At 33.2% G+C, this 288,358-nt stretch overlaps 2 protein-coding genes across 6 annotated transcripts; both read left to right on the top strand.

Annotated features, from left to right (window-relative positions):
- The first annotated feature begins 81,262 nt into the window (after positions 1 to 81,262).
- Positions 81,263 to 217,517, top strand: LOC118199942 (putative arginine--tRNA ligase, mitochondrial). Of its 5 annotated transcripts, none has more exons than XM_085823619.1 (19): positions 81,263 to 81,442; positions 98,045 to 98,133; positions 104,749 to 104,857; positions 107,721 to 107,813; positions 117,048 to 117,142; positions 128,401 to 128,540; positions 132,727 to 132,800; positions 134,857 to 134,941; positions 135,028 to 135,101; positions 156,377 to 156,483; positions 156,638 to 156,727; positions 159,078 to 159,138; positions 175,907 to 175,980; positions 176,613 to 176,737; positions 179,982 to 180,159; positions 195,365 to 195,484; positions 206,708 to 206,782; positions 209,441 to 209,510; positions 217,322 to 217,517. In XM_085823619.1, the coding sequence occupies exons 1-19, from the start codon at positions 81,407 to 81,409 to the stop codon at positions 217,439 to 217,441; spliced, it is 1,815 nt and encodes a 604-aa protein (XP_085679745.1). In that variant the 5' UTR covers positions 81,263 to 81,406; the 3' UTR covers positions 217,442 to 217,517. The 5 variants fall into 5 exon arrangements, with proteins under 5 accessions (XP_085679745.1, XP_035227725.2, XP_085679746.1 ...); XM_035371834.2 differs by having other exon boundaries at positions 81,265 to 81,442; positions 195,365 to 195,460; XM_085823620.1 differs by lacking the exon at positions 104,749 to 104,857 and adding an exon at positions 86,601 to 86,681 and having other exon boundaries at positions 81,300 to 81,442.
- Positions 217,518 to 251,101: 33,584 nt separating this feature from the next.
- LOC118199943 (uncharacterized) lies at positions 251,102 to 281,174 on the top strand. Its single transcript, XM_035371840.2, has 3 exons — positions 251,102 to 251,599; positions 261,875 to 261,949; positions 280,746 to 281,174. The coding sequence occupies exons 1-3, from the start codon at positions 251,533 to 251,535 to the stop codon at positions 280,964 to 280,966; spliced, it is 363 nt and encodes a 120-aa protein (XP_035227731.2). The 5' UTR covers positions 251,102 to 251,532; the 3' UTR covers positions 280,967 to 281,174.
- The last annotated feature ends 7,184 nt before the right edge of the window (positions 281,175 to 288,358 follow it).

The following is a 288,358-nucleotide window of genomic DNA, read 5'->3' on the forward strand; positions in this document are numbered from 1 at the left end:
AACCACACATACAATATTTTTTAACAAATTGAAATAAAAATTAGCTCTATGTTGTTTTATTAAAATTAATTAACTTTTTTATTATTAATGTTTTTAATTTGAATTAGATATGTATATATTTATTATTAATTTATAAAAGTTTCATTTAGTTTGGATTTCTTAAAGATGGAAAAAATTAAAATTAATGATATGGATGAATTTGCTTTTGTTGAACAAGCAAATCGATATCTGGTTTAATAGACGAGGTTGCAATTCTTAATCAAATTTCGAATTACGTAATCCTCCACCCGAACATGGACACCTGGAACCTTAAACATGGACCCGAATTTTGAATTCGAACTTGTTTTGTTATCTATTTCATATTCTGTAAAACTTAAACAAATTTTTAATTAACAAACTCAACGATTTCAAAGCGAGCAATGGCAACACTGCACGGAAAAAGATATTTTTATCTCCAACGGGAGAGACTGTCTATCGGAAATTCTAAAGATAGGCTTTTTAAAAATATTTTGTGATATTGCAATTGAATTGAATTTTATGTGGTTTAAATGCGAAGAATATTTAATAAATAAAGGTAAAGCACAAAACGTTAAAAAAAAAGCCTCTTTGGGCGTAATATAAATTCTAAGTTTTCAAACTTTTATTTCATTTTTTAAAAGTAATTATAGTTTTTCAAAGAACTTTTTTTTAATAGAGACAACGGCTAAACTTTTAAGTTTGATGTTTTGGAAACAATAACTGGATTTTAAATTACGGTTATTTAAAGAAATTAAATTTTGTAGCAGGTATTATAAAAATGATTTCACCAATGTAAGTGTGCAGGATTTGCAAAGTAGTCAATGCATGAAGGTATCGCAGCGGCGAAGCTACGATACCTGCATAGCATTACTTAAGGAATGTTTTAGTAAAAATGACTTCATAATTAATAAGTTCTTGTATGAATTAATTATTTGATATTGAGCCAGGAAGAAACTGCCATAACCAAAAGCATTATGAAAGTTATACAACGATTGCGAAGTGCAGATCCGAAATTTACATTCTCTTTACATCGTAGCACTTAATTTCAGAAATTTGTTATGTAACACAATTTTACAAAAAATTGCCAGAAGAGCTGAATTTAGAATACCAACAGGACACGTAAGTCAAGTTTTGAAATTGAGTTATTTTATTTTGTCAAACATTTGTCGATCAATAAGATGAGGTAATTGGTGTTGGCAAGTTTCTCTCAAATTTGGAGGGAACTAGCAGCGTTTTGCTACTTTCATCCAATAGTAGGGCCAACTTGGAAGTAATTTCATCTGATACGGAAGGCCAGATAATTTCATATGCTTTTTCAAAACACAATTATTACCAAATGTGTCCTGATTATATCTATCTCAGATAGTTTCACTGTCTCAGCAGAATATGTGATCTAAACTTATCACTACCTTGCATTATCTGTTCGTTTCTTTGTGTGATAGATTTTAGCAAAATGCCCAAAGATTATCTGCCTAAAGCTAGGGTATAAGGTATTTCTCCCACTTTCCTAGCGTGCTTTCGTGGTGTAGTGGTTCTGCACGCTGGGCTAGTATTCCAGAGGTCCGTGGTTCGATTTCCGGCGAAGGCGGTTGCTAATTTTTCACGGAAGGTTTCGGGAGTTTAATTCAGAGTTTGTTCTTCCTCTCAGGGCCACGTTATAGTAGAATTTTGCTAGTTTAGATAAGATTTCATTCTTCGATTTTTCATTATCGTGCCGACGTTTAAATACTTACACCGGTTAGGTTTGTGAGCCATCTTCGCGTTAAAGAATTAGCGCAGCCCTTGGCTACTAGTCTTAGTTCAAATTTGAAATTTGAATTTACTGTTACTTTAAGATACATAGCCATAAGTGGTGGGCTGAATTGTAAGCACGAGTCGTCCATTTATGTTCAAAGTTCTGATTTAATAAATGCTTTGTTTGAAAACCTTCATAAAACCTTCATAGTTCTGTCCAGATACTTCGATAATTCGCTAATGTCTGTTAGGAGTTTAGTACCAGTTCATGCTACCAAAGCAAAGCAAACTTCGTACATTTTTTCAAAGCAAACAAAATTTTGATAAGTAGGTGTGAGACTTTGAAAATTGCTTCTGCAAAATACATATAAAAAAGAATTTTATTATTTAGATACAAGCTTTAGCTTCCCAGGCGGTATAGTGGTTAGGGAAGTCTGACTGCGATAACGAAGGGCCTGGGTTCGAATCCTGGAGAAGGCATGGTTATAACTGCTCGTCCCTTCATAAGAGGTGATACACCTATTAGGCGCCTCCATAATAAAGAGACTACCGCATCTGGCCTTTTATAGATTAATGGACTGTGTTACACTATAACTGTTCACAATCTGAAATTGGGGGGGGGAAGATACAAGCTTTTAATAACTTTACTCTCACTTTATTATAATACTTTGGACAGTTAAATAATTAAACAAATTTCTTCAGGATCGAAATGTAGCAAAAGATTCGATAACAAACTTGTACCTTACCTCATATGTAATGTTTGTTCTAAAGCGAAACCTACCGGGCAAGTAAAGTAGGCGTGCATTGCTGATTACATAACGGTGAACGCCTGTAAAATTCTGTGAATAGTAAAATTAAAATAACTTTCGAAGACGGTAAAAGAAAATTAAAGATCGTAAGTCACAAATAAAGGAAACAAAATTATGCTTTGTCGGTATGGCGATTTCAGAAGAATATTCTAAGGTTTTATAGGTAGGTTTTTGGGCTTTTAAAAGTATAAATAAAATTTATTAATGTTATGGAAGATGTATTAAGAGAAAACAAGTTTCTACTTTATTAAATTCCTAATATTAGCTCACACTCTCCCTATATCTTGTTCAAATTTTCAATCGTTAATAAAATACTTTTTATTCATCCAGTCAAGTTCAAATACATTTTTATAAGTTATAGTGAATGACACTTGATGTTAACACAGTTTTTTCACGTATTAAAGTCAATTCCTACTTATTTATTCCTGTTTATTGGAACTAAAGATATGCTAGCTAGCGTGTCACCCATCTTGGAATCACGTCGCCGTTGTTGCTTTCCTGCTAGCAGTTTTTACTGAAATCGTTATATGGCTTCGTGTTCATTTACTCTTTACAACAGTGTAGGACTTTACGAGTGCGCTCTTGACCAATTTCTCGAGAATATTTCGAAAACGGTGAGGAAATCAGCCAAAGTGGATGGTGATTTTCAGAAAGCTCATTTCCAAAAAAAGACATAACTGATAACAAAGAAAGTATCAGTTCTTACTAAGCCCATTCAGTGGCGCCGTGCTAGTTCTTCACTGTCCTAGGATTTAATTCGGTCTTGGCTACATATTGCATGAACCAAATTAAGAGGAAAATCACCGTCTACGTAAGATTTCGAAAAAACTATTGCCATTACCCTAGAGGAAGCCTCTTTATTCTGCGTAAAGTGCGCCCAATGCCGGTTACTTCAAATAGTTTACTAATAAAGCAGTTAAAAAAGATTAGGTTGCAATATTCTGATTTGAAAAGTTAAAGACAGTAAAAAAAAAAAAAAAAAAGTTATTTTTGATTCTAATATAGTTTTTATGTAGAAAGACGTATTGTAAAACTTTTTGTGAAGTTATATTTAATATTTTGCGCATCATTAAAAACATCTATACCGAAACATAAGAGATTAAGTTCTTGAAGGCATTTCGAAGATGAAGGAAATTAACGCCTCGCTGAAACCAGGTCTCGCAATGAATTATGCAGGAGCGGGAAAAGCTATGTTGCTTTTTTTTTTCTCGATAAGTTATCGACTACGAAAGAATGCGGATACATATGTCATTTTTCCCGCAGAAAGTGGTGCCATAAATAATATAAAGTACGGATATATATGACGTAATGGATTTCTCCCATAGCAGATTGTGCCTAAACAACATTTGGTAGTAATGAAATAATAATAATACCAATTTGTGAGATACCACTTTTTGCTGGAATCAATTTTTTTTCCTTGATTGCAATATGAGATGAAAGCTCCTAATTATCATATATTGAAGGTTGTTACTATATCCATACTATTTCATAAGGAATAAAATTTTCCAAAATAGCGAATGCATTTCTGTATAGGACGTTTTAATACAATAATAGCATGGACTTTGAGAAAATGAAACATTATGCTATCAGTGGTTCTTGCTCATCTAATGATTGAATTTAATGTTTTTTACAGAAATTTAATATAACCTTGTGGAGTTCCTGAATGACGGTTCAGAGGACCCTGTATAAAATCTATTATATATCACTATTAATTATTTCTTTACACTTCATGAAAATTAGTCAAACATAATGTATACTTCATTTTTTATCAAGCCTTTGAAAATATTGAAAGAACATTGTACTCAAATTGCTGTCTAAGAGATCACATACGGAATTTTTCATTCATACAAAAATTAATTCCATATCTGTTAACACATATAAAACATAAAAGAGTATAAGAATGAATGACTAATATTGTTTTAAACAACGCACATATGAATAGAAAAAATAGTTAATAAATGATAATTTAACTTAACCATTTAATGGCAATGTCCAAATCTTAATGTACGCGTAATCCGTGTGCACGCAATTTTGCATCATTTGTATCATAAAATCATTGTACACTGACCACTAAAAAGTTCACATTGGTACCCTACAGACATCCCAAAATATATTTTTGGAGGTTATTATGCTTCTAAAGTATACAGGATAATTATACTTCTAAATTATACAGGGTGTCCCATAAGTCTGCAAATATTTCTAAAGATAAAAAAAATTGAAAAAATTGGTAGAATTGAACACGGTTTACTAAAAAGTTGTTCTTGTGAAGGGGGATCGTTTTGTTAAAGAAAAATATAGTTAAAGTTTTCGTCGATAGAGGGCGTCGCACAGACGCAATAACATTAAATATGTAAATCAGAGTCCTATAAATTCCAGTTTTACGATTAACAGCTCATTTCTGGTTTCTTCTCCTGTTTTTTCGTACATAAAGTTTTAATTGTGATGTTGACATTAGTGGATAAAGCGTTATTAGAAGCTTTTTTTTTTTTACCTCAGCAAGAATTCAAGAAAGCTTTACAAAGGTTTCGGACACAGAATGGATGGAAGAAAGGTTCAGGTCAAATTACTCTTGCCGGATTGACTTCCTTAGTACGACGTTTCGAAGAAACCGGAAGGACACTCCAAGATAACAATCAACGAGTGCAGTAAATAGCGCCCGAGATGTGACATGGAACGGTGGTAACCAAAGACATCAGTACTCCGCATCCTTCACAGTGTTTTAGAATTGTAAACCTACAAGTTGGAATCAGTACACCAGCTCTAGTAAATGACAAAGCTAAGAGATATGAATTCTCAAATTGAACTTTGTCGGAAAGAGATGCGATCCACAATGGCTTCTCAATATCTTGTGGACAGATGAGGCTTATTTTTTATTGCATGGAACAGTCAACACGCATAACTGTAGAATATGAGCAAAGGAGAATCCACGTGCCTATACTTAGGAGCCCTAAATTCACGCGTTTAACTGTTTGGTGGGGTTTCACTGCGTCCATTACAGCGGGCCCCTTTTTTTCTTTAAAGAGCGCTGTGCAAAACCTGGCTGGAAGATCTGCCCAGTTGCTGGAAAACGCTACTTACAACTGCTGCAGAAGAGAGTGATACCGCACTTACTGGAACATAATATCCTTGACACAATAAATAACGTTCATGCAAGACGAGGAACCTCCTCACGTCACAACCGAAGTGGTTCCTAAGAACTTTCACCGAAAAGCTATTAATTAGGCGTCACTCTAGAAATGAGTGTCCTCCTCGCTCGCCGAACTTAACACCACTTGACTTTTGGCTTTGGGGTTATGTCAAGTTCTGAGAGTACCACAATAGCCCATCTTAGAACTCTGCAACACAGAGTGATCCCACCCAAACCGTTATGCAATGATTATTGCTTGAATTTCTAGCTAAACGTCGTCACAGCAAATAACGAAAACATTTCAGATCACGCCCAGTCTCCATATAAATGGTATGAAGCACCCTAACACACCAGCAGGTCAACGAATCAATATGAGTAAATCACAAATTAAGACACAATAACACGTCGAACAAATACTAATTCAGAAGTCAAACAACAAACATAAGCGTTATATTTTCAAATTTTCACAAGGCTAGTTTCGATGGTTTTACCGAACCATCATCTTCAGCTGCAAAAGCGCAAATAAACAAGATAGGATATAATGATTAAATAAGATAAGAAAGCCTGGACAAGAATAAGCCTATAGTGGTTCGGTAAAACCATCGAAACTAGACCTGTGAAAATTTGAAAATATAACGCTGATGTTTGTTGTTTGACTTCTGAATTAGTAAATCACAAATGTTATAAAAAAGCAAAGTGCTGAACAATTATCAAAGTGTGTAAAGGAACTAAGTACATGGATTGTACCTATAAGCGATGAATGGTTAGGTATGGTGAACATGCAGTTAAATACTCCACCAGCCAAAACAAATCTGGGCTTATGAATGGACAACCAGTGACACCACCAGCGCTGGCAGAGTTTGCGATGTCGGTTGCACTAGACAACAGCAGCATCTCAGCCCAGAATGGTACCGTGGGCACCAGGAAGGTGTTGCTAATCTGGATAGCTAGTGTATACGTACTCACTCAGGGTAAATAATAGGTGACCCTCGCACTTATACCTAACTTAACCTAACCTAAAGAACGCCGTTCGTCACGAAATCTTTTGCATCCATTCGGATATGCTACGTGCTGCAGTTAAAGGTGTTGTAACTCGCTTGCAAACTGTAATTTGTGGTCATGGCAGACACATAGAATAAGAGTGATATACTTGTAAACATTTGCCTGCATACAAATAAATATAGTTTTCCTTGACATGTGTCATTTGCTCTCGTACAGCGCCCTCTATCGACGAAAATTTCAACTATTTATTTATTTATTTTTTTTTCTTTACCCAAAAAGTCCCCCTTCACGATAATAAATTTTCACAAACCGCGTTCAATTCAACCAATTCCTTCATTTTTTTATGAATTTTTAAAATATTTATAGACTTGTGGGATACCCTGTTGACTGCACTGAAGATTGTATTATAATGGAACTCAAAAATACCTTAAATAAGAAAAGCAGTGGTCAAAATGTCATTTATTGAAGCTGCTTCTTGCACTTCACCTCGGTGAAAGTGTTACGAAATTCAGTCAAGTGCTACAAGTCTTATCCTACATTACAAAACTTAATAATTTCTCTAAAATACAATGGAATCTTGATACTACGGGTGTTTTTAGTTAGTTAGCTTTAAATTAACTATTTCCTGATTCTTGATGAGATTTCGCGATTCTTCAAAATTGTTAAGTTGTACATTCCTTTAAACTTGGAGGCTATCCATCATTCACTGAGGATGACTGAGTATCCGGTTCACCTCTTGAATGTTAGAATAAAATTCCAGAACACAGAAAAAAGAGTTCAGTTTATTTTTTTCAGGGAGCTTAGACATAAGCATTACTTCTTAAGATGACCAAATACAAAAACGACCATAGATCAGTCGTTGGAGGCGGCTAATGTTTCCTCGTGGCTTTCGGCGGCTTTTTAATTAAAAGAATATGATTTTACCTTTTAAAATTTGCGGAGAAGTAATGCTTTAGCTTACTTTACGACATGAAACTGGAATCTGCATATTAAGTTTTGAATGCAAGTTTAAAAAATACAAAAATTAGGTACTTTTAAAAACCAGCTTCAAGGTTGCGATTCTTTGAATGTTGATAACACGTACTTACATGCATATATAATATTTAAAAATAATATACATATATATACGACTTTTCTGAGTTCCGTCCCAGTTTTCAAGGGGGACACTCGGAGGACATGTTCGAGGGCTCCCTACCAACACCTCCTAACAGAAGAAAGCCAGGACACTGGATTGTGACGTCACGAGTAGTCGTCTGAGTCAACACCTCCTAACAGAAGGTATTTAATTATATTTTAAGATATTTACCCTTCTTTACACATAACATAACATAAACATTTTGCTAAAATCTATATTTTTGTAGTTCAGTGGCTTACAATTTTATAAAACAAATTCATAATCAATATCGCTATTGCAAGTTATCGAAATATAACCAAGATGTGATTTGTGCGAAAATGCCAATAATCTATACAAATTGATATTACCTATTCAGAAGTGAATATTCCTTTTACGTGGAAGTGTCCTTGCTTTTCGATTTGTGCGGAATTGTCATGTGTGGAAGTACTACCAAACTGCTGTCAAGGTAACATGCTCTGGATGCAAACAAAAATAGCACACTCCCTTCGACTGCCAAACCTCGGCAGCACTGCGTCAGCCATTGTGCAAGAATACCATCTGCTTTTGTTCCTATACCCATGGTTATTTGTAAATAATTCTTGTTGCCTCTTCATTAGCACCAAAAATTAGAAGAAGCGACCTTTTTCTCTTGAAATGCATCTAATAACTATTTCGTTAAACTTCATAGAAAAACATAATTATATTCTGTAGCATATTGGACAATCAATTAGCTCAAATGAATGACTAATAAGGTGTTGTTAAAATGCAACCAGATTCTCTGGTGTTTCGTGGAGTTTAAGAAAAATCAGTCATGATACTGATTATTTAACAGTAACTACTCAAAGGAAAACAATAAAAAACTGATGATAATATCTGACTCGTTCAGATTCTTAAGCTGACTAAGTCATAAAATATAAACGGAAATCCATTTCTGTTGTCGGAGAGATTGAAAGGAAGAGGGAAAAAAGAAAATGCATGACGTTATCGTAAAAATTCTGAGCCGGAATTCTTAAAAACTTCCGAATCCCCCTTTTCCCCGGAACTTTTAAGAGGGTGGGGAACCAAAATCCTCACAATAGAGCAGACGATCAGCGATCACGTTGCCACGTGCCGTGTAATAAATAAATACATCGGGAAAAACTTCTATGCGAAGTCACCTTACTCCGCCGGAACCTAACTCCCCGGCCGACACACTCCCCACCACCCTCCCAGGGTGGGAACGGGGAGCGATTGAAGTAGATGGATGACCCTTCAGTTTGTCTCCGTCCGGTGGCAACAGAGAAGAAAAGGAAGCGATGGAATCGGTGCGATTGAATTATAATAATGAGGGCATCATTGCCCTTAATAGACAGCTTGGCGTCATGTATTTGGCAGTTGGCTGCACAGAGGGAAGCCACTTCAACGCCAAGCTAAAATGACTAGTCCTACCAGTGTGTGTCTTTCAAACAGTTTGTTTAATTTGATATTACTGTAATATGATTTAGAAATTAATAGGGGACAGTCATTTAAACTTAAATGTTATTTTACATAACAATACAGACTTTTCTACTAAATAGGTATTGGAAAAAGATTTAAGCATTAAGGATAATTGATATTTTTGTTTGGCAAATTTGCAGTTATGAAATATTCCTGCGCGCGACATATCAGATTTTGTTTGCAGTTTGGAAATGAGGGATTCTTTCTCAGTCAGCCTTCTTTCCGTCGCTGCAACAAACTGCTTAAAATAATCATTTTATTTCTAATTAAATATCAAATAAATGAAGCGTCGCTTGGATATAGTACATTAATGTAAATTTTTGTAAATATTTAGATTCATTTGTTTGTGTTATTACTTTCGTACTTTCTTGTAATCGTATGTAGTTTATTTATTTGTTGTTTTGGAGGTGATTATTGTCGAGTTTGTTTTGGCATGCAATGGAATTTATGGACACATATTTTATATTTATATGTAACTCTTTATTTCTTATATAGAATTGTAGAGTTTTCGATTCGAAGTCAAACTTGTTAAGAACTAGATTGCGAAATATGGATAAATGCGTTCCTGATGGGGCTTGGATATAATATTTGACGCCAAATTGGCGACGTTTGGTGGTTTATCACCAATTTGGCAACATTTTGAAAGATTCGGGAAAACGCATTTTTGAAGCCCTAGCACTGACTTGCCTTGCAGCTTCCAAAAGCCCATGCTGTATTATATAAATACGGCTCCGGGAGCCAGAGCGAGTTAATTGTTAATCAGCTGTGACACTTTAAGATTCAAAGAGAGTTAACTGAATTGCGTTTTAGAATTTACTCTGACAGTTTTGAGAATTTGCGATATTTCTCGACCGCTAAAGCGGAATGGTGTAATGTCCGCGTTTCTAATTGAGCTGTTTGCAGCTATTTATTTCGCTGTTTAGGATTATTATTTGTAATTTAATCCTGCTCATTTGGAATTATTTAAGGAGACAACCACGAATCCGAGTCTGACAACAGTGGTGTCCTGAGTATTACAGTTTTTAAAAAGAATGTTTGAAAAAAAGGGTTGATTAGCAGTGGCGGCTCGTAGCTAAAATTAGTGGGGGTGCTGTTCTAAAAAAAATTAACGTTTATTTTAAAATTGTGTAAAAGGAAACAAACATGTATAAAAAGAAAATTTATTATGAAAGCTTACGAGGAAAAAAAAATCAAACATTTCTTACTTACTTTAACCTAAACTATTACAGTTCAATCTATATCTATTTATTTAAAAATGAAATCCATTCTTCTTGTTTTAATTTGCGCGAAAAGATCAATAATTTTCTCCTTGATCTCTGGATGACAATCAAGGAAACTTTTTTTTATTGAAAGCAATGCAAGCGCATTTAGTCTTTCCGAATTCCTAGTGCTTCTTGGTAAAGTTTTCATTCTTTTCAATGTTGAAAAGCAGCGTTCTGCCTCTGATGTAGTCATGGGAACTCTCAAGAGAATTTTTAGTTTCATAATTTCACTAAGAACATCATCTAGATTATTTTCGAAGATAAATTTCAGTAGCTCAATTAATTTGCAATATTCATGGATATTAGACCTGCAACAGAATAAATACTTTTAGTTCAGTTTCAAGCTTTTCTTTGTCAATCATTGGATATGCTTCAATGGTCAGTACTATTTCTTCTGTAGAATGTTCATTCCTGAAACTAGCCAAGCATTTCTTGATAAAAAATTTAGCAGCTGCTAAGTATTTAGTGGAGAAAAATATCTGTGCATTATACCAATACATAGTATAAAATCACATATTTCCTTACCTTCTGCCATCAGTGTCTTTGAAAAATTATCACAGTACTTTGAGTTTCTTAATTCTAAAATAGCAGTTTTGAAATTTAACTTTAAACATACTAATTTCTCTGGATTGCATTTAGTTGTATATTATTTCAACATGAAGCATAATCTGATAAAAAAGCTCTAACCCAAACTAGAAATTATCATCATTTAGATATTTTAAAATTCCTGTCGCTTTTGCAATAGTTTGATTTGCATTTGATGTTGATTGAATTTCAGTAAGGCAATTTTTAAAGGTTGCAAATTTTTATGAACTCTGTCTATGGTCCGTATAATGAAGTTCAACTTTGTGGAGGAATGCAACACGCTCGGAGTAAAAAGAAATAACGTTCCCAACAACACGCCAGAATTTCGGCACTGCAAGAGTGACAGTGCTTTCTCTCTCCTTGCCCTTTCTCTCTCTCTCGGCGTGCTGCTTTCTGTGTGCGCATGCGCAGAACAGTCAAATACCATGTCGCTGGAACTGTGAGGCGCGCAGTTCCAAAGTACCTTTTTCACAAACTGGGGGCTGACATTAAGCTTAAGATTATGTATTGTAAAAGTATAAAGAAAGGATTAAAGACTAAAGGGCACACTATATTAAATATTAAAAATTATAATAAGTGGAAATAGGAGGTGCTGCAGTTCCACAGTGCTCATTACGAGCCGCCACTTGTAAAAGAAAAAAGCCATTATTAATACGCATTTGTGGGACAGTGGATAAATTTAAATAAGAAGCTGTTCCTCGTTAGTAATGAATGTTTAACTATAAATAACGCAGCAATCACTAAATGTTATGACCATTACCAACAAAGTCAGGCATCATGATGTTTCCGAAATCTAACTTGCTATGAAATATTCCTTGTTATATTAAAGAGACAACCACGAACCCGAATCTCACAGCTATCTCATATCAAGACAATAAAGAGAAATCAATTGATTTTCAGGAAATAAAGCAGTCTATGTTGAGAATTGGGGATTTATTATTCGCAAAATTCTGTAGGCTTTATATCTGTTTCCACTGTTTTTTTCTTATTTAATATACGCATTAAAGAAGTATTCTTCTTTACACGTTTGCCAGTTTGGTGACTTTCTAGAGGTTTCCAAAATTGCTTTCTCCAAGTCTCAGAAGAGGCTTTCTTCGAAGCTTTTAAGAGATCGGACAACCCTATAAAAACGGCTGCCTTGAACTGTGGGAATCACTTACTCCAGAATTCGGTTCAAAATGTTAGTTGTGTAAATCATGAATTCAGATTTTAGAGTTTACTCTGTCAGATATCAGTACTCTGCGATATTTATTTTATGTTACGGAAGATTTGCCTTATTTGCCATTAATTTTTTTATGTGCTGCTATTTATTGTAATAATGAAAATGTAATGTGAAGTGTAATTCCATTTCTTCATGCTCATCTGGCATATGGATTGAAATAACACTATAATTTCAAGCGGTCGATACCCATTTTTCCTAATACTATTTTTTTTTTCGCCTTAAAACCATTTTTGATAAACGTAGTTGTTTGAATGTAAGTAATATGTACAAAATGTTACCTTCGTAAATACTTGTTAGCCTGATAAATAGAAAGTAAACGTTTTCGATTTCATTTTAATGAAAAAGTTCATATTTCACCGGTAGTTATAATGCGATGGACAAATGAAATCAGAGAAAGAAGATTTTTCGAATTAATTATAAGCTTTCTAATTGCCAGGCTCATGATATATTACTATCGTTATAAAAATTAGGTATTCTTTTATTGTTTATTTTTAACTTTTAATTATTTATTAATTAAAGGTAGCAATCCACTCAAATAACAAAAGCCATTTTCTTGTTATATCAGTCATTTGGATGAGTAAAATGAACAAATTAAAAAAGGAAAAATAAGAAAATAAGAAAGCTTTCAGATTTTATATTACGCCCAAAGGAACTTTTTTTTAACATTGTGTGTGTTACCCTTATTTATTAAATATCATGTTCTTCGCACTTAAACCACAAAAAAATTCAATTCAACAGCAATATCATAAAATATTTTTAAAAAGGCCTATCTTTAGAATTTCCGATAGACCGTCTCGCGCGCTGGAGATAAAAATGTTTTTTTCGTACATTGTTGCCATTGCTCGCTTTGAAATCGTTGACTCTGGTAATCAAAAAATTCGTTAAAGTTTTATAAAATATGAAATAAATAATAAAACAAATTCGAAATTCAAAATTCGGGCTTCCAGGTGTGCATGTTCGGGTGTGGGATTGCATTATTCAAAATTTCACGGTTACAGGTACCGCCATTTTTTTAGAATGTAAGACATATGTATGCATTCATGCAGATTCTTCATTATTTAATTTCTTTAATTTAAATATAATACAGGGCGATAATATTTAGTGGCAACAATTTAAACAGTGATTCGCCGTTTATAGTGAAACGCCACTAAAATGCCGTTTTGAGACGCCACAAAATGCCGTTTTGAGACCAATAGCCCTTTTGGGCAACTACCCCTTTGGACTTATGCAAATAAAACTAAATAAATATATATATAAATAAAATATTAGGAAGTTTAAATCAGTAAAGTAATACAACAAAAAGTACATATATATATATATATGTATATAATAAATGTGTATATTTTTTAATTTATTGTTGCACTTATATGATTATTTGAAATTTATTAATTATGAATTTCAATTTCTGGTCTTTGTGAAATATTAGTTCTAAATTTCTTACTTTATGTCTTTAACGATAATTTTTCTGCAGCATAATGCACGAAATAACGAGGTATGTTTGTGTTTTGTTTTCAAAAGAATTAATTGTTTTGTAATTATATATATATATATGATTTTACAAATGAGTAAAAATTTCTGTAAGTCTTTATTCCACATTGCAATTTGAACCAAGGAAAGGAATGCTTAGAAAAGAAGTCAGTGACTAATGATATCAAATGTGTGATAAAATACAGTTTTAAAATAGTTAATAATGTGTAATAGACATTTTTATTTCCCAAATGTGGGAAAATGCAGGGCATAAAAATAAATACATAAATAAAGGAATTGGAAACACTACTTTCGTAAATCGCAGTATGAGCAAAATTTAATACGTTTATATTTCCGGAAAAATCGCGAGATGACAGTCAAAGGGTTCATACTCTTAATCAACTGACTATGAAAATGTAATAAAATTGAAAATGGCTCTTCGATTTTTAGCTTCGTCAGGATTTCGATCAAACATTTCTACCTGGCTTAGATTAATAATATATGTAAAAGTTCAAGTTTTCTCAGCTATTGATTTCTATATTCATTTTAAATTTTCACTTACTCTACAAATTCTAATACCGTAGGTTATTGACGTTCAGGTATTAAATATACGGAATGTTAAGTTTTTATTTCATTTTCAATTTATTTCTCTTAGAATAAATATTTTTCACGTTTTCATCAACCGGAAATATTACGTTTTATATAAGTCTGGAGATAAATATCACTGTTAGTATGACCCAACGACAGGATTCTTACCTTCTTACAGGACCGTTTCTAGCGGGGATGCCGCGCGTGAAAGTACGCGGGCGATGAAAATCAGGGGCGGCCGGACTCTTGCGATACCACGACTAAATATTTGAAATTCATTGCAAGTACTTGTTATATGCAAATTCTTTTTATACAATTTGTCATATGTAAGTACTTAGTGAATATGAAATAAAAATTTTATTAATCATTGGCCTTTTTTTTTTTTTTTTAATTTTGAGGGGCAGCACTTCTAGGAACGTACGCGGACAACTAGTGGCCTAGGAACGACCCTGCCTAAATAAAATATCAAAACAAAGATTAATCTTAAATTTCAATGTGTGCAGTTTGTTGGCTATGTTTATGTGCCCAGATTGCATATACTTCTATATAAATGGTATTATAAATATATATATATATGCTTGTTTGTCAAAATCTAGAAATCTAGAATTAATATTTTATTATCAAATGATTGCAGTTGTAAAATAAATTAATAAGTAAAATTCTTGTGTCTTGCAATTTGTGTTCGTAAGAATGTTACGTACATTTTTCTTTTTCTATTTTCCCCCCCTCGCTTTTATTATTTTAATGTTTGGTAATGAAACTGTTACAAACTACAGTTTTAAATAGAAGAAAAATAGAAAAAAATCTTTTTTAAGAATTATAATCGCTTACTTTGCCTTTCATATTAATATTTTAACTTTTAACGGTAATATATTAAAATGTTACACCTATCACCTGATTCCTTCCTATCCCTATTTTTCGATCCAAAAATTTTCTCATAAATATACTACTTTAGAAAATTTTTATAATTTCATTATAGGAGCAATCTGTTGCAAATGTTGTACACAGTTCAGAGTGAAAAATAACTTTCCGTCGGATAGATTATTATAAAAATAAAATAGAGTAAGCTTGTTACTAAAATGTTCAAATTTCATAATACTGGCTCTTAGCGCCATCTGTCGGACAGCCTCGGAAAAAATACGTTCTTAGCTTTGAAACGGCTTTTAGCATTACGTAGACGCGAACAATGAAAAATAAATTCTTTTTTATGGTAAATTTTTGCTAATGTTTTTTTATTATAGAAATCAATAAAATTTCCAGACAAGACAAGGCCAAGATAATTCATTCATTCAGTTCAGTTTGAAAAATATTTTTTTTATAACTATGCAATAATTACTCACCTGAAATTTCAGTTTTCTCATATTGCTATAAGAATGTGTATGCTTTATTATATGTATATGACATTTAGTGAAAATATGTAAAACTATATACCTCAGAATACTAATGATGTTCTTTATGTAGTATCAAAGTTTCAGAATGAAAAACTAAATAAAAGCTTTATAACATAACATGCACATGGCATTTCAAATGCTTTCACAAAGACTGAGAATGCTACGGATAATAGCACATATTTTTTGTATACTTTATTTGGTCGCTGCAATTTGCTAATTTGCTTTTAATTGCATACTTATTAACATATTGAAGCATACAATTATGTAATAAATTAAAATTAAGAATTTGAACTAGATATTTCATAGAATAACGATCGACACCCTATTAAAGTGTAAAATAACCAACATGATTTATCCCGCTCGTTAATATCAGCTACTATATTGCGATATACTATAAGACGAATTTAATTACAATTAGAATTTAATCATTTACACTCATTATTATTTGTAAAGCCGCCCAACCGGGATAGAGGTTAGCGACGCTGACTGCCATACCGAAGTGCCTGGTTTCGAATCCCGGAGAAGGCATGGATGTTTGTAGATGTATAGAGTCTGTGCGACATGGGGGCACTCTAAATATGCGGCTAGCCGAAAGTCCTCTGAACAGGTTGGTGGTAGGGGAAGAGGGATGAGCGACCCTCGGTCCCATCTTCCCGGAGTGCTCTCCATCAAAACTGGGGGCAGAACTGATCAAAGTCGTACTGTCACCTGAATGGTGCTTAAGTCTGTTGTCTACGACCGGTGCATTCTTGGACCCCTCACCACGATAAATTTCGTAGGCTTGTTCTAATATTATTGTCAGACAAGTCACAACAACAACATTTTTTATTATTAATTTGCTGAACTTAATATATAGCTATTACTGTAACCTATTATTCTTTTTTTTTTTTTTTTTTTTTTTTTGTCAGACCCTCAAAACATCAGGTTTCACCATTAATTATCTCAGAGAAGGATAATGAGGTGCCGATTGGAGGGAGGGGAAAACTTAAGTAATGCCATTAATAAAGTATACCCAATTCACACAACTGCAGTGATGCGATGAAGCCTTTCGACATATCATGTTTATAAGCCTATGTTTTAGAAGGCGTGGCTTTACAGAAGATCTGCAAGTTGTGTTTTAATGAAATCAGTATTCATAGGGAAAGATAAACTGTAAAGAATGTTTAGAAATTCAAGCCAAGAATATAAAATTAATCTGAAATAAATCTGAAATTCTGGAGCTTCTGTGCGCCTTACAGTCGGCATTCCAGTACCAGAAGCTGAAGAAGAGGGGATGCTAGACCTATTTTAGCTGTTATCAAGAAATTAATCGATGTAGAATTTTTTTTTTAAACAAGAAATTTCCGCATAAATTGTCTGCATTCCGGATCCATGCTCAACTTTTGTGAACAAAAACTAATCAGAATCGAAGACGATTCGAATATAGAAAAATCACTCCGGCCCGTTGTTCTAGCTACAATGCTTAGGTACCAGTCAAGAACTTCAAAAATGTTCATATAAAAAGCAATGTGTCGGCAAACATTGTATTTGTTTTAGAAACATTGTTCTAGGCAATTCCAAGAGCCATTTTAGTAATTCCTACTGTAACAAAAGATTTTTTTATGTCTTACTTAAATAACAGTTTTTATGCTGAATATTTCAATTACATTTCTTATTTTACCCTTTAACTGTCTATCATCAGTTAATTTATAGAATGATTAGGTATTCTTTTAAATAAATAATTAAAATGGGGAATTATTAATTTGTTTCACACTGTAACTGACTTGATCAGTTATTTCATGAAATAACTAGATAATCTATGATATAATACATACATATATTGTAAGGTATATTTAAATTTTATAACAGTTATTTTAATTTTAGCGTTTTTTCCTATCGATTCTTTCTTCCACTTACAACTCCTTTCCAGAATGAGTTTTTAGGATCGCGTTCATTGCAAAGGAGTTAGAAGTAGTATTTAAGGAAGGTTCAACATACTTCGTGAAAGAGAGCTGAGAAGTTGTTGCGCTCAGCCGTACATTACGGGCCTTTTGATATTCGCCGTCTAGTTTAAATTAAGAGCCAACTAAGCTAGATCTTGTGTTTATCTTCGGCTAAGTTTCTCTTAGTTAATTATAGTTTAGTTCTTATTTCTTATGCTGAGTTCAAGCCCAAGTAGAGGCTTTGTTGTAAGCCCGAGAAAGGGACCAACTCTTCATCTTATTTTGAATGAAATAAAAGGTTGATAACCCTTCTTGAGTCTACATCTTTAGTTATCTGAACTCAATGGTAAGGGGCTTAACTGTTCACCAGGTTCCTCGACGTTTACTTTAGTCCAAAAGACTGAGGAAACCTACAATATAGATATGTGTGTGTGTGTATGCATATGAAACAAAGATTTTTAAGCTGCTTTCAAAATCGAAAATACAAACTAGGGAAAAGAAATAGACTTTCTGGAAGCATCAAAAGTAATTTTAAATAGAGTTGCTCAGACAAACGCGTTATAAGAACGTAAATAACTGCAACATGTACAGTTAAAAAATCGGTTAATAAAGTCTGGCACCTGCCATCGAGATAATAAAATTTTTATAATCAATTTTCTATAAAACAATGATAAAAAAAGAGTGAGTAATTCAAGACCAGTGTTTTTAAAGGACTGTAAAGAGGCAAATGTTTTTTTTCCCTTATTCTTTCTATTTTTCTTTTCTATTTTTTTCCTAAGTCACATTTTTTCCATTGTCGTGTAATTCTTTATCAGCATTGTTTGATGAGGATTTTATGTGTGCTACAACTCTGAAATCTGCTTAAGTCCTGCATGTTGCATCTGAAATGCCGTCTTCTAAAAAATCTTCGAATGGAGTTTCAAGATTTTTTTCTCCTTTAAATGATTTTTCTCTGTTTTGAAGCTATGTTTCCTTCATGAGCTTCAACAGGTTTGGCATATTCTCCATTATTATCCTTTTCTTTAAAGCTTTTTTTTTTTTTTTTTTTTTGAAGAAGAAGAAACAGTTTTTTTTTTATCGTTTTCCTTGTGACTTTGCTGCAGATACTGACTTTTCTCCATTAGCATGGCGTCCAAGACACTGAGTACCGCTGAGATAACCACCGACGTGACTTTGTTGTAAAAGTCTTACTTGTAAATTATTAGTCATCCTAGCAGAAGGAATTATTTCTTACATATAAAAATATAAATATTACATGAGCATACAAGGCCTGTGTATCAGCACAGATATGTTAATTACAGTCATTGTCTTGGTTGTCTTATACAAGTTACACGAGATAGCTAGATATTATCATGACCGTTATGTGCACATTTAAACATTATCTGAATTCCTATTTACAATACTTTTACTGAGCTAATCAAAGTAAACTTGTAATTCAGTTGCACATTGACTGGATTTTCTATGTCATTTTTAACTGGGTTACAACATTATTTTTAATAAGTACATGCAAAATGGATAGTAATAAGCTTACATTACAATAGTTTTGCTCTTACACTCCAGTTACTATTCTACGGGGCGAGCTATTTTTCTAATGTTGATTTTCAGCTGTTGTTGTACTATCTGGCTTAAACTGGATAGGGAGTTACATGACTGAATTTTCCGGTACTTTAGCTGATTTGCTTGGAAAAGTTGCAACTGCTATTATAGTTGCAGTACCTATCAAGGAAGTATCTTTGTTACTGTTCACTACTTGGATATTACTGTAAGAGACAATTACACTAATCTGTTGCTCCGTTATCTGCGAGTTGTCAGTTCAATGTACCCCACTTTTGTAAGACCTGTCCCACCGCTATTGAAATTATGCTCCGAAGATACGATTCTCAAGGGGGAGGGAATTCATTAATACCTTGCTGAGCATATCCTGATCACCTTCTCTAACTTAGTTTTCGTCTGCTTGTTGCTGCAGGTATTCTCCGCCCATTGCAGTCAATATTCACTGGTTGGTGCAATTAAATGCAATTTATCGGTGAGTGAGCAGTTGAAGAGGTAGTGATCTGCATCACCTACCGCATCACATCCACGTCATTCTGAGTCTCGTTTGCCAAAGGTCCATGGCCAATGTACAAATAAGTTTGTGCGCCGCTGGATGTTTTAATTGAGCATGTAACTTTTGGAAAGAACTTGTAGGTAACTTGTACACTTGTACAAGGATATAGAACATGATTTTTAAAATAAGACTGCGCACTTACTGAGTTTTCCTGTCTACTAAAGTAATTGGCTGCAGGTTTCGCAAGCAAGTCCGCCGCTTCATTGCCAGTAATACCCAGATGAGCTGGAACCCCAATCAGGTTGGGTCTGTCATCTGATGGGATCCTTAGGAGAATTCTTTGTATATCTTGCACTAAAGGACTCCTTGTCTTATGCCCTCGGATGGCCTCCAAACTTGAGGCGGATTCGCTATATAATATATAGCATGTGTTCCTATATGATACTTTGTCAAATTGTTGGCTGCACTTAATGCTAGGAGCTCCGCCTGAAAGACTGCAGTTTTGCCTTCTAGTCATCTTTCCGAAGTTTTTACCACTTCTCCTTCTTGGAGTACACAGTTGGCGCAGCCTGTGCCCTTCTCCGTTTTTGAGCCATCTGCATATATAGCTAGCGCCTTCTCATCTGGTGGAGTGTATTGCAAATGTATTGTGTTCGATAAGTCCATATCTACAGGGAGACCAAGCATGATCGTCTTGCGCTTCTCATAGTCTGTTGTGGTAGAATGTCTTTTGCCACAGAGAGACGTTTTCTTCCAGGCACAGTGTCCTTACAAATAATGATTTTCTCTCCACTATAAGGTTCAGTGGAAGGATATCCGCCAGCATTTGAAGTGCCGCAGTTGGGGATGTTTTGTAATCTTTGCATATAATCAATAGTTGCATTCGTTGGATGGTGAGAAGCTGCCTTTTCATATGGACGGTGAGTTTCCTTTCCCCACATGGCAGCCCCATATAATATGATCTTTTCTGATATTGTTCTGTATAAATTTTGTAAATTCTTGTACCAAATTTTGAGCATAGTAATTGGAGTGCCCCAGTGAGGTCCTGTTGTTCTAACCATGGAATTGCTAAGCTGATTTATTTTCTTCTTAAGCTCTTTAATGTATGGTGCCCAGGAAAGCCTATTGTTAATTATAATACCTAGGTATTTAAGGTCGGTGACTTCTTTTATAGAGACTCCATTTAGCTTGATGCTGGAATTCCTATTTTGCGCTCCATGCCTACCTATAAACAATTGTTTAGTTTCATCTGCTGAGATATTTAATTTGTGCGGATTTGCCCAGCTTGCAAAAGTATTGATCACGTTTTGTGCTTTAGCCTAATGTCCGTGCTACCAGAAAGCACCAATAAAAAGTCCTCCGCTTACACTTGGACACACACTCCCTTCTGTTTGTCATAGGGTGGGAAGGCTGTGTTTCCTACAAGATTCTAAAGCGTAGATCCCAATCAGGAAACCAGGAGACAGCATTTTTCCAACTTAACTTTGAGTACATCATTGCCCGTTGTAATCTGTATCCAACGATCCTGCAAGTAGCTGCCTTTAAGGTTCAGGACTTTCTTTGGGTATTTGATGGTGTCTAGGCATTCGACTGCGTCTGGCCACCATGACGGATGATGTCCTTTGATTTCCAACGATACAACCAGTGTGTCCAAATTGTTATTTTTGTTATCTAGTAGTTGTGTTAAGGCATAGTCTGTGGATTTTCCTGCACAGAAGCCGTGTTACTTTTCGTTTATAGTCTTGTTCCTGTACATGTGGAAATTAAGGCGTTGTAAATTATTTTTTCTAAAATCTTACTGATTGAAGGCAGTAAGCATATAGGCCTATATGATGTCGGGTCTGAAAGTTTTTGCCCTGTTTGTGAAAGAATGCAATTTCAGCTAATTTCATGCTTCTATTGAAGTGTCCCAGTCGCCAGCAGGCTCTGCATAGTTTTGGAAACAACCTTGGGAATTCTTTGTGAATTTCTTTAACCGTAGGGACCTGGTGCTTTTTTGTCTACTAGGGCTTTAATGATGTTATACACTTCGTGGTCTGTAGTAGGAGAAACGTCCAAGACACTGCTAGTAGGAAGAGGATTTACTTTTTCTAACAAGCTGATAATGTATAGATATATGTAAAATTTTGGATAAAGTTCCTTAATCAAGAAACTGTAATTTTAATGCTATATTAACAAGTACCAAGGAAAAAGGTAATTTTTGTTCATTATTTCTTTAACCGCTATTGACTAATAAAAAAAAATTCTCAAGTTGTCCAGACTTTACTGCTTGATTCATGTGCCATAGTATGATTTAAATTAAACTAAACACAAGGGTCTTTCACCTCATCTGATTGTAGGAGGTAGGAGGCAGAAACTTTTCAATGCCGTTTTGATTTGTTGTTATCAGTCACGGCTGTTTATTTCGTTTATCGCACGCCATTCTTCTGCTTTGAATACTATTGTTGTATGAGATAAAAACTGAAAAATAATACGGTTTCACTGGCATCAAGCACAGCATTTGGCTTGTAACTTTGTAAGAGGGAAGGAAGCTATTGCAATCATTTCTCATAATCGAGCTTTAGCTACAGATCTTTAAGAAGATTATTCTCTACTTATTCTTAAAATTCCCCAGTCATTACAGCTGCTTCCTTTAAATTAATTTTTAAAGTAACCAAAAAGCGTTTAGAAAATTTCGTGGCGATTAAATTTTATAGGAAATTCTTTGTGTGGAGTATTGCTACAGATTTGGGATATCTTATCTTTTGTAACACACAAAAATGAAACGAGGATCACTTCTCCGGCGTAAAAACCTGAAAACTGTAGCCGAGTAAGTCCTTAAGGTACTGAGCATGACTCAATATTTCCGGGTGAACGGGGACTGAGATTTAACTACTTATTCATTATCGGAAAATTCGAAATAATGAGGATTTCAAAGAAAATACATCGAAACATATGAGTCAAATGTACGACATATGAGTCTGTACATGTTTCTGAGAAAATTTATTGATTCAATATAGAGAATACAAGAGATAATATTTTTTGGAGGGGTCATACCGAGGAATTCGCAGTAGAGAAGACTCATATGTCGTGATTCCGCCATATTAATATAATTTTGACTGTAATTATTCTCCGTCACTTGAAAATAAATTTGCTTTACATACGTGTGAAAATGTTCATCAGTGGCCGAATAACTGTCTCCTCTATGTAAAAGTCTCCTCTATGTAACTTCTCTTCTACTGTTATCAGTGGATATTCCTTATCGAAGATTCGATATTATTTTTTCTCGAATTCTTCTCAGACTAACGCTATTACGTGACTTTCTCTATCCAATTAAGCTTACAGTCTAGCAGATGCGTGTTGTAATGTGTAAGCTGTATTCGCTGCCATCTATCTCTCAGTAAGAATCGCTAAAAGGCTCACTGTCTTATTTATGAATGATTACTTTCTAAATGAGACTTCCGGTCAAACCGGTGGTGAAATGGCAGGTAATACTTCCGTTGATTCTGACTTGTCGTTGGGAACGGACAACTGCTATCGGTCTTACTCAAAGTTCTTCATATCCCCTCCCATGCCAGAAGGGAACTATTACAGGGAGTGTTGGATTACCACTCGCTCGGGTGCCTTTAACTTCAATCTTTCGGAGTTCGTTTTTTTTTTTTTTAATATTATTTTCAAAATGACAGAGAAGAGCTTCTTGCCTTGAAGGCAGAGAGATTTATTTCGCATGCTGTATTCATATTATTGAGAGGTTAAAAATGTTGGCTTTGTCCGCGGTAATTTATAAATTTTATTTCTCTGTCTAATTAAGATTCATATCCTGTTTAAAACAAATTTTATTTTCTCTCTTGATTACGGTACGAAATGAAACAAGTATTTTAGCTTGAATGGTAGATAAATAAAATATTTTCTTAAAATATCAGCACATGATGCACTATCAAATATTAAAATATCAGTACAAAAACATGATAGAAATATGTAGGTCATTCTAAAATTTTTTAAACAGGGAAAGACGATATGTGCTAAAATAGCATTTGTTAAACATGGAAATTTGAGTTTTATGCCCTTAGTAGATAACTTTTGTGACATCCATTGAAATTTATCTATTAACTGTAGATTGAATTTTGAAAGGAAAGATATGGAGCTGAAGCGAGAGCTTCACCGCGCTGTGATTTTCGGGGTTTTAAAGTGGAGTTAAATCAAGAAGAATGCCATCGACGTTTACACTTATCATATGCAATTGAAGTTCCGTCTCATATGATTCAAATTGTCTACAGAATTCCGTGGAGGCAGAAATTCTGTCCTGAATGAAAAAAAGCACAGAAAGATCTTTGTCAGCTGTAGTCCCGTAAAATGGGTTGACCATGTGAAAAATGTTAATCAATGATAATCGCTGTACGTACTAAAAGATGTAGAAGAAGCTTTATTGGATCCTCAGCTCGGTATAAAATTATTCATGAAGAACTGCCCATGAAAAAAATAGTTTGCATTACGGTCTCCCATAATTTAGCAGAACACAAAAAGAACCAGTACAGAAACCTTAAAATGGCTTAATGATGGTGAACACTGTATTATTTCTAAAATTATAACTGATGATGAAATTTACATATCTTTTTTTGGTGTTTTAACACTTCAAGAGAGTAACATTTAAGTCTTCGAAGATGACTCCAAACAAATGAAAGACAACGAACAATGAAAAAAATAATAAATGCCGTTTCATTCAGAAGTGGAAAAGCCATCAAGTTGAAGCTACAGAAAATAGTTACAGCTGATATATCACTAACTGTTTTCCAGAATCTTTCAAGAAGTAAATATTAGTGAAACCATGCTTCAACCATGATAACGCATCTTTTCGTTCAACAAGATTCACGGTCGAATTTCTTGAACAAAAACACATCAGCGTGACACAGCATTCATACTAGTCCTTTGATCTTTCTATATGTGATTTTTGGCTACTTTGTAATCTAAAACAAAATTCACTTGGCTATCGTTTCAATTCTGAAGTCGAGATTGGCGAGGTTGTAAAAAACGTATTTTTTCATAAATTCCAATAAATGGATGGCTTGAAGCATTTAATCTTTGAAATTTGCGTACAAAAGTGCATTCATTGATGTTGAAAGGAATAACTTTGAACACTCGTAAGATTTGATAATTTTTACTTGTACCATTTAGATGTACATAAAATTTTCAATGTGACATTCATAATTACAAATTCAATAGAAATTCACGAAATGTTCCCGGATAATGCAAAACATTTTTTCGTTTGCTTATAATTATTGCAAAGCACTCGAAGTCTGTTTGTGTAAGATGTGAGGCTTTCTTATAGGATGTTCCAAGGGAAAGATGCGCATATTTACCTTAGCCAGCTTTTTTAGTCACTGAGAACAAAACCCTGGACGAATTACGAGCGTTTCGTACCTTAGTGCATCATGATTTGATAGTGCATCATGTGCTGATATTTTAAGAAAATATTTTATTTATCTACCATTCAAGCTAAAATACTTGTTTCATTTCGTACCGTAATCAAGAGAGAAAATAAAATTTGTTTTAAACAGGATATGAATCTTAATTAGACAGAGAAATAAAATTTATAAATTACCGCGGACAAAGCCAACATTTTTAACCTCTCAATAATATGAATACAGCATGCGAAATAAATCTCTCTGCCTTCAAGGCAAGAAGCTCTTCTCTGTCATTTTGAAAATAATATTAAAAAAAAAAAAAACGAACTCCGAAAGATTGAAGTTAAAGGCACCCGAGCGAGTGGTAATCCAACACTCCCTGTAATAGTTCCCTTCTGGCATGGGAGGGGATATGAAGAACTTTGAGTAAGACCGATAGCAGTTGTCCGTTCCCAACGACAAGTCAGAATCAACGGAAGTATTACCTGCCATTTCACCACCGGTTTGACCGGAAGTCTCATTTAGAAAGTAATCATTCATAAATAAGACAGTGAGCCTTTTAGCGATTCTTACTGAGAGATAGATGGCAGCGAATACAGCTTACACATTACAACACGCATCTGCTAGACTGTAAGCTTAATTGGATAGAGAAAGTCACGTAATAGCGTTAGTCTGAGAAGAATTCGAGAAAAAATAATATCGAATCTTCGATAAGGAATATCCACTGATAACAGTAGAAGAGAAGTTACATAGAGGAGACTTTTAGACAGCTACAAGCAGCTGCTGATTTGAGAACTGCTATCAGTCTTTAACAAAACCTTCTGTAATGGCCTTCTTTCTCAAATTCTTCAATGTATTCATTAAAAAATATTATTTTTAGTAAGGCCCAACAGTTTTTGATTGGGAAACTGATACTAATCTTTAATGTCATCTTATACAGCATTCTTCTTCAAATTCGCCAATTGTGAAATATATATATACATATATATAAGGAAACAATACTTTCACTTAGATTTCATTTTGTGTGAAAAAATGGTGCTCGCATATTCTCTAAACGCCGATATGAATTAAATTTAGAATTTAGAAATTAATTCTGTTACTTATAAAAATAATCATAATTCGACACATTGGGAAAAAGAAATTTTAAGGGATGTAAATTTAATGTTTATGCCCACCTTTATAAATTAGTGAAAAGTTATAAAACTAAGCCATTCCTAATCATTATGTTTTAGAATTGCAATAAATCTAGAACTCTATCTGCCGAAAAACAGTTGAATTGTTGGTTACATTTCTTCTACCGTCGAGGGGCTAAAATATTAAATTGGTTTAAAGCAAAACATTCATAAGTTGAATATGTGTTAAACACTGTAAAATGTTCATAGTTGATGATATTTACTACAATTTAAAGCTAATAAAATAGCTTCTTAATTGTATTTTCTAATATTATCACCACTCAGAAAGGATAAGAAAATTTAACTTCTGTGCTTGAATCCAGTGTTAAAACAAATCGCAAGTAAATTAAGTATAAGAAGGTGTCGCATAGTAAATATTTTGAACAGCATTCTGAGCCTTCCGATAAAATTATTTTTTATTTTACCTTCTAATCCATTTAAAGATCTCTGTAAAATATTCCTTTTCTTGAAGAAATAGCACCTCGACGTTAGAAAGGGGTTGCTATTCCTTCGCAGCTGCACAAATTTTCTCCCGGAATTTTCTTCTTATGAAAGAAAATGAGACATAAAATAGTGCATTAATAACATAATTTTCTGTTAATAGTGCATCTCAGTTCAACAACAAAGTACTTAATCTCATTTTATTTGGAGCTACGAACGTGCTTCAGCTGGAATCAATGTTTTCTCATGAAAACTGAGTAGCGGAGCAGATTTTTGGGTGGGCTCCGGATAAATTTAAGCCCTATAAGTTTGATAATATTTTTAATACTTATCTTTCTGTAATCAGTTACCTATATCTAATTTTTAAACTAATATTGAGTGAACAAATAAATAAAATCCATTTAGGAATTCCTTTAAAAATTTCAAGTTCTTGCCGAAACTAACTTAAGACTTTTAACGCTTGTGAAAATTTGGACATCTTAAAACTACTTTCGTCAAAAAGGAATTTGTTTTTCGACATGGATCCTCACTAAAACAACTTTAACATAACTACAGCAGATCATTAATAATATTTCACCCTCTTCCATCTAATTATTGTCTAGCGTTGCCATTGGGCATAAAATAATCTTGCGAGCAGGTAAAGAGTACTGGAAGATAATGATCTCTTCGTTAAAGATATGAAAAAAGACATAGCTCTGGATCTTTTACAGACTTTACCTCTTACTGCCTGACATCTTAATAAATTGTTTTAACGGACACTTCTGATTATATATTAACAACAATTATATCATTCAGAGAAAGAATATGGCTAAAACTTTCATAAAAAACAGTTTATCGAGTGTAATTTCTTTAAGCAATATAATGATCTCTACTTTATTTATCATACTGTATGAGAAAATTCTGATAAATGCCTTTTCATTTGAGAATATAACGTGAGAACCACATAATGAGCAGCATTGTGATCGCAAATGTATATGTGTGTGGTAGAAGAAATTTTAACGTCACGGATTTATTGTCGACAATCCAGTTTTTACCAAATGTTTTATAGAACATTGCAATTTTGTGGAAAAACTAACAGAGATTTTACCGGCGTTATTCATAGATATAGAGTGAGGAAAGGAAAAAAAACGAAAAGGGATATTTTGTCTTTTATATATGTACATATACATATTATGCATATCCAAAATACATATTGTGTAATATTAATTTTGCATAGTATTTACACACTATTGTTTTACCTATTTACATACAAAACCAAAGTATGTAATTTTAAAATATACATATTTTGGTATAATAGTTTTTAAGCATGCTTCCTAGTGTGTGTAATTAATTATATATTATACTGTCAAATCGTCTAGCGCATCACTTTCGTTCACATTCAGTTTATAATTTTAAAAAATTATACTTATTCCTATTAGTATGTTATTTAAAACTGAATCTCAGTAGCACTCATACCAGTTTGGATTCATTGCCATTTCTGAGTGACTTTTGGTAAGAATCTAATTGTGGCTTTTTTAAGACTTTCGGAAAGAACTTAATTGTGCAATGAAAAATCGAAGATAATTTTTCAAAACTTAAATTTAAAAATTAATGTATATTTTAAATAAATAATGCAGTAATTTTTAGAGAGTCAATACACCTAAAGTAACAGAAAGGAAAAGTTTCTGTACTTAAGTACATAATATATGGTGTTAGAAATGTCTTTTATAATTTATAGCAATATTGAAAATCAGTAATTATCAAATGCACATATTATAAATGGAAGGCAATTTAAATTGTATAAAACAGACTTATTATCAAAAATAAAAGAAAGATTAAAATTAATATTAAGAAGTGGATTTATTACTTAAGCATTGCTCAGTTGGTTCGGCAGTTCTAATTTGAAATATAAAAAGTCTCTGAGCTTTTTTGGTACATTCCTGAACAAAAATCTTCTTATTATTATCTAAATTAAATTGAAAATCAATTTTAATCAAGTACATATTGACGATTATTATCTATGATCTTTTGTCATTTTTTGGGTAGCTTCATAATTCATCGGTGTAGAATTTCTGTGGTTTATCCTCGAAAAACTTTGGCGAGTGATTTTCAGCCGTGCTTCGGTCAGCCAATTTTTTACTATCAAGAGAGTTTTGCAGAGACCGAAGAAAATGGTAGTCAGACGGTACTAGGTTCGAGCTATATGGTGGATGCATCAAAACTTCCCAACCAAGTTCCGTCAATTTGTTCCAAGGCATCAGATATGTCTCCCTTTAGAACACAACTCCCTTTCTTTTGGCCAATTCGGGTAGCTCTTTCTATATTGCTTCGTTCAAACGGTCGAGTTGTGCGCAGTACAGGGCCGAATTGATGGTTTCGCCAGATTGCAATTTATGTGACACCCAAACATTGAGCTTCTTTTTGTAACCTGCTCTTTTCAAATGATTCCAAACTGTCATGTGGTTGATGTCTAGCGCCTCTGCTATTTTCTGACAGCTTACGTGCCGGTCTTTTTCCTTCAGGTGCAAAATTTCATCGACTTTTTCAATGACTGACCGACCAGAGCTTTGATATCGACATTTCCGGAATGGAATCGAGCAAACCACTCCTGGGTTCTTCGTTCACTCACAGCATTCTCACCATACACTTCACAAATTGTTCGGCATGTTTCTACACACCTTTTTTTATAGTAAAAAAAATCACATAACGTATTTTTTTCAGATATTTCACTCATTTTCAAATGAATATAACTTTTTATACAAGCAACGAATTAGAAAACTATTTTCACAGATAATGGAAGATGAATGTAATTTTTTAAGCACATGTTCGTTTGACACAATCGGGTGAGTGTTTCCGGATATATAAGCATCAACACCATCTAGTGGCAAAAAAACGCAGAGACTTTTTATATGACCGAATATAAATTAAGACCTCTCACTTCGTTTTAGAAGCATTCTAGAAACTATCCTAAGAAAAATAAAAGTTTCGTTAATACCTTAAACCAATCTTTTTTTATAAATATCTAATAAAATTATTTTAGTATTTCATAATTTATACGTGATTCCATTAATTTATTTGTATTTTTATTCTCTTATATAATATTCATGAGTTTAGTCCATTGTAGTTTATATATATTCTGAGGTCAAACTCTTGAATCTTTAAGTATTTGATACAAATGCTGTTCACTTTCTGTTAGAGAGTACTCGGGCCAAAGAATCTGATTCTTTGCTCGGGCGTACCTAGCTCTCAATTTTGGGGGTGCCCTTTTGTTAAGACGAAATTTTTCGAAATGGGGTAATTTCTTACGTATTAGAACACCAGACTTAAATACAAATCTTTCAGAGAAAGCAAAATTTTTTTCAAACTAAAATTAGCTTATTAAATTAAATTAAATTAAACAACTGATTAAATTTTTTAATTTTATCTTTTAATAAATTGTAATATACAAACAGTTACAAAAAGTGTTTTAAATGAGATTTCAAGGGAAGAAAAGATTCATGATTTGGTAATTTCAAATAAAAAAATTCGTTTATATAGTATATATATATAAAATACGAAATCTAAATCTATATAACGTTCACCCATTCCCTATACTTGTATTTAAGAAAATTTTGTACTGGCTATAAAAACTCAAACACGAAAGGTTTGAATCCCGTAGAACTAAAATTGGCCAAGATATTTTGGTGCTGAAGTCAGGAATCATACTATAGGGTATGCTTACCCTACACCAAGAGAAGAACGAAATGTTTGCATGTGCACATAATTAAAAAAATTAAATATTAGTTTAGAATAAGATTTTGATATTAAGAGATTATGTGACGATCCTTTCTATTCACATTGTTGTAAAACGTATTGATCAATATGTATTTTTTTCCCAAAAGGGAAATCTGATTCGCAGAAACTTATAGAATTCGTGTTCTAAAAAACACTTCTATGCAACTAGCTCGTAATATTATTCGCTTTAATTAAAAAGGTAAAAGTATTTGTACTTTGATGAATTTTTTGTACGATTCCTGATTGTGATTTTAAAGTAATAAAATTTCTGGAGAATATTAACAGCATATTTTTAGATTTTGAAGACTTATAAATTGTTTGATTGAAATTTCTTTCATGCCAATTCATTTCATACCTCGCATTCTTTTGTCTACTAGAACTTTTGCTTGCTCTCTGTCTTTCTGGGCAAGGTCTTCTAGACAGTCTTCGATTCCCTTTTTATTCCTCTTCTGACACCAAAAAGTGTTGCGGGCGTACGGGATCGTTATGAATTGAATGCAGAAGTCCGATGAAAAGTGAATAAAATTTATTACTATCACAAGGAATCAAACAAAAATGCTTAAAGTTCCTCAGATATTCGTACAATACTCCAATATCTCACAGTAGTTATCTTTTAAACTACTAAAAACGTTCAACAAAACTTGATTTAAAATAGAGAAACGTTTACAACGCTAATCCGATTTCACCGCGAATTCGCTACAGTAAGCAACAGCAGTTTTCTAAACAAAACTCATAAAACAACTGATTGAATTCGAGTATCGAATATCGTAATTTACTCCTGGCCTATAGCTACTGAGAACCTACTTTTACCAGTATATTGAAATTCGTAATAGTAACATTTGCTATGTTTTCAAAAAAGGTGCTTTAAATAAAGCACCAACGCACAGAGGCGAGATTACACATGAGTAGTCATGAAATTTCATTCAAAGTGATGTTAATGCAGTAAAAACTAAGCTTGGCTTTGCCAAATATTTACAAAGTTTCTAACTTAGACAGTAAATGAAAACAGTAAAAAATCTTGTTTAAATATGCTGAACAAATAAAATATGTCATCGTAGTCATCGATTTTCTTAGGTTATTTTTATTACAACGGATTTCATTTCGATGTTTTGAAGGGAAACTAGCTTCCTTTCATACAGGGAAAACTATAAAAGATGCAATGTGACAGTGCTTTCTCTTATCGGAACCCAACCGAATGAGTCCTTTTTAGGTGTCTTAATGGCCTTTGACACTCTGCCATTGTCTATTTTCCCAAGAATGCTTTATCATAATGACTTAACTATTAGAAGAAAGCACCATAATTTGCAATTTTCATGCATTTGAGCATCTCGAATCATTGAAAGTATGTTGATCGTCTATTAGACAAGGCAAATAAACTAAAGCGGATTTATCTTTGAAGTAATTCATGACTTTATTAATAACTGTGAAATGTTTGTAAATATGAAATGATTCTGAGCTGAGCTATTAAAAGCTTCGGTACAGCACCGAGGAAACTTTTTTTTTTTTTTCGAGGACTTCGAGAACTCGATCCTTTGCTACATTTTTTACTTCTTTTACAGCTTTCTGACGATTTATGGTAATAGTGTTCTAGAAGTCACTTGCCTTAATGCCCCATTCCTTTAAAACGTCAAAATGCTAAACAATTCCAACTCCGAAAACAAGAAAAAAGATAAGAATCAGTACGAAAGTCCTTTAAAAAATGCGACTAGCGAGTTTTTTAAGTGTTTAGCCGGTGCCAAGTTGTTGGTTTCCAGCAGAGTAAAATGCAATTATTTTCATGTGCTTGCAACTGAAAAAGAATCTTCTACTGTGAAACAGTAGGGGGTCAGACCCGTGGATCATATCGTAAGTAGGTTTAAAAAAAAAAAGAAGAAGCAAGCAAATATATGAAAGGAAATGTTTGAAGGTTTAAGCGGATGGTTTGGTATGATATGTTATTCGTTTTTATTATCAAAATTAGTTCTTTTATTCACTTTATTTAAGTGAATAAAAGAACTAATTTAATAATCATGTGTTGTTTTTAAACTTAAATTAAGCAACTTAATGGACGGAATTAGCATATGAAAATATTTCACTGATACAAATAGTTTTGATAGAAGAATTTTGATTCCTTTAACATAAAATTGTTGCAATAAGAAAAAGTTTATTAACAAATAATGTATAAAAGAAGAAGAAATTTGAAAAACGGCTCAAAGAAAATAGAAAGAATTTCCATTAAATAATTTAGTGATATATTTTAGTTTCTTTACTTCTAATTTTTTTCTTTGTACATGAAAAATATTGTAAGACAGTATTATGTATCTTGCTGCAGATGTACTGAAAAACATTTATGCTCTTGTAAATTTTATTTTAAAAGAAAGCTTAGAATATTTTGAGACTAGAATATTTGTATTATTTGTTTTGCATCCAAGCTATTCTATGGATATTGATTTCTCGTGCACATAAAGTATTCCATCACAGCAAAACACAGAAATAAATAAATGCACATCCTGAAAGAGTGAAAAGTTTTCTAGCTAAGATGCAGCAAAGACTGAAAAGTAGCTCAGTCCAATAGTAAGTTAAAAGGAAATTAAAAAGAAAGATGGAAAGATGTACTCACCATACGCTTAAAATTGTATAAACAAACAAGTTCAAATATTAAAAGAAATTCGAATGAACATAATTTTTCTTTCATAACCTAAAATAAAATCAGGAATGGTATAAGAGAGGAATGATGTTAAAGCAAAAGCTGGGAAGCATGAAAAAAATCCATAGTAATATACATTTTCACATATTGGACAGATAGAACGTGCTATAGGAGTTGGGACATATGAAATTGAAGAACACTTGTTGTTCTATAAACATAAAAGTGTTGTAATCAATACTAATTATGCCATAAAAGCAAATAATTTAAGCTAGACTTTACAAACAGGGGATACCATTTTTCTGGTCACATTGCTTCCTTTCATTTAGTTAAATTTAATTACAATTATTTGCAGCAACGTGGTATCTCCCAAGTATTTGTATCATAAATCTTTTCTGAATTTGGGCAAAATCGTATAATGACAAGATATAATAAATTAATTTTAAGCTGATTTGATGTTGTTAATATATTTCCCCAAACATTCTTTCCCTCTGTTTCAGGAAATTTTTCCATATTAGGCCTCTTATATTTTTAGTACAAAGGGGCTTTGTCCCTGAAGGACTATTGTTTTTGTTTTGCGATTTTGCATTGAATCACTATAAATGTCCGTGTCACTTTTCAAACTGTTGCCACCAAATGTTAAAGTCCTGCACTATATTTGAAGCAATTAAATAATGAAAAATCTGCATAAATGTATGTATATTTCTCGCATTATGATAAAACAACGGTACATAGAGCCATCGAATTTTGAATAACGTAATCCTCCCACGAATATGGGCATGTGGAAGACCAAATTTGAAATTTGGAATTTGTTTTATTATCGATTTCATATTTTGTAAAACTTTAATGAATTTTTGATTAACAAACTCATGGATTTCAAAGCGAGCAATAGCAACACCACGGGGGGGGGGGGAACATTTTTATCTCCAGCGCGCGGAATTGTGTATCGGAAATTTTAAAGATATGCTCATTTTAAAATTATTTTGCGACATTGTTATTGAACTGAATTTTATGGTTTAAGTGCAAAGAACATGATATTTAATAAATAAAGGTAACACACAAAACGTTAAATAAACGCCCCTTTGCACGTAATTTAAAATCTGAAACCTTTCCGATTTTTTCCTTTCTTTTTTCTTTATTTTATTTTATTTTTTTTTTACTCTTAAACAGTGGCAATGCAAAAGAGGATAAATTTCTAAGCAGACAAGTATTTCCCCCTCTAGGTCTCGTCATTCTTTGAACAAAATTTCGTCTCACCAGGTAATCTTGCAGAACGGGAGTTTCCAGTAGTGTCTACAAAAACGGTCTCTAATAAGGATCCCACATCCAATTTGTAACTCTCCGTAAGAAGCTCAAAAATTTCAGATCCATACCTGTGGATTCTATGACACAAATGCCTCTTATTTACAACCTTGGATATCTCCGTGGGAAGCCTTGCCAACCTCAGGTCTTATGCAGTCTCATAATGATGTAAAGTTCCAACTAAAGCGAAGAAAATCATATGCGTAAGCGAGCATTGTGAGGAACTTGCTCCTCTTGGGGCTTCATATAAAATTGCGTATTTCCATTTTTGTTTTTATTAGGATTCCTTTAAACGCATTTTTAGTGACATTAACGCTATTCTCTATTTTTATATATTTCTTTTCTATTCCATATACGATTTGAATGTTTGAGGAAAAAATAAACATCACGTCATATTTTATTGAAACAAAAAACTTTTGAAAGAACTGTCTGTTTCTTTCGTGTCCTGTTCGATTCATTTCCTAAAAAATAGTTGGATTTCATGTAGCTGTTTTTCTCACATTTTAAATTTATTTTATATTTTTCTAATTATGGTAAAGCACACGAAGGCTATGCGGCTATAAAAAAGGGAGCACGTCTTCGTGGAGGACGTTTTAAGGAAAACGAGTTCCTATTTTCATTACATATGAGGATCCCACGAAGCCATTCGCCGGGATTTGAACTCAGACAAACTACCTCTCCGCCACGGGAGGCTCATTTTGAAACGATATGCGTGGAATGCATACTTATATTGATATAATAAACTGATACAGCTGCTAGTTTTTATTCACAGACACATATCAAGTAGTGACCAGGGAAACTTAAAAAGAATACATAATATTATTAGAATATGTTATTTTGTTAAAGACTTATCTATTAATTATTTCCCTTCATAGTTAGCTTTTGGGATCGAAACGATCATAAACAGAAAACTATATTCTGTGTTTCATTTCAAAATAATGTATTTTTTGCACATTTGATTTGAATTTCTTATGACAGGCATTTCAACAGAAAATTACAGATTATGTATTCAAAAGCGGCATATCAGAGTTAACCTAAACCACCAGTAGCAGCAAACTCAAATATCTCGATTGATGTGCAAGATACTGTAAATAACCTTCTGAAACATCAGTAAATTCAACGTTACATATTGGAAAGCGCAATGCAATTATATAGTTAACACTTTTTAAGCTAAAAGTGCAAAATTAATCACATTCTCATCCTTATGGAAAGCGAGTAAATAAAAAATAAGCGATTTTTTTAGCTTTTTACAATAAATCAAAAATCAAAGTAGCCCTTAATGACAGGAAATGAAAAACTTGAAAATTACTTTTGTAATCATAATCACGGAGCAGCAACAAAAGCCAATTAAACAAATCAATAATAACCATGTTTATAATACCAGCGCCTCCCAACCGGTATAGGTTTAAAATCGCTTACTATCGTGTCGAAGGGCTTGGGCTCGAATCCAGAAGAAGACACTGATACTTGTAAATGTATAGTGTTGGTGAGGCATGGGGGTACTCTAAATATGCGGCCAGCCGAAAGTCCTCTCATGTGATTTGGTGGAAGGGGAGAGGGGTGATAGACCCTCGGACCCATCCTCCCAGGGTGATAGACCTTCATCAAAATTGGGGGCTGAGCTGAGCTAAATCGCACTGTCACCTGAATGGTGCTCAAAGCTGTTGCCAACGGCAGGCATAATCTAGCTTAGCTAGTATATAATGAAAGAATTTTACAGAAAGCTGCTTTATTTCATTAAATAAGGCTGAGATAATCATAACTAATGCTAGTTATCAAGTCTGAGCTACTCCAACGTTGTACAAAAGCATGCCTAAAGGCAAAATGGCAAAAAAACTAAAAAATTCAAAATTCAGCTTAGCCATACATATACCTACACACAAAGTGAAAAATTGCTTAACAACCTATTTTGATAAAAATTTATGTATATTAAATTTCAAGAAATAATCCGAAGCCAACTGAACGCAATCAATTTCTATTAAGTGCAGCAAAAGTACGCGCTTTTTAGGGAGATTCGTGTTCATTTTCTTTCAGTTTTTCCCGCCGTGCATTCCTCATTCGTGATTGTGAATCTTGATTGACCTTGTCAAGATCTTCTCGATATGGATCCAGTGTCCTGAAATTGCTTCCACAAATTTCAGATGACACTGGGTGTTGCTTCCTATGCGGCAATATAAGTTATGTAAAGCGCATTGTTTCTGCGCAACTTCAAAGTTATGTACAGCGCATTGTTTCTGCGCAGTTTCAGTTAGTTAAGATTCGAACTCCTAGCGTAGCATACATGTTTTGATCCCGTATGGTCGGGAATTTATCATTTTTGATTTAGTTTTTTAGTAATGATACAGTCCACGAAATAAAATTGGTTGTTGTTATTGTAAAGTTGTCTTTAATATATAGTAGAACCAGCGACCTCAAAACACTGGGCGTTGCGTTGAGCTCTGTAACCACCTACGCTTGTGATTAGTCTATCTCCAATCTATCGACAATTCTCCATCTCATTTCATCATCTATACGTATGTAGCTACTTATTTTACCTGATACCTTATAAAATCTACCCAACTCTTGCGAGAAACACGACGAATGTCATGAAGAATTACGAGAGCACAAATCGCCGATAAACTCTCGCGCGTTTATGTCCTCTGAACAATCACAGATCCGCAGACGAACACGCTCACGCTTGAATATTTTCCTATTTCTAAAGTGGCATAATTAATATCTTTGGTTTATTACTTTTAGTAAAATTAAACATTATTTGCTAATTCTCTTAATTTTATCCACAAGCGTAGATGAATATCTTCATCACCTATTAAAGTTTTATGTTTTTTCCTTTGGGAATTCAAGAACATAGAATGGGTCCCAAGTAAATATAACCATTTATTTCTGAAATTCCAAGTCTTCCCACGTTGTCCGATAGTCGATGGAAATAATATCCTTGACTAAACAAAATTTGAGTATTTTGAGATGAGTTCTGATATATTCCTAGCATTTAAGCGGACCGGGTACATTTTTCTTAATATTTCCGTATTGATGATAAATTCATAACATGAACATACTTTAGTTACAAGTAATTTTGGTCTAAACAACACTTGTTAGATTATTCGAGTTATTAAATAAAAGTGAACGGTTCTCTTCATTCGGGATCGTCGGTTCAAGAGATGTCTTAGTTAGCCATTTTCGTGTTATGTTGATCACGAAAATGGCTAAGACTAAATGATGAAATCACGAAATCACGAAAATCGATAACTAACTAAGTTCTAATGATCAAAACTTGATAACTAAGTTCTAATGCTCAAAATTTGATAACTATGCTCATTAATTAGCTGCCTATTACGCCACTCAAAACGTGTTACGCCTCTCTGTTACGCCACTCAAAACGTGACGTAACAGAGAGGAGTATAACATTTAGAGTTTTACTGAATCATAATGGAAAACATCTTTTTATTAATATCTTGTAAGGATTATGTTAATTTTATTAACAATTAAATTTTTGAGTTAAACTTCCTTTCCTATCGATTCATACTTCAACTTACCACTTTCGACCAGAACGTAGTTTTATAATCATGTCTGAATGTTAATGAGGAAGAGCGGTATATAACCGCGAAGTTTTACAGTCTTAGTGAGAGAGATATCAGATATTCTGGCTGCACGCGTCCCCCTTTTTAAGCTACTCTCTCATAAGCTATTATTACGCTCGGCAGTACTTTAGGCTCTTGATAGCTTTCCAGTCAGTTAGCGTTAAGGGGCCAACTCTGATAGAATTATGATAGCTTTTTTTATATCTCTTCAGTTAAGATTAGTACAGTTTAATTCTTAGTTTCTTAAGTTCAAGCCCAAGTGTCAGCTTTCTTGTACAACTCCAAGACGGATTTTTGTTAAGCTTTCATTGGAATAATAAAGGGTTATTTTACCCTTCTATTTTGTTGTTTCCTGTCACACGAACTCAAGCGATTATTCGCTTATCAGTTCTTATGATTATTTACTTCCAACAGTAACTTAGAATTACACAGTGGGAAATCCTACAACCTGACAACCATTTCCAGGCCTTTTGTTTTCAGCTACCATAAAATTTTCTTCGAGGCCTTTTTCCAAAACAATCAAATTCAAATCTCACCCCCCTCTCCCAAGTTCTTTATTCTCTGTCACTTTAAAGCAAATTGTAAGTCATTTAATAATATTTATTTTTAATAATATTTTGCAATAATTTTTCAATAATTCGTAGTTGCTGTTATTGTTGTTGAATAATGCTCACTTGCCTGACCCATCAGCCCATACCCACGAAATTCCTCGTGGCAAGGAGCGCAAGATTACGCCTGCCGTTAGCAACAGCCTTGAGCAACAAAAGGGCCGTTCTCACTGGGGTTTATCTGAGCTAACGAACACAACCTGCGTAGTCGACCCATCTCCACAACCAGTTTTTCCCCATAGGGCAGCAATTTGAAAAATCTGAACTGCAGGTACAGCGGAGCTAGTCGACACATGGAACCGACTCCGTTAGCTCAGATAAACCCCAGTGGAAACGGCGCTTTAGAGGTGGCAGTACGACTTAGCTCAGTTCTGTCCTCAATTTTGATGGAGGGCATCCCGGGGGGGGACGGGTCCGAGGGTCTCCCATCCTTCCAATCAAGCGACGCGAGAGGACTTTCGGCTCGCCGCGTATTTAGAATGCCCTCATGGCTCATGGACACTACACATTTAGAAAATTCCATGCTTTCTCTGGGATTCGAACCCGGACCCTTCGGCACGACAGTCAACAGTGCTAACCACTATACCGGTTGGACGGCCATAAATCGTAGTAGTACTTTGGAACGCAGGTGTTACTCAAAACTACTGTCACTTCTGAAAGAAGTAGAAAATGTCATCAGTGGAAAGCGATGACATCATGACATCTTAGGGCATGGAAGGGAAAGGGAGCACAATATCCGATGATTTTGATTATAAATCTAATTTTCCCTCCTGAAAATTTGCTTTTTGCGCATGCGATTTATTGAAATAATAAAAATAATATATTCCTTGTCGCCCAGACAGGATAGCAGTTACCGAAGGAGCCGGGTTCGAATACGGGAGAAGGCATGGATGTTTGTAAATGTATAGAGTCTGTGTGGCATGCGGACACTCAAAATGTGTGGCTAGCTGAAAGTCCATGTCGCATGGTTGGGTGATAGGGGACGAGGGATGGGAGAACCATCCTAATAAGATTTTTACAAAACTTGGCATTTTGGCATAATATGAGTCATGGAGTCGAAATATGGAAATAAATCGGTATGTCATTTCAGAAAAAGTCAGATTTTTGTGTCAAAATCGCTGATGCACAATGCTATATGTTTGGACAATGCTCTCTCTTTGTATATGTATTTAATAAATATAACTTGCGCTTTCGATAGATGAACAGCGGAAGTTGAATTTTATCAATTGACCCAGTAGAATGGGCGATATAAATTTACCCCTTTGCGTATGTGTGTGTGCAGAGTGTATATAAAAAAGCAAGGTAAATATTAAAGCCTAACTCTAAATAAACGATGCGTCCTGCAACAAAGCTTCACACAAAGTCCTACAGCACACTTTCAATAAGTGTCAAATGCAATAAAGAAGATTATTCCCCCCCCCGTGGTAAAGCACTGTCTAGATCTTTGAAAATCGTTAGAGAGGATATAAGAACAGAAACATCTTGCCCAAGACGTGCTTTAGATTTTCGATGGGATTCACAACGAGCCAATGGCTGCAGCGTGTAACCTCATAATGGTCAACGAAGTCTACGCGGAACCCTTGAGCCTTCACGTTTACCTCCTGTAAAAGCATTGTGGTATTATCATTTATTATTACTGCCAGCACTTATATTACATCGAATGGCGACATTGATAGTTATTCTTTGTTTAAATGATGTTCTCACAATATAGCATTTAGTGTTCTGTTTTATGTGCAGTTTTAGTTAATCAAAACTTTATTTGAACTTCTTTTTGGAAGTTACGTACTACATTTACAACAAGCATGCAGGTTAGTGCGAAAAGTTAATGAAAAATACTGTTAACATCATTGCAACACCATTTCACTGATAACAAAATTTTAGAGGTTCTCGGTACTTAAAAGATTTTGATGCCTCCATATACTTTGACAGTATGACGCCAGTATTTTCCCAACCGTTCTCTTTTGATCTTGGTTTAGCTGCACCATACTTTTCTGATAAAGTCGACAATGGAAAATTTTTGTGGATACCCTTTTCCTTTAGTCCGTAACCACCTTTCTGTTATGCTTCCTTTTGGCGGTAGTAGTTGTGCTTCTTTGAGGGTGGGAAAGATCGGGTTCCCGGATCCTACCATTTTATGGGAGGATACTCGGGGTTTGATCTGGACCTTCTGAGAGTGGCTATAGCTACAGAGCAGTGATGAGCACCACATAGCCTCTCACTGTCCTAATCCAACGTAGGCCTCCTCGTGGCACCGTTACCAAGTTCGTCTGAGATGACTATGTTCGGATGACCAGCCCTGGGGTCGACTGGGACTGACCATCCTAATTGTACTAGCTAGACCAATATCTAGACAGCCTCGACTTTTGGAGTAAATAAACTGTTTTCACAGTGACTAGAGCCATCGTTTATTCTGAGGTAGGTTCAGACTCGGCAAGGACTGTACTGGTACTGTCTTGTCTGCCCCTTGGTTGTGAGAACATTACATGGTTAGATATCGCATGTTTTCCTTTTAGGATGTGCTACCCTTGGTCAATAGTGAGGGACGGACGATATTTAACTGTATGACTTTGTTCTTATTCGGTGGATGCGGTGCTATCCACCAGTGTTCTTGCATACTTATAATTGTATATGTGAAGCATTTTAAGTCCCTCTGGATTGGCCAAGGGGAATGGCACCTCCTCGGATAGCCTCCCGGGATTGTGGCATTTTTAACCGTGTAAGGCGGCCTTGAGCCTACCATGTCTAAGAGCCCTTTTCTCCTGGTGTTCTGTGATGCTCTTTTCCTTGATGCCTTAAGCACATACTTATTTTGCTTACAGTTGATCCAACTCTGATTACACTACTAGCACTGAAACCTTATACGTCTGTTAGGTTCCATTCAGCTCCAGTGCGGACGACTGTATTTCAAGCATGCTGTTCATAGCCTGATATGACACAAATTTGCGATACTCAATTTACAATTCTCACATCTCACTTTTGCCGCCAGTAATCACATATTTAGCTTTCAATAGTTGTAGTAACACTAACTGACGAGTTTTCTTATCGATTTCGCTTGATTTATAAACCATATACTTATTGTAATAGGCCTGTGAATCCTAATTTCACGTATCACGAGTACTTACGTATTAAAGTTACCACCTTGAGGCAATTTGGAGATTTTTACCAACGAAAAACCGTAAAAGTTACTTATCTAGTACCAGTTGGCGGTTTTGACGACTTTTTTTTTAAAAAAAGGTCATCAGACTATTTATAGTTGTCGTACATCAGCAAACATTATCAACATATCCAAAGAAAACACACTTTAGCTGACAGACAGGACAGAAAGAAGTACAGGAGACAGGAGACCACTGGGTGAGCAGCTGTGCCGCCATGAAGACTTTCAGCTTTATTGCTCACTCAGTGGGACCACGTTTATTTAAAATTTTATTACAATAATATTACAATAATATATTTTATATTACAATAATTCATCAATAGTTCACTGTTCATTATAGTGCACAGTTCTCTATAAGTCTGTTAAAGTTTATTTATCTGTTGAAGTTAATAATTAGTCTGAAGTAAGTTCTGATAAAGCTCTGAGAAATTTTATAGTTAGTGTGAAGTAAGTTTCATATTTGTTGATTGAAGTTGGGCTGTCTTGAAGTGATGCTAATTATGCCGAAAAAATGCTGATGTGGAATTGTGATGCCTTAATTTATGCTGCCTTTAGATTATCACAATTTTCTATGAGATATTCCATTAAACTGTGAAGTTTTTTGCGGAGAGATTTACTTCTGAGTAGTTGTTTGAACCATCCTTGGGCATTTTCACTTGTGAAAGGACGAAAGTGGAGGTCTTTAGTGATTATACATTCAAACAGGTAATGATCTATTGTTCCTGTTGATCCACATATACAGTTGTCTGTATGATGCAAGCCGAAACGAAAAAGATATGAAATGAAGGGTCCATGTGCTGTTAGAAGATATGTTATTGCATTATTTGTTGTAACTAAATTTCGTGTTGGTTTTGGTAGAAACATAAAAGTTCGTCTGCCCGTATTATCTTGTGACCACATGAGTTTCCATTGTAAAATCAAGTCTTGTTCAAGTCTTGATTTTAAAAGTGATATTGGATTTGGTAAATAGGTTATTGCTGTTATAGTACTATTTGCTGCTTCTTTTGCCAAGCTATCTGCCATTTCGTTGCCCAATGTTCCAACGTGGGCACGTGTCCAATGTAGTTTAGGTTTTTGTCCAGTTGGAAAATATGCGAGTAAATATTGTAGAAAGAAGTACAGGAGGCACCAAAACATCGCCATGGGCAAAACCGGTATCGCCCCACTGCACTAACCATCTATAGAAGTGTACCCTGACCGGGCACGCTAACACCATGCTCGGGAATTAGTTTACATTGCAGCAAGCAGCATTCATAATACACTGTTATATATTAATGGTGCATAATTTGCATTGCAGACAATATTGTTTCAGATATACTTTACACGGGTACTTTGCAGTTGAATGGATACATACAATAATTACAATGGATAATTACAATAAGTTATTTACAGATGTATATAGATATTTCTTTTGTGTTTCGGTTTGGAGCTTTGTTGGTGGGGGGGAGTGTTTATGGTATGTGGTTCGTTGTTTGTTTGGTTTTTTTGTTACACGATTCACAGTTTATAAGTTCTCATTCATAGTGCAGCTCATAATACAGCATACAGTTTATGAATTCATTTCATGGTACATAGTGTTGAGTACGTAGTACTGGTGCATTTGTCACACATTGCACAGTATGAAGTAGTTCATAGTTCGTGGTATGAGAAAAGTTACGGTTGTCTCAATAAGTGGATATATTTAAGTGTGTTTTCTAAAGGCACTCCAGTGTAGTATGAGGGTGAGAGTGGATATTCTTATAGTTGCGTTTTATGAACTTAGAGGATTATTTGGGGTTGTAAGCTATGGATGACACAGGTCCAGTCCTTGGTAAGAAATCAATAATATTTTTGATGTTTTGGAAAACTTTACGGTGATTAATAATGAATCTTCTAAATTCTATTCCAGTGTCGGTGGGATGGCGAATGTGATGGGCTGACGTTAGCGGATACTGAAACATGTAATGTTCAGGGTCTCCGCATTCCCCGCATATACATCTATCCGACGTAGCTATATTTCGATCATAAAAATACTTGGGGAAGGGACCGTAAACCGAGATGTACTGGGTGAGGAAGTAGGTTAAAAGTGTGGTATTTTCCTCAGCCTTGGATAGTAGTTCGAATGTACGTCGTCCTTGTGGTCCTTGTTCCCATTGACGTTGCCACTTTTCATTCGCCATTTGTTTTAGTTTGTATTTTAATGCTGATTTAGGCCATGGGATATGAATTTGAGATCCTGTTTTGTCTAGAGCTGCCTGTTTTGCTAGATAATCGGCCCTTTCATTGCCTTCACAGGCGCTGTGCCCTCTGGTCCATGACAGGACAAATTTCTTATTACTTGTGCTTATGATGTCTTGAATTTGCCGGGCTGCAGGAGAATTTGTGTGCTGTTGTTTGATGGCATGTATGGAATACTGACTGTCGGTGATTACGAGGATGGTATCTGTATTTAAGTCATTAAGTTGCATAATGCTGTTTAGTATGGCTATGAGCTCTGCTTGATATACGCTGTTTTGCGGCCGAAGGTAACCTTGCCATTCGGAGTGGAGGCCTGTTTTTGTTTTTATGGTGACTCCGCTTCCTACCTTATTTTCGATCTTTGAGCCATCCGTGTATGCAGTAAAATCAGTTGATGGAGGTGGCTTGTCGAGGTTGCAATGGAGATTGTGAAGACCCAGAGCGGGATGTATGTTATATTTCGATGGCTTTTCTTCATATTCTTGTGGATTGAAAATTACGCCGTTGTACGTCGAAGTTTTCTTGAGTTGTAGGATGAATGTGGACAGTGCGTCGATTTCTGTTTGAATTGGTAGTGGCGTCACCCCGGCTATTGTTTGTAGTGCGTTAGTGGAGGTTGTTGAGAATGCTCGGGTAATATTGATCAAGAAAGGTCTTTGAATTGAGTTAAGGGTCCGAATTTTTCTTGCTGTCATGGGAAAGGCCCAAATAGCGGCTCCATAGGTGATTATTTTATTGACTACTGCCTTTAATAGGTTAGGTTAGGTTATTTAATTACGGCAAAGCCTCGAGGGCTATCTGCCTAAGAGGAGGGATGCCTTCGTGGAGGACTTTCTAAGGGAAACTGGCTCGTATACACGTTACACATGAGGAAAACCACGAAAACACTCATGCAGCCAGCCCGTTCGCGGGATTCGAACAACGGACCGAACTACCAGTGTTCAGCGACTTTACCGCTCGGCCGCTGGTGGGCCCTGCCTTTAATAGAACTTTCATCGCCCCTAATGCTTTTGCGATTTTGGCGGTGGTTAGCTTCTTTTTCTGAAGATGCGGTATCCAATTGAATTTCTGGTCTATGGTGAGTCCTAAGTACTTAATGGTCTTCACACATTTTATTTTATTGTTTCCAATTCGTAGCGTGGGATTCCTGGTTATTGTTTGTCCTAGCTTGTGCATTATAAGTGTTAAATATTTGCATAATCGCCTGTAGTAACGGCAACAGCCGGCAATAAAAAAGGAGGTGCTTTCCTTAGTGGTACGGCAGTTCCTTTTAGTTCGAGCCAGAATAGACCTGCCCGGGGAGAAGCCAGGGGATGCGAGATTCCGGTTCCCGCCCTGTTCCGGTTCCCGTCTTGTTGCGGATCCAATCCTGTTCCGGTTCCCGTCTTGTTCCAGTCCTGTTCCGGTCCTGATCCAGTCCTATTCCAGTTCCAGTCTGGCCGTTTAAGTCCAAAACACGTAGGAGCGGAAGTCTGAATCCAGCGAATGGAGATATATGCCGGAAGGCTAGATGGGTTCTGTCTTTTAAAGGAAAGTGTTTTTCACCGTGCCGGCATAGCTGTTACTTTAAAGGCACTTTGAATGTTTTCCAGCTAAGATGTTAAGTTTTCGTTTATGATGTTAAGTTTTCATCAGTGTTGAAGTTCCAGTTAAATAAACCTTTAAGTTTTAGACAAGGTTTTTGTGTTCTTCAGAAAATTTTAGATTCGAAGTCAGATATATCACATAAGATTTAGTGGAAAAATCAACATTTGGCATCAAGCGACAGGACATTGTCTGCAAGGTAAGCGACTTTTTTATTTTTGAATCATGGAAGCTTTAAAGTTAGCACGAACTCAATATAGAAGACTATTCAGTAAAGCGTGTAATGAATTTGACAATGAAGAAACTAAATTTAATCAGGAAGAAAAATTAATTAAAATAAAAGTTATTGCCGAGAAACTAAAGTTTTGTTTGATACTGAAATGAAAATACGAGAATTAATGTTTAAAGAAATTACAGATGAGACTTTACTTATTAAGGAAATAGATGAATCTGAATTATATTTTGATAGGTGGAGACTTCTGGAAAGTAAAGTAAAAGATCTTACTTCTGGAACCCCGAATGTAACTTTAATTGATCCGTCCTTTATTCAGAATAAAATGTTACATTATCCGAAGATTAAATTGCCCATCTTTGACGGCAACGTGAAGAAATGGCTAGGATTTTGGGGGCAATTCCAAAAGATTGATAAAGATCCTATATTAGATAATAATGATAAATTTGCTTATTTGGCACAGGCCATGGAGAAGAATTCTCCCGCAGAGGAAATAGTTAAAAGCTTTCCGCCAACTGGCGATAGTTACAAGAGCGCAATCGAAGCATTTCAAACGCGTTTTGGTAACAAAGAATTACTAACGGAGATTTATATTCGTGATTTGCTAACCCTTGTTATTCAAAAACAAGGTACACACTCTTTGCGGAAACTATACGATGAACTCGAATCTAATCTAAGAGCCTTGGAGATATTGGGAATAAATAGAGGCAAATATTGCGCGATATTATATCCATTGGTAGAATCAGCATTGCCGAATGAAGTCTTAAAAACGTGGGAGAGACTTAGGTTTTCGCGTAAAGGATCAGAAAGTTTAACCGGCGAAAACGCCGAGTTAAGAGAAAGGGAATCTGACCTTGAGCGTCTTTTATGTTTCTTGCGCGGTGAAGTTGAAAGTGAGGAAAGAATTTCTTTAGCAGCTAAATCTTTCAATGTTTTCGATCGATTGGCTCACGGTAATAAGAAAGGAAATTCTGGTTTAAAGATAAGAGAACCTCACTTAAAACCTACAGCAGCTGAACTGTTTACTTCTTCTAATGAAGCTAACAAAGGCTGCATATTTTGTTACAGTATAAATCATGGTTCTGCGGAATGTTTTCAGGCGCGTAACTTATCGTTGTCGGAAAGAGAAGTTTTGGTCCAAAGGACACGCTCTTGTTATCTGTGTCTGAAATCTGGACATTCTGTCAAGAGGTGTAGATTAAAAACAGTTTGTTTTACATGCGGCAAAAGGCATCATATTTTTCTATGTAAGGGCCATTCTCAAATGAGTGAGACAAGGGCAACGGAACAGCCTCCAAATCAGGCTGAAACACTCGCCAACATTTCTTCAAGGTCTCCTAAAGTTTTGCTGCAAACAATAAGAGTAATAATTAACGGAGATAAAAAATCTCGTTCGGCTCGAACTATAATTGATACTGGTTCTCAAAGGTCATATATTCTGCAAAGCGCAGCTCAAGATATGGGTTACAGGTATACGGTAAAGGAATACCTTAGCCACGCATTATTTGGCGGTACGACGACCAGTTTGTGTGAACATAAAGTTTACAAAATTCATTTATCTAATATGTCTGGCTCTTACAGTTGTAATTTTGATACGTTAAGTCAGCCTGTTATTTGTAATAGTATACCTTCTATTGGACAAGGAATATGGCTTAAAGAGCTTGCTGACTGTGGAATAAGTTTAACAGATCGTTTAGAAGGACCTATAGAAATTTTAATAGGAGCCGATGTTGCAGGACGATTATTAACGGGGAATCGTAAACAAATTTCAAACGGTCTTGTAGCTATTGAGACAAAGTTAGGATGGACGGTTATGGGAAAAACCGGGGAGTTGAATAGTGAAGGTTCAACATTCTTAGTTACTTCAATGTTGAATAAAGCGGCTTGTATTTCTGATTTATGGGCCCTCGACTCGCTTGGTATTACGGACGCAAAACATTATTGAACAAAAGACTAAATTGGAATTGTATGAGGCTACCAGGCAACATTTTCTTGATACTGTAAAAATAGAAGATGACCGCTTTGTAGTGTCTTTGCCTTGGTTGGAAGGGCACCCTCCCCTGTCGGATAATTTTGAGTTATCGCTTAAAAGGTTGCACGGTACGATTAGGCAACTTGAAATAGATACTCTTCGCCAAGAGTATGAAAATATATTCCAAGAATGGCTCAAAGAGGGCATAATAGAGGAAGTACCCGTAAATGAATTAGATTTACCCCATCATTATTTGCCACATAGACATGTTGTTAAGGAACATAGTACTACGAAGTTACGGCCAGTATTTGACGCTTCGTCTAAAGCAAAGGGTTCTCCGAGTCTCAATGATTGTCTTGAAAAGGGATTAAACCTTATTGCATTTATTCCTACAATCTTAAATAGATTTCGCCAAGAAAAAATAGGGGTGATTTCTGATATTCGTAAGGCCTTTCTACAAATTGGCCTGAATTCTAGTGACAAACTTCCTCCGATTTCTTTGGATAAAGGGTGAAGATGACTTGAAGCATTTTCGTCATTGTCGAGTCGTATTTGGTGTAACCAGTAGTCCATTTTTACTTGGAGCTGTTATTCAATATCACTTAAATTCAATTTTGGAGAAAAATGATGCAGATGTAAAATATCCTTCCAACATTATTGTTAAATTAATGAATAGCTTCTATGTTGATAACTGTGTAACAAGTGTCGGAAGTGAAGATGAATTACAGCGCTTCATGAAAGTATCTTCAGATGTTATGGCAGAACGAAAATTTGAATTGCGGGGTTGGGAATATACCGACTGTAGTTTAGAAACAGAAATTATTGCGAATGTATTAGGTTTGTTATGGGAAAGACAAGGCGATACTCTTCAAATAAATGTTGCTAATTTACAAAATCTTTGTTTCGAGAAAGTTACGAAAAGAAGTATTTTGGCAATAGCCCATAAAGTATTTGATCCCAACGGTATAACATGTCCAGTCCTTATATTACCTAAGATGTTATTACAGCGTACATGGGAAACAAAAGTAAAATGGGACGAAGAAGTTAACACCGAAATTAAAAGTAAATTTTTGAAATGGGTAAAAGACATTTCTCTTTTGAAAAACATTAAAATTCCAAGGTGGATACGATATCAGCCAAAACGGTGTTTAATCCATGTTTTTTGTGACGCCAGTCAAGCAGCGTATGCGGCAGTAATTTTTATTCGTGTAGAAGAGAACCTGAATCAGTTAGTCCAGTTGCTTCAGGCTAGGTCTAGAGTTCCCCTTGTGGTAAAAAGGAAACGACTATTGTAAGATTAGAATTGTTAGCAGCAACTATTGCATCTCGTCTTGCTGCAGACGTTCTAAAAGACTTTGAGGCCAGAAGTACATTTTTCTGGACAGATTCAACTACTGTCCTTGCATGGATAAAAAGGGAAGAATTATGGGGGACATTTGTAGAAAATAGAGTACAGGAAATAAGGCTTTTGACACGTGTGGAGGATTGGAGGCATATACCTGGTCACCTTAACCCTGCAGATCTTCCAAGTAGAGGTTGTTCAGTTCGCCAACTCTCCCGGTCAAAATGGTGGGAGGGTCCGAGCTGGCTTTTAAAATCCCAAGAAAATTGGCCGAGTGCCGAATTTATAACTGATGAAGCGGAAATAGCCAGCGAGAAAAAAAAAGGCAGTGGTTTCATCTCTAGTGTCTACTGAAAGGTTTAGTTTGAGTGAGCGATTTTCTAGCTATCGAAAAACAGTTAGAGTTGTTGGTTGGTTCAACGATTTTTCTTTAATTGCAGAAATAAGAAAAAAAGGAAAGGTGAACTCACTGTTGATGAAATTGAATTTGCAGAAAAGGTTGTTGTTCGCTTGATTCAATCGGAATCGTTTCAGGATATAGAAGACGCACGCTTACGAACTCTTAGTCCATTTTATGATGCGGGAATTGTAAGAATTAAAACTGGTGCGTTTCGAAGAGATGACACGTTAGAGTTTAGAACACCTATAATATTACCAGGAGAACATCCATTAGTTAGGAATTTAATTATGGAAGAACATAAAAAGAAAGGACATGCAGGTGTACAATATATACTGAATACCTTATATACTGAATACCTTATATACCTTATATACTACCAATATATACTGAAAGGTTTTGGTTATTATCTGGCAGAAGAACGGTGCGTTCTGTTTTGAGTAAATGCATTACTTGCAAGAGATATTCTGCTGTACCTGTTGACCACATATCAGCCCCACCGCCAATAGAGCGAGTAAATGATTCAGCAGTATATCAAGTAACGGGTATAGACCTTTGTGGCCCTTTATTGCTGAGAAACAAAGAAAAGGCATGGATTTGTTTTTACATGCGCCGTTTATAGAGCGGTCCATTTGGAGTTGCTGACTTCTCTATCTACAGAAGTGTTTCTTCAGGCTTTTCATCGGTTCGTGTCGCGAAGAGGTAAACCCACAACTGTGTACAGTGATAATGGAACTAATTTTGTAGGAGCTTCAAATGCATTCAAATTAATAGATTTTGAACAAATTAATCGGCAGGCAGCCAATGAGCGGATAACATGGAAATTTATTCCCCCTGGTGCTCCATGGTGGGGTGGTTGGTGGGAACGTCTGATCGGAATGATGAAGCAAGCCCTTAAAAAAGTTCTTAAACATGCTTGTTTAAATTATGAAGAAATGTACACGATACTGTGTGACTGTGAAGCGATTCTTAATGAGCGACCGTTGACAATAATTCCTTCCGATCCTGAATTTAAAGCTTTAACTCCTGCCGACTTTTTAAAAGAAATTAGAACTAGTAGTTTGCGGGATATAAAATACGGTATTAAATCAAGTAATTTACAAAGCAGATTTCAGTATATTCAAACTGTACGAGAAGCATTTAAAAATAGATTTCGTAAAGAATATTTGGGAATTCTCAAGGTTTCGCATAAAAGAGCTTAAAGGAAAGTTACTATTAAATTAGATGATATTGTTTTGATCGGTAGTAGTGACAAGACTTTTTTGGCAACTTGGTCGTGTCATAGAACTACTTCCAGGACCTGATGGAATAAATCGGCTTGCAAGAGTAAAGACCCGAAATGGAATTTTGCTTAGAGCGGTTCGAACTCTGTTTCCTTTAGAGGTAGCGCAAAATGATGTACACGTGAAGCTGCAGAATGAAAAACAAGATTCGTTGTCTGAACTTAAACTCAACATAGATGATAAATCTGTCAGGCCTGTAACACGATCTGGTAGAACTGTAACTCCGCCGGACAGACTGGCATATTAAGGCTCTTTGGCATTGTTTTACTTTGATGTGAAAGTTCACTTTTTTTCTTTTTTTTTTCCTTAGGTGGAAGGATGTTAAATATTTGCATAATCGCCTGTAGTAACGGCAACTGCCGGCAATAAAAAAGGAGGTGCTTTCCTTAGTGGCACGGCAGTTCCTTTTAGTTCGAGCCAGAAAAGACCTGCCCGGGGAGAAGCCAGGGGATGAGAGATTCCGGTTCCCGCCCTGTTCCGGTTCCCGTCTTGTTCCAGTCCTGATCCAGTCCTATTCCAGTTCCACTCCGGCCGTAAGTCCAAAACACGTAGGAGCGGAAGTCTGAATCCAGCGAATGGAGATATATGCCGAAAGGTTAGATGGGTTCTGTCTTTTAAAGGAAAGTGTTCTTCACCGTGCCGGCATAGCTGTTACTTTAAAGCACTTTGAATGTTTTCCAGCTAAGATGTTAAGTTTTCGTTTATGATGTTAAGTTTTCATCAGTGTTGAAGTTCCAGTTAAATAAACCTTTAAGTTTTAGACAAGGTTTTTGTGTTCTTCAGAAAATTTTAGATTCGAAGTCAGATATATCACATAAGATTTAGTGGAAAAATCAACAATAAGTGCGTGCGATTTTATGTGTGATATTTGGAGTTTTATTCTATGACAAAGGTAGTTGAATATATTAAGGGTGGTGTTGCAGTTTTCCTCTAGTTTTCTTCGTGTAGATTCTTTGATTATGAAGGCAACATCGTCAGCGAAGGCTACAATCCTTGTGTGATTTGGCCAGTGATGATCGATAATATTATTAAAGGTGATGTTCCAAAGGTCCGCGCTCATACACGACCCTTGGGGACATCCTCTAGTTTGTTTTCTGGCGATTATGGTATTGTCATAGATTACTACGCTTTGTCTGTTCATGAGATAGTCCGTAATCATAAGGTACAGGTTTCTTGGACACTGCATCTCCCTGCTTTACAGCTGGCCACCAGAGAGAATCGAATGCATTTTGCAGGTCAAGACATAGGAGAGTCGAATGCATTTGATGGCTTTTGTTTGCTTGTATTTGAGAGATTGCTATATCTATTGCATGAGTGGTTGAGCTATTGGGTTTAAATTCATACTGGTTGGTACTTATTCTATTGTCTTTATATATATGGTATTTTAGTCTATTGACCAGAAGTCGTTCAAGGAGCTTTCCCACGGCTGGTACCCACGGTTGGTAGTAGATTTATTGGTCGGTATGAGCGAGTGTCCTCTGTTTTTTTTAATTTTTATTCGAGAAGAGGATGATTTGCCCGTGCTTGAAGCAGTCCGGGAAGCAGTTGTATTTTAGGCATTTGTTGTACAGATTTAGGAGTATTTCTGGGCTGACTTTACAGATTATCTTCAAAACTTGTTTGAAATCTCATCTGGGCCAGGTGCCTTCGCATTGTTGAGTGTTTTGACGAGTTGTAGTAGTTTTTTTTTTTTTTTTTTTTGTAAATTGTCTGTCATCTGGGGTGTTTGGCGAATTAATGGAGGTTCTTAATTCTCGTTGCTCTGGGGTGTCTTCTTCGCTGTTGTCATGTGGGAAAACATGGTCTAGGATGTTGTTTAAGGCTCCTGTCGTAACGTTGGCGTTGTTGTGCGTATTTGTGCTATTTTGAGTGTGTATCTACGTCGGCTTGAAAATCTTTGAGGTGGCCATTTTATAGAGTACTCCGTAAGTATTTTGGTTATTGGTGCAAAAGGATGCCCAAGATTTTAGTTTAGCTTCAGTAATTTTCTTCTTATAAATTACCCTTTGCCTGTTGTATTCGGCCCATGCTGTTGTGCGATCTTCGTCGTTTGTGCGGGAATTTAAACTTCGTCTTAGCGCTCTGGTCTTTTGGCGATCTGCACGCAGTTCTTTGGTCCACCAGTTAGCTTTTGTTTGATTGGTGACTAACTTTAGTTTGATGGATGCATGGCAGCATTCTTGAATAAGTTGTGTGAAGTGTATTGCATATATATTGACATCTTCTTTGGAATTAGTCTGGGTGATGGTTTATAGAATGGATTGAACTCCAAAAGAAATGCACATGCATACATGATCCCAATTATAGAGGAGTACGCAATTTTTAAAAACTAAGACAACGAAACTGAAAAATATGCTGATAAATATACATACTGTATATACAATATATACAGTAATTAAAATGTATGTATTGAGTCATGAATTTATATCACACACATACATACAAATGCACATGAACACATACATCTATACATGCATGCATACATACATACATTTCTGAAACTGGTCCCAATAACCGAAGAGCACCAAAAACTGGTATCGATACATTAAATTTCCCTGCTAGACATGATGCAGGGACTTTTTTTTGCTTTCATTCACTAAAATGTACATACCATTTTACACTGCTTCACAATTTTCTTATCTCATATATGTTGCTCTCTTTTAGATTGTTTACTTATTTTTAATACCTAAAGCTGATCGTACTTAGATTTTTGTCATCTGCATTAATTTTTTTTCAGTATATTTACCTTTCAGTTTACATAACATGTTTTGCGGATTTTAAAGAATCAAACTGAATAGATATGTTCATAAACCCTTTATTGGAAATTGGAAAAATGGCCTTTTTATAATACATGCTTTTCTCTTTTTAGTATTACAAATGTGAAGTTAGTGGACTAAAGAACTTACTGTCTAACAAACTTTTCCCCCTTCATATTTGTAATAAAAACCTGAGTTATAAGTAAAATCTTTAGCCTATTTCCAAAATAATCTTTAATGAAAGAAAAATGAATGCTTAAGTTTTCTTTCAAAGCATTCTTCCCATTTCCTTGTTATTATAGTAAATACACTGAGAACACAAATTTGCTTATATGCATTATCTGAATTGTATCAATTTAATTTGTCCAGTGTGAGAATTCTAATTACATGCAGCATGTTGCAGAATATTGGCAGCATTGCAATAGTTTTCTTTAATGACTTGTTTGAAAATTCATTCATTGAAAAAGTCAGATATTACATAGAATAACAAAACCTGAACTGTAATGTTCTCCTCTCCTCTCTTCACCAAACTCAACTCCCTTAATCCAAACAATGGATCAATGAATTATAACAACATTTAAAGCGTGCTACATCAGGCATGTTTACATCTTTGCAAATAAAGTACTAGACGAAAGAAAGCACACTAATGACATTTTTGGAAGGAATTCAACATAAGTGTGTGATTATGGAAAAGCCTCGAGGGCTATATGCCTAAGGGAAGGGATGCCTTCGTGGAGGGTTTTCTAAGGGAAACTGGCTCGTATACACGTTACACATGGGGAAAACCATGAAAATGCCCATGCAGCCAGCCTGTTCGCGGGATTCGAACCTCGGACCGAATTACCAGTGTTCAGCGACTTTACCGCTCAGCCGCTGGTGGGCGAATTCAACATAAGACACTGCATAGAAATGATTGAAGGCCCATGGGAATAAGTGAATTCATCAACCATGAATGTTTTCTGGCTTCTGCTCTGGCCAATGAACAATTTTAAAGGATTTCCATGGAGTGAAAATGAAGCCAAGGAAATCATATAAACTGCAAAAGGAATATTCATATATGGAAGGAGGAATAGAAAAATTAGTCAAGAATGATAATTCTGAAATAACAAATTAAGAAATGAATAATTTTACTTTGTTATTAACTGAACAGCAGCTGAACTGTGAAAGCAGCAATAGAGGGGAAGATAAAATGCTTAAATTAAACAAATTGTTAAAAAAGACATAGGAAATGTCCGATTTTAGAATACAGATTGACCGAAGTGAAGAAAGAAAAAACACTTTGAGAGGAATTCAAAAACTGCACTCTTTACCACAATATGATAATAAGTTGCATCAAGTATTGTTCCAAACAAAAATCAGCAGCTATTTAAAAAAATAATTGTAATCATGTACCTACTTATTAAGCAGTAATAGAAATTATTTCAATTACCATTTGTTTCATCTTTGCCTTTTAATTACAATAATATTAAGTTTTGTATTAAGTATTCATGCTTTCTTAATCTGAAATATACCTAACCCGTTTTTTTCCATAAAAAGTTGTTTTTTGCGGAATGTAATTTTGCTGTATGTGCAGTATGTTAATGACATAGCCCCTGTCTTTGGTAAAGCTTTAAAGTATGCATATACAATGAACCCTTTGGAAAATTACCACCCATGGTCCCAGCTAATTTTTTCTTCTGTGTAGGTAGTTAGTTGTCTGAAAGAAACAATGTTAAATACAGATATTGCCCTCAGAAATATTCAAAAATCATTTTTCAGGATTAATTTGGATTGATCAGATAATGATAAAGCACATTAGGACAGTCTGATAAAGGACAGAGATATAACCATGGGGGCCTCTTAAGGGAAGCTGGTTGTATTCATATTACACATTTAGAAAATTACATGAACAACTGTGCAGTTAGCAATTTTGCAGGGATTTGAACTGGATCAAACTACCAGTGGCTGCTTGGATTTATAAATAGAGAAAAGTTCTTAGTGTTGAGTGATAACTACCACCTACATGCCTTTTGAAACACATAACAAAAAATCAGGTTACTTGTTTTGCATGTTCTAGTTCATCTGCCTTACATCTTAGACACAGTAACATTGCATTAAAATATTTCAGTACATCTAACATTTCTTAGCTGTGAAATATTTTGAACCATGTTAAACAGTATATTGAACAATATTTGGCTTCTAAGTCACCTATAAGCTGATTTCCAGATGAGAAAATGTGAGAATGATAGCGATTACATAAGTGATCCATTGTTGGTGCTTTCTGTATGAAGTAATTTTAAATTCTGCCACTAAAAATGACAGAATTTTTTAAATGATCCACTATGTTAAAAACAACTATAGACTTTCTATTCTTTTTTAACATATACAGGTTAAAATTGGTTTTCATAATACTACATATATTTAACAAGATGCTAATTCAAAATTACAATATATGTTTATTACATAATATGAAATTAACATATTGTTATTAGATAAATTTTTACTGTCTAAAATTTTGTAGAAATAATGAATTATCAATTGCTTTTAGTTTCTATATGATGAGGAAAGAAATACCAGAACATCCTTTGTAATAAATAACTCATGGGGAAAAAAAATTCAAAATCCGTTCGTGGATTTTATAAATCTGAAGGGGAAAAAATATGGCAACTAAAAGCTCAAGGTTTAAAAGTGTGGACAGACACGTACAGCTACCATAAATATTAAAATTTACGAAAATTAAATTTCAATACAGTACTAAAAACAACACATACTACAAGCACAATTTTAATTTAGGTTATATTCTTATTCCATCACCTCAAAAAGAAAAAAATTGCTGGTAATGATTTTAATCTTTTTTATTCTATATAATATAATAGTTATTCATTCTTTGTAGTTATCACAGTTTATTTCAAAAATCCCTCCCTAAAATATATTAAAGTTTTTTCCGTCATAATATGCATCTGTTTCCCTCTCTCACTTTCTACGCTGTTGGTATTCAAAATGCAATACCATGAATGAAGGATCCAATAATCTTAAAATCTTTCTGTTAGATGACTTAGCATAGACTTTGATGGAATATGCAGATAATTAATATTGCAGTGTATACGCATATCACGTACTCGAGTAATACTATGTAGAAAGACTAAAAAAGAAAGAACTATAGGTTGTTTTAATTACTGGAATTGTATGTTTTGCCAGTGCTCCTTTATGTGGAAAGTTTCAGCATGGCACAACATTCTTTTCAGACAAATCTCATTTTTGCCTTACCATTACGATGGTCTTATCTTATTCTGGTGACATTTTAATAACAGATAACATGACCCTTGCATTATGAATTATCCTATCAGTCTATCACTAATGGTTATATATAGTTTAGGGTATCATTAGCACTGTTATTCATGCCTAATATACTACATTACAGGCACCCTCAGCAGAAATCACTACATCTTAAAATTTTGCGCCCTGCTGTTGTCTTTCCTCCCTTTCAAGGATAGCCTGCTGCTGAGTTTCAATATGATCATAATATTCAAAAGTTTTTCATTCCCTATTAGGTCATTCTGCTGCCTTGGCAAAAAAAAAAAAAAAAAAAAGCACAAAGGCAAAATTACAACAAAAATCTCAAATACTTTTAAGGCCACACAAAGATGGAAAATGTTTACAGTCTGAGAAGATTGATGACAGAATATTTAAATTTAAAAGTAGCTCATCAAGAAGAATCTATTAGGTCAAAAAAAATTAAGAGCATGATTGTAACAAACACTGTTTGAATATGTATACACAGTGTAATATTAGCATGCAAGCATATACTTGTGAATGTATTGACCTTAGTATTTAAAATAATTTGTGCAAACACATTCTTTCAGCAGTAATGTATAACAGAAGTGAAACAGGTTATTCTGGAGCAATCACGAAAAGGAGTACAAAATTTAGAAAAACCACACATAAACTTCACTTCTGAGAAATCAACTATCATAATTTTTTTAATCACTAGTAAATGAAATCCAAAAATTGGGCAATGAAAATAAAAATTTGCAGACTACATTAACAGACAAAATATTTCAGCAAATCATGCAACATTTAAATGCTGTTCAAAAATTATTACAGTTGTCAGAAAATTGCAACACAATAAATTAAAAAAATATATATGCACTAAATTTGAATCTACAAGTAAAAAGATTATTCTACAAAAAATATTTTTCTCAACAAAAATTTGTAAAAATTAAAAATGAACAAACCTACAGCAAATGAAACTGAAAAATTCTCAGATATTTTATTAGAACAGCCTGTCGTTAGCAAAGGAAATGATCATGACAATTCAATACAGAAACATCACTAATAAGTGAACTTTATTACTATTTTGCTTGATCAAGAAATTTAATCATACAAGCTAATCATTACTTTTACTGTTAACTGCTCCTGTAAGTTTCTTTCTTTCTATATTAATAATTTAGAACAAACTATGAGAGATTAAATGATTATTTCAAGTGGCTTTAGAACTTTTAAGATGTTTAAGAGCTAATTTCATCCAGGAAATCTGCTTGCTAAATGAAAGTGTGCTATGATTAAAGAAAACATTTGTAAATAATCAAACTTTTGAAAATAACATCTAACTTATGTAATATGTTTTGTCAATCACATAATAACTAAGATTTTACTTTTTTTTAAAAATTTTTTGCTGTAAATATTATTTGTTGAATTTTTTATAGATAATAAAAATACATAATGAAAATTTTATGCATGCACTTAATGTTGTAGGTAATTTCGAATGCTTCATCCCAAAACTTTAATTCTTTATTCAGATTTGAGAGGGGGAAAAAACTTAACATTTATTAATAATAATGTGTATCCAACTTTTTATTTATTTCATAGAAGAATTTTATCTAGAATGTTGAATACTTGTAAATGCATTCACAGTCATCTACTTCCTTTTTTTATTAACGAAAAAGCTTATTAAGCTGTTCATTCATACAATGCTCCAAAAACGTCATTCTTATTACAAACAATGCATATTTTCCCATAGCTTTAAAATTAGTTAAATTATTTCCTTATACAAAATAGTTCCTTATGTTATCTCAAGAACGAAAACAGCAACTTCATATGGCATTGAACTGTAGTTCAGAATTAATCACTTATAAAATTTCATTATGTAATAAATCTTTTTTTTTTTTTTTTTTTTTTTTTTACTGCAGTTTGATAGTGATTCTGTATAAATTGCATTCATAAACTGATAGAGCTATTGCTGAAAGAATAATAACTAATTGTACAGATATTTATTTTATATGGCACAGATGCTTAAACAGTGTGATGTCCTATAAATTATTTCATGTATGTTAATATAAAAGCTGACATGTAAAAATATTATTTTTGAAACTCGAATTAAATAATCATTGATTCAGCAACCGCCAAAACGCAAAAACAAGCAGCACCAGGAGATACTTTCAGAACGCATAATAATCTAATATAGTATGGAAAACTTGGGATTATAAAAGAAAATAAGATTAAACTATAAAACTATATTCATGTTTACATAGTCAGCCATTTACGATTACTCCGCCTATAAATGACGTCATTTTCAAGTCAAACATAATTGGCCAACAATAGAAGGGTACGACGCGGAGTCTAGCTTCTCGTATGTCGGGCAGACCTGTTTTTCACAAGGAGGTTAAAATAGAAGGAGGGAGGGTTCGCAGTTTCCTCCACTATCGTGGAATGAAACTCCACGGAACAAGCGGCGTCCATGTTTGTAACTTCAAAACATTGCATTACGGCAGTGAAACGTACGTGTTTTTAAGCTGTTCCGTGCATGTATTTTCCACTAAAAATATGTAAAATTTTTAATGAAATACTTCGCTATTGCTAGTTTTTGTTTTAAAGTTATAAAGATGATATCCGTAATTTACTACGAACAGAAAATCATTAAGAAATAGTTCGAAATCTAAACGCTTGTGCATAAAGCCTTTAAAAATAATGTTTCTACATATTTTTAGAATTTGTTTAGGTTTTATTAGCAACCTGTTCGCTGTACTTTCCAATTTTTCCTTAAGAAGTGATATTTCTGATTTATTCACAATATTGTAATTTATTAAAGAATCATTTAAAATATATTTAACCTGAAATTAATAGCAGATAATTATCTAAAAAATAGTAACAGGTTGCATTTTTTTAAATGAAAGTTTTAAATAGATTCTTTTCACAACCAACAACCTTATAACAACAAGAAAATAAATATCAATAAAATAAAAGTTTTATGTGAATTCAGTTTATGCGCGTTTCATATTTATGAATCTCAAAGAAATTGCCTTGAATTAAGCTGAATTACAGAAATATACCTATACCTATATTTTTGGACACATCTTTCCACATGTTCAGTTGTGTAAATATTTTACTTACTTTTATCGCTATACTGCCCACAAATTTGTAAATTTAAGCAAAAAAATTTTAAAAACAGAAAAGTTAGTTTACGTTGATCAAATACACAAATTATGTTCTTAACAGTTCAAAAAACTTAAAAATGAATAATAATTATTACATAAAGAAAAGCATTACTTTCTTTAACACCTTTACAATTCATAAAAATAGTAACAATTGGTGTCTTACTTTTCATGAAAATTATCAAACGAATTACCTGAAACGTTCAAATTATACAGTTTAAATCCTAGCATATATCATTGTATGTTAAGGAACAAAGATGCCAGCTATAAACAGAAGCATTAAAATTTATTTAACATATTTTGATTATTATTAAGCCTTTTTTTCACATCTGGAAAGTAAACAACATGACATTGTGATATGTTTTACCTAAGTTATAAGTATCAAATTCAAATTACATAAAAAAGAAAAAATCAGTACTTACGAGTGAAAAGTAATCCCAGGAATCTTTTTTGAAAATCTGTTTGTGCATCCATTTACAACATAAGCTGACATGCTTCAAAAAGAAAAGAAAAAAAATATTGCAATTACAGACTTCCTTGCACAAGTCACAGTGATAACAAGAACCTGGCCGCCAAGCTTCACCGTTTGAGTTGAACCTTCTCTCCTTCTATACTAACCTCCATTTCGTTGCCGCTAGTGCGGACCTCACACTCTTTTTCCGCCTCCCACACTTCCTTCCACCCTACGTTTTCTCCTCCTAGACGATCCTTATCAGAAGTCGAATAAAAAGATATTTCTACATCTTGACACTCGAGAATAAAATACGATCTGTGTGTTCTAACCTCCTTGGTTTTTCACTAGCAGCGACATCTGGCGGCCCACAACTTGCTGTCGACTCCCGTAGGCTAAGGCTCCTCTATATATAGGAGCCTTACCGTAGGCATGTTCCTAAAACGTACTCGCTGTACCTCCCGCTTTGATAGCTGCTTCGCTGCTATTGGTTAGAAGACTAAAGACGTAACATACAGCTTTCGGCGTCATTTGTTTAGTCACGTTGTAAAGCTTCTCGTTCAAAGTAGCATGTGTAGCCCTTGTAATAAAAAGGCTTTTATGACGTACAGTGGTAATGTTTTAATCCTTTAAAAAATCAGTTAAGAAGTTAGAGGTGATTTTATATACAACTGAATTAACTCATACGTTAATATATATTTTTACTTTATGCAATACACACTTGAGAAATACCGGATCATTACAAAGGAAGGAAAATGAGTTGTTTGCTTGAGGGTTATATTCATATTCTATTTTGCTAATAGAATGTAGGAAAACAATATTTAACACAGTTTATTAATGTTTTATCGTGATACAACTACATATTTAAGAACAGGATTACAACACTTACAATTATACACCTAAATTTATCTCACTTTTCACCCTGAGATGGAATCCCAGAAAAAAAAAATTGTAAATGATGGACTAAATCAAAGTAGTGATATATAGAAAGCACATGTGGGATCTTTTTCTTTATTGGATAACGTTTGCTAATCAATTTACAGCAAAATATGTATGCCTACTGTCCATTAAATTAAATATAACCTTTGAATTACTCATAATATTATTCTTGTTTTAAAAGTAACTGTTGTCAGTTAAATCTATCAGTAACCTTTGGTATGCATAAGGTGGTAAAGACTATACCTTTTAGACACATAAACATTGCTTGGATTATTCTAAATTTTCATTTAAATTTTAAAATACACAGTGTCATTTCCATTACCCATTTCTACTTTATTACTTTTTTTTCCTTCTAAAGATGGGGATTATCTTGAACTGTGACAAATTGCATTATGAATGTATTTTAAATTTACCATTAATATTTTAGACTACATTTTGCCCCAATATTTATGTTTGGTGATGATTGCTCTCCCATTAATGGAAACATAGCAATAAGGTTCTGTGTTTAAATATATTAAGTTATTAAATTAAAATTCCTATATTAAATTTAACAAGAGCCGTAAAATATATGGAATTTAGATTCTTACCACAGACCCACTGAAAAGTCGTGAACTCATTGGCAACTTTGAAGAGCCTTTGCAAACTTGTTGGTGAGTTAGGAGAGGGATGTTTGTTTACATATCTTTAAATTTATTTCAACGATGCATCCACCACCGCCTGTTGTTTTACATTCTCTTTTTTCAATACAAGACATGCACAATTCAAGGCTTTTTTTCACCGTTGTTCTCCCTATAAATCTTTACACTAAAAAAAAAATAATAATAAATAAATAAAATTATCAGAAAATTGCAAAATTTTGGCACCAGAATCCTAAAATGAGAGAGGAAAGAGAGGCATGTGATGCCTTTTATGTTGTATGCATGCAGAAAGCTACGTCGCCAAAGATTTCATCAGAGACAACAGAAACTGCAGTATGTGGTCCACCACAATGCTAAAGTACTGAAATTCCCATAGGAGGGATCATAATCTGCAACCACAGTGGTAAAAATATCTGGAGAAGTGCTGTTTGGGAGAATGCTATGTGTATACTTGGGTTGTCACAGAAATGATTTTTAGTGGCGTGTAGCCACATAAATGTTTCTTCGCAACATGGTTTAGACCATCAATACTTTTCCATAACATTCTGGTGAGGTTCAGATAATTAGAAAATACCAAAATTCATCATTTTAGAGTTATTTGAGTAAGTTATATACTTTGTGAACTGTGATGAACAAAAATTAATAAGCTGTGCTTCTCTCAAACCAATTTCCTTTCTTCCACATAATGATTTATTCGAATATATCAGAACTTTACTATTGCAATATGCTTTTGGAATGATTAAAATTTCATTCTATGAGATTTTTACTATCCCATGACGTAGCAAACTGAAACTAGAAAAAACAAACAGTTTTCTGTTTTCATTATTTTTAGCAAATCAAAAAGACCCATATTTATAAAATGAGAACATGGCTAACAAAAAAGAAATATAAAATTACATACACAATTATCAGAAGTCAGTTATGATTGATTATACATGACTGTTACAGTTCGTGCAGGCATCATTGCTGGGAAATAGATACCTCTAAAAATCTGAGATGTAGTAAATAATCAGTATGTACCTTTGTCACAATATAATTATCATTTTTAAATTGATACTTTATTATTTAAAAAAAAAGCATTATCTTACTTGATCTGGTTTTCCTAAAGGTGGTGAATGCTTAAGCGATGGACTCACTGTACTTTTCCGTTTCGCCGGCGCAAATCTCGCCAAGCCGACTTTGTTGGCGATAACATACAGTATACACATAAAAAATGTTAACAAATGTTAATTCTAAACATTTTTTATTTTGAAGGCATAAACATTTTAATATGGTTTAAAATTTTGTAAAAAGCTAATAAATAAAGACAATAAATTTGTAAAAAGACATAATTTAAGAATTTACTATGCTTTCATGGTTCAAATTCCTGATTCGTAGGTTCGTATCACATGACCTCAAGTGATCTCATCTCACGTAAACTATGCTACAAAAATCTAATTCTCTCGGTAATTATGGACATTAATTTCAAGTTAAATCTTAATTTGGAATACAATTTTAAATGCAAGAGTTATTTCAATTCTTACGAATAGCTTACTGAGAAATTATGTAAAACCGCAGTGCTTTACTTCGCTAGTGCATTCTCATTATAATTGATGAATCTAACACTTGATTTTGCCTTTTCTATATTTTTGCCTTCGTGTGAACGGTGTGATTGCATTCTAATTGACTTAATTACCGCGAATGGTCTTAGGGCATAAAATTTAACTATCTTGTAAATTTCTATGTAATTGTATGCCAGCAAAGAAACAATCAATCTGATAAGAAATGGCTGCGACTTGTTTTGAAAATGAGGCGTAAAAGGTTACCAGCGAAGATATTCCTTTTGGCATCCAGTTGTACCATTATTGGCGACTTTATCGTTTGCGCCGGCAAAACGGAAAAGTACCGGACTCACTAGTTTGACTCATTGATTAAGATTACATTCATCTGTATGTATGGCTGTTACAGTTATACTACTCTTGAGTTCAGAACTAAGTAGGTGCTACATAGCAACTAGTCTTCATGCGTACTGTTTAATGCTATCTGCATCATAAAGGAGTTTGTTAAAATGACCATTGTTTCAGCTAACTTTGGTAGAAAAAATAAGCAGCCCTCGTGTGCTTTGCCATATTCAAATAACCTAACCAAACCCTCGTTAGAACATTATAAGTGACTACAGCTATAGTTGTGCATAGAACTTTGCAAATAGAAGGATAAATAATATAAATTCATTTTTTTCAGATGAATCTTAATACATCAACACATCAAGGATCACATCCATGGTCTGCATCAACAAAGAGCCACATTATGTCATGCATTATGCATTCCCATATAGGTTTGAAACCAAGTGTAATCGTATGGTGCCATTACATTTCAGTGCCTTCATGTTTAATGCTCATCGGTGGCCAGGGCAACCTGTATGAGTGCAATGGGCAGCAGGACATAGGAGCGTCAAAATTTTTAGAATTTTGGCAGGCCCTGGAAGGGATAATTTGCAAGCAGTAGTTATTCCATTAGGTGATAAAATGTCTAGCTCTGGCTTCGCTAGCAGCCAAGCACTAAAGTAATTGAATACTGATAATTAGACCTGGGTTCACATTCTGTCGAACGGGTTGGCTGCACATGTGTTTTCATAGTTTTCCACATATATGAAATAGGTATAAGTTGATTTCTCTTTGAAAGTACTCCCATGAAAGTATCTCTACCCTTAGCCAAGTTACTATACTGTAATCAAATAAATTAAACCCCCCCCCAAAAAAAAGAGCCTCCATGTTTAATGTGTAGTTGAACAGGCGCCATTGTTTAGGACTACTGTAAATGATTTATCAGATTTAAAAATTCTAATATTGAAAATATTATACATATTATAATGATTGAATCTAAGTAAAGAATGAGAAATTATCCAAATTTTCTTTACGTACAACAAATGTTTATTACCAGTGCATTATGTACAAAAATGTACTCCTTAATGTTTGCCCAATGGAAGTCTTCAAATGTGATAGATGATGCAGTATGGAAACTCGTACAAAAAAATGTGAAATCAATAACCATTTGGAAGTGTGCTATGTGATCAATGTTCATAAAATGTCTGTAGTATGTGAGGTAATTTTTTAGTTTCTAGTTCATTTCCATAAATTGATTATTGTATGTATACTACTTATAAAAAGGCAGTGTTTTTAAAATCTGACGAATCATTTATTATCGCTCTTAGGTTTTCGAAACTCACTGCTGTCTATCTTTAGAGGTTGTCTAGAACTAGTAATCAACAAGGAATGTCTGGCACATAACAGAGAACAACTCCTAAATTTCCACCATTTTTTATTGATCTATTTATCCCTTTATCTATGATTTCATCAGATCTGTTATCTACTGAATATATCAGGCATATGATTATAGAAAACTAGCACACCACAGTCTACCCATGGCTACATCAGCTGGACACTGGTAATAATTGAAATCTCATTTTCTCACATACTCTAGGAGCCCATCCAGTGTCTGTTTATCTTCATGCAGCAGTTTTATGCAGTGGCTGTACGAGGTAGTATATTCCAAGTCTGTTTTTTAAACCATGTATTTTAAGTCTAACTGATTTGCTTACACATGTACAGTTAAGCCATGTATTAAAAGTTATTTGTAAAATAAATATGGCTTTATCTCTCTTCAGTAATGCTATGCTTTTAATAATCATCATGTTTTATGATTACAACAGTTATTTATATTAATGTTAACCCCCCCCAAAACTAAATCACTGTGGAAATCTACAAATTAGAGAAACTGCAATTATCATTTTCTTCTAATATTTGATTTAAGGCCTCAACCTTTTGACTAATGCGTACCATCTAAATAAAAATTGAAAACCTTTAGTACCACCACTACAAAGTACTACTATCACTACCACTCTTGAACAGAGGTCAGATCGCATAAATTTACGCACGTTAGAGAAAAAATATCAGGATGTTGGGGTTTTAATTTTTGAATTTAATAGTTAAAAATACTTTGCTTCTTTGCGTACCACCAGTTGAAAACCCCTGATCTAAAGAAATGCCCCTATGTTGTTTAGATTCATACGCACTCATTCTGCAAACTAATTGTGGTAATTTTTACATTTGTGTCTATTAACATTCATATGGTAAACGCCTTAAATGTTAATATCAGTACAACATATTCGTTGCACTGATGAATTTTCATACTCTTTGTCAAATGTACACATATCTACTAATAATTTATTCATAATAAATCATTAATAGAAGATTTTACTCTGATGGAACACATTTTACCTAACTTGTTAGCTTTTATGCACTTTTGTAACATATATGTACATGTAATTTTACAATAATATTTCCTAATTACTATTTCTTTCACTTTATTCAGCATTTCCTGAAAACTGGTATTGCTGTTTGGTGTCTGTTATTAATTTTTCATTAAAATGCATGCATAAGCTATTTTTTTTCCCGTCTTCTCAGAATTTTACTTCACATGATGAATAAGCATTATTACCATCAAGTTGAAAAATTTGGATCTAGGAAAATATAAATTTTGCTTGACATCATTCTAAATCTCAAAATAAAGCTATAGCACGTTACTTCAGAGAAAATTTTGATTAAAAAATCTGTGCAAAATAACATCAACAAGAGAAGTTATCCTAGCTGTATCTAAGCAAATGTTCTGTGATACATATTTATATAGTTATAATATATTTATGATATATTTTATTATAAAGATTAAGAGTTTTACTAAACATGCATCTCTATTACCTAGCTCCATAATTAAAGCCACAAAACATTTGTACGCTGATCTCAGGCAGGTCATGGCTGGTCTTTCACATATTTTCTAATCAGAAAAGCATATATGAGACAAATATAATTTAGTAAGATAATCTCCATGAGAGCTTCTCTCAAGCAAAATACCTGCCAGAATTAATTAATTAGCTTTTAAAGGTACATTAAAAGCATGATGTTATGAAGAAGAAAAAGTTCTACAAAGCAAAAAAAAAAAAAAAAAAATCTGAAGAATTTAGAATTTAGAATGATGTCAAGCAAAATTTATATTTTCCTAGATCCAAATTTTCCAACTTGATGGTAATAATGCTTATTCATCATGTGAAGTAAAATTCTGAGAAGACGGGAAAAAAATAGCTTATGCATGCATTTTAATGAAAAATTAATAACAGACACCAAACAGCAATACCAGTTTTCAGGAAATGCTGAATAAAGTGAAAGAAATAGTAATTAGGAAATATTATTGTAAAATTACATGTACATATATATATGTTACAAAAGTGCATAAAAGCTAACAAGTTAGGTACAAATTAGCAGGATAACCAGCCTTAGTCCTATGAAGCTTTATTATAGCATTATTAGATTTATCGTTTTAAACTCTTAATTCCTTTACCCAGAACAAAAAACACATTCTATTAAGAAATTTTATATTCTCATCATTAATAAAAATATATTGTTTTAATATGTTTTTATATGACTACTTCATTTTAAGCAATATATTACTTTATGAAGCCAAATAATATATGCGCAAGCCTTAGTTGAATAACAATTGTGCAAACCAAATTTTGAAATTTTAATATATAATTAGATGCTTGTGTTGAAAACAAGATTTTGTAAGTAATTATTTTATTTTCACAAGACTTGCTGTATTTTTGTTTTAAATCTGGCTGGTATTTTCTAGGGAAGAATATTTTTAGAAGACATTTTCTTACATTTTTGTTTGATTTATCCCTTGGAAAATGTCTTGAATATCCTGATGTTCACTGAGCAATGCTACTAAGGCATTAATTTTATATCATTATGCACAATGACAAATGGTATGAGGACAACTAAATGGTTAGTCAATAAAACATTATTTCTGGTGCTTTTTATTAAATGAGATCTGTAGCTTTCATAAGTATAATAAAATCTGAGATAGAGTTAATAACTCATCACGAATCAACCTGACTGCTTTATGTAGTCTTAAACAAAGCCTGAGACTTATGGAATAGCCTCTTTAATAAGGAAGTACCGAGAGTCTAATTTTACAGCTGATATCACTCAAAATAGTTTTATGTATCTTATCATGCACATGAAGTATGTCATGATTCAAAATTTTTTCCCTACATGATGATAATGTAAGTTGAGCCTCCAGCAATGGACACTTCACATTATCAGATATACCCCATTAAAAGACAGTTCCTAATTTCTTGTACAGAGAGAAGCAGAGAACCATTGTACACATATTTGGCGATCCTGTAACTGTCCAGTAGCGGGTGGTTTTATTATACTTCACTTTGTTGTAATGAGCATACATGATGCCATTAATTATATCCTCCAAAATATCCCTGACACTATGATAATGAAAAACTTTAGTTTCTTATCGTAGTGTCGAACTTAATTTCCCATCTATTAAAATATTAATTTGATACAAGACACTCTGATATTGACCAGTAACAAAGTGTCATGCACATATTTCATGTGAATGTACTTTTGCTTTGTATATCTATATTGTTAATGTTTACTTCAGATTGGCTATTTTGTAATTGCAAGTCACTTCGTTTTTTAATTGCAATCTACTGGTGGGTGGGAAGAGTATAAAAGAAAATCGGGGAAGTGCAGAATCACCCACTGCTTCGCGCGTTTTTAAGAATTACACAAACTCGGTATCCATGTACACATTGACCTATTTTCAGTTAAAAAAATTCCAGAATTGCACAAAAATGGCATTGCGCACTTCCTTGACTTTATTATACATGGAAAATCATGTACACATCCACCTATTTTCACTTGAAAAATCAAAGATTATTGACAAAAATCCAATTCTTCTTACTCTTACATGATATTCTGAGCAAATTCCAACCTTACACAGCGCTTTCCGAATGAAAAATCCACTACAAAACGTTTTTGAAATTATTAATTCATCATGCCAAACTAGTTAGAAATATCATAATGACTGTTTTCGAGTTTTTGAATGCTTATTTTTTTTCCCTGTTATTCACATAACTTAGTATGCAACTGAATACTCATATTCAAAACTGAAACAATGTTTTTGATACATTATGGGTGATAATGACAAAGTAATGTTCTAGTTTGTCTTTTTGTATCTTTTTTAAAGGCGGACATCATCAGAAGATGCTCTAGCTTTTAAATTTTCGAAAACAATACTCTTTTTCAGAATATTGGTTATTACTGTGAATATTAACAGTCCTCCATTTTATAATTTTGGTTCCAGAAAATATTAACATACCAATGAAATATTAAAAGAATAAACCGTTCTGCCAAAAATTTTCAAATACAAATCCAATCTTGTTTTATTATAAAATAAATTAAAAAAATCCCTTCATATCATCCCCAAAATTGAATCTCTTATCTTAAATAAAAAATCTCTTACATTATCTCACAACTTCTCATATTTGAAAATCTAAAGTACAATAATAAATACTTTTATGCTCCAGTAACGAAATTTTTTTTACATATTTATATATTTCGTTTGACGAAATTTATCTTCCTAGTAAACATATATTATGCCGTCCAAATAAAATACTTCAAGCATTATGTCTGAAGAGCTTTACGTTCTATATACTTTACCAGCTGTACCTTTTTATTAATTCGGAATTGTATATGCGTACAAAATTTATTACGTTTTATCCAGCAAACTAAGCCGGTTCCATAGCACTTATTCAGAATCCATGCAATCGGCTTGTCACGTGACTAAACAAGTGACGTTATTACCTAGTAAGTCGATCAGCCAATAGTGATTCCGCATTTTCTCAGCAGGGGGTACAGCGAGTACGTTTTAGGAATATGCAGCGGTCCTCCCGTAGCGTAGAATAACCAGGGAGGTTAGAATAGAAGGAGGGAAGGTTCAACTCAAACGGTGAAGCTTGGCGGCCATGTTCCTGTTACCGCTGTGACTTGTGCAAGGAAGTCTATAATTGCAATATTTTTTTTGGTTAATCTTTACATTATGGTAACTTGGCGTGTTTTTGGCGACCAACTCTCCTACAGCAACCCTCTATTTTTTTTCCACCCGCCATTTTGTCTTCACGAAGTAAAGACATGTTTCTTTTCTTTTTATCTACTGAACACTTCTTCCAACTATCTACTAGCCGAATTACACTTATGCTAAAAATTTTATCTAACAAAACTGCTTAATCATGACAAATATTCACTGCAAAATTGGGAAAAGTGCACAATACCATACTGCTTACGCGTTTTTCAAAATAACACATACACATAAACCATGTACACGCCGACTTATTTTTACTTAAAAAAACATCCCAGAATTGCACAAAAATGGCATTGCGCACACTCTTCACTATATCCATGTACACTGCTTTTTTCTCATAAACGAGAAAAATTTCACAAAAATACATGACAATTTTCTCAATCTTTAAACCCGGTAAAAAGAACATACATGAAATTACCTGATCGCGAAAAAGTATTTACCCTTTCCAAATATGAACATTTCCACATATAAAATAAATAAAATATCCAAAAACTTTTACCTCTAAATCATCTATTATATTATAAACGTCAGCAACGAATTCATACCGCAACCATTACAAATACTTAGTGTCAGATATTTAAATTATTTCCATGCACGTTTACTTCAACTAAAACGTATACCAAATTCCTACAAACATAAAATTCACAAAATAACTATCATTTACTTAAAATATAATTAAATTCAAAAACACTACTTAAAATATAAATGAGCACATACATTAAATTAATAAAAATTACCTTACAATCCTGATTACTTTAAACTAAATCATTGCTAATAACAATTTTCCCAATAATACCAAATTCCTTTACTTCCACCTTACATTTAGAACAATGCATAAAAATAATATCCTCAAATAATTAAAAATACTAACTTACCTAATCTTCTTCAGAATCTTGATTACGTGTCCGATAAACTTTTCTTCTTTCTGTTTCAGGATCTTTAAAATCATACATATATTTCACAGCAAGGTACAAGGTAAAATAAATAACTTAATAAAACATCTTTATTTCTATCTCGCACAACCTTAAAGAAACATTTATTACTACCCTTTTCAATACCACTAAATACCCATTTCGAATTCACTTTAGTTACGGCCATGGGATCCAAAAATTCACGAACACTGTTTCACACAACACAGAATAAAACCAAATACAAAATTTCCAGATTTTTTCCCGATTTCCCCCCCTTTTCCGATTAAAGAACCGTAATTCGTCCATTAATATCACATGACATATCCCATGATCTCTCATTTTCCTCACACAAAATAATGCGTAATCGGAACTGAGTACTGCTCACATTATTACCAAAGTCCCAGGTAGTAACCTTTATCGCCTCCAAAATGTCGCCAAACTACCAGTTACCATATTGTAAAGATCAAACTTTTTTTTCTTTTTGAAGCATGTCAGCTTGTGTTGTAAATGGATGCACAAACAGATTTTCGAAAAAGATTCCTGGGATTACTTTTCACTCGTAAGTACTGATTTTTTCTTTTTTATGTAATTTGAATTTGATACTTATAACTTAGGTAAAACATATCACAATGTCATGTTGTTTACTTTCCAGATGTGAAAAAAAGGCTTAATAATAATCAAAATATGTTAAATAAATTTTAATGCTTCTGTTTATAGCTGGCATCTTTGTTCCTTAACATACAATGATATATGCTAGGATTTAAACTGTATAATTTGAACGTTTCAGGTAATTCGTTTGATAATTTTCATGAAAAGTAAGACACCAATTGTTACTATTTTTATGAATTGTAAAGGTGTTAAAGAAAGTAATGCTTTTCTTTATGTAATAATTATTATTCATTTTTAAGTTTTTTGAACTGTTAAGAACATAATTTGTGTATTTGATCAACGTAAACTAACTTTTCTGTTTTTAAAACTTTTTTGCTTAAATTTACAAATTTGTGGACAGTATAGCGATAAAAGTAAGTAAAATATTTACACAACTGAACATGTGGAAAGATGTGTCCAAAAATATAGGTATAGGTATATTTCTGTAATTCAGCTTAATTCAAGGCAATTTCTTTGAGATTCATAAATATGAAACGCGCATAAACTGAATTCACATAAAACTTTTATTTTATTAATATTTATTTTCTTGTTGTTATAAGGTTGTTGGTTGTGAAAAGAATCTAGTTAAAACTTTCATTTAAAAAAATGCAACCTGTTACTATTTTTTAGATAATTATCTGCTATTAATTTCAGGTTAATATTATTTTAAATGATTCTTTAATAAATTACAATATTGTGAATAAATCAGAAATATCACTTCTTAAGGAAAAATTGGAAAGTACAGCGAACAGGTTGCTAATAAAACCTAAACAAATTCTTGAAATATGCAGAAACATTATTTTTAAAGGCTGTAATGTTATGCACATGCATTTAGATTTTGAACTATTTCTTAATGATTTTCTGTACGTAGTAAATTACGAATATCATCTTTATAACTTTAAAACAAAAAACTAACAATATCAAAGCATTTCATTACAAATTTTACATATTTTTAGTGGAAAACACATGCACGAAACAGCTTAAAAACACGTACGTTTCACTGCCGTAATGCAGTGTTTTGAAGTTACTAACATGGACGCCGCTTGTTCGGTGGAGTTTCATTCCCCGATAGTGGAGGAAACTGCGAAACCCTCCATCTTTCTTTTCTAACCTCCTTGTAGTAGAGGAAACTGCGACGAGCGTCTCAATTTTGACCCAAATCCTTTCGGGTTGTCGTAGAAATTGGCGAAAACTTCTTGGCGAGTTGAAACCTAAGCAAAATCCTAGAATTTCTAAGCAGCCAATGGCGTTGCAGAATTAGAGGATTTCGGGTTAAAACGGAGAAGCGCATTGTTTGTTTCAACTACAGCCATTTTTGTTTTTTACTGTGCATTGTTAGGATTGAATGCGTTTCGTCGTTTAGTTTTTTGCAGAGTTTTCTAGTATTGTATGCAAAGTTTCTCGATTCTAGATGGATAATACTGAAAAAGAAATTTGCACTTTTTGCGAAAAGATATTTTCATCTCGTTCTAATTTATTCCGCCATTTACGTAATGTGCATGATGTGCGCCCTGAATCAATAGGAGGTAATTTGATTTGCCCATCTTGCGGCGGAAATTCATCAACTTACCAACAGTTACGAGAGCATATTGGGAATATGCACGATATTGTAATTGAATGTGATGAACTTACATTTTCAGGCTTCGAAGGTAAGAAAATCCGTAGTTTATATTTTCTTAAAACCAGTTGTAACACTATAATAACGAAGGTAAGATTTAAGCATGAAAAATTTATAATAAATAGCATACTGATTGTTCTGTACAGTGATTGAACTTCATATAGAACAAACTTTGTGTAAAATCTTGTTTTTTCTTTTTTTCTTCCATGTGGATTCCGTTCAGAAAAGTCCATTGATTGCATTCAAAATTTTATGAATTTATTTCTACCATTATCTAATTAATCACATAATGGTATCAACTGTAAAAGAAATAACCTTTTTTCCCGATAAATTATTTTTATCTCGCTGTAATTTCTTTCTTCATTTGCGAAATGTACGAAATCGGTTGCATCTTGAAGAGGGAAATTTGTCTGAAACAGAAATTTGCATAGCATTAAATTATATAGATTTTTGAAGAATGAATATGGTGCAGTTAAATGTATAATAATAATAAAATTAGGCACTGATTCCGTATTTGTAGTACAGAAGTTCTACTTAAAATTGTGCTGTTTTTTCTTAATCAGGAGTGTGTGATATGGGACTACCAAATCATTTTTGATGATTAATCAAACATTCCTGATTATCTGCACAAGTTTTCAGGTTTCTCTAAGTATCTTTTGTGTGTAATCATTTGCATTTCGTGGTCTAAAAATTTCAAAATCGCGCCAAGTCTGTACCGTGTACTAGGATTTTACCCATATTTTTTTTTAATTGCTCTATCCAGTTTATTATAAATGTAAAGAAAAAATTACAGCATTTATGAAACATTTCTGTAAAGGAAAATTGTAATTTAATATTTATGTAATGAGATTTATTTCAGGTTTTACTATCTGGAAAGAAAAAATGGAAAAAGATGTGAAGTCTAGCTATGTTACCAGGACGACTTCACGAATGCTGGCAAATTCTAGTGTCCGGTTTGTGTATGTTTGTCATCGGTCAGGCATTTATGTCAGTCGATCAACTGGTAAGAAGTCCTGTAAAGGTCTAGTGACCAAAAGAATAAATGCACATTGCCCATCCTCAATCATTGTCACAGTTGAGTCGGAGGGTGTAAAAGTGCAATTTTGGAAAACGCATATTGGACATCAAATTGATCTTGGGCATCTCTTCCTCAGCAAAGATGAGAGAACATATATTGCTGGTATGTTTGTCTGACATTTATGTTTTAGATTTTTTTGTCATATATTAATAAAGTTTTTATCAATGATTGGATATGTATTGGGTCATCTCGTAGTTTTTCAGTTGAAATAAATGAGATTAACTGCATCAACTTTTTATAAAACTAGGTAGTAATTTTGCCTTGTTTTTATTTTTAATGCAAGTTTTATAGAGTGTGTCTGATTTAAATTATTTTCTCAAAAGTAACTGGACGGGACCGAGATGCCCGCTTGGCATATTTTGCTTCGGGAGTTCATTTAAATAATTATTAATAGGAGTATATGATGATAGGACAGTAGGAATCAACAGTGATTTCAATAATTTTGAGCTTAGAAGATAAGCCTCCTCTTGGAAGATCTACAGAACTTTCTAAGAACATCCTGGAAGCTCTAGTAGAACAAAATCCTCTCATAACATTTTGATGAACCAACAGAGGATAAAGAATGTATTTTACTTTAAAATAGAACTCTGCTTATCTTAATTTTGAAAAATTAAAGAACATGCATTACATGCATTTAGATTTTGAACTATTTCTTAATGATTTTCTGTACGTAGTAAATTACGAATATCATCTTTATAACTTTAAAACAAAAAACTAACAATATCAAAGCATTTCATTATAAATTTTACATATTTTTAGTGGAAAACACATGCACGAAACAGCTTAAAAACACGTACGTTTCACTGCCGTAATGCAGCGTTTTGAAGTTACTAACATGGACGCCGCTTGTTCGGTGGAGTTTCATTCCCCGATAGTGGAGGAAACTGCGAAACCCCAACACCGACTCTACTACAAGCCAGATGGCGGTTTTGTGACGTCACAAGTTGTGGTCATCGGGGATTTGATGCGTCGTCCGTTGTAACGAACGAAGCGTGCTTGTTGCTATCGCTATTTTACAGTGTTCTTTTGTTGACATATTTGTTGGTCGATTCCGACTTAATTTTGACAAATATGGGTGGATGTGTTGCATCAAATTGTTCCAATCATTCAAAAAATAAGTTTAGGACGTTTCGCCAAAAATGAAGAAAATGGATAATTAATTCTCGTCAAAATCAATGGATTCCGGTCTCAAAAGCATGTTTTTGAGGTAAGTTCAGCATCGAATTTTCTCATAGAATGTTAGAATAAATTACTCTTCGTATTTCTTTAAAACGTGCATTTTCGTTTAACTATCATTTATTAATGATCAAATGATTTTATAAATACAAAATAAACTGCGGAATGTGTGTGTGTTTGTGCAGTAAATTATAGCCGATACTGTTTGTGATGTTTCTTTTATTATCGTTTGTAAAATTGTACACTACATTTCATGTAAATTTTGTGCTTGGTTAGAAATGTGATATGACTTTTCGTGTTTCAATTTTACTCTACGATTGGTAATTTAAAGTCGCATGCTATATTTTGATGTATTGTCACCAAACCTGTTGGTTTGCACCTTTGTTAAAAATTGGATACATAGTTATGATCTAAATTATAAATTATTTAGGTTTTTCGTTATATTAAGATCAATAAATTGTGTATTTGTCTAGGCATTTTGAAGAAGTATTAATTTAAATATTCTATGCATCATTTTGATCCTATTATCATGCTTTTATGTTATAGTAAACCTTCATGTTGTATTTCTAACTATAGTTACTTTAAATTTATTTTCAATGTGTGAACAGGAAATATGTTTTAATTAGCAGTATTAATTAATTAATTTTGCAAATTTAGGGGGGATTTAAAAGTCCTCCTGAAATTTTTAAATTATGCTTTCTATGTGAAAAAATAATCCAAAATTTTCAAGACAAAATAATATGTGGAAATATAACTATGGACGAAGAATTTATAAATATGCAAAATCAGATGAGGTAAATATTCCCTCCTGTTACAATATCAAAACAAAGATCATAAAATGTTTGATTGTACATGGAATTTTTTTTTTTTTCAAGAGGGTTATTCAAAATAAAAAGCAGCATGAGGAAAGTTTTGAAGCTCCTGCTTTTAAAAGGAAGAAACTAAATTAGAATCTGAATCGACAGTTTAAGAAGTTTTTACTGGTCATTTCTGTCTGTGAAAAAGTACATTAGTTATTGCTGAAAAATTGTTGCTTATCTCTTAGAACAATAGTTATACCCACGAGTAGCTGAATGGTTAAGGTTACTAAATGCTAAGAGTACATTTTCTGTTCTTTTTCTGAACATGCTGTCTGCATGGTTGGTTTTTTTTTTTTTAGTTTTTTTTGCGTATAAAGTGAATACAAGCCAGTTCTCATTAGAAAGTCCTTCACCATGAGCAGATAGCACTTTTGAGCTTTGTGATAGTCAACTAACCAAACTGTTATGAATATTAGATAATAAGCTTAACATTGGTGAAGATCTTTCTCGTAAATTTGACATGGAATATCTCTTGGTCTGCTAAATCAAATTTACTTTTGTGTGACCTTAAATCAGAGGCACCAATCGTGAATCTGTTTTGGCGTGTTTTAAGAATTATAAATGAAAAATTTATTGCTACTGTGGAAGAATGCTCAACTAATGTTTACCTTACTAATCAATTCTTATAGTATTGTAATGGCTTGCTCTGTTGCAAATTATTCGCTAACCAGAAACTTTCAGTACTGCATTTCCTTTAATTGTGTTTTTGTTTATGCCCTTTCAGTTATAATTCTTATAATCATAGGGATAATAAAAGTATTTAATTACTTTATATTTAAGAAATAATTAAGTTTTTTTTATTTATGGTAATATTTTGCACAGATTATAAAGTAAACATTTCACAAAAGAGAGCATATATTTTCGGGAATATTGTTTAAAGTAAAAATGATATCAGTTTTTAAACATTATATATATATATATTAAGAAAATAAAATCAGGCTCTAGTGTAGAATTGGGTGCCCCTTTGATTAGCGACATTTTTTTTTTTAAATTTTGGCAGTGAAACCTTGCTTCAGGTTACCATGATAGTTTTAACTTTGTTTTAGCTTCCTTATTTAAATGAAAATAGATTGATGTGTACATGGACAAATTTAAGGCAGTGCACAATGCCTAGTTTGTGCAATTCTAGGATGCTTTTTTAAGTGAAAACATATCGATGTGTACATGGACACAGAGTTCGTGCAATTCTTTTTTTTCCTTTTACTTATTACATGCTCCGCCTTTAGGCACTACAGGAAAAGGAGGAATGCCCCGTGGAGGTCTTGCTAAAATCCTAGTATACGGTGCAGCCTTGGTGCAATTTTGAAAATTATCGCCAACATCAAAATGACTTGTTTAACTACTCATCGTATATGTCCCGTTTACTGCTCATCATAAAGTGGGCAAAAGTAGCCAAATCCCTTGTGCACCAGATACTAGGATTAAACTTTTAAAATCCTAGTATATGGTGCAGCCTTGGTGCGATTTTGAAACTTATCGCCAACACCAAAAATGACCCAAAGAACGTCTATGTATATACTATACACTATATACATAGTATATGCTATATATAACTATATATATTCTTTGAATGACGCGTTTACTACTCATCATATATGTCCCGTTTTTACTGCTCATCATAAAGTCGCCAAAAGTAGCCAAATCCTGTGTGCACCGGATACTAGGATATCATGAAGATTATCATCATATTCAAATGATGTTAAAGGGACAGTAGTATTTTTAATAATCAATTCTAACTTAATACTTGATTGTATTCTTAATTTTTTTTCACATTCTAATAACTGTCTCATTGAAATATGATACTGAGAACCAGAAAGTTGTCTGTATTTACCAAACCGGGCTTCAAGAGCATCAGTCTGAATTTTTCCTGGAAGTATATATTTCATTCCAAGCTCTTCAACATAATATCTAGTCAACTCCAGTATACCATAAGTAGTTTGTTTGAGAGCTGCATGAGTTTCTTTTGTAAGCATGCCTGTTGAACATTTCATTGATTCCCATGCATCTAACCAGTTAAGAAACTGATTGAGGAAAATAACTTTTGGATCAGAATCATCTGCTGTTAATGGCTTCATAAATTCACTCTTTTGATGTATACCTTTAAACATAGTTTTAACATTCATAATATCCCACCATTTGCATATTATGGATATAAACTCAGATGTATCTGAATAGTGTGGTATTTCATGCAAAGGACCCAAATGAATCAGACCTTCAATAGTAAATTTATTGAAAATCTTAAGAACCAGTTTAATGTTTTGTTTCTCTAAATTAGAAGGTGAAAGACTTTTTAGAGTTAAACCATTAGAAAATGCAATCAGTTGGTCATTTTCAATTTCATGTAGCTTTCTCAAAGACATAAACGAAGCAGTTTTGAAGTGCTTCTTTGAAAGATCTTCAATATTTGGAAAAAAACATACATGTACCAGGATTTTTCTGGTTCAGCCAATTGTTCCTTATATTTTTAAATAAACGAACTGCATCTATTATGTAGAAAAGAGGCCTATTCCCATTCATTGGATGTTTGTAAACAAATGAATTACGTGGTGGATTTGAAAACAAACTCATGGCTTTTCTATTTATTGCATTGTTGTCTGTAATAACACAAATAACAATAATTCCCATATTTTCAAGACCTCTAATCACTTTTTTAATTACATAATGTAATGTTTCAAAATTTATTGTGTTAACAGGCATAATATGTACTACCTCTTTGAATGAAGATTCCAAACTGGATATCATAAAAGCAAATGCACTGGTTGCCAGACTGGAAGAATCAAATGCAGCCCCAACGACAGAGCCTCCTTTGTAATCAAAATATGGCTGAACATAAATTTCATCTACCAAAAGAATCACTTTTCTTTCTCGATCCTCAAGGAAAGTTACACGATTTTTTATATATTTTAAAAAATTTTCATCAATTGTTTCATTACATAATGACAGTACTAAATTGCTACAAATTTTTTTTAAAGTCGAAGGATGAGGCATAATAATACTGCCACTATCCCTTAAAAATTTATATGCATGTGGTGATATAGTATTTAACAAGCATGCTAACACTAGTACATCAGGATTGTATCTAAAATTATTTTTAGGGCAAAGTAAAAGATTCATCTGGTCTTGCAAAAATTTAATAATGCTCTCATTTTTGTCGTTAGAGATAGTTTGCAGTAATTCATTAATTATATCAATTGTTATGGTTAATTTTGAATTTAACTCTTTGGTTTGAAGATTAGCCAATTTATCTAAAACAGTCCTAATTTCATTAAAATTTGCAACTTTATGTGGGAATGTGTAAGGAGATAATTGCATAATAGATTTTTCTTTAATAAAGACAGACATTTCTTGATTGTCATTCACAACTACAGAATAATCAATTGATGGCCCAGGACTAAAAACAATATGAATAAAGCAAACAGTTGAGGTATCTGGAACTGTGTATACATGCCAAAATGCTGATATTCCATAGCGATCAATACATGACAAAATATCATTAGAACAATTAATTTTCAAATCATTATTATACATTTCATATTCTTTAAGGCTTTCACGCAATGCTTTCTGTAAATTATGGCACTCGCGGGCAGTTTGTTTTGCATCAGGATCTTCTCGTACAATGGTGCTACTTTTTGAACTGTATACAGATGGATAGTCCTTAAATATTGATGGCACTGTATTTTTTTTTAATCTACGCACCTGAAGTGGAGCAGAAATTAAAATTCCATTCTTAGAATCAAATGCTGAAGCTTCAACTTTAAAATCACTTTCCTTGAAATGCAATTCACAAACCTTTAGAGAAAATTAAAAAAAAAAAAAAAAAAAAAAAAAAAAAAAAACATTATGTTAATAGTAATAGTTTAAAAATCAGAGGGTTCATTCTGAGCATTTGTAGTAAAGAATATTCATTTCACAGATAGAACCAGAGAATATTTGCAGTGATTAAAGCTCTATTTCAATCCTTTATTTCTGTATATCCTGGTTTATGTAACAAAATATTATCATTTAAAAATTTCTGAATGAACCCTTATATGTAATTAGAATCTACACTATTAATTAATAACTCTACTTTACTTACCTTTGAACTCTTTTTGGGTGAAAAGTCTTTCCGTTGGATTGCAGAAAGCCACTCTCTCTTCAAATCTTCATTTTTAGGAAAGGAGAGTACAGACACTTTTGGTCCTGTTGGGTAGTTTCCCTTACATAATGGTACACAGCATCTACCCGGCATTTTAATAACTGAAATGTTTTTATTTAAATTAATATATAAAAGGGAGTAAATAGTTATGTATAAAATATAAATTAATTATTTTTAAATATAAAAGGGAGTAAATAGTTATAGTGTATAGCTAATGGCATGTAAAATTTTAAGAATAAGCTGTGTTAGCTTATATTATAACATCAAATTTATACAGGTCCATAAAAAAATGTTTTATTCTGAAACAGATCAGGTAATATAACTATGCGAAGCCCGTTTATTCTACGATGGGCTGACACAACATTATTCAAAAAGAAATTATACATAGCCTTGTCTCTACCAGAAATAACACATGTATACTAGAACATACGCCTAAAAACGTTGATATAATTAGAAAAATATAATTTTACAGAAGTAAAGTAATGTATTCTTACCTCTCTAAAATACATCCAACCTTAAAACCATAAAAAAATCAAAGTATTCTGCTTCAGCGTTCGCACAACGTAAGAAGCTTCAGCAATCAGCAAAGAGCCACTGCATGCGTTCCGAAGTTTATTATGACCAGAAGTCGTGACGTCACACGAATTTTCGAACCGCGCGCTTAGGCTTGAAGTAGAGTCGGTGTTGGAAACCCTCCATCTTTCTTTTCTAACCTCCTTGTAGTAGAGGAAACTGCGAACCCTTGGAGTAACCGTCCGATGACGGGCGGCTAAAACCCGCCGGGAACTGGAGAAATTCAACCAATCAGAGAGGACCATTGCGCCAGGAACTTTTGACATCATTAGCCGCCCGTGTGTCCTAAATGCAGAATATGAACAACTCAGCAATATCTAATATGGCGCTATCTATGAAATAGAAACGTGTTTTTGTATTTATTTTGTAAATTAATTTTCCTTCGATTACTTTTGCTAAATTGCTAAAATCTTATAACCTATGAACGAGAAATAAAACATACATTATGGCTTCATTTTTCCGCAAACGTATTGCTCAGAAGGTATTTTTAAATGATAATGCGTATTACTTGTTACAGTTTCTTAGTTCTTTTAGAGTTATGTTTGGTAGCTTAATGATTGGTCTTTGAGCTGAAATTTCTTTCGCCTGTATTTTTTAAAGTGTAGACTATAATGATCTGTGTATTAGGTAATAACTGCGCTTTGAAAACGGTATCAAGTTAATCATGTTGCAAATTTTCATATTTCTCATTGGTTTCGTACTCTATTCTTCATCCGCAGAGAACTCGTTGGCGCTTTTTTACTCGCCAAGCTAAAACTAACAGGTTAAACGTGATATACGAAAATAAATTTGTATTAAATTCAAGTTAGCACAAAAAACAATGTGTTAAACATAACGGGATTTAAAAATTAATTTAAAAAATAACAATTAGTATTCTTATACTTACGTTTGGCCCACCAGCGGCCGAGCGGTAAAGTCGCTGAACACTGGTAGTTCGGTCCGAGGTTCGAATCCCGCGACCGGGCTGTCTGCATGGACGTTTTTGTGGTTTTCCCCATGTGTAACGTGTATACGAGCCAGTTTCCCTTTCTCCACGAAGGCATCTCTCCCCTTAGGCAGATAGCCCTCGTGTGCTTTGCCATAATTAAATAACCAACACACCTATACTTACGTTTACATTATACTTATATGTATTTTCTCTAATTCATATAGAATACTAATATTTCTATTACAAGTGTCTTTTTTTATTATTAAGTACTTTGCCTGTTGATTGATGTATTTTGGTAAGAGCCATGCCCATGTAATAAATTAATGAATGCATGACCTATCCATTTTACATAGATTTCAGTATTTTTTTTTTTTTTTTTCCAAGTTACTTGCGTACAGCTTAAAGCATTTTACGTTGAAACAAATACCTGTCCTTTTTCATAATATATTTCACAATACAAATAACCTTCAACAGTAATCAAATTTTCTTCAGTAGCATTGTTAATAAAACTAGAACTTAATACATTTTAAAATTATTATAGGGGTTGGAAACCTCATGGTTCTGCACGCTTACAGCTGTTAATAATTAAGAACATAACGTGAACAGCCACGTTACAAATTAGCATTCACCCCTCCCTCCATATTTTCTTCCTTTGATCCCGAACTGACGAGCCGAGAACCGGCATCTTTCGACGAAAACTTCTTTAATTATGCGAAAATATTTCTATCTATTCGTTGTTAAAAAATTCAGAAAAAATAATGATTAATCTTTGAATTATGGTAACTTGGCGAAAATTTGGCGACCAACCCTGTTACAGGAAGCTGCTAGTTTTTGTTTGGACGCCATTTTGTTTTCACGAAGTAAAGGCATGTTTTTTTTTTTTTTATTTTTTTTTACTCAACATTTTTTTCCAACAATCTGCTAGCCGAATTACGCTTATGCTAGAACTTTTATGGAACAAAACTACTTAATCATGACGAAGATTAGGTGCAAAATTGGGAGAAAGTGCAGAATCACAAACTGCTTGCCGCGTTTTTAAGAATTGCTCATACAAGGTATCCATGTACACGTCGACCTATTTTCACTTAAAAAAACATCCCAGATTTGCGCAAAAATGGTATTGCGCACACTCCTGACTTTATCCATGTATACTGCTAAAGTCCTAGCTAGTCCCCTTTATCGCCTTACAAAATATCGCCAAACTACCTGTTACCATATTCCAAAGATTAGCCAAAATAATAATAAATAAGAGAAGAATAATATAAATCTGCAAATGCAAACACCAACAGTGATAATTCAACAAAATGAATTATCACTTCCAACAAGCGAATACGATAAATACGCTGGGTTACCAGGTTTGATATATTATTGCCAAAGTTGGCGATGTTTACATTTACTGGGTTCTCTGTGGAAGTGCTTCCTAAATCTGTAAAAATAAATCTCATAAAACGAAAACAGGAAGGAGAAAGATTTGATTAAAAAACAATAATCTGTTCATGACTGGTTCAAAGTGCAAACAACAAATGATTATCGATGCGTGTCGTATTTTTGAAGATGTCTGTTATAGATGTATTTAACATAGCTTTCCATCGCTTATAATTTTCTTCCCCTTCTTGCTAGTGTTTTTTTATTAACTATTGTTTCAGCAACAGGCATGAATTTGATAAAATTTTAAAATCATAATATCTGTAAAATTGTAGTATTTCTTTAAAATTTTGTGTTTGGTCAAGGTCAGTACTGTGGTTGGTGTTCTGTTAAATCTTGTGTTTAGTCAAGAATATTGATTCTGAGGGCAAACAGGTACATGTCATTTTTCATCAGGAGCAAAGAATTCTGCAATGAAGGACTTGGATTTGAGCAGATTTTGAGCTAACTACCAGAAGTTTTGTTTCATTTCCATTTGATTTTCTTCTTAATTGGGAAAACTCTATTACAGGGTGTCTTGCTTCACATAGTTCAACTTTAATGTCATCTTTACTGTTATCCTTAATTAAGCTTTTGATGACTATCATTTGATCACTAGAGTCTCTTCATTTGATTTAGCAGTGCTGAATTGTATATCATTCTTCATGAATACAGCTAGTGAGTAATCATGATTGGTTGAAGAATTGCAATAAATGGTAATATTTTCTTTTGGTCAAAGCACTTGTGAAATTTGAAGCTCCACTTTTTGAGAACAAATTTCTTCCAGGTAATCTTCGGTTTTGGATATATAATCGATGGTAGTTTTTTCTCAGTCACAGAATTAACTGTTGTGAAATTTTATGCTTGACATTAAATTTATTTGATGTAGGAATGGCTAAAACATCCTTCTGTGGGGGTTGCTGTCATGGTGAGGAGGTGGGGTAGAGATCAGCTTGCCAAATTTTGATGGTGTGCTCCATCCTTTTCTGTTTTTTTGCTGTGAAGTAGTAGCATTTGAGCTGCAAAAAAGAGAAAGACAGAGCTGTATTTATAGATAAAAAGAATGAAGTGAAGCAGAAGGTAGCACCACCTGTCTGCAGAAATAGTAACAAAAATGCAAAAATTAAGTTAATAGAATTTTAAAAACATTAGAAGGACTGGATTGCAGTTAAGTCATTAATTAAACAAACTTTTGTACTCTTATAGTCTGGCCGATATATCTCAATTCGCACTGACAAGATATGTTATGAATTTCCCAATAATTAATTTGGAGAATCCATGTAATTTTGCAATTGACAGAAGAATGAATGGAAGCACAACAAGGTTATTAATGTCATTTCTAACAGTGGAATGAATTCATTGATGGCAAACTGAAAATTTTTTTAAGCCCTTTATCAATGACCACAGGAGGAAATCCTCAGCCGGTGGCAACTGATTTCAAGTAATTGAGTTCATTAGCAAGCAAAGGTTCTGAGGAACAAACTTTGAGAGCACGAAATGGATAGCAGTAAAAAAAGAAGCCTGTATTTACATGTTATCAAAACCCCTATGGCTGAGTTTGGTAAATTTTACGGACTAAAAAGAACAATTATTCTATATTCTGGTCTATAACATGCACTTTTAATACAAAAAATAAGACTGAAATTTACAAGTACATGTTATATGCTGGATGTAAAAACAATAGATTTAAAAATTAAGAAAGGATGAGCATACAGAAATTAGATTTCTACCCATAGCTAATTGCTGTTTAATTAAAAGAAATCACCTACCTTATGAACATTTAACTTTTCATTATTGGATAACATGAAATACATTTGTCTATGTTTGAAAGATGAAACAGAATTTAATGTACCTAAAGATATAATGGATATATACTATACCTATATATCCGTTATATCTTTAGGTACATCAAATTCTGTTTCATCTTTACCATCATTGTTATTCTGGTCCATCAGTAAATAATCATCTTCCATTTTATCTATATTATTAGACATACTGTATTTTTTAAATGACTTTTGAATTATGTCGGATTTAATTTCATTCCATGCTTTTGTTATCTACTCATACACTCTTTTTAGAAAAGCATGATACATTTGGTTTCCTTTTGTTCACCTTCTAACACCCATGTATTCTATTGTTGTTTTAAATTTTCTTTGAATGTTTTATTGATACACACATCTAAATATTAAACTGATGACGTTAATCCACCTGGATAACTGTCATGTCTGTATTACACTCTTTCAACAATTTCATCATATTATCCATTACATGGGATGTAAATATGTCTCCAAATTAAAAGACTTTAATTAACCCATGTCGGACATGGGCGAAAGTTACCGGCAAATTTGCACATGCCCGTGTTTTACACGGGTGCTCTTGTATCTCACGTTATTTTGTCTGAGATCCGTTCCAGTAAAAATAGATAGACTAAATTATAATTAAACTGATTTAACATAGATGGCACCACTATGCAGCATTTTTCCTGTGTAAACAAGGTGCTGCATTTTGATGATTAGCTATAAGTTTGTTAGAAATTCTTTGTTATAAAGCAGTTGTTTGGTGGGAAAAAGCTAAAATATCCAGTTTTATTACGTTAATATCATAAAAGTAAGCTGTTAACCACAAATTAACTTTTACTAAGTGTTTTTGTAATTGTTTAGAAAAAGTTATCTGTTTCATGAAGTTATCATGCTTCATGGTATATCATACAAAACTGAATTTTTAGTCATTCTTATGCTTGCAAAAATGATAATTTTGTTTTAATAATTTGAAATTCAAAATAAACATGTAATCAAAGCGTTTACGCTTTGTTTGTATAATATATATTTAATATCTTTTATCCCCTCCCCCACTCTCCAGTCACCTCCCAGCACTGAAATTGCAAAAAATAAATTATATTATACCTATGTATTTATTAAAAAAAAAAAATTACCAGTTTTTCTGAAAAAAAAAAAAATTGTGCTTTAAGGGGTTAATGCAACAGGATGCTTTTGCCAAGCATATCTTATCGACAATTTTATGCTGATTTCCTCCATCCATCCTTTTTCATGAAAAAGAATGAAAGCATTTGGGAAATCACATTTCAACATCATCTTTCTTTTAAAAATAAGCATGGGTTTGAATTTTGTAACGGCCATTAAGCAACAAAGTACTCTGGTGAGATGAGATTCTTTGTCACCTCTTGTTTTTATGTAAATCGGTTTTGTTCCTTTCACATCAAGTTTTATTTTCGGTCATATCAAACATTAATGGAGCGTCATCCATACTTCCAATATCTGACAGTGCATACTTTTTTTCCTTCATATAGCAATAACATACTTCTGGAAACTTAGGCTAAGCTGGAGATTACGGTCCAGTCGCCAAGTGAAGCGAAATTGCCCTAAATCTGGTAACCTCTTGGCTTAAATATGAATCTATGTTTTCCGATCATTTATTGCTCATTTACTGCTTATTACAATTTCTTAAATTTTGTGATAAAATGTTTTACTCCACTTTACTACTGCCTTAAAAATGGTATATGATATTATGAAAACTTTTAATATTGTTGATCCTTTAAAATGTATAGTTATTAACTTTCAAATACTGTGGTTAAAGTGCAGAATCGCCCACTTATTTGTTTGGTGCTTTTTACAAGAGTAAGAACAATTGGATTTTTGTCAATTTTCTTTGACTTTATAAGTGAAAATAAGTCGATGTGTATATGGATAAAGTCAAGGGAGTGCACATTGCCATTTTTGTGCAATTCTGGGATGTTTTTTTAAGGGAAAATAGGTCGATGTGTACATGGATACCGAGTATGTGCAATTCTTAAAAACGCGCCAAGCAGCGGGTGATTTTGCACTTCCCCCTTTTTCGTTATTTAACTTGAAATCCTGTTTTACATATTTTTGCATGTTTACAGGTTGTTTAGATATTTTTGCATATTTACATGATTTATTTTTTGCTTGTTTACAGAATTAATTCAAATTCGCAACCATTTAATATGGCGATATGATGAGTTAGCGATTTTCTAAAATGCGCGAAAACAACCGATTTGGCGACTCAGCAATTTTTCGAAAATGCGCCAAACTGGACCATAATATCCAGTTTTACCACTTATCAATTTGTAGTGCAAATCTTTCAGATGCCTTTGTGAAACTTTTGTTTTTTCTCGTAGAACTAAATTATTCCATGTCATAAACTGATTACACCAACTCAAAGTTGTTTTAAAGTTTTTACTTTCATTTGCATTCTTTTTTTTTCCCCCCCACTTTAAGGCAAATAATATGTTCTTTATTTTTTGTTAGAATTAATCCATTCTGGCAATTTTCTAGGACCTATTTCACAACAGGTTCTTCTAAAGCGGTTATCACACATGGCTACAGTCCCTGCTAGACGGGACTTTTCTGAGAAACGAGATTCTGGTAGCACTGGTTTAAATGGGAGGATTCCTAGAAAAAAGAGCCCCGCCTGAAGCGAAGTCCTGCCGAGCTATGGAAGTAATGTTGCGGCTACACGAGATTTTTTTCAAACCTCAGCAAATGCAATTTGCTAAAGCCTTTGATATTCACTTCAAAATCACTACAGAAAACGAAAATATTTGGCTTCTAATTCTGCAAATTCATTCGGGTTGGCAATGCATTCTTATCTCAAATTATGTCCCCCTCTTCCTCAAAACTCTAGAATAACTTTTTTGTGCATACCTTCATTAAAGGCAACCCATGCTCTTTGCAGAATTATTTACTTCTTCAAGCATTTTCCCCAGACACATATTATTCCTCTTATCGCTTATCAATTCAGTGTTCCATTGTTCGAAAGCTCGAAAAAAATCTTTGAATGAATAACTTCGAAAGATAAGAGCATCACACATATATCTTTAATTTTTCTTCTTAAATGGTTGCACGTATATGGCAAATATACCTAAAAAATTAAAATTGAAGTTTGAAATTACAGGTGTGCATTATATAGTTTTAAATTATAGGTGCATGTTATATGCAAGTATAAACAATACTTTTATTGTAAAAATTGTGTACAGTCAGAAGTCGTTAATTCGGACACCCATAATCCGGAATGATCTATAATCCAGACCTCAAAGCTACAAACTTTCTGCACATGCGTCGCGTTCACGCATGCGCACAGGCATTTACGAGTGCACGTAAGACCTTTACGGCTGCGAATATGTTTGTGCGCATGTGCGTTTAATGTGTAATTTAAGCTAAGCTAAAATTATCTAATTTAGTTAATGTTGCAGATTGCGTTGTTCCTTAACCCCTTAAGGCACACATTAATTTCTAATTTTCGGTCAAAAAATCACCTATTTTTTTTCTTGCATGATCTTATTCTCTAGTGCATTTTAAGACATGATCGACAAATAAAATTAATTTTTAACTAAAAATTTAATTAAAAAATCTTATTTTTAATTTTGGAATAATTTCACTTAAAGTTGTCTTTTGTTATGCTCCTTTGTATTAGAAAAGACAACATACAGGGGTACAAGTATAGGCTAATTTAAAAATATATATATATATTATACAAACAAAGTGAAAACGATTTGATTACATGTTTATTTTGAATTTCAAGTTATTAAAATCAAATTAAATCAAATTTTCATACTTGCAAACATAAAATTGACTAAAAATTCAGTTTGGTATGATATACCATGAAGCATGGTACTGCGCGAAGTCCAACATTACAGTTCCTACAATAGTATCTTGTTTCTTTCCTTATCTTTTTACCCCTCTCATCTCTTTTACTGCAACAAACGGCGCAATTTCTACAAGGGGCCGCTTTCTTTTCTGTAGGTGATACAAATTCGGGAAAGTGCCTTTCAGTTAGTCTCAGAGGCCCAGGTTGGTAACCAGGCTGACCTTTTCTTTTGGGTAACACTTTTGAATGGTATTTTTCAATTAATTTTTCCACAAGCATTTTACGGAATTCCAAATGGTCCCGTTTTCCTCCATTTTTTTGATATAGTACAAATGAATTCCATACGGATATATCCACAAGATGGAAAAATATTTTCTTATAGTACCTTTTTCCTCGTTTTCTTGTTGTTGGGTAATCGTGGAGATGCTGATCAAGCCGATCAACGCCTCCCATTGTATCGTTGTAATCAATTACAACTTTCGGTTTCTTTATTTGAGTGCCATCTTTGGCTGTTTTACTTGTATTTTCCTGATGTGTGTTATGGATTGTTGAAAGCAAACAGACATCTTTTTTGTCTTTCCACTTCATCGCCATTACTTTTCCTCTCTGAAACGCTATAACATCTCCCTTTTCAATTTTTTATTTTTAATTTCAGATTGACCTTCTTTTCTTTTACTTTTCAGAGTCCCGTAGGTATCTGTTTGACGTTTTACCAGGAAACCCGCTAATTGTGGAGAAGTATAAAAGTTGTCAGTCGTCAAACAGTACCCTTTATCTAATAACGGTTCAATCAGTGACAACACTACTTGAGTTGATACCGGCATTTCTCGATATGCATCGCTCAGATTCGTTCCTTTTCCGGTATATATAATGGATGAATATAAGTAACCGGTTTTTGATTCACAAAGAAGGTACATCTTTATTCCGAAACGAGCTCGTTTCAGTGGTATATATTGCTTCCATTTCATTCGCCCTTTATACAGTAGTAGACTTTCGTCTATCGTGATATCTCTTTCCGGTGTATATAGAGAAGAACACTTTTTATTTATATGGTCAAATACAGGCCATATCTTATTGAGCTTGGGATGGGGGTGAATCTCAGCATCGTAAGTTTCATTGTTAGAGAAATGAAGATATCTTTTTATCTCAGAATAGCGACGAAAGCTAAGGAGCTTCGGAAAAATAGGTGATTGAAAAATTTCAACTTTTGACCAATACATCCTTATCTCAGGCTTTCTAATTATACCTTGTAGTATAGTTATGGCTAAAAATATGTATAATTCTTGCATAGTAATCGGTGACCATAGGTTCTGTGATGATCCTGGATGTTGAAATGCATATCTGTTTGTTTCAGTTAGAATTATGTCCATGAGAGAGTTATCAAAAAATAATTCAAAGTATGACAAAGCATCATCGTAATCCGTCAGAGTAAAACAACAGCCAGGGTTAGCTTCAAATCGAAATCTCGGTGGTGCAACGTTTGGTTGATTTATACTAATTTGATACCAATTCCTTGCTATATCCAAAATCTCGTTGTCATTATCTTCCGATTCACTTCCATCACTCAAGAAATCATCACTCTCATGACTGAAACTGTCTGATAAATAGGCATATTCAAAATTGTCATCGTCAGAGTCGCTCATTATCAGATAACTTTTTTTAAATTACAAAAACACTTAGTAATATAATTTGCAGTTAACTGCTTACTTTTATTATAAATAACGTAATAAAAATGGATATATTACCTTTTCCACACCAAACGACTACTTTATAGCAAAGAATTCCTAGCAAACTTATAGCTAATCATCAAAATGCGCCACGTGGTTTACACAAGAAAAATGCTGAATAGTGGTGTCATCTATGTCAAATAAGTTTAATTATAATTTAGCCTATTTATTTTTACTGGAACGGATCTCAGACAAGCATTAGAAATAAAATAACGCGAGATACAAGGGCGCCCGTGTGAGACACGGGCAAATGCGTTAAGGGGTTAATCTTCGAATTAGATCCGGTTTATTATTTTTTGCAGACTGTTAGAGCAATTTCATAAAAGTAAGCTTGAACTTTCGATTATGTCAAATAGAATTTCCGATATAGATTTACTAATATGTAATTTGTATCTAGAAGCGAAAGTATGTTTCAAAATCCGAAATCTGTTTATCAATTTCACGCCGCAGATTGGAAGTTGATCTGTCAGCAGTATCCTTATCTTCAGGGCAGATGTTTTTATTTTATTTGGCTTATAATTCCTTACTAAGTGTAGTATTTCATCTCGATGTACTCCGTCTTTGATATGATTTAAATCAAGTTCCTCGTCATTATAATTTGCTTCCGATAGTGAAGAAAGTGACCCAGAGGTTATTGAAAACGAAAACATTTCGATTGACAAATTAGTCGGTATTCTCAACACAGCAATTATAGGACTTGAACAGCGGAACTTTGTAACTAACCAAGAAATTATGTCTGTTTAATAGAATTAAAGAGAAAGTATTATCACGTAAAACAAAGCAATTTAACCAACTTACATTGAAAGAAATGTTTAATAAAGTAAACAAATAAATATCAAGCTTTTTCTTTTTGTAAATTTTGATACCCTTTAGATCATAATTGTTCTTTATTTCATAAATTACAGTTTCATATTTTTAATTTTGTAATTTCTGCATGCCATCTTACCAGATTTAAACTGATGATCTATAATCCAGAAAAATCGATAATCCGGAATCGCCGAAGTCCCGACGAGTCCGGATTAACGACTTTTGACTGTATTACATATATACATATTATTATATTCATATTATACATTTGAACTGTATTCCAAAAGAAAATCAGTAAATCTAGATATAAATGGGTTTTTGTTTCTGTTGTAGTGGAAATTTTGTAGCAATTGCTTTGAGAAAGAATAAGAAGCATTGTTCCTTTAGTGATTTTACAATAAAATAATGCATTCCTGCAGAAATTTCACCTCTCTTTCTTCTGAAACATGATTCTAAATCGAGTTAAGGGCAAAAAATAACAATTTTTCTATAAAAGCCATTGGATTTTGGAATACAGCAAAACGAATGTATACGAAAATGGCGATGTTGGAAACTATTTGTGTTGCATATGGTCGCCTGAATAATTGTTCGGTGTGTGATTACCAGAGTTTGGTGTGTTCAGAAGCTTAAGCGATTTCTATTTAAGGTGGTTGTGATAAAATGTGAGTAATAAGAAGACATTTTTTGCTTAGCTGTGGAAGCAAACAAGCAAAAAGGATTTATGGTAAAGAGCTGAAATCAGATTAACTGCAGTTTTAAGAATATCAAGGAAGGGAACAGTATTGTCAGATTCAATTTCAAAAGTGAACTGGATGACTGAATCTATTGAAATTATAACAGGAAAAATCTGTGATAAATCTTCTTTATTATCTTCAAGAAGATGAGTATCTTCTGTGTTGTGAATCCAGATATGAAAAGATAGCTTCTCGAATAATTTGGCCTCAAGATGGTGTATATAAATGTCAGCAAGTACAGGACTGAGAGGATTACCCATAGCTAATCCTTCAATTTGGCAATAATATTCATTTTGAAAACAGTAACATTTTCTGTGTGTAAAGTGTTAATTTAAAATTGTTACTGTCAGTATTTAAGAGCAAATTGTCTTGATCACTTTAAGGCTGTAAATTAAAACTTTTTAGTGCCGAAGTAAATTCATTATAAAATTTTGTTGCATGTAAAATCTGCTATATATATATATATATATATATATATATATTTTTTTTTTTTTCTGATACAAGTAAAATACAAGTAATTAAATTATATGATTATAATATTTGTTCAATATCTTTTATGTGGTTTGTCTGTATATACGTAGCGTATTTGGAAATTAAGTACCGTTTCATTCTAGCGCCGTTGCAGCACTGTGGTAGGCGTCCCGCGCATGCGCACTAGTCTTTCTTGTTCACTGACTTTCAATTGTCACCATTTTGGTTGCTCTATGTTGTGTTTTCAGTTTGCTGTGAACATTCAAAATGTTTAAGACAATTAGTTACCCCGCTGACTGTGAGATTCGTGCCGTGATTAAATTTTTGAACGTGAGGAATGTTAAACCGGCCGAAATTTATCATCAAGTGACAGAAGTTTACGGTGAATACGCGATAAGTGATGGAATGATGAGAAAGTGGGTAAGAATGTTTAATGCAGGTCGAAGAAATGTCCATGCTGAGGCTCGAAGTGGTCGGCCTTCTGTTGTCACCGATGGTTTGGTAAGGAAAGTTGATGAAGCAATTCATGAGAACAAACGCTTCACAATGACAACTATTTCAGAGGCATTTCCACAAATTTCACGTACTGTTTTGTTCGAAATTGTGTTTGACTGCTTGAATTATTGCAAACTGTGTTCCCGATGGGTTCCGAAAATGCTCACTAATGTTCGCAAAACAAAGCAACTTGGTAGTGCCCTGATATTTCTCACGCGGTACAGTGATGAGGGAGAAAACTTTTTAAACCAAATTGTGACAGGTGATGAAACTTGGGTGTGTCATTTCACACCAGAATCAAAACAACAATCGATGGAGTGGAGACAGACTCATTCTCCGGAAAAACAAAAGTTCAAAGTGACAATGTCATCACAAAAAATCATGTGCACTGTCTTCTGGGATAGGAAAGGCGTTTTGCTTACTGAATTTCTTCCCAGAGGTGAAACCATTAATGCGGCACGATATTGTGAGACTTTAACAAAACTAAGGCGTGCCATTCAAAACAAACAAAGAGGAATGCTCAGTAAAGGAATTGTGTTGCTCCATGACAATGCTCAACTCCATACTGCTGGTGTCACTCAATCGTTAATTCGACAGTTTCATTGGGAGCAGTTCGATCACCCGCCGTACAGCTCGGACTTGGCGCCGTCTGACTATCACTAGTTCCTGCACATGAAGCACGAGCTTGGTGGCAAGCGCTTTGGATCTGATGATGACACGAAAAATGGAGTCGTGGCTATCGAAACTGGCGGGAAGTTTCTTTGATGATGGTATACAAAAACTGGTCATCCGCTATGACAAGTGTTTGATCATTGGCGGAAACTATGTTGAAAAATAGTTTAAGATATGTATTTTAGTGTAAAAATAAAATTGGATTCGAAAAAATTGCTTTACAATTTTTTTTTTCAAAACAGTACTTAGTTTCCGAATACGCCTTGTATTAAAAAATTTTCATTTTCCTTCCAGTAGATAAACGATATGTGCTTCAGGAAGATACCATGGAACTGCAGTCGTACAAAATCATATTATTAAAAAAAGTTTAGTTTTATCTATTTGTAAAAAAAGAGTCCAGTGTATTTTAATATGCACTTTTAATAATTTTTTTTCACTCTCTTACGAATAGAAACATAGCTTTTCTGTGAAACTTTCATTAAAGACTTGCTAGTGAATTCCTATAAACATTTCTCATGATTACTTTAGCATGTCATCATGTTTAAAGCACAATAATTGTGAAATGCTTTATAAGCAACAAATATAAACTGATATCTGGACAGTGAAGGGGATACATGTTCTTCTGAAGCAAATAATGATAGCTATCATTTGACGTTATGTGATGATGTGTTGTCAATTGTTGCATTTTGACTCCCAACAGAATAAAATCATTGTATCATTGTAAAATCATATGGGTGAATATTTTTGAATGCATAAAAAGCTATTTTGCTTTTTATTTTGATAAACGTTTTATATGTAATAGCTTTTTGTGATCTGAATGCATTGGAAATATTTTATTTCTCTAAACTTATTCTGCAAGGTAGTATTCAAAATGGAATTGTTTTCTTCCCATTATAATTATTTGTTTCAATATGACAACTGGTTTAGGACTAGCAAAAAAATAGTTCAAAGGTATTTGACATGCAGGGTGATTCAAAATTTATCTTTCAAATTTCATGGGGTGGTAGGGAAGACATCAGGAAACTGATTTCACATAGGAAAGTACGTCCTCAAACATTATCTACATAAATAAAATGAACAAATAAAAGTAATACAAGGAAACAGTACATTTCAGTGGTAAGGAATGCGATCTTTATTCCAACAAGGTAAAGCACAGATTAACAAGAGGTATTCAAAACTGCAAACATTTACATGAACACAGGATTCACAGCATCATTGCTTTAACTGGCGAACATTTTAAAAAATGTCTGGCATATTGCAGACAGTTCCTGGGGTGGGCACTATTCATGCAACAAGGTCCATTTCACTGTTGACGGAGGTATCGTACATATGGTCTTTCGTGGCCCCACACAAAAAGAAATCCATGAGTGATAAATCAGGTGACTTGGGTGGGCAAGCGATTGGTCCCCCTCTGCCGTTTCGTTGAGCTCCGAATGTTTGGTTCAGGTAATCATGCAGAGCAATTGTGCTATGAGCTGGAGACTTGTTATGTTGATACCACATATCTCGGCAGATATGTGCTGGAACAGTGTCCAGAAAAGTCAGTAAAACTGTCTTGAGAAAGCTTGGGTATTTCCTGCTGTCTAGTTGGGGTGATAGCAAGTAACAGTGACCAATGATTCCAGCCCACACATTTATGGCAAAGCCCACACATGTGAATTATGTGTATTGAACACACCTTCATGAGTGAATGAAGTTTCATCTGTAAAAAGGACAGAAAGTGGAAAACGGGGATCCATGGCACTTTTCTACATGAACCATTGTGCAGATTCCACCAGCTTTGGGTAATCGTTAGGATGCAGTAACTGCACCCTCTGCAGATGGTAAGGATGCACAGGTTCCTCGAGTAGTATTTGCTATACTACTGACTGAACCCCAAGCTGCATTGAAGTAGCTTGTGTGCTGGTATTCGGATTATCTTTAATGGACTGTAGGACTCTTCTGCGATGTTGACAGTCTGCATCAGTCCTCTTCTCCCCATATCATGCATGTTCACATAGATTGCGATGTACATGTGCAAACATTTGATGCTGCGATATTTTTCTGTTTGTGTATTGGTCTTTGTAAACTTGCCTAGGTCAGCGGCCGCTTTTGCCAGCTGCCTCTTATGCAAGATGCACATCTATTAGCTCTTGATGTTTAAAGTGATTAATCTTATCACTAGTAAGTCAGTTTGAACACCGATGACAACGGGAGTGGTTGGGTGAGCTGTATACTGGTTGAGTAAACACAGCGCTCTCACGTACATTTGCGGACATACTTTTCTATGTCAAATCGGTTCCCAGATGTCTGCCCATGAAATTTAAACAATACGTTTTTAATCATCCTGTATAATCAGAATAGTAACATATGAAAATCAACTTCTGTCCTTCAGTTCTTACCAATTCTGTTCCTTGAATGGTGTAACATGCAATTTACTTTGTTAAATAAAATCACAAACTTATCATTTTCACTATTATTTTCACTTTTTGTATTATTGAATCCTTTTCTTTCCATTCTTCTTCATTGTGCATCTAGAATGACTTGTGAAATCCTGCATTTATTTTATAAATTAAAATCATAAATTCATCACGTTTACTGTTATTGAATGGCATTTTCATCTATAATCTTTACTATATTTTCAATAATTATAGAACCTGCATGCAGCAAGCCTTTAAAAAAGAGGGATAAAAATTACTGGAAATATACATGCATTAACAGTAATTGTCAAGTTAAACATCTATCTAATATTAACATTGTTTGATGTAATTTAGAGAATCACATATGGCAACAGTAGAGGTTTTGAGTGTTGTTTGAGATGTCAAAGCTAGAGTTGCCACTTAGTAGATTTGTAAAATAAACTGTTTATACTGTCATGAGATGTTTCATTGAATAATTGATTACACTTATTTCCATTACTAATTCTTCTGATGTTCGAAGGCATAACGAAACAGTAATTACAATTGGCATTATATACACAATGGTATGCCTGTGATAAGCTTACCCAGGCTTTTCTCCCATGTACCTAATATTCTTTTATGATCATTCAGCATTTCACCAAAAATGAAGAAGATACAAAAACTATATTTGGCAAAGTTCAGAACAAATCATTTTAAAATTTTTTATTGTGCAGTTCAAGAAAAAATCCAAAATTTGGGGGAAAAAAAGCAATTAAATAAATCAATTATATACCAACATTGGCTATTGACCACTGTTAAATTAAATGTATTCTTACCTCTTATAATAATAATATTGTTTTTAAAGTAAGCATTATCTAGGAAAAAAGAAATTGTTTCATTCTATTTTATTCTTTGTTTATTGAAATAAATGATCTAAACAGTATTTTATACATTTAGTTATTATACATTTAGAAAAGTTTTACCATTCTCACAATGATCTGATGGTGAAAGTATGTTTCTTCGTAGCAAGTGTCAGTCATCTTTCTAAAGAAAATTGTTTGCCGTTGTCGTCCTGTAACAGAACAGATTCAAAGCATGTTATTAAAGGTTTAATATGAATTGACTTTAATTGTAATTGATTTAAATCATAATCAATTCATGGGAGCTTTGTTCTTGCTTGTTCATTGTTAATTATTCAGTATCAAGTTTGTTATTTGTTAACTTTCAGCTTCGCATAGAGTTCTTAATGCATAGATATTTGTCAACTCTGTAAATTCAAAGCAACTTCCAGGAGCTAGGAAATCTGTTTACATGTATAAGTTGACTAAAAGTAGAATAAATTCAGCTTTCTTTAAGCAACACATTAAACTTGTTAGTTAAGATGTGAAAATCTTTAATTTTATAAATCTTTAAATTTTACAGTTGTGTGATTTCTATGTGAATTTACCTAAAGTGTTCACAACTTTTCTTTTGAAAGTATATATAAACAGAAGTATCTTAAAAGAATGATGTTCTTCATTTCATTAAATATTTAATTTTGTAAGGTTATAGTAACTATATCTCAATGCATCCAGCATGCCCTTGAAAATCTTCCTAACTGCGATGCTTGGCATATGTATTCAAGTTGCTCAAGCCTGTCATAGATTTTATATGCAAATGAAATGCAGTTTGCTGTGTTTGAGAGAATGAATTAATGAGTTATATTTAAGATATAATTATGTGGGTCCATCTCCCAAATTCCATATTCTGAAATCTATTTTAAAGAACTAAAATATTTGAAGTGGTTTTTGTTTGTTTGTTTTTAATTTTTTTGTTAAACATTCAATAAAGTACTTTTCATAGGTTATTCCTTTTCTCCTGAACAATGAAAGCAATAAGCGTAGTGCTATCAGTGTAGTTTCATCTGCTGTCAAGATCAGTCATTCAAGAGGGTGAGTATTTGAAGGCTTTAAATACTATAATTAAGAGATACTACTTTTCAGTAGTTAAACAAAATACTTGGGAATATATTGTAGATTTGTGTTGTGTTTTACTCTTAACCCTCTGAGCGATATGGCCCTTTAATCTGCTCCTGTATTTCATTTAAGAAGCATTTACAGTAGAACCTTGAAATATGAGCACCTCTATATACGAGAAATTCGAGATATGAGGAAAGTATGAGCGAAAAATTCAGCTAAATATGAGCATTGACTTGAGTAATGAGCAAGTAGCCAGGCTCATGGTATGAGTGGCGCCGATTCCCAATCCAGCTCGACTCGTAAATCCCCTCGTCAGATAATTCAGTGTTCTTTGATCTACGTGTTTGTGCGCTTATGACTTAATTGTTTTTTTACATTTAACATGAAAATAATTATTTTATGATGCCTCCCAAGAAGATTGTTACCTCAGATAGCGCTGCAAGGAAAAAGAAGGAAGCCATGGAGTTTGGAATAAGAAAGAAATCATAGGTAAACATAAGCGTGGTGTAAGAGCGACGGAATTGGTGAAGACTTATGGCTGTTTAACATCGATGATCTGCACTATTCTGAAGAAGAAGGAAGAAATTAAGAAACTTGATGTGGCCAGTGAATTTGCCATTACTGCCAAGCACTGTCTAAAACTTGAGAATGTTGAGAAGCTGTTGTTGGTGTGGATTAACGAGAACCAGTTAAAAGGTGATTTGGTGTCGGAAGGTATGATAAAGGTAAACTAGGGTTATATTATTTACCAGTGTTATTTATTGGAAAAATTGATTTTTATGTTTATATTTTTGGGGGTTCGGAACGAATTAATTGGATTTCCACTATTTTCAATGGGGAAGTTTTTTTTTTCTAGATACGAGAAATTTGCTATACGATGTCAATGCTGGAACGAATTAAACTTGTATCTCGAGGTTCCACTGTATTAGCTAAATATGTGCAATTTCTTAATTACATTTTTTAGTCTCTGTTGCCATAGACCTCCGTTTGTTAAGACAATAATTATTTCATTAAAAAGTAAAAATGCAAAATATTTTACGTAATAAGGTAATGTATAAAGTGGCAAAAATCTCATGTCTGGATAAAAATATTCATGACACTCGAGATTAAATAGTGTTAGTTTAAGCTCTTTTATAATTTTTTTTAATTAGGGAAGTCTAACAGTGATAGTAATTAAATGTATATGACTTTAAGACTTGTTTTATTGACAATGTTTAGTAATTTTTTTGTTAAAAAATAACTATTTTAAAACTCTGTCTTATAGTCAGTTATATTTTAAAGAAAGACCCTATTTATTTATATAATTTCTTGCATTATAAAAATATACAACTGGTTTCTGTTCATAAATTTTCATCAGAAATGTTCATCATCATTTTAAAAAAGTACTTTATTAAATCACTGCCACCTTATTTAAACACTGTATTATACAAGGGGATTCAGAAATAATAAAACAAACTTTAAAGAGTAGCACATTACACAAATATTTTTTGTATAGGAATGAATGAAGTGGCACATTGAGGTGCCAGTACAAGAAATAAGGATCATCCTAAGGGAAGGGATTGCTTTGTGAAGAAATTTTTAAGGGAAAATGCTCTATTCATGTTACATATGGAAAAACTAATGACTACATTTTGGTATAGTCCCTGAATAACTGTAATTTGTACTGAACTTGATTCCTATATGTAATTTTCCCTTATACGCTTTCCAGTAAATTAGAGAAGTGGATAGTACTAAAGGTTTCTTGCTACCGGTGTGTGGGGGGGAAACATGTAAGCCCGGAGAGATCATCCTTTAACATAGAAGTATTGAGAGTGCAGGCTTTGCTTTTTAGAGCCACTTTGCAGTATGTTGTGCTTAACCTTCTTAATAGCTTAAAGTGGTAACTACTTGAATTGTGCTGTGTCAAACTGAGAAGAGCTATACAAGTACATCTGTGGGGAGTTCTAGAACTGTAAAGTGTTTTTGTTGTGAAAATATATTTTATCAAACTATCATCAGTTCTGTATGGATTCAATCCATTATGAACCAGTACACATGCAAATTTTTGGTGTCAGGAATGAGGTTGAATGCCGGTGACAAGGGTTACGGAAAAACAAACGAGGCAATTGTTGGCAGCCTTTGCCACATTTAAAGACAAGATAAAAGCAGACCAAGAATCCATTAAAAAGAAGATTAAAGAAAGAGCTTCTGTCATCAAACAACAAATCAATAAAAGAGTTTCTGGTGCTGTCACAAAGGAAGCTGACAGCTTGAAGAAATCCATAGCTGGACACAATTCTGATGCCTAAATCCACAGCTATGCCTTTCCGATCCTCTCTAAAGTTACCTGCAGCTAGCCCATTTACCTGGATTTGGACCCAGGCTGAAGTACCAGTGCTCAGTGGTCTCAATTCACTTGTAGGATCAATAAAACAAATTATTCTGTTTTTGATATCATAAAACTGGAGGGTGAAGCTGCTAACTGAATAGATTGAATTATAGACTGAAGTAAAACACCCAAGAATTATTCTCTAATTGAGAAGGAAATGCCTTCATTTGGGGATTTGTGTGTATACTTTATATTGTTACGAATTTTATGTGTATGTAAATAATTTTAGTCAAATTATATGTGCAGTTGTAGTATCTTTTGTATAATATAGCATAAAATGCTTGAAAAATTGAAGCTGTGCCAGAATACACGAGGGAGTCTATTTAACATTGAGATGTCTGAGTGTATCTCTCGCTAAATTGGCGAGATATGACTAAGCTGGCAACAATTACTGTGACTAACTTGCTGAACGTAGTGACATTTTGGTATGGTCCCTGAATAACTGTAATTTGTACTGAACTTGATTCCTATATGTAATTTTCCCTTATACGCTTTCCAGTAAATTAGAGAAGTGGATAGTACTAAAGGTTTCTTGCTACCGGTGTGTGGGGGGGAAACATGTAAGCCCGGAGAGATCATCCTTTAACATAGAAGTATTGAGAGTGCAGGCTTTGCTTTTTAGAGCCACTTTGCAGTATGTTGTGCTTAACCTTCTTAATAGCTTAAAGTGGTAACTACTTGAATTGTGCTGTGTCAAACTGAGAAGAGCTATACAAGTACATCTGTGGGAAGTTCTAGAACTGTAAAGTGTTTTTGTTGTGAAAATATATTTTATCAAACTATCATCAGTTCTGTATGGATTCAATCCATTATGAACCAGTACACATGCAAATTTTTGGTGTCAGGAATGAGGTTGAATGCCGGTGACAAGGGTTATGGAAAAACAAATCAGACAATTGTTGGCAGCCTTTGCCACATTTAAAGACAAGATGAAAGCAGACCAAGAATCCATTAAAAAGAAGATTAAAGAAAGAGCTTCTGTCATCAAACAACAAATCAATAAAAGAGTTTCTGGTGCTGTCACAAAGGAAGCTTACAGCTTGAAGAAATCCATAGCTGGACACAATTCTGATGCCTAAATCCACAGCTATGCCTTTCCGATCCTCTCTAAAGTTATTCACATTTGATGGAAAAAACTGGCAAATGTACAAGACTCTTCTTTATGGTGGCAAATGCAAATGGATGGAATTCCGAAACTAAGGCTTGCTATCTCACCCCTTCTCTGAGAGCAGATGCAGCAGATACCCTTCAGACTCTGCCTGAAAACCAGAGGCTAGATTTTGAAGCTCTCTCCGGTGCATTGGAGCTGCGCTTTGGCAAAAATTGTGTAAAAGACTGTAGTAGGCTTCAGTTGAAATTTTGCTAACAGAAGCCCATGGAAACACTCCAGGTGCTCGCCATGGATGTCAAAAGGCTGTCTTATCTCATCTTTTTTGGTTGTCCAGCTGAAACAAAAGAAATCCTGTCCCTGTAGTACTTAATCGATGGGATCAGGGATCCCAAGATACAGAAAGTCCTGCAAATGTCGGATATCAAGGATCTAAAAAGTGCTTTAGTGTACACCATGAAATTCGAGGCTGTAAAGAGGATCAAAGCTGCTCACTTGTAGTAAATCAAGTAACTGCTTATTTAGACAATTCAATGCCTTAAAGTAGAATATGCGTGACAGCAAATAAATTGGTGCTGGAACTGTGGTGGTGAAGGTCACATACAAAGAAACTGCAGAACACCCCAAGGCATATGAGCTAAGACAACTGTCAGCAGGAAGGAGTTAAACCAATTAGTGGCTATTTCAGGGGACGGGCAGAGATCACCATGTATTGAGAAGTGCTATTTTAAAGGGCTTCAGATTTTTGCAATGATTGGTGGTTGTAATGGACTCTGTATCATGGATCATATAAATGGAGTTCCCTGCAATTTGACTGTCATTACAGGAGCCAATGTTACTATCATCAGAAAAGATTTGGCCTAATGATTCAAAGGTAAACGTATCTGGATGCCACACTGCATTACCTTCCAGACTGTATTAGGGAATAAAATCAATGCCAGTGGAAAGATAAACGTTGGCGTCACATTTGGAAGTGCTGCCTACCATCACACAGCATATGTGAGAAATATTACAGATCCTTGCTTATTCAGACTTTCTAATAAAATACAATCTTTCCTTGGACTTCAAAAATAATAAAGTGCATCAACTGCTTTTGAGGACATAACTATGTTCAGAATTAAGGATGAAGGAGTTAAATCCATCCATCAAATAACAGGCCAGGACAGTATCCTAGTACCAGCATGAGTAGAATTTTTATTGCCTGGATTCATAGTTGAAAATAGGAATTCCGTTATGGCATAATGGAATATCCTAAGATCTGTAACAGTTCGAAAGGTGTACATATAGCCTTGCGACTAATCAACCTATCGAGGACTGTCATCCAGATGAAAGTTGCCAATGTACGGGATGAGACGAGAGTCATTAGGAAAGGTGAAGTGGTTGCAGCATATATTTCAGCAACTTGCATTTTATGAACCAGTCTAAAAGTTTTGTGTTTTCAGAGAGTTTCAGTTCTCTGTGTTTTCACAAGGAGTTATTGCAGAATGCACATCTAAGCGATGAATAGGAAAGTGCTGCTGAATGTACCAGTATAGAATTTCAAGATGTTCCTCCCTCACATCTTCTGATGTAGGTCAAATCAGTTTGGCTCTTCATAGAATTGATATGGGAGATCATCCACCAATCAAGCAACATCCCAGATGTGTCTACCATTTGCTAAACAGGAAGAGGTTGAAAAACTTCTAAAGGACATGCAAGAAATCAATGTTATTAAGTGTTCAGCAAGTCTTGGGCCTTTCCCATCATCCTGGTCAGAAAGAAAGATGGTTTGACTTGACTGTCGCTAGGTGAACGATATCACGAAGAAAGACACCTCTTCATAGAATTGACAACATTCTAGATACTCTTTCTGAAAACAAGAGGTTTTCAATGCTTGATTTAATGAGTGGATATTGGCAGGGTGAGATACATCCTGATGACCAAGAAAAAATGCCATTTGCTACCGGACAAGGACTTTGGTAGTTCAGTGTGATGCTGTTTGGATAACATTATGCATCAGCAACATTTGAGCGTTTAATGGAGACTGTGCTGAGAAGTCATTCCTACAGAGCCTGTCTGATATACCTAGCTAACATCATCATCATCATCAGGAAAAGTTTTGAAGAACATTTGGAAAACATTAAGGAGGTGTTTCAGAAATTGAAGGAAGCCAATCTAAAGTTAAGTCCTGCCAAATGTAAATTCTTCAGACAAGAGTGGGTTACGTCGGTCTTGTCATCCCTGCCGAAGGTGTATATATGGATCCAAAAAACGTGTCAGTAGGTAAAGATCATAGACAACCCCAAAAGTGTCCATCAGCTTAGAAATTTCCTTTGCTTTGCACCTGCTATAGGAGAATCCTGCTATAAAGAATTTTTCTTCCATCGCAAGATCCCTCAACAAACTGACAGAGAGCAAGCAAAATTTCATGTGAACAAAAAAATTTGAAGATGCATTTAACAAACTGAAGGAGGTTTTAATGTCTGCAGCAATCCTGACAAACCATTTATTCTTGACATGGATGCGAGCAATGAAAATGTCAGTGCTGTTTTGTCCCAAGAAATAAATGGTCAAGAATGTGTTGGGAGCACATGTCTATCTAAACATAAATCTGAATAGCACAAAAAAATTACAAACAATTTTGAAGAAGAATGTAAGTGTTTTATTTTTGTAATGTGTCACATAACCTATATTTAATAATTCACATTTGTATCTTAAATTGCTGAAGTATGTTTTCTTTTCGTATGTTGATAATGTTTACTAACATATGATAAATTTGATAGTTTGGAAATCTTTCCAGGGAAAAAAAAAAAAAAAAAAAAAAGGTGCAAAAACCATTAACTTGCTCTCGAAAAGTAGCTTTTACCTTTTCATCTGTAAAAAATGGGCAGATTATGCCAAGGTGGTTGCGTTAATGCGCAGGTACCTTAAAGTATAAAAATTAAATAAAAGGTTTTATTTATCACTAACTAGCAACAACAGACTGTCATATTTCTAAATTCTTTTTATAAGAAGCACCTATTTATGTATTTGTAATAAACTGGAATGAAGAAAAATGCTAATATTTTTTCAATATCTTAAAAGTTAATACTTTTTTCCTTTTTATTATTTTAATTTTTGTATTTTATGTTAGGAGGCACCCACAATTGTTACTTTCTTGGAAGAAAATAACCAGTTTAAGTTCTGAAAGAGATTTCAAGGAATTAAATCCATCCTTACTTGTCAAATTATTAAGAAATCAGGTAATTCAAATGGTATTAATACAGTGAAATAAGTTATATGGTTACTTTCAAATCTTTGTATAATTATATGTAGAGGTAAGAACAAATTTGAACTGTCTGAAATCTGAAACTTCAAATTCCTCAAATCTTTCACATAAGAATAATAATAAGGGGAAAAACTTTTTTAATATTAATTTTTAAATAAAGCAAAATTTGAAATGCATGTTTAATAAACAAAACCTTAAAATATGCTTGTTTTTATTGAAGGAATGTAAACAAAGAAATATATAATTACAACTCTTTAATCTTGAGATTCATTTTTCTCAACATAATTTGACAAAAGCATATGAGTAACTTTTCAGATTTAAACAGCCATGATTGAGTAATAAAACTGGAAGAGGTGCATGGCATAGTTTTTATATACCATGACATGAGGAGCTTGAAATAGCCATAATTAAAATGAAAAGGCAACACTTTTATGTATATGTTATATAGCGTACAGTATTTACAAGTGCTGAAAGTCATTGCTTACAAGTGCTATGGTACTTACAATTGCTAAAAGTCAATGTTTGCTGAACATCTTGATCAAAGTAAGCTGTTTGACTCTCTTCATCCATTGTTGGGCAGCCAAGTCATGCATCTACTTCACAATGAGAAGTTGGATGTGGGCACACTCGGGCTGAAGCTCCATCCACTTCAAAGGTGGCAAACGTTTCACTAGCTGATGGTCCCATGTCTGCTTCAACTTTGACATTAAGGTCATCTTCTCACGACAGTTTCTTCTCTCACACTTTCAATAAGTTCATCATCATTTAGAATTTGAAACTCAGGGTCTGACAAATCACACACTATCTATTCTCCTGTATCCTCAGCATTAACTTGTGAACATTCAGGAATTCTCAAAAGAATGTTTCTTAATCTCTCAAATGGCGCATCTTCCTCAATCTTCTCCTGTTTCTTCCCTCTCCTTTTCTTCATCTCCTTTTTCTTTTTTCTCCCCTTACTTCTCTTCTTCAGTTGATATGCCTTTCAACTTGTTCCACACACATCTCACGTGACTTCTTTAACCAAGCTCCAAGCTTCCACCACCAATCTTTCAAATTAATTTTTTTTTGTGGTTAGCCTTCTTCATCTTAGCTCTCTACCAAAATTTCCTTAAAAGTTGCCTCCTGTAATGGCATTTGATAGTTTCGATAACAGCCTGGTCTATTGATTGCAACAGCCTTGTGACGTTAGGTGGTAGAAAGATTATTATAAACTGGCCTTTCCCTTTTTCCAACAATTCTCCAGTGGGGTGAGTTTTTGCATTATCAGCAATTGACAGCATTTTACTGCCTTCTTTTGAAGAAATTTTTGGTGCTTTTTCACTTCAGGGATGAAAATTTCGTCTTACAACTCATTAACAATGGTGCAGTCATCCAAGCCTTGGGTTGGTTTTCATGAAAGAGCTAAAACTTTTTTTACATTTTAAATGCTCTTGGGCTTTTCGACTTCTCTATCAACAGAAGGGCTATTTTATGGCTTCTCGTAGAGTTCCCATAGGTAAGCACCATAACGTGGTCTTTACTAACTTTATGTCTTGGAGTACTACACTCCCTTTTTTAGATGCTAAAGTGGTTTTTGGCAGAACTTTGCAAACAAGACTGGTTTCATCAGCATTGTGCGGAAACTCAGGATTATAGAAGTCTACAGTTTTAAATTTTTCAAAAAACTCTTCCGCAGTTTTGGAGTCTACTGATAACTTTTCGCCACTTAAATCTAATTCACGGACACCGTGCCTGCACTTAAAATTTCTTAGCCAGCTGTTACTTACTTTAAAGGATGAACAACCAAGCTTCTGAGCTAGGATCTAGCTTTTTCACAAAGAATCGGATCCGGAAATAGGTTTCCTATAAAATGTTGCTGAAAAATCACTTGAAAATGACATCATCTAAATTTTTGTTTGTTGCTGCCTTCATCGATTTTCTTGAAGAACTTCCATCTTCGTTTTCAAGCAGTAACACAAAGTTTAAAAGTGTAGGTTTGCTCTTTTTAATGTTTGAAATCATTGATTGTTCCAACACCATACATCTCAGCCAACTTTATTTGATTGCTGTATAATTTTTAGTTTATCCGCTAATGATAAACAACATGTTTTCTTTTAGAAGTTGTGGTGAACAACAAAATGAACTCACAAACAAAACAATGCACTAAAGTGAAAGAGTACTGTCATAGTACTGTAACAGGTCAACGACACACTGACTGACTAGTAATTAAAACGAAGAGTGACAGGTGGGCTGGGGCAGCCACCTGGTGATGGATGGCAGTACTATAGCCAATAATAGAACTGCACTATGAGACAGTAACTCATCATTCCAATAATGTTCGTGCCTGCACTAGCTTCGCAGAGGGAAGGACAATAGCCCATGTAGACAGAATCATTATATTTTGAATTGCAATACGTTTCTGTCTTAATTTTTTCTTTAAATTCTGAAAGCAATTCGAATAACCGGTGATTTGGTAGTCAGAGTTCGGATAATTGGAGTTGTACTGTAGTTCCAATACTTTATATACACTATATATAAATTTTTTTGTGTATTTTAGGAGTATATTTTTATTTTATGTTCTTATTATTTACTTCTAAAAATATTCCATACTATTTCTTCTTCCTTATACCATTTCGAATTACATGCTATTTTCATATTATCATAAGAAAATCTATTTACTTAATGTTTCAAGAAGTTTAAAGTCAAGTCATTCACTTTGGTAATATACATGGTGTAATTTATTCAAGTCTAAATCATAACATTTGAAAAAAATTATTTACATTTTACAAATAGTATTAAGCAGTTTTCATTTAAAAATGACCAGACACCAATTTTTTAATCTTCTTGTTTCTTCTCAGGGTCTTCCTACAGCTGAAGGCTTTATCGACATAACATTGTGTGAAGCTTCCTTGAATTTGTTGTTCACTGTAGATGAACATGTATTTTCAAAGGTAAATTATTGTTTATTCACTGCAATTTATTGAATTTTTTCTTCTTTTTTTGCTTAAGGAATGCATCTATTTAGCGTATTGAAAAAAAAAAAAAAATGACGATTTTTAACTTCGTTACATGCACTTTTATATTTGAACAGTTCCCATTAATTTTAATGCTTTGCAATGAGTGTGCAGAAGACAAACCGGGATAAAAACATACAAGGTTATTACGAATAATTCACTGGTCTTTAAAATGCTGTGTTTTATGTAGTAATACAAATAAAATAACGAGTGTCGCAATAAATAAAGTAAAAGTCTTTCAGATTTTAATTATAACACCATAAATATTTTGTATGCGCTTTTTATTATATCATGTATGCCTAAGTGGTACACCAGTTCTGCACACATATACTGTAACATTTCCATGCTGATAGTCATCAAACAAGTTGTAATGTGGTTCGAAAGCTTGCGCTCTAACATTTATTTAATATGTGTGGAAGGTACAAAGTTTTGTAAAGATGTTTTCTGGCATATGTGTTAAGCTGCTGCAGATCTGTGTAATATATTTAAACCGTATTCTATATTTTAAAAATGTCTGATATACATGTGCGAGTTTGCTTTGTTCATCTCGCAGATGTTCATATAGCTCATTTCACATAGCTCGCATATGTTCAGTTGGACTAAGAATGTATGCCCAGGATAAAAACTAGAGAAAAAATTAAAGAATCTCGAGATCTAAATATTTTGTATGTTTTAAATTGTAATGTTGTTTAAAATAAAGAAGAACATTACCCATTAACACTTCTCAAATGAAGAAAGAGAGTTTTATGTCTGCAGTCAAAATTCATAAATCTATATTTAAAATTTGTTTTAAAATTGTTTTAATTGTTCTGATTTAATAATGAAGTTTCAGTATTCGAGTAAAATTTAGTATTTATTCATAGTAATTTATGAATGTATTCTTCAAGATTATTAAAAATACTTATTTCACTGCTTATAGCATGGAAGACTTACACAGTAGTCCTATATTTAACTTAGTAAGTTAGTTTCTGTATACTTTATGTTGTTAAAAACTATGCATATTCACGACCTTATATAAAATCATTTATATAGTTTAAATATCATGCATGTAGTATTGCATTCATGTAATATTAAATACAGTGTAATTGTTGTACAGAAATGTCATTCAAGATTGACGGGGTTTTTTACTTCTTCAGAGGAAACAGATAGCACAAGAAGCACCATACTATGTCAGCTTTTCAAAGCATTTTATTTATTATTTCAAAGTATATTCAAAGTGCATGTCAAGACACCATTGCCATCATTGTGGCAGCTCCCTAATTCTTTTGGTGTAGTAAGAAGCTCGCATATGTTCAGTTGGACTAAGAATGTATGCCCAGGATAAAAACTAGAGAAAAAATTAAAGAATCTCGAGATCTAAATATTTTGTATGTTTTAAATTGTAATGTTGTTTAAAATAAAGAAGAACATTACCCATTAACACTTCTCAAATGAAGAAAGAGAGTTTTATGTCTGCAGTCAAAATTCATAAATCTATATTTAAAATTTGTTTTAAAATTGTTTTAATTGTTCTGATTTAATAATGAAGTTTCAGTATTCGAGTAAAATTTAGTATTTATTCATAGTAATTTATGAATGTATTCATCAAGATTATTAAAAATACTTATTTCACTGCTTATAGCATGGAAGACTTACACAGTAGTCCTATATTTAACTTAGTAAGTTAGTTTCTGTATACTTTATGTTGTTAAAAACTATGCATATTCACGACCTTATATAAAATCATTTATATAGTTTAAATATCATGCATGTAGTATTGCATTCATGTAATATTAAATACAGTGTAATTGTTGTACAGAAATGTCATTCAAGATTGACGGGGTTTTTTACTTCTTCAGAGGAAACAGATAGCACAAGAAGCACCATACTATGTCAGCTTTTCAAAGCATTTTATTTATTATTTCAAAGTATATTCAAAGTGCATGTCAAGACACCATTGCCATCATTGTGGCAGCTCCCTAATTCTTTTGGTGTAGTAAGAAGCTCGCATATGTTCAGTTGGACTAAGAATGTATGCCCAGGATAAAAACTAGAGAAAAAATTAAAGAATCTCGAGATCTAAATATTTTGTATGTTTTAAATTATAATGTTGTTTAAAATAAAGAAGAACATTACCCATTAACACTTCTCAAATGAAGAAAGAGAGTTTTATGTCTGCAGTCAAAATTCATAAATCTATATTTAAAATTTGTTTTAAAATTGTTTTAATTGTTCTGATTTAATAATGAAGTTTCAGTATTCGAGTAAAATTTAGTATTTATTCATAGTAATTTATGAATGTATTCTTCAAGATTATTAAAAATACTTATTTCACTGCTTATAGCATGGAAGACTTACACAGTAGTCCTATATTTAACTTAGTAAGTTAGTTTCTGTATACTTTATGTTGTTAAAAACTATGCATATTCACGACCTTATATAAAATCATTTATATAGTTTAAATATCATGCATGTAGTATTGCATTCATGTAATATTAAATACAGTGTAATTGTTGTACAGAAATGTCATTCAAGATTGACGGGGTTTTTTACTTCTTCAGAGGAAACAGATAGCACAAGAAGCACCATACTATGTCAGCTTTTCAAAGCATTTTATTTATTATTTCAAAGTATATTCAAAGTGCATGTCAAGACACCATTGCCATCATTGTGGCAGCTCCCTAATTCTTTTGGTGTAGTAAGAACTTGGTTGTTGTCATAGCCAATGGAGGACATCGTTCCGCAGTGCTTCATCTGTCATGAATTTCTTCCTTTCCAGATCGCCTTTAAGGGGTGCAAACAAATGATAATCACTGGGTGTTAAATCTGGAGTGTAGGGGGGTTGATGCAGAACTTTCCAGCACATTTCAGCCAGAGTTGTTGTTGTCACATTGGCGGTTATCATGGAGGGAATTATCGTGGAAAAGAATGACATTTTCAGACAACATCCCAGGTCTTTTCTTGCAAATGGACTTTCGTACAGCACCACTCAACAATGTGGAGTAATACTGGGCATTAATTGTGCTCCCTTCTTCCAGAAAATTCCCATGGATAATCCCAGAAGACACTTGTCATGATCTTTCCAGTGGATGGCTGCGTTTTGCTTTTCTTAGGCGGCATCACCTTTGGCTCGAAACCGATTCAGAAGCTGTTCACAGACTGTCATGCATGACCACTTCTGATCAAATGTCAGCTGGCGGAGGACCCACCTTGCACAGATTTTGTGGAAGTGGTTGTGTCCCAGTCAACCTAGAATGGCCGTAAGCAGTATTGTATCTTTTATAGTATATATGAGGAGAAAATGACAAAGAATAGACTGAGAGACTATTATTAAAGTAATTCCATAGTTCAGAGAGGTGTTTGATGTGATAATAGCAAAGTTTTTTAATATTCTAGTCTGCTAAGAGCTGTTATATTCCAGTATGCTATGAGCATTATTTCTTAGTATGTATGACCTGTATACTAAGACTGTGATCTGTATTTCCTAAGAGGAACCAAGTGGCTGCATGATGCATGTAATGAATTAATACCAAATAGCTAAGGCTGTGCTGAATGGTTATAGTGCATAATGCCGAATAAAGGGCTTGATAACTTGAAACAAGAAACTGAAAAGGAAATCCACAGTAAAATGGTTGCAGTAACAGCCTAATGATCTCATTGTTACTTACACTAAATTTGTTACTACTAAATGTATGTATTCCATAAATACAGGGTTTGTGAAAAAAAAAAAAAAAAAAAAAAAAAAAAAAGCCTGCAGTGAACTCTGCATAAATTGCTAAGGGAAGAATAGCAGTTTTAAAGAATGCAGATGCAAGATGAAAGCTCTTATAATTCATAATGAGCAAAAACTTTCTGTTTATTACCTTAATTTGCTATATGAACATTCTTTTTATAATCTTAGTGTGCTGTAAATGTAATGTTAAGTATTCATTATAAATTAGAGTACACTCATTTCCAAATTTATCTTTCTTTATATACCCAAAATTAATAATATTCCATGAAATATCCAGTTAATTTAATCATTTCTTTTTTTTTGCATGGAATGTGTGAAAGATGGCCTAATTAGCGTTATCCAATCAAAAGCGATTAAACACTTTCTGAAATGCAAATCAAGGCATTCATCATCTGATGGTGAATCAGGTGCTCTATGCAAAGTAAATATCTGAATTTCAAGAATACAGCATATGATTTCAGTGTGTAAGAATTCAAATTTACTATGGCTCTGAAGTATCTTCTGGAAGAATCTATGAAGTACTGAATTATCACCCATTTAAAAGCAGCACAGATAATCATGGGAGCAGTGAAATGTGTAAATATTTCAAGACGGTCTGTATGCTAGGGAAACAATTTCAGAACTCTGAAACTGTTGTAAGGATGCCTGGATAAGGTCATAAACAAATAGCAGCTGCTTCTCAAGATTGATATCTAGCAATAACTGCCCATCATAACAACAAGTCTGCTCTTTGGCAGTTCAATTTAGAACTTATGGTAACCACTGAAACTGTTGTATCATGGCAAACTGTAAAAAAGGCCTTAATACCAGAAAGCCAAGGTATGCATTTCACTGTCACAACAAAAAAGGAATTGCTGTAATTGGTGAAAAGAACATCAGAACTGGATCAGTGAGCACTAGTGGTCTCATTTCCTCTTTGCTGATGAGTCAAGGTTTAGCTTAACATCTCAAAATGTATTTACATGTGGAGGGAATCAAGAACACAAAATCTTCCTTCAAATATTATGGAACATAAGCATTTTGGTAATGTGGGTGTGACAATATAGGAAGGAATAATGATCGGTAGATGTGACAATATAGGAAGGAATAATCATCGGTAGATTGCTACATGTTTTCAATAACAGTCAGAGAATTTGAAGACAAGATCTTAGAACCTTATGTAAGGAATTGCTGTAATTGGTGAAAAGAACATCAGAACTTTATGTAAGACTTTTTGGAGATGCATCTAGATCTGACTTTTTATTTATGAATGATAATGGTTCACATCAAGCAAATCTCATTGATTAATTCCTGAAAGAGAAGACATTGAGTAAATAATGTGGCAAGCAAAACTTTCTCATCTTAATCCAGTAGAGAACTTATAAGACTACTTTGAAAAAGCAGTTGTACAGAGACATCCTTCTCCTAAAGATGTATATGTCTTAAAGACTGTATTGCTGAAAGAGCAGAAATTAATTTTTCAAACTGTGGTTAAAAATATTATTGAGAGCATGAAAACATTGTGATATGTATGTAACATCAGGAGAAATCACATTCCATATTAAATTCATAAGCCTTAATTTTTTTCCCTGAACTTTCCTTATAACATATTATGGTACTTATTATGGTATATATGAGGACCGGGTCAGAAATGTATGTAAGTATGTATTCAATGTATGCATGCATATATGTATGTATATATGTATCTGTGTGTGTACACACATATATATGGATACATACATGCACTTCTGAATCCAGTCCTGATAACAGAAGAGTACCCATACTAGTACCATTTTTATCGTTTCATGCTATTGTTTTATTTTACATGCAGTGCTGTTAATTTTTTCCCTTGTGTTCAGTCATTATGATGTTATGTATCATTCCATACAAATTCATAAAATTATATTACACAATTTCTGAGAAATCCATGATTGCAGACATGTAAAGATAATTTGACATCAATGTACTTTGCTTAAAATAGGAATGGCCAGTCTTAGGTGGGCCAAAAAAACTAAACATATTTTTTCAATCCCTTATATAGTGATACGGAATATATTTAACAGTTTACTGAATAAAATAATTTGTTGTATACATTTGGCAATATGAACACTTTAAAATTACATTGCATTTACTTGCAGTTAAATCAGTTACAGAAATTACTTACAGAATGCATCAAGCAGTTTTTCCTATTTGAATCAATTGTTTAGATCATCGTTTGCTTTTAAGCATTTTCATGGATGCCTCAGTGCTTTTTGAAAATGGTAGATATAACTCTGAGCAAATTTTATTAGTTCTTGAAAATGCTCACATAGGAACCAGTGATAGAAGTTAATTATATTAGACGCATCTCACAATAATGGAAGTTCATTAAATTTTATTTTATATAAAAAATTGATTTTGGAGATCACTAAGTCTCTGAGCACTATGAGCATCTTTATCTGGTCATGAAATTTTTCGCTACTTGGTATATATTAGCTTATAATTTAAGATAGGTTGTTTTCTTACTTTCTTTTATAATGTAAATGTCATCTTAATAAATGTAGGATTATGCAAACAGAGACTAAAATAAGTAAATACACAAATTTAGCTAACAAGGCCGTTTAAATACAGATCTTCCTGAAAGATACAAAAACTCATGCTGCTGAGATGGTTAAAGGGTTTTATCAAGTTTTTTTATTGAGTAAGTGAAAAAAGATTTAGTAATGCAAGCATGTAATCTTTTTCTTCAGAAAAATTGCTAAAACAACACTCTTGCAATAATCTAGGTTTATCAGTTGTAACGTCTGAACACCCATGTTGGGTGAAAGAAAAGAACTGTTGCCTTTTAAATATTTATTTTAAAAACTTAATAAAAAAATTCTAGATTAGTAATAAATAACATAATTAACCATTACAGCCAATATTCACACAATGGCCGCTGGATGCAGCCACAACACAGGATTGCATCTTCTTCCAAGTCTTTCACTACATAAAAAGCTCTCACAAAAAGATCCTCTCTTTCGTTTTATTCTGCACATTGTCGGAAAAATGCCTGGAATGGGGTAATTACTGTCCCTAATGTCTGGAAACCGAACCAGGGGATTTCTGCTACACCTTTCCTCAAAGTTCTCTGTCAGTTAGTCTCTGAACAAAACAGGAAGTTCTTCTCATTAAGCACCTGTGTGTCTGAGGTGTGCATATATCGTCACACAGTATATTCTGTAAATTTCCTGCTATCTTCAATAGATTCAGCATGTTTTTATATTAGTAAAAATTAACTCTTCATTTTTTTTATCTGGGAGACGAACATTTTAATTTCATTTTGAATGTATCAATTTCGTTTACTAAGTAGTTGGGAATAATTTGTTTTTGCCTTGTAATTTAATTTCAATAAAATTTCCTGTTATGTGAACTAAGAATGCTAAATAAAACGTCCATTTCTCGCCGCATAACAGGTTCTTTCCCAAAATAACAAATTTGTTGCTTCGGTTTGCAAAATCTGCTGAGAACTTAACCTGTAGAAAGCCACCACATTTTAAGTGAAGGATGAGGTCTCCATATATCATAAAAAAGAACAGTTCATAATTTCTGAATCTCCTGCTTAACCCTGTTGTTCTAATTTTATTGGCTTATTTTATAACTGGTGTCAAAACATGCATCAGATTTAAGAGTTTCATCATACTTAAATTTTTACAGTGCCTTTTTCAACAGAGAATATCCTAAAAACCTTTTAGTAAAATTTCAGTATCCTTGACTTAACCTTTTATTTGGCAAATGATAAAAACACATGTCGCTTCTCAGCAATTATGCCGAGTAAAGGGTTAAAAGGATTCTGTACAGATATTATAAAGCCATAAATAATGAAAAGCACAAAGTGATATAGTCTGACAGGTTATATGGAATCATTCATAAGAAACTGACCATATTACTTACAAATATGTGAAAATCATGAAGCTGATATTGATAACGAAGTAGTTGTTAAAATGATTAAAATAATGTCATAATTATGAAAAAAGTAAAATATTTGTTGCAGCTGTTAACCTATTACAGTTGCATTGGATATGATTCAAAAGCTAACTTTCTATTTTGTTAGTGAAATTTGTTTAATACTAATAGTTGATAATAATTTTGGGAAAACTTTTGAAAAGTAGTTTAAAGATAGTTTCATTCAGGCAATAATTGAACATTACATGCTAGTTTATATGCTTCTTCCAAAGTATATGCCATCTACATTATCAAGCAGTCTGAAGAAAATGCTAAGACATAAATCCATACTTTTTGTCTTATATCATAGTTTTTGGCACAAAATTAGCTCTTTTTCCTGATAATAATTTTCCAGTGAGGTCTTACAAAATGTTTGAGCCTTCCACTGGATTATTATATGAAGAAAATACAAATTGGTAACTCACATCTGCAAAATGATAACATTGCCTGCAAACAGTGCTAGGTTCGAAAGATCTTAAGCTTTTTAATTATTCACAGTAAATTAATAATTGAGCTTTCTAACAGTAATGAAGTTGGTTTTCTGCTATAAATGTCTTTGTGGAAGATGTCATAATGGCAGAACTTGTTTTGTTAAAATATACATTTCCCCATACTGCTTACTATACTACTGTACTCATACTGTTTACTATACTACAATAATTTTTTAGTTAATTTCTGAGTTTTTGCCAGTTATTGTCTCTTATGGCAAAAACTATAGTGCGTTACTTTAGAAAAGGCACTTTAAGGCCTCCCACCTATACCATGCCTGATAACCTGTTGTGTAATAAAGGTCATTTCATGTAATTTTTTCCTTTATGAGCTGATGACAACACACATTATGATTATAAATAAAGGAGAGTAACTATGACCTCAAAGTGTCAATTTTAATGTAGCAGTTATTCTGCCATATCTGTTTGAACCATTTTAGAACAAGCTTGCTAACCTTGACTGCTCTAAATATTGTGGTAATGGTATAATGGATGATGAGATTCCTCCCCCCCCCAAAAAAAAAGTATGGCAGCATTTTATGTTTCTATTAAAATTTCCTGATTTTCAATGCAGTTCACTGACTTGTGAAGTCCTTTTTCTTCTTTCAATTCATTCTGAATGTTTTCGTAATGCACTTAAAGTACAGTAATGTGAATAAGGAAGAAGGCAAATAAATGTAAAATCTTGTATAGGTTTGCTAAACATTTATTTAATTGTCATATAAACTTCATATCAAATATATTACTGACGTGAATTAACTTAGTGAGTTACTCTGCATAGTAATCTTATAAACTGCTTAAGATTCTGAATGATTGTGTAACTTCAGATTATTTCTCTTTTATGTTCTTTCACTAATATTTTTTAGGATTGAATATGAAAATGACAAAAATTGTAACTTCATCAAATTTTTTGTAATTAAAAGAATGCTGTGTTATATACTTCGTACTGATATTTAAAAAAATATGTGTACTGTTAGCAACTTTGTATTAATAAATTATGACAGTCTGTTTTAAATTTATATTATTTAGATTGTTTTGATGGACATATGTACAAATGATGACTTGGCTAAGACTAGTTGTTTGTTTGAAAATATTTCTCCAAAACGAATACTTGTAGACTGCTGGTAAGCATAACTTTTATTCAGTTTTATTAAACTTATGCTCTCAGATTTTTAGAATTGTTTAATAAATTGCATTTCAGAATGTTTAAATGTAGTATGTTTTACTGAAAAATGAGAAAAAATAGGTTAAAATTATTTTAGAAAGAGGAAAACATATTGTTTCTAGCTACTGGTTCATTCATATCTCTGTGAATGAGCACTCTAATTAATAGGAAGAAATTAACCATTTATTATAAAAATTAATTACAAACAGCACAATAAATAACCCAAAATAATTTAAGCAGAACATGGATGTTAAAGAGTTCTCCTTAGTGTATGAGAAATATCAGCAGTTGCTAAAATCACTTGCACAGTTTACCTAATGCTAAATCTCGTTGTTGAATCGCAATAACAAGTCTGAGCTTCATTTATATTGTAATACTGACATAGGTCAGGTGTAGCGTAAGCTTTTAGAAATTTTGTCAGTCACCAGAGCTCACGGGAATGTCTTCCATTTCACTATTTTAGAGTTTGAATGTTGCCACACTCATAATAACAATATCAACAATTCCATATAAGAAACAAATACTAATATAAAAAAAAGTAGCCACAAATACAAAATAAATAAATAAGAAAATGTATGCACAGTTTTACAGCAGTGCAATAAAAAGATTTAAATATTTGCAGATATATACAACAATATTAATATCTTTTCAGAGGTTGAAAGTTGAGAAACTGTGTAAATCATGATATTTCTTTTTGAATAAATCTTTTGTATTCAGAATTTATGAAACTGCAAATGTTTGCAGTATATAATTACAGTATTTATATTTCAACTTTCTAATTATTCTTCATTATCAGGTAATGATTTTATATTTCTTCGTGCTAAATAAATAAAGCCATATTATCATATAGCTTACTTTTAATTTTCTGTAAATTCACATCTTATTTACCTCATTTTTTCCAAACCAAATGGTTATTATATCTATTTTGAAACAAGTGAAACATACTAAAATAATATTTTGATATTTAGTATCACTTATTATGCACGGTATTCATTGTAAAATTTCTATATCTGCTGTTGAATGATTTCTCAGGATCAATGATATTTTTGTGTAATTTTCTACAAATGCTGTAATTTTGACGAATGCTTACTGTAATTCAAGATTCGTACCCTCCTTAAAAAGTGATTTTGGCTAAACTTTGATACTGGTCCTTAATTTTGCTCATTTGTCATTTCTGTCTCTTTTCTATAACTTCCAATCTTAGTGTGAATTAACATTTTGAGGGAATATAGAAATCAAACTATGAAGCTGGTAGCAGAACCATGGCAAACTGGTATTGTAAACAACAAGAAACAATGAGCCATCCCAGAATGAAAACTTTTGGGTGTATGATTGGTTATTCATCTAGTTTTCAGTACAAGTACAGTACAAAGTCTGAAATTCAGATATCCAGTATCCTGACCTCTGAACTACCTGTTTTTTTTTTACAAAGTCTAGAGATGGAGAATGCAGCACCTTTAAATTAACAGGGGAAAAAAAAAAAAAAAAAAAAAAAAAAAAAAAAAAAAAAAAAAAAGGAGAGAAGAAAATGCGCTATTTTTTCCGTTTCCAACTAACTGAGATTTCCTGTCTGTCAATTTCAAATGCTTAATTGTAGAATCTCAAAGTGGCTAATGAAAATACACTGATTAGTGTTAGTTGCAACAATGCTGATGGCTCTTGAGTGGTTATGGAAAGGGATTAACATTTTTCTATCTGATCTAAACCATAAGTAAAACTCCAAGACATATTTTTGGAGTACAATGTTGCTGTGACGTCATGATATTGGTCATATTTGTTTACTTTTGTTGGTATAGCAGCAGGAAAGATAGAAAGAATTAGATCTGATGAACTTAACTAGCAAATTGTACTCATCTTAACTTTCTAGCTTATTTTTCCAGCAAACTATCGTTATTGTAGTTACTTTATCAAAATTAAAGTAATAAGTAAAAATTTTCCAATAGTTCAATGGCAAAAATTCTAGTTTTACTTTTTTACATTATCATCTTTATTAAAAATTATCAAGTTGTTACAATAAAATTTCTCATTGGTTAGCACATTGTTGGCCATCCAAAATGCAGTATGGAAAAAAGCAAGAAATATGAAAGCCAAATTATTTCTGTTTCATCTGTGCTATAAATAAATATGTTTTATATCTTTCAGTAGTATTTCGTATTGCAACATAACCCAACTTTTGTGTCTTTTAATTTTGCTTTTATTACATTTCCAAGTAGCACTTTAGTATCTGCATTAACATGAAATTGCTGTTATACATAGTGGTTGTGCACTACAAATGATTTCTGTATGTATGCTGCAATAACAGAAAAATTCATTTGACATAAATTTCCTAAAAAAGAATGTCAGTAAAACGCTAAAAGCATGCAAGTACTGTTGACAGCAATTGTCAGAGCAGAAATGGACAGTATTCCTAGCCCCCCCCCCCCCGAAATTCCTAAAAAGAACGTAAGTAAAGTGCTAAAAGCATGCAAGTACTGTTGACAGCAATTGTCAGAGCAGAAATGGACAGTATTCCTAGCCCCCCCACAAAAAAATGAGTCAACATAGGGTGATTGATTATTTCCTTTTGGTTATGATGAAATGCACATGTTCTTGGCTAATTATGACTCTGAGGAGTACAGAAATTAGTTATGACCATTTTCTTGTATTCACAGTTGTCAAGTGTGGAAATGTCATTTGCGGAACTGTGAAACTACCTCAATGACAAACCACTGCACCAATCGTAGTGAGTTCTATATTCTCTGAAGAGATAAGTTTGTTTATTGCAGGATAAGCAGAATGATTGTACCATCTTTGTTGCCATATGTTTAATTCTGTTGCTACAAAATAGATATGCAAATTAAAAAAATGACCCCACACATCAGCTTATGATTGTAAAATGTATCGTCATCACCCCCCTGCTCTTGTATGTTTCACCTCATTTGAGCAAACAATGCAAGCTATCTTAGATGCAGTGTAAACCAGTTTGATTGCTTTAGAGGATTTTGAAGTCCAAGGCAGTATGTGGTGAAGCAAACACACAAGCTGCAGATGAAATTCATTCCTGGTGAAGTGTGCTCTCTAATACTAGTGAAGTAAAAGCTAAAATCTTCTGTTTGAAAATTAATTTCTATCTTGTTTATTTGTTAAAATTTTTATTCTGCTGTATGCATTACATGAAAGTTTTTGATTTTACAAATTTATTACATAATTATTCGCTTTCGGAATTACTATTATTTTTATATTTCTAATTTAATTTCTATTTTAAATTATGCTTTAATTTTAAATGACCTCCTGTACTCTATATTTCCATAACTGGGATTTCAGCACTTCTCAGTTGTTCTAGGTTGTTATTAAAAGGGAAGGTTTTTGGGATAATTTAGTGCTTCCGAAGATGTTTTCCAGCTTGCTCATTCCATGAAAGAAGTTTGTGAAATTATCATGGGGGTTGTTAACTGCTTTGGAATGGAATTTAAGTTTTAAGAGTAAATTTGGTACTGTTTCTCTTGGAAGATGTTATTTTGTGTTTGTCAGGAGGCAGATTTCCAGAATTATCTGTTTTGTGACCAGCAATAAATATCACAATCAAGCAATGCTAAATATTCCAAAAGTGCAAATCCAAATATTCCAAAAGCACATTGCAATTGATTACAGTTATGTTTTGTGTTACAAAACAAAAATACTATTCATAGAAAGAAAATTCACATTACCTTGTCTGCTACAGTTAAAAGTCTTTAATCCGGACTCGTCGGGACTTCGGCGATTCCGGATTATTGGTTTTTCTGGATTATAGATCATCAGTTTAAATCTGGTAAGATGGCATGCAGAAATTACAAAATTAAAAATATGAAACTGTAATTTATGAAATAAAGAACAATTATGATCTAAAGGGTATCAAAATTTACAAAAAGAAAAAGCTTGATATTTATTTGTTTACTTTATTAAACATTTCTTTCAATGTAAGTTGGTTAGATTGCTTTGTTTTACGTGATAATACTTTCTCTTTAATTCTATTAAACAGACATAATTTCTTGGTTAGTTACAAAGTTCCGCTGTTCAAGTCCTATAATTGCTGTGTTGAGAATACCGACTAATTTGTCAATCGAAATTTTTTCGTTTTCAATAATCTCTGTGTCACTTTCTTCACTATCGGAAGCGAATTATAATGACGAGGAATTTGATTTAAATCGTATCAAAGACGGAGTACATCGAGATGAAATACTACATTTAGTAAGGAATTATAGGCCAAATAAAATAAAAACATCTGCCCTGAAGAATAAGGATAGTGCTGACAGATCAACTTCCAATTCATTGCGCGCCATGCTGTTCCCCCCCCCCCTCCCGCCGCAGAGCAGCATGAAATTGATAAACAGATTTCGGAATGGTTAGAGAAACAAAGGATATGCCTTTATCCATTTTCTGCAGCAATTCCATTTTTTGTTTGATGGACATCATAACATACTTTCGCTTTGTAGATCCTTTGGGATCCAGCATTGGAAATTCTATTTGACATAATCGAAAGTTCAAGCATACTTTTATAAAATTGCTGTAACAGTCTGCAAAAAATAATAAACTGGATCCAATTCGAAGATTAAGGAACAACGCAATCTGCAACATTAACTGAAATAGATTATTAGATAATTTTAGCTTATACCGTCCGTTATACATTAAACACGCATGCGTAAACGTATTATGTGCATGCATAAACGCATTATGCATTTACGCATGCGCAGAAAGTTTGTAGCTTTGAGGTCCGGATTATAGATCATTTCGGCTTATGAATGTCCGGATTAAAGACTTTTGACTGTATTATGTTTACAAAAAGATGCTTTGTTATAGCTAATCTTATACTAGAAAAGGTAAAGAGGAAAATATATATATATATATATATATATATATAGCTGGGATGCACTCATTTGATCAGTGTTTATGTGTGTACAGTTTATGTAATACAGAGTGTTAAGTATTGCCATTCTGTTTTTATATATTTATTTACATATTTTATATATTTATAATTTTTATTTCTATTTGAGATGTAAACTGATGATGATATCTGGGTTTGCTCCAGATATCTTCACCAGTGAAAATTGTTACTGGAGTTGTAAAAAAGGGTAATTTGGTCATTCAGAAACTTTATATGAACTGTTGACACACAAAAATACTAACTGTGTATCTAAAAATACTGGAAAATATCAACATGTTTAATTTAATTATTCTTTGTTTTGAAGCTGATGATGGCAATGATTTGTAAAGAAATTTAAAATGGAATCCTAAGTTCTAAGATTTTTATTTAGGGAAACCAATAACATGTTACTTTTATAAATTTAAAATTGTGAATTTTAATTTTACATTAATAGGATATTATAAGCCTCATTATTATAACTTAATTTTATGATTTTCACGTAATCAACCGTTTTGATGTTAATTTTAAGATATTATGAAATTAATGATTTTAATGTATGAGTTGCCTACTTTAGTTATTGTTTACTTTAGTTATCATTGTTTCCTCTAGTTATTATTTATTCTTTATTTTAGTTATTATTTATTATTACCTTAGTTATTATTTATTGTTAACTTGTAGAGTTCCTCACTCCTTTTGCCTAAGATGAACATTGAGGAACATAATGAATTGTGTAGTGACTTATTGCTGAGTTCAAATAACTAAAGATGTAGACTCAAGAAGGGTTAAACTACCCTTTATTTCACTACAAATAATATTAACAGTCACCTCTTTCTTGGGCTTGCAACAAAGCTTCTACTCGGGCTTGAACTCAGAATAAGAAAAAGGAAACTAAACTAATTAAAGGAGACTTAGCTGAAGCTAAATGCTAGTATCTAACGTAGTTGGCCTTCTAATTTAAAATAGCTGGCGAATATCAAAAGGCACATAATAATACACCCGAGCATAATAGTTTAGCCCGAAGGCAAACACGCACCACTAAGGATTCCTAGCTGTCTCTCGTAAAGAACGTTGAACCTTCCTTAAATACTTCTTTTAACTCGTTTGCATTTAGCGTGATTTTAAATGCTCATTCTGGTAAGAAGTTGTAATTGGAAACAAGAATTGACAGGAAAGGAACTTTGAAATTAAAATAACTATTATAGAATTAAAATATACCTTATAAACTTAATTATTATTTTCAGCATTAGCAGAGACAATAGCCTGTTGGTTAATATGAAGTTGGAGTAAATATTAAATTAAAGTTGGATTTATCCTCTACTTTTTACTTCCTTGTATGAAGTAAAAAGGAAGTATTGTAATCTTGAAAAGTTTCAGGCAGCATATTTCAACAAAAATATTCGTTTTAACCACTATCGAATGCAATTTAACGATATTTTTGTGTGACATCTATACGTAAAGACAGAATAAAACACTATTTTCCTCCAAAAAAATTATAAAACTGCTTTAAAATGAATTCTGAAGAGAATTTCGTGACGTCTGTATGAACGTATGTATGTACGTACGTATCTCGCATAACTCAGAAATGAGTAGCCTCAGGATGTTGAAATTTTGTATGTAGGACTGCTATAACATGTAGATTTGCACCTAGTATTTTGATTGCAATTGGCCCCACCAAATGTATATAAATATATATATTCACTTTGTTACCTGGCTCAGTGATCTCAGTTTCTTTACTCTTATATGTTTGTAAATTGTACATTTTTTGCTTTAAAAATGATTTAATTATGTTGTTCTTATCTTCTGGTTAAGGTTTTTATACCTTTAGTAAATCTGTATGCAATATTTTTAGAATTATCAGCAATTTTAAAGTTGTTTAAGTGCCGTTAAGCCTAATAATTTTTTTGATGGCGGCCATTGCTTGTTTACATTTGAAACAGCAGGATAGTGGATTTGTTGCTAATCTAGAGAAACTTAGCTTCGCAACAACAAAGATAACGCCTTCATTTATTATTGCGAATTAAATCACGCTTGATCCTTTCTGGAATTTTTTCCAGGAAATAAGTGTTTAAGATTTACTTCGTAATTTTTAATATAGATATTTTGAGTTTTTATGTATTTTTGCCTTGTCGCAAAGTGAGAACTGAATTAATTGAATGAGAAATACTAAATCGTCTGTGAAAAACTGTTTCTTTTTTGTTTTATGTGCTTAATTTCTTTTATGCATCATTCTAGATATATTAGAGTATTTGAATAGAACATGTGGCAACGATTAGATAATTCTTCAAATGAAATAAATTTTGTGCATTCTGAGTTATAACGCTTTTAAGTAAACCCAGCGCCAGAGTGTCGCTATGGTAAACAAATATAGTGAATTTTAAAGAGGGCATTTATTCTGTTGTGGTTTATGCGGTATCGACAAAGTAGATTTAATTCAATCCAATAAGTTTAAATGAAATGAAGAAAAAAAAAAAAAAAAAAACGTATAATTTAATATTCCATACAAGGAAGTCATGGGGTGTACACATCAGATTTTTTAATTCTCCATTCCCATGCAATACATATTGAGTTTCATGAATTCACTTATTTAATTTATTAGAGATTCGGTGCTTATTCATCATTAACAATCGAAGAAAGTAAGACCAGTAGGTTCATATACAATATTTAATAGCTTGTCGTACACATTAATTGAAATTAATTCATAATTTTCCTAAAATGTCATTTGTCTTTATATGACTTATATTACTCAGATCAATAAAAATCAAAAGCATGTAAATAAACTAACAATAAGTGTAATAGTTTTTGATCTAGAGGGAAAAAATAGCAAACCAAGCAGTAGGAGTACCTGTTTTATTTTTACTCTCTGCTATATTAGTAACTTCTGAATCCTTTCTATATGTTATTCAGTTACTGGGTTACAAACATAATCCTCTCCATGGTAAGATGCTTTAATGAATAAATGATAGTGGAAGTGAGGAAAGCTAATATCACTATTTAAATAATTTTCATTTAATTTTTTACTCTGACTGTTAACCTTTGCATCAGATTTGGTTATGCATTACTTTTTTAATCATTTTTGTATTTAATTCCAATTCTCTGTGCATATCACTTTACAATTGCATATTTCTATTTTTTTAAATGTTATTAAAAAACAAATGTTTGCAATCCACTTGTTATATTAGTCTATAGTTTCTGTAATTTGCTTCTGTATCAAAGAAATAATTAAATGAAATTAATGAACACATCCTAGCTATCTCTTTCAAGACATTGATTTCATTCGTATGTTTTCTTGTTTTGGAGCACAAGCATCAAATCTTAATTCTCCAGCATTACTATCATTATCATTTTGCAGTTATTATAGTTATCTTTTTTTCCTCAGAATTGCCATACATTATTTGCAAGGCAATGATGCAACATTGGGTTAGTTTTGAAAACCCCTTCTTTAAAAAAAAAGAAAAAAAAAATCATTATGAATTTGTTTATATGTTCTATTTAAATTAAGAGAAAGGGCACAATAGTCATCTGATTATAATTGCATAGTGTTTTTTACTGTTACAGCATTATATTGTATTATTATTGCAATGTAAAATCAGTTATGCAATTAATATTAAACTTTTACACTGATAGCCAAAATATTAAGACCATCTCCATATTTTTCAATGGACTCCTCAGGATGATGTGGAGGGTGTATGATTAAGTTGTTGTTGTCTTGTCCATATTACATGGAACAACAGTTGCCAGAATCTACTCCAAAGAGAGGTTGGACTTCTGTTTTACACCCCCAATTTTGAGGGATAGCACTCTGGAGGTTTCCCACCTCTCTCCCCTTCCACCAATCCACACAAGAGAACTTTCGACGTACCACATATTTAGAGTGCCACCATGTTGCACCGACACTATACATTTATAAACATCCATGTTTTCTCCGGGATTCGAACTCGACCCTTCGGTACCGTAGTAGGCTTCCCTAAACACTATACCATCTGGGCGACATGATTAAGTGAGAATACTATTTAACTGCTGGTGGAGAAGTTAAGAAATCATTCTTGCACTTACTTTTGCGAGTGATGGGATAGGTTGCTGATCTAAGTGAATTTTAAAGAGGGCAGATTATGATGGTCCGAAGTCTCGGATGAGTATCTCCAAAACTGCATGACGTGTAGGTTGTTCACAATCTGCCATTGTTAGTTTATGCAAAGTGGATAGATGATGGTAAAACCAGTAATTAACACCTAGGTATTGGACATCCATGCATCATCAAAGAAAAAGTATGTGCGAGACTCTTCTGCATATTAACAGCAAAATCGGCACCAGATAGTGGCTCAGCTGACAGCCCAATACAATGCAAGTCTAAGTGCAAGTGTTTCAGAACACACAGTTCAGCAGACACTGTTGGATGTGGGACTGCATAGCAGAAATTGACTCATGTGCCTCTGCTGACAAGCATCATTTTCAAGTACGCATATCCGGGAACATCGAGACTGGACTATGGATAAGTGGAAGACAGCTGCCTGGTCAGATGAATCATGATTTCTCATTTATCAATGGTCATGTCAGTGTATGCTGTCTTCCAGGTGAACAGATGCTCCACCCCCGCTTATACAGTAGGTCATACACAGGCTGGTGGTGACAGTATTTTATGCTTTGGAGGATGTTCCCATGGCAGCTGTGAAACCTTTAGTTGTGGTAGAATAGATTATGAAAGCTGCAGACTATCTGAACATAACTGCGGATCAGTTGCACCCTTACATGACATCTGTCTTCCCAATTGGATATAGAATCTTCCAGCAGAACTGTACCCCATGTCACAAGCCTTGAATTGTGTTGGAGGGGTTTGTGTAGCATAACGATGAATTCTAATTAATGTCCTGGCCACCTAACTTTCCTGATCTTAACCCGATAAAGCACATTTGTGATAGAGTGGTAGCTCAGAGCTCAAACACCACCATGTCGGAATATCTCGATTTTGCATGATCACTACTTAGACATTTGGTACAACCTGTCTTCAGCCATCTACTAAGAACTTATGACATCCATGTCAAGGCAAGTTGCAGCTGTTTTGCCAGCCAAAAGTTGCACAACGTGTTATTGGGTAGGTGGTCATAATGTTTTGATAGTTCAGTACAGTCAAAAGTCGTTAATTCGGACACCCATAATTTGGAATGATCTATAATCCGGACCTCAAAGCTACAAACTTTCTGCGCATGCGTCATGTTTACGCGTGCGTGTAAAACCTTTACGACTGCGAATTTGCGTGTGCGCATGCGCGTTTAATGTATGACGGTCGGTATAAGCTAAGCTAAAATTATCTAATTCAGTTAATGTTGCAGATTGCATTGTTCCTTAATCTTCGAATTGGATTCGGCTTATTATTTTTTGCAGACTGTTAGAGCAATTTTATAAAAGTAAGCTTGAACTTTCGATTATGTCAAATAGAATTTCTGATATATATTACTAATATGTAAAGGATCTACAAAGCGAAAGTATGTTTCGAAGTCCATTAAACAAAAAGTGGAATTGCTGCAAAAAATGGATAAAGGCATATCCTTTATTAACTAAACTTTAACGTTTGTTTATCTAAACTTTGTTTATCTTTAACGCCGCAGCGCGCAATGAATTGGAAGTTGATTTGTCAGCACTATCCTTATCTTCAGAGCAGATGTTTTTATTTTATTTGGCTTATTACTCCGTCTTTGATATGATTTAAATCAAATTCCTCGTCATTATAATTTGCTTCCGATAGCGAAGAAAGTGACAGAGGTTATTGAAAACGAAAAAATTTCGATTGACAAATTAGTTGGTATTCTCGACGCAGCAATTATAGGACTTGAACAGCGGAACTTTGTAACTGAAGAAATTATGTCTGTTTATAGAATTAAAGCGAATGTATTATCACATAAAAAACGAAGCAACTTAAACAACTTACATTGAAAGAAATGTTGAATAAAGTAAACAAATAAATATTATTTATTTATTTATTTTTTTTTTGTAAATTTTGATACCCTTTAGATCATAATTGTTCTTTATTTCATAAATTACGGTTTCATATTTTTAATTTTATAATTTCTGCATGCCATCTTACCAGATTTAAACTGATGATCTATAATCCGGAAAAATCGATAATCCGGAATTGCCGAAGTCCCGACGAGTTCGGATTAACGACTTTTGACTGTATATCTTATTACAATATATGTGCTATTCATTAGTGATCCAAATTATGAACTGATCTAATTTAGGAATATTTTCATGAATGTATTTCATTTGTAACCCCTGAACTTCCTATGTATATATTTCCTGCTTTAAATTTTGATCTAAAAAAAATATTTATTTTATTTTTCAAGCTGTCCATTAATCGGAGAACCTCTCCATATGGCACATTTCCGTTCTGCCATTTACAGCAATTTTATTTCAAATATCAACAAATTTGCTGGCCATGAAGTCGTGAAGGTCACTCATTTTGGAGACTGGGGATTGGCATCTGGTAACTTCAGTTAAATTATTATGGATTAATTGATTTGAATTTTTTTAATTGTTAAAAATTATATACATATTTTACTGACACAATACCAACTAATAACATTTCATCCCATGGTAAAAATCTGGCTCAGAAGACTTAGTGTAGAGACATATTGGATAGATTTCTAGATGTGATTGTTCATTAAAATATATTCTAACATTTAGAGGAGTGCTGAAAGTAATATATTTAGCTCACCTTCAATCTCCATTATCTTGATTTATAGCATTTAGTATTATGATTAATGTTTATGCATTATTTCAGAATTAAAATGAGGAGTGCATATCAGTCTTAATTGATAACAGAAGAAATAATACTTTCTTGCTTTTAATGTTAGTGTTTTGTATGTATATATATATCAGCAGAGCAGAGTGTTGCCAAATTCAACCAACAAATTCAGAGAAGCGATAGTAGCCATCAAGGGGATAAAAAAATGCTATAGAACGTGTTGGCACAGACCACATTTAGTGGGAGAAAATTCCAGAAATAGGTATGATGGGTGTGACATTGAATGGATAAAAAAGAGCCTGTAATAAATAGAAAAACATTCATTTGATGAAAAGTAGGATTACAGTGCATCACAGTTCAGCATCAGAAAGGAAACAAGACATTTTTATAGAAACTGCTAGAAGTTGCAGCCACAAAGATCATTACACAGTCGACACCAACAGATGAAGGATTGCATTCAAACATACCTGGTGTGCTAGTGATAGCTGCTGAAGTGACGGCTATTTGTGCTATGAGATTCTTCAGTGTATCCATAGCCATCTGATAAAAAACTGATTTCAGGTCAGAAGAAGAAATTCAAGGGAATGAGGCCCAGGGAGTGTGCAAGCTAAGCAACTGATTCACCATAGCCAATCCACCTCCCAGGATATGTAGCATCAAGGTAGTTATGTACCACAGTTTCAAAATGTGCTGGTGCACTATCATACATGAACCATTTGTTTTGGCATACAGTGGCCAATATTCCCTGCATTAAGTACATCTTCAAGAATTACTACCCAGATGTTAATACTGAACTTGTGTTGTATTTTCAACAAGATAGTGCTGTGGGGATTTTTGGATGACTTTGTACGTGCATTGTGCATGTTGACCACGCCTTCTCTTGTAAAGCAGGCTTCATCTAAGAATAAAAAGTGGCAGGAAACTGGAATCATACTGTGTGGCACTAATTATCTAGCATACAAACTCTACAGAAAGGGGGTAATCGACTTTCCCTAAGGAGTGGATATTTTGCATGGGGAAGGGGTGCATGTTTTCCTTGCTGTTCCTCTTTATTTGGAAGGATTCTTTTTCCTGCAGCTATCGATCAGTGTTAATGTGGGTCATATGGTGTGGAAGCTAAGCAACAGGTCACCGTGTCCAGTCCAGTTCTTGAGATATGTAGCATGTTCCTCTTCGGCTATTGCTGTTGGTACATCCTCTGGGCTTGGTGTTAATTGCCACTTGCTTGGCCATAAATCAGATGCATATCCACATATTCCTCGTGCATGTAATCTAACATGTTGTTTCCAAATGAAGATTAATTGAGTGAAGTGAATTTTGCAATGAACACTTGCATGCTGCTTTTGTTTTTCCTTTATGTACTGGAAATTAGCATACAAAAAGGTTTCTTCTCAACCGCAGTGCTCCTAAAAATCATTACATTTGTTTGGCTACTCTCTTTGTCAGGCTCACTGTCCTCTCAATGTCTATCTTTATGATTTTCACCGACTAAACATGGTTTGCGATCCCATATTGTATTGTAATTTTTCATCTTGATGCCTACTGTCACTCCTCTGAATTTGTTGGTCAAATTCGGCAACAGTTTGTATGTATAAGCTTTGCATCAGTATTCCATCCCATCAATCAGATAAACCAGCTTGATAGATGCAGTAACTGCCATTCCTATACAAGGTAGTTGCAGCTTTTAAAAGTATTTGGGGGTAAACTGATGGGCAAAAATGCTTATCTAAGGGTTCTTTGAGATCCAAGGGCATCTGAAAGACATTTCAGTAGGACTGAAATCAGTACAAACACTGGTCACTGCATGCAATCTATATCTTTACTCATAATGTTGTCTATCGTCTACTTTGTGTTAATGAGTTTTATTACCACAGTACATCATATCAACACATTTACTTGGTATGATCCAGCCTGCCATACTTTATACTCCAGACTTTTTTTGGGGTCTGTTATACAAGGGCCATCCAGGAAGTAGATTACGTTTCCGTCTGTGTCCGCTAGGGGCGGGGCTAGCACGGCCATCTTGGGGTCAGAGCGTTGCGCAGCTCAGTCTGCATCTAGCCGTGCTAGTGAGAGGTTCGTGCTGTGCTCCGTTCAGATACTGTGACGGTTTGAAATGTCTGCGTTAATTGAAAATCCCGCGAGCTGCGAGGTGCGCTCAGTAATAAGGTTTCTGACTGCAAAAAACTGTAAACCGATAGAAATCTATCGGCAGCTTCGTGAAGTGTATGGGGACAACATTATCACTGAAGGTGGAGTGCGTCAGTGGGTCATAAGATTTCAAAATGGCCGAACCAATGTTCACGACGAAGATCGAAGTGGGAGACCCAGCATAGTGACCGCCGAACTTCTCGAAAAAGTCGATGCTAAAGTCCGTGAAAATCGAAATTTCACAATAACGGAACTTTCTTTGAGTTTTCCACAAATTTCGCGAAGTTTGTTGCACGAAATCATCAGCGAAAAGCTTGGTTACCACAAGTTTTGTGCAAGATGGATTCCAAAAATCTTGACAGAGGACCACAAAAATCAGCGAATGGCTGCAGCATTGAACTTTTTGGACGCTTACCATAAGGATGGTGACTCTTTACTCGATCGCATCGTTACTGGTGACGAAACATGGGTGAAACATGTGAACTGTGAAACGAAATTGCAATCAATGCAGTGGGGGCACACAAGTTCTCCCCAAAAACCCAAGAAATGCATGCAAACAATGTCGGCAAGGAAGATGATGGCGACTGTTTTTTGGGACAGAAAAGGTGTAATTTTGGTGGACTTCCTGGAAAGAGGCACTACAATAAACTCTCAAAGGTATTGCCAAACTCTCCAAAAACTCAGAAGAGCAATTCAAAACAAGCGCAGAGGAATTTTGAGCTCTAAGATCTTGTTGATTCACGACAACGCCCGGCCCCACACGGCAAATGTCACTCGTAAAGTTCTTGAATCTTTTAAGTGGGAGTTGTTTCCTCATCCGCCGTACAGTCCCGACCTGGCACCGAGCGACTTCCACCTATTCCCAGCAATGAAGAAGTGGCTGGCTATGCAGCGTTTTGATGACGACGCACAGCTGCAAGAAGAGGTAACGAAGTGGTTGAAGGCGCAGGCGGCCGAATTTTTCGACGAAGGAATTTCCAAGCTCGTACATCGCTACGATAAATGCCTTAATTTGTATGGTGACTATGTAGAAAAGTAGTATTTGAGTGTGGCTTTCATCTGTATATAATAAAATTTGTTTCCTATACTTTGTTTATTTTTTTATTCCAAAACGTAATCTACTTTCTGGATAGCCCTCGTACTTTTTAAAAAATAATATACTTATGCTGTTAAACTAATTTTCAATTAACTTTCACTGAGCATTCTTCAAATTTCTGCATTTTCTGTATCTGAGTATATCATTATTTAAAGCAAAAGCTTTTTAAAAATTACAATATTTGTTAAGGCACTGCATTTTGAATTACTCTCCATATTAAATAATGATTTAATTTGCAATTTTTTATGCTACTCATTTTTTTATTTTACATTTCAATCAGGATTTTTGCTGTGTATGCGATATATAAATGCACTTAATAACACATAAAATATACAGTAATAAAAGTTTCATATAATTATCAATTTGTGCTTGGAAAGGGAAGTAACTGTGTTTATTGTAGTATCGTACAACCATTACATGATTTGATTCTTTCACGATACTGAAATGGAAGGTTTTGATTTATATTTTTTAGCAGTTTGGTTCTTTCTATTTCATATTTTTAGAGATTTTATATAGTTAGGTGAAAGTCTTTTCAATTCTCTTTAATGATGTTATTCCCCCCTCAAAGGATAAAGAGAATTATTGTTATTTATGGTATACAAATATTACTTTAATGTATTTCAATAATTTGTTTTTCATCAGTAATTTTACCCTGTAATTTTTTTTTCCTTAATATAGCTGCTTTGCTTACTGGATATAAGTGCTTTGATGTAGATCAGTCAGTAGAAGATTCTAATGCTCATCTTTTAGAGGTGATGTTAAGAATAGTTTTTGCTGAATTTAAAATTATAATATCCTCATTTTACTGTTGTATACTTTTTATTTCTGTGTATCACTTTTATTCACTTCTTTACATATAATTTTCATATTATTTTAACATATCTATTCTGCAAATTTTGAATTTATAGAATGCATTTTTATTTACTTTTCCCCCAGTATAAAAGTCACTCATTGTGGCATTATTTATGATATTGTGTTCATAAAGCTGCAGTGTAATAACTTAATGAGCTCTCTCTCTTCATGTTATTACTTATTATATGTATTGAATCATTTATGTAAAAAATGCAACTGCAAGCTTCTGTTAACATAAAATTGCAATCAATAGAATATTCATCAGTAGGACATTCATGTAATGTCCTCCTGATGAGAACATTATTATTTTAAGGATGTTATATGAATACTGGAAACAAATTTTTAAATCTCTGAAAACTTGATGAGACTAAATATAAATAATAATATTATTTTAAAATGCCTTTTATAAATCATTGCAATGATATTAATGATAATAATTATATTCTATATCACTGAAATGCAACAGAAAAATGTATGTTTTAGAATAGATAACCTGATCATTTTAAACTGCAGAAGTGTTAAGTCTGTTGCGCAGGTGTTCGTTTCAGTTTGTCTTCTTTCATATACGATGGACATTTGATATATTACCCTATACTGATTCTGCCATTTTATAATGAAAGTAATTGCTGTTAAGTTAGAAATTATTTGTCATTAATTTTATAAGTACAAATATTTGCTCATTGTATGATAGCATTATCTTCTTTGTGGTAAACCTTTATTACCAACTACAAAAAGTTGCCAGTCAAAAGAAAAGATTTTGAAAAATTGTTTTGAAGTTTTATGGTTGTACCTAAAGTTGCACAGTTTTACTTAGTGATTATTAAGATAGGCAGGCTGCACTAATAAACGGACACTTAAGTATAACACATATGTAATTTCAAAATGTTTAAGTATTATTACAATTTAAATAATACATAATAAATGATGAAATAGGAGACAGTTATTGTTCAGAATGTCTCAGAAGACAACAAACTTTAAAGATCTAGGGGTTAAAACTAAAAGGAAAATTTAAACCATGAAAAACAGTGTCAGACTGTCAGGCAACTGCCTTCAGGTTTTACTGTTGGTGGAACACACTTGCCAGAATACTACTGACAAGGTACTGTTCTGAATGGAACAAATTTGTCAGAACATCATGTCTCGTGCAATATGACTCATAGCTTACTAAATTGAAACATTTTTGTGTGAAAGGGATACTCTCATAGTGTCACCTAGCATACTCTCATAGTTTCATCTGAGGTACACATAATAAGCAGGTACATATAGCATGTATCTATGGAATCAATCTTTCTACATCATTACATATATGTATATCTATCTTCTATCTATTTATATCTCTCTCTATATATATGTAAGAAAAAGAATATGTAAAAGATTAAATTAGCAACCTAAATTAATTTCCCTTCTCATTCTAAAAATAGTAACCTCTCTCTGCATTGCGTCATTTCGAGAAAAGTCCATGTCGTTATGACTCTTACATAATTCTGATGATGTAAACGGAACTGAAACTCTTAACAGCCAATAATAATTTTACAGCAATATTAAACATCCAATCAGAATGCTTTGAGAACGAAAACTAACTAAGTCTGACTTGAGATTTCATCCTGAACATTACACACTTGCTTTCCACGCTTTGGCCTATCTAGACTGCAGTGTGTCTGCTTCTTCTTTTTGCTACAAAGTTATAAAAAATGTAAGCCTTTTAGAACAGGCCCATTTAATGTGCCGACTTGTGTGTAGCCACAACATGTTGCCGAAAATAAAACAGTAGATCTCCAAATTCTGTTCGTCATTACTTCTAAGTTTGTTTCTGCTCCCGAATATATTACAACTGAGTCTCCTCCTCCTGCTCTTCATTAACTTCTGACTTTGTTTTTATTATATATATATATATATATATATAAACACACACATATACATATAATATGTTATTTTTAATTTACTTTTGCTTTTTAGATGATGAAGTCATCCGTTTGGCAATATAAAAATGATGCAAATTTCAAGGAAAATGCTAGAACCTGTTACAATAAATTAGAGAATGGTAAGAAAAATATTCTTCCTTCTATCAAATTTTATCAGCTTTATAGTGCATTTAATTTTTGATATTAAGATAATTTTTTTCAATAGGTGATCAGGATTTACTTTCTGAATGGAACTATTTAAAGAACTTGTACATGAACTATTATGATTCAGTATACAAAGTAAGAGAGCATTTTGATAATTTTGATTTAATATGTAGCAAATATCATTAACTAACATAAACTGTTCATGTTCTAGCAATTTTTTTATGTAAAAAATGTTTCTAAATTAAAAATATATTTCTACTTTGCATTAAGCTTACCTGAAAACTCAGACCAGGCTTCAATGACCAAATCACAGCTTTTTCAGCTGTTCTGAGAATATTGTGCCATGTTATGCTTTTTATGTAGAATTGCATTAGTAACTCTATGTTTATTTTGAAAAGTCATAGTGTCACCTTAAATTGAATGTTTAGAGTATAGTTGCAGGGAGGGGAAATGCAATAAGATCACTAGTATAATTTTAGCTATTTACTTTCATGTTGAATATTTTGCTTTGTAGTATAAAGATAGAAATCTAAAAAGACAGTCAAAAGTCTTTAATCCGGACTCGTCGGGACTTCAGCGATTCCGGATTATCGATTTTTTCCAGATTATAGATTATCAGTTTAAATCTGGTAAGATAGCATGCAGAAATTTTAAAATTAAAAATATGAAACCATAATTTATTAAATAAAGAGTAGTTATGACCTAAAGGGTATCAGATTACAAAAAAAGTTTAATATTTATTTGTTTACCTTATTAAACATTTCTTTCAACGTGCACATGCGTAAAGCATACATTACACATAGTCGAAATTAGAAAACTGCAACCAAAAAACTATTTGATGTGTACTCGTGATATTTATAATGACGACGAATTTTATGTAAATCATATCAAAGACAGAATACATCGAGATGAAATACTACATTCAGTAAGGAATTATAAGCTGAATAAAATAAAAGTATCTGCCCTGAAGATAGTGCTGACAGATCAACTTTATGCAAAAGCAAAGTTTTAAGTTGTAAAAACATTTAGCAGAATTACCAATAGAAGCTCCCTAAGGTTATATACTGTGCAGACATTGAAGACAAAAGTTTTAAACTTAACCAATTTATTAACAATATATATAAAAATAAAAACACAATGAATAAATTTAATCAATATCAGAAACTTAAAGAGTGTAACATAATCATTATTAAAAATTACACTTAGTTGATCATTCATTAGCCCCAAGGGTTTTTCCTTTAAAGAATATTACATTATTAATGATACAGTAAATATTTTACCTGATCTTTAAATACTGGCATTCAATATGCAAAAAACATATCACAGAACAGAAACTATGCATTTAATATGAATTTCACTTCACTATAAATAAGTCCATGCTTTTTGGCCAAGAACGCACCTGAAAAATTAAACTAAACTTTGAGTGCACTTGCACTGGCTAAAGCCGCTCACTGTAGTTACACACAAGGGATCACTAGAGAAACATCGCCGCTAGTCCTAAAAAAAAAACACTTGTATTGATGCCACCTTCATAAAACAGGATGCCGCCCACTGCAGTTGCTCATCGGAAATCACAGGTTGGAATCTATTGCTGCCGAACCGTAGAAACAGGATGCCGCCCACGGCAATCGCTCACACCATAACCACTTTTCAGAATCCAGAAAAAGCCATCTTTCGAACTGGAACCCCGGCACTTATCACTGGGCGACACGCATTGCAATATCGTCTTCCAATGGGGGCTGGAACGGCACACCACGGAGCAATGAAACAGGAACCAGAAGGAATAAACCAGAGTGACGCGAGATACTTATACCTGAAGTAGACATGACGTCATCTCACGGCAACCAATCAGCTATCAGCACGACTCAGCTTTCCAGATGACGTAACATTAAGTTTCATTTTTGCATCTTAATTAGTCTGGAACAGTCCGTTCTTAATACACACATAGGCAGTGAAAAAGAAGTAGAAATAATTGCTATATCCCTTTAAAATAAGAACTAAACCTTATGTAAAAGTTAGAATTATTTCAAGGAGGAGAGATGATGCAGAAAAAGGGTTACAGTAGGTCATATTTTCCTACCAATGCCCCCCACATCATCATCTCCGACCTGAAACAAAAACTGAACGCCAGTATTTTTTATAAAATTCAAAACAAGAATAAATAAATATAAATATCACAACTCCATTCAATTCAGAAATTTTAAGAAAAATTTTCCTTTGGGGATATCTTATCCCATTTTCAAAATTTTACTATAACAAGAAAATCCAACATGTTACAAAACAATACAACAACATATGTATGATCATACATTTAATACATTTACCCAGGGCCCTGGTCAATCACACAACATTCATTCTATTGAATTTTTACATTATCACGATACTCATCATAATATGACTTTCAACATATTATTTTCTAAAGATACAGTCAAAAATTGAAACATCTAAACAAAACTCGTAATTTAAAGTTAAATACACACAAAAAGAAATTTCACAAGAAAATTGCTCCACAAAATCTTATCAAGTTATGTTTAGTCAGCGGTTTTGTCATGGGATCAGCCAGATTATCTTTGCTTGGAACATATTTTAGATAAAAAATTTCCTTGTTCAATAGGTCACGAATGAAGAATTGTTTTACATCTATATGTTTCGTCCTTAGTTTTCAATGGGTGGTTTTGTAAAACATATAGCAGCCATGTTATCCTCAAACAATATAGGCTTTGAAACATAGTTATTTGCAATCTTAAACTGAATGCTTTCATCCAGAACCAAGCTAATTCTTTTATTGATTCAGTCATGGAAATAAATTCAGCCTCCATAGTAGACAAACTCACTCCCCTTTCTTTAAAAGTACACCAAGCTACTGGTGATTCTCCAAAAAAATCTATTTGTCCACCAAAAGACACCATATCATCCCTGCTTGAAGCAAAATCTGAATCTGAATATATATAGAGCTTCAGTTCCTTGCATACCAGTTTAAGTTTGTGATGTCTGGTATTGGAAACGTATCCTAAAATTTAAGTTATCCTTCCCAGTGAAATTTACCAGGATTGCTTTGAAACTGAGCATCATAGCCTGAACTTCACTTTTTCCGAACACAACAATATCATCAACATAAACCAACAGAATGGCAAAATCTTTAAAATGATAGACACAGTTACACCACTCAAACTTGGTAAACCCTAGGTTACATAGTGTTCTATCTAACTCGTAGTACCATAATCGCCCACTCTCATGCAGACCATACAAGGCTCTATCTAAACGACACACAAAAGTTTCCTTATCTCACTCTAACCCTGAGGTTGGGACATGTAAATTTCCTCAGGTAAAGGAGCGTAGAGATAGGCACTTTTTACGTCGCACTGTATATTTGCCCATCCAAGGTGTGCAACTAGGAGAGAGAAAAAGAGCCTTATTACTGAAAAGTTGACTACAGGTGAGTAGGTTTCGTCATAGGTATCGCATTTAATTTGCCGATAACCCTGAGCCACTAAACGAGCTTTAAAACGAACAATGTTTCCAAATTCATCACGTTTAATGTTGAAAATCCACCTGCTTTGGATTTGCAGTGGAGTCTTGTCTTTAGGAAGTGGAACAAGATGCCATACCTTATGCTTTCGCATGTTGGCCATTTCCTCTTTCATTGCCTCTATCCATTTATCCTTTTCTGTGGATTTCATTGCTTGGTTATAAGTGTTCGGAATTGAAACCTCTAGTCAGCTGTCTTGGGTATATGACGTTGAAGGAGTGCCAATTGGGTCAATTTCACCACTAAAAGTATTCCTTCCCTTGAAATCAAACAAGGTAGGACCATACTGAATATTATTTTCAGTGCAATACTCTTCTACATCATTTGGTGATCATAGTCTTTGATTAGACCCCTTCTCAAAATAGTACACAACCGTATGAGTGCCGTCTGGCCTTGGAACAGGGTTACGAAGCCAAGTTACTTGTCTCAGTGGAGATTGAGTGTCAGTGCTAGGTACAGGAGAGGGTACACTGGTATCAGTTCTTTCCTCTATTTTAGGGAAGTAGCCAACTGGAGTATCAGTAGATTGGAACTCGATCCTCTCTTCAGATTCCAAATCAGGAAGGGTGCCCAGTGCAGCTCCACTCCAACTTCTCTGCATTCCAACTGACTCTTTAAAAGTAGCTTTTTGTTCATTTTCCAACCAAATTTTGTACCCTTTTGTTCTTACACTGTATCCAATCAGTCGGCTCTTTGTTGCCTATGGATCAAGCTTAGAGTTTCTTTTAGCTTTTGGAATTCCCACATAGGCAATCGTTCCAAATGCCTTAAGGTGACGCACTGATGGTTTTCGCTTAGTATACAATTCAAATGGGGTTCTATCTTGACCTTTATGACAAATTCTATTAACTGAATATGCAAAATACATCACTGCATCTGACCAGAATTCAGGACTCATACTACTATCATGTGAAATTGCACGTACATTGTTGAGAGCTGTCTAATTGAATCTCTCACAAACTCCATTTTGTTCCGGAGTATATATATCTGTAAATTTGTGCTTTACTCCATTTTTATTACAATATAACCTGAATTGTTCATTGTCATATTCTCATCCATTGTCAATTCTAAAATATTTCAACTTAAGGTTCAGAGATCTTTCAGCACGTGCTATATGCCTTTCAAATATTTCAAATACCTGGCTTTTCTCTACAATCGGATGCACTACCACATAACGAGAATATTCGTCAATAAAGGAAATGAAATAACGTTCACTATTCCTACCTAGAATGTTAATAAATCCCCACACATCAGAAAAAACCCTTTCAAGTGGTCTCTTCACTTGAATACCTTCTAAAGGTCTATAGGAGATTCGTCTTTGCTTATTGATTTGGCAATGTTCACAAAACAAATTAGGTGAGTTCTTTAACACAGGAAGACCTCGAACTGAATGTCTCTTACTAGTCCTGACAATAGCACCATAATTTATATGACCAAACCGACCATGCCATAATTCACTATTGTTATGCTTCAAATTTCACAGATTTGTCCCCCTTTTTCACTATTTTTGGGAATACATGATAGTTACTTCCTATCAACTTAGCCTTGAAAATAGTTTCATTTTCATCATTAGTAATTTTAATTTGCCCATTTTTACCATAAAATCTTGCTCCATTGATATCCACTTTAGGTCCAGATATTGAATTTCATCTCAGTTCAGATGAGTATAAAACATCTTTAAACAAAATAATTCTATTCCCAAATTTTTTTTAACAGTGCCTTTCCCATGAATTGGAAAAGTTGCTCCATCAACGGCTACTAGCATGTTCTCATTCTTCGCAGGAGAAAAAGTATCGTACAATTCACGATTTTTACAAAAATGATGAGATGCAGCAGTATCAAAAATCCAACTATCATAATTTTCCTCCATGTTATTAACATTAGCTTGAGCTATAAAAAGGGACTGAGCATGGGAATTATTTTTACCTTTACATAACTTGGCTTTAGACTTATGTTTGGGGATGTTTTATTACTACTAGATACAGCTGAGGAAACAGAAGAAGCAGGCGAGGGTGGTGTGGAAAAATTACCTTTCATTCTATAGTACTTTTGAATATGACCTGGACAGCCACATTTATAACACTTGAACCCTTTAATCTGCTTAAATTTGGGTTCAAAGTGAGTACTTTGAACATCTGTAGTCTTGTTAGAATTTTCCCTATCTATCTCCCTTAAATTAAGACGTGTTTCTTCTGCAAGTATTTCCAGTTCAACATTTTTAAATATGAACTTTTCATCTGGCCACTTCAAAACGTTCTGAACTACCCGATCATATTTTTCTGAAACAAACCTAAGAAACTGAAAATATATATATATACATCTCTTACAGCCTGATTAATATCAGCCAATTGTTCAGTAATGCATTTTAATCTAGAAGAAAAGAAACTACTTTCATTTGGCTTAATTTTACAATTTAAGAACTCTGAAAACAAGGACATATGTCTAGTTTGATAATCTGGCTGAAAAGATTTGGCAAGCGTATCCCATGCAACTATCGGATCATCTATTTCACATATTAAGTTCCTATATTCAGGGCTTACATTCATATAAATCAATGATAATGCCAAACGACTTCTATGTTGATAGTCGGCAACAATTTCTTTTGTAATACCCTTAACATCATTTAAATCAGGACATTTTTCAATACCTTAAACCAAAAGCCATGCATTTTTCTCATTTAGGACAAACTTCATGTCTTTAGACCATGTAAAGTAGTTATATGCATCAAGTTTAGCAATACTATGCATAACATTAACAGTAGCCATATTTTAATTTCAACAAAAACCGTCCCCCAGTCTCTTAAGTCCTAAATTAATTTTAAACTTCTGTTATGGTGTTTTTTGAATTTACCTTTAAATTTTCCAAAGTTACCAAAAGGTACCCTACAAGTTGACCATAACATATAAAATAAAACTCAATTCAGCAATAAGATACTAGTAACAATAAGGTTGAAAATTTTGCGTTGTGTTTCTTCCGGATTAACCCTTAAATCAATATGAGTAAAAGACTGGTAAAAATCATGAACACACAAAATAAATTTAACTATTGAATGATCTAGAAAAACTTATTTATTTAATTCTTATGCATTTAGTATATATCCTTTTCTTAAAAAATCAAAACAAATTCAAACAGTTCAGCACTATTGATTTTTTAATCCATACTCTTACTGAGTAATATTACTTTAGCCTTAGAATCTCTATTAAAATTTACCATTACAATCTAGTAAGCATATCAGAAATAAACTATGAATAAATGAACAATACCCTCCCCAGGAAGCCCCCCCAAAAAAATAAATAAAATAAAAAATAAAAATAAATAAATAAATAAATTTAACAAGTTACAGTTTCAAAAAAAAAAAAAAAAAAAAAAACACTTCACACAGAATAATCAATACAAAAAATATATTGCATACTATTGCACTCAATCACATCAGTTAAGATACTGCTATTGCACATAATAATTTTCTATTTACTCTTTTTTTTTCTTTTTTCTTTTTTAAAAAGTATAGTTTAACCGGATAAATGTTAAGTATTTACGCTGTTACGATCCTACCAACAAAGTTAATCCCTGAGAGTAGCAGAGAGGCTCAAACAAAGATATTACAAATCAATCCTCACCAAGCAGGAACTCCAAAGTTGAATTACGTAATTTCATGAAGAACTTATTATTCTTTTACAGTTAAACTAAGTTACAATAATTTAAATAAGGTTATAATTCCTTAGTCAATCTAATACCTTACTTAATCGACACACAAAAATGATTTCTATAGAGTTAGGTTAACTTTATCAACTACCAAAAAAAAAAAAAAAAATTAATGCTCAACAAATGAAATTAATTCAATCATTTAACTGCAGAATTCTATATCGTTTATCGAACCGGGAAAGAAAACATAAAAAAGAAGAAAAAAAAAAAAAAAAAAAAAAGAAAAGAAAAAAGAAAAAGAAAGAAAATTTAGCTGGACTACAGGCAAGCAGGTGCTGAGTAGCAGGCAAAATCAAACCATATGAAAAAAAAATTGTTCCTTGAAGCTCAGGAGTAAAGCCGGCAGCAAGTTGTAGGAAAGGTGTTCGTCGATTATATGGAGGTTATCACGGGAGCCGAGGAGGTTTTCTATTTGATACAGGATGAACAAGGAGGTTCCCATATTGCAGGATGGTTGAAATACAGTCCAGGACTTGGAGATAACAGTAGTCAGCAAGGAGGAAAATTTCAGCTCAGGAATCTGTCGGTGGAAAAGGCGAATCCGACCTCTAAGTTCATAGAAGCAGCAGGTGTTGACCAACCAAATTAAAACATGCTATTTTCGGAGTAAGCAAGAAGCTAATGAAGCATTTCTATGGTAGAGAACTAGGTAGAGGCATCTTTCTAGAAGACAATTTTCTGCATTATATTTCTTGAGAACTTAAATGTAAATACACAAACGCATACACCAAAAAAAAAAAAAAAAAAAAAAAAAAAACTGATGCAACGAAGAATTAGGTGGCGACATTGATACCCGTAAACCAGGCCCGCGCTCAAGGCGCAGAGGCACGAGGCCCGTAGCTTTATCGTGAAGACTTTTCATTTCCTCAGCAGAAGCAGCTGCCGTCGCGTACAGCATCAGAAAGCAATTCCAAAAAAGCAGAAGATGTGTCAAAAAGTGTGCTCGTCCCCCAAAACAACCCGTTAAAAGGGAGGACACTGGACTGCCAAGTTGGCACAACCCACTCTTCGCCAAAAGTTAAAATAGTTGCAACAACAGCATTCCCTCATGTTAGCAAACTCGCCAAGTCCACCACTTTGAAACCTCAACGGAAATTCTATGTCGCCAAACCCTCGCCAAAATAACCACGCCTTGTGGAAGGGGAAATCTGGTATTTCAACAACCCTGCAAGCAGTCCCAACGAAAGAATGCTGAAACTTGCAAAAAGTGACTTTTCTACCGGAAAGGGGCATTTCATCCCCATTACTGAAATCAGAATGCACAACGAAAAAAATCTACTAATTAAAGCTCATAACTGAAATGCAATTAAAGTTAGAAAAACGAAAGTTATGTCAAATTAAAGAGCTAATTTTTCTGCAACTAATGATATTAAATACTAAGAAATCAAATTAATTTTTGACATGAAAAACTGAGTTTATTACGTGAAAGGTTCACCTAAATCCATTGTTTGCTTGTACAAGATTGAAGACGCAGTTCGCGTAAACTTGGAAAGCCAAAATATATTACACTAGAATTAATAAGCCAAAAAGAATATAACCAAACTTGTGTAGCTCAAATTTTGAATAATTACAAATTAAAATTTTGATTTTTAGGAATCACTTAATTAAATTAAATTCGCTACACAACACTTCAAAAGTCTGCACCAAAGATGACTCAGGGACTTGGCCCATAACCAAAATGATGCAAAAGCAAAGTTTTAAGTTGTAAAAACATTTAGCAGAACTAGCAATAGAAGCTCCCTAAGGTTATATACTGTGCAGACATTGAAGACAAAAGTTTTAAACTTAACCAATTTATTATCAATATATATATATAAATAAAAACACAATGAATAAATTTAATCAATATCAGAAACTTGAAGAGTGTAACATAATCATTATGAAAAAATTACACTTTACACTTAGTTGATCATTCATTAACCCCAAGGGTTTTTCCTTTAAAGAATATTACATTATTAATGATACAGTAAATATTTTACCTGATCTTTAAATACTGGTGTTCAATATGCGAAAAACATATCACAGAACAGAAACTATGCGTTTAATATGAATTTCACTTCATTATAAATAAGTCCATGCTTTTTGGCCAAGAATGCACCTGAAAAATTAAACTAAACTTTGAGTGCACTTGCAATGGCTAAAGCCGCTCACTGTAGTTACACACAAGGGATCACAGCTTAGAGAAACATCGCCGCTAGTCCTAAAAGAACACTTGTATTGATACCACCTACATGAAAAGGATGCCGCCCACGGCAGTCGCTCACATCATAGCCGCTTTTCAGAATCCAGAAAAAGCCATCTTTTGGACTGGAACCACGGCACTTATCACTGGACGGCACGCATCGCAATATCGTCTTCCAATAGGGGCTGGAACGGCACACCACGGAGCAATGAAACAGGAACCAGAAGGAATAAACCAGAGCGATGCGAGATACTTATACCTGAAGTAGACATGACATCATCTCACGGCAACCAATCAGCTATCGGCACGACTCAGCTTTCCAGATGACGTAACATTAAGTTTCATTTTTGCATCTTAATTAGGCTGGAACAGTCCGTTCTTAATACACACAGTGGCAGTGAAAAAGAAGTAGAAGTAATTGCTATATCCCTTTAAAATAAGAACTAAACCTTATGTAAAAGTTAGAGAATTATTTCAAGGAGGAGAGATGATGCAGAAAAAGGGTTACATTAGGTCATGTTTTCCAACACAACTTTCAGTTCATTGCGCGCCACGACGTCCCCCCCCAGCAGAGCAGCGGGAAATTGATAAACAGATATCGGAATGGTTAGAGAAACAAAGGATATGCCTTTATCCATTTTTTGAAGCAATTCCACTTTTTGTTTGATGGACATCAAAACATACTTTTGCTTTGTAGATCCTTTGGCAGCTCCAGCATCGGAAACTTCGTTTCGCCGGCGCTAATCTTGCCAAGCAGACTTTGTGGGCGACAACATACAGTATACACATAAAATTGTTAACAAATGTTAGTTCTAAGAATTTTTTCTTTTGAAGGCATAAACATTTTAGTATAGTTTAAAATTTTGTAAAAATCGAATAAATTTGTAAAAAGACATTAATTTAAGAATTTACTATGCTATCATGGTTCAACATCCTGATTCGCCGGTTCGTATCACGTGACCCCAAGTGATCTCATCTCACGTAAACTACGCTACAAAAATATAATTTCCTCAGTAATTATCTACATTAATTTCAAGTTAAATCTTAATTTGGAATGCAATTTTAAATGCAAGAATTATTTCAATTCGTACGAATAGCTTACTCAGAAATTATGTCAAATTGCAGTGCTTTACTTCGCTAGTGCATTCTCATTAGAATTGATGAATATAACCCTTGATTTTGCCTTTTCTATATTTTCCCCTTGGGGTGAGTGGTGTGATTGCATCCTAGTTGACTTAATTACCGCAAATGGTCTTAAGGCATAATATTTAATTATCTTTGTAAAAATTCTATGTAATTGTATGCCAGTATTGAAAAAAACAATCAATCTGGTAAGAAATGGCTGCGACTTGTTTTGAAAATGAGGCGTAAAAGGTTACCAGCCAAGATATTCGGTTTGGCATCTGTTGTACCATTATTGGCAACTTTATCGTTTGCGCCGGAAAATGTAAAAGTACCAAAATATTGCTATATATTGTTAGGAGATCTACAAGTGTGGTGATCTTCCTTGCAAAGCAGGCTTAGGGTTGTCATAAAATGGCAAGGTATGGCAGGGTTGCCACATTTGGCGAGAAATCGTCCACTTGGCGACAAAATTGGTGATATGTCGTGGACGGATGGAGAACCTTCTTGAATGAATTCTTACTGGTTTAGCGCAGAATGTTCTCGAACACAAGTCGAAAGCTTTATAAACCCTGCTGGTCCGCAGTCAGTTAATGCTTTGTCTAACGAGCTGATAGTCAGTCTGATGCAAAGACAAGTTTAAAGTTATAGAAAACATTTAGCAGAAATAACCAACACAGTAGAAACATCCTAAGTTTATGTATTATGCAGACATGGATGACAAAAGTTTTAAACTTAACCAATTTATTAACAACATATATAGAAATAAAAATACAATAAATAAATTTGATAAATACCAAAAATTTTAGATTAAGATTGTAACATAATCATTTCCAAAAATTGCATTTAGTTAACTATTCATTAAACCCCAAGGGTTTTACCTTTAAGAATATTACACTATCAATGATACAACAAACATATTACCTGTTCTATGAATACTGGCATTCAATAACTCGCATAAAACATATCACGGAACAAAAACTACGCGATTAATTTGAATTTCACTTGACTAATTAAGTCTGTGCTTTTGGCCAAGAAGGCACCTGGAAAAATTAAATATACTTGAGTTCATAGATGCCACTCACCACAGTTGCTTACAGGAAACTACAGCTTGGCAAAACACTGCTGCTAAACCTGGGAAACACTTGGGTTAAAGATGCCGCCCACAGCAGTTGCTCACAGGAAACCACAACTTGTAATATAATGCCGCTTAAACTTGAAAACACTTGTGTTAAAGATGCTGCCCACAGCAGTTGCTCATGGGAAACCACAACTTGAAATTCATCGTCGCTTAACCTTGGTAAAGGTGCTGCCTGTAGTAGTTGCTCACAAGAAACCACAACTTGAGATACATTGCCGCTTTGCAGAATCCAGGAAAACAAACATGCCACGGAACCACAGCACTGAAGAACCACTTAACACTGGATGAAACGCATCGCAAGAACATCTCCGAATGCGAGCCGGAACAGCACTCAAAGAGCAATGGAAACAGGAACAGAGTGATGTGAGATATTTATACAATTAGTAGACATGACGTCATAGCACAGCTGCAAATTTGCTGTTGGCACGACACAGCTTTCCAGATGATGTAACCTTGAGTTTCGTTTTTGCATATTAATAAGAGGTTAGAACAGTCCATTCGTAATACAAACAGTGGCAGTAAAATTGAAGTAGGAAAAATTGCTGTATTCCTTAAAAATAAAAACTAAATCTCATGTAAAATTTAGAATTATTTCAAGGAGGAGAGATGATGCAAAAAGGGTTACAATAAGCTATATTTGTAACAGTCATTGAGCGAGTGTCTCGAAGTCTAGCGCTGAGTTGGTTGTCGAGTGCATCGAGAGAGTCTTTAGTGTATCGCGAGTTAGTGCATCATCAAGTTTTGTCTTAGAGTGTGCTGAGCTCCGGCGGGAACGACTGAACCAAGTCGACAGCTGTACTCTTGTGTGTCGTCGAGTGCATCACGAGTTATAGCGCGAGTACATGGAGTTCTGAGAACGACCGAGCAGTGTCGGGAGCTGTATTCTGGTGCTTTGCAGTGAAGCTGTCTCCACCGTGATAGCCTGATTGCCCGGAGACTGTGTCACTGATTGTGTCAGCGTGTTTATAGTAGATCTTCGAGGACTGTAAAAAGTGCCTTTGGAGCTGTCCTGATTAATATTGGCTAAATAAAGTGTATTTCAATACTTCACCAAGTGTCGTTGTTATTCAACCCAAATCTACAAATCCGTGCGAACGTGAAGGAAGAAAATAACGTAACAATATTTATTTCTATTATGAAATGTTCATGTTTTTGTTTTAATTTTGATATATATATATACTTCCTGTTAAGCCCACCTTTCTTGATTTAATTTTGATTTAATTATTATATCTTGATTAATTGATCAATTTTGCAGCATTGATTAATTTCGCATGACTGTAATAATATCTATAATCTTAATTTGAAATTTCTAAACTTTTGCTTATATATATGTTCGTGTGTGCGTTAAATTTAAAAAAAAAAAAAAAAAAAACTTATCCAGGCTATTTTATAATTAAGAAAAACTAATATTCTATAAGAAACCTTTAATAATATTGAAATAATTTTTTAAGAAGTGGGAAACTATCAAAAGCCTTTGGCTAAGAATACAGTTTTTCCATTATATCTCAAAACAAACTAAAGAAATTTTTTTTTAAATTAAAAAGTAAAATAAAACAATTAATTGATGTATTTGATTAATTAATTTTAAGTTAAGACATCCAGTAAAAGATGCTTCTGGTGTTGTAAATTCACAGTGGGAAAAAAATGGCAAAAATAACTAAAATCTACCATCAAAATTCAAATAAATAAATATGTAAAAATGCTAAAAGGAAGGCACTTTCTTTCTTTTCTTTTCACCATCGATGGAACAGCTGTCCCACTGGGTTATGTGCTTTTCAGCCTGTTGGATCCCGTTGATGGAATTAAAAATAAATACATGAATAAACATAAATAAAGAGCTTAGTACTGTGTCCTCCGGGGATTGGCCATGAAATGAGGAACATTGAAGTAAGTACCAGAACATAGAAAGAAGGTGCATGGTGGGGACTGCTGAGACTAAGTGGAACACTTTTTACTATAATCGTACATGTTAAGCATACAGTTATATTAAGGATGTGCTATAAAAATCAGGTACAGATGTAAAGATGACCAAATACATTACAAATTGTGGAATACATCAAATGAGTTCTGAATTAATCATAATATTAAATATAATTAAAAATGGCAAAAACAAAAAAAACTCAAGACATTAAGTAAATTATTATATGTACAGAGCAGGCTGCTGACGGCACGGTGTCCAAGGAAAGTAGTCACTTCAGGTTGTCAGCAATGCTTTTAGCAATGGTAGTGCAGTCTCTAATGCGGCTGAGCATATATTTAATATATGCTCAGCCGCATTAGAGACTGCACTACCATTGCTAAATATCTTAATTGTGTTCTTGAACTATGCTAGCATATTGATTGCAGTTGGTCTTTTTAAATGTGAATTCCCTATGTGCGAGCAGTCAAACAGATAGTGATCTGGGTCACCAGTACTGCCACAAATACATTGGTCACTGTCTCTTAGGCGAAATCTGTGAAGATGGGACATATATGGGCCATGCCCTGTCAGATATTGTGTGAGGTGCAAAGAACTGCTATTTAAATTATGGTTAACTTTTGGTTGGAAATCATACAGTCTTCTGCCTGTGGTGCTTGTTTCCCAGTAGTTTTTCCACTGCTTCATTAGTTCACGTTTGAGAGTAGTTTTCAGATACGAGTGCAGAAGGAGCACACCTATGCTACTCACGTGGGGTTCATTGGCTGTGCCTTTCACAATCATATCTGCTGCTTCATTTCCTTTAATCTCCGTATGGGCTGGAACCCATTGTAGCTGGGGCCTCAAACTTGCAGGAATCGAAATTAATAGTTTTTTTATGTCTCTGACAATGGGATGTCTACTGCGGCCACCACAACAAATCTAAGGCACCTTGAATGTCTATACTGATGATAACAGTATGCAGTTTATTCTGCTTGTTTCTAAGTACTATGTTCCATAGGTGATTCAGTGCATGATCCACTAACTTTCCTGTTATAAAGTCATATTGCCTAGTATTTATGAGTAATGTAAAAATGTAGTCTTTGAAGTACTTTCGAGGATTTTTTCCATGGCTGGGAGCAGGTAGATGGACCTATAAGAAACAGCCTCGTTTGGATTTTTATTTCCCTTTAGGAAGAGGGCAACTTCTGCTATTTTTGTGCCTTCTGGAAAGTGGCGAATTCTCCAGCATGCCTGTAAATAGGAGAAAAGTATTACCGGATGCGTGTTATGCATAGTTCTGAGAATGCCGTTATCAAGCCCCATCCGGACCTGGAGCTTTACTTGGATTGAGCTTCTTGATAACATCATTCAGTTCCTTGCTTGTTGGAAGAGGTTCAGAATCAGCAATCGACGAAGTATAATATTGTTTAATACTAGTTCGTATTTCCTTCTGCACTGTAGTATCTTTATAGGGATCATCATGCTGAAAAATCGTTTCCAGTATATGTGTCACTATCTGGGAACTAGTATTGGCATTCTGACAGATTGACTTACAATACTTCTGCCAACATTCCAGTTTAACCTTTGAAATCTTCCGTTTGTAGACTGCGCGGTTTTTCCTGTATATTATTCCCAATGCCTCTCTTTCATTTGAATCGTGGCAACCTTGAAAACAGCGCCTAAGGGCCCGAACTCAACTCTGTTCGACCTCTGACATGGAATTCCACCATGGAGTTTTATTTGGAATAGAGTGGCTTCACCATTTAAGTACTTTATCACAGACTGTCTGCAATGTGTCTGTTATCATATTGTATGTTGTATCGAGCCCTTCCTTATGACTTGCATTTTCAAAGGCTGTTACTAAATGAGAAACATGGGGCGCTAAAGAGTTGCAAAATTTCTGGGAATTTATATATTTTGTTTTCCTACTATTTTTGACTGTGTATTGGTGTTCTAAGTCAATGTCGAATCTAATAAAACGATAGTCACTTAATGATGGGCAATCGCTGCAGACATTCCAATTGTTTGTTTTTGGGTAAATGGGAGTAGTTGCTAGTGTAATATCTGTCCAGCCCTCTGCCTGTGTAGTCTAGAAAGTTGCGGGACTGTCAGCTGAATTAACCATTGTCAGGCCATGGGATGTTATAAAGTCCAGAACTGGCACTGCTCTTCTGTTTCCTTCCGATGCGCCCCAAAGAGGGCTTGCGGCATTAAAGTCTCCTACAGCAATTTTGCTGCGAACTGGGGGTGCAACTACATATTCTAGTTCAGTCAGTGCTAATGCGATATCATGTCAGGGCGGAATATAGACACTTGTGAAAGCTATGTTCCCATTAGGGCTCTCAAGCTGAATGATGATTGAGTATTCACCTTTGTACATTAGCAATGGTGTGAGCGGACTGTTGTACACTATTGCTGCTAGATTACTGGTTGACTGAAATACTTTGAATGAACTCATGCTTACAATTTTTCCATTTGTGGTGTAATATTCTTGCAGTAGGGCCACTGGAAAGTTATTTTCCATTATAATTTGTGCTGCGTTGTTTGTTGCAGCCTGGCATCTCTAGAGATTCCCCCATAAGATGGAGAAACCCTGAAGTATACTTTTGTGTACAAGACCCTGCATTTTGCTTAATGTTCATAAGCTGCTCTGAGGCGACTGAGCTCTGCTTTGTATGCTGGGCATATTCCTGCACTTGCCAAGTGTGTTTCTTTGTATTTTGTGCCTAGTTTCTTATTCGAATCTTCGCAGTTAATACAATGAGGTGTAGCTGTAGTACACTTTCCAACTGTGTGTCCTTTACCACAGGTAGCACATGTGGGGGATGACCTGCAAGTGTGGCTGATGTGGCCTAGTTTTTGTCAGTTGTAATACCTCTTTACTTTGAAAAATTCTCTAAACGTGCACGAGCTAAAACCAATGAAAACACGAGGGTGGTCTTTCGCAAGGTCAAAACTGCTGGTGTGAATATCTACAATCCAATTGTTATCACCTGGAGACTTACGTACAGGTGTCCTTGGTGTTATGTGGGACTGTGTAACTGATGGTGCCAGATTCACAAAAGCCTCACTTATATCATCAGCTGTGGCAGAGGCTGGCACACTGTAAACTATCACTGAAGTTTTTCGAACACTGGGAACTCTTACAGAAACTGTTAAAGAAAGCGCAGGTGTTTCTTCTATTGATTTCCGAAGCATGTCTATGTGCTCCTTAGCAGTGCACCTCACCAGCTATTCCTTGGCCCGGGTAGGGCGAACATCTTCAACCATTATGCCTATGGCTCTTGCGCTTATCTTGGAAGTAAGCTGGACCCTAACCTGCTCAGGAGTTTGATCTGTGTCGTTGGGCCTAATTAGCAACATGTGTTCGGATTTCTTTTTTCCAAGTATCTTTGTATGGCATTTTTTCTTTCGAACTTCAGTGAAAGGAAGCTCGTTTATATCTGTCTGATATTGTGTATCTCCTATAGTAGAAGGGAGTTCCGTAACAGGTGCAGTAGGAGCAATGGTATTCGAAGTATCGCGCTGCTGTTGTGATGTCTGGATTTGCCCCTGCAGCTGAGCGTAATATATCTCTTGTTCAGCTATTGTGTTGCGAACTGTATTTACAAAGCTGGTTACTTGCTTCCGGATGGATGCATTAAGTTTTTTGAGTTTTTTAGAATCTTTGGAATGTCTAATGAACAACTGTAATTGGTCACAAATAAGATTGATAGCCTCTATTCTAGAGGCGGGAGTAGAAGAATTTGTTGTGCTCCTGTCTACCGAAGGGAAGTCTTGTTTAGCACATATGGAGCTAATTGGAACCGCTGAAGTGGTTGGCGTTTCTGGATGCATATTTAAATTACAGTAATGCACATAGAGTAATTATAAGCGCAGTAGAAAGCACTGAAATTACAATATTATGCAGGAACACAAAGTAAGTGAAACCGCAGTTTATACCACTGAGGATATGGTTTTAGGTGACAACACTTTGTGTGCTTGCGAGAACTAGCGCTAATGGCAGGTAGGTTAACACTAACAAAGAGAGAGAAAAAAAAAAAAAAAAAACGCCAGCAGCGCACTGTAACATTATAAAATTGAAATGACAAAAAGTAACTTATACTTAGCAAATTACAGTTGCAGGTACACATTAAAATTCTGTTAAAAAAAATTGTTAAGCAAATTAAAACACAGTTAATCACGATAAAATTCAGTACCAACTGATATTAAGCACTCATTAATTTTAGTATATATTAACAATAATGAAAGTAATAATTATATTACTGGTAATTATAATAAACAAAATAAAATTATATATGCTAATGTACACTTAATAAGTTATAATAGTTAATAAGTCAGCAGAATTTTTATAGTAGCTACTATTACAGAAATATTTTACCTTTTGCAGTCTTCTCTTGCTTGTGTATAATCCAAACAGCAGGAGTACTATAATATGTGGGAGTATTATAGCAAAACTAGGGTAGTTATCACTTATTAAGGAAACGCCATTATCCTTTCAACTGTAACTTGGAATCCTCTCAAGGTCGATAGCCCGGAGAGGGGGCTTTTTAACAATTCTCAAACAGACCCCCTACTTCAAGGCAGCTCTTCTCTCCTACTTCTACAGAAGAGGCGAGGGGTGAATACGTTCTTTATATGGGCCGTATACTTTCTGCAGGGATCTCCTTAGATTAAGTTTAAATTAAGTTGAATAATTAAAATCCTAAGAGCCGTAAAGCAACAAGAACTTTATCAATAAGATCTCCGTTAATCACTGCGTCTTTGAGTATGAATTTCGGAAAGAAATTTACTGAAGAAACATTTGAAATAAATGCAAAACAGCAGTCAGGCTTCGTACAGATGTCAATTGCTTGTAACACGTGGTAAATTCAATCAATTATTAATTATTTTTGAACGATGTACATTATCATCATAAAATTAAACTTGATAACTTTCTAGAACTGCTGATACACGATTCAATGTTCAAGTATCGACCCTTCCGCCTTTATTTTGTAGAAATGTGAGAGCTCACAAACATGCAACTGTTCAAATGGTCAAGCCTCCCATCTTTTTTTAAAATTAAGGAACAAAATAATTACATCCTAAATATTAATATAATATAAATATTGCATCAACTAATTACTGCTAAACAAATTTTTTACGTATTATAAAAGGCCAGAGAAAAATATAATCCTGCCAGGTTGCTTGCTATCAAAAGACCATTAGTTGTTTGAAGCTGTGGTTTGAGGTTTGCCAGATGGAATGTTTAACAAGGTTGCTAGTGGTGACAAAATTCTGTGTCTGGAATTATTGGCGACAAAAGCTGTTGCTGACCAGAAATTAATTGCAGATATGGTCTAAAAATAAAAGTTGAAAGCAATAATGGTACTTTTAAAATATCCATCTTTGTATTTATTTTGATTTAGAAAGTATTTTTGCCATTTCTTCCACACTCACATTGTATATATATATATATATCACATATGTTACTTTTTTTCATTTGCAACTTATTCATCATTCGTTTGGCGCATCTTTAAGGTTTTGTGCTAATAATAAACCAACCAATTATATATCTTAATTCACAATTGAACATGCTAAAAAGCCATTAATTTTTATGTATTTGCTAGTAACATTTTCAAGATTGATAATTTTTTTCCCTCTAGACTTAAAAAAACCATTAAAATATACAATTATACGAAAAGCATATTTACTATGTTAATTAATATTAAATTGTAAAATATTTTCTGCTGCATTGTTGCAAAACATTTTAGAAGTAGAATAACTTGGAGAAATTAGTCATTTTACAAATATGCTAAATTAAAGATAGCTGTTTGTGAAAAATAAAATCCATCAAATATTTACTGTGAATTCAAATTTCATTGTTCATTATTTCACTATAAATTTCACTTATCATTCATGAATATATAATATTTAATTTACTTTGAAGGGAAAGATTTTTGTTTAGTCCTCTGTTCAAAAATGTTCACAGAAAAGTCATGTCACATTCACCAAAACCTGCAATAGTTAACTCTAGCTATTAGAATTCTGATCGCTGTGTGTTCATGTGTTCTAAGATGCAGGAATTCCATATAAGGAAGCCATCCTAACAGAACTGCCACGAGTCCAAAACACATGAAAAAATCTGTATCAGTGAACAAATCTGTATGTGCATTGCACTGTTATAAATATAGCAGTCTTGTATTCACTTTTTTTATTTTATTTATTTATTTATTTTATTTATTTATTTTTTGAGGTGAGGACTTCACCGTAACAAATTATTGAGTTTATTGTCACTTTTGTGGATAAACTAAACTAAGAATAATTATCCTATTCTTATAAATAATGTATTAAATTGAACCATAGTGTATCCTATAGTTAAAATTGTAATTTGCGAAATATATTTTATAACATGCACTTAACTAAATTGCATAACTAGTTGCATTGTATAATAATTAATTGTAACATTGTTTAAGTATGGTGTACTGTGAATACGGCAAAGCACACTAGGGCTATCTGCCTAAGGGGAGGGATGCCTTCGTGGAGGACTTTCTAAGGGAAACTGGCTCGTATACACGTTACACATGGGGAAAACCACGGAAACGCCCATGCGGCCAGCCCGTTCGCGGGATTCGAACTTCGGACCCAACTACCAGTGTTCAGCGTTTTTACCGCTCGGCTGCTAGTGGGCTAACATTGTTTAAGAACAGTATTATCATCTTAATTGTAGTCTGTGATAATTGTAAATAATTGACAATATTTACTATAAGGGGATTGTACAGTTGCCATTTCTGAGTTGAAAATCCACTGTCCCCATTGTGTTGTCCTCAGTCTCTTTTTTGTATTTGCCCTTTGTTAGACTTATCCTATCAGATTATCACTTCACACTGATGACTCACTAAATTTGTCAACATGCGGACTAGCTGCCCTGTTAATGAAGAAATGGGAAATGTTAGAGGGTATTAGCATTTTCTATGGGGAAAAAATTTGAAGCTGCATTATCCAGAATGACATAATTCATATTACGCTGCGAATACAGCGCTTTTGAGCCATTTCTCATGCTGCAGTTTTATCTCAGAACCTTGGATTTCTTTGATGGGGAACAGATCCTTCTCATGCTGAATCACCTTATTTGCCAGGTTCTTACCCATCAAAAACTACATAACATCAAATCAATGAAAGTTATTAAAAGAAGCATTCTGAGAATCTCAGTTAAGTCTATGTAATTTCAAAGATGGATGTTATATCATATAACATTCAAAGGTGTTTAAGTTATAATTTTTACATTTCCAATAAAACTGTCATACAAGTATTTTCCACAAACATTATGAATACAGGAGTGTTTGTAATATTTTTTAAACTGGAATTTTAAATACTAATTATTTAAAAAATTGGGAAATTCAAGTTTTTGCTTCTACATTCTTTCTTTGATGTTTATCATAACACTGTGATCTTAATCTATATTAGAAGACAAAAGAAGTGAGACATTAAAATTTTCCTTTTTCGGGTCAAAATTCTAAATTTTGTAAAACTGCCAACCCAGATTCTGACTGAATTTGAAAAGCCTTGTAGTATAGAACATCAATCTAGAAATTACATTAATGAAAAAAGAAAAATTAAAAAAAAAAAAAGAGGGAGGAAGAGATAAAATTTGTTTGTTTAGGTAGTAAAATTGCAACTATATTCATGTGAATATACTCCTAATAAATGATTTTATGTATATATGTGTGTAAAGAGAAAATATAATTCATTAGCTTTATTGCATGTGAATTTGTTGCCAGAAAATTTTGAATTTTAAATTCTCGTCTGTTTTAAGAAATTCTAGTATAATTAAATAAGTACTGCTTTATTTTAGAGAATAGGTCTAACTTTCGATGATACTCATTTTGACTCTCACTTTTCTCAAGAAATAAAGGAAATGCATGATAATTTATTGAAAAAGGATTTGGTGTTTCTTGAAGAGTGAGTTTTTTTTTTTTTTTTTTTTTTTTAATATTTTTGTTTAGCATTTGCTCGATATAATTACTTTTAATTAATTTCAAATTATATTCATAAAATAATTTTTTGCCTTAATGAGAAGTATCTTTATTTAAATGAATACTGAATAAAATTTCAGAGATGGTGGCATCAAAATTCAGAGTTTGGAAACTGCATCAACATATTCTTTGCCGTCTAATATAGATTCACCACTTTATCATTTGAGCAGGTAAAATATTGACTTTTGAAACATTTTAGAAAGTATATTAAAATAATTAGATGTGTCTATTTTACTTGTTAATGAATTGTATTAAAGTACATATTTTTAATGATTCATTTCCTAATTTTAAGGTTTAATGTGGTGTACTTAGGTATATGAAAAGTATAGAAATTTAAGTGTAACTATTTTGTAAGTGAAATGTATTAGAAGAGGTGCAATATATGTATACTTTATTATGCCAAAACTAATTTTTTTTAAAAATATATGAAGGGGTCTATGATTATGCTAAACCTTTCATTTTAATCAGAATCAAATCTTCTCTATCCATATTATGAGGTGATAAATTGCCAGATTTCAGCTATCTTAAATATTTTCATCATTGTGCAAGTAATGCAGCACCGGAGTACATGATTCTTAAGGAACCTACCTGCATTGAGAAATTTGTCTAGCTTGAAAATAACACTCTAATGTTGGTATGACAGAGAGAATAAGCATTACAAAGATGTGAGAGGTGTTAACATGATATCAAACTTAGATATCAAAATTAAAACAGAAGTCCCACTGAATTTTTCTCACAAAGTAAACTAAACAAATTGATGAGCTGTAACAAGGTGAACATACGCAGAACAATAAAGGCAGTTCATAAGATATCAAGGCAGATAGCATAAATATAAACCAAAAGAAACTTAAAATACAAACTACATTACAAAAAATCTGAATAAACAAATCCCAGAAATAAATGAATACAGACTACAGTACTGAAAATACAGTCAAAAGTCGTTAATCTGTACTCGTTGGGACTTCGATTCCGGATTATCGATTTTTCCAGATTATAGATCATCAGTTTAAATCTGGTAAGATGGCATGCAGAAATTATAAAATTGAAAATATGAAACCGTAGTTTATGAAATAAAGAACAATTATGATCTAAAGGATATCAAAATTTACAAAAAAAAAAAGCTTAATATTTATTTGTTTACTTTATTAAACATTTCTTTCAATGTAAGTTGTTTAAATTGCTTCGTTTTATGTGATAATACATTCTCTTTAATTCTATAAACAGATAAAATTTCTTGTTCAGTTACAAAGTTCCGCTGTTCAAGTCCTATAATTGCTGTGTCGAGAATACCGACTAATTTATCAATCGAAATTTTTTCGTTTTCAATAATCTCTGTGTCACTTTCTTCACTATCGGAAGCGAATTATAATGATAAGGAATTTGATTTAAATCATATCAAAGACGGAGTACATTGAGATGAAATACTACATTTAGTAAGGAATTATAAGCCAAATAAAATAAAAACATCTGCCCTGAAGAATAAGGATGGTGCTGACAGATCAATTTCCAATTCATTGCGCGCCACGGCGGTTCTCCCCCTCTCGCCACAGAGCAGCATGAAATTGATGAACGGATTTTGGAATGGTTAGAGAAACAAAGGATATGCCTTTATCCATTTTCTGCAGCAATTCCACTTTTTGTTTGATGGACATCGAAACATACTTTTGCTTTGTAGATCCTTTGGGAGCTCCAGCATCAGAAATTCTGTTTGACATAATCGAAAGTTCAAGTTACTTTTATAAAATTGCTGTAACAGTGTGCAAAAATTAATAAATTCGAAGATTAAGGAACAATGCAATCTGCAACATTAACTGAAATAGATAATTAGATAATTTTAGCTTATACCGTCCATTATGCATTAAACGCGCATGCATAAACATATTATGTGCATGTGCACATAATATGCATAAACATATTATGTGCATGTGCACATGTATATGAGCAGCGTCAACGCGACGCATATGCCGAAAGTTTATTGCTTTGAGGTCCGGATTATAGATCATTCCCGATTATGGGTGTCCGAATTAACGACTTTTGACTGTACTAAAACCAAGTTCCTGAATGCAGCATTATGCAAAAAGTTAACTAATACAACATACAAAAATACGGCAAGAAATAAACTATAAGTATGAAAAATAATCCAAGATTCTGAATACAACACAAAACCTGAAACCGACCCTTCTGAGAAATAGCAATCATAGCAATTGAAAATACACACAAAATTTCACCAAATAATATAAAACATGAATACAAAATTTTTAATAAAAGTGAGATTAATTGCTTCTCTTAGCAGGAGAGTTCTCACTAATGATTTAGGGCACACAGTATGTTAGGAGCAAGGCTAAGTATGAGGAAAATCATGCATTTTTTTAACTTAAGTTACTCAGTAAATTTGAAGCAAGCACCATTGGTCCATAAGATGTTTACAATTCTGTTATTCAAACATATGTTAAAAATGTGTGATTTTTGAAATATTTTTAAAATCTGATTTAATGATTTCTTTTCCATTTATTTCCATAGGACAATTTTTGCTGCTATTCATCGAAAGGAAAAGTATGATTTCGATGTCTTTTACTATGTTGTAAGTATGTAATTACTGGTCCTTTACTATGTTGTAAGCATTTAAAAAAAATGCTGCAAGTTGTACGAGTGTGTATATATATATATATATATGTCATAATTTAATGCGCAGAAGAAAACACTGGAACTTTAAGAGCTTTTGATATTCGTCATGGCTGAGAAGACAGTAGTGGCTGAAGGTAAAAGCTATGATGACGCAGTTAACACACTTGAGCTTGAAGAATTTGCAATCTTTATTTTCATGCATATAGAACCATCTTAGTAGACATTTACCCAATCATAATGAAATTTGTTAAGTTCTATATATATTGGGTTTAAATATGTGACGTAAGCATTTTGGACAGGACAGCATAAGCAGCTCAGAGTTATTTGCAGAATGAAAGCTAGCGAAAGGAATGACGTTGATGTTGTGCCAAGAGTATTTATACTAAGTATGATGCAGAAAGTACTCTAAGCTGTGATTGGTTAATTTTAGTTTGTTATGTAACATGAAAAGATCTTGAATTTGGGAGAACAGATGAATTTAGGGAGAGAGCACCAAATCTAGAATAATTAATTTTGAGGCCGCCAATTATTCATTCATATTTTGTTATATCTTACATATATATATATGTCATAATAAAAGCAAATGAAAAGATGGAACACTGTAGATGCGTGATTAGACCCATACTGAAGAAGATTTTGATTGCGTAGTATGCTAGTAATGCTAACTTGGTAATATCTAAAGAACTTGGCAGTCAAGGCAGTTTTAATTCCATTTTTATTGGCAACTGATATTTGTGGCCACAATCACTTGGCACTCTAGTCGTGCCTTTCCACAGAAGATTTACATTTTTGATATTGTTGAGATAGAAAGCAAGGCAGCAAAATTACATCTTAACACAGTAGAGAGCAAAAGCTGAAGCGCGTAGTTATAAAAGATGGAAGCACGGCAAAGAAAAAAAGTTTTGGTTTACAATTATTATGTCATCAGAGCTGCGTGGGCCATAGAGTGATCTAGAAATGGCACAATGCAGAGAAGTTATTACGATTTTAGAATAGAGAGGAAGAATTTATGTTTATAGTTATATTATAATTCTGATTCATATAATTTTATCTTACATATTCCCCCCTTCAAAAAGAAAAATGCGTAGCGACAGAGAAGCCTTTTTAAAGAGAAAGAGTTAAAGCACTAGCAAATGTAAAAAAAAAAAAAAAACATAAATCATAAAATTTTTGTCCTGTAAAGTATAATTTATAAATATCAATTTTTTAAATAAATTTTTAATTTTTTATAGTCCTATTGAATTTTTCAGCATTTCAGTCCCAAAGTCTTTTTGTTTGAGAGTTCACATAATCATAATTCTTCAGGGAAGGTTCTTGTTATTACAGAATATCACAAAATAAACTTTTACATAATCATTACTTATAATTAAATGTAATGCACATAAATATTTATGATACTTATTTCCATACTGATAAATTATAATTTAACATCATAAATGATAGGATTAAGATTTTCAGAATTTATGGTTTCACCGTTATCATCTTTCATTTACATTTCCTGATTTTACCAAGCTGGAAGCCTCGCAATACTTCTAAACAAACATATCCATCAATAGGGCTGTCCTCTTGAGCTAACCAGTATGTTCTCTGCACTGGTGGCCCAGGGTGCCTAAGCAGTTACTTGAAAAGGCCTCCGTTCCTTGCATAAGGTAACTGGCCTTTGCGAACTGCACTAATACATTCCATAATAAAAAATATAATAATAATAATAATAATGTAAAAAAATTACACACCCTCATAAAATGAGAGCCTCCAACATTATCTTACTTGAAGAGGAAAGGGAACAACTGTACAGAGGTAATTACAGGCCTCTGCTTAGGAAACCAATACTCCCTCGACATACACTATACTTAACATACAATTACCCATAAATTTGCCATGCATTTACCATAATTTCATATTACGTATCTGTAATAATTTCACTTATTTTTTACACCTACTTCATTTGTAGAATAATTATAAAATTCATATTCAAAATTCTCAACAAAATTTCAAAAACATAAAAACTTATCTTAATATCCTTCCCTATGAATAATTTAAATAGCTTAAAATTCGTTACTTAATTTGCTCACACATAATTATGAAAAATTAGAAAAATTAATGAACGAGAATTTCAGATTTTCTCAAAACAAATTGCAGAAATTTTAACCAAAGTTGAAATGAAAACTATAGAATCCGCAGCACATTAAATAATATAGCTCCTGAGCTAGATTCACACGAATGTAATAATTTTTTAGCTGTTGAAAAAGTGGAAGTGCAAATAATTTTCTGTCGCACATACTTGCAAACACTAACTCAGATCGACCTTGAACCCGCTGTAATGCTTAATTCCTAAACGGTAATTCACTGATGATTTCCTTTTCACCATGCATTCGAACTTCTCAATTTATTGAGAGATTACTTTCAATCTGTAAACACTACGCGGGATTATTTTTTTGAAGCACTTGCAAAACACCACAGCAGAAGAATGATCTGTTATTTTTTAAACACTGAAAAAACAAACTTTATGATTCATTTCTTTATTACTTACTATCTTTGATTTATCACAAAATGATGATTTGAAGAGCTGAACTAAATTTTTTCATTGAGGTTTCAGGCTGCAGGAAACTATCCTACCGGCTTTATGGTCATAATAAAAGCACAAGGAAAGACGGAACACTGTAGATGCGTGATTAGACTCATACTGAAGAAGATTTTGATTGCGAAGTATGCTAGTAATGCTAACTTGGTAATATCTAAAGAACTTGGCAGTCGAGGCAGTTTTAATTCCATTTTTATTGGCAACTGATATTTGTGACCACAATCACTTGGCACTCTAGTCGTGCCTTTCCACAGAAGATTTACATTTTTGATATTGTTGAGATAGAAAGCAAGGCAGCAAAATTACATCTTAACACAGTAGAGAGCAAAAGCTGAAGTGCGTAGTTATGAAAGATGGAAGCACGGCAAAGAAAAAAAGTTTTGGTTTACAATTATTACGTCATCAGAGCTGCGTGGGCCATAGAGTGATCTAGAAATGACGCAATGCAGAGAAGTTATTACGATTTTAGAATAGAGAGGAAGAATTAATGTTTATAGTTATATTATAATTCTGATTCATATAATTTTATCTTATATATATATGTAAGATATATACTATATTACACATATATGTATATATATATATTATAAGAAAAGTTGTAAGAACAATACTAAAAAGACCACTTTTGGTCAAAATTTTTTGCACATTGTGCTGCAAAATTAAGGAAATGAGAAGATAAATTTTAGTAAAATTAATCCAAAAAGTTACCAAAAGCTGTGGCTCCAAGAAAACTCCAACATAAGCATATTCAGTAGTTATGAAAAGTGTGAAAATGGAAAAAATTTGTATATTTACAAGTTTGATTAATAAAAGCTATATGCTAAACATTTTCGGAAATTTTAACACAGTATAAAAAACAAATCAATTGAATGAGGTAAAATAATAGGCTATATGCGAAATAAAAAGTAAATTAAAAAACACAGTAAAATACTAATTGATTGAACAAGGTAAAAGGCAAAAAATATATTAAACTTAAAAAGCGGAAAATGATTAATTAGCCCAATTCGAGGTCCATTTTTTCTTTTCAAGGGTAATTTCTAAATGAGCATCAAACCAAGCTAACCCCATTGCACGTTTCGCCGAAACAGACAATTGAAACTTTGCGCTACAAAATTTTTTAATTAATTAAATAAACTATCTAAAATAATTTTTTTAGTCTCAATTCTCTGTTCCAATTTCCTGACGCGTCCACATGTATTGACACATTAAGATGTAAAAAAATGTAAATGCAATTCCGATGTACAGCAATAATGAAAATAAAAATAAATAAATAGCGGTATGCTATTAGTCAAAATATACAATAATGTATGGGCTGGACCTACAAGCTTAAAGAATTAAAACTTTACAAACAAACCAGAAATTAAATTTAAATGAAAAAGGAAAAAATAAATAAAACAACAAACAGTATGGGTCTTGCTAAGACCAAGAAAAAACTTTTAGAGAAATATTATAAAAATCAGACCTGTAGCAATGCTGTCTTCTCTGGTGATGAGGAAACTCGAAAAAGGGTTGTATTTCCCCCTTGCGCTTTTCAATGCCCTCCAACTTGTCGTGTGACATAGGATGGGGGAAACAATGTCACTGGGCAATAGCCAATGTCAAGAGACTGTCCGTTGGCGGGAACCTGCCTACAGCCAAAAGGAGGTGAAAGACATGGAAAATGTTCACAATGGTGTCTGTCAGGTAGTTTTAGAAAGAAGGACTGGGCCAAAAGTAAAAATGGCTAATTCAGAAAAAAAAAAAAAAAAAAAAATGCCTAAATTATAGCAGCTACCATTAAAAAAAGTCACCAAGACCAAATTGTGGAGTGAAGAAAACCATTAAGGAGAAAATACATGAAAAATAACAAAAAGGGAAGTAACATATAACAGAATCATAGAAAGAAATACTATGTAATAAAATTACATTTGCATTTATTCTATTCTGCATTTGCATATATTTCCTCACTTGCGCTTATTTTCTGCATATAATGTCTGGTGGCCATATATTTATAATTACTGTTAATATGTCTTTGAAAAGGTTTTTCTTTCTCATGCACTAATGCCACAAAAATTCTGCTAGCCCAACTGTAGGTGGTGCTGAGTCTTATTGCATTGTCTTTTATTCTGCAATTCTGCTAAGCCCAGGATATTCTATTTACTTCCTAATAGAATACCTGGGCTTCTATTTACTTCCTAATAGAATATCCTGGGCTTAGCAGAATGAAAGACTACAACTCCATTTTTCTGACTGTTTAGTAAACTTAAAATTAATAGTATATTTTATGTTAAAAAGAATGAGTAAATATGCACTTGTTGTTTGTCTGCAGTGCTTAAAGATGCCTGTCTTGAAAGAATTAATTGTCTGTGAGAGGTGTTAATCAGGATTCGTTTTTTACTCAGCAATCTGTTTCACAGTTAATCACAGAAGTGCAATTTCTTTCACAGCTGGCACTATAAATACCAGTTTATTTACTTTGTCCAACTTTCTAAGTGCCTACTTTTTATTATTAAATTCATAGTACATGAAAAGTAAAGATAAGTAAGATCTGCAGTACTAGAAAATAAAAGTGCTGTCAAAATGAGTAGAAATTATTTTCCCTTAACTCAACAGAGGGTGTCTTTTCGTTGATGATGTTTACCATGTTTTTCCAAATACAGGGTGCTTAAAGAAGCATGACCCGATTTAAAAAAATCATAATTGATTTTAACCCGTTTTAATCAAATAATGCATTAGTAGAAAGGGAAAAACCTGGAGTTTCACACAGTTGACAACAGGTAGTGCTACTGCTCTTCTTTACCATCCGCTTTAGTGTTAGTCCATAACAACTGTTCAGCTTGATTTAAGTCAAGAATACCCTGGTGTTGAACCTCCTGTGGCAAAAAGCCGCAAGAGGTAGATGAAGCATCAGAGACGATTAGAAGATGGTATAAACAATTCAAACACATGTGTTGTTTGTGTAAAGGAAAATCACTTGGCCATCCCTGCATGTCATATGAAAGTGTGAGGCATGTCTGGCAGAGTTTCACACATAGCCCAAACAAATCCACTCATTGTGCTGATAAGGAACTTAACATTCCTTCAATATTCTAAGTGCCATGTTTTACATGGAGGTTTTTATTTTAAACCATACAAGATTCAGTTGCTGCAAGATCTTCAGGCAAAGTAAGACATGTAGAGTTTTCTGAATTAATTCTTGAGACTTTGTTAGGAATGTAAAATGCTTGGTGTTTAGTGATAAGATGAATTTTCATATCAATGGCACAGTAAGCCACCTCAGTGTTAGAATATGAGTTATGGAATCACATGGAATGGTACAACATGAGAGAAACTGACCCAGAGTTAATGTTTTTTGTGCATTTTCTAGGAAAATGGTTATATAAACCCTTTTTTTTATTTCATTGAGACAACTGTTACAAAAATCATATATCTTGATACACTTGAAAATTGGCTTTTCTCACAGTTAGAAACCAATTCAAATGACTTCATTTTCCAGCAGGATTGTTGACCAACACAGTGGAAGTCGTACGTTTGCGATTTTTTAAACAATTGCATTTCCTGCTGATAGATCAGTCATGCTAGAATAGACAATTCAGTTAAACATCACTGGCCTCAAAGATCACCGGACCTCACAGTTGATAATTTCTTCATGTGGGATTTTGTAAAAGAGCATGTTTATGTGCCTCTCCTCCCAGTTACATTAGCCAAACTGAAGACACTCATAACAGCAGCGTGGAAGCAGTTGATGCAGACATGCTCACGAAAGTTTGAGACGAATTTGTCTACTCTGTAGACCAATGTTTTCCAACCTTTTTAATTTGCTATGCCCTAACCCACCTAAGTCTTTCTAAGATTCTTACAACCCCTCAAATGAAAATAATAATAATAATAATAATAATAATAATAATATGAACTGTAGCAAATGCAGACTAAAAATGCATATTAAAATATGTATGGGACATTAACCCCATAGTAAAAAGAAATATTTTTTCATTTGACAAATATTTCTGAAAAATGATGCTTCTAAAACTGAAATTAATGAAAATTACCAATTGAATTTACATACCAATTATATATCTTTCAAAACAACAAGACTTTTACAACAATTCAAATGATGCTTATTTCAAATTAATGCCAAATGTGAATGCTGAGCATTGCTGTGAAACTCTGCAGAAACTTATATTCCAGCACTAAGCATTTCGTGCCATTCAGAACAAATAACAGGAAATACTTAATGCTTCCCACCATAGTTGAACTCTAATCTCTAACAATGCAATCATGCTTACTAACATGGCAGAACGAAGTTACTTATATTGGAAGTGTATCCAGCTTGGGTAATGACAGAGAGTCACCGTAAAACTCTAGATGAGTCCATTTTCAAATTGCCCCCCCACCCACCTTGGGAGACACTGGTGTAGACATATGCTATGCATCCAAAAGTGGACCTATTGAGTACCTTTAATTTAGTATATAAAAATAACTTTATTTTTATCCATGTGATGTAAAATTAATCTTAAGTGTCTATGTACAATATTTTTCTTAATATACACGTTTCAAATTGGGTCATTCTTTTTTAAAGACCCTGTAAGTGAATACATGTATAAGTTGAGACTTCATTTTTAGTTCAAAAATTTATCCAAAATTCAAAATCTGTATATAAGCCAAAACGAAAAAAAGTACCTGTTACATTCAAATATGTAGTCATGAGGACAAAAATTTTTCCAAGCAGGTGAAATGTGTGTATTATTTTCCAATCAAATTACTATACTGTAAAATGCCAGCTTTAGAAAAAGTTTAAAATTCTTGGCTTATATGCTGAAATATATAGTATGTATTTAAATGTGTGACTTTGATTTTTACTCAGATACATTTATCTCACCTGTACTACAGCTTTTGGTACATCAAATACATTAGTAAATGTTTTTCATTTCAAACTTCATGTCTTTAAAATGCTAACCTCACATGCATGCATTTCAATTGACAAGCAATATGCTAAAATTAAAATTTCTGTTTCTGATTATTGCTTTATGCTTATCTTGGAGCTAATAATCATGACTAATGGATATTACTACTCAAAAGGAAACTAAGCAGTGGAATAAAATTCAGTTACAACTTGACAATTGCAAGATCCAAAAGCAGATGCAATTTTCTTTACAGCCTGTTAATTACATCATTATGTTTAGTACAGCAGAAACCTACAAATAACAAAAGCAAACAGTAATGCTCATTAAAGAAGATGTTCGAAATTACAACCTAGACCGTGATGCAGGCCTCACTTCTTTGGTGCATGGAAGATCTGCATCACAAATGGAAAATCGCATGGTCTTCATTCAACCATGCATGACGCACGGTTCTTGCATCGTGGTTGCATAATTTTGAACACCTTTGATGATGATCGTTGTCTCTTTATGTTTTTTTTTTCTTTGCTTTTTTTGTACTCTGAATAATGAACATGTTTTCTCACCCCGTCTGTGTCCTTTCTTTCTTGACTTTCGAGTCTTCACTACCGCATCAGGAAAGTGTTTCCGACCATGCATTCCTATGTGATTTCCCATTGTCTCCTGAAAGTTTGTTACCACTGTACGTATACACCTTGTATATTGATGTAAAGTGAAATTTACATAATAATAATATAAGTGTTTAAAAATATTGTATGACTTAATATTTTTTAATGATTGGTTATGTACCCATGGTTCCAGTTTAAGAAATAAATCGAATGAAGACTATGTGTTTCCTTTGCAATGGCACTTTTTGTTTATACTTTAGTCATGATTTTTTACAAAAATATTAAATTTTGATATGCATTTCATATAAAAATAAGTGAGAAGTTTTTTTTCCTCATAACTAATAGTTCAGTGAAATAAAAGAAAATCCCATTACTATATGATTAAAACTAATTGAGATATCTATAGTTAAAATTATGAAATGGGTGACTGAGCACCATGTTTAAATTTGCTACTAAGCACGTAAAGCTTTGAATGTAAATGTTAAAAAAAAATAGTTTTGATGTCGGGGTTTGCTAGCATGTTTTCAAATTATCATTTCTAGAAGTGCTAAATTTAAAATTTATTTCTTATATAACAGAATTAAGGTTTTAATCGCTTACTGAAAATTGATGTTTGCACTTTGGTAAAAGTAAAAAAAAGTAAAAAAATAATACTTTTCACCCGGCTGCACTAACATCCAATGCTAGTAAAGTTAGACTCGGGGTTTCATACTCCATTGTTTTAATTGGTATGCAACAGGTTGCCACCCCAAGTTTTCCAAATTTTTCAGTCCCTCAAGTCCTCCCCTATATGACCGAAACTTGCACCAAAATCCTTTTCTCAATTTTTCAAATCAACCTGTTATTACCACAGCAAGTTACTTTTAGCATTCAAAAACGCTCTGCCTCAGCTGCGAATGGCTCCCTCTGGCGCTGATGCAGCCTACTATATTTTTGAGAGCTATGTAGCTCCCCAATTTTCTGATCCCCCCATTCACTAAAATTCAATACTTTGAAAGGTTTGAATTTTTTTATATTATGCATCGGGAATGCCACTGGCATTATGCACAAATTCCATGAGTTTCATGACTATGTCGAAGAGAAGGGCTTTGACATTATTTTTGTCCAAGAGACTGAACTCCAGCCAGGGAGAGTTCCTAAGTTTGTAAATTTCAATATTTATCATAATGACAGACGAGCACCAGATTCTCATGCTCTGTATCGTGGTAGTACATGTGTCTTTATCAAAAATCATATTTCTCACCAAAGAATAGCATTTATCCTCCTAATGAAAAGCCTCTCTTGATCCCGCATCTTCAGTTTCAGTCCCCGCACCGTGAAGGAGAGATGTCTCTATCTTCTAAAATTGCTATTCCTCACTGACTATGCCAAATTGCTATCTTCTACTCAAGTTCAACTGAAAAGTGGCCTTCTTTGCACTGTATCAATCTGTTCCTTTAAAAATCACATCATGCCCGCAGAATTAATTTCTGCCTTGGATAATCCCTCCCGTTTTCACAAACTTTACTACATTCTGATTTAACGCCATATGCCAATGAGCCTCTTAATTTCTAAAATCTTTCCTCTTCGCTTTTTGCTTTTGTATTATATCTATGTCATAAAAATTATTAAAAAAAATTATGAGGCCCCCTCCCCCCCAAAAAAAATTAAAAAACTTTTTACTTTTTTTTTTAAACACCTAAACTCTCTTGAGCTAATGTGGCTCCCTCCAGCTTGCATCAAACTAGTCATGTAATTTTCCTATTTCTGATCACTATTTAGATATTTTTAGGATGTGGAGGTACATGGTTTAGAACCATAGGGACTCCGAAATACTTAATCATTGGCATTGGAGGTTAAAAGTAATTTTTTTTATCCTTCTCCATAAAAATAAATAAGAATAAATTATAGAAAAGCAAGAGAAGTGAATTTTAATACAATAAGTAATGGTTTACTGATTGGAGATTTCTTCAAGCCTATATAAAATTTTAAATTGTGTGTAACATTGCTAAAAGCTGTCACATGACTAAAATTATCCCATTCTGAAAGTCTATTGTAATTTATTTATTTATTAAATAGAAGCTATAACAAATCATCCGAGAAATAGTTTAACATAAAACACTAACAGAATACTGGATATTAAAACTATGTATTTAAGTTTACATTATCTTTTTTGGTTCCATCACAGTTTTTGTTGATGGCTTGTCAAATTTATTAACTACAACTTATATGGCATCTAGTTTCACCCTTTCTTTTCTCCCTTCATTACCACTATGCTTTCTTCAGCATTTGGTTTTATATGCTGTAACCTATCTATATTATATCCGCAACCATCCTATATCCATCCCTACTGCATTCAGAGATATTTTGTGAGCTGATGAAACCAAAATATAAACAGAAAAAGTGAAATAGAATACCATTTAAGTTCCAGCTGATATAGGTGGCAAACCGTCTTAAAATGCTGTGATGAAAATTCTGAAATGGCAGCCTTTGATGCATTCAAAAAAGAGGTGAAAGCTGGCCAAGATTTTGTTAAAGCAGAGATGAAATTATTCAAGAAAAGACTAAAGCTCTCCAAGAATTCATTAAAGAGAAGATGCAAGATGGTCAAGGATCTGTAAAAGAAGGCATGGAATCTATTCAAGAAAAGATTGAAGCAAATCAAGAGGAAATGAAAAGAGAAATTACATGCATAACAAAAAATAAATCTCAGGCTATGGAAGGCAGAATATAGGTGCTGTTGAAAATAGAATTGGACACATTGAAGATAGAGTTTCTTCTGTCAAAAAACAAATATTGTGTTTGGCAATATTTGTTTTTTGACAGAAGTCTTCATGTTTTAGTGGCTCATTTTTTAACAAAAAATTTCTTTATTAAAAATCAATTTTAATCAAGTACATATTGATCATTATTATCTATAACCTTTTGCCATTTTTGGGGTAGCTTCACAATTCCATCAGTGTAGAACTTCTGTGGTTTATCGTCGAAAAACTTGGCCAACTGATTTTCAGCCGTGCTTCAGTCAGCCAATTTTTTACCATTAAGAGAGTTTTGCAGAGACCGAAACAGATGGTAGTCAGATGTGCATCAAAACTTCTCAACCAAGTTCCGTCAATTTCTGAGTCATCAAAGATGTGTGTGGGTGCACATTGTCAAGATGGAACACAGCTCCCGTTTTGTTTTCCAATTCTGGTCACTATTTCTGGATTGCTTCATTCAAATGGTCGAGTTGTGCACTGTATAGGGCCAAATTGATGGTTTAGCCAGGTTGCAGCAGCTCATAATGGGCAATTCCTTTCCAATCTCGACAAATAAATTTCTGGAACAAAATCAAGCAAACCACTCCTGGGTCCTTTTTTCAGTCACAGCATTCTCACCGTACACTTTGCAAATTTTTTGGCATGGTTTTGCATCATTTTTACCTTTTTTATAGTATAAAAGCATCACATAGCATATATCTTAAGATATTTCACCCATTTTCAAATCAATATTATATGACCCAATAGAAGAGAGAGTTTTAAATGGTATAACCTATCTACAGTGAAATACGTTTAATGCAAAAATGCTCTAGACGAAATATCGGTTAACACAAAATAATACAACGGTCCCACCGAACTACTATGTATTTTCATGCATTTTTTTTCTCTTAACACAAAACGAAAATCGTTTAATATGAAAAATTTCTCTTCTGGGAATGAACAAAATACAAAAGAAACCAGTCGCACAGGCGAGATTTAAGAGGGGTTGTGAAATGAAAGAGAGGTGGTTCCACATGTTTCATAAAAAGGAGGCTAACTTGGCTTTGAAATAACCTAGGAATAGCCTGTGACACAAGCCAATTTTGTTTATCTAAGCTACTTTCATCCTCTACCCCTACAAACGTCACACAAAAACATCTCATCCCACATCAGTTATCTTTGGAATTCAGTGATGAGTATATTGCAGTGTGTGTAAAAGTCAACGAGTTTGGTTTGTGCCAAAAGAAATGAAAAAGGAGGATACTGAAACTGAGCCAACACTCAATAAAATGTTTGAGAAAAATTCTGTATTATTGGACTGTCGTACTGTATCATCAGAAGAATTCATCGCAGTAGGTGATGATAATGTGTGTACAGCCCCAATTATGGCTGAGAAAGACAGTTTAGAGTTTATTCAAAGCTAAAAAAATATCATTGATGCAGATTCCGACGACGAAAATGAAGTGAATAATGCAGCTCCTGTTCCCACGTCATCCGAAATGAGGAACATTGTGAAAAGTATGCTTAGTTATTTAGACGCACATTCCAATGGTGAAATGAATAACAAAATGGACGACATCGAATAATTTGTTGATAATTTGATGCTTAAAAAGACAAACCAAAGAAAAATGTCAGATTATTTTCCAAAAATTCAATAAATGTTTTGTTTTTCAAAAACTTGAAAATTTTGTATAAAGTGCTTGTTGATGTTTTTGTTTCATTGATTTTTATTAAATACATGCATATACATATATATCTATCTAAATAAAATGCACTCTAATAAACTTAATTTTGTTGATATCTTTTTTTTTTTCAATATCCTTTAACACGAAATTCTTTTAACATGAAAAAATATTTCAGTCCCCTCAGTTTCGCATTAAATCATTTTCACTGTATATTGTATCACATACGTAGGCTATCTGAAAAGTTCCCAACCTAACAAACAAAAAGATATCTTTTATCCAAAATTATCTTTATTTTTTGACATAGTCTCCTTGTAAGTCTATGCATTTTTTCCAGTGATGCTGCCATTCTTTTAATCCCCCCAAATAACATGAATCTTTCTCTGTAAAGTCTCCTCATTTGACAAAAATGTTTTTTCCTCCAAGTGCTTCTTTTAGCTTAGAGAACAAACAAACAAACAAAAAACACCCACTTAGTGCCAGGTATGGCGAATAGGGTGGGTGGTCAAGCCGTTCAAATCATAATTCATGGATTTTCCCCATTGCAACTGCTGAAGTGTGAGATAGAGCATTGTCTTGGTGCAACAATTTTGTTTTCTTTTGCAACTGTGGCCATTTTTTCTCAATTTTAGCCTTCAGCTTGTCAAGTAACGTTGCATGGTATGCTCCGGTAATGGTTTTCCCTTTTTAAGATAATCTATTGAGACAATCCCATTGTTGTCCAAGGAAACATCAAACAAACAGTTCAAAAGTTATCCGGACACGTTTTCGTTCCCAAGTGTGTAAACACAACATCCAACATGCAGCCAGCTTGCGCATATCTAAATCTTGGTTCAATATGTGGCAAACATATTCTTTGGACTTGCCAATAGCCTCTGCTATCTCTCTAACCTTGATTCGATGCTCGTCAGCACCATTTAGTGGTTTTGGATGACAATGAACTAAACTAGTATGGCCACGTTTAAATTCAGCTGCCCCAAATTTCACAGTAGTAAATGATGGTGCAGAGTCCCTGTACACTGTGTCCAACTCCTGTTTTAGTCTGAGTAAGTGTATTACCTATCAAAAACAAGTAACTAATGACAACACAGTACTCGATTTCTTTTTTTCCATTTTTAGAAAAATGGTCACATCAAATCACCAAAGTAATTGTCAAACAAAAATTTGGGTTCAAAATAGCTGAAATTTTGATTGGTAGGTATCAAGTGATGCCCAAACAAGTCTCCCCCCACTTTGGTTGAATTGAGTTGCTATCGGCAGCAAACCTTCTTAAAATGTTATGATGAAAATTCTGAAATGGCAGTCTTTGCTGCCTTTGACTGAGTAGATTAACATAGCTTTAACTGTGTGGTTTTTAACATTTGTATTATATATGCTGATTAATATCCTAACGCGATGACAAGCAGTTTTTTAGAAACGCTGTATTTTAACATAATTGCTCATAATGACAGTATCATATTAATTTTTATTAATTTTGTTTCATGTCCTGACATTCAAATTTGCAAGTGAGTCATATGATATCATGCATTGGTATAGAATCCAAAGATTATTTTCTATATGCTTCTTTAAATTTATACTTGGTGATCCATTGTAAGCTTGCAAGCATAGTCTTCCTTATCTTTTTTTCCTGTATTATATAGATATTTCTGTTTTTATCTCAACAAAACTGAATACTTGACATGTGTTATGCTATTTTGTTGCTGGTGATTCACATACAATGCTTTTAGCAGCAGTGCTTGTGAATTTATGTTTTGCATATTAAACTTAAAAACTGTATGTTAAAAGTGATATATTCTTTATTAAATACACTGCTGCTTAGAAATTAACAACAAAGGCAAAACGTGGAATAAAACGAAAACTATTTGATGGTTATGCATGATTTTGATCGAAGAGGTTGATGTGGCATTTATAGACCACATAGCAAACAATAAAGCAAAGACACATAAAAATATATGTATTACAACCATCACATCATGAAAGACCAAGTGGGTCAGAAGAATGTTCATTGGAAACATCATGCTAATAATAGGTATGGTACCCTCTAGCTGAAATGCAAGCTGGCAGTAGTATCATTGATTGCTGGTAGCAATTTTGTCCATTCCTGTAGTAATGAACATCAGACCTCATGGAGGGTGCTTGGAGGCACACTGCGACTTGCTGTCCAATGTTTCAATATGTCCCACACATACTCTGTGGGATTCAGGTCTGGGACTTAGCAGGCCATGACAGATGGAGAATGGTTTCACTCTCCAGATAGCTCTGCACTACTCGAGCTATATGTGTGCAGGCATGGTCATCTATAAATATCACGCCAGTACCCACTGGTGCGATAAAAGGGCACACAAGAGGGTATAGAATTTCATTACAATATCGGAGGGTGTAATGGAACCACCAGGAATCTGTAGAGGTTGATGCAGCCGTTTATTGCTATCCCAGCTAATACAATTAAGCCTCCTCCTCTGCAGTGATCTCTTTTGATGATGATTGGCATGCAACAGCATGTCCCTGGCTCTCGCCATAACATTACCCTTTGGGAACCATTCTGGGTGTTAAATCGACACTCATCCATTAAGAGTATGTGGCCCCACTGCTCTGGTATTTAATTGCAATGTTCATGAGCGCAACTCAACTATGCTGTGCAATGGGGGCAAAGAAACACAAACCATAGGTTGCCTGGCATACAGTCTACCTTCTTGCAGTTGATGCTATAGTTTGGTGGGATATGGGCCATTTTGTACCAGCTGAGACATACAGTGCCAGCTGTCATTTTGTTAGTGATTTATAATATATTGCACATAGCAACAGGAAGCAATAATCTGTTGTTGTGGTAATCCTCCAGCATCAAGACCCATGTCTTCTGCGTGGGTTTTGATTTCTTTGGTAATGATACCGCAGCCTACTGATAACACTTCAATGGACATTCAGCTCTTTCTTAACAGCAGATATTCTTGCACCAACTTGCAACATCCCAACAGCCCTCCAGCACATTTCATCATTCAAAAGGTATCTTTAGGCTATCTTAAATTCCATGGAACTGTTGCTGCTTGCAATCTGACACATAGATCTGGCATTGTGGTGTGACTGAGATTGTATTGTATGCTAAGTTTGATTGCTTATTTGCATTCGGCTATGGAACCTTCGACATCATATGTAAATAATATGTTTTAATTTCTCTTTTCACGTTTGTGCCTGTTCTTTTACCATTTGTTACTTATTTTTTTAGCATGAATTTATATAGTTCCTCGGATTTTCGTTAAAAAAGTGGCTGTGCGGGAGGCCAGAAAATGAAAAAAGAAATGTCTTTCAATTATATTGGAAGCTAATCTAAATTTTACAAATTGAGTACTAAGCATCAACCATCATTATCATAAAGTCTTTTTCCTTTCATATATATCAACTATTTCATAAAAATCATGGAAATGATGAGTAAGGACTTTATAGAGTGAATGATGTTCTTTGTGTACATACCTACTGAAAATTTTGGAAATAAAAACAGAACTGAAAAAAGTTGCATTGCAAAAATACCAGATGATAAACAAAAATAAATATAGGATAAGCCATTGTATTCTAGATTAATTTTTTATTTTAGGTCACTGATAGTTCAAGACTTGCTCATAAATTACTCCAACCAGCAGCCAAGTGGTAAAGTCGCTGAACACTAGTAGTTCGGTCCGAGGTTCGAATTCCGCGAACGGGCTGGCTGCATTTGCGTTTTTGTGGTTTTCCCCATGTGTAATGTGTATACAAGCCAGTTTCCCTTAGAAAGTCCTCCACAAAGGCATCCCTCCCTTTAGGCAAATAGTCCTCAAGGCTTTGCCATAATCACATACACACACACTCATAAATTACTCATTTTACAGTCCATGAATCAGAGAAATTTAAATTTATTGAAAAAAAATTAATTATTCTTTACAAATACATTTAGAGGAACTAATTTTTTTTTAAAAATTTATCTCTTTGAAATATAAGAATAATATATATCTTTGAAGTTGGCAATGATCATACATGGCATAAAAAATGTAATAATTAACATCATGGTATTACTTTAGTATTACTCTCTTGCTTTGTTTTAAAAGTTATGGAATTATTAATTTGTTGTAAAATGTTACATCATGTATTTATTTTCTCTCCCTTTATTTTAATGCATAGAAATTATTAAAAAACAGTTTGCTTTATTTTTTATTATAAAATCTAATTTGCTATTAAAATGATGCACAGCCATTTCATATAACTTACAAAGCAATGATTCAATATTGCAGACTTCGGCCTCCCAAAAAAATTTCTTTTCAGTGGTATTTTCTTTGCTTCAGAAGCTAGGTTTTGAGTGGGTGGAGTAAGTATTTTCTCCTTTTGTCTTTTGTATATGAGGCGTGACTGTTTAAAAAGGAATCTGCCCATTGCTTGTTTATCAGAATTGGAGCAGCCATTTTTAATGTGGCTAGTTATTTACCTAAAGATCAGAATGAAGCTAGTTTTAACCCACTAATCCACTTCCATTTTTATATCATTTGAAGCAAACATTGCTTAGTTCTGAATAACATGATATTATAACATCTCACTTTATTCTGTTGTTTGAACACCCTTAATGTTAAGTGTTTGAACCCACTGGATTTTATCATTTAACTTCTGCCTGTTTTCTGAAATGCTGAGTATTTTGAAGGGAATTCATTTCCATTCAGTTGATAAGAAAAAATAAGGATGAATGATTTTGCTAATTAGAATTATTTACTGATGAAACTATGAACTTTCTAAAAATATGGAGGACTCCTATGTGACAATGTATAGATACAAAAGAGAAACACACAGAAAGTGAAAATTTGTTATGTTATTTTATCACACTGGCTCCTTTTTTAAACAGCCACATTTTGTATACATTATACTTCATATCTTAATGATTTTTAAATATTTAAGTTCCCTCATATTTTATTTACATTTGAGTAAATGTTTACCTTTTTATTAAATTAGGAATTTGCAACATATTAAATTAAATAACAGACAATTTGAATCTAAACGACAGAAAAAGTTAGAAGTTGAAGATACATTAAATAAGGCCAAATCATTCATGTTGAAGATACTTGAAGAAGAATTGTGTAAGTTATGAATAATATTTATTATTGCTTAAAATATTTATATGGTTATACATTATAGAAAATAAATTAAAAATATCACACTATTAACTTAAATGCTGGATTGAATTAAATAGAAACATTCCTGCTAAAAGACACTAATAAAGTGTGAAGAAGTCTGATGGTCAAAAGCCTTAATAAAGGTGACAAAGCTATGAGAATTATTTAATAGAATTTTGTTGTATGTACTAAATTATGTATTAAATTTTATTCCAAGTAAAATAGTAAGATTTAACAATATTTAAACTGTTAAAATACGAAAACAAGAAATCTATACTTTAATTAGCTCCATCTCAGATGGTAGCCAGTCTGAGAAATTTTTGGAATAATTTGTGCTCAGAGGTATTAACTTCGGAATGAAAATTTGATTTTATACAATTAATTGGATTTTTCATATTCATGGTTAGTTTCCATTTGGAATGAGTCAGGTTTTACTTTAAATTGTTAAAAATTAACCAGTTATGAATATGAGGGAATAAGTATAACAGTTCCAATATCATTTTAGAAGTAATTTTAGATCCTGTGTATTTTAATTTTTCTCTCACTTTATTCAAGAAACAAACCATCAGACTGCAATCAATATGTATGCATAATTTGGCAAACAAAGGAGAAGAATCATTATCATGTGATATCTGACTGGTTAGAGAGTAATATAGTGTTTTTTACTTGCCAAAAGGCCTACCAGTCGCCGAGTGGTTAAAACTATTGAATACTGAAAGTTGCATCTGATTTAATCTCAGGCAAATGGTTTTTTGTGGTTTTCCCTATGTGTAACATGAATACAAGCAATTTCTCTTAGAAAGCCCCCATGAAGGCATCCCTCCCCTTAGGCATATAGCTCTTGTATGTTTTGCCATATCCAAATAACGTAACCTTTCACTTGCCAAAATTTAAGCACATGGATATTAAAATAATTCTGTGACTGAAATTTTTACAGATAATAAGATAATCATTTACAGATAATCATTTTCAATTCAAGCCTTTTCTTTTCCAGCTCTGCTGGATTAGCATTTCATTGACTTTATTGACAGAAGAATGATGTCATATAAGCAGCATATTGTGCATATCATCTTTATGAGTTTCCTTTACTTGAAAATATTGCAAAAGGCAGATGGATGGCTTTTTCAGTATACCCAGGTTTTAGTAGTGTATGTCAGTCCCAAGGTTGATTTAAGTAGTACTGAAGTGAAAATTTTAAGTTTGAAGATGATTCTGGAAGTATTGATTAAAGGGATTAGAAAATAATGAAATGTAAATGTTGATAGTTTGGTTTGGTTCATTTGATTATGGCAAAAACTTTGCACTCTTCTACAGCTTCATCATGATTCACAGCATCAAAAATGTTTTGTTTTAATAAAATCCTGTAACTTTTATTACTCTTCTTTCTCAAGGGCTATCTGCATAAAGGGAGGGATGCCTTCGTGGCAGACTTTCTAAGGAAAACTGGTTTGTATACATGTTACATACGAGGAAAACCATGAAATTGGCTATGCAGCCAGCCCGTTTGCGGGATTCGAACTTCCAGTATTCAGCGACTTTACTGCTCGGCTGCTGATGGGCCCTAAATGTTGATAGAATCAGATCTATATATCATATGTAAAAAAATAGCAGAGAGACTTGATTGTGAACTGTGAACACTGGTATATCATTTGACATGAATAGGAAAGTTTTCTTGTTGTGTGTTTGGGTTTCACATGCTCTCACAGCTGAAAACTTTTGGCAACATATATCAATTTGCATTTCCTTCTTCACAAATGAAAGAACTTTTTTTTTTTTTTTTTTATGGTACATTGAGACATGAGATGTGAAAAAGATTTGCTTCGATGCTCTAACATTAATGCCGATGTCTGCTATCATCAGTTAAATAATTTGAAACAGGCTTTAGTCTCCATGTGACCTACATTAATCAACAGACCTGATGGGATTTTTCAACAGAATGATGCTAAATTACACATTGTAATAGCAACTTGACAAAACCTTAAATTATACGAAATTCTTACTTTATCTCCTATGCATTCAAAAAGTGTCTCCTTTAGTTATTACTTCTTTAGGTCACTGCAGCATTTTCTTATTGGCAAAACCAAAATAATTTTTCAAAAAGAAGTTGCAAAAGCTGTTTGAATGAGGGACTGAAATTGAAGGTAATGAAGGGTACTAATCTAAATAATTATATTTATGCAATCCCTGTTTGTGTCTTCCATCCCATGTATATTACTTTTAGATCAACCTGATAATTTAGGCCCTTTATATAAGCTGGCATTTAAAATTGTTTGACCACATCAAGTAGTATTACTTGACTCATGCTTTATCTTTTCTCACAATATGCATTTTTTCAAGTGAAGTCAGGTAACGTAGCTAAACCAGTATCATTGTTGTTCAGCTGTGCGAGTCAAAGCTGGCTGTTGGTGTTTTTCAGCATTTAATTCTATGAGCTGTTTAATGCAGTGTTATAGATGGGTAGCTGAAAAGTACAGATAATCCAAAATGGCCATATAAAATTGTAATTTATCCACAAACAGTATTTCTATGATTTAAAACTAAAGTTCATTTTAGGTAATATAAAATTTGCATAGTTTTTCCAGTTTGAGAAAGAAATATGTTGTTGTTGTTATTTATTTATTTTGAGAGCCATGTTTGCTTTTTTTCAGACATCCTGAAAAATGCTGTCCAAAATATGATGTCATTAAATTAAAACTTATTTTGTTTACCTTTAATAGTCCAATAAGTGGATGTTGCACTCTAGTGACTATGATTACCTTTACTGTTTCATCTTCATTTTCCTCTTTGCACTCTTCTACAGCTTCATCATGATTCACAGCATCAAAAATATTTTGTTTTAGTAAAATCCTATAACCTTCATTGCTCTTCTTTCCTTATTTGCATTTTTATGTTTCTTCACGTATATATCTTGAATATTGGCATAATGTTTAAAATGCTCATTTCCATTACTTCATAGGCAAAACTTTCCTTCTTTACAATATCCTGTTTTATGGTATCAAGAGTTTTGGTTCAAAAATGAAAAGTTTTCAAAATTCCCTTAATGTAACTTGACTATGTGAAATTAACAAATGTTTCGAAAGATCTGTTCGAAATATTATCATGTATAATTTGATTAAAGCTATATATTATCCATGAATAATTTTTGTGAGAAAATTGTTTGTAAGCTTGTGATTATTACATTTTCAACATTCTATTTCATTATTTTTAGATTTAGAAGTAAATGAAAATCTGGAAAAAATGGCTGAGCTTTTAGGAGTATCTTCATTATGCATTAATGACATGAAACATAGAAAGAATACTGATTTTGATTTTGACTGGCAAGATGTGTTAACTTTTGGCCGACAGAGTGGTGCATCTTTCCAGTTTTGTCATGCTGGACTAAAAGGGTAATTTTCTTCTTTTTCTTTGATAAAACTTTACTAATTATATATTATTTCTAAACTGCTATGAATCTGTATGTGTAATCTAAAATGTGTTGTGTATGCCATGATATGAATTGGTAACCTAGAATGTTTGGGCCATCCAGAAAGTTTTGTGTTTTGTCAAATATGTGCATTTTCTTCTAGTCATTTGGTTAATGCTGAAAAGGAGTAATTATTACCAAAGAGGATGTTTAAATGCGATCTTCTCTGCTTATATTGCATATTTCTGGTATCTGTTATGGCATAATTTTTGTTTCTATGCAGTGCTAAGAATGGACAACCCAAAAGTTCATTTCTGTCATATTATTCTATTCTATTTTTTAAAAAAAAGTTATTCAGCTCACTTTTAATATTTAGGCTGTATATGGACAAAGTGCTGTTTCTGATGATACAGTTCAAAGATGATTTGAGAAATTTAAGCAAAAAAATTTCAGCCTCAATGGTGATGCTCACTCTGGATGACCATCCTCTGTAAACAAGGGCATATTAAACGAAACTATCTCTGAAAATCTGCATTTAGCAGCTCAAGAACTATTAGACAGAATGGATATTCCAAAAACTACAAAGCATGATCAATTTGAAGAAGATTGTATATGTAAGCTGCTACATTGTACTAGTACCCATACTTAGCAGAATATGCTTTCTTGAGTTTCGGCAAGTGATTCTTTCCTAAAAAGAAGTAAACTTCTCTTTTGAAAATGCTGATTACTGGAGATGAGAATACAATAATGTTACAAGAAAAAGATCATGGAGTAAGTTAAATGAACCTCCTTTTATAACATCAAGATGGGGGCTACATCCAAAACAAGTACTGTGTAGTATATTGTAAAACTACAAAGGAATATATTACGAATTGTTGCCGCTAAATAAGACAATAAATTTGGAAAAATATTGTTTCCAGATGGTAGCTGAAAACCAAAAATCAAAGCAAGTTGCCCAGAATGAACCAATCATCAAGGTGTTATCTTTCACCATGATAATGCTTGGCCCCATATTTTGATGAATGTCAAACAAAGATTTATTGAGTAGTATGGTTGGAATGTTTTGTATCACACCCCATATTCATCAGACCTTGCCCTCTTGGATTTTCATCTCTTTCTTCTGAAATTTTGTCATGTTTTTGTACTGTTTCACTTGTCTTATCACCAAAAATTGGTTAACAGAACATTCAAGGTGGCCTAACATAATGTATGTCATGATGTTATTTGTATTGAAACTTCATCTGGATATGAGACATAAAAATGTAATTTATAAAAAAAGGTAAATATACTAGTAGTGATGAAGTGTTTTTAAAGGAAGAATGAGGAAATAAAGAAATTATAACTGATAAGAAAATTTTTTTGTATAAAAATGATGAAGAACTTTTACTGATAGAGACAAGAGACATGAATAACTGACTACTTTTCCAAGCAAGAGCTTCCAAGAATAAACATTTAAAGCATTTGGAAAACTTCAGAATATTTTTATAAAGCAGAAAACCATTATTCCGCATGAAATAAAGGAGGGGAGAGAAAGAAATGCAATACTGAAATTAGATTTATAGTATATTATTTTTATTTGAAATTAATGCTAAATTAATTAGTGTATAAATTAAGATCGCATTTTACTTAAGGTCTATGCTGGTGTATCATTCTTAAGTCAGAGGTTCCCAAACTGTGCTCTGCTGCTGCTGCAGGAAAAAGGAAATAAATAAAAATTTATGGCATTAAAAAATAAGGAAAAGTTTAATGAAAAAAGAGAGAAAAAAAAATACCAACAATGACATTTTGAAGAGAATTTGCTAAGTTCAATTTTACGTCTCCTCTGTTAGATGATACATCTTCTGCTGGAAAAGGTGCTCATGTTGTTTATAATACGGAATAAAATTTTATAACATGGAGCATTTTTGTAGTAGAGATATGAAAGTGAATGTTCTAGATCCTACAATATGTTCTTCCCCCTCGTACCATAAATAGAAATGGCTTTTCTTATGTCTGTTAACCTCTTGTGCAGAAATTCTTGGTCAAAGCATTTCATAGGCTAAATGTTTGATTTGATTTGCAGTCATTTTATTTTGACTAATTTTACTATTTCTCATGGATAACTCAAGTACTGATAAATAAGCATATTTATAATTTTGTACTTAGCAATAAAAAGTTTGAATTATGGTGGCTAATATTTGTGGTTGTAAAATATTCTTCAGCCATAGCAAAAACAGAGAAAAATGGAGTCTTTTAGTTTAGCTTTCTGGTCGAATCAGGCACTTTTGTTTGCATGATGATAACAGATACTTATCACAGAAATAGGATGTTTTAACTTTTTCATTATATTGCTGATCATTTTCTTATTATGCAGATTTCTTATTATCATTTTCTTATTAGAATTTCATTTAGCCAAAATGAATAGAGAAATATTCCTTACTTTCATTTGTTCTTCATGACATAGTTCATACAAACAAGTAATTACGTAAAGCCAATGGTAGGTTTCATGGTAGAAACATGTGACATGATAAGAAACATGCGACATTTCCCATAGAAAAGTGACAAGCACAAAGACACGATAAACAGGTAGTTGAGTGCAGGGAAATTCAAATTTACTTAAAAACAATCTGGATCAATCTTGGACAAATTTAAGAATTATTATGGCTATTCAGTTGACAGAAATATGGTATAACCATTTTTCCCCTCATAGTAAAAGTAGATGCTAATTTTATTTTAAAAAAAGCATATTATTTTAATATTTGTGTCAGGCAGCCCCGCAATTAACAACAATAAATTCAGAAACTATGCTCATAGTATAGCTAGGTATTTTATTCCACATTCTATGAGTTTTTTATACATTTATCTCAAATGATGTCCTCTGCTTTTCTGCTGTAAGGGCAATTAACAAAGCATGCTGAGGAATTATGCTGTGGAGATTCTTAAAGATATTGAAAACACAATTCAAGAAGATGTGGTTGAAAACAATGCAATGAAAATATTTTTAACTTGCTGTTATTGAGCACTGATTCCTTTATAACTAGCAAGAGAAAGTTACCTAAAAGATAATTTGAAAATTTGCTGAAAGGAGCTTTAAATTCATTGGTTCTTCAGTATTTAGAAGACCCATGTCTACAATAAAGTAATAGTAGTGCTGATGGATAACAAGGAATTTTTCGTCAGATGAACTTCTTATCAGTGCTAAGTACTTGATATATAAAATTGTATTTTTATTTTCTTCTTTTAGTGTAAAAAAAGTGTCAAAAATGTGTGTAAAAATTTACTTCATGTTTGAAAATGATGAAAATGACTTTTCCTAGATAAACTTCTGTTTCTGCTTCATAGATCTTCTATTTTGTACTAGCTACACACTATGAAGAAATTTAGTTTATATATAATTAAGCATTTGCAAGTTTTTATTTTCTTTGTTTGAACATAAAATACTTTTATAAACAATTTTAATTCTGTTAACCCTCAGCTGGAGGGGCTGGCATATGGTACAATTTTAGAGGGGCGGCGTATGTAGTACGCCAGGTCGTTTTTCGAGCCTCTGCTTCGTGTTTGAAACTATTTAATCTTATACATGGCATTAATAAGGTGATTCGTCATAGTAAAAATGATATAAGAAAATGAATAACAGAAAAAACGCAGCAAAGATGGAAATTACGAACTTTTAATTAATTCAAAAAATGGAATGCACTGGAAATGTAATTTAAAGTTATATAGTATTCTGTATTATTTTGTGTATGAAAATTATAAGATCATAAGTCAAATTTACAAATTATAAATATTCTGTAAAGAAAAGTTCGGTAAGTAATAAATTTTCACAAATGAAAAAATTAAAAACCTTTTGCTACTTTAATCCTCTTCAGATTGTCGCTTTTCACTGCAGCAGGGTTTTCAAAGTTGTACTCTCTTGTCCAGATGAATTTTGCAGGTAAACTTAGAACACTCAGAACATTTTATGGTAGTATAATTATTTTTCATTCTACTGCACTCAGCGCAGCGTCCTTTGATCTTTTTTTGCAGGTGGCTCCTCTTTCCTTTCGGCCGTCTTGTCCGCTTCTGTTGTTGCCAGCCTTCTAATAATAGCTTTGGAATGCGACAGGAGAAATGGCATTTTTAGACGATACTGAAGATGTGGTTTCATCAAAAATGTAACTAGATTTTTCAAAAAATATCTTCTAAATTTGATGGTTGCATCAGGTTTGGCTAAGTTCAGGAGCACTTGTGAATTTATGCCCGCTACTTTTAGGAGTGTAAAAAATATTGCCATTCTCCACCTCTTGGTTTTTCGGGCGACAGTGAAATTACTACATAGTTGATCTACGGTGTCAACTTCGCCATTACATATGTTATAATCCAAGGATTATGTGAGGTTTATTTGTTTCCCGGTCAATTTTGTCATCATCGTGTAAAGCAGTGCTCTGCAACCTTTTCTCACCTGCGGCGCACAAAAAATCTTTCTGGAATTTCGTGGCACACCAAAAGCTAATGTATATATGTATTGATTTATACACAAAATTTATAATAAATTTTTGTTTTTAATTTGAAAAATATACAATTATAAAACCATAACATATTTATTTATATGCAATCATAATAATTATCAATGTGATACCTGCGCTTAAAAAAGTTATATATTTTTGAGTTCCGAGTTATCAAGGAAGTGCCAAAAAAATTCAAATGCTGACACACTTACAATCACACACACAACAGTGAAATATATAAAAACATTTAAAATAGACATTATTAAGGAAAAAAAATTGTCATTGTGTATTAAATACATGATAAAAAATTGCAAAATGTCAAATACATGTATTTGATTGCGGCACACCTATATCCTACTCATGGCACACCAGTGTGCCGCGGCACACCGGTTGCGGAGCACTGGTGTAAAGCACTGAACAGTATTACACACTTATTTTTTTTCGTTGCATATGAAACAATTGTCATATCCTTTTGAAAACCAAACAGTGAACTGCCGACTTCTCTTGTTTTTGATAGCTGAAATTCATTTGGAATTTCCTTTTTATTTTTTTTTCAGTGTGCCCACAAGTGTTATACTTTTGGTAAGAAGATATTGAGCTAGCGTGTAGCTTGTATACCAATTATTGGTCGTCAGGTTACGGTAGGAACCTTCGTGCAGACGAAATTAGCCTTTTGACAATGATGTCAATATTTGAATTAGAAGATTCGTAAGGTCTTGAAGGTTGATTGTCACAATAAATTTCAAGCTTCAATGCATAAAACGTTCGTGAGTCAACAACTGCAAAAATTTTCAGAAGGTACTTTGCGGGATTGTTGGGGATGAATTGAATAAAAGAGCATCTCCCGCAAAAGGGTTCCAACTTCTCGTCGATTGTGAGTTCGTCACCTGGTGTATAAAAGTTTTGACGGTTCTGATTGAAAGATTCAATAAATTCTCGTAGTGCAGTAAATTTATCAGTTTTTCTTCGCACATACCTTGTGCCTTTATCATCGAATCTAATAGCAGCACACAAGTTTCCGAATCGCTTGAGACCCATGACCCCTTGCAAAATTTCAATTCCAGTACCGTCTTTTGCCGATGCTTCCTCCAAATTGAGTTTTGACATTTTTCTTTTCACCCTAATAAGAATAAAATTCCTAAAAAGGCTAATATTTCTGCTCTATTAGTATCATACATGCTTCTCTTTCAGATGTTTTGGAGATCATCTGCAGTCCTGTTACGTTTGAGATAAATATTTGTATATTGTACAATAGCATTAATCATATTTGTATTTATGATTTTCTGGAAAGCAGAAAGCTCATCATTTATATCATCACAAGTTTTGGCACTTAGGAATATTTTTTTCATCAAATTTGTTTAGGCGTTCTTTCGAATTTGCTCTTGGGGGGAACTTTCTTCCTTTTATAAGTTTCCTTTTCTTCTTTCAGAAACTTTCCTTCAACTTTCTTCTTTTTGAAAATTGTTTTTACAAAAAAAGTCCTCATATTTTAAATCACTCATGTCATTTTCATCATCACTAAAATCGTTATTTGTTGGGGAAACATCATTTGAGGAAGGAAAATAAGGATGTTTAGAAACATTTCTCTCAATTTCTGAGTCACTTTCATGATCAGAATGTTCAATGACTTCTTATTCATTGACATATGTTGCGTTATCCAAATTGTCGGAGTCTTCATCAACCGAGACTTCTTCTAAAACGCGCAAATAATCTTCAGGGGGTACACTATTCTTTCTGTACATACTTGGAGGAGCGGCGTACTGCGTTCACCTGCGCGACATGTTCACAATAATTGCTTTCGGAAGGAAGGCGAAAACCAGACTGACCCGAAATACCAGATGCATTGCACTCATGGAATGTTTCTAGGAGGGTAGAGGAAGAGAAGAAGCTCACGAAGGGGTTGTCTAAAAATTACAGCCCAAAATATGGCATTGGAGTACTCTGTACGCTGGCTCCTCCATTGCAGGGTTAAATAAGTTTCTAAGGTGTCTGAGAATTAAGACCAAGTTTTTAGGGTCTTTTGTCCCACTATGCCCTAATCTGGTGTACACAGTCTATTGTGCACTGCATTTTTAACCTCCTGTCCTGAAACTTATTGTTTGAGTGTATTCTTAGAATTAAGCATTCAAGAAATATCTTGCTTACTTTTGATCTTTTAAGAAGAACTGCTCAAAGCTTCTTGAAACTTATCCCTATATAAATACAGGCTGACTAGTTAAGTGACTCTGCTTTGAATTTTCACATTGATAATATGATTTCCTAACTACTCTTCTGCGAGTTTTCTATGCAATTCATCACTTAATGAGGTTTAGTTGTGAACTCTGTTTGACCACTTTCGGAGGTTTAGTTGTAGAATTTGTATGCATCAAAGCTAACTTTAAATACTAGTCTAACCTGCTGAATGCATTTTCATCCAAGCTTTAACTCACAATATCATAATAATAAGTGAATACAACATAAAAATCAACTAAAAATATATTACTCTTTTAACTTGTAGTACAAAATTAAATTTATGATTTCAAATTGACTTCTTTAGCTCATAGGAATAACAGCCAACATAGAATTCAATCATTTATAGTTCACATGATTAAATTATATCCTAGCACCTGGCTTGGTTAGTTTTAGGAACTATTAACTTCATATTGAAAGCAAAGGAGAAATTCATCAGCAGACAGACAAGTACTCATGTTGGACACAAACTGTTTCTCACTCTTTTAAACATAAATTCTTAATCTTCTTAAAACTTCCGCCATTTACATATTCTGATGGAGTAAACAAAAGGAGGTCTACAGGAGAGATTTTAATATAAATAAATTTTTTAATTAAAGTAAATCATATACTTGTTCAATAAAGGATTGTGTTTTGTTCTCGTACGTTTGAATTCTGAACTTCTACAGTAGATTTCTGGTAAAGATGTTACATTATTGATTGGCATAGGTGCTTTTAACCAGTTAACTGTAATTGACGAGTATACATGTCATAGAGAAGCGGCACGATTTTGTGTATTGACGAGTATACTCGTCTTGTGTATAAAGCAACGTAATAGAAACAGAGAAAAGAAAAATAATAACAAAGAAACCGGATATTATAATAAAATTATAATAAAAAAATGGGTGATTATAATAAAAAAATGGGTGGAGTGGATATGAGCGATGGAATTATCATAGCATACTCCACAATAAGAAAACGACTCAAAAAGTACTACAAAAAAGATATTTCTCCATTTCTTAGACATTATGTGTCTGAATGCATTCATATTATATAAAAAAATAATGGAACATTATTGCGTATCAACTTTTTGCTCAAATTTATTGAAGACACTTATGCGACGCATCCAGTTGAAAGAAATAAATCGACACAAATTCGGCCATTTATACCTAATATAAGCCAGTTAGGTGGGAATCATGTTTCCGATTATATACCCGGAACATCGAAAAAATGCGAAGTTGTTCGCATTGCTACAAACGTAAGATCAGGAAGAAATCACGTTACTGGTGTTCGATTTTCAAAGTCCCATTGCGTATAAGTACCCTGTTTTGCTGAATATCACTCCACAGCAGGAATTTAAATTCTTACTTTTGTACATATAATATTTAATTTAATTTATTGTGTTTTTAGTTTAATATGTATGTGTTACCGTGAAAGACCGAAATTGGAGAATGTCGACTTTCACTGGAGAATATCAACATTCACCAAATACGTCGGTGAAGGATCAAATATTGTACTACATCCTTGTATATTCGGACCCTCACCGGTGTATGTCGACAATCACAGATATGCTCTGGTGAAAGTCGAAAAGAGAGGTCATAAAGTGCCATAATAGTTTAAGTTGTTGCAATAAATAAGATTTGAATCACATAATTTAGTAAGTTTTTTATTACTGTTATTTTATTTTCTCATTTAGAATGTACTGTATAATTAAGTAAGTTTTTAACTTCTATTATTTTCCTTTCTCATTTTGAATGTATTGTATGTTTTAGGGTCTCACGTTCTTAAGTTCTTATTTCAAGTCTCAAGTACGTTTATTCACGACTGAATTACGGAGAAGAAAATATAATATGGTTATATGTTCAACATTCACCATTAGTACATGGTGAATGTCGACATTGACCGGTGTAAGTCAGAAATAAGAGTATTTGGAAAATATTTCGGACATACACCCAAAGACTGTGAATGTTGACATTCACCGGTGTAAGTCGACATTCTCCAGATTTCAGTGTTTCACCGTAACATATGTAATATATGCTTGTGTTAACCAAATAAGTAAATATAAGAAATAAAATTTTCAATTTTATAAAATAAACCCATCTTTTTCATCAAATATCTTATCAGCGCAACTTACTCTGTGATTGACGAATATACTCGTCATGGCTCGATTCTGGCGACACAAAACGGTGCACACTCTTAAACGAGGGCTCCACAGTTAACTGGTTAAAGGTTTCCAGGTAGGTAACTATTTGAATTTTGTTCTTTTTGATTTTATTTTAGGCATAGATCATTGGCTTCGAACAGGTACTTGAAAGTAGGTGCTCACTCCATTACTTTGCCAGTTGAACCAATGAAAAAAGATATAATAAAAAAGCAATGCACTTCAGTATTTGTTTGTCAGAAGACCTTTTCAGAAAAGAAACCATTTCTGAATCTATGGTATGACTACAATCAGTGTTTATAGAATGTGGCAGAAATGGGTGAATGTGGAAAGTCGACCTAAGAAACAAAAATATGAAGAAAGTTATGTGAATATGGATTCACAGAAATAATATCACAGAAACAAATGGTCTTCAATCTGTCTATGTGATTTGTGGAAAGTGTGCTGCCATTTCAAGGAAATAAATGACATAAACTGAAAAATAAACTTTCTGATTTTTTTAAGAGGAATTCTAATGAAGTTTTAACTTCACAGAAAATTTTGACACTTGATAAAACAAAAAATAGAAAAGTACTGGAATCTTCCTGCTTAAGAAACTATCATGTAGCTTGAGCTAGTGAAGCTTATATCATTGCAGAGACTCTTATTAAACTGCGTATGACTGAAAATGTCAAGTGCTTGCTTGATGAATAGGCTGTTTAGTCTCTAATGTTCCTTTGTCAAATTGCAGGGTTCCTCACTTTTTAAATGCTATGTTACAGTTGAAGAAGCCTAAGAACTAGTTAGCAAATAATCACTTCGCTAACTAATCACTTCGTGTGACAAGAACCAACAAGTACGAAGAGTTAACTATCCCTTTGTTATTTCAACTAAGATTTTACAACTCCGTCTTGGAGAAATACAGTAAAGCCACCACTTGGGATTGAACTTAAGAGACTAAGAATTAAACTCAAACTAATCTAAACTAAAGAGATATACCTGAAGCTATCAAAATTCTAACAGAGTTGGTCTCTTAACGTCTAATATCCTGCAAAGCTATTAAGGGCCTAAGTATGGCCGAGTATAATAACAGCTTTGAGAGAGAGCATCCAAAAGGCAGATGCGCGCAAATCAAACTCTTATTCTCTCTTTCAGACTGAAGAACTTCGCGGTTTAAATACCGCTCCTCCTCAATAAGTATTCAGAGTGGTTCCAAAACTACATTCGTAGTTGAAGTCGTAAGTTGAAGTTAAAGATTTGATAGGAAAGAAGTTTAACTCAAAATTAAAACTGTTAATAAAATTAAAATAACCTTACAAAATAATTCCATTTCCCAACAAATTAGTGGAATGGTGTGGAAGCTACATTTATTAGTCACATAAGGTATACCAAATTATGCTATAAATGGATAAATGGATGATATTGTCTGATGTTGCTGGTTAACGGTTTTAACGATATTTGTTCATTATGTTTACTTACAAAGTGCAAACTACTACCTACCAGCACACCAGTAGGAAAAATATTTAATCTTTTAGCTGAATTCTTTCATCAAATGAAATAATGTTAGAAAACTGTTTAGGTATCTGTACTGATGGTACAAAAGGAATGACAGATCACAGTATGGGAGCCAGTGATAAAATTAAAGATAAGGAAAAGAAATGTAACAGCAACCACTGGATTCTCTTCAGATACACACTGAAGTAAGATGGTTCCCTCAAGGAAAGACATTGACATGTTTGGTAGAACTGCATGCAGATATAGTAGCATTTTTGATAGACAGTTTTGGTTACAGTTTTAAATAACGAAGTCTGGTTATGTAAACTGACATATTTGACCAATACTTTTAGCAAAATGAATCTATCATTGCAAAGAAAAAAATGCCACAGTTTCTGAAGCAAATACCAAAGTATCTTCATTTAAGAGGAAACTTAAGTATTGTATAGAAAATAAAGATAGATAGGGCATGAAAAAGGAGGATATCGATTGCTTCCCTTTTACCAAAAGCTTATGAAAATAATATCAGGATTCAAGAAAAAAATTAAAAAAAAATATTCAGGTGCATCTTGAAGCTTTGATAGACTTGTGTGAATACTATTTTCAATAGCTGAAGAAAATGTACTCGATGATTTCAAATGGGGTCGATGTGTTCAGCATAACCCCCACCAATATATATATATATAATTCAATCTGATGCGAGGCTCTTACAGAATTGACATTTTTCATCAAATTAAAAGTTGCTTTCAAAACTGAAGTCTCTTCGAAATTTAGCTTCATTTTTTAGATGAATTCAAAATGTTGTCTGAGAAAGCAAAATTAGTATTGCTGGTTTTGTGCAGTTGTTTAGATATTTCTTTTGTACATTCCTTTACTATCGATCTGGTTCTTCCTTCGTTACACTACATCTGAACACTATTAAGTTGTAACACATGAAGTAGGCCTAAAGGACTTCACAATAGCTGTTGATTCGAAAAGGGGCTACACAAGTCAAAATGTTTGGGAACCGCTGCCTTGAAATAAATTAGGCTTTCTAATTCATACTTCCATATAACCATTTGTGGGCATTTTTAGAAACTGATGATTCATATTACTGATTCGTAATTTACTAAACCTGAATATCAAAATTTTTTTACAGTATGTTGATTTCCATTTAAAAAATATTGTATTAAACTATAGGAAGGAAGTGCTACTCAATCCCTCTAGTACATAGTATGCTATGTCTTATACAATCAAAAGTCTTTAATCCAGACATCCATAATCCGCAATGATCTATAATCCGGACCTCAAAGCTACAAACTTTCTGAGCATGCGTCAATGCATATTGCGTTAACGCATGCACATATGCATCTACTCATGCGCACGTTTATACATGCACGTTTAATGTATAACAGATGGTATAAGCTAAGCTAAAATTATCTAGTTATCTATTTCAGTTAATGTTGCAGACTGCGTTGTTCCTTAATCTTCTAATTGGTTCCGGCTTATTATTTTTTGCAGACCATTAGAGCAATTTTATAAAAGTACGCGTGAACTTTCGATTATGTCAAAAAGAATTTCCGATTCAGGAGCTACCAAAAGGATCTACAGAGCGAAAGCATGTTTTCGATGTCCATCAAACAAAAAGTGGAATTGCTGCAAAAAAGGGAAAAAGGCATATCTTATGATTCTCTAATCATTCCGAAATATGTTTATCAATTTCACGCTGTTCTGAGGGGTGGGGGACGACGCGGCGCGCAATGAACTGTATGAATTCATCTTGATGTAGTCTGTCTTTGATATGATTTAAATCAAATTCCTCGTCATTATAAATATCACGAATACACATCAAATAGTTTTCTGGTTTCAATTTTCTAATTTCAAGTATGCGTAATGTATGCTTTACGCATGCGCGCGTTGAAAGAAATGTTTAATAAAGTAAACAAATAAATATAAAGTTTTTTTTTTTTTTTTTTTTTTTTTTTTTGTAAATTTTGATACCCTTTAGATCATAATTGTTCTTTATTTCATAAATTACGGTTTCATATTTTTAATTTTATAATTTCTGCATGCCATCTTACCAGATTTAAACTGATGATCTATAATCTGGAAAAACCGATAATCTGGAATCGTCAAAGTCCCGAGGAGTCCAGATTAAAGACTTTTGACTGTACTACAGTTTTAAATGAACAAAATAATCAACACAACTAACAAAATAATCTTAAACAAGAGAAAAACCTAAAGTCAAATTTAAAAACTAAGATATAAAACCCATGTACATTGTATGATCAAGAACCATACATCTAGTTGATAAAAATAAAAAAGAACACTTTAGAAATAATTATTTAAGATAGTGATATATTTTCTGGTATACTTAGGCTACTGTACACTACTGAATGAACATTGTTTTTGGAGTAGAAATTTTTCTAGTTTGGAATGGCTTTATTAGGAATATGTATAGAATAGAATTAAATAATATATTTATTTATGGAGCAGTTAAGCATCTGAAACAATCTGATAAATTATTTAATATAACACTACTTCATGAAATTTTTGTGAAAACATTCAGCTAGAGCAGTGTTTCTCAACTGGATTTACTCCAAGAACAGGTAAAATATTTCGGTATGTTCTCGCAGAACTGGTAAGTTTAATAATTCGACCCACTGGCACAATTTTTTCACATAAATAAATCATGAAGACAAAAGTAATTTTTAAAGTATTTTATTTGTTATAATTTACACATGTACATTCAACTTACTTAAAAAATTGCATCGAGAATAAAACTACCAAAACTTGACTAAAACTCCAAGAAAATTCCAATATGAATGATATATTTATTTTATTAATTAATATATTAGCAAAAAACAATGAATCGAAATGTAAACAGCATAGGTAGATACAAAATAAGCAACACATAATTTACCAAATTAAAGGATATAAAAACTAAAATTGATGAAATTGCTGCTGGTCTCTGTTGGCTTACTAAAATGTCAATCCTAGGTGTTAAACCAGTTACAGCAATATGTAGAGCAGGCGCAAGAGCAAGTCGATTTCCATATTTCGTCTAAATAACAATCATAGCTGAAAATATAGTTTCACACAAATAAGTTGAGGAAAAAGGCAATAAAATCTTAAACACCTTTGCATGAAGATTGGGATATTCTGTTGCAGTCTTTATCCAGACCTGATATATATATTCACTGAATCAAACTGTGATTTAAGTCCTAGATCTGCAGATAGTTCAATAAGTTTTGTTTCCTCGACTGTAGTAAGATTGTTATTACTACATATTACTAATATGGCATTATTTGAGACGTCAATTGACTCATCCATTTGGACACCAAACCATTTCGAATTACGAATATCTTGCAGTAGTTGACTTTCCATGTTGTATGATAACTCGCATATTCTTCGTCTGATAGTATCATTGTACAGAGGCAGAGTTTTCATTTTATCTGCAGCAGATTGGCCCAACACTTCACAACACACCTCTATCAAACAAGGTTTAACATGTTCTTCAGCAACTGAGTATGGTTTCTTAGATTTGGCAATACGCAGAGCAGCTGAATACGATGCTTTTAAAAGCGATTTATCAATCAAGAAACATTTTTTTAAAGCATCCTTTTGAATTTTCATCTCCAAACTTTCTCTCTGGAAAATGTCCAGGGATTTCCTTTCCAGTTGTGGGTACTTTGTTTGTAATGCCGCGAAAGCTTGGAAGGTTTCATGCTTTCTTTGGAAAGAACTTTTCTACAAACAACGCATTCAAGTTTTGGACAATTTTCTTCTGATTGTGGCCAAAGGATAAAACCATATTTCAAATAGTCTGCAATATAGTGCCTTACAAAGCTTTTTCTTTTTTTGGCAGATTGTGGACTATATTCACCTTCATCTGTATTCGAAGGGGCAGACGATGTACTTGGTTTTGGAGAATCTTTTCTTCGCACGAAATTTAGTAAAGTGTCTTTCATTTCCTTCTTACTCATCCTGGTTATTTATTTTTAATCTACCTAAAGTTTAAGAAGTTGTATTTATATCACAGTATTAAATTCAGTGGTTATTAAAAAATTACGCTGATGTATAGTTTTCAGTTATCCAAGTATGTAGAAGAATGTAAGCAAGATAAAAAAGCAAAACCTAACCTAAAATGCCTTAAACACTACAATAGCTATTCAGCGTTCAAGTCATCAGCGATACTCAGCAGACAGGGGCACACTAGTTAATGTACTAAGTGTGCGGCATGGCAATTTATGAAAGGAGATGAAGTACATAGTTGCCAGTTTGTTATATTTTTCATCATCGATCATATTATTTTCTAAACTAGTAAACTTGTTATTATAATGTAGGTGCTGTTGTAGATAGCTGGATATTTCGCGTGCCGGCAAATATTTCTTGTGGACCGGCAGTTGAGAAACACTGAACTAGAGGAAATATTAATAGTGAAAAAGTAGGTAAATAAAAATTTCTCTTCATTCAATTACGTACGTTTTTAAATTTGATATGAAATATTAATTATTTTTATTACAGTATTATTCAATAATATTTGTATTCTGCTTTAAATTTTTAACTAGATTTTTCATACTGAGTGGTATTAAAAATTATGTGTTTTACATTTTATTCTGCATTATCCCTGGTATTACTATATCATCTGTTATATGAGTAAAATATCACTTTTATGCCTAGCATCTTATAGATATTTTTACATATAGGAATAAATCGTAAGTATAATTTTATAAAATGTGTATTGTTACAGGCAAAGTTCTTATTGTTACTGACAAGGCATGTCAAACTCAAAATTATCAGTAAACATTTTGAAGAAGAAATAATAAGGATGTTAATGAGTCAATTCCTCTTGTGTATTGAGACTATTGATACAGATATTCATATTTTTTATGTTATAGATTACGAGAAGATTCAAAATACGGATTCTCACCACATATGGATACATCTCCTCTAATGGAACCAGAAGGCCGTCACTTAGTTCAACATTTATCTAGGTATTGTTGCTTATTTTTACATAGGTGTGTAACATATTTTAAATTGTCTAGAAACTACTCTTGGTTTTTGTATATGTTAATTGTAGTGGCTCTGAAATTATTTTAATATTTTTATATCAACTGTTGAGAATACATTGTAGCAAATGACATATCACCATATATTTTAAATAACACTTAAAATAGCAAAATTTTTATATAAGCATTTCATGTGAGGAGATAAAAATCAGCATTTTCGTCATATTTATTTTTGTATTTCACAAAACTTTCAGATGCATACAAAGAGACTTGTGCTGTGTATAGTGATGTTACACTAAGAGAACATGTAGAATTGATTTACAGAAAATCATTCTGGTGAATTTTCGGCTTGACATATATCACATTCTAGTTGACCAACTGATTTTGATGATAATAAAGTAAAAGCATTTATTTAAGCTAATCATCATTTAATTTTATATGAGCTTTCCAAGAGTCAAAATTTGTACAAAACAACAAATGATCATGATTTGAGAAAGGTTAGTTACTGAGTTTGATGTTTTGATTTCACATGATCTTAAAGAAATTCATTTTAACCCAGTGTATCAGCATATATAATTTGCTTTTGAAACATACCCGAAATGAACAAACGTTGAAGCAGTTGATGATGGGTGATGATAAATATAGTATTTACTGTAACACTTAATGTAAAATATCATAATCCAAACCTAAACCAGATGAAACAACATGAAAAACTGATATTTACTAAAAACAGGCCGTATTTTTGACTTAGTGGCATTAATAAGGAATTTTTATTTTGGGATTTTACCAAGAAATAAAGCAATTAGTTCATCATTGCCAAAAACTAAAAGATACTTTACTGTAGAAAAATTCAGTATTGTCAAATTCAGTTATAATAGTGCATCAGTTATAATAGCAAAAGTATTTCATGTGTGTCAAAGATAAACCTGGCTATTAAGGATCTGATTGAATAAAGAAATGTAGCATGATATTTGGCAAAAAACTATGAACCAATTTCATAATGAATACAAGGTCTTTACGAAAATAATAATAATAATAAAAAGACACATGCACAAAATAATTGAACCGGATACTTAAAATAGCTTTCTCAGGATAATAATTCTATCTAGGATACTGTTTTTAATTTTTAAAGTCAGTTCTAAGTTTAAAAGGTGAACAACAGTCCACACTTAAAAGGCCAGAATAGGATTGCGTACACCAAAACTTAGAAATCATTGAAAATCCCAGAAACTGAGTCATTGTGCTTTTCGTTATATCATAAAAGCATCACTGATTCACAAACTAAATGCCTTATTTCCTATTACTTTGCAAACTTACTTTATTGAGCACATTTTTTCCATTATTGTACCATTCACAGACAACATAACTTTAAGAGATCCATCATAACCCTTGAAAGTTGGAGAAAAAAGGTGAGAAAAAATCCTGAGATTGACTGCATGAGTAATGAAATGATAAAGAATATGATAATGTCATGATTGGCCATTTCATGGATATCATTAACCTAACACTGCACATGGCTTATTTCTCATCAGCATGGAAAACAGAAATTATTGTACCGATGTTGAAGGAAAAGTCCCTGAACAACCCAGCTTCATGCCAATTAGTCAGCTGTCTTCCTGGATTCAGAAAGATCACAGAGACAATTATTATATGAAAAGTGTTAGACCCAGAGAGAACATATCATCACAATGCATCGGTATTACTTTTGTCAGAGTTGCCAGCTTCATCTCCAAAGGTGTACAAAATCAGCAATCTACTTATGGTCTTTTCCTTGATATTCTAATGGTCTTCAGTCATGTATGACTGATGACTGAAGGGAATCACCTAGAAATTAATTACTGCAAGATTCCCAGATTCCCAAATTACATCACATATCATAAATTCCTGTCTTTCTGAAAGTTTTGTTGTTCACTTTAAAAGTATATATTGCATACACTGCAAATCAATGGAAGCATTCCTTAGAAGTTTCTGTTAGACCACATTTTATTCCTCATTTACATGAATTAATTAAATTTTTATACTTTACTCTTCCAGCACAACATTAGCAATGTTTGCTGACAATACTGTATTTCTAACCCAAAGTGTGTCTTTGCGTTTTGTAGATCATTTATTGCAGAATCATATAAGTGCACTGAAGTCTTGGCTTTGGTGCTGGAAATAAAATCTACATTGATAAGATGATAGTAGTCATGTTCATTTGATGTCATAACATACTAGAAAATATTAGGATGTACAGTGCTGTTATCTTGTGGACTAAACAGATAAAATACATGTTAGTATAGATCAAAGGTTATATTAAAACCCCATGTCACTTATAATTTCTAAATTCTGGAAGTGAGAAGCCTTTTTTTTTTTTTTTTTTTGGTGTGTGTGTGTGTGTGTGTTCTTTTCTTAGATAACATGTTACTTATCTGAAAGATCATTTTGCATGCCAGTATTATCTATATCTGTCCATCTGAGATTTTACTTGTATCACTATCCAAATGATAGAGGAACCAAAATGTGATGCTATGGCAAATTTTTTTATCACTGTGGCTTATTAGGATCATCATGGTCCATGAAGAATTAAGAAGAAAATGTCTTAAGTATTTTCATGCAAAAAATTGCCAAGAAGTTCTTTTAAAATATTTGTACTGCTAATAACACATTGTACCCATTCTTAAATTATGATTAGTACCATGAAAATAAGACATTCCCCAAAAGAATCCTAAGAGTTTTAGTAATTCCATTGATTTTCATTTCATTTTCTGAAATCTCTTCCATGTTTTGACTTATGGTATTTTAAATTGTATGGTTTTATGAAACAGCCTTCTGCCCTCCACTTCTGTGCAAAACATACCTGCTTTCTACTTTTAACCCATTACTAAGCTTTCTTGCAACTTGACAATAAATTGCTTTCCTGTATCCACATTAACTTCTAGACTAGATTTCATTTCCCAGCCATCCTTTCTCCATGGCCTGCGGCCACCTAGTTCAATAAACAAACTCTTCATCAGGTAAAATCTTCATTTCAGATAAGTGTCAAATCTGACTTTAAAAATAATTTTGCTACAACAGATCAGAATTCTTTGAAGGGAAATCAAGAAATTGCCTAAAAGATAGCAAATGATTTACTGTACCAAATGACCAATACATTATTATTTACCATCAGAATAAACATATAATAAAGTTTTGAAATAGTGGTACTTTAATTTATGCTTTTTTTCATATCAAAATAAGTAAGCTTCATAGTGTTTGCATTCCTACTTCTGCATTTTAATGCAAATAAAAATCAGTGACTTAGCATCGCATGTTTTATATAGCTTTGCGCACTTTAAAAAATGTATTTTTGCATTTTAAGCATAATTATTGATAAATCATCATAAATATACATTTAATTAATTATATGAAAATTTTAAAGTTTAGAAAACATTAAAAGTTAATAAATTATAACTAAAATTTGTAAATGAATATGTTTAAGATCTTTAAAATAAATTCATCTCTGTGAAAACTTTAAAGTACGTTAAAATATTTTAAATAAATGGCGAGAAGAAATTAAAATTTTGCATAGTTATTATTGATGATTCCTTAAAAGCACATTACTGCACTTATAAGAAATTATCAACAGTTATTTTATCTTTTATGTTACAGTTTTTTCCCCTTATCACATACTATACACCTTTAAGATAGTTAAAAAAAAAAAAAAAAAAAAAAAAAAAGCAGATGCATTACCCGCTTTTCTTTCTAAAAAACTGAATAGTTAAGTTAATGAAGCAAAATATTGTTTGAAAATGAAAAAAATATTTAGGTTTAGATATATTAATGATATCAAATGGATGCCAGTGTAAAATTTAAAATGTAGATTTTTAAGTAAAGCTGTTAATTTTATATGAAATTTATCTTCTTTAGGTAATTACATTAATTCCAGTCCAATAATTTGAACTATTTACGAGTTTCAATGTCTTAATTTTTTTATGTTTCATTTTGATAAGACAGCATTACGTTTGTGTTTGCTTTGCTTTTGATATAAATACAGTGCAAATTCCAAAGTCTCGATGTCCAATATCAAAAACAATCTAAAATGTGAACCTCCAAACTACAAGCAACTTTTTTTAAAGTTTTTATTTTTCATAATGAAACATGGAGAGTCCCAATTCATAATTTCACATAATTAAATAAAATACCTCCATAAAGAAACAATAATTTATTAGCATAAATGTGTATTGATCAATAATTTGACTCTGTACCCACCTTTTTACTTGACATACATCTCAAACTAAAACACTCTACATCGAAATGTCATTAATTTTACACTTATTGAATAATTTATATGCCTGATGCTAGTATAGCAGATCATTAATTATTATGTTACGCTTTCATCACCATATAACTATCAATACATAGCAGCTTGAGAAATGACTCATGCAACTATGTCTAAACTTATATATATATATATTAGTATATCGAAGAGCAATGCCAAATATTGAATACCAAAGAGCATGATAACCTTTTATGCTGACATTATGCTTGGCGATGAATGTAGACTTCAGCTTGCAAAGTGTTGAAGTTGGTGGGAAAAAATTTGACAGAAATTTCTTTCCATATGTTATCATACTCATAGGCCAGGAAATTACATATAGTATTATCTGAATTGAGATTAACTGATTTGTTATGCAGCTAAGCCCATGACCAGCGTCAGAAATTAGGGAGCCAAAATTTTTAGAATTTAGAGAAGCAACAAAATTAGGGGCTAGCAAAATCTTTAGAGTTTAGAATGAAAAATTTTTAGAATTTAGGAAGGCACTTGACAGCAGAATTTAGAACCCACAAAAACTAAACCAGGCCTCGTCTAGCAACAGTTCTGGGTAACCCTTAAGTATATGCACGGATTTATTTATCCAGGGCTCAGATGCAAATTAAGCATGTACAGGAAATAGATGTAAGTATAATAAATAACTAATATAATTCATGCTTATCTTTATCAGCATATGGTAGAAGCAAGACAAAATTTAGTGGAACAATATAGTCTTTAGTCATTAATTTTGTCATATATTGGCAGTAGTGTATAATAAATGCTAGTTAAGCTACATGTTGATAGCTATGAATTTGAAGATATTGCAAACAAAATGTGAAATTGCCCAATTAATGGAATTTGTGGAGAAGTGGTAATGAATGAAGGTAATATACCAGAAATATTCTGTTGCTATGACAATGCCCCAATCGTCAGTCATCTAATGGATGGAGAAATCTGTAGTATGGTTCTAAAGCTAGAAACTGTTGCTGCTGATAGTGAAGAAAGTGGCAGAGGGGTAGTTTAGAACAAAAAAAAAAAAATTCGATTGACAATTGAGTGGGAATTATTGACACTATAATTACTGGCCCTGGAACAACGGAACTTTACAGCTGAACAAGAAATTATGTCTGTCTATGGAATTAAAGAGAAAGTATTAGCTACCCCCCAAAACAAAGTAAGTTAAATAACTTACAGCGAAAGAAACGTTTAATAATGCAAACAAATACACTCATGTCCAAAATTATGTTTACATGCATAAATTCACGGATTTCTCAGAGACTATGACTTATAATTTAATGAATTTTCGGGGAATCATACATAACATGATGACACGTAAATGCAAAAGAAAAAATTGAAGATCACCTCATATGATATAAAATTGTAGCATGAAACAATAAAAATGGTAATAAAGTGTGACAAAGAGAGTTAAGAAAAAAAGGAATGATTCAGAAAAAGAATTAAGTCTTACGAATTTAATATGGAATATGATCTCCTTGACTTGTACACACATATCACAACGTGTTTTAAGGCTGGAAATAACGTTATTAACCACAGTTTGGGGAATTAATCTCCACTCTTCCAGCAATGCCGTCTTCAGAGCATTTACATCTCTAGGAGGAGGATGTATATGTGCAATTGTTGCTCTTCCAAGGTAGTCCCATAAGTTCTCTATCGGGTTAAGGTCAGGAGAGTTTGGTGGCCAAGGTATTCGCTTAATGTCTTCACTTTCAAGGAATTCATCAACGAGGTTTGCTCGATGTGGACAGGCATTATCATCCATAAATAAAAAGTCAGGTCCATATGCACCCCTGAAAAGTCTTACATAAGGATCTAAGACCTCATTCCGATATATCTGGCCTGTCACAGATCCGCTGCTGAACACGTGTAGGGGCGTACGTCCATCGATCATTATTCCACTCCATACCATCACACCTCCACTACCGAAACGGTCACGTTCCACAATGTTCGAGGGATCATTTCGTGTTCCTGACTCCCTCCAGATGTAAACACGTTTAGAATCACCAGTTAAACTAAACCGCGACTCATCAGTAAAGAGAACATGGGACCATTGATGTTCAGTCCAGTTTTGATGTTCTTTACACCAATTAAAGTGATCCCTCTTTTTCTGTGGAGACAGTAAAACACATACCCTTGGCTTTCTGGCATAAAGGCCTTTTTTATTAAGCCTTCTGTATATTGTTTGCCGTGATGCAACAGTTCCAGTGGCGGCTGCAAGCTCTGAACTTAACTGGCGAGCAGTAGCCTTTTTGTTACGACAGGCAGTTAATGCCAGGTACCGATCTTCAGAAGCAGTTGTCATTCGTTTCCGACCTTGTCCAGGCCTCCTTACAACACTTCCATCATTTTGAAACTGTTTCCATAGCTTAGAGACTGTCTGTCTTGAAATATTCAGACATGTGGCTGTTTCCATGATTGACTGCCCTGCTTCTAAACGGCCGATAATTCGCCACTTTAGAGATTCTTCCAAAAGATACTTCGAAGCCATAACAAACCGCTTTGAGTCCCTACACACTGAAATCAAACACTATGTTGCAGAAATTCACTCAAATATTCAGTTTGTGCAAAGCGCTTGATTCACCCTTGGATGACGTAACGCCTAGATTTGCATATCACAAACCGTTTGATTACTTTTGATTGGATAATGCTAATTAGGCTTGGTTTTCACACATTCCCTGCAAATATGGATCACATTGATTCGATATTTCATTGAATATCATCATTTTTGGGTATGTAAAGATAATTTTGGACATGAGTGTAAATGCTCAGCTTTTTTTTTTTGGGGGGGAGGGTAAATATTGATTCTTTTAAGACCATAAATGCTTCATTATTTATTTTTAATTTTATATCTTCTGTATATCATCTTACTATATTTAAACTAATGATCTAATATCCAAAAAAAAAAAAAAAAAAATCCCAAATCTGGAAACATTGAAGTCTAGATGAGTCCAGATTTTTTTTCATTGTGATTCATCAGTCAATTGATATTCTTTTTATGATATAATCCATTTTTCTCAGGGTGCCGAATATAGCAAACCACCAGATATAGTGAATTAAACTTTTAATCCTTTGAAATTCATTATAGCATTCCTGTAGAAATTCATTATTTATACAAATCACTTTCGCATATTTTTATAGTATAAAGTCCATAATCCGGACTCGTCAGGACTTCGGTGATTCCGGATTATAGATCATCAATTTAAATCTGGTAAGCTGGCATGCAGAAATTATCCAATTAAAAATATGAAACTGTAATTTATGAAATAAAGAACAATTATGATTTAAAGGGTATCAAAATTTACAAAAAAAAAAAAAAGCTTAATATTTATTTGTTTACTTTAGAAAACATTTCTTTCAATGTAAGTTGTTTAAGTTGCTTCTCTCTTTTTTTTTTTTTTTTTTTTTTTTTTTGTGCTAATACTTTCTCTTTAATTCTATAAACAGATATAATTTCTTGTTCAGTTACAAAGTTCCATTGTTCAAGTCCTGTAATTGCTGTGTCGAAAATACCGACTAACTTGTAAATCGAAATTTTTTCGTTTTCAGTAACCTCTCTGTCACTTTATTCACTATCGGAAGCGCATATGGGTAAATGCTTTACGTGCATCCTTAGCGGGCGCGTGCATTAAACGTGCATGCGTAAGTTTGTGGCTTTGAGGTCTGGATTATAGATCATTCTGAATTACGGACTTTGTACTGTACTGTATTAAAAACATTATTTATGTATATTGAATATGTGATTTAATACAGCATATCAGAATTTATGAACTGCTTAAATTAATATTATTTTTGAACTGTTCAAAGCTTATTTTATGTTTAGAGTAAGGGTTTTTTGTGCACCAAATACATTTTAATTATTCATTTTTCCTAACAGATAAAAGGTTGCTTTAATGGAGGGAAATCACCAAATGGATAACTAGAATCAGCATCTATGCAACTGAGTATATCTTTTAAAACAATATTCAATCCAGTTTCTGACATAGAATTCATTTAACATCGATAGCGAATGATTTATATTTCTTATGTGAAATTTCAGTCAAACTTCAGTGATTTATAACAGCAAACTGATAAATATAATATCTTATTTGGCTTATTGTTTCCAAAAACGAATGTCACTTCACTAATGCAAAGTTGTGAAGAAAAACAGTCTTTTTTTAATGATTTTCATTCATATTTAATATGGAATAAAATTCTCAGTATTAATCAACAGGGTCAGCAATACTGATTATTAAAGCTGTAAAACTTTGCAAGGAATTTTCTTCTTTATCATGTGCTTTCATCGTGTGATTGGAAGCACATTCCTTTAGCAAATGCATATTTTTAGCATAAGCATTGATCTTTTGCTTTCATAAGTAAGAATTAAAAATGATAAAAAAATCATTCGTGTAATTTTATTAGGGTTTTGGTTTTTTTTTTTTTTTTACATTTTGGATAATGCTGCATAATTGGTCTTTTGTGTTTTCCTGTTTTATGCTTGAACAATGTGCAAAAAGAAAGGGGGAACAGTTTTATATCTTCTCGTTCTACTGAGCCGATTGACGAAATTCAAATTGCGTTCCTCATGTCTCGAAAGCGCGACTTAGGATATATATTAGATTTATATATAGCTCTATTCTAACATAGTTATTTTGACAGGAAATTGGACTTTTCCTGAAATAACATACCAATTTTTTTCCATATTTTTTTTCCAAATATGAAATTTTATAAAATCTGTTGCAAAATTTACGCAGAAATTCACAAATTTATGTTGTCACTTTTTTTTTCAGTTTGCGCCAAGTGTAGTTCACTTGGCGAACTTCTTAATATATGGCAACCTATTTTCTTTTCCAGTGAGAGGAAAAAAAAATCACAGTGTTCTTTCTTTCAAATAATGTTCTTTATATTATATTTTTATGTTATTATTTTAAATATATTTTTTTTCCTTTTCGAATTTCATTTTAATTGTTTAAGTTGCATAGTTTCTTTCAAATAACTGTTTTAAAAATTTCTATTTACCTATTCGAAATGCATACTTTAAATATAAAGTGCATCGTTTATTTTTTTTAATAGTTCTCTCTCTCTCTCTTTTTTTTTTTTTTTTGTAACAGTTATTATTTTAAGTAATTTTTAAATTTTTAGAATTTTATTTTAAAAGTTTGTGTTGCATTGTCTCTTCAAGTTTTCTATTTATTCATTCGAATTTAGCATTTTAAATATATTTATTTATATAAATTTTCCAAGATTTTATTTTATTTATTTGAATTGCGTTTCTTTTGGAAGAATACTTTGTGTCCCAGACTACGATGCATCTGAAAACTGAATATATTAAAATAGAAAATACATTAAAGCACAGTTAACACACCTTTCAATGTTCTGTTCAGAAAAGATATATAAATGAGAAAGATGTATAACCAACATTCTAACTTAGGATGACTTGCACATATTGCTTTAAATAGCTTTAACATTGTGCTCATTGCTTTGCACAATTTTATCATCCTACATTTAGTTTCTTAAAATGTTATTCATATTTTAGTCAAATATTTTATTTTTGAAATCGCAAGAATCAAATATCAAATGATTAAAAAGTTTTAAATTAAAAAAATACAAAAATATTAATTTTTTTCTTCTTAATGGCTTGCTTTTTTTCAGGCATTCTGCAAGTATATTAAAAAGTATCCAACTTTTCGAAACATCTTGGTATTTCTGACATTCATTTTAAATAAAGTTATCACCTTCCATTTTATAAAGGCCCACAAATGGCCGAGCAGTAAAGTCACTGAACACTGGTAGTTCACATTGGCGAACGGGCTGGTTGCATGGGTGTTTTCATGGTTTTTCTCACTGTAATGTGTTTGCCAGCTGGTTTCCCTTAGAAAGTTCTTCACGAAGGCATTCCTCTTTTTAGAGCAGATAGCTCTGCTTTGCTGTAACTTAATAATCCAATTCAATCCATTTCATCAGTGCTTGGTCTGAGTTTTCAGATTCAGGTCTGAGTGCTTGGTCTGAGTTTTCAGATTCAGGTCTGAGTGCTTGGTCAATTCAATCCATTTCATCAGTGCTTGGTCTGAGTTTTCAGATTCAGGTCTGAGTGCTTGGTCAATTCAATCCATTTCAATAGTCTTTAGATGCTAAGCATTTTAATTATTTAATTAAATTTAATTTAAGAGTAGGTGTAGTTCTAAGCACACCTACTCTTAAGATGATGGTAAAAATTTTGTAGGTTATAATTCAAAATTTTTTTCGAAAAATTTACAAAAATTATTTAAAAATAGAAATTTTAAAAATAAAACACAAAAATTGGTGAATTTTATTTGGAATGAACCTAAATTTCGAAATGTAAAAGGAAAAAATAAAAAAAAAAGTTTAATAAAAAAAAAGAGATATATGCCAAATTCAATTAACATTGAGGAACTAATATTTTAAAAACTACTCGTATGATTTTTACAAAACTTGGCAGTCTGACATAATTTGAGTTGTAGAATAGAAATATGTAAAAAAAATTGGTATGTTATTTCAGAAAAAGTCCGATTTTGTGCCAAAATACCTGTGTTAGAATGGTGCTATATATAAACCTAATATATATCCTAAGTCGCGCTTTCGAGACATGAAAAACGCAGTTTGAATTTTGTCAATCAGCCCATAGAATGGGAGGTATTGAACTGTCCCTTTTTTTCTTTTCTTTTTTTGCGCAGTATACATACAAGATGTTTAAAAGGATTTATGCATTATTTATATTTTATTTTAAGCTGTTTATTCTTTTAATCTTTTTTTTTTTTTTTTTTTTCTGATAATCAGTTTTTAAATCATGCTTCTGAAAGCTTTGTTTTGGGAACATTTGAAAAACATTTTTTACTTAAATGTTATAGTTATTTGTGTCTGTGCATTAATTGGGTTCATACTGAAAAACTGAGAAATAAATTAACTTTAATATGCAAATTAAATATAAATTTTTTATTTTATAGGTTCGATGAAATGTTTTACAAGTCATATATACATTTAGAACCTTGCTTTATTTTCCAGTATCTCTCAACTCTTTGGTAAGTGATAGTTAAAAACTGAATATTTGTATAGTTCTAGATTGATAAAGACAGGTAATAAAATACTATATTTAATTCATGTGTGTATGTAATGATACATTTTATGGAAAAGAAGAATCAAATTTTTGCTTTTACATCTTTCCTGATATGTTGAAAAGAATCAAGAATAAATTAGCATCAAACCTTCAAGTAAAAATAAATAAAACAATTGGGATGTTGTTACAAATCAACTGGTCAAAGAAAAAAATCACTAAGCTATTCCATAATTCATGAAAATAATGTATAAGCGAAATGCAAGATCTATTATACACTCTGTTGCCAAAATATATATATATATATATATATATGCACCCAAAAAGAACTGAGCTACAACTTTGAAACTCTACAATAGTACAGTATTCAAGTAGATAAACAAATGATCAAAAACTTGGGAAAAAGAGCGTTTTATTTATGAGTAGCAATACAGAGATCTCGGTGTTGTCAAATGGGATTGAAACAAGGGTAACTGTTAGTGAAAACGTGGCAGTTCTAATTGTACAATTATCTCACACATTGGTAACCTGGGGACATATCAAGCCACTGTACCTCTATAGTGGCTGACTATGTTTTTGTTGAGCCACTGATTCCAGCAACTGACAATGACCGTATTGCTTCGATCAATATGCCAGCCAATTCACCTGTTATACCAACCAGCCTCATTTAGCCCTGTGATGCTCAAAGTCTGCCCTTTTACATTCTAACAGCTGCATGCTTCAGATGCATGTTGTATTGCTCCACAATGCTGATTGATGCTGAAGTTTAATCACTTACAGTACTCACCAAACCAGGTTTACATGCCTTGTTTTGTAGTTCAATTTTTTTGGAGGTGTATATATATATATATATATATATATATTTTGCAACAAAGTGTATATTGGCAAAAAAATTTAAATTAATAAAGCTGTACAAAAACATGAGAAATTTTTATTGAACCATTTTGTTCTATGACCTTTCTGTCTGCAGCTAGAAAATTCTTTTTTCAAAAGAAGTCATTAGATTTGCTCATAAAGAAGCTGTAAAAATTTTGTTTGGCTGTTTTCAAAGAAGTTAACTCCTAGCAAGGCAGTAAAGTCTAGTGAATATGGGGGGAGCACAAAATATCCCAGCCATACTCATTGTCTTTGTTTGACATTTATCAAACTATGGGAAAAATATCTTATGAAAGTAATAAAATAATTAGTAAAATATGCACTTTGGTTTGAAAAATTGCAGAACTTTTTACATGACCCAAATGTTAGAAAAAATGAAATCAGTGACAGAAGTTGCTTATTGACTTATGCCAGCTTCATGAGAAATACTGATATGTAAAAAAATCATTTAAATGTAGCTGTGTAAATCATGTAGCTGCATTTCTGACCAATACAATGAATAATATGAAGTAACTGAAATTTATAAAATGTATAAACATATTTTAAAATTTGGAAATTGTGGAAAACAAAAGTTATAATTGTATATTTTTCCTAGGTGCCCTCCCTTCGTAGGTGACTTATCTATCAGATATTTTTAATTCATTAAACTCAGTAAACTTGAAATTACTACAAAGAGATTCGAACATAATTTATAATCCACATCAAAGCAGGATGTCATCACAGTATATGCTGATAAGTGGCAACTCTGAGAACAAAAAAATTTAGCTTGCAGTTATTCTTGCTTTTCCATATTATTTGGAATCCTGGAAGAAGTGTGTTTTAAGGAGGATTTTATGGATACTGATGCTAAGAATAAAATATCAAATCATTTGCAGAACCTTACTGATGAACTCAAACGTTACTTCCCTAACTCATGTGATAATAACATTTACAGATTAGCAAAGGATCCTTTTAATGTTGACATAGATGTGCTGTCAGAAACAATACAAGAGCAAGCTTTGAAAATTAAAAATGATTCTGCAGCCAAATATGACTTTGAGAAGATGGATAAGCCATTATTTGGGGTAAGATATCTCAAAGTGTATCCCATCATAGCAGAGCAGTTACTGCAACTGTACTTACCATTTTCATATCCCATCATAGCAGAGTAGTTACTGCAACTGTACTTACCATTTTTAAGCACTTGTTTCTGAGAAAAAAAAAATAATAATAATTTCAGTAGTTGTAGCAATAAAAACAGTGTCAAAGTGAACTCAGTATTACTAGTGATTTAGGTTGCATGCTTTCTTCTGTTCATCCAAGAATTCCATCTTGTCAAAAATATGCAAGCTAGTCCATCGTATTTATTTATCATATGTGTCTGAAACAGCATATTTCTATAATAAAAACCTTTGTTTATTATAGAAATATTTGTTTTTACTACGCTTATAGGTAGGTAATAATATTATTTTTGACGAAGGGGCCATGGGAATTTTCATTTTTGGTAGTAGAGAAATGTGATTAAAAAAAAAAAGCTTTGGGAACCCATGTTTTAAATGTTTCAACTTCAAATTCAAAAAGCATATGTACAGTTTTTATTGGTATTTTATTTTAAAATTAATAACTCTCTTTTCAACAAACTATCTGTTAACATTATGTAATTTTTTATATTGCAAAATTCCATTGTATTTTGTAAAATAACAGTTGTTCTATTTCTGTGATACCTAATTCAGTGTTTTTTTAAATTTTTTTTTAAACCTGTATTATATAGGCATCTAACTGACAAAGCCACTAATGTATTGAAACTTGATGTAAAAGAAGACAGAATCATTGTGATAAAAGTAAAGAACTATTTTATTACTTTCTTCTTCATTCCGAATAAATTAAGTGATTAAAATTATATATATAAGTGTATCAAATTACTTTGCTGGGTCTAAAACATTCCCTAAGTTGTTAAATTTTTTGTCAGAACAGAATGGCAAACTATTTATAAATTTGCCTCTTACAGTAATATATAAAGTGTTCCTTTTAACTGAGTACATTCAGGAAACTTAAGAATTCAAAATAAATCTTGTAAACAAAACTTTTAAAGACTTTTAACAGATTTGAAGTTACATGTTATTGGAAGTATGTGAACATGAAGTAGATTTTATGAAAAAATTTAGAATAGGATTTTTAATTACTCATCAGTTACTTGATATATTAAAAATTAAAAATTTCTTTTAAGTAAAATAAAAACTTCAAAAGATTCTTGTTATCTAGTGTTGTTATCAATGGCACTTGAAAATTTAGTTCATGGTACAAACAAAAGCTTTCTCTCTCTCACTTTGTTTTTTTAATTCAAAAGTTGTTAATGATTATTTTCATTTCATTAACTCACAAAGAACACCATGTTTATTATGTACATCGATGGGTGATTAAATTTTGGCTTATGCAGAAAAGAAAAATTTCCACTTAGATGATGAAAAATACTGACTCTTTCTAATATATTACTGTTAAATACAGATTACTTTAATTTTTTTATGAACGTAATCATTTTTGCATTTCTCTAATAATTTCTTGAAATTATAAAATCCTCTTTATACTGTCAAAATTCTGTAATCCGGACCTCAAAGCTACAAACTTTCTGCGCATGCGTCAACACATAATGTGTTAACGCATTAGCATAATACCTTTATGCATGCACATATGCGTCTACGCATGCGCATAATACGTTTACGAATGTGCGTTTAATGTATAACGGACGGTATAAGCTAAGCTAAAATTGTGTAATTATCTATTTCAGTTAATGTTGCAGATTGCGTTGTGCCTTAATCTTCTAATTGGATCTGGCTTATTATGCTTTGTAGAGTGTTAGAGCAATTTTATAAAAGTAAGCTTGAACTTTCGATTATGTCAAAAAGAATTTCAAATTCTGGAGCTACCAAAGGATCTACAAAGTGAAAGCATGTTCCGATGTCCATCAAACAAAAAGTGGAATCCTGCAAAAAATGGAAGAAGGCATATTCTTTGATTCTCTAATCATACCGAAATATGTTTATCACTTTCACGCTGCTCTGCGGGGGAGGGGGAACGACGCAGCACGCAATGAACTGGAAGTTGATCTGTCAGCACTATCCTTATCTTCAGAGCAGATGTTTTTATTTTATTCGGCTTATTATTCCTTACTAAATCTAGTATTTCATCTCGATGTACTCCGTCTTCGATATGATTTAAATCAAATTCCTCCTCATTATAAATATCACGAATACACATCAAATAGTTTTCTGGTTGCAATTTTCTAATTACGACTATGCGTAATGTATGTGTTGAAAGAAATGTTTAATAAAGTAAACAAATAAATATAAAGTTTTTTTTTTTTTTTTTTTTGTAAATTTTGATACCCTTTAGATCATAATTGCTCTTTATTTCATAAATTATGGTTTCATATTTTTAATTTTATAATTTCTGCATGCCATCTTACCAGATTTAAACTGGTGATCTATAATTAGGAAAAACCAATAATCCGGACTCGCCAAAGTCCCGGCGAGTCCGGTTTAAAGACTTTTGACTGTATTATACTAGCCACTATGTGACCAGCCTTCATCTGGCTTTTAAAACAAACATCCTCTTGACAAACCTGACAAATGACTAGTATCCAAGAGAAACATTAGATTTGAAAACTATACAGAATTATCACTTTCATTTTTCAGAGTGGCAACAGTGCTGATATCAGCAACAATGGCAACAGTGATATATCCAGCAACAATGGCTGCATGCTATTATTGCTGCCTGCCATGAATTTGATGTGATTTCATCAAAAAAAAAAAAAAAAAACTCATTCGAAATTTAAAAAAACACCTCTAGGTGCACTGGCTCTTTAGTAGATGCATCTATGTACCAAATTTCGTAGCCCTGGGTTTATTAGCTTACGAGCAGCACGAACGAGAGACACAGACAGACAGACAGGTTATTCCTTTTATTATATGTAGGGATTACCACCTGACAGTATTGAATGTAAGAAATTAATATTAGAAGAAGCCTTTGGGAAAAGTATTGAAATATAAAAGGAAATGCTGAAAGCTATAAATTAGTCATGGAATTTTTATTTATATTGGCATGGTCTTTCCTAACGCCAATTTAAAATAGAATTTTGTTCAGTCAAGGGATATATCATGTTTAAAAAACATTTATAACTTTACTAATTGATGGAAGAGATGTGCAACAATATTAAACATAAAATTAAGCGGAAATCTGCCTTATATTGGCACTAGTTTCACCTAAAATTCTACACATACCACCATTTCTAAAGCTGTGAAGCCATGTTTCTGATTCCTTTGAAATTGATTTCTATAGTTTTTTCCTAGGAAATGATAAACTAAATAAATAAAACTTATAGAAATAGCATGTAACAGATGTTATTTCTAGTTGCTTTTTATTTAAAAGTTTCTTGATATAATGTTTGAGTCATGCAATACTGTAAATATTCAGCTGCTGAATAACACTTTATTGCCAAATAAGTATTTTACTTTAATCAAATATTTTTATAAAATTATCAAGATGAGACTTAAAAATATTAATAATTATGTATAATATTATAATTTTTATTAAAACAAAATGATTCTGCTCTGAGTAATCTAATAGATTAAATGTTTAAAAGTGATTATTAATATCCTTCATAATGGTATGCTGATATATTCTGAAAGTGGTCAGGTTTAATCCTGATTAAAAAAAATTAATTTAGCACTAAATTCATAATTTATGTAGTTTCAAATCTAATTTGTCCGATTATATATGCATAGTGAAATTATCATATTTGTTTATGTAAATATAATGACATACCACTGAATTAAGAATAGACATGGCTATGCAAATAGTATAGCGCTGCAGTGCATTTATGCTGACATGAGTTCATTATGGTAACTGCATATATAGCTAGTACTATGGTTGTTACTAATCCGTCATTTCAATTGCCAGCATGGGTAAAACTTCTAATTTAGACACTTTTAACTGTAAACAGATAGTGGGCACTCGATGCATGGGCCATTCAGTTTCCCAAATCATTAGAGGGCTGGGATTGTCAAGGTTGACAGTGTCAAGAGTATACTGAGACTACACGGATGGTGAGGGGGGAAACTTAACGATTGGGCAAATTGTAAAGGACAATTATCCTTGAATGAATGTAGCATGAGATGTCTCAGCTGTATTGTACATAACCGGCAAAGCCAAACATTGGCTCAAATTACCACCCATCTGAATCACGGTGCCACTCATATAGTAGTAAATGGACTGTGCAACGCTTTCTTCACATATGGGCTTTTGGGGGGCCATAGACCCACGAGAGTATCATTGCTCAATATGTGCCATTGAGCTGCCTAGGCAAGAGAATGGATTTCAGAGGACTAGAACTGAATAGCATGCAGTAACCTCACTTAGTATGATTCGATATGTAGAGTTGCTGGGCGATCATCTCCATCCATTTATGTTATCCTATCATTCACATGGAAATGGAGTATTCCAGCAAAGTAACTGCACCTCTCACTGGTCCTGGTTGACTACTGCCTGGTTAGATGAGCATTCCTCTGACTTCTCTGTCATGAATTGATTACCCAGAAGCTTGAGTTAAATCCTACTGAGAAACTTTGGATTGTTTTGGAAAAAAGTGTAAAACCATATCACACAACACTAGCATGATCCTTCTTGAATTATGGGCAGCTTTATCCGATGTTTGGTAAGCCATTCCCTTAGACTGTTTCCTCAAAATTATTGAATGTATCCCTTGTTGTTTGGCAGCCATTATCAAAGCAGGAGGAGACCCAGCTTATTATTCACTTGTTATCCATAATTCAGTAGCACTTCAGTGTAATATGAATTAAAATGAAAAGGGATGGGAAGCTTTAATTTATACTAGTATCTAAAATTATCTTTACATGCATAAAATCACTTTTCAGAATTTATGTGGAATGATACATAGCATCATAGCACATAAATACAAAGGGGAAGGAAAAAAAAAAAAAAAAAAAAAACTAAGAGCACTGCATATGACATAAAACTGTAGCATTAAACAGTCAAAATCAATAAAAATATGTTACAAGGAAGATTCATAGAAATAAATTAAGGTTTATGAATTTAATATGGAATGTGATCTCCCTTGACTTGTACGTACATGTCAAAATGTGTTTTCTTACTGCCAATAATGTTATTAACCACAGTTTGGGATACTAAATTCCACTCCTCCAACAGTCCAGTCTTCAAGGCATTTATATCTCTAAGAAGAGGATATATATGCAACTGCTTTTCTCAAGTAATTCCATATAGAGATCTCTATCAGATTAAGATCAGGAACAGATCCATATGCATCTCTGAAAAGTCTTACATGAGGTTCCAAGAATTCATTTTGATATTTCTGGCCAGTCAGAGATCTGTTGAAAATGTGTAAGGGTGTATGTTTATTATTCCTCCCTGTACCTGCATTTCTGAAATGTTCATTCTTCATAATGTTTGAAGAAAGATTTGTATCCCTGTCTCCCTCCAGATGTAAGCATGTTTAGATAAACTAAACCTTGACTCATTAGTAAAGAGAATATTGGACTATTGTTGTTAATTCCTGTTCTTATGTCCTTAGCACCAATTAATAGGGAGACCGGAAAGTAATGCCGCTTTCTTACATTAAATTCACACGAATAAATTTTTAACACGTTTTTATTTTTAATCAATAATGTAATCACCCTCGTTATCAACAACCTTTTGCCATCTAGTGTGCAGATTTTCAATCCCCGGATCGATATAAATCAGTTGGTTGAGTAAAATATCTCAAGATCGCATTTTGAACATCATTCAATTTTCAAATTTTTTGGCACTAAGAAAATGTTGTAGGGATCGGAATAAATGGAAATCCGAGTGTATGATATTGGGGGAGTATGGTGGGTGATGCAGCACTTCCCATCCCAATTCATTCATTTTTTCCAGTGTCCGTCTTGCACAGTGCGTTCTTGCATTGTCGTTTTCCAGAATGATGCCTTTTCTAATGACAATCACCGGATATTTTTCGATTAAAGATTGGTTCACTCGATCCAATTGTTCACAATAAAGATCTGCATTAACAGTTTGTCCAGGTTTCAGCAATTCAAAATGAACAATTCTGTGAATACTCCACCAAACACACATAAGCGCCTTTTGGGGATGTAAACTCTTTGTAACCCCTATTAAAACTGCCTTTTGCATTTTGGATTATCATATAGCACCCATTTTTTTGTCTCCAGTAATCAAATGATCAAAAAACGGTTCTGTATGGTGCCGTTGAAGCAATACATTGCATGTGATGGATCGGTTGGCCTTGTTCTCTTCAGACAGATTATGGGGGACTCAAACACCTGCTTTGCTTATTTTTCCATTCTGCTTTAAATGTTCTTGCATGGTCAACCAAGGTTGGTTAAGAGTGTTTGACATGGATTTGCTTCCACTTCTGCCCTTAGCATGTTGTTGTCGACATGCGCAGAAACGACATTTCTTTCCGGTCCCCATATTAAAACAATCCATCTTTTGCTGTAAAAATAGTGAAACAGGTACCCTTGGCATTCTGGCATAAAAGCCTGTTTCATTAAGTTCACTGCATGCAGTTTGCCATGATACATTTCCAGTGGTGGCTGCAAATTCTGAACGTAACTGCCAAGCAGTAGATGTCCTGTTATGATGGGAAGTTATTGCCCGATATCGATCTTGGAAAGCTGTTTTTATTCGTTTATGACCTCGTCTTGGTCTCTTTACAACAATTCCAGAGTTCTGAAATTTTTTTCCTAACATAGAGAATTCTGTCTTGAAATATTCCACATCTTGATGCTTTCATGGTTATCTGCCCTGCTTTTGAATGACTGATAAATCGTAGTATCTCAGATTTTTTCAGTTGATATTTTGAAGCCATGACAAACTGTTTTGAGTCTTTATGCACTGAAAGCATATGCTGTATTGAAGAAATTCATTCATTCTTTGCACAAAGTGCTCAATTCATCATCAGATGACATAATGCATTGATTCGCTTATCAGAAAATGCTGAATCACTTTTGATTGGATAATGATAATTAGGCTTTTCTTTCATGATGACCGGAAAAATGCCCACAGGAAAAATGCTCACAGGTATAAAAGCTCACAGAAAAAAAGGCCACAAGGAAATATGCCCACATAGAAAAAAGCTCACATGGAAAAATGCTCACTTAGAAATATGCTCACACGGAAAAAAGCTCACAAGCTTCTTAGTTTCACATGGACAAATGCTCACATTAACCTTTTCAGGGGCGATAAATAAAAGCGTGAAAACTGTAGTAAAATTTTGCATGTACTGTAATATTTTATACCACTGCCCCTGCATGACATTTTTTCCCTGTAACTGCTAATAATTAATTTTTGTTTCTGTACTCTATTTTTGCATACCCTTGATGTGAATCCATAGAAATTGATGTTTGAAGGTAGTTATTTAAGCTTTGAGCCAAAAAAGTTGTAAAATTTTTGCAGAAATTTAAAATTTTAGAAATAAAATTAACATTTTTAGGCACTTTGATGATGCCTCTCAGTTGAACATTATAAAGCAGCCTTTGAAAAATCTCCTAAAACCACAAATGGTTGCAAAAGCTCTCATTGCACTAAATTCATTATTTAATTGTAGCCATCCCAGTATGTGGTTTTTATTTAACGGACTGAAAAAAGATTTAGCCTCTCAACATTTGTTATTAGCTAATGTAAATACAGAATGTACTGAAGCAAAAAAAAAAAAAAAGAAAACATGAAAAACCTACACTTGGTAATTGTGAATCATGTAAGAAACTATGATTAAATCGATGATAAAATTAAATATTTTATTTAATTTAAATAAAATAATCATTCTAAATTCTCATTCATTATTCTTCTAAATGTTTATATTAAAAATGTGTAACTTATATTTATTATTTTTTAACAATTAAAATTATAATAATTTTTTACTGTATAATTCTGTTTCATGTTTACATCCTTTCTCCTCTCCTTTTAATTCAAAACGGCCCATCTGTTAATCTTATGTAGCAACTGAATCTAAGTTTTTGAAATACATAAGTTTTTGAAATATATACCATAGTTGTTTTGGTAATTTAAATAATTTTTCTTTAGAAAATTCAAGTAGGTGTACGATGTTCAAATCGATTAATTATTGATTCATTAATGTAGGGATATTTCTATGTGAATTATTTATCAGTGGGCTCATTTCCATGTGAGCATATTTCTAAGTGAGCGTTTTTCCATGTGAATTTTTTTCTGTGTGGGCGTATTTCTGTGTGGGCTTTTTTCCTATGAGCATTTATGCCTGTAAGCATTTTTCTGTGAGCATTATTCCTGTGGGCTTTTTTTTCCTAGAACCGTCTTTCACACACTCCCTGCAAAAATGGATTTCATTGATTGAATATTTCATGGAATATAATGTTTTCTGTGCAAGTAAATGTAAATTTAGATATGAGTGTACAATAATTATGGGCAGTTTTTTTTTAGATTATTGTGTTAATATGAAATTACTTGAATTATTTACAATTTCATATTATATTATGTACATTGTTTACTTTTTTAATGAGTTTTATAAGATTTCAAATTATTGGAATAATTTATAATATCTGTATTGTAATTAGTTTAATTAGATGTATTTTTGTTTTAAAAGGCTCGTTTGCTTCTTCTATCAGCAACACGGAAAATTCTGCAGCAGGGATTACATCTTTTAGGTATTGCACCATTAGAAAACATCAAATCATCTAGTAAATTTCCAAGAAATGTGAAATGATGAATGTGTAAAAATATAATAAGTCTGTAGGAATTGAGCATGTTATGTATTTATATTTAATAAATTTTAATATTAATTTCTTGTATTTTATTACATAAACATACATCAAACTCTGGATAACTTAAGATTCTGTCATGCAAATGAAAAATTTTAGATAGAAATAAACATTTTGATAGGTTGCATTCACTTGTAGTTTTTAAAAAGTCACATAAATGGAGATCATTGGTAATGAACATAAATGATGAAAGTTATCTGGTGCTAGCCAGGATCTTGAAACCTGCTTCTTAGTTTGCTACTTACCAAATTGAAATAAATATTAACTCTTCACATTTGGCATTATTGATGACTATATGTACCAGAAAAAAATGATGGAAATTCTAGAATGAATACTTAATTAAAGTTATCTTTGATCATACTTATTACTCTAAAGTTTTCCATAAAAAAAAGAAGAATTTTTATTATGAACAGATTAATATTTGAACTCCAAAATAAGGAATCAGTAGCTCAATATAAAAAAGCTTTCATAAAGATGCATTTTATATATTGTTTAAGCTTTCAAACATTTAAAATGTGTGTAGCTAATAAATTTTATAACTACTTGTTGCAACAAGTGCTGCAGGCTGTTATTATACAGTCAAAAGTACTATACTGTAACTCTCCAAAATGGGATATTATGAAATTTGACCATAACGAAGAAAGCTGTTAAAGGATACTATAGCACTGGATGACAAAAAAATATGTGTAAAGATTATGCTGCAGATGCATAATTCATCTTCTACTACTGATTTTTTTTAAAGCTGCAAACTTACCTGAAATTATGGCATAAGATTTCATGAAAATATACGATGAATAAAACTTAATTTTCTGGATATAATATTGATCTTATTTTTGATTAAAATCTATCTTAAATGTAGAACGGTTTATTTATATTGTATGTTTACAACCAAATTTATATGCCGTGGCCTTTCTACTATTTTCCTTTTATGAAAACTTATTTCTTTAAATAAATGTCTTGTACTGCTTTTATATGCCGTGGCCTTTCTACTATTTTCCTTTTATGAAAACTTATTTCTTTAAATAAATGTCTTGTACTGCTTTAAGTTATTTAAATTCGAATATGATGGATGTATGAAGCCTATATTGGATGCACTTTTATTAAATAAGTGCAGGGCTTGATTTCCACAGGGACAAATAAGCAACAGAGCCCTTATTTTCAAAAATTCTTAAAATTCTCCTATAATATTTAAAATACGTAAAATTTTATGTATTTTTTAAATTCTAGTTTTTGAAAGGTACAGTTAGAAGCAAAACCCACCAGAAGGAATGATTTTTACTTTGATTGAAATAAACTAAATTCAATTCCACATTTTATGCTTATGCTTGATTAAAGAGTTGGTAAACAATTCAATTACATTAATTTGACATACCTCTGTAACTGAATTAAATAAAATCAGTAAGAATTTAGGCTGTTTCCTTTGTTCAGTTGGGTTTTTTTTTTTTTGGGGGGGGGACAAACAAATTCCTTATATGTCAATCTATTATATTTTAGGCAACACATCTTAAGCTTGAATCATGAAACTGTTAAATAAAATAATATGATTATTTTGCAAAATACGTTTTAAACTTAAAAATAAATGAAGTTAAAATATGTTACTTAGTTATGCGTTATAAACAAAGGCAAAGTACATTTCATCCATATGGTTGGTTTATTGTTAAAATTAATGGTACAAAACTGGAAATGATTATACTATGCCAAACACAGGTTAAATCCATTCTACGTTATTAAAACTGTATAAAATTCACTAAATGAATTCAATTCAATTCTAAATGAATTCTTCGGGTGTTTTCCTGCCTTATGTATTGGAATAACAATAGATTTCTTCCATGCATTGGGAAAAGTACGTTCCTTCCACATACGATTGTAAAAAGCGAGAAGGGCAGACAATGACTTCAGAGAGATGCTTTAGCATTTCAAAACTGATACCATCTAGACCCAGACTACACTTGTGTGTCATTAACAAATTTTTTTTAGCTTAGTCATGATGTAAGGTGTTGTATCATTCCGAGTTGGGAGACGTGAAAGCAATGGGGTATTTCTCATCCTGCTGTTTGACTGAAAGAAAAGTTGATGGGTAATTGCTGCCACTAGAAATGGCACTCTCACCAATAATATTTTCAATTTCTTCCATGGTCATAATTTTTCGGAAGGGAAAGTCTTTATACATGCCGCATGCTAATTCTTTCCCAAACTCTTTTACGTAGCGTAGAGAATGTTATTGAAGGTACATTTGATACCTATCTGCTGACGTCTCATTTTTCTTGCGTATGATTTGATTTTTAAAGGCGATAAGGTTTAACAAAGTGGGAAATGAAAAAATTCCCAAGCTTTTCTCTGCTCTTCTTGGCATTCACATTTCCGCCATGCTTTGAATACTTTGGAGACATTGTTGTTGTAGCAGGTACAGAGACTGTAGCTGTCAAAGTAATGACATCTGTAACAGCTTTCACAACATCATCGATAGGCACATCTTTTATCATTTCTTCTGTGAGCTTTGTAAGAGATGAGTTCCCAGTCTGTCCTATCGAATATAAAACAAGAGGATTTGGGATTTACTTCTTCTCTTGTGAGAGATTCAAACATGGGAAAATGATCACTATTTTAAGGATCATTTTCAGTACTAAATGTACAGAAAGTCAAAACAGATGGTAACTGATGGCAAAATCAAGAGCATGAAATGTCCTTGTAGGCTCGAAATAAGTATCCTGTCTATTATTAAGGAAACAGAGGCAACGATCATCGATCATTTATTTAATTTGTCTGCCTCAGTTTGTATTCTTATTTCTCCAGAGCGTACTATGTCTATTAAACATCCTTAGAATGATGAAGAGTTCAGATAGCTGCTCTGTCGAGGCATCTAAATGTCGCTGATGGATGTGGTGATTTGGCGACAAATAAAGGGTACATATTGAAACTTAATTCCGCATACTTATTTGGTGGTGTGGTGTGGTGTATTTAATTATGACAAAGCACACTAGGGCTATCTGCCTAAGGGGAGGGATGCCTTTGTGCAGTACTTTCTAAGGGAAACTGGCTCATATACACGTATACTTATTTGGATAGCAGCAATTGGAGGCTTGTGGTTAGAGAAATCAAACTGGAAATGTATTCAAGGGATTTAGGCGATTAAACCTCCACTGACACGCTCGCTTACCAGATTATCTTTCCTGACGGAAGAATACTCCAGAAGCTTAGCTTGTTCCAGTTTGATCATAGTTTCCTATATTGTCAAACACACAGGATGCTGTAGCTAGATCAAATCTTTGCTGTTAATAAGATTTTGATGGAAGCCATGACAATTCCATGAAACGAGGATAGCCAATATAATTGGTGCCTGCTTTTCAGTGCTTTTTTTTTTTTTTTTTTTTTTTTTTTCTTGTTTTGTTTCATTTTACTTTGAAGTAGGTGCCTCGGAATGTGCATGTCCTCTTTCACATCCACATCAGGGTTCAGATTTTTTTTTTTTTAAATTAATGCATCCAAAACAACTTCCATTTGGATTTTTGGGAGGCTCTGAAATTTTCTTTCTGTCTCCCCCCCTTTTTTTTAAATATATTTTCATCATTACCTTAAACCATTTCACTGTACTGGCATAAGAAAATTTTTTCCTTGGCTTCGTCTGTGCTACTTACCTTTTGGCTTTAAAATATGAAATAGTCTTTGTAACTTTTATTCGTCTGTATCCTCCTTTCTGACTTCCACTTTGGGCATAGTTACGAAAATGATGCGTACTGTCCTTTGCCATTTGCACATAGCGCTTCAGCATCACGATTATCAGTGTTGTGGCATTTCACAGAGCAATGAGCTCATGGGAGATTCTCACGACAGGATTTCTTCCAGTGATCGAAGCGATGGGACTTCATTGTCAAAGGGTTTGGTGTGTAATGTCTTACGGAGCAGTGCAAATACCCGACCTTAATACTTTGTGGCAGATCAAATAATAATTAATTGCAGATCTAAAAATCGCAGTTTAAAAACGTCATATTAGAATCTAACACGCTATAGACGTACTTACCATTAAAAATTTTGAAAAATATGAAAAATCACAAGCTGAGAAAAAAGCATTCTAATCTTCATATTCAAATTATATTTTAACGCTTTAAACATTATGAAGTTAAACAATTACAATGGGCCTGATGCTTCTAGTTTAAGAATTTATTTGTTAGTAGTTTAGAAATTCAAGATGCAGAATATAAAGCTGTATATTTAAAACGAGCTCTTCAGAACGGCAGAGGAGGACTCAGTGGCGCGTAGCTACGAGGAGAGGGCATTTTCTTTTCCCATTGCATTTTTGGAAACAGGAAAGGGCGTGAAATCTTTAGTTGTCTCTGGCGCTGAAACTCTAGCTACGTCTCTGGGAGGATTTGCTATACTATTATACTATCATAAATTAACATTATGTGGATTTCACTTAATGAAGAAAATGCTTAATTATTCAAACCATAACTGTGAGCTTTTTTCCCTTCGCTGGATCACTTTTACTTAAAATATGTAACAATTATTTCGCGTTAGTGAAGAGAAAGTTAAGTTAGCTCATTACTGTTTTTGCTAAGATAAGACTATTTAATAATGAAAACAAAAAGCAATAACATATACTTGGCTGCGTTAAAAATAATGTACTAATTCGTTTGCTGAAATGTAATTAAGCGGACTAAAGAAAATCTGATATATGGAATATCTATTAATGAATTCTCGAATGAGAAGTATATACTTAATTGCAGTTTGCTCAGTAAAATACTCTGAAGTTTTATACATTTTAAGTAAATTTTGATCTAAACTAAATTCTCCATCTTGCTTATTTCGAAAATCAAAAATTTCAAAAAAAAAAAAAAAAAAAAAAGAAAGAAAGAAAGAAAACGACCTTAAGCGACGTTTATTTTCGCAACCATCAGGACGTACTTATATAACATCCTGTATATTACATATACAGATGATTCGCTACCAGGCCGACAAACTCGCAGGGTGTGTAAGGGGTACAGAGATGACTCGGAACATATACAGATATTCCCTACCAGGTCGACAAACTTGCAGGGTGTGTAAGGGGTATAAAGATGACTCGGAATCACATAGGAACGCAGGGTCGCAAATTTCGTAATTGCGAGCTATGATACAAAGAAGCAGAGAAAAAGGACAGAAACGGCAACACATTGATGGGACAGAAAAACATTTTATTGAAAGGTTGTACTTTAATAGGTGTTCGAAATTACTACCAGAAGTCGGCTGGCAGGCCTGACAAAGGAGCTGCATGGAATTCCTTACGTTCTGGAAGATTCCTCCTGGCAGTCTTGCGGTAGAAGTCGCTGAACGGAAGGTTGCGTGAACAGCGATCCTGCTGGAAGTAGTTATTTGTGATCCATTTCCCGAGGTAATAGAATGAACTCGTCAACATGCTGATCGCGTATAAAGCTGTGAATTGTAACGAACAAATGCCGCTCGGCGGTTGTACGAGGAACGTTACGCGAACAGTCGTGCTACACATCACACGACCTTCGCAAGTGTGAACAGAAGGTTACATGAGACTGCTTGTTTAACGAGAGCTACAATGAATCGACAGCGAACGACGAGGACACCTGGCAATGAGGAGGCGGCCCTACGTCTGGCAGAAGACAATCCACGTGCTCGAGCGACAACCCAACAAGTGGGTTTATCTCATTCCAATGTCTGGAGGATACTCGCAGCAAACCAAATGAGCGCATACCATCTTCGTCGCGTCCTATTATCCTGAGGATTATCCACTCCTGAGGACATTTGCTACATAGTTTCTGCTGGAGTTATTCAGATAGCATATTTTTTGCGTCCGTATTATTCACAGATGAAGCATACTTCACACGTGAAGGAGCTTTCAATCAGTATAACGCCCATGTGTGAGCTTTGGAGAGCACTCACCGTAAGCAAACCACATGCAGCTTAAGAGCGTTTCTCGGTCAACATTTGGCCAGCATTCTTGGAGACTACCTCATTAGACCATGCCTTCTGCCCAATCCTTTGGACGGTAGGGCATACCTGATCTTCTTGCAACAGGTATTGCCCGAACTTATTGATGCATTACATGTTCCTCGACGGGACTTCTACACATTACTCGACTGACGTCCGCCGTCACCTCGACTTAAACTTTGGACAGCGGTGGATAGATCGTGATGGCCCAGTTCATTGGCCTGCCAGATCACCACACCTATCATGCATGAACTTCTTCTGGGGTCGCGTGGGAGTCTGTAGCTGCCGGAAGGATACGTGATATGCCAGGAATCTTCCAGAATGTAAGGAATTCCATGAAGCATCGCTGTCAGGCCTGCCAGACGACTTCTGGTCGTAATTTTGAACCCCTGTTGTAGTACAGCCTTTCAATAAAATGTTTTTTGTCCATTAATGTGCTGCTGTTTCTGTTCTTTTTCTCTGCACCAAAGCCCGCAACTACGTATTTGCGACCCTGCTGTCCGAGTCGTTTTTGTACCCCAAACACACCTTGCAGGTTTTTCTGTCTAGTAGCGAATCACCCTGTATGTTTTAAAATGCATGTTTGGGCATTTTTAAATTTAAAGAATTCAATTTTGTGAACTTTAAGAAATCTGATTTTTTTTATGCGTTCCTCTGGTCCCTATACTTATATTTATAAAAATATTATATTGTTATAAAAAATAAATCATAGTGTGAATCCCGTGCCACAAAAATTAACGAAATATTTAATTCCAAAATTTGCGATTTTTGATGTTACTTTTAATTTGCATTGAGTGGTAGGTTAACAAATAAATCAGAATAATTCGAAGTTGGTTTTCCCTTGTAAATGCCATTAATTGATAGTCTTCTGCAATTTACTACAGTCTTTCATTAAACATTTTATTATATATGGTATATTGAAGAAATTTTAAGAATTTATAAGTTTAAAAATACGTTATTAATATTTTCATGAAATTTTATTACTTTAGAATCTTAATCCGTTAATCGTAGAAGAATTCGCTAACGAACTAAATTTTTAATTTTTAATCACTGCAAATAATATTACAAGTTGGGTACAAGCCAGTATTGAGGCCTGGCAATATTTTCTAGAACACGAATTCTATATGACTTGAATATTTATATACGTATATATTGATCAATATTTTTCACAATGCACAGAATAATTTTTTAGCATCGTAAATGCTATTCTAAGCGATATTTTATTTTTAGTTATGTACAAATGTAAACATTTTTTTTTTCAATTTCTGTACCGTTCCTGAATATGATCTTCGATTAATTGTTATATCTCGAATAATTACCAAATATCTCGATTAATTGTTATCGTATGGGGGTCACACTCTTTTAAGTGTATGTATATATATGTGTGTGTGTGTGTTTTATTTTTCAAAACAAGTATAAAATTTTCCTAAATACAAGTATAGGGACCACAGGAGTGCATGAAATGTCAGATTTCGTAATTTTTACAAAATTGATATCGTTAAATTCAAAACATGAATATCTGTTTCATTTAAATTTTTGTAATTATAAGTACATGTGTACGACTAACAGTTAGGAAAATTAAGTTTGGGTTAGGACTTTTGGGAACACGGTGTATATTTTTCACTGCATTATGCATTTAGAATGAATGCTCTCCTTCATTTATATTAAAGGCCCACCAGCGGCCGAGCGGTAAATACGCTGAACACTGGTAGTTCGGTCCGAGGTTCGAATCCCGCGAACGGGCTGACTGCGTGGGCGTTTTCGTGGTTTTCCCCATGTGTAACGTGTATACGAGCCAGTTTCCCTTAGAAAGTCCTCTACGAAGGCATCCCTCCCTTTAGGCAGATAGACCTCGTCTGCTTTGCCATAATTAAATAATCCTAAATCCTCATCATTTATATTAAAAGCGATTCCGATTTAACCCAATCGTCAAAAGATGATACAGCAGTGAAAGATTATTATACTGCACTGTATAATGTCGTGTACAATTTCAAGGCATGGTACAGTACTAAATTGACTTCCATCAAAGAAGTACAGAACCTATACAATTTTCGTCTGAATTGCGCCCTCGTGATAGGACTCTCTTTAAAAATAATATGAAGTGTGAGTTTGGATTACGCTATGACTCGTTCGCTCGGCCTCCATTTTCTAATTTATAAACCACTTACTTATCTTTAAAACTATTTTGAGCCTTAATAAATGCAGGTTTTCAATTTGCCGATATGAAAGCACTATTATATTCCCCCCCTTTCACTTTTTTTTTTTTTTTTTTTTTTTTTTTTTTTATAAAAATGTCACATTTTTTGCTCCTCAATGTCATATTATGCGAGAGATTAAGCTTTAATTTCTGATGATAATTTTTGGCGGAGAAATACTTGCAATCATGAATTATTCTTAATATTTATATGAAGACAAATATATGATCCTGTGCTAATGCAGCTATTCAAATTCTCCCTCAAAGTTTATCTTGAAAGAAGATTTATTATCTTATTTAATACATCCTGAAAAGAAGCCATTTTCTGGATTTATGAGCTTGCTTTTAGAAGTGCATTTTTTTGTGCTAGGGAGGTCAAGCAATTCTAGTGGAGGTAATCTTATATAATAGGGTATTGTTACGAGTGACAATAGACGCGTATAGTTCCTCTTGGGACTTAACAAGGTCAATCGTTTCTTTCAGCTAAATGATATTTTGTTTTTGCAAAATTTATAGAGATATAAATTCGCCCTAGGTTAATTGATGAAAAACGTTAAGTTATTTTGTTCTGACTAATCCTCCTGATCTGAACGTAATCTATATCGGGCACACGAATCCATCGTTCTCAAGCGGTAAAAATTGAAGCATCTCGATGGCCAAACCGAGAAAATCGGATGTAGCAATTCCTGGGGTTTATCCAATAAAATTTTAAAGTATTTTAAATTTTATTGTTACTTAATATGTAGATATCATAATCTTAATTTTAAGTATTTTTGATGATTGATAGAATTTTTAGAAATCGAAACATACAGAATTATTTAAAATTTTCAAGACTGTAAACTTACGAAGGCTATACACTGGCATATTATTCCTTATTAAATACAATTAAAATATTCATGAATTGATCAGTTGTGTTGTAAACAAAAACATTAAGAAAATGTTTGTAAATTTTCAATTGAATGCATAAAAAAAAAAATCTTAAGCGGGAAAGCTAAATGAAGAAGAAGCTACTTTAAGAAACAAGCACCACTGTTTCGTGTTCTTTGCTAGCTTGATCTAATTTTGCACAGAGATTTAATCTGGTTCTGTATGCAAGTCCTTCGTCCAGTTCTTGCAATTGGGTTTTGTTTGTGCGTGATTCGAAGTTCGTTGTACTTCGCATATTTTGTACATTAGATTTTATTTATTGTTAACATGTACTTATTTACCTAAAATTTTAGAAGTCCGTTACTTTTTTCTTTTATAAATCAATCCATCGTTTCGATCATCTAGTTAGTAAATCAACTAACTAGTAACTAGATCAGTATCTAGTTACTGGAAGCTGTTTTATTATGTCAGTTGACTTGGGCTTAAATCTCAGATATTAGCATACATGCTTATGACTGTTAGATCTTTTCAGAATGGGTGCATTTAACTATCTTTCAATCCGAAAGTCGAGTATTCGTGCTAAGGAGAAAAGAGCACAAACCCTCGAACTCCAACCCTTAAGGTGCTTTCTGTCAAAATGGGCAAGAAATTTAGGCAAATAGTCTTTATTTGGCTTTAATAATCCAGTTGATGGCAGGCATATGATTGTCATTAGCATAGTCACTCGTTACATCTTCTTACCTAAAAACACGCCTGATATTCTGAAGAGTCCAATAATGTTCCTCGCTGCTTTCACATAGCACGAGATAATAATGGAAGTGCAAGCGTATACTTGAATGCAATTTCATTTTCGTGGTTTTTCTCGTTATTCTTTATCAATTATAAAAGACAAATTACTTATAAATAGTACTAGAGCAATTTTCCTTTTTCCTTGAAGTCTACTCTTCCTGCTGGAGAATGAAATAAAAATTCTCGCGTGACACTAAATGGCACGCTTTGATACATTTTCTCCGTTAGCATCGGAATGGAGACACGATAAATTCATTTTTCTAACAGAAATGAAGAAAATAGAGATACGCGAATTATTCCCCCCTCTTTGTCTAGATTTTGTTGAAAATGTTAATTTTAACCATCCCTAAATTTTTGTTTTGTTTTTATTTAAACGGGTAATTATAGTTCAAGAGATATGTATTTCACATTACGGTAAAATCTAAAATTCATCATCAGTTATTTATTTACCAGACAGTTCAGTTATTATCTTCAGAAAATTCTGTACATACAGCATTCGATCACATTCATGTGGATTTTAAATAAAAAAATAAAGGAATGAAATATGATTTCTGAGTTGTATTGTAGTAAATTATGGTATTCGAATCTCATGCTTCTGTGTAACCACACAATGTGTTTAACAGTTTGTTGAAATAGATTATGAACGAAGAGAACGAATAAAATCATCATATTATTATCCAAATCATCACTGTTGTTTCTAAGAAACTAAATCAATTTTCAAGCGTTCCATCGTATAGAAATCATAGTGAAATTACAGAATATTTCTAGAAAGGATGTTCTTTTAGACAAATGCTTGTTTATATTTTGTGTAAAAAAAAAACAGGAATGTTTGCAGAATGTTTTAAGTGAGATCTTATCTTTAAACAACCATTTCTGGTTATGTGGCTCTGAAGTATTACAATGCATACTTTGTGAAAAAAGAAATTTCGAAATGCGACCATTTATAAAAAGTCACATTCCGTTACAAAGAAATATTCATATTCCTGTTATTTTTCTCATTTGGTTCTTATGCAGTTTTTAAGGAAAATTTTGAATGATGAATTTGCTAAAATTATAGTCATTGCAAAATGATGTTTTAGCTATAATCACACTTAAAAAAATTAGAAATATTTCAGTGTGTTCTCACCTGAAAATGAAAGGTCCTTCAAACTGCAATATATTTTTTCCACAGTCAAGGCTTATTTTAGTTACATATCTTTCTTAAAATAGCCACGTCTTAAAGTGAAGGCGCTGATATACTAAGTTCCAAGTGCCGATGAGTTTCAAATACCGGAAATGGCCCAACATCTCTGAAAACTGACCCTTTTCTCCACGCTATGTTAAGTGTGCCAACGAGCACAAAACGATTAATTGCGTCAAGAAAGGTTATATGCAGGGTGGCCCATAAGTAGGAGACCACAGTTTAAATCAGCACGACTTCTAGCAGAAGTGCGTCCTGAAGGATTTAATTTGTAACCTGTAACAGAGGTGTCAACAGGTGGATTGAAGATGGTCCTGATCGCCGCCTGCAGTTTGCTGAGGATGGCTCATCAAGTTGGAATAGGACCCACAACTAGAGTGTGGTGTGAACTGATGAAGCCAAATTTCACCTGTTTGATAGTGAAAACAGATATAATTCTGTTTGCTGTAAAAGTCCTGGCATCATGGTCTGAGGAGGTGTTATGTACAGGGCTTAATTTCTAAAATTAGAAGTGCTAGAGCCTTATGGAAGACTCTCAGGAAAGAACAACAAAAATAAATAAATAAAATGGCTTGTTAAATAATTAATAATTAAATCGTTAAATAATTACTAGATAATATTAAAATTAAATGATTAATGAAAATTAAATAATCGATAATTAGAATTACTAAACAATTAATATTAAAATTTAATAAAATGTAAAGACATGAATAAAATATAATAAGTTACCAAATAAATGGTAAATAATTAAATATTAAAATAAAGTACTGGACCTTTGGGGTTTCGGCTGGAATTACAATTTCACACACACACACACACACACACACACACACACAAAAAAAAAAAAAAAAAAAAAAAAAAAAAAAAAAAAAAAAAAGCTCCACCGGTCTTTGGTTTAATTGAAACAGTGAGAGAACGTGGAGAAAATTTTAATGGATGACTCGTAAGTATTAAAAAAAAAAGAAAGAGAGAAGAATCCGACATTTTTTTTTATCACGATCTCCTCTTAATATAACTGTTAAGCATAATATGACAGGGGACAAATTTTCACAGAATCCGAGGATTAGCTGAAAATAAAAGTAACAAGTGACAATTTTTATTCCCCCGTCTATGGTTACATCGTTCCAAAATGTCTGCAGGTGCTCTTTTCAGCGGGAACAAAAAATTCACCTGTGATAAATTCACTGTACTTTCTGGAGAATAAGCCTCTGACATGTGGGTGGGGGTTGCTCTTTCCTTAAAAGTCTCGACCTCCATCCAATGGTTTGTTTTCCAAGGAAATCGAAATGCATTCAGAAGTTAGAATCGATTTTTAATATAATTTTATTATTAAAAATAAATTTTCAAGATCAGATGTCTGCTGAAATTGCTATTCACTTACATCAAAGAAGTGTCGGAGCCTTCTTATTTAGGGTTTCGGTATGCTCCGGCTAGAATTATGGTTTATCCGCAAAAATAAGAAGCACCGGAGTTCTGGCACAATTTAAGCTCTGGTTACGCAGCAGTGTGTCACTGGCCCTTTCTTCATTGAACATGGCGTAAATAATAAATGAAATTTAACGTTCAGAAACTACGTGAAGACAGTTTCTATTAAGCATGGTATAAAAAATTTAACTGTAACTTTGTCTGTGACAGAATGTGCTACAAGAGAGGTTGTTAAAATGCTACGCTCTAAAACCAGATTTAGCTGAAGGTTTTTATAAATTTGAAACCTATGGAAATTCTGCTCAGGTGTTTATTTGAAGCACTTGTTACAGAACTTAACCGGTGACTTAGAAAAACTATTCATCCAATTGCACAAAAAAGAGAAGCTAAAAAAAAATAAGGTCTTCGGTAGCTTAGGGGAAGAAAAAAAGTTCAAAGAAACTTAAATTTAGTAGCTGTTGAATTCCGGAGTCAGATAAAAAGTGTATAACCTTGTAGATAATTAATTACATAAGTAAAAAACTTTTTTTTTTTTTTTTTTTTGTGTGTGTGTGTGTGTGTGTGTGTGTGTACACTAAGCTTAAAGTTCTGGCGCAAAACCTATAGCTGTTTCTCGGAAGCAGACTATGATGTTGGTATAAAAGTGTAGATATTTCTGGGGAAGTAACAGTGTTCTAGAAAACCTTTAAATAAGATACTTGCATACTTATATTAAGAGCTTTTTTTCTGAACAAATAATTTTAGGGATACTTTCAGTCTGATTCAAGAAAATCACCATTTTATATCAAATCAGAAATTTTTATAATAAGGACATGTTTTATCAACTCATATTATGCAATCTACATAACTTCTAGATTGGCCTAAGTTGATGCTCATTAATGATTTCCTCATTTTCTTTGCTTGCCTTTGCTGTCTGTCGCCAGATATCCTTTCAAAAACTCAGAGTTTATTACGGGTACTATAAATTCTTAAGTAAATTCAAAAGAAAAGCTTGCCAATTTCATATGAACTTGCTACATGTTTATATATAAATTTTCTTCATGAGGCCTATTAATTTTATATAAATTTGCAGTATGTTCAAACGCAATGCCGCTGTTGTTGGAGTCGCTATTAAATTTATCTGTGAGAAGGCACCTCCATACTAATACCTTTCGAATTTAGGGCATTTTCTATTGTATTTTAAAGAGGTTTAAATGCTAATGGAATCTTCTTTTCTGAAAGAAAATTCTCGTAAAACCCTTAAGATTTCTTTCGGGAAATCGAAATTTTTCACTCATTTGAATTATTTCTATTTTATCAAAAGTTAAAGGCGGCTTATTTGACTAAGTTTTACGATTTAGTCAAATAAGCCGTTTAATTTGAACCGTTATTTTTTTATGAACAGAATAAACTGCGATATCACGTGCTTGCAATTTTGTATTAAATTCAGTTTATTCTTGAAGATTATCCCACATCAAGGCAAGATCTAAAATAAGCCGATAAAGACTCAAAATGTCACCCAACAAACAGCAGAAACATATCTAAACTTAAAGCAACCTATCTATATCTGAAATCTTCCCAATTCTCAAAATTATTCTGTTTCGCTCTTTCACGAGGCGTTTTAATTTTCTTGCTTTATACTTTACTTGCTTTATACTTTATACTCTTAAGCGATACTTTATGTTCATTTTATCAATAAACGGGGTAGTTTTCATGTAATAGGAAGTTTTTATTCATGACAGCTGACAGATATCAGTTCTAATCTGCGATTAGCACAATAACAAAATACAATTTTGGTAAACTGACGTTTGTTTAGGGCCAAAAAGATTTTCACATGAGGAAAACCAACATCCCTTAAATGGGAAGAATACTTAAATCAGAATTTAAATATCTTCCAGCAGTACCTTTAAATCCTATCATATCAAAGAAAGAGATTGGTGGGCTTACTTACATCGGGAAACGTGAGTGAGGACAATTGTCTTATTGCAGTGGTTTCATCTGTAATAAGGGCTACTTTATTATTCGATTTTATCATGTTCTTAATAACAACACTTTTCATTTCCAATGCAGTATTATTCCCAATATTAACACGTACATCATTAAAGTGTAAAAATACGGCCCATACTGATTCCATGCATCGACAACGGCAACAACGACTGTCTTTGTCATCGAAAAGCCCTCGCATCTTCTTTTTTTACAGAAACGTTATTTACATTTATAATTGTGATGATCTAAAATAATTTGTAACTTTCCTAATCATTTCAATATACTGCCACTTAATGAGGTTAGAAGATAAACTTTTATCAGTAAGATACCGCATTATTTCCCTGATTAAAGAGTTGCTATATGAGACTCAGGAAACACCGTAAAAGAAATTAATGTCAGGAGACTTGTAGAGCCATTGGGTATTTCGGAACGAGAATCATAAAAAATCCTCCCCGTCTTCTCTGGGATTCAAACCACAGAGCTTCCGATTGCTAACCGGATATGCTACCCGTTACTCCAAGAGAGCACGCGCAGGGTAAATTGATAATTTCTTATATTCTTCCCCATTTAAAGGGAAATTGGATAGAGAGGAGCGAAAGCCAGTCGGCGGCAGTGCGAATTATTGTCCACAGCATTTTAAATAACGCTATTATTAATTAATAATTTATAATACGCGTTACAATCCAAATAAGTTTTACCCTGAATTGAAAGTTAAAGGTTGAAAGGCTAATTTAAATATATTAAAAGCTTTAAAGAACACAAACTATCGCAAAGAGTCACTGAAAACATTTGAGAATCAATGTAACACCTAAATAATTAATATTTTTGTTTTAATTATTAGGCATTTTTGAAGATATAGAATGGAGATGAAAAGAAAAAATTCCTTAACAAGTGTTGTGAATGAATAGATTTATTCAGGCTTATCACTTGAATGAAAATAGCATCATGCTTCAAAATGTGTCATGACTTTGAAACAAGTAGGCAATAAAGTTTTCGTTTTCCCTGCAGTTGGTTTATGTTTCAAACTTGCAAGGGTATCAGAATCTTCTTTTTTTTTCAACATCTAAAAAACTGTTCTTATTTTTAGGATACTGATGAATGCTGACTGAAATAAACAACAATGCCAGGGAGTTTTTGTCATTCCCCGCGGCGTAAAATGTTTCGTTTATTTCCCAGTGTGTAATAAATAATAAGATACTTAAAAAATCGAACAAAAAGAATCATTTAAAGACATTGCATTGCATTTTTTTTATTATTGTTTCCAATGCATAAAAAGCCTTTGGAAACTTGTTATTGTTGTTGTGTCCACATTTCGTGGAACAACTTCGGAAATTTGTCCTTAGGCGATAAGATGCAAATAAACTATAGAGTAAAACGTGCAGATAAAGTTCAGTAACATAATCAGAATCTAATGTAAAACCAAAAATTTAAAATTTTACTAAGAAGACAGTCTCTTGCTGTCCGGAGTCTCCCAGCAGCGTTAGAATAGAAACCTCTTTATTATAGGAGGCCAAAAAACAAGATATTATTACAGTACAGTGAATGTCATTATATTGAAGTTTTTCATATTTAAATCAAAAATCGAAGTTCGGGGTATTTAAAGCTTGAATACTTATTATTGTGTAATATTCGAGTACCAAATATCCGGATCGTTTGTTTTTTTCGAGATCAAGTTTGTTAAATTATTTACGTGTTTTTATACATTTGCTGGGGAACTAAAGATGATAAAATACAATAATAAAATACAAATTTAAAGGTTTTTTTATGCAATTATCAGGTTCAATGTTTCTTCTTACCTTCTTCGGAAACATACAATGACCTGACTAGAACAGAGAGCTTACTAAAGCTATGTTCACTAATTGTAGTAAGTAGACAGGATACAGACGAAGGGTATACAAAACCCTTTATTTTTTTCTTTATATACAATGACTTCCGTACTTCGGAATACAATGACCCTCCACTCGGGGTCTAACTTAAAAGATATCAAAATAAAACTAAACTCTAATTTAACTTTAGAATAAGATTGGCCTTATAATAACAGGAAGCGTATGTAGCACAGAGACTGTGAACACTACAATACGTTTAATTTATCAAGAGGATTAAAACCTCTGGCCTGGAAGGCAAAGTAGCAACTGCGTAACTTCTAAGGTAAGCGGCCTGCTTCGAACTCACGGCTTCCTCTCTTCTGCTTGGCAAAAAGGCCACACTTAAATACTTGGCGTTCGCCAGACAACTTTGCATAAACTCCTTCACGCTTATAATTCTGGCCGGAAGTAGAAAATAAGAAGTGATAGTAAAGATTTAAAATAAAATAAACGTTAGTAAAACTTAAGATCCTTACATACTTCCCGCCAGAGTTAATTAGTTTGAAACTGAGGTCTAAAACGACCTTGTTGAAAACTTTTAGCTCTAGAAACTAACGCGAGGCCAACCTTTAACAAAAAATGCTTCGCTAGAAACTAGAAAAATTTAAAAGAAAGAAATTTGTTACAATAGCAGCTCCCGGAATATACAACAATCTTTTTTCTTTTTCATCTGTACTGCATCAAAACAGGAGCTTTATTCAATTCTGGTTCCTTCCAGAGATCTGGAAGGAAAACTAGTTTAATGAAATGTTACAGAATGACATTGCAAATAACATATAGAATATACTTTTCTTAACATTCTTATTTCATTCATGACTATTTTAATTATCTCTCCCCGTGCTCTCTGACATGTGTTGTAAAAACACCAAACACGAATGTGTTTCTGTCTATGTGTTCAACACTTCCTCCTACAATCAAAACACTAACGTGTTAAAATTCAACATACGAGACCTCTTAACACACCCTAATTTCAACTCTAGACCCTGGGGTACTATTCTGAAAGTGGCTAACTCTAAAGTGTAGCGTCAGAGAGCCTAACTACATCATTCAACCTTTAACACATATTCACCATGATTTAATCTTTACAGTCACACGAATAACAAATTTTTTAACATTACTTTCACTTTTACCATATCACGGTATTTCTAAACATTCAAAATAACAGTTCACATGTATACAAGAACATATCAAGATGCCGTTAATTTTACACATTTGAAAACATACATTAGTAGTACATTGTTAACTTCTATTCTTTTCAAAGCAAGTGCCAATTCTTTCTACATTGAAATAATACTACATTTCAAAAAGTCTTTCAGACTAAAACTTCTTTCTTGTTAGAATGTTTTAAATAAAATTTATACAATAACTTTTTACAATATTTAAGTCTTTAGACAACGCTATTATACATCAACTTTAGTTTTACGCGCGAGTAATTGAAAAACATAATAAGAAAATCGGTCACAACTCATTTCTCGCCCTTTTGGCGATAAAGGTAGACCTCGCATGAGGTAAAACTTCTTCAAATCTGCCACTTGCAGTAAGAATGAAAGATTAACTTAAGTTTGTAAAGTAACACAAAATTTTACTTATCTTTGTAATATTCAGACATCCTTTTCTGGGCCCAGTCTTTAAAGGTGCTGCAAACCGTAGCTTGGTTGATCCTCCTTCTTGTACGGGCTCGCCCTTCAGTGCTTTCCTCTGGAAGCTTCCGTTTTTCACCACTACGGCCACCCTTGAACATCTTCCTTCTGTCCTCTGCTTGTGGTCTTGGCCGTTTGAAGGCAGCTGGTCTTGGTGGAACCGGGAAACTTCTGTCGTGATCCTGCTTGGACCTCGTTGTTGGCCGTTCAAATTTTTCTTGTACTTTTTTCTCCGCCGCTGATGGCCCTTCCGCAGTTCGGCGACTTTTGCTGCGGAGAGTTCTGTCGGATGAGTCAATCTTCCGTTTCACAGCCGGGTTATAGTTGCCGTCCTTTCTCCCGGTCTTTTCCACATACGTCGGCCTTCTCCCTTCTTCATTCTGGGGGTGTTCGTGAACTCTGTTTTTTGGACGGTGGAACGGCTTCTTTTTCTTTGTACCTTCAATTTTTCCGCGGGGCAATTTTCTTTTTACTTGCTTCTGTCTCTCATTGGCTTGCCCTTGTACTTGTCGTTTTCCCACCTCTGGAACTTGTACCTGCGGTGTCTGCCGTACCGGATCCTGCAAAAGATCTGAAAAGATTTGCATTTTATTACGGTCATAGAATGGTTTTATCTGGTCAATGTTTGCGGAACAGGTTTCACCATTTCTTGCCTTTAATACTACAACAGCGTGAGTTATTTTTTCTATAACATATGGTCCTTCAAAGCGTGGGAAAAATTTGGCAGTTTTATCTTCTGGTGCTGAAGAAAGTGAATGCTTAATTTTTAAAACTTCATCCCCTACTTTATAAGTTACTCCCCGTCGTTTCAAGTCATAATAGAGTTTCTGTTTTCTCTGTGCTACTTCTGTATTCTTTTTTGCTTCTTTTATTAGTTTTTCTATATCACCCATTTTAAATTCTGGGGCTCTTTGTTGCACATAAAATAGTTTATCTAACGGTGTTATAATCTTTCTGCCTAGAAATAACTCAGCAGGAGTTTTTCCCGTTGTATCATGTTTTGCGGTCCTAAGGGCGAAAGCAAATTCATTGACATAGTTATCCCAGCTTTTATGAAAATTTTTAACATAACTACGGATAATTTTCACTATATTTCTGTTGACCCGTTCCGCTATATTTGATTGCGGCCGATACGGGACCATTTTTAAATGACGTATGCCCAGTTTTTGGCACATGTCTTCAAATATATTACTTACAAATTGAGGACCATTATCCGATATAACTTTTAGGGGCGCCCCGTATTTTAAAATATATTTATTTAAAATAGAATCGGTAACTAATTTCGCGGAGGCTCGTTTTAAGGGAACAATTTCGGTCCATTTACTAAAATGATCAACTATAACAAGGAGATAGCGACTTTTGTTTAACTGACTTTTTGGGAAAGGGCCCAATAAATCGATGCCGATTATTTCATTTGGAAATTCGGATTTAATACTATTTAGAAACCCGGCCGGGCGGAAATTAATATAATTAACGGCTTGACATGTTGGGCAGGACTGGACATACGCCCTTGTTAACTTTTGCAGTTCAGGAAAGTAGACTGCCTCGCGTACGCGTTGAGTAGTTTTTCGAATACCAGCATGAGAAGCTAAAGGGCTGTCATGGAGCTCTTGCAGGATATTTAATCTAAGACTAGCTGGGATAACAGGTCGAAATTCGTTGTTGGAATTCGTAGTTTTTGTATAAAATAATAGACCATCTATTAGTTCGTAATGGGCCGCCCTATTTCTTATCGCCACAATATCTTGGTGGCTAAAATTTTCAGGATCCTTCAAATACTCATAAATACTTCCAAACTCAGGATCCTTACCCAGTTCGGTTATTACAGTTTCTCGGGAATTTATTGTACACGCTGTCAGCATTGCAACTTTTACGGTATTACCCTGTTCGTCTAATTTAATTCGTGACAGGGCATCTGCTACGATATTTTCCTTTCCGGGGGTATGCTTGATTACCAGATTATATTCTTGCAGCTTGAGTGCCCATCTTATTAACCTTGGGGATAAATTTTTTCCAGAGTACAATCTAGTTACCGCCGCATGATCAGAATATACTGTTATCGGCGCCTTTCCAAAATAGACTCGGAACTTTTGCACTGCTAACAGAACTGCAAGTGCCTCTCTCTCGGTCGCGGAATAGTTTCTTTGTGTTTGATTTAAAGTTCGGCTAAAAAATGCTACTGGCTGCTGATTTTGCGAAAGTACCGCTCCTACCGCATAATCCGAAGCATCCGCTGAAATTTCTAAATTTTCATCCTTTTCAGGAAATTTCAACACAGGGGCTTGCGTTAATGCTTGTTTTAATTTTTCGAAAGCACTATTGGCTTCGGCCGTCCACGAGAATCTTGCCTTTTTCCTTTTTAATTTTAACAATGGCTCAGCGATAGCCGCAAAATCTTTTATAAAGGACCTATAATATGAACAAAGTCCTAGAAAAGAAGAGAGCTTCTTTGCCGTGTTTGGAGTCGGATACTTTTGTACAGCGATTATTTTTGATTCATCTGTCTCGATCCCTTTTTGCGATATTTTGTAACCTAAATATTTTAATTCAGGGGCTGCAAATTTGCATTTTTCGACATTAACTTTTAGACCGGCCTCATTTAATAAAGAAAACACCTGTCTTAAATCCTGTACATGTTGGTCTAGATTATCACTAGTAATAATGATATCGTCTAAATAGATAAATGTGGACTTTCCGAGAACAGGTCTTAACACAATGTCCATGCATCGCTGAAATGTTGCTGGGGCGCCTGAAAGGCCAAACGGCATTCGCAAAAATGCATAAGTGCCAGACTTGGTTATAAAAGCAGTCTTAGGCACGTCCTCAGGCCTGATCCCTATTTGAAAATAACCATTCGTTAAGTCTAAAGTTGTCATAAATTTGGTTGATTTTATGTTCCTTAAAATTTCTTCTATAATCGGTAACGGATATACCGGATATTTCGTTATGGAATTTAATTTACGGTAATCAATAGCGAATCTCCACCTTTTTGGATGCTCCAAAGGATAATCATTATTTTTCTTACATAAAACCACCGGTCTAGCATAACTACTTGAGATAGGCGTTACGATCTTTTTACGTAGCATATCGGTAATATGCCATTCTATAATTTTTTCCTTATTCTTATCATACCGGTATGGTTTTTGACGAACCGGCAATGCATCTCCGGTGTCAATACTATGGTTAGTAACCTGGGTAAATCCTGGAATATCACTAAATAAGGAAGCAAATTCACTTACCACTTGTCGGATTCTATCTTGCTCGTCATTAGGCAGGTGGTCGAGATTTACCCTTGGCGGTTCAACCTTTTCTACACGCACTGGCTTCATCGTCAGCTTAAGAGACGCTTCATTAAAATCCAGTGTAGCTTGTGCGTCTGAAAGAAAGTCTATTCCTAGTATTAAGTGTGCTTGCAAATTCTTTACTATAAAAAACATCACCTTTACTTGTTCGTCCTTGATACGGATGTACAAAGGTACTTTACCTACGCACTTACATTGTTCTCCTTGCGCCGCTAATACTGTTGTATTATCCGCATTATATATGCGGTATTTGCGAAAATACTTTCTAAAAAAGACTTCTGCCACACAGGAACACTGCGCGCCGGTATCCAGGAGTGCGGTGGCCGGGATATTATTTACCAAGACTTCAATCTTCGGAAGAGTTAAATTTTTCACCATTACTGTATTTAACTTGTAGGAAGAGGGGTTTTCGTGGCCTTCGGATTTCCGCACCCTCTCGTCAGCAGAAATCCGTTTTAGTTTAAATTATTTTTTCTTTCGGTGCTTTCCTTCTTTCTCCACTGGCCTTGAGACTTTTTTCCTGGGTTGCTATTGAACTGTCGACGTTCGCCGGCTGTTTTTGAATGCTCGGGTTTCCTTGCCCACTGATTCGCTTTTTCTCCGTAGCCATGTGCTTGAGTTTGCTGTAGTCTTGGCGTACCAAATTGGTTTCGCTGTTGATATTGGCGTCTTCTTTCGACGTCCGCCGTTCTTCTACTTTCAAACTGGATTGCTAGCTCAAATAATTTTTCCAGTGTAGTCGGATTTCTCAATTCAATAAAGTCTTGCACTTGGGGTAGTAACCTCGGCAAAATCACTTGAATTATTTCAGGATCCGGACGGTTTCCATACAAGAGCTTGAAAACGTGAATTTTTCTTAAAATAAACCTGGAGAGGTTTTCCATTCTTTGTTGATATATACTGAAAAGTTCTGTTTCTAATTTCGCACGATCCCTTACAACAGGGAAGGCTTTTAGTAGGGCAGTCTTGAAATTTTCGTAGGTATAGGTGGGACTTCCTGCTTGACCCAAGAGACTTCTGCCGATACATTTGAACCAGTTAAGCGCTTGGCCCCTCAAAGCGCTGGTAGCTAAGGTAACTTTTTGAAACTCGTGCACGGGGTAGAGCATGAAGTGGTCATCCAATTTTTCCAAAAAACTGGTTACCTGTGAGTTTCCATTAAACGTTGCTTCTGGTTTTATCGAAGCGCGCATGGTCTGGACAATATACCCAAATCCTTCCAGGGCGGCAGCTGGCATTTCTGGATTCTGAGCTGTTTCTGCAGGCAGCACAGGTTCTTCTTGAAACTCGGCCATGGTTATTCTTCGTCGGGCGCCACTATCAGGTTCAATGTTTCTTCTTACCTTCTTCGGAAACATACAATGACCTGACTAGAACAGAGAGCTTACTAAAGCTATGTTCACTAATTGTAGTAAGTAGACAGGATACAGACGAAGGGTATACAAAACCCTTTATTTTTTTCTTTATATACAATGACTTCCGTACTTCGGAATACAATGACCCTCCACTCGGGGTCTAACTTAAAAGATATCAAAATAAAACTAAACTCTAATTTAACTTTAGAATAAGATTGGCCTTATAATAACAGGAAGCGTATGTAGCACAGAGACTGTGAACACTACAATACGTTTAATTTATCAAGAGGATTAAAACCTCTGGCCTGGAAGGCAAAGTAGCAACTGCGTAACTTCTAAGGTAAGCGGCCTGCTTCGAACTCACGGCTTCCTCTCTTCTGCTTGGCAAAAAGGCCACACTTAAATACTTGGCGTTCGCCAGACAACTTTGCATAAACTCCTTCACGCTTATAATTCTGGCCGGAAGTAGAAAATAAGAAGTGATAGTAAAGATTTAAAATAAAATAAACGTTAGTAAAACTTAAGATCCTTACACAATAAGCTTTATTTAAAATGCATATGATAATTTATGCACTAAAAGGAGAAAAATAATTTATCATATAGTGTAAAGGGAATAATAGATTAAATACTAATTCTCTTTACAGAATTCATTTCCAATTTTACATCGCGAACAATAAAAGCATGGAGCGGCCATGATAAACTAAAAAAATAATGCCTTATACATTTGACAGTGCAATTAAATAAATAGAACGTTTAAAAAAAGACAATGACTTTCATAATTGACAATCCACTTAAATTAATAGATTTCGTTATTTAGGTACCCCATGCTTTTATTATTTGTGATATACAATTTTAGATAAATTCTGTAATTTACACAAATTTTGTGTATTTAATGTTATTCCCATTATGACTATATGATAAACTATATGATGAATTATTTCCTACTTTTAGTACATTAATTATCGTATACATTTTAAATAAAACCTTTTTTAATTTATAAAACCTTTTAAAATTTATAAAACTTTATAAAACCTTTTTTAATTATATTTTATTTTCTTTTTCTTAGTTTAAAATGCACGTTATCAATGATTCAGTTTTTAGTCATTGTTGAAACACAAGCAATAAATTATAAGAAAATTATAAAATATAGAACAGTGACTGCATGTCATTCAGAAAATAAAGAAATTTCTTTGAATATCGGAAACTGAATGTAACAATGTTATTTAACGAGCCTTTTGCTTGAAGCTAAAATGAGAAACGAATATTGCCAATTCTTCATTAAATGAGCAAAGGTGACATCCTCAAAACGCCTTTCCATGTGCTTCTGAGTGCAACCAGCAACACATTAAAAAGTAAAAAAAGCAGAAAATCGCTCAGTTGATATTTTTTCACTATTTTTGCTTCTACAAGAGAGCGAAAAGTTTGCTTTATAATCTGTGAAAAAATTCAGACCTTTATATCCGATATATTTTTAGATGTTGAAATTTTAATATCATAAACGTCAAATGCACTAAAAAATCGAGTGATATCGAAAAAAATCGCCAAAAATTCAGAAATTGAGATACAATAGTTGCAATTTTCTTAGAAGTTTCATTGAAAAGATTTTTATCCGCTTTATTCGATGGTGCAAACAGTACAATTCTGATATGCTTCATTCGTTCGTTAAATAAAGATATGTGCAAAAAGGGGAAAACATTAAATTTAAAACAATCTACATCGAATTTTGAAAAAATTGCTTAACCACATCGCATTGTCATCGACAAACACTGTATGTACAAAATTTGAACTCAGTAGCTTATAACAAGGTAGGTTGAAAACCAATGACAATTTCCACATACGGTGAAACACTACGAGTGAACTAATAAAAATATATAACAAAATGAAATACGCAGTTTAAAAAAAGTTATAAAAAACTGGTTGAATATACATTTATTTTCATAATTGTCCATAGTTGACGTATACTTCCACTTATAAAATTGTTTTAAATGGTGCAAATATTTCATGTTTTCGTATTTTTAAATTTAGGAAATCGATTTGGTAAAAACTAGAAAATTCAACTTTTTATACTGTTTCCGGGTCCAATAATTTTATATTTAGTAAAGTTCTACACTCATTAAAAAGTAATAATAATAAAACACGGAGAGTTTAATTTTTCTACGACAAAAATTGACCCAAATATTTAAATTTCATATCATGTTCAGAGACCAACTGAATCGACCAATTGAAATACGAGAAGTTTGCAGTTGTATGCAACTGACGCTAAAATTTGGGTTTAGAAAAAGTTTTCGGATATTAATAAATTAAGGGACGAGCATTGTTATGCACTAGTTTTGAAAAGTACTGTTTAATATAATTTTTTTTCTAAAAGCAGATCTTCTTTATACAATCTTAGAGTATTCGTGTTCTAGAAAATAGCAATATGCTTCATTACTGGCACAAAGACAACTTTTAACACTATTTGCATAAATTAATAATTAAGAATATTTCCAATATGCTTAATTTTTGTATGATTTTTAGATTATGATTGCAAAATACTGCGACCGCATGAGAATATTAATAATGCATTTCTAACATTTAAAAACTTGGAAGTTACTTGTGGGAAAATTTACAAATTTAAGACTGTTACACACTAGTTAATCACAAAAGAATATCATAAAATGACGCTCAAAGTAAAAAATTAACATCGAATTATTCTAATTCAATTTTTATCTGACACCTCAAGGCAAGCCAAAAATCTCGTTCAAAATCACACATTTTAAAATAAAAAGTTTCGGTCAATTTTTATCGTAGGGGAGTCAAACTTTTGTGTTTCATTTTTAATAATGAATATAAACTTTTACTAAATACAAAAACAGAAACCAGAGGGCAGTATAAAAAGTTGGATTTCCTAATTTTTACAAGACTCAGTTTTTTTTTTTTTTTAAATTTTAAAGTACAAAAATATGAGTATTTGCATCATCTAACATTTTTTTATAATTGGTAGTATATGTTTACGACCAACGGTTGCGAAAATTATGGCCGCACAAGAATTTTTATGATCACGTTGTAACAACGTTGATAGGACTTGTAAACTGGCCTACACTAGCCGACAACTTTCAAAGCAAAAACAATTACATAACGCAAATAAGCTTATTGTCCTTTTTTCAGTGAGTTATTGCTTAACCACAAAAGTAATTTTGATTGTAAATTTAACGAATTAATTTAAGCATCATATTTTACTGGCTTCGCTTCATTTTTATTTCTTAAAGTTCGATATGGGACAATCACGTCTTACACACCAAGTGGAAGGAGATGGCTTATAAACAGATAGCACACTGAGAAGCAAGCACCTATGAATCAACGGTATTAATATTACTGTATTTTGTACATTATTAATGGGAGTAATAGCTCTCAAGACTATCTGCCTAAGGAGATGGCTTCGTGGAAGACTTTCGAAGGGAAACTGGCTCGTATACATGTTACACATGGAGAAAATCAAGAAAATGTCCCTGCAACCAGCCTGTTTGCCGGAATTCAAACCCCGGACATAGTGTTCAGCTACTTTAGCGTTCGGCCGCTGGTGGGCAAAATCAAATGGAGAAATACGCGAAGGAGGAGGAGAAATATTAGAGTAAATGCGATATTTAAAATAAATAAAAATAAGGATTAAACCTTATTTCAGTTGTATATAAATAGGTTTTTTTTTTTTTTTTTTTTTGGGTTTTATTTTACTTAAATAAAACATGCGTTCTTTAATTTCAGCACAACAAAAACAGAAACAAGGTTTACTTTCAGGGCAAAAATTCATTTCATTAGGTTATTTTTTTGTTTGAAAGAAAAAAAAAAGTTGGGACTTATCTCCGTTGTTTGTCTAGTAGTCAAGTGTCAAGGTTTCTTGTCATTGGCTTAGCAACAGCCATAGGCAAATTACAGGTGATTATACGAATTTACCCACCTCCATCCCAGTTTCGGAGAAGAATCCTCTGGTAGATAGATCGTCTTATTTTACCACTAACCTCTTTAGAGAATTTTCGGCTCGACAGTACTTTAAATGTCCGCACGTCCTTCTATCTATTTACAGACACCTATACCTTCTCCAGGATTCGAATCCAGTTCCAAAGCTATTTTGGCAGCCGGCTTTTCTATCACCATGTCAACAGGTGAAAAAAGAGGTATATATTTAGAAAAATAAAATATAAATTTCTAAATAATTAATATTTAGAAAAAAAAATTTCTAAAAAAATATTTAGAAAAATAAAATAATATTTATTTTTTAATTTTAGAAGTTAACAAATGTTTAGTAATTTTTGTTTTTGAAAGAAATAAATTTTTCTTTTAGTTTAATAATTTTTCATGAAATAAAATATGATGAACGAAAAAGTAAGATTTCATCAATGGCATTAAAATAAAAATGCATTTGGTCTTCAGAAAAAAAGGAAGCAATAGTATGTATGTATTTAAATATGGCAAAGCACACTAGGGCTATCTGCCTAAGGGGAGGGATGCCTTCGTGGAGAACTTTCTAAGGGAAACTGGCTCGTATACACGTTACACATGGGGAAAACCACGAAAACACGCATGCAGCCAGCCCGTTCGCGGGATTCGAACCTCGGACCGAACTACCAGTGTTCAGCGACTTTACCTCTCGGCCGCTGGTGGGCCAAAGGAAGCAATAGAATTAACTATATATTTGAAATACCTAGACGTGCTGAGATACCAGTTAATGAAGATATTTAGAATTTCGCATTTCCATATAGTTAATATTGTTTTTTAATTTTAATATTTTTTCAACGGCCGTAATATTTTAACATAATATAAGCTGTTTAAAAATGTTCCCATGCACTGATTTCATTGTCATTTGTGAACAGGTCGAATTAGTTGCTTGATTAACAACATATGCTATATTAATACGTATATATTGTTACAAATTTTGCAGATATCCATATAATTTTAGTGAAATTATATGTAAAATTGTTGAATTTCTTATGTATAATATAACATGAAAATTTAAAAGGAGATGCCCTGCCGAAAAAATAAGAATACAGGAGTAAGTCTATTAAACATTGAGTAAACGGCTGTCTCGCTAAATTGGCGAGATATCCCCAAGCTACCAATGATTTAGGCGACTAATTTTTGTCACCAAACTTGGCGGGAAATCGCCAAATGTTGCGAAACTTGGAGACCATTTGGCGATATTTTGGTCTATTTCGTGTATTTCCGTAATAGGTATTGTAACTGAATAAGTCTAATTGATGACTATATTAGCTATAATCGTATCTGGCCGTTATATGTCTTACAGTAATTTCGAGAAGCAGAAAGTACTGGAAATATCTCGGCGGCCGGGTGAAAACGATATAAGGACGGACAGAGCATCTGCCCTGAGCAGTTATTGTTGGGGTTGTTAGCTCAGAGCGACTTCGGAGAACTTCGCCTTTTAGATGCACTTTGTATTCTGTTATGTTTAACGTTCCTAGTGGTTTCAAGTGTAACTACTGATTACTCTGTTATACAGTTAAGAGTTTATAACTGTAGTTTTGTCCAAATTTCCAGAACTCTGAAGTGTTTCTTTTGATAAAATAAATTTTATTAACTTATCATCGGGCCTCTATGCATTCAATCTATTACGAACCCGTATGCATGCAACAAAATGCTGAAAATGTTTTTAAGACCGTATATTATACATCTGCGTTACAGAATTTCTCCGTAACTGTCCTAGTTTCACTTTGTCATTGAAATCAAAATAAAATTTAACAACAGATTATTTATGAAATAACTTGTAGAATTTCCAATAGTTTATATACTTATTTCTTTTAAATAAATGAAAATGATTAATGCTTAATCATTTTCGGAAAAGCACACAAGAGTTTTCTTCCTGCGCAGAACCAACCATCCAAGAGAAAATGGTTTGAGTTTGCATTTTACAATAAAGATGGTTTTATTAGACAGTGTCAACAACATCTGTTCTGAAGCTGCTTCTTATTCGCTTATGTAGCAAGAGTATAAAATAAGTTTTTTAATTTCCGAAGATGAAAAATAAATTTAGCTTTTCATGAGTATGAATCAAAATTATAGCATCGTATGCAGGAACTACAATATTTCCTTGAAGCAACCTTGCTTTTTCTTTGCAGCATGCTTTACTGTATAATATGCTGTAGAATATATAGCAGAATGCACACAGTACTTTTCAGGTAAAATGTGTATTGTATTCTGTTGTAAAATCGCTACGTAGTAAAGTTGTAAGGATTATGTTAATTTTATGAACAGTTAAATTTTGAGTTAAACTTCCTTTCCTATCACTTCTTAATTTCAACTTCCCACTTCCGGCCAGAACATAGTTTTAGAATCCCATCTGAATGCTAATGAGGAAGAGCTGTATTTAACCGCGAAGTTCTACTGTCTTAGTGAGAGAGATACCAGATATTCTGGATAGCACGTGTCCGCCTTTTTAGGCTACTCTCTCGTAAGCTATTTATACGCTAGGCCGTACTTTAGGCTCTTGACACTTCACAGTCAATTAGCGTTAAGGGGCCAACTCTGTTTGAATTTTGATAGCTTCGGCTATATCTCTTTAGTTAAGGTTAGTTTAGTTTAATTCTTAGTCTTTTAAGTTGAAGCCCAAGTGTCGGCTTTATTGTACAACTTAAAGACGGAGTTCTGCTACACCTTATTGGAATAATAAACTGTCTTTTAACCCTTTCCAAGTTTATTCACCGTTTCACAAACTCAAGCGATTATTCGCTTACTAGTTCTTAAGATTCTTCACTTTCAACTGCAACTTAGAATTACACAGTGGGGAATCCTAAAAGGTAATTATTATGTTCGTATTCAGTTCATTTTTCAAATCGAATGTTAATGTATTTAACAAGGCCACTAACGTTAAAAAATTTCATGCATCACATGAAAAAGAGATTTTGCCGCTCCTAAATTCTAAAAATGTGGCCGCACTGAGGCTTTGGAGCCTGCCCTATATGCTCGTTATAAATATAACAGATCAATGATTAATCTAATTTGATAAGATCTAGCCAGTTCGAATAAGCAGAAGTTCAGAGTAATTGCACAGATTTTTACTTCTTTCCAAAATAAGATATTCCTATTATGTGCCGTCATATTTCGTATTTTTTCAACTCGCAGAAATGAAATCTGTTCAGAGTCTTCCCTTTATTCACCCACTTCATATAACTATTTAAAGATTTCAACATTTGATTGGCCTGGATCATTATTCGAGCAATCGTTTCCCTTCACACTTCAGTTCCGCAAGTAGGCTGAGTAGTAAAGACTACTGACTCCTCGTAGTTCGACCCGGGCTCAGAAACAGGTGAAAGAGCTTGCCTGTATGGTTTTAATTTTCGTATTTTCCCCATATCTAACGTGAATACAAGTCTGTTTCCCTTAGGAAGTCCTCCACAAAGTCATCAAAGCCTTTCAGATAACCTAACCTACCTCCACCCTTCGATCTCTTGTTCATTTTGAGCAAATGATATATTAAAATCATTATATAAAATCTGATTCTCAGGATAATTTTTCATCGGCATTTTAATTACTTGATTTCATTTTCATTACGATTTAGAATTTTCTCCCAACATTCTTCATATTATCCGTTTTACATCCTGATTTTCATTATCGCATTATTCAATTTTTTCATCATTATCAATGTTTTGATTTGCAGTTAATTTTAAATCTCGAGTGTTCAGATCGCAATTACTTGGTTTTCAACTATTTTTATCGATAGTTCGAAGTCTAAGTGTTCTTTTCGCAAAATAACACTCAACTGAAAAGATGCACTGCAGACAAGTAAAAAAGTACGAGGAATATATAAACAGGAATTAAAGTATCCCAATAAAGAAAGTATTAAGGACTTAGAGCTACGTCATGCGTTCGTAGCACAATCATGCATGTCTAAGTTTTTGACGCTTCTCTTATGCCGGAACTGTTCGTTTATTTGCATAAAGATTTCACATCCAGAGTATAATTAGCTTTTTTAACGCTAAGTACTTTTAATTTGTTTAGCAATCGCGATAAAGATTTTAAACAGCATGAAAAATATTTTAATCACTTAAATAGATATCCTGCAGAGATAGATCTGGCCGTACACTATTCATGCTTGATGTACTATCCTTAAAAAATAAGCTATGTAAAATATAAAAGTATCATGTTGCAATGAATTGGGAAAAACCATAAATAAAGAGATCTAGTATTTGGCAGACACATTTTCACAAACTAGTGAAACATAAATATATATCCCCCACTGTTTTTTTCTCTCAGAAACGTGAATTAAATTTTATTTAGAATTATAAGCAGCAGTTTTAGCAATGGTAGTTTTGGATAAAGCAGAAAGTTTTCTCAGCCCACTTTTAAAGGAAAGCAAATGTTACCATTTTGCAATTTTTATTTTTAAGCATGTAAAACACATTTAAAAAGAAAATGCAAGAAAAATATTTGTGACTGATTGAATAGTCACAGATCTATATTTGAAGTACAAAAAATAAATCAAATATGGTTAACTTCTACAAAAATTTGGTTGCATGATAACGTTTGGCAAAGACAAAAATTTACAAAATAAAAACTTTTTATGAAGCATGTTTTATTCGCAAAATTCTTCCTAACCTCACTAGAGAATCTTTATATATTTATTTTATTGTTATTTATTTATTTTACATATATTATAAGGTTTCTTATATGCAAATTTGGCTGAAAACATTAGATGACTGAAACCACATTTTGCGAAGAAAGGAAATTAAATCCTTAGCTACAGGACCGTAATTAGGTTAGAATAAATGCTTGAAAGTTTTCATTTCTAGGACTGAAAACTGTAAGTTCATGCCATAGTCGTATTCTTTTGATGAATTTTTCAAAAATTCACCTTCGAAAATTTGCATATCTACATATCTCTGTTTAGAATAAATATAATTATATATATATAATCCATAAAAAATTAATTGATTATATCTCAGGTAATTTACATTGTATGAGAATAATTCTTTTTATTAATTCGTTTACGTAAATATTTTTTCTGAGTGGCACTATGTTTTATAACTAAGTATTATTTGATACATTTGTAAGAATCTTAAGTTTTACTAACGTTTATTTTTATTTTAAATCTTTACTATCACTTCTTATTTTCTACTTCCGGCCAGAATTAAAAGCTTTAACTTATTTATGCAAATTTGTCTGGCGAACGCCAAGTACTTAAGTTGTGGCCTTTTTGCCAAGCGAGTGAGAGGAAGGAGTTAGTCGAAGCAGGCCGCTTGCCTTAGAAGTTTTACTCGGTTGCTGGTTGCCTTCCAGGCAGAGGTTTAATCCTCTTGATAAATTTTAAACGTATTGTAGTGTTAACAGTTCTCTGTACTACATACGGCTTCCTGTTAATATAAGGCCAATCTTCCACGTAGGCCCTTGTTTATTATTCCAAAGTTAAGTTAGAGTTTAGTTAAATATTTTTATATTCTTACGTTCAGACCACAAGTAGTTGGTCTCTGTATTCCGAAGTACGGAAATTATTGTAAAGAGTGAAAAATAAAGGGTTTCGTATACCCTTCCTGTGTATCTTGTCTACTTCCCACATTTATTGAACATAGCTTTAGTAAGCTCCCTGTTCCGAGTCAGGTCTGTGCATGTTCCCAAAGAAAGTAAGACGGAACATTGAACCTGATACATTTACTAAACAAGAACTGCAATCTATGACCAGTCGTTCCAGAGTTCCAACAATAAAATACTTAATAAGGAAAACATGACAAAGAACAGATTATAATATTAAAGAAAAAGGAGGAAAAGAAGTTATGTAAATTGCATACATTTATATGCGTCTCGGTTGAAAGAAAAAGATGTTGGAAAAATTACTTCATCTTAAGATTTAATGTTACTGGGTAATAGAAAATAGCAACCAGCGCATTCCAATAAAAATTGCGCAAATTCAATTCGCATAAATCCTTCATGATAAATAGGAATAATGATTTTATTTCATTTTGGCATGTTAGCTCTAAACACTAAGCTTAAAGCTCTTCAATCTGAATAAAAATAATAGAATGACAGAATAAACATTAATAATTTGATAAGGCATAAAATAATGTTGCTGAAAAATTTCATATAATCATGATATGCATCAATAAGTTCCCTGAGACCTACTCTGTAATAAAATATTAGAAGTGATACATTCATACATTTATATGAAACAACTGTATTTCGTTCTTATGCCGAAGTTTTTATTCTAAGGTTGTAAATTGACAAGAATTTTCATACCACTTGATTATATGCATACTCACTCAAAATGTAATATAAAATAATAGCATTTAAAACATATTTTATTTATTGTACTTTAATACATATTCATATACAAACCCATGAAGATGTACAGTACATGCAGTAATCTATAGTAATCAAGGTATATGAAATATTGGAAACAAGGAAAATTACCTTAGTAGTTAAAATGATGAAGGTTTTGACGTTTGGAAGATCCTAGATTAAACTTCAGAATGAAACACAAACTTTTACATATTCTACAAATATATACAGTATTCTTCAATGAATTTATTTTTTCAGTCATTTAAAAAATTTCCATAATTTACTCCAACATTTATGCGTTTATTATGTTTTCAAATGAATTTCCTCGTGTTGCAAATGATAAATATCTATGCAATCCTCGTGTTGCAGATGATAAATATCTAAGTTAAATATATATAAATTAAAAATAAGTAAAATAATAAAATAGCTGAATGGAAATATTAAGTAACGTAGAATATCTAAATAAATTAAACCAATAATTTCTTGGCTGAGTTACTTTATGATTTACAGCCTTATGTTTCTTTAAATTCTCTTATTTTGCATAAATTAATCAAAACTAGTAGGCCTTAGTTTTTTTTAAACAAAAGCTTTTATTCCTAATGGTACATTTAGAGCTCAAGTTTAATTCGCTAATTGAGGAATCTAAGATATTTGAAGACATAAGCAGACTTCTGTGCAGATACTAAGAGAGGAGGTACGGTAGATAAATAAGAGGTACTCAACCACAACGCCTTTTCACAACGAGTTAAATGAAAGGCGTTAAAAAAAAGGTTAACTCCCACTCCCAACGAAATAAAAAGCTCAGAGAAGAAAAAAGGCGATTAAACATATAACCATGGAATCACGCATCTTTTAAACGGTCTGTTGCAATCAAGGTTAAGGCCTTTTTCCTCTTGTTTATATCGCGGACAAACGAGCCGTTTTTCTTAAGCAGTAATAAAAATGGCGATCTGAAATCAGCCAGTTATGACGATATTCCTTTCGGAATTAGAACGGGATAGTCCATCTTTTACTATTATGTGATTTGCGTGTGGCCATACTTCCTCGTGAGGATCATATATCGAGCAGACAACTTTTTTAAAGGAAAAGCCAAACGACAGAGAAAAAAAATGATGTCATTGTCTGAATCATACTCAGAAAAATTGAAAGAACATGAACACTGGGTCAAAGCAGCGCGCAAGAACGTTTAGAGATCACACTGTTTCCTCCGCAAAACATTATATGAAATATCTTTCTTCTTCGAATGCAACAAGTTAAACGATGTGGTCAAAATATATTACAAAATATTTTATCTTCCTTAGTTTGTGGATAGTTGTGCAGATAGCAAGTGAGTAGAAACTTTAGATATTTTTTTTCATTTTTTATTACTGTGTCCTTTTTTTTTTTCCCTGAGAGAAAATTATGCAATGGAAAAAGTACTTTTGATGCTTCTCTTTATACTCTAATACTGATAACACTGCATTTTCCGATTTTCTAAAATGTCTTTTAAGCTATTTGGATTTTGGTATATTTTTGTTAGACAAAAGAAATCCAAACAGAATTTTCTTTTTTTACAAAAAAAGAGGGGGGCTAACATTTTGCATCCTTTTTCTATAATGATTACAAAAGAGAATGATTTGAGTTTTAAAAGGCATATAGAGTTACGGCAGGCTTGTAAGATGTTATGGACATGTATAAAGCACCATGTGACAATAAAAATGCATGAGACTGTGTAATAAAGTAATAAAGTGTCTTATTTCAAGCCACAGCAGACTTGAAGACTTGATGTCGAGGTAGGCAGTCATGGTTCAAATGTGAATTTTAGTGAGCTGCCTCACGGATTGTAACAATATGATAAGATACTAAAAGATAATCTTCCCCTCTTTCACACAGTTAAAATATAAGATACTAAAATCAATATGATAAGATACTAAAATCAATATGATAAGATACTAAAATCAATATAAGATACTAAAATCAATATGATAAGATACTAAGAGATACTAAAAGATAATCTTCCCCTCTTTCGCACAAGTCGTGCGTTGACATCGATAGCGCAGTATAATACATAAATAATAGTCAAATAGTGGCTTATGCGCCTTTTTGTGGTTCCTGATAACTTTCTTCTAAGGTAAAGTCAATACAATTTATTATTTCTAGTTAACGTTCAGGATTTATACATGTTTATATACATCTAAAAAAATTAAGACTATTTTCATGAAAAAAATGAAATTTTAAATTAATACTGCGGGAACTCTGAAATAATTGGTATTTATTCCTTCACGGCATATTTTTAATACCTGCTAAACAAAATATATTTTGCAACTCGCAATCCTAGGACATGACTTGAATTGTTCCTCGAAGTTACAGAAGTTGGCCATCACTGTAATACACCATCATCATCTTTACCTATTTACCTTACTTTTGCGCTTTTCAATATGCTCCTAAGATGAAACTATATTCTATATTTCAATTATTTCTACATTACGTTACATATGTGTTTACATAATATTTGTTCTTATTATATTTCAGTACTATTTTAATTTTATGAGTTATTTAGTATGAATTTGGTACTTTTTTTCATTGCATATGATTTAAAGTGGGCTTAAGAAAGTTTGCAATATATTATATAATAATGATAAACAGAACTACGATACGAAACATTTAAATGTTTTTTCTTAATCATGTTAAATATTTAAAAGATAAGACTTGTTTTAAAATGAATTAAGAAGTAAGGACTTTTTAAACTGTTAACCAAATGATTTCCATAATAATATAATGCTTCATCGATTGGCAACAATTTCCTACATTAACTAGAGAGCAGTTTTTCAACTTCCAAGCAGTCAAAATAATAATATTCGAATTCAAGACTATTTATTTATTTATTTATTTATTTTTAGCATGTAGTCTGCAATTATATCTGTAATCTGCTATTCAGATTATTAATCGGTAAAAAAGAACGATATTTACTATCACAACTGATAAAACTAAATCTTTCCAAGTAAATAAATCTCTCCCCCTTTTTTTTTGAATCTACAAAACATTACAGAGAGATTACTGTTTGAATAAAACTAACGTATAATAATAGATGCACATGGTTGTAATCTATATGTTGCTGCAAAATTTCGTCATTACTTTTATAGTAATTTTTTTATTTGAGACCATAAGATGGAGAGGTAGAGTTAGAAGTATCTAATTATTATATGGTGTTAAAAGCGTATTTTTATTATAGTAATGGTATAACATCTCACCTGTTGCAAAATATTCTTAAAAATACAGAAAAAGCGACTTTTAAATAATTTATTTTATTATGCTGAGGAGAACGCACTTTTATAAGATGAAGGAGCTCAGACCTCATCGACTAGCAACTACATCCTTTCGCATTCAAATTTTTATATCTGACGGATTGAAACCGCTAAAGAAGTCAAAGCAAATAACAATTTCAAAAACATTTTAAATAAAAAAAAATTACATTCTTCCGTGATGTTATTTTTAATATTTATTTTGGACATATCTAAAAACAAAAATATATTATTATTAGCTCCAGACCCTTCCTTTAAGTGTATTTTTACGGTATATATTCCTCTATTTCCTGTTATATTGGAACAATGAGTGTAGATAACTATTATTTTTTACAGAAATATAATTTATTTTTCAAATCTTCATTCCATTGTCAGTAATGTGTTGCAATCTTCTTTCTACGTAATCCTAGAAATTTAATTAAAATAATTCTGGATGGAGTAAGTAACGGAAATTGTGAAATATGCTGCTGTATTAGATATTTCCAGCAAATTCATTGTTTTTATGTTATCATTAAAACCATATATAGCAATTACAAATTTTATTACAGTACTTACTGAGAAATGTCTGAGAAAATAAATAATAACTATATTATACCATCATATGTTTTTATATTTTCAGTGCACAAGGGAATATTTGCACACATTAATGAGTGTTATAATGTATATTTTACGAATGTTTTTATAATAATTAACACATGTAATAAATAATTAACATCAGCAATTATAAGACCATCCTTCGGATATGTATTTGCATCTGAATAAATGGATAATAATCAGTGGTGTAGTAGTTGATCTATTCTAGCTACGTACCAAAATATTAAAAGACGACATATGAAAAAATACAAGTGAAAAATAGAATTTATTATTAACAGTAAACCACTTTTATATAGAAATGTATTAAGTGCTACATGCAAGGTCTTTCTATTATGTTATATTGAATCTTTCCTGATGAAGTCATATATTCCAAATATTATTATTTGGAATATATGACCTAATTTGGAATATATTCCAAATATTATTATTTGGAAGTATATTTCTTGCTGATACCGATTGCAAATTACCAATCTGTGAATTTAATTTATATATATGCTTATATTATTTAATTAATATTTTATATTAATCTGTGAATTTTTATATATTTATATTAATTATATTGTGAATTTAATTTATATATTTGTCTTTGCAGAGGAAAATGAAATATGGTTCATAAAAACAAGCAATCTGAGTGATAGAAAAGGAATCGAATCAAAATAAATCTTAAGAGAAATGTATAGGAAAACAGTTCATAGAGAAAAGATTTTTATCAGTTTCTATAGAAAGTTTCAAAAGCTAAAATTTCAAACGATTTAATGATTCAAAATATAATACCGATGATGCAATGCAACAGTAGGAAAGAATAGGAATAAAATTTAACAAAATAAAAGAAAATTTGATGGAATTATTGAAATTAGTGAAACTTCTCGCCACTTCAGTTCATTCTATTTCAGATTCATTCCACTGTTCGAGAATTACTTAAAGCTAAGTCATATGCATACAACATTTTGCTATAAAAAACTTTGCATGTGATATCATAAGCCAATATTATTCTATGTATGGGCTAAAATATTTCAGTTCCTTATAAAATTGCTGCGATTTGTTATCAGTTTTATTTTTTAAAATGTTTGCCCTGATAGTCTTTTTCTGGAATCTACATCGTGATTTCCACAATAGAAAGTTTTCGAAAAATTTCGAGGGATATTGATTCTCACTCATCTTCCACTACTTTTCACAAGTTATCACTCGTGGTGAGTTTGCGCTTAGAAAGAGTTTATTGAAAATGCCAGACACACAGTAGTCAGGGTGGAATATCAAAGGTCTTTGCAGAAATGCAATGAAAAGGTTTTTATACAATACCTGCCTCTTCTTATTTTTTCAAGGAATGCAGTGGTACTTTTCGAAGTGGGGCTTGCTGCTTTGTCTTGATGAAGTTTCAGACTTTAAAAATCATTGGGATAAAGAAATGGAGTTTTTTCTGTAAATATCGGACGTTAAAACTTTCTCTTGAAAGTATGTTGAATAGATTTTCAACATTTTTTTTTCCATTATTCCCATTTTTAATTTCCCACTGTAAGAGAATCCTCTGGCAAACATGAACTCTTTATTGAAATTTTCTTTGATGTAATCAGGTCTGTACATAATTTTCTCTTCGTTTTCGATAATAAATAGATCTTTTTTTTTTTTTTTTTTTTGTTTTGTTTTAGTGTCATTTAGGTAAGCCCTTACTTCATCAAGGATCACAATGCATTTGCATTATGTCCTGGTAAATAGTTTTCATATAGGATTCTACGAATTGTTTTGAGCTGATCCACACGCCTTTGAAAAAGTTGGTGAACATTATATTTTTTAGCATTTTTGAGTTGTAAATATTGGTTATTATTTTATTTATTGTTGCTACAGTTGTATTTAAAGAGTTTGGGATAGACTTTTGCTTTGGCAGATTTTTCTCTTTTTAGCAACTATTTAACTTTATAAACATTAGAAACAAGCCAGCCAGACGGTATAGTGGTTAGGGTAGCCGAGTGCGATACCAAAGGGCTCGAATTCCGGAAAAGGCCTGGCTGTAACTGTCCGTCCTTTCATAGGGGCAAAGGTGGTCCACCTATTAGGTGCCTCCACTGTGACCAACACTTCCGGCCTTAGTTGTGGCCAAGCCGAAGTAGGCTGAGGGCCTGCCATTTGAAAAAGAAATTAGAAATAGTATGTACTTTTTCAGGTCTTCGTTCGGAGTCTTCTTTCCATACAGAAGTAATGATTTTCGGTTTTTCTTTTACCGATTAATGATGTTAGTTATTTTGCAGTTAAAAATTTTAACACTTCTGCGATTGCGAGATTAAGCAATTCTTTCTTCCAAAATATGCTCGATATCTGTCGGTAGTAAAACTGCGATGCTTAACTGGAATACAAGCTGAGCTCATTGATAATCATCAAAAGGTTAATAACCTTCATTTCACAACTTTTGTGAATGATGGAATAGGAGTATTTCTCTTCAAAAAGCGCAAAAAACATATCCTTCAATCCACAGCTTGTTTACATGTGACATTTTGAAAGAATAAATTTAAGCGCAGCAGACGATGATAATCATTTCAGATAATGAACTGCAGCCAAAAATTTTTATTTCAAATCATTTTCTTCTTTTTACTTCCTTGTACGAAGTGAAAAGGAAGTATTGTAATCGCGAAAAGTTTCAGGCAGCATATTTTAACGAATATATCCATTTTGACCGCTATCGAAAGCAATTTAACGATGTTTTTGCGGAATATCTGTGCGTAAGGACAGAATAAAAGACACCTTTCCTCCAAAAAAAAATTATAAAACTGCTTTAAAATTAATTCTGAAGAGAATTTTTCGTGGCGTCTGTACGAACGTATGTACGTATGTGCGTTCATACGTACGTACGTATCTCGCATAACTCAAAAACGAGTAGCCTCAGAACGTTGAAATTTTGTATATAGGATTGGTATAACACGTGGATGTGCACCTCGTATTTTGGTTGCAATCGGCCGCACCAAACATATATATATATATATATATATATATATCCACTCTGTTACCCGGCTCAGTGATCTCAGTATCTTTACTCTTATATGTCTGTAAATTGTACATTTTTTGCTTTAAAAATGATTGAATTATGTTGTTTTTATCTTCCGGTTAAGGTTTTTATGCCTTTCGTTATTCTGGAAGCACTATTTGTACAATTATCAACAATTTAAAAGCTGTTTAAGTGCGTTAAGTTTTAAATAACATGGCGGACATATTTGTTTACATTTGAAACAGCAGAATTGTAAATTTGTTGCCAATCTAGAGAGACTAAGCTTCGAAACAACAAAGATAACGCCTTCATTTATTATTGCCAATTAAATCATGCTTTATCCTTTCTGGAATTTTTTCGAGAAAATAAGTGTTTAAGATTTAGTTAGTAATTTTTAATATAGATATTTTGACTTTTTATGTATTTTTGCCTTCTCGCGAAGTGAGAACTGAATTAATTGAATGAGAAATACTCAATTGTCTGTGAAAAACTGTTTCTTTTTTGTTTTGTTTGCTTAATTTCTTTTATGCATCATTCTAGCTTTATTATAGTATTTGAATAGAACATGTGGCAACGATTAGATAAATCTATTCTTTAAATGATATAAATTTTGTGCATTATGAGTTATAATAGGAAAGAAATATAATACTGTTAAGTGAATCTAGCGCCAGAGTGTCGCTATGGTAAACAAATACAAGAGTGAATTTTAAAGAATGCATTTATTCTATTGTGGTTTATGCGCTGTCGGCGAAGTAGATTTAATTCAATCCAATAAGTTTAAATGAAATGCAAGAAAAAATGCGTATAATTTAATATGCCATACAAGGAAGTCATGTGGTGTACACATCAGATTTTTTTCTTTAGCGAAAGCGTTTTAAAAATCTATTAACACCCTCTTTACTAAGTGTTTATGTCGAGGCGAATAGCAGTATTTAATAGGCCAATATGTGTATATAATTATAATAATATCCTTATTGCAATTATGACTGTTAATACTAATTGCTTGTCATGTATTATTTTCTAATAATATACATTGTACTTCGAAAAAAAATAGCTGCAATATTTTGCTTTTAGAGAAAATACTAGCGTAAACTTATCAATCAACGTTCCTTCTCATTTAAATATTTCGAGAAAGATTTCAAGAAAGTTTTCTTTGAAAGAGCAGTCATGACGTTCATATTCCAACAGGTATCGCTTTGTATCTGGAAATTTATGCCCAGTATTTTAGTTTGATTCGTATAATGTTTAACGCAGCAAAGAAATATGTTTCCAAACTATTAACTTATTCAATTTATCTTAACTCAAATACGGAATAGCTGTCAACAAATATTAATTTTCTTCTTATATTTACATAAGAAAAGTAATACGGGCATAAGAAAACATATGAAACATGTTTTTTATATTATGATTAGCATAAACAATAAACATAGCTTTTTTATTGTGATGAGCAAAATTATTGTTAGAGAAAAATTTGCTTTGTCTGTTTCGAAAGTAAGTCACGCTATATTTCTGTTTTCTGGTAAAAGTTTTAAAATTTTATGCGTGTAGTTGATTTGCTAATTTTAGTCCTATTTAAGTTTTCATTTGCACGAAAAGTCTCTTTTTCGTGCAAATGAAAGTCTCCATTTTTAACATCTAGCGTGTTAGTGTTCGGGAAGAAAACTGTCAACGACCGCGATTCGTTACTTTTCCTAAAAATAAAATTTCTTAGCAACAGAATTCTATTTATAAAAATTCATTCCTTTTCCTCCGTGCAAAGCCTGTCTTTGAGAAAGCCTGTCTTTGAGAAATAAAAGCGTAAAACTGAAAAGATGAATGCAGTTTTTATGTCATTTTCGCTGAAATCTCGGAAGCGAAACGATATTTATTATTTTTAGAAGATAATTTGTTACCGAACCTATGGCACGTGTTGAAATTTTGTTTTGAGATGCAAAATAATTGTTTTGCCACCCTATTCTTCAACATCACAAATCTAATCTACTATTTGCAGTTCTAAAGAATGGAGTTTGTCCAGCTTTATCTTTTGATATATTCGAGTGAATCACAAACACTGTTTCGTGATTTTAAAACAATTTGGATTGTTTTGATACAAAGCTTTATTTTTCAAGTTTTATTTTATACTAGTATTGCTCTAGTATTTATAAAATTTTATAGTACTTATAATATAGTAAGTTATTAGGAGAAAGTTGACTTAATACACGGCTGATCAGTATTATCATAGTGTATACTATGTATTTATAGAATAACTATAGTATTACAATAGTATTTATAAAATTTTATAGTATTTATAATATAGTCAGTTATTAGGAGAAAGTTGTCTTAATACATGGCTGATCAGTATTATCATAGTGTATACTATGTATTTATAGAGTAACTATACTATTACTATAGTGTATACTATGTATTTATAGAGTAACTATACTATTACTATAGTGCTTATAAAGTTTCGTAGTACTTATAATATAATCAGTTATTAAGAGAAAGTTGTCTTAATATACGGCTGATTAGTTCGCTTTTGATTGCGTGTTATTGTTTGTTATGCTAATATGTTAGACTCTGACACTTATATGCAGTGCACTAATGAATAAATCAATGCAAATAACATAAAATAATGTTTAATAACGTTTTAATATAAAAATATTAAAAAAAATAAAGTTTGAAAGGAAAATGTTAAGTAAAGGAAGCTTAAACAAGAAAAGAATATGTTTTTTTTTTAAATACAAATAAGCTCAGCAGTTATATACTCAAAACGCATGCAAAAAAAAGTACACAGTTCAACTCCTACATCAGAAGCAAATTAAAAATACAAACAAAAATACAGTAAATTAAATTAAATTTATTAAAAAATGATCGAGTATATTATATCAGTATAAAATAATAAAATGTATGTTTTTTTTTTTTTTAATTTCTGTGGTATTCAAAATTCTACGTAAAAAGGAAGAAAATATAAGCTAACTACAAAATGAAAGAATGCAAGCGAAAACAGACTATTACTATTAGGTACGTTCAAAAGTTATACATGTTTGTGATAGGTCTCTGGAGAAAAGTGTTCTGGCGTAGTAGATGCGGCTCCAAGAACTGGAATCTGAGGTATTGTTACTGGGAGAACATTGGAGCAGCAGTAGGCGATGAGTATTGACTAGTGAATCGAACTGGAAAGTATCTATCAAACGCAGACCAATAAAGAACACGCCAGACAATGTTTACTCTTTTGAGTTTGATAAAGTACTGCGGCCTTAGCCTGTCCCAGAATTAGACAAGTGTGCAACAAGTGTGAGAATGCAACTGACAAAAGCACATGTCGTCGCTGGTTTCGAAAATTCAAGAATGACGTCTGAAGTTGTCAAGGTCAACCACGGTCTGGGCGTCTATCAGCGTTTTCCGAAAAGAATCTGGAATCCAACTGTATCCAACTGTAGAGAAATTAGCAGAGACCTTGGAAAGACGGCTTATGGCTCTAAATTTTACAAGTTCAGTAGTTGGGTTCTGTATCAGCTGAGAGCAACTCATCGAGAGCAGTGAGTCACGACATGTGTTCCCTTGCTTTCTCGGTACAAAAATGAGCATTTCTGGACACGGATTATCCCAGGAGATGAGAAGTGGGCTATGTACTAGAACGTGAAGCCTCACAGGAATATATACCGCATTTCTGAACTGCCGTTATCGAAGTCTAACCAAGAACTGCATCCTAAGAAGTTGTGTTGTTGAGTAAAGTGTTGTTGAGTGTGCGGTGGTGTGTGAAAAGAATAATTATTGGTAGCTTCTGGAGCCTAATAGAACCACTAATGCAACTTTCTATTGTAAACAACTGGATGTGCTGCAAGAATCATAGCAGTCGAAGCAGCCAGTTCCTAGGAGTTTTATCGCTGTGACATTCATTTCTACAGGGAAAAGATGGCAAGGGATATGCACAGTAAGATGATGATTATGCACAGTTCTAAGTGAGCTCCAGTTTATGTTATTCTCACTTCCATATTCAAACCAAAAACGGGTAGAGCTTTTGCACGTACCCAATGGCATAATTAACACAGGCCGAAGACGTTATTAATGAAATGCAGTTTCTGAAGTAAATCTCTTTAATCAATTCAGGAAACCTAAACAGGAAACAGAATGGTTTTTAAACTAATTATGCAGAATTACACAAAATAAATAAATTAATTAAGATTAAATTTCAGCTTTAAAAATACATAAATATGATCAGGGATCACATTCAGTTAGACTTAAAAGTAATATAATTTTTTTTCCAGAACTTTTACATAAATCTAGGTTATGTCGCGAATAATATCTGCAAATAAAAATTTTTCTGGTTTTCGAGATTCGGGAGTCATTTCTCATAAGATGCTTCCGACAGCAGTAAAAATTTGTTTAGTATTAGAAATTTAATGCTATTGACATATTATATAAAATACAGAATAGTGACAAATAAGTATGTTATTATAAAATATTCCGAAACAAAGAACAAATTCTGACATTTTGTTATTAAACAAGTGATGCAACTCGGAACATTCGAGCACAAAATACTACAAGAATAAATTAGAGTCTCTAAAATAACCCTATACTACACCATGATACAAACTGCAACGTAGCATAATTCTGGTGTACTATCTGAGTTCTGTTCTGTAACAAGACAAAGCAATTACACACATAAATACAAAGTAAATTACCGTATCACATTATGGTCATCTATTTATTCCTTTATTTATTCTTATTTTCTTATTTTTTTTTATTTATTTATTTTTTTTTTTTTTTACAGATTCTTACCAATACATTCGAAAAGACTTCGAAGGTATAGTTGAAATACCTTTACTTACACCTGGAAGCGATACAGGTACACTTAATATTAAAAAATTGTCAGTGCCTTTAATGAAGTCATAAATAACCATTTAACCTGGTAAAAAAGGCTATTTTATTTTATATTATGCTACCTTAATGAAGAGAGATAAAATATCCAAATTACTCTTCAAATCTCTGTCGTAGATTTCCCGTATTGGTTACAAATAAATGATATTTATTTTGATTGTCCTTGGTTTGAACATTATCAGATTCTAGATATTGTAAATATAGCTTTTACTCATGTTTGAACCATATATCGATACAATTCAAAGTGTTCTTACACTGATTAACTTCATATCAATCATAGGACAGTAAAGCAAAAGATCTATGTTGGAAAGAAGGTTGCTGCAAATTACTGAGTCGTATTCACTTGTTTGAAATTATATTAGATAGTTTCTATTACAGTTTATCAAATCTTGCAGTCTTGCTTGAACAGCTGTGCTACATATCGATAATTTGTATTGGTTTGACGAATTTCGTGCTCAGTGCAACGCTAAGCACCTGAATTACACTTTAAAATTAACGTAACAACTGTACAAAAGGAAGTATAAGGTCGTAAAGCCATGAGATAAGACTAAGACGTGAGACATTTTATGTCTCTAAATCTTGGTGTTAAAGTTAAATGGCCGGATAACACAGTTTGAACAATTTAATTTATAATTAATTGAATTCATGAGTAGAAAATTAATGCAACTTAAAAGGCTTAAAAGAATTTTAAATTTATATAGTTAATTAAGGGGACTCATACACCTTAAAACCCATAAGATGTTCGAATAGGTGATTGTTGCAAGAATTGGGATAATTTATTTATTTTAAAAGCAATTACTACCAACTTTTTACAGCTGACTACATAATATAGCTGCTTTCTGAAATAGTAATCAGAAGGTTTGTGTTGCCACAAATATTTTGATAATTTAATCCGCTTTGTGACAACAGTTTTCGTCATGTTTCAACTTGCGCGCACAGTTTAAAACCTTCTGTTGCATAATTTAATTCAATATTTAATATATAGCTTTTATAACATTTGGAAAATACTGTGAACCTAAAATTCTAAAAATTTTATGTAAAATTTTTATTTTATTTTGAGTTGAGTTTATAAAATGTATTTTATTAAAAAAAATTAATGTTTTCGTCCATAAAATTTTTCAATATTAAAATATTTATCAGATTGTTGGTTCAGTTAGAAAATAGTGCCCATATAAAGAATTCCATCGAATTTCAAGTATGTACCGTTAGCCATTTTTAAGATATCATGCGCGCAAGGTGGAAACATGTCGAAATATTTTGTCACAAAGAGGATTAAATTACAAAAATATTTGTGGCAACACAAACGTTCTGGTTACTATTTCAGAAAGCAGCTATATTATGTAGTCAGCTGTAAAACGTTGGAAGTAATTGCTTTTAAAATAAATAAAATATCCCAATTCTTGCAATAGTCACATATTCGAAGATCATGAGGGGTTTAAGGTGTATGAGTCCCCTTAACAAAGGTCATTAATAAATTAAGCTTTTTTTACAAAGTTTAACTGATAATTTGTTATGAAAAATTCAGTCTAAAAATGCTTAGAAACTAAACTAAACTTAGTGGCGCAGTGCCCGGTAATCTAAGAGGCACTCCAGCCAGTGCCTCTTACCGGGCTCCATCGGACGGTCATGCTTAGAAAAAGGAAGATAAATAACTGCATGAGGTTACCTCTATAAAATATATCTCTTAGTTAATGATCAAATTATACTCACTTCCAAAAGTTAAGCACGAAGATGTAAAATGCAAAAGAATCAACAAATACTGCTTTGATTGACACAAAATTCGGCAGGAAAGTAGCATATATATTTATGCATAAAACAAAATCAATAATTATATACAGAAATGAAGACAATATTAAATTTTTGTAAGTTATCAAATAATGACATACTGGAGACTTGAACAGAATTATGTAGAAAAGGGAAAATAAACAGTATAAAATGAAAACAGAGGACATTAATACTGTATGTGATCATCCCTCATCTGTATACAAAGCTTATACCTTGTGACCATGCTTTCAATTAGGTGGTCAACCACCGCAGAATTAAGCAATCGCTGTTCTTCTTGTAGAGCAGTTTCTAGCTCAATAACAGTGGCTGGAGGTGGAAACATAAAGATACAGCACGGCCGAGAGCATACCAAAGATTTTCAATGGGATTAAGGTCGGGCGAATATGCTGGCCACGCTATACGCGCAATCGTTTTACTCTCCAGGTAGTCATCGACAATCTCAGCTTTATGGCGACGTGCGTTATCGTCCATTAAAACAAAAGTAGGGCCAACTGCTGCAGCGCACAATCTCACAATGGGTTCTAGGACTTCATCTCGATACCGGACAGCCGTCAAAGAACCCCGCTTAAAGAAGTGAGGGTCGGTGCGGTATCCTAATGAAATCCCTGCCCACACCATAATGCTTCCGTCACGGAATGCGTGATGTTCGGTGTTGTTTTATGACTGGTTGCATGTTTATTGTTCACGCCATATCCTTATACGCTTGTCATCTGACTCCAGAGCAAATCTTGACTCATCAGTAAACATTGCATTGCCCCAGTCAGACACATTCCAGTTGACATGTTCCCGGCACCACTGTAATCGTGCCTTTCTTGATTGGACGGATAGAGGAACACGAACTCGAGTTACCCAGGCGTACAGTCCACTCATATGTAATCTTCGACGTACACTAGCTGCAGATATCGCCTTTCCAATGGACGCTGTAACCATAGATGTCACACGTGTGGAGGTCGCTCTGCGATTCCTCTTGGCTACAATAGCAATATATAGATCTTCTGCGGGGCGACCGGCTACGGGCCTTCGGACAACTGTCTGTGTGGTTTTTAATTGTTTTCATAAACGTGAAATTACAGAATGATGAACGCCGAAGAAAAGAGCAACATCTGTGATCGACTGTCCTGCTTTAATGCGCCCCACAGCACGCCAGCGCTCAGAATCTTCCATTCGTCTTCTGGAAGTCATGGAAACTCGTATGTCTTGAAAATAAATTGTACGAAAGTTTTAAACACCTTCTATCAGCACTTACAACCCTTCATAAAGCTGCCTTCTTATAAGACTGCTTTTTTGCATATTTCCTGACATGAAAGCATGATTGGCTGTTACCTAACATATTTGCATACTTCCACCTACCTCTGCATCGAATTGCATCCTCTTCAATTCTGATTGGCTTCCGGAAGTTAGCATTTTCCTCTCCATGCTTAACTTTTGGAAGTGAGTGTATTTTCTTTCACATTTGTTAATCTGATATTGTTATAATGAAAATTACATGTTGTTTTGTTTCCATTTATTTTTAAATTATCGTTGAAATTTTCATGTTTAACGTGCAATTAATTTATTGGCTGTCGATTTGTTAGTTATAACGAAAGTCAGTTATATAATACGTCACTACGCGATTAAAAAAACACAAACGCATGTATGCGATGTTATCGTCATGCGATGATTTGCAGGTACTTTATTTTTTAATACGATATTTTCTCCAAAGATGTTTTTAAACTGCGAAGTTTTTGAACCGCTTTATTTTCGACCACAATATTTTGTACCACGATATTTTAGAACTGCGATATTTTCTCTTTGCGATGTTTTCTCCCACGATGTTTTGTACCACGACGTTTTCTCCTTGCATTTTCTCCGCGACGTTTTCATCTGCGTTGTTTTCGGCTGTAACCAATATATATATACATATATATATATGTGTGTGTGTGTGCAAGATAAAAATATAAAAGCAAACTTCTAAATTTAATTCACTAAAACCTCTTTTATTTTTATTTCATTTGGAAACTTTATCTCTCTGTCCTAAAAATAGCGCTGTAAATCTAAACTGCCTCATTCAAATTAATCATGCGATCTTAGGTAACCCTTAATGTACATGCCTCTTGACCAATCACCAAATTGTAAACCAAAACTAAAAACTGAAACTTTTCACTTTCTATGAACTGATGCGTCACTTTTGCTTGTGCTTTCCTCTTGGACAGACGCCTTTCTGCAATCGTGTGTGTGCTGCTACTTTCGCTTCTATGGCAATAATATCAAAATTGTAAATGTTCTTTAATGGGAACGAATGGAGTGCCAAGTGAATTGTGGCCACAAAATGGGAATTTAAATAAATAAAAGGAATTTAATCCAGCTCGACTGCTTCTTCTTCAAACGTGGATGGACGCTCTAAGCATCAAGTATCTAAGCAATTAGTATTTCTGCGGATAGTGCTTCCAAAATTTGCGCTATCATTATATATATATATATATATTTATTTATATATATGCCAGTGTACAAAATTTAAGTAACGATTTTTGACTGTAATTCTGCAAAAAATCAACTGAGAGACATGAAATTCAAACTACAGAGGCACAATGTCTTAAGTAGTACGCCACATTGCAAAGACGTTGCAAATTGGTCCGAGAGGCTGCAAAGTGGCCGTGGTAACTTTTACGACGTCTTTACAACGTTGCGAAGACGCAAAATATTTGCCTTTGCATCTTGGAAATTTGTCGACGTTGTGAAACGTCATGATATGACCACTTTTAGACGTGGTCGTGTTAGAATTTTCCTCACAGTTCCTCAGCATTACTTTTAGAATGTAAAGAGACTAAATCTGCCCTTTCAAGAATCTGAGTAGTCTAGATCCGTTTAAATTGCAAAGTAAGTCAGCATAAGATTTACTTTGCAATGTTTCATTACTTTATTTCATCTAAATATATTAATCTAAAGTAGATTCATCTAATGAAATATAAATTTAATATAAATACTTTTGATTTATTAAATTTAATTAGTACTAAAAATACGTGCTAAATTATTGTTTAAAATTTTGTTAAAATAATTAATACTTAAAATATTTTTTATAAATATTATAGCAAAATATTTAAAACTGAAACTAATCTATAAAGTAAGTTATTAAGTTATGCATTTTATATATTTTAAAAAATCATATTTCCGAAATCAATGCAAATCACATGTTATCAGGTTCAATGTTCCTTCTTACTTTCTTTGGGAACATGCACAGACCTGACTTGGAACAGGGAGCTTACTAAAGCTATGTTCAATAAATGTGGGAAGTAGACAGGATACACAGGAAGGGTATACAAAACCCTTTATTTTTCACTCTTTACAATAATTTCCGTACTTCGGAATACAGAGACCAACTACTTGTGGTCTGAACGTAAGAATATAAAAAATATAACTAAACTCTAACTTAAATTTGGAATAATCAACAAGGGCCTACGTGTAAGATTGGCCGGATATTAACAGGAAGCCGTATGTAGTACAGAGAACTGTTAACACTACAATACGTTTAAAATTATCACGAGGATTAAACCTCTGGCCTGGAATGCAAACAGCAACCGAGTAAAACTTCTAAGGCAAGCACCCTGCTTCGACTAACTCCTTCCTCTCTCTCGCTTGGCAAAAAGCCACAACTTAAGTACTTGGCGTTCGCCAGACAAATTTTGCATAAATAAGTTAACGCTGGCCGGAAGTAGAATTTAAGAAGTGATAGTAAAGATTTAAAATAAAATAAACGTTAGTAAAACTTAAGATCCTTACATACTTCCCACCAGAGTTAATGAGTTTGAAACTGAGGTCTAAAACGACTTTGTTGAAAACTTTTAGCTCTAGAATCTAACGCGAGGCCAATCTTTTACAAACATTTCTCACTAGAAACTAGAAATTAAAAAAAAAAAATTGTTTTTACAATAGCAGCTCCATGGACAACCAATTTTTCATCTGTACTGCATCTAAACAGGAGCTTTTATTCAAATCTGGTTCCTTCCAGAGATCTGGAAGGAAAACTAGTTTAATGAAATGTTACACAATGAAATGGCAAGTAACATGCATATTTATATTTCTCTTAACATTCTTATTTCATTCATGACTATTTTAATTATCTCTTCCCGTGCTCTCTGACATGTGTTGTAAAAGAACACCAAACACGAATGTGTTTATGTATACGTGTTCAACACTGCCTCCTACAATCAAAACACTAACGTGTTAAAATTCAACATGACAAGACCTCGTAACACACCCTATCTTCAACTCTAAACCCTGAGGTACTATTCTGAAAGTGGCTAACTCTGAAGTGTAGCGTCAGAGAGCCTAACTACATTCATTCAACCTTTAACACATATTCACCATAATTTGGTCTTTTTACAGTCACACGAATAAAAATTTTTTTTTTTTTTTTTTTTGCATTACTTTCACTTTTACCATATCACAGTATTTCTTAACATTTAAAATAACAGTTCACATTGTATATAAGAACATATTAACATGCCGTTAATTTTACGCATTTTAAAACATACATTAGTAGTACATTGTTAACTTCTATTCTTTTCCAAGCAAGTGCCAATTCTTCTACATTGAAATACTACATTTCAAAAAGTCTTTCAGACTAAAACTTCTTTCTTGCCAGAATGTTTTAAATAAAATTTATACAATAACTTTTACAATATTTAAGTATTTACACATTCCTATTATACATCAACTTTAGTTTTACGCGCGAGTAATTGAAAAACATAATACCAAAATCGGTAATAACTCATTTCTCGCCTTTTTGGCGATAAAGGTAGACCTCACATGAGGTAAAACTTCTTGAAATCTGCCACTTGCAGTAAGAATGAAAGATTAACTTAAGTTTGCAAAGTAACATAAAATTTTACTTATCTTTGTGATATTCGGACATTCTTTTCTGAGCCCAGTCCTGGAAGGTAGCGCAGATTCTGGTTTGATTTATCCTCCTTCTTTTGCGGGCTCGCCCTTCAGTTTCTTCCTCTAGAAGCTTTCTTTTTCCTCCAGTTCGGTCACCCTTGAATACCTTCTTTTTCGCCTCTGCCTGTGGTCTTGGCCGTTTGATGGCAGCTGGTCTTGGCGGAACCGGGACACTTCTTTCTCGTTCCTGCTTGGACCTCTGCTGGCCAGTTGTATCTTTTCCTCGGCCGCTAGTGGCCCTTCCGCAGTTCGGCGACATTTGCTACGGAGAGTCCTGTCCGATGAGTCGATCTTCCGTTTGGGAGCCGGGTTATAGTTGCCGTTATTTCTCCTGGCTTTCTTTGCATTCGTCGTACTTCTCCCTTCATTCTGGGGGTGTTCGTGAGCTCTCTTTTCTGGACGGTGGAACGGCTTCTTTTTCTTGTTACCTTCAATTTTCCAACGGGGAAACTTTCTTTTCAATTGCTTCTGCCTCCTAATGGCTTGTCCTTGTGCTTGACGTTGTTCCACCTCTGGAGCTTGTGCCTGCCGTGTCTGCCGTGCCGGATCCTGCAAAAGATCTTTGAAAATTTGCATTTTATTACGATCATAGTAGGGTTTTGTTTGATCAATGTTTGCGGAGCATGTTTCACCATTTCTGGCTTTTAACACCACTACAGCGTGAGTTATTTTTTCTATGACATATGGTCCTTCAAATCACTCAAGCTACAAGAATATAATCTGGTAATCGTGGAAAAAATTTGGCAGTTTTATCTTCTGGTGCTGAAGAAAGTGAATGCTTAATTTTTAACACTTCATCCCCTACCTTATAAGTTACTCCCCGTCGTTTCATATCATAATAAAGCTTCTGTTTTCTCTGTGCCACTTCAGTATTCTTTTTTGCTTCTTTAATTAATTTTTCTATATCACCCATTTTAAATTCTGGGGCTCTTTGTTGCACATAAAATAATTTATCTAACGGCGTTATAATCTTTCTGCCTAAAAATAACTCAGCAGGAGTTTTGCCCGTTGTATCATGTTTTGCGGTCCTAAGGGCGAAAGCAAATTCATTGACATAGTTATCCCAGCTTTTATGAAAATTTTTAACATAACTACGGATAATTTTCACTATATTTCTATTGACCCGTTCCGCTATATTTGATTGCGGCCGATACGGGACCATTTTTAAATGACGTATGCCCAGTTTTTGGCACATGTCTTCAAATACATTACTTACAAATTGAGGACCATTATCCGATATAACTTTTAGGGGCGCCCCGTATTTTAAAATATATTTATTTAAAATAGAATCAGTAACTAATTTCGCGGAGGCTCGTTTTAAGGGAACAATTTCGGTCAACTTACTAAAATGATCAACCATAACAAGGAGATAACGACTTTTATTTAACTGACTTTTTGGGAAAGGGCCCAATAAATCGATGCCAATTATTTCATTTGGAAATTCGGATTTAATACTATTTAGAAACCCGGCCGGGCGGAAATTAATATAATTAACTGCTTGACATGTTGGGCAGGACTGGACATACGCCCTTGTAAACTTTTGCAGTTCAGGAAAATAGACTGCCTCGCGTACGCGTTGTATAGTTTTTCGAATATCAGCATGAGAAGCTAAAGGGCTGTCACGCAACTCCTGCAGGATATTTAATCTAGGACTAGCTGGGATAACAGGTCGAAATTCGTTGTTGGAATTCGTAGTTTTTGTATAAAATAATAGACCATCTATTAGTTCGTAATGGGCCGCCCTATTTCTTATCGCCACAATATCTTGGTGGCTAAAATTTTCAGGATCCTTTAAATACTCATAAATGCTTCCAAACTCAGGATCCTTACCCAGTTCGGTTATTATAGTTTCTCGGGAATTTATTGTACATGCTGTGAGCATTGCCACCTTTACAGTATTACCTTCTTCATCTATTTTAATTCTGGATAGGGCATCTGCTACGATATTTTCCTTTCCGGGGGTATGCTTGATTACCAGATTATATTCTTGTAGCTTGAGTGCCCATCTTATTAACCTTGGGGATAAGTTTCTCCCTGAGTACAATCTAGTTACCGCCGCATGATCAGAGTACACTGTTATTGGCGCCTTTCCAAAATAGACTCGGAACTTTTGCACTGCTAACAGAACTGCAAGTGCCTCTCTCTCGGTCGCGGAATAGTTTCTTTGTGTTTGATTTAAAGTTCGGCTAAAAAATGCCACGGGCTGCTGATTTTGTGAAAGTACCGCTCCTACCGCATAATCCGAAGCATCCGCGGAAATTTCTAAATTCTCATCCTTTTCAGGAAATTTCAACACAGGGGCTTGCGTTAATGCTTGCTTTAATTTTTCGAACGCACTATTGGCTTCGGCCGTCCACGAGAATCTTGCCTTTTTCCTTTTTAATTTTAACAATGGTTCAGCAATAGCTGCAAAATCTTTTATAAAGGACCTATAATATGAACAAAATCCTAGAAAAGAAGAGAGCTTCTTCGCCGTGTTTGGAGTCGGATACTTTTGTACAGCAATTATTTTTGATTCGTCTGTCTCGATTCCTTTCTGAGATATTTTGTAACCTAAATATTTTAATTCAGGGGCTGCAAATTTGCACTTTTCGACATTAACTTTTAGACTGGCCTCATTTAATAAAGAAAACACCTGTCTTAAATCCTGTACATGTTGGTCCAGATTATCACTAGTAATAATGACATCGTCTAAATAGATAAATGTGAACTTTCCAAGAACAGGCCTTAACACAATGTCCATACATCGCTGAAATGTTGCCGGTGCCCATGAAAGGCCAAACGGCATACGCAAGAATGCATAAGTGCCAGACTTGGTTATAAATGCAGTCTTAGGCACGTCCTCCGGTCTAACCCCTATTTGAAAGCAGTCGTTAAGTCTAAAGTCGTCATATATTTGGTAGACGTTATGTTCCTTAGAATTTCTTCAATAATAGGTAACGGATATACCGGATATTTAGTTATGGAGTTTAATTTACGGTAGTCAATCGCGAATCGCCACCTTTTTGGATGTGTCAATGGATAGTCATTATTTTTCTTACATAAAACCACCGGGCTAGCATAACTACTTGAGATGTGCGTTATGATCTTTTTACGTAGCATATCGGTGATATGCCATTCTATAATTTTTTTCCTTATTCTTATCATACCGGTATGCTTTGTGGCGAACTGGCATTGAATCTCCGGTGTCAATACTATGGTTAGTAACCTGAGTAAATCCTGGAATATCACTAAATAACGAAGCAAATTCACTTACCACTTGTCGGATTCTTCGTTGCTCTTCATTAGGCAGGTGGTCAAGGTTTAACATCGGCGGTTCAGCCTTTTATTCTCGAACTGGTTTCATCGTCAGCTTAAGGGACGCTTCATTAAAATACAGCGTTGCTTGTGCCTCTGAAAGAAAATCTATTCCTAAGATAATATGTGCTTGCAGATTCTTTACTATGAAAAACATAACCTTTACTTGTTCGTCCTTGATACGGATGTATAGCGGTAATTTACCTATGTACTTACATCTTTCTCCTTGCGCAGCTAACACTGTCGTATTATCCGAATTATATATGCGATATTTACGAAAATACTTCCTAAAAAAATCTTCTGCCACACAGGAACACTGCGCGCCTGTATCCAGGAGTGCGGTGGCTGGGATATTATTCACCAACACTTCAATCTTCGGAAGAGTCAAATTTTTCACCATTACTGTATTTAACTTGAAGGAAGAGGGGTTTTCTTGGCCTTTGGATTTCCGCACCCTCCCGTCAGCAGAAATCCGTTTTAGTTTAAATCATTTTTCATTTCCATGCTTTTCTTCTTTTTCCACTGGCCTTGAGACTTTTTTTCTGGATTGCTATTGAACTGTCGGCGGCTGTTTTTGAATGCTCGGGTTTCCTTGCCCACTGATTCGCTTTGCTTCCGTAGCCGTGTGCTTGACTTTGCTGTGGTCTTGGCGCACCAAATTGGTTTCGTTGTTGATATTGGCGTCTTCTTTCAATGTCCGCCGTTCTTCTACTTTCAAACTGGATTGCTAGCTCAAATAATTTTTCCAGTGTAGTCGGATTCCTTAATTCAATAAAGTCTTGCACTTGGGGAAGTAACCTCGGAAAAATCACTTGAATTATCTCAGGATCCGGACGGTTTCCTAACAAGATTTTGAAGACGTGAATTTTTCTTAAAATAAAGCTTGAGAGATTTTCGATTCTTTGCTGATATATGCTGAAAAGTTCCGTTTCTAATTTCGCACGATCCCTTACGACAGGGAAGGCGTTTACTAGGGCAGTCTTGAAATTCTCGTAAGTATAGGTGGGACTTCCTGCTTGACCAAAGAGACTTCTGCCTATACATTTGAACCAGTTAAGCGCTTGGCCCCTCAAAGCGCTGGTAGCTAAGGTAACGTTTTGAAACTCGTGCACGGGGTAGAGCATGAAGTGGTCATCCATTTTTCCCAAAAAACTCGTTACCGGTGAGTTTCCATTAAATGTTGCTTCTGGTTTCATCGAAGCGCTCATGGTCTGGACGATGTAACCAAATCCTTCCAGGGCGGCAGCTGGCATTTCTGGATTCTGAGCCGCTTCTGCAGGCAGCACAGGTTCTTCTTGAAACTCGGCCATGGTTATTCTTCTTCGTTGGGCGCCACTATCAGGTTCAATGTTCCGTCTTACTTTCTTTGGGAACATGCACAGACCTGACTTAAAACAGGGAGCTTACTAAAGCTATGTTCAATAAATGTGGGAAGTAGACAGGATACACAGGAAGGGTATACAAAACCCTTTATTTTTCACTCTTTACAATAATTTCCGTACTTCGGAATACAGAGACCAACTACTTGTGGTCTGAACGTAAGAATATAAAAATATAACTAAACTCTAACTTAAATTTGGAATAATCAACAAGGGCCTACGTGTAAGATTGGCCGGATATTAACAGGAAGCCGTATGTAGTACAGAGAACTGTTAACACTACAATACGTTTAAAATTATCACGAGGATTAAACCTCTGGCCTGGAATGCAAACAGCAACCGAGTAAAACTTCTAAGGCAAGCGGCCTGCTTCGACTAACTCCTTCCTCTCTCTCGCTTGGCAAAAAGCCACAACTTAAGTACTTGGCGTTCGCCAGACAAATTTTGCATAAATAAGTTAACGCTTTTAATTCTGGCCGAAAGTAGAAAATAAGAAGTGATAGTAAAGATTTAAAATAAAATAAACGTTAGTAAAACTTAAGATCCTTACAATGTTAGCAATTATTTCACTACAGAAATATGTCTTTATTTAATATTTTTGAAGTAAGGACGAATTTATTTGAATTAATATGGTGACATAATATTAATATGGTGACAATTTTCGCGAATATATGATTGTACGTGAAGATGTACAAAAGTACGAAATTCATTACCTATAAAAATTCTGATGAACTGTTTGTTATGTTTTTATGTTTTTGTCCATCTCCATGCATTCAAAAATGTTTGTTTTAATCCTATACGGTACACTCAGGATTTGGCGACATTGTCATTACATATGTTTTAGCAAGCCCGATAAATATTGTTTTTTAAATATAATCTTGTGAACATTGTTTATAATTCTATTCAGTTGAAATAATTCTTCTAGGCCATTTAAAAAGATTCTATTAAATTATCAGAAGAACCTTCGAAAGGTTTAATGCAGTCGTATAAATCGCTGAAAGTTACACTGCATTGCACTTCAACCGATGACAGTTCATGTACATTATTTACTGTATGCTACGTATATAAACGAACATCTTTTGTCTGGAAGCCTCTAAATTTAGGAAAAATCATCGTGAGCACAAATGCGAAATTTATGCTTATTTTGTTTCTGAATATCTGCTCTACAAGAAGACACTCAAAATTTTGAATACATCAGTTAAGAAAATATCGTATGCAAGGTGCTAATCATAAATATAGTGTTTTATTTTGGTGTTTTATTTGTTTCCGGTGATTAAAAAGTTATATGGTGGTATTCTCCAATATTATGGGGTTCCAGCGGTGGTGGATACCCTGATTAGTGTTATGCTTCGGTTATAACGTCCTAAGTGCTATATCGTGTATCATTCATATTAATCTATTATTGTGTTCATATTGAAAGGTTGGTTCTCACAAATATAAATTCATATAAAACCAAAAATAACATAGAACGGTAAGGTACTTTCTGGTTTTGCGGAAAATGCAATCAATGCAGAAACAACAACAATTCAAACTGTTATGGTATGTTCATTATTTTCAAAATACAAAGAAATTATTGGACTGGTACCAGTACTTAATATGACTGCTGAAGATCAATTAAATATATATAATAACAAGAAGCAATACATTAAAATTAATAATAATGCACATTCTATACTATGTTGTCTTTTGTATAGTATGCAGAAAAGATTAATGATTTTAAACAGTGTGTGAAATGTATGATCGAAAAAATAGTGTTAAGGAAACATTATCATTTCTATGAAATATTGTAATCTATAATTATGTGATATTTAATTGTGTAATATTAAAAAAACATAAATATTTTTTATTCATTACAAATTGCAGTTTTATTACTTTTCGTTTGATATCTATACTTCCAAACACTGTGTAATTCGCATTTTTTTAAATATTGCCGTTATGTATGTTTATTAGATTATCTCAATAAATGAATATTAGAAATTAGGTTTTATTTTTTACTAAATTTAAGTATATTCTATTGCCATTGTGTATGTTTATTAGATTATCTCAATAAATGAATGTTGGAAATTAGGTTTTATTTTTTATTAAATAAGTATATTCTGTTTTCTTAGCTTACTTTTTATGTGCTTGTGATAACACAGAAATCCATAACAAATAGAAGTAAAAAGTTTCATCGCGTGCTATTTAATAAAGAGCTTACTGTGACGTACTTAGCTTACTATCGTATACTATATTATTTAAACTTTTTCTGTACAGTAACAAAAGGAAAGTTATTGATTATAAAAAGTGCATGAAATAATCATTGTAATCTTCTACTATTCTAAAACGTAGAATCTAAAAATAAGTAAATACATTAACATATGATCGAAAAAAATGGTGTTCAGAAACATCAGCATTACTAGTAAATACTGCAATCCATAATTATTGCACTTTTAATTGCTTACTATTTAAAAAACACTTTTTTTTATTAATTGGAAATTTTAGTTCTTTAGCTTCCATCTGCTATTTATACTTTCAAACACTACTAGTTCATGTTTTTTCTTAAATAGTGCTGTCCTGTATGCTGTTTGTTAGGTTATTATTTCATTTTAGATAAGAATATGAGAAGTTTTTTTTGGTTATTAGATTTAGGTATATTTTTGTACGAAATATTTTTGATCACATTTATTAACTATTTTATACAGTCTTTCATTTGCATACCTTGGAGATATGGAAGTAAATGGCTATATTTTTTACCATGAAACGCGAATAAATTTTTACTTGAGTTCAAGTAAAATACTGATTATGTTACATTAAGAGCCGCTTCCTAATTTATCATGACAGGGGCAATTTTCAATGTCTCTGAGATTTAACAGAAATAAATGGGATAATGCTGTTATCAGAAAAGCTCTTTATTTAAGCCACATATATATCTTTACTTTTATTTATGTCTGATTGAGTTTTATTTATTTAAAACCTACTATTAATGTTGAACCAATTTTATAACTTCTCTCACTTCAATAATCGTCTTAGAATTTAAATTATTTAAAAAATATAGTTTGAAGTACTGAAAATAATTGAAGCTTTTATTAATTATGCATATTTAGTCTAAAGAGAAAAAATTGTATTATCTTCTAGTTTTCAGGAAATGATAAAATATTTAAACTTTAGAAAAATGCAAGGAATACAAAATTTTAAAAATGAAGAAAAATATATTAATTATTACGCTTATTTTTCTGCATAAATCAATGTGAAACACAAGGACATAATAACGATCTTTTCACAACTGTTGCAAAAAGGTAGAATTTTGCGAACATTTAGGCGTCGTTAAGACGTGATACGATGCTTTCACAATCAAAATATCACCTGCGAAAGACGCAATAACGACGTATATGCGACAAAAACCTCATCTGCAAACACGTAATAAAGACGACTTTGCAACGGTTGCAAAACAGTGGAGTTTCGCGGACATCTGGGCGTCTTGAAGACGACAACATTTTTGAAACATGACTCGCGACCAATTTGCAATGTCGTTACGACGTTGCCGTTCTTTTTTAGGGTAGTACTTGAAATATAAGAAAAGCATAATAGCCAAAACTGTATGAATAGGAAGCATGCAGTACGGAAAGAATAGGAAAATGCTTTATACACAGAATGGCTTTGGTACGAAACACTGTCTGGTAAAGAGGAAGAACAAAAAATTAAAGTCTTAGTAAGAAATATGATCTTCCCTAATTGCAATGGTTGCCGTTAGACCTTCTATCGATACTCAGTGCCAGTTTATTCAACAGGTCTTGGGTTACGATTTCCATTTATCAAGGAGCATCTGTGTGAATCATCTGATGTTCACCAGAGGGTAAGATGGTACTGCTAGGTATTTCCTTAAAGTATCCCACACGTGTTCAATGAGTAAATTGGGGAAGTACGCTGGCCAATGCATTCTGAGGATACCTTCACTTTCTAGGAGCTCTTTAACAGCATGAGTCCTGTGTGGGCATGCATTGTCTTCTCTAAAAACAAAACGGAGATCAATAACAAACTGGAAAATACACACGTGGAGGAGAATAACTTTATTCCAGTAACGATCTCCGGTAAGTGAACATCTGTCCAAAATGTGAAGCTCTGTCTGGCCGTTCATCATAATGTCTCCCCATGCAAACACGCCAGGACCATCCCAGCGATCTCTTTTACTGATGTTAGTGGAATGAAAGCGTGTCCCTACTTCTCTCCATATCAAATGAAGCGAGAATCGTCTGTAAGACTGAAACGACACTCATTGATTAAGAGGACGTAACTCCACTGATGAAAAGGACTAATATGTTATTAGCTGGAATTTTATTTTACTGCGATTGTATAAAAGTTAGATGTCATTATCTTTCTCCTGGACACTATGGGAATTCTGCACTCTATTTTATTTATACTAGAAGTGCTTTGATGCCTTTTATCGAGGTCTAAAGAAATAAGATGCATAGTGAAGTTTTCAGAATTCCCATAAATAGTACTATATTAAAAATAATCAGGCACACAGAATAAATACTAAAGCTATTTATTTTCCAAAATAAAATGCATTGAACCATCGTGGCAAAAATGATTGCCTCGACCCTTCGAAAGATGCTTCCACTCAATTTCATTCCAGTAGGTGTCTACCAAGATTTCTTTCCATTCCTAGATTAAAATTATTTCAGAGGGTTTTTAGAAGAAAGAATTCTCATTTGGAAAGAGTTAGATTATCTAGGTCATCTCAAAAGTGCTTTATTTGATTGAAATGAGTATTTAGAGCAAGCCAATCTAACTTTCGTATTTTCAAATCAGATCTCGGCAGATATGGAAGCATAGCATACCGCCAAATCATATTGAACGAAACAAAGATTTATTCCTAAGTATTAGATAGCTTTCAGGAAATTTAATGAAAAACAATGAAATGATTTAGTCTTTTCTAATCAGAAATAAGCCCAGGCCATTTCATATCCCCTCCCAAATAGCTGGTACAATACAGAGAAAATGCGTTGCCAAAGAAATTCCTATGTCGGGCGACGGCAAAACAAAAAATTAAAAAGTCTTAGTAAGGAATATGATCTTCTCTAATTGCAATTGTTTCCGTTATACCCTCTATCGATACTCAGCGCCAGTTTATTCAACAGCTCTTGGGTTACGATTTCTATTTATCAACATACATTTTGGTTACATATATATACATACATTTTAGTTAGTTTTGATCAGCTGCAGGTCAAAACTAACCAAAATGTATATATTAAGAAGATATTTCGAGTCATTGGTATTTTCATTTTAAAACAGTCTTTCTTGGTGAATAATAGATAAATTTTATTAAAAAAATAATTAAAATACGCTTTAAATATTACTACTTATATAAAATTATACTTATAATTCTAATTATTAGGAAAACAAACATAACTGAATGAACTTTTATTTTTCTTTTTCGATATCAATGGCTGTCTTATTATTATTATCTCTTATTATTAATGGCTCTGCTGAATTTACGAGTTGTCTTAAGACGAATCCAAGCACCTGAACTTTCGGTAGTTAAGTTACCTTTTCTAACTTAAAATAAATTTCCCGTGTGAAAATATTTGTTTGCATTTAGAAGTTGAATCAAATTCGAACAAGACGGCATTTATTTTTTGGAATTATGGATTACAGATCAAAGTTGCGAAACTTATCGATTTTCCTTGAAATTATGCTACAATTTTTTATTTTTTAAAGATAAAAATGCATGTTCATTCCTGCGACTATTTAAGGAAATAAAAGTGTTATTACAATTATTTATTTTAGGTTTATTTTGTATAATTTTTTGTGCTCTTTAAGTGCTGGCTTCATATTTATGTTTTATAACTTATTTTTACAGTCGTATATTGTACTTTATTTTCGGAACTCAAATGATCACATGAAATTATGGAATGGATCTCTCGGTGGGCTGCGGATCATAGGTTGCAGAGGCCTTCTCTATATCAAAGACCTTGAATAAGAAAATAATCTGATTTAAAAACTTTAAAGCGTATAATTCATCGCTCAGTGTAACCACTTCCACTATTTTGTAATCCATGATGCAGTACGCTAAATACTACTCCATTGGTCTTGCGAATACAGAGATGGTGTGCAACCAATCAAACACGTTATCCAATATTATGCTCAAGAATTATAGTTTTAGAATATAATGAGTAATGCTGAGGAATATCGATTTTGTTTTAGGTTAGTCACTAAGCATGTTCTCTCTGATTCTTCAAATTATGCTACCTTTCATGTCAGTATTTTGCTCTTATGATGTCAACAAGGATCTTCAAATGACTTCCACTACAGTTGATTGCGGAAAATCTAGCATATCGCATCAGTTGTGTTTACAAGTTCACCTATATTTGCAAATTCCGAAGTGTCCAATTTCTTTTGAATATAATACATACTTCTAAAAGGGTGATGGATTTATTTCACTTGGCGAAATTTTTACCAAGAAGTAGAATAATGTTATTAAAATTAATAAGGACTGTGTTAAGTTTCAAAATCGATAGTCATGGATGAACCCTTTAAATTATTGACTGACTTCTAGCTCGATAAAGATATGTAGATTCTGATACTAGCTGTATTCAAAATCTATCTAAATGACAGAAATGTAGTGATCAAATTACAATAAACATTTCCGTAAATACCATAGGGTATTCTTCCAGTGGATTCCATCGCGTGTAGATATTTATGGAAATTAAACTGCGCATAGTTTGGATAAAGAGGGTAGTCTTAATGATACACCAGACTTTGGTGCCCTTTCTTTTGCGTAACTTGTTCGAGGTGAGACTCGAGATCAGTTCGTCTTAGAGACCCGATCATGACTGGTATGCTAACAAACAGTCTGATGTCGCTGTTCTTGAGGCGAACAGAAGAGAGATGCAAAATGCGTCAGCCAGATTCCACACTGGGCATCTATGTCAAGATGTAGCCCTTTTCTGGAGCCAAAGTTTATCTTGAATGCTCTAAGTCTAGCTTTTCACATATCCTTTACTTCGTATATTCTTTTCATGCATCGACTACTTTAAAGGCCAGGTATAGTCCAGCCAGGAACTAATTCTGTATCATCTCAGGTTTCACGAACTCATAGATATGATGATGTTATTGTCAGACAAGGGAGAAAGTCATAACACAAACAAAATATTATACTTCATAATGTTTCTGCGTATTATCCTGAGTAATTGTACTATCCCGCTAAATCTCCAAATTTATAAAAATATGTTCTGTTATAAAAATATGTTCATAAATAACAAAATTTATAAAAAAAATGTTATAAGGTGACGGAAAGATATATTTTTATAGTATTCTGAGTAATAACGCTTTTGGTAATAGATAATTTTTCGCTATTGCTTTAATACTTTAAGTAAATTTCTCATATTCTCGTTTTGTTTTCCTTAGAAACAATTCCACATTTTATTCCTGGTTCTCTAAGTGGTGAAGTGACATCAGAAAGCACTGATGCTGACATTTATGATCAGATTTCACCTTCAAGAGATACAACGACACCCACGTCGAGAATCAACTCGATCAAAAGAACAAGATACTTGCATAGTTCTGAAAGCCCATCGACCCTCGAAGCAGTACTGAGTGCACCACCTCCATTTCATAAAAGTTGGTAGTATAAAATAGGTTCTCATCATGACAAAACTGCCTTTCATGAAAACCAAAGAAAGCTGATGATTCTTGCACTACATGAAAATTAAATTATTTTTCTTCATCTTTAAACGATAAACATTCCATTGAAAAGTGTTTGTGTACATTTTGTGTTATTAAACATCTGAATCAATTTGAAAATACTTTTGAATTTTTTTCTGTCAACCCGAAATCAAATGATAGTCTAAGTGTTTGATTTTATTATTCAAGTAAATTCATATTTTAACTTACTATATTGCAAATTACCTAGCAAAAGTAATTTGCTTGGACTTATTATTAATCAAGTAATAATAACATGTATTGCATGTATAGAACTGAGAAAGAAATAATAACTACGCAAAAATATTTTTTAGTTCGTTTGTCTTCCAGGTGGCTCTGTGAATTAAGCGTATAATAAGAAATTAACAAAATAATAATAATAATAATAATAATAATAAAACAAAATTTATGGAACTAACTGAAAGTGTAATCGTACTATAACCTTTTGCGCTAATTGAGTTAAGTAGCAGTTCGAAGCATAAAAAAACTGCGAATTAAAATTGTGCATTGGTGATGATTACGATCCTGGAGACGCTGAAGTGTTGTTTTTAAAGGAAATAATAAATTATTTTTGTAATGTAAGTTATTTAAAAAACAAAGAAGGAAATTTTGAGAAATTTTATTTCATATGCAAATAAGTATATTAATAATTGTTAGAATTTAATATTGCAGTATGTTGGTTTCAAATATAAAGGCTCAGTTCGTCTCAAGCAACTAACAAACGATCTTCCTTCATTAACAGAAAATTAGTCTACGAACACTGATTGAATCAGCCTGATGTAACGAATGTTATGCCCATTAAAATTCGTAACTGAGCTTTTTCATATGAAATTGTTGCAAAAATATGATATTTTTTCCTTTTCAATCTATGGATATTCGAAATGGAAAACACTCGCCCATTAACTCATTCACTGAGCTGGTTGGTTTGAGTTTATTAAACTGGATTTTAATATGTCTGATACAAAATTAAATCTTAACATAAGAGCAAAAAATAATCATTTATCAGAAATGATGCCATGCTATTTAACTCTCAGAGGATTTGCCATTTGTCACACCAAATGAAACAAGGACAATAATTGATCTTCATGCAGCTTGGTACATACATAACATAAAATCCTTAATTATTTTTTTAATTAACACTGTAGTCCCGGACTGGGGAATTTGAAAGCATTTATTTATGGCTTTGTTTTATTTTTAATAATATATTTAAATACTATGTTTTAAAATGTAATTAATTATAATAATACATGCAGTTAATAATTATAAACATTATTAGTTGCAATATTTACGTAGTTAACAGAATATTTTTAACCCCTTGAATTTCAGCTCAGCGAAATTAATTTTGTTCTACAGTGGTAAGCACTCAATTAAAAACTGGTCTAAAAATGTTCACTTAAGTTTTAAATGTAGTTACTTTCTCTGGCTGACAATGCATTTCCTCTCTCTACGAAGTAGGAAGCCGAATGTATTAAATCGTATCCCTGTGGTATCGACGCCCAAATAACTTCTAAAGCATTCGCATTTACCACTGAGTGACATTCACAAGTCATTTGAAAACTTGTATCTTTCTTGTAAACCGATAAATAACATAGGCTGAGCAGTGCAAGAGAAAAGAGCTCGTATATAGATAAAAAATGTTTGAATATTAAGCAACTAAATTATAGACATAAGTTGTAGAGTTATTAGCATTTTTAGAAGTCGGAGAGATGAAAAATTAGCAACCGCCTTCGCCGGGAATCGAACCACGGACCTCTGGAATACCGGCCCAGCGTGCTACCGTTACACTACGAAGACACGCTAGGGAAGTGGGAGAAATACCTTATATACTCCCCTTTTCAGAGGGCGACTAGGGTTTTAGGGGACCTAGTCGCCAAATCCTGGGTGCGGAGAATCATCATCCACAACCCTTTTAGTTCGAGCACCACTTGTAGAGTCATTAGAATTTTTGGAAGTCTGAGAGATGAAAAATTAGCAACCGCCTTCGCCGGGAATCGAACCACGGACAAAGAATCTCTAAGGAGAAGAATGAAAGCTTCCATAGACGCAATGTAAACCTGTTTCGCCTCTGCGCCGCTGTACCGAAGAGCCACGGCTATGCAGTGAAACACCAGCGCAGGGTGAAATTTAAACAGCGCAGTTCGAGGAGATAGTAAATTTTTTACTTTGAAATAACTCAAAATGTTTTATTTTCATACATTTCTGGAGTTTTATGAGCAAAATATGTTAGTTGGAATTTTGGGGCGAATTATAGAAATCCTGTCCAATTTTTACTTTCAATTTAAGCAGCGAGCCGTACGAAGACAAAATTTAAATGAAATAAATTTCTTAATTCTTTTCTTCTGTAAACTTAAAAAGGGGGGAAAACACATGCCATACAAAACGTAATAAATTTTTATGGATCCATAGTTAAAATTTTACAGTGAAATTTTAAAAGCAAAATTTGCAATAACTAACTGAAGAAGAAAAAAATATTTAAAGACAATTAAAGGCACACCTAAATAAATTGAAAACACTGAAATACATTACAATTATCCGACAACAACTTTAAAAACAAATTACCATGAAAACGTTTAGACAATTATTTGGAATGACCATTGTGAAAACCAAGAGCAAAGTTTTCACCCAATAGCCAAAACCATTTCACTTACAGCATTATATTTAAAAAGTCTTTAAAAGAATTTCACATAGCTAAAACCAAGTACCTCTGACTACAACAACAAAGAACGTTTTCGAACAACGTGGTAAAAGATTGCTAACATGGCCGACGGCATGCTGCATTCTTTGATGCTGCTTTGTTGCCTCCTGATGTTATTTCGCACATGCGCAGTGAGGTACGGAGGGTGGATAGCTTTGGAATGGTTTGCCCCTTTAAAGTAAGCTTCAGAGATATACATAATGTGTCTCTTCGGTCTGACGGAGCCACATTTGCCCCGGGGAACCTTTACTTCTTCTCCTTAGAGATTCTTTGCCACGGACCTCTAGAATACCGGCCCATCGTGCTACCGTTACACTACGAAGGCACGCTAGGGAAGTGGGAGAAATACTGTATAAAGTAACAAAATTAATTCTAAATTAAAAAGTTTCATAAAATACTTTTTTTTTTTTTTTTTTTTTTTTTTTTTTTGTCGTTTAAACATGCAAAATAATTTTAACAAATACGGATGAAATTATTTGAGGGAGGGTTTCGTTTAAGGTTACAGAATAGAGTTGTAGTTTCTTATTCGAATATTACTGAATATATCCCGAATTCTGCAAAGATGGCTTTATTTTGTAGTTAATTTTACTACTTATGTATAGTGAAGATAGTTTTATGGGATTAGAATAGAAAAATGTTCTCTTACGTCCACTGCTTCCAAACTGAGGAGGAGGCATTATACTACACGTGAGTTGCCATTTCTCAAGACAGGAAAATTGTGTTTCTTGCAGGCCATTCGTACGACCGCTTTCAAATGACACGATTTGCTTATATTGGGCTGTTTGTCATCAGCGACACAAAGTGACTTTTCGTGAAACGTTTACTGCTGACAGAAAACGAAACACTGTTTTTAATATTATGCTAAAGCATTCTGTTTACGCTAAAGCTTCTCGTATGACTATCACAATTCGCTCGTACGACTAATAAATCGTAACTCTAAAAGACATCTACTTACTTTATACTTTACCGTCACAGAATGGGAACAAAGCGAAAAAATCCCTCCTCTGAAAAGGTATGTTTCGTTTCATTTTAGATGATATGGCAAAGCACACTAGGACTCTCTGCCTAAGGGGAAGGATGCCTTAGTGAAGGAATTTGTAAGAAAAACTGCCTTGTATACACGTTATACGTGGGGAAAACCATAAAACCGCCCATGCAGAAAGTCCGTTCGTCTGGAATTGAACTCAAGTCAGAACTACCTGTATTTAGAGATTTTTCTCGCTCCTGGTGGTGTTCTCTGAAGGTAGGAAATAATTCTTTAATCGGAGTAACAAAGAATTACGAAATGTCGCTTTCTATCAAATTTCGATTTATCGTATTAGATAGCCTAATACGATAAATTTACATTTAATTTTAAAAGTTTCTGTTTGATTTAGAAATCTGATCTCACCATCGCGGCAGATTGTGGGGATATTAAGAGTGAAGAACTAAATCTTTTGATTTAAAAATCTGTTATTGTAAATAACACCATAATTTCTAAAATGAAACGACTTCTGAAAATTCCCAGAATTGGGGGCATTTAGTTAAAGAATCTGCAGGAAAAGAATGTCATTTGGAATATTAAGTTTATCCAACAATGAGAAATTAGAAGTTCTAGGATAAGTACTTAGATCATTAAGAAATGATATGCAAAAATACACTCTTTTGGGGAAAACAAAATCGAAACACCATGAAAGAAGTGGTTGTTTTGATGAAATTGAATATGTGTATAGCTCATACACAGATAATAAAATGATTAAAAAATCAAGGTCATAGTACCTGTTCACGGCTCACAATCACCCATTGAGTGTTTAAATTAGTAGTTGGTCGAACCGTCCCTAGCGGCAATGCACGCTTGAATTCGTAGAGCCAACGAGTGTTAGAGGTTCCTAATGTCATCCTGCGACACATTCTGCCAGGCATTCATCAGTGTCGCTCCAGATCTGCGATATTTTGTGGTGCCCGAATCTGGCCGCCTACCATATCCCAGACATGCTCTATTTTGGTGAAAGGTCTGGGGACCTTGCTGGCCAAGGAAGAGTATCAAATGCACGGAAACAATCCAGAGATATGGGAGCGGTATGTGGCCTGGCATTATATTGTTTGAAAATGGCCTCAGGATGACGTGCCATGAAGGGTAATGCAACCGGCCGCAGGATGGTATCAATATATCGTTGAGCTGTTAAAGGTGTACGGAGGATGACTAAAGATGACCTGCTGTAATAAGAAATAGCGCCTCACACCATCACACCAGGGATTATGGCTGTATGCAAAACAAAGGCTGATTGGGACCGCTGTCCCCGTCCTCTCCTGACACGAACACAGTGGCCATCTGCTTCAAGAGTGAAGCGGGATTCATCGCTGAACACTATACGATGCCAATCTGTTGGAAGCCATGATGATCGACTGCGACACCACTCCAGAAGACTCCGCCGATGTTGTGGGGGTCAAAGGCAAACGTCTTAAAGGCCTCTGTGAGCGTAACCCCGCCTCAGATAAGCGCCGTGAGATGGTGGACAGTACTACGGGAGGTATAGATGTGGCTGTAGTGCATTGAATAGTCGACAATGATACTATTGGGGCGGTTCGGATCTGGTGAACAATCATCCTATCTTGCCTCGCATTTGTGTTCCTTGGCCTACCAGAGCCTTCATTTTGTCGGCAATTCCGTGTAGCAACCATTGCTGCCAACATCTTTGCACAGCAGTGTCTGTACGCTGCAGGTGGTGGCCTATTGCTTGGTATGACCACCGAGCTTCACGAACCCTTACAATGCAACCACGTTCGAAGTCATTTAGTTGTCTGCAAGGTCTTCGATATCGTCGTAATGGCATCTTTAGTTGCTTCTTTACGAAATTACAGTGGCAACAACAAAAAAAGAGGTACTCTTTTTCCTCTGTTACTAGTTTTATACTTTACGAATTGCGCACTAGAAATGCGAGCTATGATCACAATTCCTGTTCATTTGCCTTGAAAGTTTGATCATTTGCATGTTCGATCAAGATGTTTTTGCATACCAAATTTCGTCACGATCGCAAAAGTCCTTGGTGCTTCAGATTTTTTTTTTTTTTTTCAAAAGAGTGTGTGCATCAGTAAATGAAAGGAAAGTTTACATCGAATTCTGAAAAAAAAATCCATTTAGAAGGAATTGCGGTCGTAAACAGATATTTACAAAACATATCAAGAAACCTGGCTCTATAGAAGAGGATAAAAAAACAATTTGAAGATTTAATCCAAGTAAATAAATAATAAAATCAAGCTAAAATAAAAGCGTGTAAAAACCACATGACACATATCGAGCATCTTTTTTTTTTTAATGCACTGCAACTTCAAAAAAATGAAGCCTGAAAACACTATTGAAAACTTCTGTCTTTTATGTTATTATCAGTATAAAACAGAACGAAATTTTCTCCAATTCTGCTTTCATCCCAACTAAATGAAACATGCAAATTACGTAAAATGTCACAAGAATGAATGAAGAAAAAAAGAACAATATACCAAATTTTGCAGTTACTAATTTTTATAGATAACATGATACACAAAGAAACAAAACTTTGTGTTAAAATCTTATCGTTGCATATTTAAAATCATTTTAAGAAAATCACCTAATTAACATTTTTTAATCAATTTTATTTTATAAGAATATTATTATTTAGATTTTAAACGAAGATTATTATTAAATCTTACTTTTAGAAACCGCAGCGATCATACAATTTTATGAAAAATATACTTTGTATGCCGGAGTTTTAAAATAACACGTGCAAAGATTGAAAATGTTCCCAAAATGGGTACATTAAGTTAGCAATCTAGTACCGATTTCACATTTTTTAACTTTCCTGTTCCCCTGAAAAATCCGCAAAAGTCTCTCTGATATTAAATAAAAGAGCTTAAACTGAATCATGACCTGTCTCCTTCAACGGTCTGGATAACATTGTGCCATATTTCGTAGCTCTTGGCCTACCCATTTAATAGGAAGTTACGTAATACACACAGAGAAATTCCTTTTTTTATTATTGCATGAATAGAATCTTTGGGTTAAGCCTACCCATTTAATACAAAATTACGTAATACACACTCACAGAGAAATTCTTTTTTTATTATTGCATGAATAGAATCTTTGGGTTTTGCTACCATTGGGGTACTCTCAGAAGTTTTTAAAGATTATATAGGAATCCTGAGGAAGCTAATGTTTAATGAAGAAGAAAGGCATATTTCCGTTGAATGCAATTTATTTGCGTATTGGAATTTATTAATCATTACTTCATATCTATTACTCATCTTTCTGTTGAAGTGATTGCAATTGCTACTGTAATTTTTGCGTGAAAATATCATTTAACAGAACATAGGCAATTTAGAATCATTTTACAAAGCATCTCCGTGCTAAAAGACACAAAGCTTCATTTTCTGGAAATTTCAAAATTCCAGACACTTAAAAGCGGGGCGAAGGGGGACGACCAATAAATAAGCAAATGTAGCCAAGAACTTCTCTTCGTTAAGTGCAGCAGACAAGCGGCTTCTTTATTAATCATTCTAAATGCGACACAATGGTAGTTTCGAATGTTTTTGCTACAAAGTCTGGCACAAGTGTAGTTCATTGGCAGCTTCCTGAACGAAAGCGCGCGTAAAAATGTCTAGAACGGTATAG

Source organism: Stegodyphus dumicola, chromosome 9 (genome assembly GCF_044657685.1).
Source record: "Stegodyphus dumicola isolate Sdum_Otavi_A_Nest chromosome 9, ASM4465768v1".
NCBI lineage: Eukaryota > Metazoa > Arthropoda > Arachnida > Araneae > Eresidae > Stegodyphus > Stegodyphus dumicola.

What these genes read in the sequence shown, in the direction of transcription:
- LOC118199942 (XM_085823619.1), top strand. Translation starts at nt 81,407, where the DNA reads ATGGCTTCATTTTTCCGCAAACGTATTGCTCAGAAG. An exon ending in GCAAACGTATTGCTCAGAAG is followed by an intron (nt 81,443 to 98,044) that starts GTATTTTTAAAT and finishes TACTTTTCATAG; the next exon opens with GTTATTCCTTTTCTCCTGAA. An exon ending in TTACAATAAATTAGAGAATG is followed by an intron (nt 134,942 to 135,027) that starts GTAAGAAAAATA and finishes TTTTTTCAATAG; the next exon opens with GTGATCAGGATTTACTTTCT.
- LOC118199943 (XM_035371840.2), top strand. Translation starts at nt 251,533, where the DNA reads ATGTGGTCAAAATATATTACAAAATATTTTATCTTCCTTAGTTTGTGG. An exon ending in GATAGTTGTGCAGATAGCAA is followed by an intron (nt 251,600 to 261,874) that starts GTGAGTAGAAAC and finishes TTTTTTTTACAG; the next exon opens with ATTCTTACCAATACATTCGA. An exon ending in TACACCTGGAAGCGATACAG is followed by an intron (nt 261,950 to 280,745) that starts GTACACTTAATA and finishes TGTTTTCCTTAG; the next exon opens with AAACAATTCCACATTTTATT.